This window comes from Bos javanicus, chromosome 13 (assembly GCF_032452875.1).
Source record: "Bos javanicus breed banteng chromosome 13, ARS-OSU_banteng_1.0, whole genome shotgun sequence".
Taxonomy (NCBI): Eukaryota; Metazoa; Chordata; class Mammalia; order Artiodactyla; family Bovidae; genus Bos; species Bos javanicus.
The window spans coordinates 66,757,764-67,045,539 of record NC_083880.1 but is presented as its reverse complement, the minus strand read 5'-3'; the positions used below and the strand labels follow the sequence as shown (position 1 = coordinate 67,045,539).

At 47.1% G+C, this 287,776-nt stretch overlaps 4 protein-coding genes, 1 long non-coding RNA gene and 1 other non-coding gene across 9 annotated transcripts; 2 read left to right on the top strand and 4 right to left on the bottom strand.

Moving 5' to 3' along the window:
• Positions 1-28,106: 28,106 nt before the first annotated feature.
• LOC133259969 (U6 spliceosomal RNA) lies at positions 28,107-28,213 on the bottom strand. The gene has a single exon (XR_009740633.1). It is a non-coding gene; the product is annotated as a U6 spliceosomal RNA (small nuclear RNA).
• A 14,307-nt stretch (positions 28,214-42,520) lies between these two features.
• TGM2 (transglutaminase 2) lies at positions 42,521-77,049 on the top strand. The gene is made up of 13 exons (XM_061437557.1): positions 42,521-42,650; positions 46,686-46,865; positions 51,997-52,239; positions 57,186-57,304; positions 58,845-58,973; positions 59,958-60,135; positions 62,599-62,734; positions 63,384-63,487; positions 65,154-65,396; positions 67,195-67,467; positions 73,178-73,338; positions 74,340-74,476; positions 75,144-77,049. The coding sequence occupies exons 1-13, from the start codon at positions 42,641-42,643 to the stop codon at positions 75,292-75,294; spliced, it is 2,064 nt and encodes a 687-aa protein (XP_061293541.1). The 5' UTR covers positions 42,521-42,640; the 3' UTR covers positions 75,295-77,049.
• A 15,688-nt stretch (positions 77,050-92,737) lies between these two features.
• Positions 92,738-169,946, bottom strand: RPRD1B (regulation of nuclear pre-mRNA domain containing 1B). 2 transcript variants are annotated; one of them, XM_061437556.1, is made up of 7 exons: positions 169,370-169,946; positions 164,161-164,290; positions 156,148-156,281; positions 147,737-147,849; positions 146,040-146,166; positions 139,434-139,609; positions 92,738-93,012 (listed from the first exon to the last, which is right to left on the bottom strand). In XM_061437556.1, exons 1-7 carry the CDS (start codon positions 169,518-169,520, stop codon positions 92,887-92,889), a joined length of 957 nt encoding a protein of 318 aa, XP_061293540.1. In that variant the 5' UTR covers positions 169,521-169,946; the 3' UTR covers positions 92,738-92,886. The 2 variants fall into 2 exon arrangements, with proteins under 2 accessions (XP_061293540.1, XP_061293539.1); XM_061437555.1 differs by lacking the exon at positions 92,738-93,012 and adding an exon at positions 112,152-114,804 and having other exon boundaries at positions 169,370-169,945.
• Positions 169,947-169,971: 25 nt separating this feature from the next.
• TTI1 (TELO2 interacting protein 1) lies at positions 169,972-211,589 on the top strand. 2 transcript variants are annotated; one of them, XM_061437553.1, is made up of 9 exons: positions 169,972-170,061; positions 179,354-179,579; positions 181,059-183,401; positions 188,590-188,799; positions 191,677-191,825; positions 195,230-195,370; positions 197,846-198,050; positions 198,342-198,429; positions 210,849-211,589. In XM_061437553.1, the coding sequence occupies exons 3-9, from the start codon at positions 181,100-181,102 to the stop codon at positions 211,030-211,032; spliced, it is 3,279 nt and encodes a 1,092-aa protein (XP_061293537.1). In that variant the 5' UTR covers positions 169,972-170,061; positions 179,354-179,579; positions 181,059-181,099; the 3' UTR covers positions 211,033-211,589. The 2 variants fall into 2 exon arrangements, with proteins under 2 accessions (XP_061293537.1, XP_061293538.1); XM_061437554.1 differs by lacking the exon at positions 179,354-179,579 and having other exon boundaries at positions 169,973-170,061.
• Positions 211,590-212,523: 934 nt separating this feature from the next.
• Positions 212,524-217,309, bottom strand: LOC133259707 (uncharacterized). Of its 2 annotated transcripts, none has more exons than XR_009740489.1 (5): positions 216,930-217,309; positions 215,273-215,484; positions 213,887-213,949; positions 213,428-213,462; positions 212,524-212,772 (listed from the first exon to the last, which is right to left on the bottom strand). It is a non-coding gene; the product is annotated as an uncharacterized LOC133259707 (long non-coding RNA). The 2 variants fall into 2 exon arrangements; XR_009740490.1 differs by lacking the exon at positions 216,930-217,309 and adding an exon at positions 216,398-216,923.
• A 24,115-nt stretch (positions 217,310-241,424) lies between these two features.
• On the bottom strand, positions 241,425-280,455 carry VSTM2L (V-set and transmembrane domain containing 2 like). Its single transcript, XM_061437552.1, has 4 exons — positions 280,084-280,455; positions 254,423-254,592; positions 252,466-252,516; positions 241,425-242,812 (listed from the first exon to the last, which is right to left on the bottom strand). The coding sequence occupies exons 1-4, from the start codon at positions 280,202-280,204 to the stop codon at positions 242,540-242,542; spliced, it is 615 nt and encodes a 204-aa protein (XP_061293536.1). The 5' UTR covers positions 280,205-280,455; the 3' UTR covers positions 241,425-242,539.
• Between the last annotated feature and the right edge of the window lie 7,321 nt (positions 280,456-287,776).

Below are 287,776 nucleotides of genomic sequence, written 5' to 3'. Positions count from 1 at the left end.
GCAAAGTTTTTTGGGTTTTTTTGAGGTCATAAAAATGTTCTGAAATTAACTATGATAATGGTTGCAGGTATCTGTGAATATACTAAAAACTATTGATTTGTATACTTTAAATGGGTGAATTGCATAGTATGTGAACTATATCTCAATAAAGTTTTTTTTTCCTTAAACAATCAAACAAACAAAAAAGCAGACAGAAGCCAAAGGAGGGATGCAGAGAAACAAACAATGATCATAGGAAATCTGGATGTAGCACTGACAATTTCTGCTTACAATCTATTTCTTGTCTCAAGGCCTGGAATGTTCTTCCCCTATCTTTTCAATTTACTAAGCCTTCTTTATCCTTCAGATATCAGCAACAGGGTCAGACTTTCCTGACTACCCTTAAGGAGTCAAAATCCCCCTTTGTGCAGACCATGTAGGTCTTCTTCATATCACTAATCTCAATTGCTATTTTATTAATGCACATATCCCCCACTAAACTCCTGTGAGTTTCACAAGAACAGGAACTGAACCGGCCTGCTCAATGTACCCTAGGCACAGGGAAGGAAATCAACAAAATTTGTTAGATGAATGAATACCAACTCTGATTGATTAGTAGGGACTGTCTAGAGCACCTGGTTCTCTCAGTTAGAAGGACTTCTATGATTGATTAATGATGTCTGCCATGGATGAGTATGTGACCGAGATACTAGTGTTTGGTGCTCCTGCTTAGTCATCTGACTCTTTGTGTCCTCATGAACTGTAGCCCGCCAGGCTCCTCCGTCCATGGAATTTTCCAGACGAGAATACTGATGTGGATTGCCATTTCCTACTCCAAGAGCTCTTTTGGCCCCAGGGATTGAACCCGCGTCTCCTGTGTCTGCTGCCTTAGTAGGTAGATTCTTTACCACTGATGCGCCCCCAAATTGCCATCCCTGAGCTACAAAGGGCCATCCCTCAGGGTCTCCCATCAGAGGGCGCTCTAGAAACAGTCTCATCTGCCTCAGCTCCCAGGAGGAGAGTGCCGTTGTCATCCCAGCTGGCCTTGATAATCAATCACACAACCATGTGATGCCATTAGGATTTGTCACTGAATCACATCCAGGTGCGCCGGGCAGGAGCAAGCGGCCTCATTTGCATCTCATCTGCATGGAAATTTGCATACGCCTCCACAGCTCTGTCTCCTTGCAATTTTCAAGTTAAAATGTCATTATCACTGCTGTGAAGCCTGTTAGTTCTTGATTTCATTTTCCCTGCTCCTCTACCCAGACTCCCTCCTAAGCCTTAGACATTCAAGCCTGGGCTGGGAGAAGAAAATAGGTTTGAGCTTTGGCTCTGTTGCTGATTAACTTGTGATTTCCCTCCCCAGGCCATGTCTGTGCCACTCCTATGGGAGCTGCCTATGGGAGCTGCCCTTTAAACAGTCCCACGAGGGCTACAAATTTAGCCACTAGGACTGTCCCTGTGAAGCCTCAAATTCCCCACCTCTAAAAGCCTTTGACCTTGCTGTGCCCTCCTCCTGGAAAAGCCTTCTCCCTTGTCTTCAGGGTGAATGTCCAGGATCCCACCCTTTCAGTTCAGTTCAGTTCAATGCAGTCGCTCAGTCGTGTCCGACTCTTTGCGACCCCATGAATCGCAGCACACCAGGCCTCCCTGTCCATCACCAACTCTCGGAGTTCACTCAGACTCACGTCCATCAAGTCAGTGATGCCATCCAGCCATCTCATCCTCTGTCATCCCCTTCTCCTCCTGCCCCCAATCCTTCCCAGCATCAGAGTCTTTTCCAATGAGTCAACTCTTCGCATGAGGTGGCCAAAGTACTGGAGTTTCAGCTTTAGCATCATTCCTTCCAAAGAAATCCCAGGGCCGATCTCCTTCAGAATGGACTGGTTGGATCTCCTTGCAGTCCAAGGGACTCTCAAGAGTCTTCGCCAACACCACAATGCAAAAGCATCAATTCTTCGGCCCTCAGCCTTCTTCACAGTCCAACTCTCACATCTATACATGACCACAGGAAAAACCATAGCCTTGACTACATGGACCTTTGTTGGCAAAGTGATGTCTCTGCTTTTGAATATGCTATCTAGGTTGGACATAACTTTCCTTCCAAGGAGTAAGCGTCTTTTAATTTCATGGCTGCAGTCACCATCTGCAGTGATTTTGGAGCCCCCAAAAATAAAGTCTGACACTGTTTTCACTGTTTCCCCATCCATTTCCCATGAAGTGATGGGACCAGATGCCATGATCTTCGTTTTCTGAATGTTGAGCTTTAAGCCAACTTTTTCACTCCCCACTTTCACTTTCATCAAGAGGCTTTTTAGTTTCTCTTCACTTTCTGCCATAAGGGTGGTGTCATCTGCATATCTGAGGTTATTGATATTTCTCCTGGCAATCTTGATTCCAGCTTGTGTTTCTTCCAGTCCAGCATTTCTCATGATGTACTCTGCATATAAGTTAAATAAGCAGGGTGACAATATACAGCCTTGACGAACTCCTTTTCCTATTTGGAACCAGTCTGTTGTTTCATGTCCAGTTCTAACTGTTGCTTCCTGACCTGCATACAGATTTCTCAAGAGGCAGATCAGGTGGTCTGGTATTCCCATCTCTTTCAGAATTTTCCACAGTTTCTTGTGATCCACACAGTCAAAGGCTTTGGCATAGTCAATAAAGCAGAAATAGATGTTTTTCTGGAACTCTCTTGCTTTTTCGATGATCCAGCAGATGTTGGCAATTTGATCTCTGGTTCCTCTGCCTTTTCTTAAACCAGCTTGAACATCAGGAAGTTCACGGTTCATATATTGCTTGGAGAATTTTGAGCATTACTTTACTAGCATGTGAGATGAGTGCAATTGTGCGGTAGTTTGAATATTCTTTGGCATTGCCTTTCTTTGGGATCGGAATGAAAACTGACCTTTCCCACCCTTTAGTTCTCAGTTTATACTGTGCTGCAGCCCTCAGTCATAAACTGATTGGCTGAAAAGATAGACATGTGACCCAAACTCACCCATAAGATTCCCTTCCCAGGATTTGGATTTGGGACTCAGAGATGCTGGGCAGTTTCTGAACTGAGTATATGTAAACGAGTTCAGAGGGCACTTGTGTCCAGCTGTATCCACAGAAAGCAGAGAAGTAGTTCTGGGGAAGGAGGGGGAGACCAAAGCTGATGGGCCCAGAGCCAGCCTCAAGAGACCCAGAGTCAGCAAAGAACAAGGCTCCCAATCCAGTCCCCACACTCAAGCGCCACCCCTGAGGCCGGGCTGCCCTGCTCGCTACTGGTTCCACCCTGTGTCTCTTTTCATGCTTCAGCAAGCTCTAGGGACTTGTATTTCTTGCGACCGAGAGGAAACAATAAGGAGATGAAATGGAAGCTTGAGGACCCCGAAAGGAACTTTCCAGGGGAAAAAATTTGATACTTGACATCTCAAAAAGAGCACGGAAGCTGTTGCGAAGATAGAAAGCAGAACTTAAAATTAACTTTCTTTTTTGATGTTTATACTGAGAAAAGGGGGCATCATAAGTTCTTTAGAAACAGGAGCTATGACTTTCTCTTTCTTTAAAAAAAAACTGTATTGAGGTATAGTTGACTTACAATATTATATGTTTCAGGTATACAACATAGCAGTTCACAATTTTTTAAGATTATGCTCCATTTACGGTTATTTTAAAATATTGGCTATATTCCCTGTGCTGTACAGTGTATCCTTGTAGCTTATTTATTTTATACACTACAGTTTGTACCTCTTAATCTCCTACCCTTATCTTGCCTCTCCCCACTTTCCTCTCCTCACTGGTAACTGCTCGTTCTCTGTATCAGAGTCCATTTCTTTTTTTGTTATATTTGGTTGTATTTTTTAGATTCCACTTATCAGTAATGTCATACAGTATTTATCTTCTGTCTGACTTAATTCACTTAGCATAATACCCTCCAAGTCAATCCATGATGTTGCAAATGGCAAGATTTCATTTTTAATGGCTGAGTAGTAGTCCATAATATATACATATTTGTATGCATGTATATATATAGACGACATTTTCTTTCTCCATTCATGTGTTAATGGATACTTACATTGCTTTCCTAGCTTTCCAATTGTAAATAATGCTACTGTGCACACTGGGGTGAATGTATGTTTTTAAATTAATCTTTTTTTTTTTTTTTTAAGAAATAGGAGCTATGACCTTAATCTTCCAAAAAGCTTGGATCATCACCCTGCCCAGAGTGCCCTTCCTCTTCCAGGAAGCCCACCCACATGACCCCAACCAAATCAGAAAGGCTCTCCTAAAAAAAAAAAAAAAGAAAAAGAAAGGCTCTCCTACATCTCTGAACCTCTCAGTCCTCAGTTTACCCTTCATGCTGAGCACTCATTCCCTTAATCTGACCTTCATTCCCTTGGGACTGTGTATAACCAGAGGGCTCCATCTGAGGCCTGAAGGTCTGCCCCTCTCAGTACCTGACACTGTTTGTTACTACTAATAAAAACTAATACAAAATGACAATGGCCTTTTATTTACTGAACATCTATTCTGTGCCAGATTTGTTACAGGTGATTTGCCTGAGTTATTATTGCATCATCACAACAGGTACATCAATTTTATAAAAGATAAAATTAAGGAAATCAACCCTAAATATTCATTGGAAGGACTGATGCTGAAGCTGAAGCTCCAATACTTTGGCCATCTCATGCGAAGAACTGACTCATTGGAAAAGACCCTGATGCTGGGAAAGATTAAGGGCAGGAGGAGAAGGGGGCAACAGAGGACAAAATGGTTGAATGGCATCACTGACTCAATGAACATGAGTTTGAGCAAACTCAGGGAGATAGTGATGAACAGAGAAGCCTGGTGTGCTGCAGTTCATGAGGTCTCAAGAGTCGGACATGACTTAGCGACTGAAGAACAAATGGTCAGAGAGGTTAGGTAATACATAATAGCTCACACAGCCCCTAACTGGTAAAATCAGGATGTGAACCCAGGAAGTCTCACTTCAGAATATGGGCTCTGAACCTCTCCACGTAGATTTGAATTTCCCTAGGGATGCCTGGAGAAGGCAATAGCACTCCACTCCAGTATTCTTGCCTGGAAAATCCCATGGACGGAGGAGCCTGGTGGGCTGCAGTCCATGGGGTTGCTAAGAGTCGGACATGACTGATCGACTTCGCTTTTCATTTTCATGCATTGGAGAAGGAAATGGCAACCCACTCCAGTGTTCTTGCCTGGAGAATCCCAGGGACGGGGGAGCCTGATGGGCTGCCGTCTATGGGGTCGCAGAGTTGGACATGACTGAAACAACTTAGCAGCAGCAGCAGGGATGCCCCATGACTTGAAGAGTTCTCAAAAATGTACCTGCTCCAGAAGCCTTCTGCACTAGCTTGTGGCTGATGCCTCCGTGTCTGACATTTATGCTTCTAATACTTTGAGTTAAGTAATGATCCAACCATAGTGTAGCCAAACATTTGCCTGGGACAGTCTCAATTCGTTCCTACTGTCCCCACATAATTATTAATAGCTCTCCGAAGTGTTCCCCTTTGGCCAATAAATTACATGGTCACCCTACCCATCTGGTGTATTTCAGTGAAGAACAATGCCTCCCTAAGAACAGGGGGTGGGGATGGGCAGGTCTGGTGCCCCCCCTCGCTGTTGGAGAACAAGGCTGGGGCAGGGAGGTGGAGGCCAGGGGAGCCTCAAGGCCACTGGGATGTGGGGATGAGTCATGGGACTGTCCGCCCAGCTGAAGTCTGGGCTTGTCCCCATTCCTCTATCATTCCCACGCATCCCATTCACCCTGGGGAAGGAGCCGTGGGTAGGATGTCAGCTAGGGTCCAGCTGCAATTTCTGCTCTCCACCCTCAACTCCCCCCCAGAAAAGGGGTGACCTGGTTTCTCCTGTGGAACTCAGTTTGCCCATCTCTTCTAATGGGAGCACTTACCCTGGTTCTAATGGCCAGGAAGCTGGAATAGGATAACTGGGGATGAGATGCCTGTAAGGAACACCTGCTTTCACACACACCCCCACCCTGTGAACTCCTGTGGACATAGCCACATCTGGCTGGGACTCTTGGGATTTCCAGCTGCCAATGACCTGAGACAGGAAGCTTCAGTGAGCCTGAGCAAGGGCTGGGACTATCCCAGCATCCCCAGTGCTCTCAGGGAGGGTCACTTCCCTCCCCCTAAATGTGCACTTGAGAATTTAGTGTTTCATCTCACTCAATCATTTATTTCCTATAAGTTATTTCCTCCTCTGGAAAGAGAGGATACCAGTAAGAGTCCATAGCCTTCAGGGCTGTCATAGGGTTGAAGGAGATGTATGTAATTCTCAGCCTTGGAGGGCCATGTGTGGGAGGTAGCATCATTATTAATGACCTATTTACAAGGGATTCTGAACCCCAAGAAGCCTCTGCTGGGCTACCTCCGTGGAAGGAGATGGGGCCTCAGATTTAAGTCCCAGCTCGGCCTTTGGTGAGACGCCAGGAAAGTCACTCCCTTCTGTAAGCCCTGGATTCTCCTCCAGTTGCTAGGGAAAGTATTAGATGGTGGAGGAGGTGGAAGTCTGGAATCATCTGGATCAGGGAGCCAGCGCTAATCTACCTGAATGCCGGCCTGCCTCTCATGTCTCCCCGCTGAATCTCAGCAGCCCTGATCTCAGTGATTCTTTCTCTGAAATCTGCTCATGACCCTGTGCCCCTGGGGTACTCTTGACCTCTTACAGGGGGCCTATTTCTACCATCTGCTCTCCGAGAGGCCCTATTTTCTGGGTCCAGGCCAGGATATCCCAGCTCCAGCCTTCAACCCTCAACACAAAACCACGTTCTGTGGCTCAAGGAAGGATTTTGCAGCTGGTTTCGTCTCAACGTTTCCCTATCTGCTTGGCCAACCATCCTGCAAAGCTGGGATCACCGGGGCTGTTGTGTGGGTGGGGGTTTTCTTCTTGTTTCCTTCATTGTTTGTAGGAAAAAGGCTTAGCCACTCTGCTAATATGTTTCCACTGCAGGAAGGGCCCCAAGATTAGCTCTGCAAGGAGGTCCAAGACTGAGCATGAGCCGGATTCGACCAGAAAGGTCATGATTGGGTCTGAGGGAGGGATCCGAGCAGTGTGGGCTCCAGTGACAGTGCCGACGCCGCCTTGACCCAGGGGATCCCAGGCCCCGGCCCCACTCTGGGGCCCTTACAACACGTGTGTGGGGCAGACTGCATTTCCCAAAGGCGGCTGTGACAGCCCCTACCATCTCACTTGCTTTTCTTACCACGTGACCCTGACTCTTCTATTGAGCACAGATCAGAAAAAATGCAAATCTAGGGACTTCCCTGGTGGTCTAGTAGTTAAGAACCGGCCTTCCGATGCAGGGGAAGCAGGTTTGATCCCTGGTTGGGGAACTAAGATCCCACCTGTCGAGACGCAACTCAGACAACGGACCACAACTAGAGAAGTCAGCGAGTGCCACAGTTACTGAGCCTTTGTGGTCTAAAGCCTGTGCTCTGCAACAAAAACCCAGGGCAGCCATTGTTAATGGATGCAGTGGGTCTATCGCTTAGGGTGCTTAGCCAATGGAAAGTACACACCAAGTACTTTCATTAAAGCAAAAGCACTTGTGACAAGTAAGGGGACAGGAGTTAGCTCTCAAAGTACGATCTCCCAAACAGCAAGATTAAGGAACGTTTAAGCTAAGGCTGCAAGCGTATTCATGGAAAGGCAAGTGTGACCTTCCACATAGAGGTGGAGTTTGAGACCCACTTGCACGGTATGACAACATGGTGGTAATCCCCACCCTTGGGCTGGAGATTTTAGCGTTAGAATGATGCAAAGCTTACTCTAGGTTGTCAAAATCCAGGCAGTTAGTTGAATGAAGTCACCAGGGTCAGCAAAAGTCAGTATCATCATTCTTTAGGCTCCGGTTAGTCTGGTGGATGAGTGCTCAAGGGGGGTTGGAGCCTGCAACACCACTCAAAAATGTGCTTCAGGCTGATCTCTACCTTTGAAACAGAACCAGGAGTCTTTGTGATTGATTTTTTAAAATAATTTTATTTATTTATTTTGGGCTGTGCTGAGTCTTTATTGCTGCCTGGGCTTTTCTCTAGTTGCAATGTGCAGGCTTCTCCTTGCGGTGGCTTCTCTTGTTGCAGAGGGTGGGCTCATGGGCTCAGTAGTTGTGGCTTCTGGGCCTTAGAGCACAGGCTCAATAGTTGTGGCCAACAGGCTTAGCTACTCTGAGGCATGTGGGATCTTCCTGGATCAGGGATAGAACCCGTGTCTCCTGCACTGGCAGGCAGATTCTTTACCACTGAGCCCTATGATTGATTTTTTATCTTTGCTGAAGTTATTTCTTTCGCCTGATCACAGTTGTTTGTTCCTGCATTCTTTTTTTTTTTTTTTTGCAGAAGATCTGGTTCGATCTCTGGGTTAGGAAGATCCCCTGGAGAAGGAAATGGCAACGCACTCCAATGTTCTTGCTTGGGAAATCCCATGGACAGAGGAGCCTGGTGGGCTACAGTCCTTGGGGTCACATAGAGTCAGACATGACTGAGCAACTAACACTAACTACTGAAATCTATTCTTTGTTTCCACCTGAAGACCTATAGGAGGCTATCGTTTACCTTTCTCTAAATCATCAGTAAAGAGAACACAGAGGGGTTCTGAAATTCACATTCTGGTTCTTGAGTTTATTCAGGGCATATTACACTTTCTCTCTCTCTCTCTCTTTTCTTTTTTTTTTTTTTGGTAAGATTTTTTTTTAAAGTGGACCATTTTTAAAGTTTTTATTGGATTTGTTACAATATTGTTTCTGTTTTATGTTTTGTTTCCGTTTTTTTTGGCCATGAGGTATGTGGGATCTTATCTCCCTGACCAGGGATCAAACTGGCACCCCCTGCATTGGAAGGCAAAGTTTTAACAATTGGATTGCCAAGGAAGTTCCTACACTTTCTCTTATTGCCTGCTATTCTGCTTCTGCAAAATATGACATAGTCTGGTTTAACCACATCCTTTCCTTATCACTGTACTTCCCTGGTGGCTCAGACGCTAAAGCGTCTGCCTACAATGCGGGAGACCTGGGTTCAGTCCCTGGGTTGGGAAGAGCTCCTGGAGAAGGAAATGGCAACCCACTCCAGTATTCTTGCCTGGAAAATCCCATGGACAGAGAAGCCTGGTAGACAACAGTCCATGGGGTCGCAAAGAGTTGGACACGACTGAGCGACTTCACTTTCACTTTTCCTTATCACTGTCTTGCTAACATCTGGGAATGCAGCCACCAGGCTACAAGGCAGCCCCAAACTATCCAGCTAGAAAGGGACCACCAGGAGGGGCCCTATGTAGGGGTTTTGGTGACCGCCCCCACTGAGCTCCTAGCTGACAGTTGGCATCAGTCTCCAGACCTGTGAGTGAGGTTGCTTCCATGTGATTTCAGCCTCCAGCCACTGAATCACCCTCCAAGCACTTCCAGTTGACAACATGGGTCAGGACAAACTGTCCCTAATTGTGCCATGTCCAAATTCTTGGACCACAGAACCAGCAAGTATCATAAAACGCTTGTCTTCGGCCACAAAGTTTTGGGTGGTTTGTGATGCTGAGATAGTACAGGAATACTGGCCCTGCTAGAGGTTGCCCCACCCAACATCCTGAGCCCTCCCCCATGGTGTGGGTCTCATCCCCTTGCTGAACCTCACCCAGAACCTTTTCCAGAATATCCCATCCTTATTCAGATGGAGAGATGGGTTCAGGGGGATCAGGGACTTGCCTAGGGTACCACAGACCTCAGTGGCTAGCTGCCCTGCTGCAGGGGAGCTCTGATTAAACCACATCTCTTAAAGCAACTGCAAAGGACAGCTGTGGGTTTGGCCCACTGTCTGTTTTTTTGTAAATAAAGCTTTGTTATCATATAGCCATGCCCATTTATTTACATATCTCCTTTGGCCGCTTTAACCCGGCAAGGGCACAATCAAGTATGGCCCACAAAGCCTGAAACAATTAGCAACTGATCCTTTACTGAAAGTTCAGTTCAGTTCAGTTCAGTCGCTCAGTCATGTCTGACTCTTTGCGACCCCATGAATCACAGCACGCCAGGTCTCCCTGTCCATCACCAACTCCCGGAGTTTACTCAAACTCATGTTCATCGAGTCGATGATGCCATCCAGCCATCTCATCCTCTGTCGTCCCCTTCTCCTCCTGCCCTCAATCCCTCCCAGCTGAAAGTTAGCCTTCCTTAAAGCCCTGAGAAAGCTGCTGCCCCTCCCAGAAGCTCAAACCTCCCCAAGGTATGAAATGGAAAACTTTCAACTGAAAGTTTAACCCCAAGAGACCTAGGTGCTAATCTCCTCCTCCTCTCCAGACCTTACTTTTTTCTTTAACAAAAGAGAGCAATTATCTGTTCCTGCTTCTGATAGTGCAGGAAGGATGCAGGAAGTAAGGAAGGTAAAGACCCTCAGTCTATGAGCCTGTAGCCTACAAGCCTGTGAGCTCAGTCTTGTGAGCACCTCCCTTCCACCCAGACAAGTTTCTGGATGAAGGGGAGGAGCACGAATGGAGCTGGAGCCCCCAGAGAAATTAGTTCTTCTGGCCCCAGTGGCTTCACCTCATTTGTGATGTTAATTGCATAGATTTGCATAATGTGCTCACTGAGTTGTTATTTTACTTGCACATTTAAATCATTTAATCATCTGTCTTCCTCCCCACCCCCGTAATCTTGAAATGTCAAGATGAGGAGGGGGAGGTGAAAGAAAGACAGAGGAATGTGAGTCTCTAGGTTTCTTTCCCTGACTGTGTCTCTGTCTCTCTTTCTTTCTCTCTGTCACATAAACATACATACACTCTCACCCTGACAAAGCGCACTCCCAAACGCAACTCTGATGTTTAACACTCTCCATCTCCATCACTGGACTCCCATCACACTACTTCTTGCTCTCCCTGATTCATCCCTGCCTTCGGACCTTGGCACGTGCCTTCTCCTCTGTGTGGTACCCTTTCTCCAGATATCCACAGTTCCCACTTTTGCTTTATTCAGTTCTTGCCTCCTCAGGGAATTCTTCCTTGACCTTCTTGTCTTATTTAGTAGCTTCTATCCTTTTTGCATTTTTCTGCAAAGCACTTGTTATCACTCGACATTGTGGTACATTCTTTTGTCAACTCATTTACAGAATGTGAAGTTCACAAAGGCAAGGGTTTTGTTTTTATTTTCCTGCTTGGTTTTTGTCTACTGCTGTCTCTCTAAATGCCCAGAACAGTGCCTGGCACATAGTAGGTATGCAGTAAATATTTGTGAAATTCATGAATACACAGTGAAGGTTTAAAAGCCCTAAAAGGATAAGATGTAATGACTATACAGTCACAAGCTGTCCAAGGCACTGTCAACTCTGAGTCCAGGACCCAGGTTTGCTATCCCTGAGGTCAGGGTTTCTCCAGAAATGGAGCTGTTTCTGAAAGAGCCCTTGAAGCAATGACCCCAGGTCAGCATCCCCTGGGGACTGACATTTCCTGGGCAAGCAAGCATAGCTGTCTAGGGCCTGAGTCCAGGGAGTCTGAACTGGCAGCCTTTGGGGGAAATGGGCAGTTGTTTCACAACCCTAAGCGTCATATGTGGCAGAATTCAGCAGTCAGACTGATAAGCACAGAGGTCACAGAGGGCACAAGGAGGAAGGCGTGGGTCGCAGAGTGAGAGGTCATTGAGAGTCCTGAGAAAGCTGCTGTTCTCACTGCTCAGTGAGTGTTTTGAGCCTGGGATCAGAGCTGGAAATTCAAGCCTCCTCTGCACCATTGTGCAGATGAGGAAACTGAGGCTCAGCCCAGGGAACTGGCTTGTTCAAGTGTCCTGAACAAGACCCATCTCCCAAGAGGAAAGGCTCTGATCCCACTGCCTGTATTGTGCCCCTTCCTCCTTCAGATCCTCCTTAGGCATCCCTTCCTCCAGGAAGCCCTCCTTGATACCCTTGGTTTAGGTCAAGTTCCTCTGTTCTCAGAGAGTAACACTGTCTCCCTTCCAGGTCCACATCTCTTCAGTGACAATCTGGCATTTTCGTCCCCAGCCAGGCTCTAACCTCGAACAGGGCAGGGACCATGCAGGGCTGTTCCAGTCATCCCTGTTGCCAGAGCCTAACACACAGTGGTTGTGTCACAGGGATTCGATGACTGTTGGTTGATTGAACGCACACAGCACGTGCAGAGGTGTGGACAGAGCAGGAGCATTTTGTAGGTGACAAGGAGCCCACAGGGACTGGCCCAGAGGCTGGGATGGTAGCTCAGAAACTCTCAGGATATGCTCTGCCCACATCCTCAGATCCCTTTTCTGCTTCCTGCACACCAGCTTCTGGTCCACACTCATTTCCACAGCCATTACCTGGGTCTCTGTCCTGGGCTGCCTCAGGCTGCCAGAAGCCCCATTTCTTGTGTCTGGGAGGGAGTTGGAAGAGCCTGGAAGAAACTGACCAGCTTTCAACTTCCAATCTCTGCTGAGTGTCCTTGGTCCTGACCCTGGCATACTCACAGCATCCTCTTTCCCTTGTCTGGGTCAGAGCATGTGTCAGGGTACTCAGAGACAAAAGCATCAGGGATCTGCATGGTTTCCCCAAGCCTTACTTTAGGATGACTGGCTTTCTGGCTGTTATTTAAAGAAGCTGCACTCTCCCGCTCCTCCAGGCCTTTGAACCTGCTGTTTTCCTATGCCTGCCCAGCAAACTCCTACACATCCTTCAAAGCCCAGCTCCAATATCACCTCCTGCTGGAAGCCTTCCCTGACCATGCTCTTCCCCCAGGTAAGGTTTGGTGATTTCTCTGGGCACTGACTCAGAGTCTCCTGTTCCTGACCCAACATAGAGCTGGCCACATACGTGCCTTTTGGTAACTGCCTCTTTTCTAGTCTGCCTCCAGGAGAACTGGAACTGGTTTGCTCATCACTGAATCCCAAATGCCCAGCATAGGGTTTGGAATACAGTAGGTGGTCGAACAACTGTTTGGTAAATGAATGAATGAAGACATCAAGCCACTCCTGGATTTATCATGTAAGTATGTAGCTCAAGGGTCAGGATCGGCAGTGGATCCAACTGCTCATTGTGGGGTTTTCTGGTTTGGGGTTTCATTTCATGTTGGTTTGTTCTTTTCTAAGGAAGTGGTTTCAGTCCCAAGGGGCCCTGTCTTAACTCTCTCATGACCGGGAAATTGTGGGCCTTGGCATCATGGGAGCATTTGGCAGGTCCTGAGGGAGCTACTGATGCCCTTCCCTTTGGGGATTTCACATACACATTGCCCACCCCCACCCCCGCCCCCTGCCCCACCCAGGTTCTTCCTGCCTCCTTGGGGAGGCCCTGGGCTGTGTAGAGAGCTGGGCTCAAGAGTCCGACACATGTCTACTTTGCTGGCTCACTGACCTTGGGTAAGTCACATCCACACTCACTGCCTCAGTCTCCCCAGTGGATAAATGGGCATCTTAGAAGTCTGCATGGGCCTTCGGAGTCTCCTCTCCCTGTCCCATGGCCCTGGGGAAAACGAAGGGCCAAGACATGTCTAGGGAGACAACAGGAGTCTGTTTTCAGAAGAGGAAACCAGAGCTCAAGGCAGGGCTGGGAGCCTCAAACTCTTGGGGCTGAACGTCCTGCCAAGCACAGCCTCAGCCTCGGGGAGGGCGGCCTTGCCACCAGGCCCCCAGCAGGGCTGGGCAAGCTGAGCTGGCAGAGAGGGAGGAGGCTTGTTTTTCAGTGCCTGGACTTCCCTGGGGGAGGCTCCTCCTTAGCCTCAGGGCTCAGCCCAGTCCCTGGCACAGCCAAGCCTCAGCTGGGGCGGGAGTTACCAGGGGGTGACCCTGGCCTGGCCAGGCTCAACTTTGGCATTTCCTGCTTTTCAGCCTCGACGTATCTTCCCTGGAGGCCACCCTCAGGAGCCTGGTTCTCTTAGGCCAGAGACTAGTAGCTGTGAGGGCCAAGGGGTCTGCCTGTAGCAGTGACCGTAGGGCTTGACCAGGGTGAGATCTCTGGAAAAGTATAGCATGTTGGTGAAGAGCCTGATGGCTGCTTTTGCAAATCCTAGCTCTGCCTTCTAACTTTGCTGGGCCTCAGTTTACCCATCTTTAAAATGGGACTAAGAATAATGTCCATGTCTTGGAGTTGCTAAGAAGCTTGGATAAGTGATAGTATATTCACTTGGCACACAGCCAAGGCTCTATAATAAGTTTGTACTTAGGTTCAGAGACCTGTGGGAGACCCAAAGTCCAGACCCTTTCTTGAAAGTCTAGTTCATGGGGGCTTGAGCAATGCCAAAGAGATGAGCAGCAGGACAGACAGGGAGAGTGTCCCAGGAGGGAGAGAAGAGAACAGAGGGAGACTCCCGGGCAAGGCAGAACATGGAGAAGGTGGAGGACTGGGGGGATGGAGCGCTTTACTGTAGGTTAAGAGACCCTGAGGGTGTGTGCATGTTGTAGGGGTAGGTGGGGGTGAGGGCGATGACTTGGACTGGGGTCAGGAGCGCCGGGGAGCCAGTTCTACCCTGTGTTGCTTGGTGACATAGGAAAGCCATTGCCCAGTTGTAAGTTCTGGATTTCTTGGAGGCTGGGAGCTAGAACCATCTGGTGTTGAGAATTCCTTCCAGTGCAACTGATGGGTTGAGGCTAAATCTCAGAAACCCAACTCAAAAGCCCATTGGACTCTGAGTCAGTGGCAGGAAGACACAGTTCTAAGCCTCACCCTGATTATCTTCCTTCCCACGCAGAAAGGACCTTCTGCTCACTTTACGGATGAGGAAACAGACTCAGCAGCTCACTAACTTCTCAGCTTTTAGCAGCAGGAATGGGTTCCAGAGCTCTTTCGCATCCACAGCCCACTTAAATAAAGTGTCTGTCTGTTACCCTGGGACTTTCCCACAGCGGTAAAGAATCCGCCTGCCAATACAGGAGATGCAGATTTGATCCCTGGGTCAGGAAGAACCCCTGGTGGAGGAAATGGTAACCCACTCCCGTATTCTTGTCTGGGAAATTCCATGAACAGAGGAACCTGGTGGGCTACAGTCCATGGGTCACAAAAGAGTCAGACATGACTTAAGGACTAGACAACTACAGCAGCAGCAACTGTTACCATATAACGTGACGACAACTGAGTGGATGTTCACACACCAGAGAGGGTAGGGTTGGGATGTGTTAAGTGTTAGTCACTCAGTTGTGTCCAACTCTTTTGTGAAGCCATAGACTGTGGCCCGCCAGGCTCCTCTGTCCGTGGGATTTCCCAGGCAAGAATACTGGAGTGGGTTGCCGTTTCCTTCTCCGGGAGATCTTTCCAACTCAGGGATCAAATCCAGGTTTCCCACATTGCAGGCAGATTCTTTACCATCTGAACCACCAAGGAAGCCCATGATGTTAGATACAGGCCACCCTCGAGTATTTAGAACTCAGGCTGGACATTTCAGAAAGAAAGCAGATACCATCGAGCGGGGCTGGACCTGAGGCACAAAGAGAGACAGGTGGGAGATGAGGCCCGTGTATTTAGGAGCCAAGTAAAGAAAGAAAACAATCAGGGGAGGAGGGATGGATATTCCAGATACAGATACTGATTTTTTTTTTTTTTTGACAGCATAGTGTCCCACGTGGGATCTTAGTTCCCCGACCAAGGATTGAACAGTGGAAGCACATAACCCTAACCACTGGACCACCAGGGAAGTCCCAGATGCCAATTTTCTATGAAGATATCATCACCAATTCAAGTGCATGCCGTCGGAGTCAAGTGCTTCTCTGGGAGAGACAGCAGGGGTTATTTATTCAATGACGATCAACTTGATGTTTCCACTTGAGGCAACTCAAACTTCTCAGGTCCCAAACCAAACTTTTGCTCTAGGCTACCAGTCCAGCTCCTCCCACAGCCATCCCATTGTAGACAGTAACAACTGCCTCCTTCCTTAGTCAAAATCCTTGTGATAATTTTCTTTTTAGCTGCCCCACATGGCATGCGAGATCCTAGATCCCCGACCAGGGATTGAACCCATGTCCTCTGCAGTGGAAATGCAGAGTCTTAACCATGGGACTGCCAGGGAAGTCCCACCTGGAATCCTCTCTGATGCTTGTCTCTCAATCTGTTAGCAAATCTTATTGGCACTACTTCAAGATACATCCAAATAAGGACTTCTCCGGTTCTTCAGTGGTTAGTACTCTGTGCTTCCATTGCAGGGAAACAGGTTCAATCCCTGGTTGGGGGAACTATGACCCTGCAAGCTGCATGGCACAGCCAAAAATAAAAAGAGATATATCCACAGGTATCACCACCTGCCCAACTGCCAACGTCATCGCTCACCTGGATGACTGAGGCAGTCCTCTCATGCAGCCGCTCCTCCCACACACAGAATCCAGAACACCCTGTTAAAACCTAAGTCAAATCACTTGTCTGCTCAAATACCTTTCATTGTCTCTCATCTCATCCAGAGTAAAAGACAATGTCTTTGGAATGTTCTAGAAGGTCCTCCTTGCTGGCTCTTGACAATAGCCCTGGGAGGTGAGCAAGGGAGGAGAAATAGCTTTCCCTTTACAAAAAGGGAAACAGAGGGCTGAAGGATGGCGATGCTGCTTGGGCCACCCGTCGCAGGGCTGTGTCCGCCAGTCTGTCCTGGATGCCTGAGAAGGCAGCTGCTGGTGTCTAATCTCGTGAGCACTCATCCCACACACTCCATGGAGTGCTGGCCCCCTGCCCATCCTCCAGAGACAAGCCAGATGCCAAAATAGACTTGTGGACACTTTGCCCTTGGCTGGGAGAGGCTCCTGGATTCCACCCCTTTTTAGGCCAGCTCGGAGCAGTGCATGGTCCACCCTCGGCTTCTGAGTAGCCATCAGAGGAATGTAAATCTCCTGGAGCCTGGAGTGGGTCAGTTCTGGGGAAACCAGCTGTACCCCAGCTGGGACTATCAGTTGCCGAACGACCTTGGGCAAGTCAGTTTTCTGTTCTCACTTGTGCTCCTTCTGCTCTTATGAAGTTCCAGCATTTAAGCATTCTACTTAAGAACAAGCTGATGCAATGTGGGCTGCATCCTATGAGACCAACAAATAACCAGCAGCCAGAAAATATCAGATGTCAGCTCCCCGCTGGCCTGAGCAAAAGTCTAAAATGGACTGTCATAGGGTTCTGTCCCAGCTCCATCCTGTTCGACTGTCTATCCATCATTTTAAGGTGGAAAGATAGCCCTTTCCAGGGTATCTGGGAAGGGGGAGGGGCAACAGGACGCTGGGTATCAGAACCAGGGAGTCCAAAGACTTTGATCAACAGGAACAATGGGCTGACTATACGAAGATGAAATACAATAAGAGTGAATATCAACTCCTGTACTTGAACCCAAATGCCAACAAATGCGTTTGGGATGAAGACAAAATTGTGATGAAGTCGATTTAAGTCAGTAGTTCTCTAGCGGGGCATTTAACATACTCACAGGGTCATTTTGGGCTGTCACACACAACTGGGGGCCCTAGTGACATTTAGGGACAAGGACCAGGGATTCTGGGCATCTCACTATGCATGAAACAGGCTCAGCCTGTTGGAAATTGCCCTGCATCCTTCACAAATTTCAAACGCCCATCTGGTGAAAACTCAAGACAAATATAGATAGATCAAGCTTTAGTGCATTACAATACTGAAAGCTTTTCATGAGCTGTCACACGAAAAACTCAATGACTTAGGAGAAGGTTGTTATTGACAGGAAAGCATAAATGGAATAAAGACATTAATTTAATTATTGAATAATTTTCTCTTTCTGCAGTCTGTCTGGTCAATGTATTAGACCATCACTGATTACATATTGAGAGGAAAAGGTTCCAAGGCATGGATGATGTTATTGCAAAAAAAAGTGAAACCAACTGTAAATATTTAATAGAAGAGATATGTAACTCATAATCCATTATGTACACATAATCCTTTTTTTTTTACAAGTTTAGAGCCAAATATTAATAAATTAGAGATGGATGAAATCTGAATTTATTTAAGGATGGTTGCTTTGAATTTATGTTGTGAAAATTTAACATTAAGATGATTTACTCGGAGGTTACCTATCATTTTTCAGTCTTACTCAGAAATTGTCTTCATGGAAGCACCACGAGGTTTCTTGACAGCATTGATTGGAAAACTTCCTTTTGTGATCCACCTGCTAATCCCTAATGAGGGATGCTGTAGCAAAGGACTTTTTTCTTTTAAAGTCCTGAAGGCAGAATGCACCTGTCTGTTGAGGAATGGGATTCTAAAGAAGGTGTGTTTTCTGTGTGGCCACACCATTCCCCTGTCCTGTGCCAGCAGTCAGTTCAGTTCAGTCGCTCAGTCGTGTCTGACTCTTCGTGACCCATGGACTGCAGCACGCCAGGCCTCCCTGTCCATCACCAACTCCCGGAATTTACTCAAACTCATGTCCATTGAGTCGGTGATACCATCCAACCATCTCATCTTCTGTCGTCCCCTTCTCCTCCCGCCCTCAATCTTTCCCAGCATCAGGGTCTTTTCAAATGAGTCAGTTCTTCACATCAGGTGGCCATAAAACGGAAATTATTTATCACTACACTCGGCTTCCCTGTGGCTCAGACGGTAAAGAATCTGCCTGTGGAAAAAAAAAAAAAAAGAATCTGCCTGTAACATAGGAGACTCAGGTTCGATCCCTGGGTTGGAAAGATCCCCTGGAGAAGGGAATGGCAACACACTTCAGTATTCTTGCCTAGAGAATTCCATGGACAGAGGATCCTGGCAGGCTATAGTCCGAGGTGTCGCAGAGTCGGACACGACTGAGTGACTAACACTTTCACACTCAAATGCTCACCTTCCTTTCCTCTACCTGTCTTGGCATGTTCTCCTTACTCCAGTGAAGGTTATGTCTCTTTCTCTTATCTTACACAAATGAGGTGGGTCTGTTGTGTCTTGCTCTAACAACTGTTTTGATTTTAATTTTCACCTGCGCCTCCTGCCCTGTCATTTTCCTGCACTGCTTATGTATCATGGCGTCTGATCTGTAATGTCCTTGGAATCCAAACTTATTCATTACGAGTAGATATGGGTTATTATGTCTTTTGGGGTGGTTGTTCCCAAGAACATATGGAGTTACACATAATTTTATTGTAAATGACTTCCCTTTTATACCTCCTTTATATTACAGACTAGGCATTCTATTGACATATACATGTTTCTGTAGATTATCCTTCATGAATTTCATTTTGGAAAACAAAATGCAAGGAAGCATAAGATATTTGCTATGAAAAAGGGGCTTTGGCAATTACAGTTTTGTGTTTATAGCCGACTAGAATTGTTACAAGTTTTCACTGATAAACATGTGTAAGAATGTTGCTAATGGCACATTCCTGATAATCCCAAACTAGAAACAATGGAATATCTATCAGAGCTGGATGGATACATAAACTGAGGTGAGCCACACAATGGAATCCTCCCGAGCAAAAACAACAAGCTCTTTACAAGAATAGGCAACAATGCAGATGAATCTTAACTAAAAACTGGATGAGAGAAGCCAGAGACAACAGGGATTGTCCTGAGCAAAGGCTATTTCTATAAAGTCCTCAAATCAGCCCTATCTGATGCTATTAGAAGTCGGTATACCATACATATTAGTATGGATTAATCTATGCTATTAAAAGTCAGGATAATGGTTACCTCTGGGGAGTCAGTGATTGGATGGAAGCACAGGGAGGATGATGGTTGTGTCCTGTGTTATCATCTGTCGTGTTCAGTTTGTGAAAATTCATCAAGCCTTTATGTCCACTTTCTGTGTATATGCTTGTATTAAGAATTTTCCAGAGAAAGAGAACCAACAGGATATATAAATACATGTATCAGTTCAGTTCAGTTCAGTCGCTCAGTCGTGTCTGACTCTTTGCGACTCCATGAATCGCAGCACACCAGGCCTCCCTGTCCGTCACCAACTCCTGGAGTTCACTCAGACTCACGTCCATCGAGTCAGTGATGCCATCCAGCCATCTCATCCTCTGTCGTCTCCTTCTCCTCCTTCCCCCAATCCCTCCCAGCATCAGAGGCTTTTCCAATGAGTCATGAGGTGGCCAAAGTACTGGAGTTTCAGCTTTAGCATCGTTCCTTCCAAAGAAATTCAGGGCTGATCCCCTTCAGAATGGACTGGTTGGATCTCCTTGCAATCCAAGGGACTCTCAAGAGTCTTCTCCAACACCACAGTTCAAAAGCATCAATTCTTTGGCGCTCAGCCTTCTTCACAGTCCAACTCTCACATCCATACATGACCACTGGAAAAACCATAGGCTTGACTAGCCGGACCTTTGTTGGCAAAGTGATGTCTCTGCTTTTGAATATGCTATCTAGGTTGGTTGTAACTTTCCTTCCAAGGAGTAAGCATCTTTTAATTTCATGGCTGCAGTCACCATCTGCAGTGATTTTGGAGCCCCCAAAAATAAAGTCTGACACTGTTTTCACTGTTTCCCCATCCATTTCCCATGACGTGATGGAACCGGATGCCATGATCTTCATTTTCTGAATGTTGAGCTTTAAGCCAACTTTTTCACTCCCCACTTTCACTTTCATCAAGAGGCTTTTTAGTTCCTCTTCACTTTCTGCCATAAGGGTGGTGTCATCTGCATATCTGAGGTTATTGATATTTCTCCTGGCAATCTTGATTCCAGCTTGTGTTTCTTCCAGTCCAGCGTTTCTCATGATGTACTCTGCATATAAGTTAAATAAGCAGGGTGACAATATACAGCCTTGACGTACTCCTTTTCCTATTTGGAACCAGTCTGTTGTTCCATGTCCAGTTCTGACTGTTGCTTCCTGACCTGTATACAGATTTCTCAAGAACAGGTCAGGTGGTCTGGTATTCCCATCTCTTTCAGAATTTTCCACGGTTTCTTGTGATCCACACAGTCAAAGGCTTTGGCATAGTCAATAAAGCAGAAATAGATGTATTTCTGGAACTCTCTTGCTTTTTCCATGATCCAGTGGATGTTGGCCATTTGATCTCTGGTTCCTCTACCTTTTCTAAAACCAATATATATATATATACACACATATATATATGTATGTATGTTTGTATGCATATAATTTGGGGTAGTATTTTAAGGAATTGATTCATATAGTTGTGGAGGCTGGCAAGTCCTTTGTCTGCAGGGGAGGCTGGCAGACTGCAGACCCAGAGAAGAACCGATGTTGCAATTCATGTCCAAAGGCCATCTGCTGGTAGAATTATAATTCTCTCTTTCTTGGGGAAGGTCAGTTGTTTTCTATTAAAGGCTTCAACTGATTAAACAAAACTGACGGGGAAGCCTGGTGGGCTGCCATCTATGGGGTCGCACAGAGTCGGACACAACTGAAGTGAATTAGCAGCAGTAGCAGCAGCACCCACGTTATGGAGAATAATCTGCTTTGTCCAAGGTCTATTGATTTAACTGTTAATCTCATCTAAAAAATATCCTCACAGAAACATCTAGAATGTTTGGTTAAATACTTAGATACTGTGGGTCAGCCAGGTTGACACACAACAATGTTTTATGTCAATAAAAAGCTATTAAGGGAGGAGTGTCTCTGGACTGACAGGGTTGAGAGCCACCAATTTAGCTGAAGTTCATAAGGAAATCCACAGTAAGTTACAGTCACCGGAGAACCAGTTCTACATTAAACTGCATGCATGGGAGTATTGTACCTAGATCAAGGGAGTTGATTCATTCAGTTTCTCTCTTTCTCGCTCTCTCTGCTGATTAGTCATCACTTGGAGAGTTTTGGTCATTCCTAGAGGCTACACTTTCATAGTGACCCAGGTTGTCACTGGAATGTTGTAGCCAAGAGAGTAGCTGAAGGAAAATGATTGGCATGTAAAAGGGACATGATTCATGCAACAAAATGAGTCTTAAAAAATGGGTGAGTCCTTATCTTGATAAAGGGCATCTATGAAAAACTCACAGCCAACCTCCTACTTACTGGCAGAAGACTAGATGTTTTCCCTCTAAGACCAGGAACAAGAAAATCATATCTCTCCTTCCTATTTCTACTCAACATTGTACTGGAGATGCCAACCAGAGCAATCAGTTAAGAAAATAAAATAAAAGACATCAGATTGGAAAGAAGTAAACTATATCTATTTGTAGAAGACCTAATTTTATATAGAGAAAATCCTAAAGGAACTAACTAGAAAATTATTAGAACTAATGAGGCTAGCAAGGTTGCAGTATACAAGATCATTACAAAAAGACCTATTATATTTTTATACCCTAGCAATGAACATATGAAATGAAATTAGGAAAACAATTACAAGAGTATCAAAAGAATTAAATATTTAGGAGTACATTTAACAGAAGATGTACAAGACTTGTATACTGAAAACTACAAAACATTGTTGAAAGAAGTGAAAGAAGATCTAAATAAATGGAGAGATATCCCATGTTTATGGACCAGAACACTTAATATTGTTAAAACAGCAATACCCTCCAAATTGATCCATAGATTCAGTGCAATCTCTATCAAAATTCCAGCTGGCCTTTTTTTATTTAGCAGAGGATGATAAGATGATCCTGAATTTCATATGAAATTGCAAGGTACACCAAATACTGAAAACAGTCTTGAGAAAGAAGAACTAAGTTGGAGGATTCACACTTGCCAATTTCAAAACTAACTACAAATCTACAGTAATCAAGACAATGTTTTCTGGCATTAAGAACATAGAGATAGATCAAGAGAAGAGAACTGAACGTCCAGAAATAAGCTCTTACATTTATGGTCAATTGATTTTCAACAAGGATGCCAAGACTATTCAGTGGGGGAAAGAAATCCTTCAAAAAATGATGCTGGACAACTGGATATCCACATGTAGACCATACATAAAAATTAACTCAATGGATCATATATCTAAACATAAGAGTTAAAACTATAAAGCTGTTAGGAGAAAATACTGGCATAAACGTTCATGACCTTGAGTTAGGCAAAGCCTTTTTAGATATAACACCAAAATCACAAATGGCAAAAAAAAAAAAAAGGATAAATAAGGCCTCATCACAATTAAAAATTTTGTGCTGCAGGGACTTCCCTGGTGGCGCAGTAGATAAGAATCTGCCTGCCAACGCAGAGAACAAGAGTATGATCCCAGTCTGGGAATATTCCACATGCCTCGGAGTGACTAAGCCTGTGCACCACAAGTACTGCATGCCCTAGAGCCTGTGCTCTGCAACGAGAGAGGCCACTATGAGGAGAAGCCTGAGCACCACAATGAAGAGGAGCCCAGCTCGCCACAACTAGAGAAAGCCCATACAAAGCAAGACACAGTACAGCCCAAAACATAAGAATAAGTAAACAAAACCAAACTTTTGTGCTGCAGTTTCATCAAAAAGACAACCCAATAATGGGAGAACATATTAGCAAATCATATGTAGTATAAGGGATTCGTATCTAGAATATATAAATAACCTTAACAACTATATAAATAATGAAAAGTTTTTAAATGGGCTAAGGATCTGAATGGGTTTCCCAGGTGGTGCTAGTGGTAAAGAACCCACCTGCCAACACAGGAGGATCTGAATAGACATTTCTCCAAAGAAGATATACAGGTGACCAATAAGCACATAAGAAGACATTTGGCATCATTAGTCACTGCTGCTGCTGCTGCTGCTAAGTCGCTTCAGTCATGTCTGACTCTGTGCTAGGGAAATGTAAATCAAAACCATGATAGCCACTAGAGTGTTTATAATAAACAAAGAGACAACATTAAGTGCTGGGGAGAATGTGGAGAAAATAGAAATTCAGACGTTGCTAATGGGGATATAAAATAGTGCTACAACTTTGGCAGTCTCTCAAAAAACTATACAAGAGCTACTGTGTAATTCAGCAATTGCACTTCTAAGTCTATACCCAAGAAAAATTAAAACATGTGCTCAGTCACTCAGTCGTGTCCGATTCTTGTGACCCTTTGGACTGTAGCCCATCAGGCTTCTCTGTCCATGGGGTTCTCCAGGCAAGAATACTGGAGTGGGTTTCCATTTCCTCTTCCAGGAAATTAAAACATACATCCACACAAAAACATGCACACAAATGTTCACAGCTGCATTCTTCACAATAACTTAAAACTAGAAACAACCCCACTGTCCATCAACTGATAAATGGCATCTCCACTAATGGAATATGACCGGGCAATAAAAAGCAACAGAATTTTGATGCTATATATGCTACAACATGGACAAACATTGAGATTATAATGCTAAGTCAAAGAGCCCAGTGAAAAAGATCACATATTGTATGATCCTATTTGTAGGACATGTCCAAAATGGGCAAATCCATAGAGACAAAAAGTAGATAAGTGGTTGCCTGGGATGAGAAGGAGGGTAAAGAATAACTGCTAATGGGTATGGAGCTTCTTTTGGGGGGGAATGTTCTACTATTAGATTGTGATGATGGATGCACTACTCTGAATATATTAAAAGCCATGAAACTGTGCACCTTAAATGAATGAGTTTTATTGTATATTAATTATATCTCAGTGAAACTATTTAAACCAAAAATGGGTCCTTGATTCCATGATTAGAAATTTATGCTAAGGCAATCACTGCCAACAGACTGAAAAGAGTAGTTTGCATGATTCAGAGTTCAGTTGCAAGAAACAGAAACCACATTTTCTATTTCTAGTGAAGACTTAATAAGGGAAGTTGGGTTCTTTCAAAATTATTGAAAGACCTAGAGAGTGGGATGTGCTTCCAGGAGTGACTCTCATAAGTCACCACTGTACTGCTGACCTGTGGGAGCTGCTGCCTCTACCACTTCCTGGAAGTGTTGTCGTAACTGTTGTCTTCAGAAATTTGTCGCTGTGGGGAATTTCCTGGCCGTCTAGTGGTTAAGACTCTGTACTTCCACTGCATGGGGCACAGGTTCAATCCCTGGTCGGGGAACTAAGATCCCACAAGCCATGTGGCATGGCCAAAACTTTTTTAATGGAAAAAAAACTGTCACTTCAGTTTTAATTTAGGAATCAGATGTGCTTGATGCCCCCTCACCACCTCTTGACACCATGAGCTGGTGGCAACACTAAGACCACAGCTGTAGAAAATCTTAACGCCTTCACCACCAGCAGTAAACAGCCAAAGCAGGAAGATAACCTAGATATTGTTCTGCCTTTAGAATCTCACACAGTTCAGTTCAGTCGCTCAGTCATGTCTGACTCTTTGCAACCCCATGGATTGTAGCACACCAGGCCACCCTGTCCATTGCCAACTCCCGGAGTTTACTCAGACTCATGTCCATTGAGTCGGTGATGCCATCCAGCCATCACATCCTCTGTCATCCCCTTCTCCTCCCGCCTTCAATCTTTCCCAGCATCAGGGTCTTTTCCAGTGAGTCAGCTCTTTGCATCAGGTGGCCAAAGTATTGGAGTTTCAGCTTCAACATCAGTCCTTCCAATGAATATTCAGGACTGATTTCCTTTAGGATGGACTGGTTAGATCTCCTTGCAGTCCAAGGTACTCTCAAGAGTATTCTCCAACACCACAGTTCAAAAGCATTAATTCTTCGGTGCTCAGCTTTCTTTATAGTCCAACTCTCACATCCATATATGACAACTGAAAAAACCATAGCTTTAACTAGATGGACCTTTGTTGGCAAAGTAATTAATGTCTCTGCTTTTTAATATGCTGTCTGATTGGTCATAACTTTTCTTCCAAGGAGCAAGCATATTTTAATTTCATGGCTGCAGTCACCATCTACAGTGATTTTGGAGCCTCACACATGTGCATCCAATGGATATGAACAAATAGGTCTCCAAACTTTAGCTGCAAGGGAGTCTAGGAAGGAACATCAAAAGAAGTTGAAATGAATGTCTAAATGAATTATAATAAATGTCTGCAGTGATGACCACTGTTTGCAATAGTGAAAACATGGAGAAAAAACTAAATGTGCAACAATAGGGGTTTGATATAGTGGGCTTCATCTATTTTATGAAATTCTGTTGTAGAAATACCTCTTGTGACCTGAAACATGTCAGACATACAGTGAAAAAAGGCAGGTGTCAGAGTAGTACTTATCAGCACCTGTCACGACTTTAGGAACCACATATGTTTTGTCCTCCTGTGTATCCCACTGGCTGGCACATGTTGGCACAAAGTAGGTACTCAATAAACATTTGTTGGACCATGAAAAGTAATTCCATTTTTAGAAGTTAAATCCAAAATAAGAAGTTAAATGCACACTTATATACATTTATATACATGTAGGTAAAGAATCTGCCTAAAATACAGGAGACTCAGTTTCTATATCTGGTTCAGGAAGATCCCCTATGAGGAGGGAAAGGCAACCCATTGCAGTATTCTTGCCTGAGAAATTCCATGGACAGAAGAGCCTGGTGGGCTACAGTTCATGCAGTCACAAAGAGTCAGACACGACTGAGTGACTGAGCACACACATATATACACATATACTTAAATATGGTATAATCAGCCTGAAAGAAATACAGCAAAATGTTAATAATTCTCTCCAGAGATAATATTTGAAATGACTTTTACTTTCCTCTTTTGGCTTTTCTGTATTTTATAAATTTTGGAGAGTAAACATGCATTAATATCAATTAAGGGGAAAAAAATCACAGATGTTCTGCTAAAGCCACAGAAAAGAAATATGCCTGCCTCATTTCTCTGTCTCCCACAGGGTCTGACACAGAGGTGGACCCAAATCTACATGTGGTGACCAAGTGACTGTACCTCTATTTTCTGCCTGAGTGGTTTCTGGATCTTTCTCAAGCAGCTGGAAGGTAGAATTGAGCTTTTAGGATAATCCTGACTCTAACATAGTATGCTTCTTCCAGCTAAAACTGGCAGAGTTCCAAAGCCATGTGCCCATCTCCCCAAGAGCCAGTCCTGAGTTTTGCAGAGGCTGCGTCAGAGTGAGGTCATGTTCAAGGGTCTTTAAGGAACTCAATCAATGACTCAGTCCTGCCCCTCCCATGCACCCGGCAGGTCCTGGAGCCATTAATGCTTTGGCTTGCCAAGTCAGCAAGCAGACCTGACATCCCTGCTACCAGCTGGGCTTAGCCAGGTAAGGTCTCGGGAACTAGAAGAGGGGTCTCTGTACTTCTCCAGGGCTGTCCCTCGATATTATGGAAGTTCGTCAGTGGATGGTTTTCACCACTTTCACTTACACAGCTGTTGAGGTCTTAGTTCACATTAAGAGGAGCACAAGAAAGTGAATGTACTAGTGCCTCTGAACTGTATGGTTAAGTATGGTTAGAATAGTATGTTTTATGTTATGTAACTTACATCACAATAAAGACAAAATTAGGGCTTCCCTGGTGGTCCGGTGGTTAGGAATCCTTCTTAACAATTGCAATGCAGGGGACACCGATTTGATCCCTGGTCCAGGAAGATCCCACATGCCGTGAAGCAATTAAGCCCATGCCCCACAACTACTAAGCCTATGTTCTAGAGCCTGTGCTCTGCAACAGGAGAGAACACCACAATGAGAAGCTCTCACACCACAACTGAAGAGTAGCCCCTGCTCGCCACAACTGGAGAAAGCCCTTGCGCAGCAACAAAGACCCAGTGCAGCCAAAAACACATAAATAAATAATTTTTTCATTAAAAAAAAAAAAAAGAAGAAGTATAGGGACCTGAATGAGAAAAGTGAGAATCCAGTTAGCTCTGTGTATCCCAGAGTCACATTTGGACTAATCACGTAAATTATTTTAAAAAGTTGTTTTTCCAAACTTTCCCTAGTTTTTCCAACTAACAGCAACCTTCTGCCTCACACTTTTTGCCATGGTCAGGAAACCTGGTCATGACTGGCCTCCTTCCTCCTTAGGAAGTGAGGGCTGGAGGAGGTCCCAGAATGTTTGATAGTCAGCACCAGCCATCACTTCATTTATTTTTTTAGATTAATTTTTGTTGGAGTATAGTTGATTTACAATGTTATGTTAGTTTCTGCTGTATAGCAAAGGCTCCTCCGTTCATGGGATTTTCTAGGCAAGAGTACTGGAGTGGGGTGCCATTGCCTTCTCCAATCAGCTATAGAAATACATAAATCCTCTCTTTTTAAGATTCTTTTCCCATATAGGTCATTAGAGAGTACTGAGTAGGTTCCCTGTGCCATACAGTAGGTTCCTATTAGTTATCTATTTTATATATAATCATGTATGTATGCCAATCCCAGTCTCCCAGTTTATTACCGGCCCCCCCCCCCCACCATTCTCCATTGGTAACCATAAATTTGTTTTCTACATCTAAAAATATGGAACGCTTCACAAATTTGTGCTGCATCCTTGCTCAGGAGCCATGATAATCTCCTCTATATCATTTTAATTTTAATATATGTGCTGCTGAAGCGAGCACCATCTCTTCATTTATCATACCCATTAACCAGATGGAAAAACTGAAGCTCCCAAGGGGAAGGGACATGGTTAGGGTCACACATCTGAGAAGGAACTTGTAAGAAGGGGGCTCCCATATGCACCATTGTCTTTGGAGACTATGAAGGGCAGGACCAAAGAAGAGAAATGGCGAGAGAGATGTCACAGAAGGATGGGACCTCATCCTATTGTGAACAGCTTACCTCACAGGCCATGCAAGCACACCCAATGTCCCAGTCTCAGAATCAGCTCACCTACAGAGACAAGGTGTGAGAAAATGCTTCTCCTGGCCAACTGTGGGCAACACATTTTGACCTCAATTTGTTAATCTTTAAAATAAGGTCCAGAGATCATGACAATCACTTAGTTTAAGCTCTAAAATTCCATGGTTAATGATTAGATCATTATCTTTCCCCAACTCAGCCCTAATCACACCACTCCACTGTTTAAAAGATTTCCCATGACTCCCTATGGGCTAAGCTGAGCTTGGAATTGAAGGCTGGCTGTGGTCTGGGGCCCACCATGCTTTCCAGCCTTAACATTCCCTCCAAACATCCCTAAACTCCACTCACACTATTTGACATTCCATTCCCATGAATTCTCCACAGTCTTTCTCACCCCTATGACTTTGCCCCTATATGCACCGATAGGTTCCTTTTGCAGCAAATGCTCTTCTTCATGGTATCTGCCGACAACCTTCTACTCATACTGCAAAACCCAGATTGTGTTACCTCTTTCATGAAGCCTGCCCTGACCTACCACATGGGGAGAGTCTCTCTCCCAGCTGGGTTCCCTCAGGCCCCAAGCTTTCCTCCACCGCAATCCTGAACACAGTATATGGAAAGTAATATTTACATAGTGAGTGTCTTGTAGCCTATTTCTCCCACTCACTTGAGAATTCTTTAATGGCAGGAACTGTGTCTTATTCATGATTCACCACATAGTAGGTACTCAATAAATATTCAATAAATAAATTATCCAATAGGTAATCTCTTTAAAAAAAAAAAACACCACAGCTTTATCTTGAATGCTTTATGGGTCTCAAAACAACATGAACCCTCTCTTGACCTCAGGATCCCTAATTATATAATGACAAGGCTAAACTGGTTTGTTTCTCAGGACATGACCTCTCTCTCCCCACAAGCTGTGAAGAATCAGCGTCCCCAGTGACGCTGTCCATCTCTTAAGAACTAAGGAGGAAATTGAGACAGAAGAGAGTTAAGTAATCTCCAAGTTTTTGCAGCAACCAATGTGTAGGAGCCAAATCTTTACCCCTTCCTTCATTGAGTTTCCTACAAGCCCACCATTCAGATGTAGCAAAGCCTTCTCAGGCACCCACATTGTGCCCAGGTCTCCACACCAGGGAAGAGCATGTCAGGCAGAGGGAATAGCCAGTGCAAAAACTCTTAGCTGGGAGCATGCCTGGTGAGCTAAAGGGGTGGTGGGGAGGCCAGCATGGTGAGAGCCGAGTGAGCAGGAAGGGAACAGGGTGGGGGATGGAAAGCACAGGTCCACAAACAGAGTGAGCACTGAGCGAATGATGGCCACACATATGCTGACGTATCAGTAGCAGCCATCATCAGCACATGCGGCCCTGGAAGTAAGATGGGAAGGACAAGCACAAAGAATAGAAGACAAAGGCACGGAGGTGCAAACAGGGCCCCACCACCTCCTCCCTAGCCTGGGCTTCCATCCTCTCCCACCCGGACTCTGACACCAGCCTCTTCTTTGAGCTCCCCACATGAGAACTGGCCCTTTGACAGGGGAAAGGTATTTTGCAAAAAGCATGGGTTTTAGAGCTGGGCAGACCTGGTCCTGGGCAAATGCATCAGTTTCGCCCTCCCCAGTAAAAGGCGGAGGGGAGCTGTGTGGCTCTGAAAGGCTTTAATAAAAGGTGGCTTTAATGGGAGGTGGCTGAGCTGGTGTTTGCTGCTCCCTGTGAACCTGGGAGGGAGGGCTGATGAAGGTCAAAGTCCTGCTGACCTCTGCCTCCTCAGGGCACCACAACAGATTCTCTGCCCAAACTCCAGCAATGCAGTCCCAGTGGGTCTGAGCTGCTGGTCTAGAACGATGCACCTTTTCTAGGCCTGCTGGATGGCAGCTGAGAAGGGGCGCCACGTGGAGGTGGTCCACTGTGTTCAGCTGGAGGGATGCGTCAGAAGATGGAGCTGGGATCCACAGGGAAGGGGCAGACCAAGTGTGAAGCTACCCACCAGCCCCAGGGTCCACCCCAGCTCTGGAATGTCCACCCAGTGACCGTGGGTGCTCAGTGAACCTTGTTGCCCTCTCACAACCTCACTCTTCTCATCTGGCAATTGGGGGATGGAGCCATTCATCATGCAGACAGAGAATTATGGAAGAGAAGGACAACTTAGGGTCTTTGTAGGGCCAGATGGGGCTGCAAACAAACCAATGAAGAGCAAGTACATGCAGAAGGCTCCTCCCTACAGGGCCAGCACACAGTGGATGCACAAGATGCTAGCATCCCCCTCTCACCCACACCCCAGAGCTGACCTATGGGAACAGATGGCACTTGAAGCCCCTAAAAATAACGAGTCATTAAAACAGCCAAGGCTTGTGTGGCTTCCACTGTGCCCTATGCTGTCCCATGCAATAGCGCATTTATTCTCAAGTCTGGGAGACTGGAACTCTCACTCTCTCATTATTTGGGTGAGAAAATTGAGGTGAAGTTACATGTAACATGAAGTTACATGCATGACCTGTGTGCGGGCCTGTGCTTTCCATCCACCACTTTCGTTCCCTTCCTGCTCACTCCGCTCCCACTACGCTGGCCTCCCTGCCACCCCTTTAGCTCACCAGGCATGCTCCCAGCTAACAGCATGTGGCTGTTGTACCTGGAAGGCCTCCATCTCTCTGCCTCTGGGTTTCCGGAGAGGCCTGGGTACCACCCAGGGAGGATGAGGATCTGAGAAGAAGGCGGGTTGAGGCATCAGCCTCTTCCCTCTTCTTACCTCTCCATCCCCCAGCAAGGCCAAAAGCCCAACTGCCACTTGGGAAAGGACAGGGTTAATCTAATTTGAGCCTCCAGACCGTGTTCAAGGTGATTCATTTTATTCTTAAAAAAAAAAAAAAAAAAACCGTCAACCTGTCAGGTCTTGTTTAGAAACCTGAACATTCTGAAAATATTGACAAAGAGAGGGGGCTGCACCCAGGAGAAGATTCTCAGCGAGAGGGGTGATGTTAATCCAATGTGACAGGGGTATTTTTTTTCTCAGGCCAGGAAAGCAGAGAGTGCAAATTGCTCTGCTGGGGGTCAGCCAGGCAGGGTGCAAGCTCAGGAAGCCATCTGTGGGGGGTGATGTGTGTGTGTGGGGTGTGCTGGGCTCCCCTCCCCCACCAGCTCCATTTCCCAGGAATGGTTTATCAGACAGCTCTATCTTATTAATAGTCATAGCGTGTTGAAACCAGTGAATCTGGAGCATCAGAAATTCATTGTTGGTCCAATCTTGTCATTTCTCCAGTGGACAAACTGAGGTCGGAGTAAAGGGGTGAAGCATTTATTCTACCGACTGTCAGCCAATCAATATGAGTTAGAACCCTCATTATGAAGCTGTTCTCCCACCAAGGTGACCAGGGATTTAGAAAGGCAGCTATGACTCCCTTTAGGACTTTGATTTGGATTCAAATCCTTGCTCTGTGGTTCAACGCAGGTTATTTAGGCTCTCTGAGCCTCGATTTCCCCAGTAAAATGAGGACAATAATCCCTAAATCCCTTAGAGTCGTTTGGAGAATTTAATAAGATAAATGTCCGTTTCAGTCTTTGGTTATATGAATAGACACAGACTCAGGGGAGCTTAACAGTTTACAAAAAAAAAAAAATCAATTGGAAGGACATGGGGATGGCTTACAGGTATTTACACAAAAGAAGTGAAAATATATGTCCACACAAAGAACTGTAGCTCTGTATTTATAGCAGCTCTATCCATAATCACCCAGAGCAACTCAAATGTCCTTCAACTGGTTAACGCAGAAATAAACTGTGATGTGTTCATTCAATGGAATACTTACTACTCAGCAACACAAAGGGAGGAACTGCGGGCACTTGCAACAATTGGATGAATCTCAAATGCACTGTGTTAAATGAGAGAAACCAGACTCAAAAGGGTATCTATTGTCTGATTTCACTTACATGACATCCAGAAAAGACAAAAAATAGGAACAGTAATCAGTTAGCGGCTGCCAGGCACAGAGGAAGTGGGGAGAGAATTGCCAGGAAAAGGGCAGGAGGGAAATTTGGAGGCTGTTGGAGACGCTCTAAGTCACAATTGTGATGTAGTAACAGGACAGTACATGATTGTCAGCTCATTGAACTGTGTACGCAAAAAGGCGAAATGGAATGCGCGTATAAATTGCAACTCAATAAATCTGACTTTTAAAAGTCAAACAAAAGCTAAAAAGCCAAGCTTCAGAAAATACAAAACATGAAGTAGTTTTAGGAACGAACCAGCGAATTTTACCATCATTTAGAACTTGTATCAGAGTTGGAAGATGCCAAGTCCCAGAAGAGCTTCTGATTGGCTGAGTTTGGGTCCCAGGCCTGCACTTAACTAGAGTTGGGCCGGGCCATTTGATTGACAGCCCCATCAAGCCCACAGAAAAGGGCAGTTTTCCCAGAAGCAAACAAGCTGTATCTACCAAGAGGGCTCCAACTGCAGAGGCCTATAGCCTAGGGGTTTATTATCCTAGACACTGAGCTCTGTCTTTGTAGGAACGTGGCCAAAGCTTCCATCTTCTGTGACGATGGGACGTGGTGCTGGCAGACTACCCTCAGATATGAAAGTTGGGTTTCAGACTGACTGGGTCAAGCTGAGGGCTGCTTCAGACCTACAAGCACTGGGTTCAGACAACCACTTGAGTGGCTCATCAAGCAGGCGGGAGAAACAAGTGGTTTGTTAAAGCCACACAAGTGTTCAATAAAGCCGGACAAGCTCAGCCTCTGCCCTAGAGAGTCATTTATTTCCATGAAAGAAAGTGTGTTTGACCAAATCGGGTGTGTCAGGCAGACACAACCAATGACTCAGTCTAAATAGGGGAGAAGCAGGGTAATGCTACAGAATGCAGTGGTTCATCTCCCAGGCCTCTGCAGCCGCAAATGGCCATGGTGGCTTAGCCAGGCTCCCACACCAAGGCTGAACTCCCCTGGCATGAAGTTCCAGCCATATGGATTCCAAGTATGCACTCTGGAGCACTTGCTCTGCCCCTTCTGAGCTAGGTGGCCTTGGGCAAGTCACTTTACCTCTCTGACCCTCCTTTTAACACAGGAAAGGATTTTTCAAGCACTTTCTTAGATTTCACTGGGATTATGTGCTCCAGAAACATTTAAAGACATAAACAGGATTGGGAAGTAAACAGAAACTCAGTGTACCCTTTTCAAAATTCCAAATTTCAGATGTGGGAACGTTTGCGTATTTCGTCTTTACTCATGTGCTGTGGTCATGGGTTTGGTTTTGTAAGATTGTGCCAATATTGACAAAAGTTGTTGTTGTTTTTTTTTAATGGACTGATTGTGGATTATTTTTTTGGCAAATTTCTTTTCTTTTTTCCCCCTCAGTCTGTATTTCTTTCTACCTATTAGAATTTCTTTTGGAGTATTTCCATTTTTATAAAAACTCAATTCTAAATGTAAACAGGTTATTCTTTTCCTCTTGAAAAGTTAAGCTTTAATTACCAAAGTGATACATAAAAATACTTCTCCACTTAAAAATTTTATCACCTTCCAGGGGATACTGAAATCACCTTTAATCACCACTTGCTGTTTAGTCACTAAGTCGTATTTGATTCTTTTGCGAATCAATTAGATTCACCAGGCTCTTCTTTCTGCACATGGGATTTTCCAGGCGAGAATACCAGAGCGGATTGCCATTTCCTTATCCAGGAGATCTTCCTGACTCAGGGATCAAACCCTCATCTCCTGCACTGCAGGCAGATTCTTTGCCACTGAGCCACCTGGGAAGCCTTTAATCACCACTACCGCCCCCTAATTATGGTCCTAATACTTCTCCCATCACCGTCAGCAATTTGGAGAGAAATTTTCCAAACCTTCTTCTGTGTACTTCTGTTTACATATTTTACATATGTTTACTTATTATTTTCATAGGAAATGAATAGTCTTGTGGAATCACATCCTAGTTAATGTCCTGCAATTTGCTTTCTTTGCTCAACGATGTGACTTGGAATTACTTTCATGTCCATACACAGAGGACTACCTCTTCTGGTTTTTAATTGTTGTGTAATATTCCTCAGTTCAGTTCAGTCACTCAGTCATGTCCGACTCTTTGAGACCCCATGAATTGCAGCATGCCAGGCCTCCCTGTCCATCACCACCTCCCAGAGTTCACTGAGACTCACGTCCATCGAGTCAGTGATGCCATCCAGCCATCTCATCCTCTGTCGTCCCCTTCTCCTCCTGCCCCCAATCCCTCCCAGCATCAGGGTCTTTTCCAGTGAGTCAACTCTTCACACGAGGTGGCCAAAGTACTGGAGTTTCACCTTTAGCATCATTCCTTCCAAAGAAATCCCAGGGCTGATCTCCTTTAGAATGGACTGGTTGGATCTCCTTGCAGTCCAAGGGACTCTCAAGAGTCTTCTCCAACACCATAGTTCAAAAGCATCAATTCTTTGGTGCTCAGCTTTCTTCACAGTCCAACTCTCACATCCATACATGACCACTGGAAAAACCATAGCCTTGACTAGACGGACCTTCCTAAGCATGGCTTGTTTATCCATCCCCTTTTGCTGGGCACGGGTTGTGGCCAGTTTCACCATAACGAATAATGCTATGAAGACCCTCCCTGTACAGGCCCTTTGGGCACAAGTGCAAGTATTTCTGTTAGGTTTAATTCGAAAATGGGACAATATTTGCAAAGGCTTCCAGAGTTTTATTCTTACTTTATGTTTTTTTTAAATCCACTGCCATTTTATTTATTTATTTGGCTGCACTGGATCATAATTGCAGCATGTGAGATCTAGTTCCCCAACCAGGGATCAAACCCGGGGCCCCCCCGCATTGGGAATGTGGAGTCTTAGCCACTAGACCACCAGGGAAGTCACTCTACTGCCATATTAAAAAGCCATGTTGTTGGGACATAATTTACTCCCCAGAAAATTCTTCCATTTATAATGTTCAATTCAATGGTTTCTAGTATAGTCACATATTTGTGCAACAATCACCACAATCTAATTCTAGAACATTTCCTTCACTCCCCCCCCAAAGAAACCCTGTACCCATTATTATCCACTCTTCCATTCCCCACTCCTCCCTTCAGTCCCTGACAACTACGCTCCCACTTTCCCTTTCTATGGACTTGTCTGTCCTGTCCATCTCCTATAAATGGAATCATACTCTATGTAGACATCTGTGATTGACTTCTTTTCCCTGAGTGTGATGGTTTGGAAGTTCACCCATGTTGTAGACACATCACTACTTCATTTTCTTAATTGTCAAATAATCAGTCATCCATTTCTGAGTGTTTATTCTCTACCAGACATGGTATTAGTCCTCACAGAAAGCCTGAGAAGAAGTAAGCATGATTATTATCATACCCATTTTTACAGATGAGGAAACTAGGGCTTGGAAGTGCTATGACTTAGCCAAGATCACAGAGGAAAGTATTGGTTTGCCCAAAAATTTCTTTGAGTTTTCCTATAACATCTTATAGAAAACCTGAACGATTTTTTTTTTTTTTTTTGCCAACCCAATAACTGGCAGAGCTGGCTGTGAACCCAGGTCTGTGGAGCTCCCACATACATCTGTGTCCTTCTAGCTGAACGTCAGTGCTGTGAAAAGAAGCAGGGAGGGAGTGAAAAGTGTCTCAAGGGCTCCACGGGCAGATCATAAAGTCCCTTTTACTCATAGGCTGCCTGCCTCTGGGTCACTGTCATGACCAATGTTGACGGACCCATGAGGCTGGACTATTAACCCAGTTCCAAATGCCCCCAGACCCTACCAACATCAGAGCTCTCTCGTCTACTTGTGCAGCTTTTCTGACGTCTCCCTCTCTCTCAGCACTTCCCACCTCTAGTGTTTCTTCTCCCCAGTCCTAATGTCTCGGTGTCTAACCTTTAGGGGCTGTTGCACATAAGGGTGTTACATCTTTGTTAGGACTGTATGTCAACTAAGTGATCACTGGTTGTGAGTAAGGGTCTGAGGTGGATTTTCCCACGAGTAAAGCAAGTCTTGCTGCCTGAAATGAACAGGGCTCGACTCTCCAAAAATCCTAAAACCCTCCATTCCCTGGGGTGTCTGGAGAGTTAAGAACTGCAACCACACAATGGTGACAATAATAGGATCGGCTTACTCTCCTTGGGAGGGGCTGTCACTACTTTGGGCCTTCTCCTCGGAGTCCAGCGGGCTGTGGCGGGGGAGGGGAGGGGTTGTCCCATTTTATAGGAGATTAAGACTTGAGGTCGCACAGCCAATAAAGGAGGGAGAGAGGGCTGGAGCCTGGCACTCTTGGACCCTGTGTCAGCCCCTGCCACACCAACTCACCCTGATTCCATCACGCAAGTCTCAAGTTTCACCCCATTCTCGGTTTCAACTGACGTCCAATTGCCAAGTTAAATAAAAGCAACTTTCTGCCTTTCCAAAATTGAAAGGAGAGGTACAGGCCAAGACTTATTGTTCTATAGGGTTTGGAGGCCCTACCTTGACTCTGCCCTAACTTGCTGTGTGATCTTCAGAAAGTTATCTGCACTCTCTGAGGCTCAGCAGTGGGTCTGTCTGCTCCTAGGATCGTAGGAGATATGATTGGAGAGTAAGTTGGGCCCAGACCTCTTGTCTCTGGTGGAGGCAACAAGAACTGAAAGATGCCCCAGAATCATGTCCTTGCCCCAGGCAACCAGCACCACAGGTCCTGCCAACCAAGGCTCTAAGCTAACCGTCAGAGCCTGCCCCAGCGCCCCCCTGCTTCCCCTTCTCTCTGTCTCTCTCTGAGGCAGGTCACTTGTTCATTCAACAAACATCTATTGAGCAGCCACCAGGAGTCTGGTGGGCGGTGGGAGACAGACACACACACATGAATCCTTATACAAGGCATATACTAGCTGTGCCCTGTGGGTGCTGGGCATGAAGGAAGGAAAGCCTGCTCGGGAGCATGGAAAGCCTGGTGAAGCTGACAGGTGAAGAGGGATGGCATCTCAGATGGCACAACTTGCGTCCAGGCCTGGAGGTAGATAACTTCAGGATGCATTTGGAGGGGTTCTGGTGGGGCTGGAGGGTGCAAATGTGGGAGACGAAACTGGAGGCTAAGAAGGGCCAGACCTACAGGGCCTCGACTTTTCAGCAGGAGTGGGGCAAGCTCAGATCACTTCTCAGAAGGCTCCCCTTGGCTCCACACCTCCTCCGATCCTCCCATCAGCCCTCTGAGGTCTTGGTGGTAATTCCTGCTTTCACAGAAACTGCAGTTTCAGAGAAATGAACTAAAGGGTCCATGGTCTCCAGAGCTTAAGAGGCAGAGTTGGGGCCAAGGCCCTATGCTGGGGGCCAGGGACTGTGGGGAGTGGGGGACACATTGTAAGGGTGGAGCTGAGGACCATGGCCAGGTCAGCTTTTCCATCTGCAAAATGGACACATTGGGAGGGCCCTCCCCAGTCGGGTGTCCTGCTCTCTGCTCCCCATGGCCTGGGACACCCAGGTTCTGCCTTAGAGAGGCCACCCACCCACTCCCTCTCAAAGGGCTGAAAAGGTCATGCCTGCCCCCTTGACATTTTCCCCAAGGCCCCTGTCCTGATGTCCCTACCTCAGCCCCTCCCAGCTCAGGGGAGTCTGGCCCTGCCTGCTCTGGGCTTTAAGCTAGACGCTGCTCATCCGTCATTAGTCACCAGCTGGTAGAAAAGCTGAGACCATGTCCTATGGTGGTCCCACCCACTACTCCCCAGCCCTCCCTTCACTCCCAACTCAGCCAGCCAAGAGGATCTCTGGTCTAGGGGTCCCTGGTCCTTAGGGAAGAGCTGAATTCAGTCAGGGCTTGGAAGCCTGACAGGCAATTTCCCCAACCTCTCTGAACCTTAATTTCTTCCCTTCTTTCCTTCTTCCTTTTACTCTGATTCATCCTCACACCACCCATCCCCACTGCCACCCCTATGCCATAGACATTTATTGAACATCTACAATACACCAGACACCATGGGTCACATCACAGACCACAGCCCTTAGAGGTCTCACTTGCCAAGAGCTTTAAGACTAAACATGACCCAGGCCCCTGAGGCCCCACTCCTAGGTGGGTGGGAATGGAGGGTGGAGGGGTGGGATAGGACTGACCTCTGAACCCTGGAAAAGCCAGTAGAGGCTTTTGAACCAAGCCCAGGTTTCACGTCCCCACTTACTGACTGTGATCTCAAGCAAGTCACTTCATCTTTCTGAGCCCCCGTTTTCTCATTTAATAAAGGACAAAAATCATATTGTGAGTTTTAAATGAGACATCTGGCTGGTAATGGATTATTTTGAAGTTCTAAAAATTCACCTTTGTCTCCACCTCGAGACCTGGAAATCCTTACGGAATGAAGGACTGATCCCTCGAAAGGGGGAGTTCAGGCCTCAGTCAGTGACCCTGGGACCCGGGAGTTCTTCTAAGTAACCCTCACCAAATAGTCTACGTTGTTTGCAACCTGCTTCACCTACACACGTCAGAATCTCCTTTTGTGGGGAAAGGGGGATCCTCTCTATTTTCTTTTTGGCTGCACTGGGTCCTCGTTGCGCACGGGCTTTCTCTAGTTAAGGGGAGCAGAGGCTATGGCTTCTCTCGTTGCAGAGCATGGACTCTGTGTGTGGGCTCAGTAGTTGCAGTGCCCAGGCTTAGTTGTTCCTCAACATGTGGGATCGTCCCAGATCAGGGAAGATAAAACCCCTGTCCCCTGCACTGGCAGGCAGATTCTTAACCACTGGACCAAGCAGGGAAGTCCTGGAGTCCTGACTCTTGATGACATCATCATAAAAATGTTTTAGGTGATATTGAGCACTTACTATGTGCCCCCCGTTGCACAGATGCTATCTTTAATTCCCAAGAATGGTGACTCTTATTATACCCATTTCAGAGATGAGGAAATTGAGGCTTAGAGATAATTTCTAGTAATTTACCCAGGATCATACAGTCAAGATGACCTCAACTGTGCCCTGCCCTGCACTTCCCCTGCAAGGGATGATGAAAGACCCCTTCCTGCTCTGTCTGGGACCTTGAGCCCATAACTATGCCCCCTGGGCCTCAGTTTCCCCCTCAGTAAAATGCTTTTGAATTTTTGACTTGCCCAATGAGATAAGACAAGGCAACATTTCCCAGGCCTCCTGAACAGATGCGAAAATGGGGTCCCAGAGTGAGGCAAAGGCCCCCTGGTCAATAAGCCTGGAATTCAGGTTTTTGGGCCCAGCCTGGGTTCTAGTCTTTATTTACCACTTCTTGGAAGTCAGTTCTGGGATTGCTCAAGGCCCTGCATCACGTAGGTGGTCACAGTTCTACAGAATCGGGCAGAGGAAGGAAGAGGAGGTGCCTGTCTGGGTCAGGAACAGATATGGGCCTGTGCCAAGCCCCAAGCCAGGCCCCAGGAACAACCTGATGGGCATTCTAATAAGATTCCAGTCCATTCCTTCCCTCCAGGGAGCTCCTAGGTAGGGACAATAAAGAAAGATGAGTACCACGTGGAGAAGAACATGTCATTTTCAAATGGAAAAGAATGAACAAAGGCAAAATTCATCCATTTCTTTGGGGCAAGGCTGGCTGTTATAGAAACATTTAACCTACAGCCTTCCTTCTGCAGAGCCTGACTGTCCCCAGGCCTCCTGTCTCTCTTTGGGGTCCCTGTCCCTCAGGGCCAGGTTTCTGGGACACATGGCATTTTTGCTCCAAAACTCAGACATTCCATTTATCTAGTGCTCACCAGGTACTAGTTGCCCAACCTTAGTCATTTTGGTTGAATCTTATGCCAGGCCTGAGAGGGAGGAATTCTCGCCCCCATTTTGCAAAGGAGGAAACCTAAAATACCTGGAGACCTAAAATGCCTGCCCGTGGCTCCATAGTGGGATCTCAGACCCTGGCTTCTTGACTGATAGTCACTTGCCCCTTTTCCTCCTCGGAGCTCTCGTCAGCTGCAGGGGACACTTTCTACAACAACCTATCAGTTCAGTTCAGTTCAGTTGCTCAGTCGTGTCCGACTCTGCGACCCCATGAATCGCAGCACGCCAGGCCTCCCTGTCCATCACCAACTCCCGGAGTTCACTCAGACTCACGTCCATCGAGTCAGTGATGCCATCCAGCCATCTCATCCTCTGTCATCCCCTTCTCCTCCTGCCCCCAATCCCTCCCAGCATCAGAATCTTTTCCAATGAGAACTCTTCGCATGAGGTGGCCAAAGTACTGGAGTTTCAGCTTTAGCATCATTCCTTCCAAAGAAATCCCAGGGCTGATCTCCTTCAGAATGGACTGGTTGGATCTCCTTGTAGTCCAAGGGACTCTCAAGAGTCTTCTCCAACACCACAGTTCAAAAGCATCAATTCTTCAGCGCTCAGCCTTCTTCACAGTCCAACTCTCACATCCATACATGACCACAGGAAAAACCATAGCCTTGACTAGCCGGACCTTGGTTGGCAAAGTAATGTCTCTGCTTTTGAATATGCTATCTAGGTTGGACATAACTTTCCTTCCAAGGAGTAAACGTCTTTTAATTTCATGGCTGCAGTCACCATCTGCAGTGATTTTGGAGCCCCAAAAAATAAAGTCTGACACTGTTTCCCCATCCATTTCCCATGAAGTGATGGAACCGGATGCCATGATCTTCGTTTTCTGAATGTTGAGCTTTAAGCCAACTTCTTTCACTCTCCACTTTCACTTTCATCAAGAGGCTTTTTAGTTCCTCTTCACTTTCTGCCATAAGGGTGGTGTCATCTGCATATCTGAGGTTATTGATATTTCTGCCGAAAATCTTGATTCCAGCTTGTGTTTCTTCCAGTCCAGCATTTCTGGGGCAATTACAAGGTTCACCTGTGGGACTATTTTATGGGTCAGCAGGGCCCCAAATCGTTGTGTTTTGTTCACTAAGATCCCAGGCAGGGTCCATTTGACTCAGGGACAAACATCTACTGAAACAACACAGGTTTATTCCCTGCACTGTGTCACACAGGAACGGAAACTGGGGCCAATTTTGTAAGCCCCAATCCATCAATAGATATGGAACTTTCAGGAAGTTCCATTCAGGAAGAAGGGTTGGGGGAGGCTCACAGGCCCCTGTCTCCCCAGAGACCCTTCCTGCTCAGGACTCATGGTGGATAAGAAGCACAGAAGGCTGGAGGATCAGAGGGAGAAGACTGGGTGATGCCTCCTGCCCCCAGATGCTAGGGGTGAGAAGGCAGAGGTTGAGTCCCTGGGAGACTGGCTTTGTCTCCTTGTGGCACAGGGTGGGTCTGCAAGGAGCATCATCAGTGGAAGTGAGAGGGGGAGGGGTAAGTGGATGATGGATGGATCGATGGACAGATGAGTGGATAGATGAGTGATTAGATTAGATGGTTGGGACAGAGGAACAGCTAGAGGGATGTCTGGGTTTTGCTACAGAGACAGTGTGGTATGTCTGTCTTTGCGGGTGTGTCTGCATGTCTGTACATGAGGCCGTGTCCCGCTCCCAGGATCTGCACCTTTGTGTGTCTCTAGGTGCCCCAATCTGATTTTGTGTCCACCTCTGACAGTGTGTTGTCTGTGTGTGTCTGGGAGCTGAGTGCCTCCGGACACCTGCTTATTTCTGTGTGGTTCTCAGTGGGTACCTGTCCAAGTGTGTCCGGCTGTGTCTACGTACAGGCATGTCACTGATTTTACGTCCATGTCACCAGCTGTGTGTGTCCAGGTTCATCTGCTGTATCTGTCTGTCTGTCTGTGTGTCCACATCCTTAGGTCTCCATGAGTCTGTATCTGAGGATGTGTGTGTCTTCTTCATCCCGGGTCTGACCTAACTGTGGGTCCATGTCTGTGTATCCAGGTATGCCTGTGTGTCTTGATGCAACAGTGTGTCTGTATGTGTGTGTGTGTTTCTGTATCCAGGTGTCTCTGTCACCCAAGATCTGACTTTGTGTATCCAAGTCTGTCTGAGTGTCCTGGCTTGTGTTGCCTGTGGCTGTTGTCCCAGCCCTGCGCTCGTGTCTGCTTCCCCAGAGGGCGCCCTTGCCCAGCCCTCTCCCTTCCTCCCTGGGCTCCTGCCTCCCAAGGCGCCCCTGCCGGCTGGTGGAAAGCACGTGGGCCCAGACCGGGCAAAGCCGGCCTCGCCGGGCCCCGCCTTCCCGCGCGGCCCCGCCCCCAGCCCGCCCCTAAGCGGGCTATAAGTTCACTTCGCGCTCAGCCCCTGCATTGCCCGCCGCCAGTGGTCTGCACTTGAAGTGTCCTGCCACCAGTCCGAGGAGCACAGCCACCACCTGACCATGGCCGAGGGTGAGTATCAGAGTCAGGGGTGCCGCCACCGCGCAGGGTCCCCGGGGTCCAGGGGCCAGCCATCTCTCCCTAGTCTCGGTGGTCCCACCGGTGCAGTGGGGGTCAGGACCCGGCTGGACTCAATCCCTAAGCCCCCGATTTGGAGCACAAACAGGAGGGCTGGGCTGGATGAGAGGTGCCCGGCCCCCAGTTCTGGCTCTGCTTGGGACCTCAGTTTCCCCATCCCCAGGGCATATCCATTAACCCCTGCCTCCCTGGATCAGATGAGGCAGTGGACCACGAAGGCGTGTTCTAAACCGTAAGGTACCTTGTTCACCGACCTCTGTCACTTGTCCTCAGTCAGTCAGTGGGGCCTGGCTCCCTGCTTCGTGCTGGGCACGAAGCTGTGCAGAGAATGCGGTCCCTGGCCTCAGGGACTGAGTTTTGGTTAGTCCCTCATGGTGTGTAGGCCAATCCTGGCTGTCTCCTTGGTCTCAGCGGATGGAGGGGAGCTCCTAGCATCCAGTGGAGGAGAGGCCTGAGAACAGGCTTGCTCTCGCAGGCTGCCTCAAAGTGCTGCATCCCCTGTCCTTGGCCACTGGTTGAGTCTCGGTTTCCCATCCTGTAAAACATGGACAGTAACTCCAGCCACTGGTACATCTGTGAGGAGAGGAACGGAGAAGGAGCTCAATTCACTTCCTACCTGTCCCCCTCCACCCACACACACACACTTGGGCAGGGCTACCATTTCAGAGGCAAGATTTCTATGATGGGGGGCGAGCCTGCACTAATGCAGCTGTGCTCAGCACCCTGGCTGACTCTTGGGTCAAGTCCATTTGGAGGTGGCCTTGGCACCACCGCAGCCCCCAGAAAGGAGGGGGGCAGAGGGGACATTGGAGGGGCACATGGGGCAGATGGAGCGGGAATGAGTGGGAGGAACCATGGACGTGCCCGACCGGCTGTGCGTTCTCCGGCCACCTTTGTCCCTCTCTGGGACCCAGCTCCCCAGCACATGTGACCGAAAGCCAGCTAGGTGGCCGCTTGTGTCCAATGCAGTTTCTCATCCCTGTTCCCAAGAGTGGGGCTCAGTAGGGCCGGGGGACCTGGAGTGGCCAGTTATGATGAGCCCCCTGCCCCATTGCCAGAGTGGCCACTTCCTACAGGGGTCCCAGTGGCCTGGAAGACCTCAGGTCCTTTCTTGGTACAGAAATCCTAGATCCTGGTGTTTCTGCACCTCTAGAGCTGGGCATAATTTCTGGGAATCCTTCACACAATTAGCATGAGACAGCAGCCCATTTGCCCCACACCAGGGTCTGACGATCTCTCTAAGGTCTCCCATGGGGACAACAAATTTCAGAGGCGAGATGCCTATGATGGGGGATGTGCGTGGACTAATGCTGCTGGACGCAACACCCGAAGCCTCTTTGCCGCGTCAGCTCTCTGGAATTGCAGTTTTCCTTCTTCACCCCAGGAAGCCAGCAGGAAGTTCTTCCTTGTGGCTAGTGGAGGTCTCTCCTGCTGTGATCCCAGGGGCCTCACCTTCCTCCCAGGTCTCCTCCCAGGTGTGAAACAACGCAGGATGTGGGTGGGGGATGGACAGCAGATCCTGAGCTGTGAGTGAGGTGGTTACCAGGCTGGGCTCCAGACTCTACAGCCTTGGATTCTGGATTCAAATCCCCAGGCTTGGTCTTGCGCTTGCCATGAGACCTGGGGCCGCATAATGTCCCTACAAAGTGAAGATAGTGATAGTAGCTGTGTCTGATGCAAAGAACCCACTCATTGGAAAAGACCCTGATGCTGGGAAAGATTGAAGGCGGGAGGAGAAGGGGACGACAGAGGATGAGATGGTTGGATGGCATCACTGATGCGATGGACATGAGTTTGAGTAAACTCTGGGAGTTGGTGATGGACAGGGAAGCCTAGCATGCTGCAGTCCATGGAGTCACAAAGAGTGGGACACGACTGAGCAACTGAACTGAACTGGGCAGTTGTGGTTTAAGTGAAGATAACCCACGTCAAAGTCCTTGGCAGTCACTGGGCAATTTGCGCCTTGTTTAGAGGATGTTCAGTGGCGGGAGGAAGGAGAACTGCGTGGATGACCCCATGGGAGGACCCACTTGCTAGGTGACTTCGCCAGTCCCTGCCTCGGGGCCTCACTGGGAGAACTTACTCTCAAGGGCCCCATAGCTCTGGGAGTCCTGCCTTGCCCATTCTTCCGACCCTACTGTCCCCCTAATCTTGACCTTGATTATGTCAGATTGAGCTTGCCAAGGTTATGAGACTTCTGCTTTCCTTAGCCCCTCACTGTCCCTACTTTGGCCTTCAGCTCCTTCAGAAATTATAAACAGAACTTTCACATATCAAACTTTTGCTCTGGGCTAAGCCCTTGAATCTTCAGAAAAGGAGGCACAGAGAGGGAGAGACACCTGCTAAGGATCACACAGCAGTACATCCAAACTGAAACCTAGGTCCTGAAGACTCTCAAACTCCTGTCATTAAAAAAGAAATTTTATTGTAGAGAATATTGTGCACATATAAAAGTAGAGAGAATAGTGTAATAAATGCCTGCGTTCTCATCACCCAGTCTCAGCCACCACCAACTTACAGCTACTGCTGCTTCCTGCCCCTTCATCACTGCCTTCTCCATTATTTGAAAGCAAATCCCATACATCGGGCTTCCCTTGTAACTCAGCTGATAAAGAATCCACCTGCACTGTGGGAGACCTGGGTTCAATCCCTGGGTTGGGAAGATCCCCTGCAGAAGGGAGAGGCTATGCACTCCAGTATTCTGTCCTGGAGAATTCCATGGACTACAGTCCATGGGGTCGCGAAGAGTCGGACATGACTGAGCGACTTTCACTTTCACTTCACTTCCCATACATCACATCTGTAAATATTTCAATATTTCTCTCCAATGAATAAGGACTCCTTGTTAGACATGAATAAAAAATTCCTTAATATCACCATTTTCTATCAGTGTTCAAATTGCCAATTGTATGTGATAAATAGTTTTTAAAATCAAAATCCAAGTAAGGCTCATACAGCACAGTGGGTTATAATGTGCCTTAGGTTTCTTTTAGTCTACCCCCTTCAACTTTTTTTTCTTGTCTTTTTTCTTGATTTCTTTCTGTTTTGCAATTTATTGGTTAAAGGAACCAAATACTTTGCTTGTAGTTTCCCAGAGTATGAATTTTGTTGATTGAGTGCAGGTCCTGGGACTTCCCAGGTGGTTCAGTGGATAAACAATCCACCTGCAATGTAGGAGATGTAGGTTCGATCCCTGGGGCAGTAAGATCCCCTGGAGGAGGGCATGGCAACCCACTCTAGTATTCTTACCTGGCAAGTTGCATGGACGGAGGAGCCTGGCAGGCTATAGTCCATAAAATTGCAAAGAGTTGGACATGACTGAAGCAACTGAGCACCCATGCGTGTCCTGGTCCTAAATTTAATGACTTCCTCAGTCCTCTGTATTTCCTGGAAATTGAAAATTAAACCTAAAAGGCAAAGCCCGTGTAACTAACCAATACCAAATATCACCCCACTTTTTACCAAAAGAACCCTCCAGTCACAATAGACTAGCCCATGTCTAGAAGGTGCTTTATTATGTGCAAGGCACTGGGCTTAATGGCTCACAGCCAACCTGGATCCTACTGTCTCTCACTGTGGACTCAGGTGGGGAAAGTGAGGCCCAGAAGAGCTGAGTCGCCGGAGGGCCACCGCTAGGAGGTGGCAGAGCCTTCCCCACCTGCCCCAGTGTCCACAACCTGTGATTAAGGGTTGGAGAGGATTTCCCTGGTGGTTCAGTTAGAACGCTGAGCTTCCACTGCAGCAGGCCTGGGTTCAATCCCAGGTCAGGGAACTAAGATCCCGCAAGCAGTGTGGCATGGCCAAAAAAAAAAAAAAAAAAGAACTGGGGACATTTAGACCTGGTTAACTTCTGCACGACAGGGCAGTTGAGGGTTGGGAGGGCCCTGAACACCACATGTCCAGGGAGCCTGGGGCACACAGCTGGCTGTGAGATGGAACCTTGGCTCAAGCCCCTCACTGTCTTCACAGAGCTGGTCCTGGAGAGATGTGACCTGGAGCTGGAGGCCAATGGCCGTGACCACCACACAGCTGACCTGTGCAGGGAAAGGCTGGTAGTGCGGCGGGGCCAGCCCTTCTGGCTGACTCTGCACTTTGAGGGCCGGAACTATGAGGCCAGCGTGGACAGCCTCACCTTCTGTGCTGTGACTGGTGAGTACTACCCTCCACCCCTTCCCGTTCTGATTTCATTGTCCCCTGCAGACCATGGGAAAGGTGACGCCATTCCTCCTCCTGGGAAGAAATTCCTGAGAAATTCTCAGGAATTCCCCTGAGAAATTCCCAGCAGTCACTGCCCCGTTTTACAGATGAGAGAACTGAGGTCCAGAGAGTGGAGGGATGTCATCCCACACCACTCAGCTTTATAGACAAGTCTGTGATTCTGGGTGCCTGGCTTCCTGACGACCTGTTATCACCAGGGTTGGGTATGCGGGGGTCGGGGGCGGCGTTTGCTAGCACACAGGTCCATCGAGATCCTGCCTGCCTTTTCCCACATCCAGACAATTTTCTAATTATCAACAGCTTCTTCTCCAAACCCACACAACCTAACCAGGCCTCTGGGATCAGACCCAAAGGGAGTCTGGGTGGTGGAGAGAACCCAGCTTTCTCTAGCTTTCTGAGCGGGCAGTTTTGTGTTTCCGTAGTTCTTTCTCTAAGCATCAGGAGGCTGCCTCAGACTCACAGACTTGGATTCTGGTGTGGACCAGACTGCCTGCCCACTGTGTGACTTGGGCAAATTACTTAGCCTCTCTGAGCTAAAGCACTCCTAAGGTAAAAAGCCTAACATGAGGGAGTGCCCTGCAGATGTTCACAGCAGTTGCTGATCTTGCTCCAGGGACTCTAGTGATGGGTGAAGGGACATTGAGGCCCCAGCAGCCCATCCCCAGATACCCAATGCCCAGTCATCTTTGTTTGCCATACCCAGAAAGTGACCTTAAACGCCACTGGGTTTGGCTTCTGGTGGGAACCACTCCCTTGAGGTCAGCGAGGGGCCACCTGGCTGGGACTCTGGCCCAGGGGTGGGAAAGGCCAGCTCTAGCTCTTTCTGAGGTCTCTGAGGCCAGAGAGCAAGCAGGCTGAGGCTTGTATTACCTGGGCGGCCGTTTGATAAAGCTTATCACAGTGCCTGCAGACCCACTACGGATATCCCCTCCATCCCTTTCCTCCCTCCCCTTTCCCTTCTGGCAGGGACACACCTACTAACCAGGGCATCCCCCCCGCACACACCCACACCCAGCAGCCTTGGGGTTCATGCTATAGACCTGAGGGCCCTCTGGCAAGTTTTCGATTTTTCCAGTCTCAGTTTCCCCTTCTGTAAAGTGGAAGCCTGAATCTATGGAACTTAAGGGCTGGGGGTGGTGCCCTGAGAAGAGTCAGGCTTGGGCTGGAGAGAATCACATCTGTGGTGTAAGTATACTTATCCAGAATCCTTCTGTTCTGAATGCATAACTAGCCCCCATTTTACAGATGGGAACACTGAGGCTCAGAAAGGTCCATTTACTTGCTCAGATCGCACAGCAGGATTCAAACCCTGACCCCAGAGTTGAGGCTTTTTGTTGCTGTGATCTAAGAGCAGAGACATCTACTTGCTCACCACAAGGGCCTGCTGGCCTTGGTTTTATTCTTCTGTGAAATAGATGGTTGTTGAATTGCTGGTATGGGAATTTCCCACCTTTTTTCCCCTTCTTTCACTCTCAAGGTATCTTATTTCTTCTTCCTTCTTTTCCATTTGTCTAGGCAGCCTGGTGCTAGATAATGAGGCCCCTAGTTCAGGGTTGGGACCGCAACGGGAGGCAGGCAGGCAGCCTTCTTACCCCAGCAACTAATCTCTGTTCTCTGGTCTCTGCCAACCTATCTCAAGCCATCACCAACCTGCCCTGCTAACTTCCGCAGCCCCCAGGGCAGCCATAGAAGGCAATGTATTTCTGGGTGCTCTTGACTTCCCTGTCTGAGCTACCAGGACCCTCCCGTGGGCTGAAGAAGCTGAGGGACAATGCCAGGAAGCCAGGCTTCCCACCTCAAGGCCTAGCTTGAGTCAGCCTCTGGCCAAGCCTGGCCCAGGCACCCTGCTTTGGTGTTAGAACATTCTAGCCTGTGATCCGCTTCTCCTACCTCTTCAGGGAAACTGAGGCCCAGAGAGGGGAGAGAGCTGGTGAAGGTCACCCAGTGAATGGAGTGTGTGGCCTGATGCCACCATGCCCAGATGCTGAGCGTCTCACCCTGACACTTCAAGGCCGGACAGGCCTGTTGTGGGGTACAGACCACAGCAGACAAGCACCATCCTTGTTATGGACTAAAGCTCTACTTCCCCCACAAGGGAGGCCAGGGTTTGAGGGTGGAGGGGTAACAGTGAGGTCAGCCTGGAACAGTGAAAAGAACCCTTATGAGGCTAATAGCAGGCTTGACTCTGGAAGCCTCCCCTCATCCACCCCACCCAGCCCCTCACTGCTGTGGTTAGGATAGAGGCCAGGACCCCTCAGGTCTCCAGGGTCATTTATGCCCAGTGTGATCTCTGTGGAGCCTCTGGCTCCACAGAGAGTACCGCATGGAACCGCAGCCAAGGAATTTTCTAAGCCAGTTTACCTGAACAGTGGTGGGGTTGGGGGACAGCCCATCCTCATCCCATCCCCCAAGACCCCTCAGAAGAAAGGGGTGTGTGTGTGTGTGTGTGTGTGTGTGTGTGTACAAGGCTGCCACAGGACAGAGAGCAAGTGTTTCTTGGCTGGTCCCCAAGGGCGGTGTGTCAGTGGTGACAGTGACTATGGGACCCAGCCCAGCCTGTTACTGTGGAAACCAGAACATTGATCATCCCAACAGAGTCTCTTCTGAGAATGAAAAGATTATGAATAAAAGAATTATGCTGGGACCACTGGCATGAAAGGGTTTCCCTGGTAACTCAGTGATAAATAGTCTGCCTGCAATGCAGGAGATGTGGGTTCAATCCCTGGGTCAGGCAGATCCCCTGGAGAAGCAAATGGCACCCACTCCAGTATTCTTGCCTGGGAAAACCCATGGACAGAGGAGCCTGGCAGGCTATAGTCCATGGGGTTACAAAAGACTTACCACCTAAACAACAGGCATAAAATGGGACTATCCTGGGAAAACTAGAATGTATGGTCACCCAAACCTTATCACTCTCAGCCCTGGTTTCCATATCTGTGAAGTGATGCAATTGAGCTAGGCAATTACTACATTCCACTGCAGTCTCAAAATCTGTTATTTGGTATGAGAACTCTGATTTGTAATGGTCTTGTTGGATGACATTGAGGATAGCTCATGTTTACTGCAAAATTAGTATATGCTGGGCACCCCACTCCAGTACTCTTGCCTGGAAAATCCCATGGATGGAGCCTGGTAGGCTGTAGTCCGTGGGGTCGCTAAGAGTCGGACACGACTGAGCGACTTCACTTTCACTTTTCACTTTCATGCATTGGAGAAGGAAATGGCAACCCACTCCAGTGTTCTTGCCTGGAGAATCCCAGGGATGGGGGAGCCTGGTGGGCTTCTGTCTATGGGGTTGCACAGAGTCGGACACGACTGAAGCGACTTAGCAGCAGCAGCAGCAGCAGTCACTGCTTTAAATGCTTTCTATGAACTCTCACCAATTCCTCTAAACGGCATTTAGAAGGTGGTAGTGACAGTAGTAAATAATTAACTATTACTTATGAGTGCTTACTGCGTGCCAGGCACCTTGTAATGTGCTTTACAAGCCTCAGCTTCTTTAAGTCTCACGATGACCTTATGAGGAGGTGCTGCAATTGACCCCATTTTACAGATGAGGAAACTGGGGCACAAAGAAACGAAATAGCTTGTCCAAGGTCACAGAATCAGACCTGGAATCAAACCTTTCCAGGAATATAGTCTAAGCCTGTTTTTGTCTTTGATGAGAAAATTGCAGATCAGAGAGGTCTCATGACTTAGCCGAGGTCACACAGCACTCCAGGTCTCATTGGGGGAAACCAGACTCAGGCTGGCTCTTGGGCCCCAGTGCTGCCCAATTCCTCCCCTAAATGCTAACTCTGGAAGACAGGGAGTGTTTAAAGGACAGCTGGCTCCTGGCACTCAAGGCCCCAGAGGCCGACATCATGCCTGTTAGTTCATAGTTATATTTGGGCCCGGGTGTGGGCGGGGCTGGCAGGTAGCCCCTTACTGGGCAGGCCCCGTACTGTCAGCGGTGGACGGCAGAGTGGCAGGGAGGGAGATGGAAGAGTAAACAGAAACCCTCCCGGGCAGCTGCCCAACCAGGCAGAGAAAGTTCTGTTTCTTCTCTCCACCACCCAAGTCCAGAAGGGGGGACCGGCCCCGCTCGCCCTCCCTATGACTCAGACCTCCCTGCAAAATCTGGGCCCTGCCCTCCCCCCGAAAAAGAGCCAGTTGGAGGCAGGCCCTCAGCACACTGAGACCTGAGACACTATCCTCCCAACTGGGGAAACCTCCCCTTTGGGAATGAGAGACAACGTGGAGACCTGGGCCCAAATGCTGACTTTGCCACAGACCCCTGGAACATTCTTGGAAGAGCCCTTCTCTCTGAGCCTCGGTTTTTCCACCTGTACAAGGGGTCTCGGGGGAAGCAGGAAGTGCCAAGGGCGCTTGGTAAAGTGTCAGAGGCTGTAGGGAGGTGAGGGATGGTTCTGGCTCTTCAGAGTTGCCTGTGGAGATACAGAGGCCAAGAGGTGGAGGGGGCTTTGGGGAGACAGACACCTGGATCTACAATGGCCAGCACCCTCTGCTAGCCAGGAGCAAGCAGGCTCTCAGACAGGCCCCACTGGCCACTTCAGAGGACTGAGGTCCCATTTTACTCAGAGTCTGGGCTTCTTTTTCTGAAAGAGAAAGCAGGATGCCAGCAGGTAAAGGATTTAAGTGGGAATGGAGGACCGTTGGGGAGTACCTTGCCTCATTCCTGGCCATTTTACAGATGGGCAAACTGAGCCCAGAGAGGAGGCTATTCTTGCTCAAAGTCACACCAGTCCAGAACAGTGTCACTGTGACCCTGTCCCAGGCCACGCCGTCCCCTCTCCCAGGAGACTGAGGACGTGCTGTGTGCCTGCCACTTTTTGTGCATTCCCACAAAACCAGCCTGTGCATTTTGGAGCCCAGTCCCCAGATGAAGAAGCCAAGGCTCAGAGAGATGAAACCACTCCTCCAAGTTCCTTCTGGGAACTTGGGAACTTCTCACACCCAGGCCCAGGACACCCCCCAGGCGTGCACTCTGCCCCTGCCAGGCTTGGTGCTCACCCTCCCTCACCACCCCCAGCTCATGGCCCACTGCTTTCTTCCTCTGCAGGCCCAGACCCCAGTGAGGAGGCCGGGACCAAGGCCCTCTTCAGGCTGTCCGATGCTACGGAGGAGGGGGCCTGGGCAGCGGTGGCAGCGGACCAGCGAGACAGCACCCTCTCGCTGCACCTCAGCACCCCGGCCAATGCCCCCGTTGGCCATTACCGCCTCAGCTTGGAGGCCTCCACTGGCTACCAGGGCTCCAGTTTCATGCTGGGTCAGTTCACCCTGCTCTTCAACAGCTGGTGTCCAGGTGAGCTGCACTCTATCCACGGGCAGGATGGGGAGATGGGCAGGGCTGGACCCACCCATGGGAACCACGTGGTGGCAGGGGGGTGGTGGGCGGAAGATGGGGCAGCAGAGACATCCAGGTGGACTGAGTGAGTTTCTAGCCTCCCAAGATTTTGTGATGTCAGAACTCTCATTATTCCCATTTATAGAGGTGGGGACAGGCTCACAGAAGCAAAATGACTTGCCTCAGTCTACACAGCTACCAGGGCTTCCCTGGTAGCTCAGAGGGTAAAGAATCCACCTGCAATGTGGGAGACTCTGGTTTGATTCCTGGGTTGAGGCTACCCACTCCAGTATTCTTGGGCTTCTCTGGTGGCTCAGATAGTAAAGAATCCACCTGCAATGCAGGAGACCTGGGTTCGACCCATAGGTTGGGAAGATCCCCTGGAGGAGGACATGGCAACCCACTCCAGTATTCTTGCCTGGAAAATTCCATGGACAGAGGAGGGTGATGGGCTAAGAGTCATGGTGTTGCAAAGAGTCAGACACAACTGAGCGACTGAACACAGCTACAAAGGGATCCCACCTTGCCTGGAGGTGGCCTGGGTTCAGAGCCCCATTCAGGAAAGGACTGTCCAGTGGAGGCCCAGGGCCATGGCCTCATACCTGGTTCTATTTTGTGAGGCTCTGTTTTAAATCTCACCAAATTGGCTTGGGGAAGGGAAGCAGGGAGATGGAGGGATGGGGTACCCAGAAGAGGTGGGCAGGAGCAGTTTGGCCACCTAAGTGCTCCTTATACACTCTTTTATTTTTTTTAATAAATTATCACTATCACCATTTTTTTTAAAACTTCTCTTTTGATTTCTATTTTTAAAATATATCTTTATTTATTTATTTTTGGCTGTGCTGGGTCCTTGTTGCTGTGAGGCTAGTTTCTCTAGTTGCAGTGAGCAGGGGCCACCCTTTGTTGGGGTGCCTTCTCATTGCAGTGGCTTGAAGCACAGGTTCTAGGCGTGCGGGCTTCAGTAGTTGCTTCACTGCAGCACGGGGGCCCCATAGTCGCAGCCCTCAGAGTCTGTAGAGTGCAGGCTCGGGAGTTGCGGTGCACAGGCTTAGTCGTCTCATGGCAGGTGGGATTTTCCCGGACCTTTACCACGGAGCCGCCAGGGAGGCCCCTTTATACACTTTTTTAATGGTTGCTCTCAACAACCCCCAGGGGCAGAGATTAGCATCCTTGTTTTACAGACAGGAAACTGAGGCTTAGAGATAAGTGGCTTTTGGCAGCTCCTTCAAGAAGTAAGTTGGCGGATGCCGGACAAAACCAGAGAATCAGGGAAAGGGCTGAGTCTGTCTTGAGCAGGAAAGAGGAGGGGATCACAAAGAGTCCATGGGGTCGCAAAGAGTCAGACACGACTGAGCAACTAACCCTACTACTGCTGCTTATACCTAGCCAGGCAGAGAGAGGGGCCATGTGGGCAGGCCCAGCTTGGTGATGGACTTGCCTCCTCGAAGCCCGGCCCCAGAACAGAAATTCTGGCCTCCTACTGGGCCAGACCGGACCTCCAGACCACCAGCCTCCTACTGAGCCACCGCTTTATTTATTTATTTTTCTTCTCCATTTGGGGGCATTTTCTTTGAACAGAAAGATTTTTTATTTTCTCTTTTATATACTTTGGCTGTTCTTTCTTTTTTTCATTTCATTTTGGCTGTGCTGGGTCTTCCTCGTTGCACGGGTCTTCTCTAGTTGCGGAGAGTGGGGGCTACTTTCTATTCATAGTTTGCAGTGCGTGGGCTTTTCACTGAGGTGGCTTCTCTTATTGTGGAGCACGGGCTCTAGGCTCACTGGCTTCAATAGTTGTGGCTCCTGGGCTCTAGAGCACCGGCTCAGTAGTTGTGGCACACGGGCTCAGTTGCTCCCCGGCATGTGGGGTTGTCCCGGATCAGGGAGCAAACCCCTGTCTCCTGCATTGGCAGGTTGATTCTTTACCACTGAGCCACCAGGGAAGCCCTGGCTTTTATTTTTAATTATAACAGTAAGATATGAGAACTCCCTCTTTATAAAAGCTTCAAGCACTACAGAGAGATAGCCTCCCATCCTTCACTCCCCTCCTTAGGAAACACCATTATTAGCTGTCTCGGGAGGGGTTATCTCCTTAGATTCAGTGTTTGTGTCTGGAGACATCGCTGTATTTTTTTTTCTTCCAGTTTTATTGAGATATAATTGACCTACACCACTGTATAAGCTTCAGGTGTACAGCATAATGATTTGACTTACATGCATCATGAAATGATTATCACAATAAGTTTAGTGAACATCCATCATCTCATATACATACAAAATTAAAGCAAAAAATATTTTCCTTGTGGTAAGAACTCAGGATTTATTCTCTTAAGAATGTTCATATGTAACATACAGCAGTGTTAATTATATTGATCATGTTGTAGAAGACATCATTGCATTATGGATTTCCCTGTCTTAAACATTAAAGAATCCCCATTGTATACATCAGCCTGCAATTTGGGATTTTTTTTTTCTCCCTCTACCGTCTTGAGGCTCTTTCTGCATCAGTTTGCACACGTCTGCTCATCGCTTGTTGTTGTTTTGTTTTTGTTTTGTTTATTTATTTGGCTGCACCAGTCTTAGTGGTAGCCTGCAGGATCTTCAGTCTTTGTCGTGGCATGCAGAATCTTAAGTTGTGGCACGCAAACTCTTAGTTGCAGCATGTAGGATCTTATTCCCCGAACAGGGATCGAACCTGGGTCCCTTGCATTGGAAGTGCAGAGTCTTAGCCACTGCACCCCCAGGAAAGTCACTGTTCATCCTTTTTAAGAGCTGCAAGTGTCCCGGGCCTTGCCATCTGGCTCCCATCCACAGACATGAGTTGGTTTCCTATGGCTTATCACAGGGAGGAGTTTCCTTGCTCACATGCCCTGTGGCCACACAGAATGGTTTCTCAGGACAGAAGTGGCCTTGCTGGTCACAGTGTCTGCTCATTTTGATTTTAATCAGTGTGAACTTACAGGTAGTTGGCAACCCTGCCCCTGGGGCAGACACTTGGCAGTGCCCCTCCCCAACCCCATCACCGTGGGGTTTCAGAGTTCAAGGAACGGGCAGTGAGGTTCTAGGGGATGACCCCTCCCTGTGGCCTTGCCTCTTCCCTGCCCAGAGGGATGGGGTGGCAGCCAGCCAAGCACCACAATGACTAAAGGGACCAACATCCCAGAGAGGGGGTGGGCTGGAAATGTGGAGATAGGAAGTTGGGCTGAGTTGGGGTGTGGAGCGCTAAGGGAGGAAACTGCTCTCCCTCTTGGGGGAGAGGGCAACATCTGCCCATGACCTGGGGGCCTCTGGTCCCTGAGTTCCAGCATAGTCAGGATCCCAAGTGAGCATCCCCAAGACCTCCATCTTTACCAGCCAGAGACCTGAGTGGGGACATCGTAGTCCCAGCCTCCTGGGCTGAGGTGGGGACAGTTCAACATGTGCTGACCCTCCCACTGGATGGGGAAATAGCACGGCCTTTTCTTTCTCTCAGATTCTTTCTCCCACGCCACCAGCTGATTTGCAGCCACATAGCTCGTTTATCTGAAGACCGGTGTTCATTGCGCAATCGCCCAAGCCTCCTGGCAGGATGCATAAGGTGCTCAGCCACTTTCACATTTGTTTTCCTCCAGGCGGTGCAGGCGGGGGCTGCCTGCCTGTTGCTGTAGAGGGGCCCAGGGGTCTGAGGGGCCAGGCAGCTGCTTCCCCAGGCACTGGACACGTTTCCCCAGGCTGATTTCAGTAGGCACGCTGCCTGGGCCCACCATACTCTTAGGGACCCGCGAAAATGTGTTAATTTCTTTTAAAATCAGAAGACCAAGAAAAAAAAGAGGTTCAGGCCAGAGAATATGTTTTAACACATAATATTAATTTATTTGGGCTTCCCTGCTGGCTCAGAAGACAAAGAATCCTCCTGCCAATGCAGGAGACCTGGGTTCAATCCCTGGGTTGGGAAGATCCAACGTTATACAAATGCAGTCAAAAAATATATTACAAAAAGATTTTCTTTAATGGAGGAAGGAGCCCATAAAGGCAAAAATGCCTAGGACTGATCAAAGCCATATGATGGCTCTGGATTTCCCCTTCCCAGCCTTAATTTCTTCACTTTTGTGAGTGGGAATTGGAAAAGTTGGACTAACCTTTGCCCTCCAGCTGGTCCCACCGCCTCAGGCCCTCTTCTGTCGTCTAGAGCCACAGGGAACTAAGTATCGTCCATTTTCCAGCAGCTGCACCGCTCATCTCTCTAGTCCTCTGCTTAGAATGTCATCAAGGCAACCTTCAGATGCCACCTGACCCCCAAGCTGGACAGATCTTCTCCCTCTGAGTTGCGGCAACCTTGCGTTGACTTTCTCGGAATCATGCTCCTTCCTCACACCGCCTCGGGGCTTCAGCTTGCAAAGCACCTTCCTGTTCTGTGATCACATTTGACCCTCAGGAAACACAGTCAGGTGGCAGGAGAAGTGACCTGCCCAGAGTCATACAGCAAAAATCCCCTACTCAGAGCTAGGGGATTCCTGACTGCTGGCCCCTGTCAGTGCTCCTCTGTCTCTTGTGCTGGTGTGATTTTCCCATCCGTAAAATATTCTCGAGCCTCAGTTTTGCCATCTGTAAAATGGGGCTTCCAAGGATATCTTCCACGTGAAGCTTTGGTGGAGGTTAAACAAGTTAACTTATGTCATTACATTTATCACAGGTCCTGTCAGGTGGCAAGTGTTGGATAAAAGACAGCCATTGTTATCACCAACTGATAATACTTTATCTTACTGGTGTGAGATTATTACTTAATGATTAGTTTTTCTGACTAAAAGAGAGAATGGCCTCAGGGAAGCTGCCCTGGCCCTGAAGGGTTGGCACCCCAGCTGCCATGTCTGTGGGGAACCTGGGCCTTGCCAGATGCCGAGTTGAGGCCTTTTCCTTTTTACCCACAGCGGATGCTGTGTACCTGGACTCAGATGAGGAGCGGCAAGAATACGTCCTTACCCAGCAAGGCTTCATCTACCAGGGCTCAGCCAAGTTCATCAAGAACATACCTTGGAATTTTGGGCAGGTAGGGCCACACTCTGCCCCTCCTAACCATCTCTGGCTTGCTGTGAGCTGGGCCCTGGGTCTGAGACAAAATCAGAAAGTGTAAGCAAGGTCTCAGAGTCACCCACCCCATGCTGTCAAGGATTCAAGGGCTCTGAAATGGCTGGAGGCTCAGAGAGGGCCCAGGCCAGGCCTGAGGTCACACAGCAAAGGACGGCCCTGTGCACTGTGGGAGCGGCAGCTCTGGATTCAAGGTGGGAGAAAGTCAGAGAGCCTGTAGGAGCCGTGGGGCTGGCGAGCACTCCAGGAGGGAGGGAGCCATTCACAGCCATAGCAAAATAGTGGGCAGCCCTTGGAGAACACTGACTGTGCTAGGCATGTACTGAGAGGGGCTTTAAACCATTGTCTAAATTAGTGGTCCTCAAACTTGAATTATATGTCTAAATTGCCAGAAAATTTTGCGTTAAAATACACTTTTAACATATTGGTGTCCTCGGGAATAGCATGAGCAGAAAGCACAGAGGTGAGAAACTTTACTTTGTGCCTAAGAAGTGTCTTGCAGCCTGGTGAGCGCTTGCATGAGACGGGGCCCCAGGAGATGACCTGGGAGAAGCCCACAGTATCCAAGCTGTGAACAGCCCTGAATGTCAGGACAATGGCAATAGGGAGTCAAAGAATGAATGGGTCAAGCCAGGGGAGCTGCTCTAAGTCATGGAGGGAGGCCTGTGATGAGGCCTGATTTGGGACAAGGCCACAGACACAGAGAGCCGGGAACAGACGGGCGAGCCTTTGAATGTGACCGAAGTGGTCTGAGGGGTGGTGACAGGGAGAGATTTTGATAAAGACAGCACCTAAGCTGCAAGGATGAGAAGGTGTGAGTCACAGAGCGAGGGGCAGAGAGAACATTCCAAGCAAAGGAAACAGCATGTACAAAAGCCCTGGGGCAGAGTGAGTGTGGTTGAGAGGTGAGGTTAAGATGGGGTGGGACACCGATCATGAAGGGCCTTGCAGGCCACAGGGAGAAGTCTCCATCTTACTCTGGGTGCAGTGGAGATAAGAGCGATGAGATTAGATTTACATCTTTACAATTTATACTTTGGTTCCAATCAGCGCAGTGTGTAGGGGTGGGGGAGGAGGGACACTTATCAGCTCTGCGGGGTGAGTCAGGCTTTAGGGAAGTGAAGGTTTGGCTGTCGGGTAAGGGAGGGCAGCGGCTGGGCCTGAGGTGACTGAGGGCAGTCAAGCTCCAGGGACTCTGGGCTTACCTTCCACTCCAAGTTCCCAGGACCCCTGCCCGACCCCCTCCCCCCCGCCAAGTCTGGATGCAGGCACACCCCATCCCCTTTCTCATACACTCAGTCATCGTCCCATCGCACCCCGCCCCCCTTTCCTGGGCCAGGAAAGCTGGCACCACAGCAATGTGACTGACCCAACCCGAACCTCCAGGTGTGATGTGTGAGACAATGCACGGGGCTTCCCACAGCCGCTGGACTTAAAGGCAGGCTTCCTGGAGGAGGTGACGTCTCAGCTCCCTCATCCTCCTGTTCTTTCCTCTGACACAGTTTGAAGAAGGGATCCTAGACATCTGCCTGATGCTCCTGGACGTCAACCCCAAGTTCCTGAGGAATGCCGGCCGAGACTGCTCCCGCCGCAGTAGTCCGGTCTATGTGGGCCGGGTGGTGAGCGGCATGGTGAGTGAGCGCAGGCCCGCCTCAGGTGATAATGGAGACCAGGCCCTGGGCTGTCATGGTCGGGGAGACCTGGGAGATGGGTGAGTCTCAGCTAGGAGACCTTGTATTTAGACAGACAAGATGTACACAAATGAGGGTAAGGCCGTGTGGTCCCAGAAAGCAATTCATTCATTCACTCACCCAGAAAGTATTTATCAAGTGCTACCCATGTCCCAGGCACCAGGGAAAAGCGGGTGGAAGACATGAATGGTCTCTCACTTCCTAGAGCTTCCATTCTAGGGAGTGTGAGAGAAGACGGGAGTTAACCACAGGATCATGTGAGCGCCCAGTCATGTTGCAATGCGCTCTCAAAGGGGCCAGACGTGTGATAGTGTCTGACCACAGGGTGCAACCCCAGTGGAGGACTGGGGGACTTCCCTAAGTGATGATTCTTGAGCTGATGTAACTGAGAGGAGAAGAGCGTCCCATGCAGAGGGGACCGCTTGTGCACAGGTTCCCCGAGGAGGGATGACTGGCAGATTTGAGGAGCAGAAAGGAGGCCAGGGTGAGCGGAGCGGAGAGCAAAGGGGCAGGGGGCCGGGGGCCTGGGGAGGGTTGCAGGTGGGCTGCAGAGGGGGCAGGGCCAGACCCTGCTTGGCTCAGGGCCAGGGCAGCAGGATGCTGAGAGTCTGGGGGCAATGACACCGTCTGGGCAGGGCCAGAACAGGCCTCTGTAAAGCTCAGATCATGCCGCCTGCCAGCCCCCACACACATTCATATCTCCAGCATCATCCTTATGGCCCTGACCCCTCTCCACCTCCTCTCCCACCCCCACTCCTATCTCCAACCTCCCCATCAGTCATACCTCGGGATCTTTGCACCTGCTGCTCCTTCAGCCTGGAAGGCCCCGCCCCTGCCTTTCACCACGTGCTGAGTTCATGCCCACTCTATCACAGCCGTCACTAACCACAGACTTGGCCCCTCTGACGCTTTCATGGGTCTCAGGTCAACTGCAACGATGACCAGGGCGTGCTGCTGGGGCGCTGGGACAACAACTACGCGGACGGCATCAGCCCCATGTCCTGGATCGGCAGTGTGGACATCCTGCGGCGCTGGAAGAGAGATGGCTGCCAGCGCGTCAAGTACGGCCAGTGCTGGGTGTTCGCGGCTGTGGCCTGCACCGGTAAGCAGCAGGCGGACGTGGCAGGGCCTGGAACCGCCCTCGGCTTCCAGGAACTAAGGCTGAGTCAGGGTCCCTGTGGCCTTCTCCCAGGCCTGATGTATAACAGATCCTGGGAAAACTCGGTCAAGTAACGGGACATCTGACCCCAGTGGTTGTGGGGTTTCTTCTCTTTTTTAATATTTATATTTATTTGGCTGCACCAGGCCTTAGTTGCAACATGCAGGACCTTTAGTTATGACAGTTGAACTCTTTAGTTGCAGCATGTGGGGTCTAATTCCCTGACCACAGATCAAAGCCCAGCCCCCTGCATCAGGAGCTCAGAGTCATAGCCAGAAGTCCCAGCTGTGGGGTTTCTGCAGGCAGTTGAATAGTGGATCAGCCCAGGGACTGGAGTTGGACTGCCTGGTTTGAATCCCAGCTCTGCCTCTAATCCCTGGGCAAGAGAATCGGTGTCTCCAGGCCTCAGTTTCCTCACCTGTAAAACAGAGACAGTGGTAACTGACCTAAGTCACAGGTAGTTCTTAGGACCCAGGGGAGGTCACTTAGCACAGTCAGTCAGGTTAGGTTGGGTTTCAGGGTTTCCAGGGACATCTGGGATTCCCCAGCTGGATCCTGGGACATCTTCTCTGTGTCTGTTAGTTGGCCAACAGTGGTTGGACGGATATTTGCAGTGACGGGCACGGTGACACACTTCTGTTCTGCCAGACTGCTCACACCCATCCCTCTCTGAATCATTACAGCATCCCGACAAGCTGCTATTATTAGCTCCTCTTAGAGGAGGAAGTGGAGGCTGAGAGAGGAGGAGTGGCTTGGCCAAGGTCACAAAGCTGGTGATCTGCACAGCCAGGCGTGGAACCAGGTGGGCCCGCTTCAGGCACAGCCTCCTGGTCTTAGACTGTGAGGATGAGGCCCCCGAGGGACCCCATCCCCTGGGACAGGAGTGGAGTCTTGCTCCTGGATCAGTGGGGACAAGCCTCCTCCAGCCTGAAGTCTGTACTCTGAAGCTTTTCTTGATGGGGCAAGGCCTGGAATTGGAACACCAGCTCTCCCCACGGGCAGCAGAGAGTCTGGCCCCTACCCAGACCACAAGGCACAAGAACCAGGCAAGAGGTGGAAGGTCACAGCTGCTCCTTCCTCCCTCCTCCTAGGGCTCTCACATCTCCTGACCTGAATCCGGGGCCTTCGGGGAAGTTTATGCCCTGATTGATGGCAGGCACTGGGCAAAGTTCACATTCCTGCCTCTCCCCCATCGCAGAGACTCAACCTCATCAAAACTAAAAGTAAAACAAAAGTCCTACAGCTTGTATTTAGTAGGCCTTTCTGCTTCACTTCTTTTTTTAGATGTTACTTTCTTTATCTTACCCTGAGAATATGTTACTTTTACATTTTACATAAAAAGTATATTAAAAAACGAAAGGGAAAAAGCACCCATAATCTCCTCTGTCGGGAACACCCAGCACCACTATTCGAGCAGGATTCTGTGGCCTATAGATGCCAGTTGACCTCCTGCCTCCTTGTCACCTATCACTGCAACACCAGCCCCTTTCCCAGTCACTCCGGCCTCTCTGAAAACCGTGCCTCCACACAGTGCAGGGCCTTCTGGTCCACAGTGGAGCCCCAGAGCGCTGGAACTCTGAGCCAGAGAGGACGAAACAAGGCCCAGAGAGGTGGAGGGACTGGCCCCAGGCCACACAGCTGGAGCAGCTGGGGCTGGAACAAAGGGTCCTGACCTCTGTTGCCTCATCTGTCTACCCCACTGTTCACTCCTCGCCCTGAATCTGTCATTCCTTTTCTCCTTCCGTTCCTCCTTCTCTTTCTACTTCACTCCTTCATCCCATTTGACCGGTTAGTCTGTGCCGGGTCTTGCAGGGCTCTGGGACTGTAACATAAGACAGATCGCTCACTGCCCTCAGAGGACTAATTAAAGAATCCCTCACATACCCATATATTGAGAGTGATGATGCATCCCTAGTCTTACTGTGAATGCAGATGATAGGGTAATCTAAATCCGGTGGGGTGGCCTTCCCGGCTGAGGGATGGGCATACGCCAGTATCCTGGGGCAGGTGGGAGTGAGGTGTGCTGGAGGCCAGTGTAGCTGGAGCAAAGTGTGCAGAAATTGATCAAGGGCCAGATCCCGCAGGGCAAGGCCCACAGTGGAGGTTTGGCCTTGACCTTGAGGGCCTTGAAGAGCCATTGAGGGTTTAGTAGCAGACTGTTAATGTCAGATTTGCACTTAGAGTCTGCTTTTGTTAGCTGTGAGGTGAAGGGGAGAGTGGGGAACATGGGGCAATCAGCAAGGTGGGCACCATTGTCTGGGCAAGGGGATGGCACAACTTCACCACTTGGACAATGAATATAGTGCTCCCTGGGGTACAGATGGGTATGTAGAGGCCCAGGCAGAGCAGATGTCTCTAGGGCCCCAGCCCACCCCCTAAACTCTCTCCACCATGTCTTCCACCCAGTGCTGCGGTGCCTTGGCATCCCTACCCGAGTCGTGACCAACTATAACTCAGCCCATGACCAGAACAGCAACCTGCTCATCGAGTACTTCCGCAATGAGTTCGGGGAGATCCAGAGTGACAAGAGCGAGATGATCTGGTGAGGGGTTGCCCAGTAGGGAGGGTCACCTGAAGAGGAGACGGGGCGATGTCTCAGACGAGATCACCTCTGAATTGGGTTTAAAAGTTGAGCAGTATTTGGACAAAAGGAAACAAGACTTGGAGAGGCTCCCAGGGAGGCAGGAACAGCAGGAGCCAAGGCCGAGAGGAAGGAAAATCAACACAGGACACGTGAAAGGAGAACGCCTTGTCCAGAGTCTGCACTGCAGGCTGAGGGTCTGGGCTTGATTCCAAAGGTTTCAGACTGGAGAGGAGTGGTCTGATGACTGTGAGGATAGATCAGAAGGAAGGGGGTGGGGTGTGGTCCTGGTGGGTGGTGATGGGGCCTGAATCCAGGCAGAGCCTGTGGGCTGGAAAAGAAGGGGCAATCAAGAAATTAGGAGGTCAAGTCAGCTGGACTTGCAGAGCCACTGAGAGGGGAAGGGAGGTGGGCAGAGGGGTTGAGGGATTGAGGATGACTCTCAGTGTAGGAAGGAATACCTGGCTGGGACCCCTGGAGGAAGAGCAAAGTGTTGGGAGAGTGTGATGCGCTCAGCTTAGGACAAGGCAAGTGTGAACAGCACGTTGGAGGTGACCACGAACGTCTGCATGTGAGTCTGGCTCCATATTCTGCTTTGTTTCCCCAACAGGAACTTCCACTGCTGGGTGGAGTCGTGGATGACCAGGCCAGACCTGCAGCCAGGGTACGAGGGGTGGCAGGCCCTCGACCCCACGCCCCAGGAGAAGAGCGAAGGTGGGTTGGGCAGAAGTGGCCCCATCACTGAGATGAAGAAGCAGAAATGGGAGGGGACCCACCCACCCGAGGGACTCCCCAGAGAAGGGCAGAGCAGGGATGCTAACCCAGGTCTGGCTGACTCCAAAGGAACTTTGAGTGTTGGTGTTTTATGAAACACCTCTTTTATAATTTGAAAAGCGATTCATGCACATTGTGGAAAACAGAAAATATGGAGAAGCACTAAGGAAAAAAAAATCAAATAGCATCTTTGTCCTCTTCCCCCCAAAGAAATTTCATTAACATTTACACACAGTTTCCAATAATTCAAATGACTCCTTCCTCAGAATAATATTTTAAATGCACACAATATAACACCTATATTGAATATAGTACCTTCATAAAGATGAAGCTTCTTTCTGCTACTAATGTTAAATCGGGAGTGGAAAAAGGGTTGAATTCCATTGAAATGTGGTTATCAAAAATTTTTTAAATATTTTTGTGATATAGTAATATAAGTGTTACATAACATGATCTAGTGATACAGGCAGTAATTTCCCTAATTTCTTGATAGAGATGAACATAATCTCTATTTTCAGTTATCTGTGACAACTATAAAGATATATGAAAATATCTGTGGTTCTTATGAGTGACAGGTCACAAGTGTACCTAAGACTGTGGTTTGTGGTCTGCTTGCACAATCGAAAAAAAGTGTTAACAAAATATAATGAAAATAGTGAGGTGATTTTTTTTTTTCCTGTCCAATTTCACGAACTCCTGAATTCTATTTGCTGCGCCTCGGGGGGATCCATGGGCCCCAGGTTAAAAACTGGCTGCACATGACCTTTTCTCCTGGCCCCCTGGCTTCTCCATATAGCATTAGCAGTTCTGTATCAGATCATTTTCCGTGATTTGAATTTTAATTGAATGTTATTATGTTCCATCAGATAGATGCATTGTAATATAGCTACTGAGCCTCTAATCCTCAACATTGCAATTGTGACTGGTTTGAGGCAGTTGTAAACCACACCTAGATAAGCATCAAGCTGTCTTGTTCATGAGCTCTCTTGTTCATTCAATCCACACACACTCCCTGAGTCTGTGTCGGGCACTGACTGCTACTCTCATTCTGGCAGGAAACCAGACAGACACACGCCCTTGTAAAGTATTGCCTACACTTGGCTCCCTCATTTCCTAAAGTGCCTTGGGATACATTTCTCTTTATCAAACACATAGCGGATAAGAGTTTGTGAGTCTTCATTTGCAGGTACAAATGTCATCACATGAAGCCAGGACTCAGAGAGGTTAAATGAATTCTCCAATGTCACACAGCTAATAAGAGGCTGTGCTGAGATTTGAATTCCAGAAGCTGAGTTCCAGAGTCCCCTGGACTTCTCTTTTTTGACTGCATTGTGAGATTTGCCAGATCTCAGTTCCCAACCAGGGATTGAACCCAGGTCCGAGCAGTGAAAGCGCAGAGTTCTGACTACTAGACCATGGGGAACTTCCTCTCTGGGGGTTCTGAGTTCTTGCCTGATGCTGCTGTCTTAGAAATGGAGTTCCTGGGTCAAAGCACTGTATCATCTTGCGGGTTTTACCCACATGTGCTTTGATGGTGGAAGGTTTGGGAGGTGCCATCCTCCCATCAGCCCAAGTCCGTCTCTGTCTCCTCCTCCCCTCACCCCAGGGACTTACTGCTGTGGCCCGGTTCCCGTTCGTGCCATCAAGGAGGGTGACCTGAGCACCAAATACGACGCCCCTTTCGTCTTTGCCGAAGTCAACGCTGACGTGGTGGACTGGATCCGGCAGGACGATGGGTCTCTGCACAAATCCATCAACCACTCCCTGGTGGTGGGGCTGAAGATCAGCACAAAGTGTGTGGGCAGAGATGATCGGGAGGACATCACCCACAGCTACAAGTACCCGGAGGGTAGGTGCTGGGGCTCATCACTGCCCTGCAGATAAGCAGCGGGTTTTACCAGCCTGGTGGGCGTGCGTGCCTGTGTGTGTGTGTGCGTGTGTGTATTTTATCTGGCAGCCTGCACGTGACCTGATCTGTAGCTTACTGTCTATTTCAAGAAATTCCTTAGAAACAAGTGCAAATTTGACACACACACTGTGGAGGGGGGAGGCGATGGTAAAGGATTACTCATTTAGGGAAAGAATTTTATATTCCACAAAAGGATCCCATTTGGTTTTTAAGCCTCACTTTCTTGGTTGGTTTGACTCTTAGTAAAACCGAAAGGGATGGCTGTTAAACAGGAGAGGCATGCATCGTAACAAAAAATTAGGATGTCCATGTTTATTAATAGTGCGTGCGTCCATGTTGAGTCGCTTCAGTCGTGTCTGACTCTTTGTGACCCTATGGACTGTAGCCCTCCAGGCTCCTCTCTGTCCATGGGATTCTCCAGACAAGAATACTGGAGTGGGTTGTCATGCCCTCCTCTAGGGGATCTTCCCAACTCAGGGATTGAGCCCATGTCTCTTACATTTCCTGCATTGGCAGACAGGTTCTTTACCACTGGTGTCACCTGGGAAGCCCCTTATTAACAGTACTCATTAGTCATGGGAGCTACAATAGACGGGCAGTTCCATGCCTTTTTACTGCAGTGTATGTGCTGAAGAGGCTTGGAAGGCCAGAGGGGCCATGGAAGAGAAGCCCCATGGAAGACAAACTGTAGTGTTTATCGTTGCAGTATTTCATATAGAGCCGGGGAAGTGGGTATGAAGGTAGATTGGAAAGGTTCAAAGAGAAATGGACCAAAAGAAGCTTAAAGATAATAAGATGGGCTCAGTCAGACAGAAAGATGAAGCTTCTTTTTGCTACTGATGTTAAATCAGGAGTGGGGAAAGAAAGTGGTTTATTTTGCACATCCAGTGGCCGATTCAGTAGACAGATATTTTTGAAGCATCTACTGTGTTCCAAGCACAGTAGGTTCCACAGAAGTGACCAAGAAACCACAGCCCTCATCTGACCCCCACTGACCTTTGAAGGGCTGCCTGGGGATTGGCTGTGAAGTGGCCATGCTCCTGCAGGAAGGGATAAAACAGAAGGAAAAGATGATTTCCCTGGCCTCTGAAATGTCTAGAGCTGTTGATTTAATAGAAGAAATGGATATACACCCAACAACACTTGGGAAAAAATAAAAGGCACATAGGGGAGAAATAAATGGTATAAAGGAGGGGGCAGTTCTACTGGAGAACTCAACAGTTGGAGAAGTGATGGAAAGGATTTCAGGTAAAAGCAGTCCCTGTGCAAATGCTTGGAGGTGAGAAAGTTTGAATTGTATTAGTGCCTGCTAGGCACTAAGCAATGTTGTAGGCATTGGGTATGACTTAAGATTAAGTGAAACACAGTCTTAGTCCCTAAGAGACTTGCGAGTGTAAGCATATGAACAGAAAAAAAAAAACACCCTAGTGGGCCAAAAAAAAATGGCAGCTATGAAACTCCAAAAGGTATTGTGAGTCATTCATCCTGGGGAAGTAGTCAGAGAAGGCATCCTGGAGGAGGGGTCATTTGGGGATGGGTCTTGAGGGATGTATAGGAGTTTGCTTGTGGGAAGTAAATAAAATACTTTCCTCCTCCTGGCACAGTAATGTAAAGAAGGGGCTCCTTCTGGGTGTTCTGAGTCACCAAGACTTTGAGAAGCCAGCTTGCTCTGCCCCCAGCCGCCTCCTCATTGATCCCCTGTCCAGCTGTGATGAAGCTCTCTACCCTATCCCCACAGGGTCCCCAGAGGAAAGAGAAGCTTTCACAAGAGCCAACCATCTGAACAAACTGGTTAACAAAGAGGAGACAGGGGTGGCCATGCGGATCCGTGTGGGCGAGGGCATGAACAGAGGCTGCGACTTCGACGTCTTTGCCCACATCACCAACAGCACCCCCGAGGAGCACACTGGCCGCCTCCTGCTCTGTGCCCGCACTGTCAGCTACAATGGGATCCTGGGACCTGAGTGCGGCACCAAGGATCTGCTCAGCCTTTCCCTGGAGCCCTACTCTGGTAAGGTTCTGTGTTCCTGGAGCAGCTGTTGACCACACTGACTGGACTGTGCCCCGAGCACTGAGCATGTACAATCTGCCTCACTGCAGGTCTGGCCCTGTCCTTGGCACTTTATAAATAGCAACCCAGTTCCTTCTTATAACAAAAGTAGGAGGTGGATTCTTGTATGGCTCCTGTTTTCCAGTTGAGAAGACTGACAACAGAGAGGTTAAGTAGCTTTCCTAAGGGCACACAGTTAGGAAGTGACAGGACAGAAACTTGAACCTGTACTCGCAGCAACTGTTCTATTTTGTTTCAGCTCATCTTCATGTGACCCCTGACTGCTTTCCCAGACTCTCTACTTACTGCCCCTTCCAGCAAATTCCTTCCATCTGCCTCTAGCAACTCACACTGCAGCTGTCTCTCCCCAGAGCCCTTTAGAGAACCGCTCCTGTTCTTCTGGAGGTTCTCAGGGAGAAGAGATTCAAGACTAGTGCTGCCCAGAGAACTGTCGGAGATATGAGAACGTTCTATATCTGCGCTGTCCACTAGCTCCATGTGACCACTAGCTCCATGTGGCTATTGAACGCTTGCAGTGTGACTCACGCAATTGCGGGACTAAAGTTTTCATTCCATTTAAACAGCCATATGTGGCCGGAAGCTGCCATGTTGGACAGTGTTGTTCCCACAGGGATGGGAAGAGCCTTGATCTTCTCTTCTTAGGTTTTTATCTTTTTAATTGGGGGTATAGTTGCTTTACTTTGTTGTGTTAGTTTCTGTGTACAGCAGAGTGAATCGCTGTATGTTTACATATATCTCCTCCCTCTGGGACCTCCCTCTCACCCCCTGCTCCCTATCCCACCCCTCTAGGTCATCACAGAGCTTCGAACTGAGCTATACAGTAGCTTCCCATTAGCTGTCTAGTTTACACATGGTAGTGTATATATATCAATCCTAAATTTCCAATTCACACCCCTCCCAACTGTGCCTACCCATCCATTCTCTATGTCCGAGTCTCTATCCCTGCTCTGCAAATAGGCTCATCTGTGCCATTTTTCTAGACTCCACATTTATGCGTGAACATATGCTCCAGGGCCTGGCCAGACCTCCCTGGGAGCAGATCCTCTTCCATGTTTGGGGCTGAAATGATGTCAGCGACTCACCCAGCCCTCACCCCTGGGCTGAGCCTCTGTCGCTCTTTCTTCCTGGTCGGTCGCCTGCACAGTCATCGTCCCCTTGATCCGTTTCACTGTCCGCTTTGTCACCATGCCTGGTTATCTCCCTAAAAATAAGCCGGAGGCCCTGAGTGGGGTTGTGGCTGATGAAGTCACTTAGTGACGCAGCGTGGAGCCTGGTCTCTCCCTCAGCCCCCGCAGTGGCCCTTTTCTGGCTTCTGTGTTGGGAGCCTACGGGCATGAGGAGGATAGGGGAGTCTTGGAGTTGGGAGAGGACCTGGGAACAGCGTGGTTTGAGCAGAACATCAGTCAGCTCTAGGGCCTTTATCTCAGGCAGGCACTCCTGGAGCTACACGCCAGGACAGAGCAGACTCTGTCAGCGTCCAGGAGCAGCGGGGAAGCCTTGGGGACAGAGCCAGTTGGTACCAGGCTAGGGCCCCAACACTTTCACTGCCAAAAGGCATGTGCAAAGGCCAGACTTGGCCTTGAATCTGGCTCTGCCACCTTCTATTATTATTCTTAATTATTGGTCACACCATGCAGCACGTGGGATTTTAGTTCCCAGACCAGGGATCGAACTGCTGCCCACCTGCATTGGGAGCGTAAGGTCCTAACTACTGCACAGCCGGGGAAAAACCTCTCCCACCTTCTAGATGTACAGCCTCGGGCCTCACACCACACTCAGCTGTCAGTTTGGGGCATTGACACGCCCCTCGTGGGTGGCTCTGAGGACTGAAGGAGATGTGTGTTCTGGAAAGATCTGGAAGATGTAAAATGGCGCCCGGCCATGGTGGGGCCCTTCATGCCCCACTGAGCAAGCGCAGACAGGTGTGGGGAGGACAAGAAGCACCTTTGCTGAACAGCTGCTGTGCCGGACAGTGCTCTCCAGGCTGGGCTCAGAGCTTCCTGAGTCACGGCCAACATTGCTGGTGTCTGGAGGACCGGGCTCTCAACTCTGCCTCTGGGCCCCAAGTCAGGGGCAGGACGCTGGCCCTCCAGGTGTGTGGGGTGTTTGGGACACACCCAGGTCCTACTTTCTGCACTTCCGCCTGCAGGCTGTGAGCTCCTGGGTATTTCTCTTCTCTATTCCAGGCCTCAGCTTCCCTATTTTTAGAAAGGTGGTTCATCTTTTCTTTATTTTTTTTTTTAAGTCAAATGTTGATTCAGGGAGGAAACCCACTCCATAAACAGAGTGGGGGCCACCTCCAAACGCAAGAGAGACCTGGTTCATCTTTAGAGAGCGCCAGCCCCGTTGTGCGAATGCACGTGTCAACTCTTCCTCACATTCAGAACCTCTTCAAAGGGCGGAAGTGTCTTTCCTGGAATATGTTTCATAAGGTGAACCCCAACCTGAACCAAGATGCCGGAGTGACTTCCTCCCGGGCCGCTGTTGAGTCACCCTTTGCCTCCCAGATACATCTGGGCTCCTCACAGCATTGTTCTGCTTCAGCCACGCCTGCCAGTGTCTCTTCCTGGGAAAGTGTTCACAGCAGAAGGGTCCCACCTGCTCTGTAGACCCCCGAGGGGCACAGCCTGTTGGGAGAAAGCGGAGGAGGGCAGCAGTCCGGGGCACTGCCCTCAAGCTGGAAGCTGGGGCTAGGCCAGGGTGCGCTATTGAGGCCTCCCAGGCCAAGGTCACCCTGATTCTCCCACCCTCCGAGACCCTGAACTTTTCCTGAGTTGCTGGTTATGCTTTGATGATAAGATCCAGGGGATTTCTACATGCTGGTGGGCAGGAAGCCAGGCCTAGGACAGCTGAACTGAAACCAGCGGCCCTTACCCTGGCCTCCTGGCTCTGCGGCTCTCCCGCTTCCTGCCCGTGCCCCCTCTCTCTGGGGCCCTCACCCCTCCAGGTGGGGCAGCACAATCTCTGTGATGGTCAAAGGGGTATCTAAGTAATGAGTGACAGTAACCGCACACGTTTCTTTTTTTCGGCCAGCGCTGGCCTGAAGCCAGGCCAAGGCCCCTAGCCCGTGGATGGCAATTCTCAAAGGTCCTGTCCCACCCTGACCTCAGCCTCCGGAAAAGTTAACAGCAGGGGCCACCCCCTCCAGGCTCCTGGAGAGCCGTGTTTTCCTTCTTCTCCGTGGAACTGGTCAGAGTTTCCACTCCGCTCCACCAATTCCTGACCCAGGAATTTTTCACTCCTTTTTGTCCTTTTTGGCAGAAGCTGTGTTTTTTTTCCCTTCTATGTCATCGGAGCCGAGGTTGGGGCAGGTCCACCCGGGGAATGAGTGACGAGAGGGCTGGGCGCTCATTTTCCAGAGAGCAGGATAGGGGGCACCGAGTGTGCATGGCCAGGACCTACACCTTGACCCATGCAGAGAGAAGGTGGCCGTCTGCTCAGGCCTTCACAGTCCTGTAGATGACCTCCCAGCGGGTGCTCACTGGCCTGGGCACCCCTGACCCTTGCTAATCTCCCTCATTAACAGTAAACTCAGGTCCTGAACTCAGAGCACTCAGCAGACAAGAATATGACCCTGAATGAATAAACTTGACATTGTTTGCTGGTGTTTGTTTTTACCAGCTTCCTCCTACTTGTGGTAAATAGACAGGTTTGCTGCAAATAATGGTAACAAGATTCCCTAACCAGAAAAGGTTGAAAAGTATGAAGCAAGCAGACTGAAAGAAAAATAATGAGCAAATAATGAGGATTTACTCAGACGTGTGAAACATCACATGAATGACTAGAGTTTGGGAAACTCGAGTCTCTTGGGGGGAGGAAGGGAGCAGATGACAGAAAAAGAGGAAGCAGCATCGCCCATCATGGTTGACTGGGCTCCACGGAGTCCCAGCACCATCCTTCCAACATTCCTGTTTGATGGGGGAGGCTCTGCCTGCAATGCAGGAGACTTGGGTTCCATCCCTGGATTGGGAAGATCCCCTGGAGAAGGGAATGGCAACCCACTCCAGTATTCTTGCCTGGAGAATCCCATGGACAGAGGAGCCTGGCGGGAGAGTTGACACGACTGAGCAGCTCACACACACACCCACACACACACACACACAAGGGACAGAAAGGATTTCTCCCAAGGTTCTCTGTGACCATGTGAACAAGCAGAGCCTGCCGTAAGCCTATGGATTCTCTCTTTTTTTAAAAAAAATAGCAGTATAGTTAATTTACAGTGTTGTGTTAGTTTCTGCTGTACAGCAAAGGGAGTCAGTTATACACATATATACACTGTTTTCTAGGCTCCCTTCCCAGACAGGTCATCTCAGAGTATTGAATAGAGTTCCCTGTGCTATTCAGTAGGTTCTTATTAGTTATCTAGTCTAAATATAGTATGTATATCTCAATCCCAGTCTTCCAATTTATCCTGCCTCCTCCCCTCTCCTCCACTGGTAACCAGGAGTTTGTTTTCTACATCTGTGACTCAATCTCTATTTTGTAAATAGGTTCCTTTGTATCATTTCTTTAGATTCCACATATGAGCGATACCATTTGATATGTGTCTGTCTGTCTTCACTTAGTATGATAACCTCCAGGTCCATCCATGTCGCAGCAAATGACACTAATGCTAATGCTAACGCTAAGTCGCTTCAGTCGTGTCCGACTCTGTGTGACCCCATAGACGGCAGCCCACCAGGCTCCGCCATCCCTGGGATTCTCCAGGCGAGAATACTGGAGTGGGTTGCCATTTCCTTCTCCAATGCATGAAAGAGAAAAGTGAAAGTGAAGTTGCTCAGTCATGTCCGACTCTTAGCGACCCCATGGACTGCAGCCTACCAGGCTCCTCTGTCCATGGATTTTCCAGGCAAGAGTACTGGAGTGGGGTGCCATTGCCTTCTCTGGCAAATGACACTATTTCATCCTTTTTTATAGCTGAGTAATATTCCACTGTATATGTGTACTGAATTTTCTCTGTGGTCTGTGGATAATCCGTCCAGTTCCTGTGCCCTTTTCCACTGCTCCTGCCAGCCTCTCATAAGCTGACCCTGGTGCCCTAGGGCTTCCGTGTTCTTGTCTGAGAAACAGGGCTAAGATCCACACTTTGCTTCTCTGCAGTGGGGAGATTGGCCCTGCCAGCTTCGTTCTTACCCCCATCGCTGTGTGACTTTTGCTCTGAACTGATCTCTGGTCTTAGCTCTGCCCTGTGGGATCCAGATGCTCCTGGGAACAGAGAGGAAACGAGCAGAAACAGAGGGGGGAGGTCATCTCCCCAGGCTCACACAGTCAGTCAGTGGTCCAAACAGGACCAACTCTCCCCTTCTGAACACTTATGGGCAGAAGTGTTTCTTCATCTGTAAAATGGGTACAATTCCACCAACCTCGTGAGGGGAAATGGACATCCTGAGAGGTAGGGTGACTCACCCAGCATCCCCAGGTAGCAAAGGGCAGAGGCAGGATTAAAACCCAGGCCATTCCTCCCACTTCCTTTCTGGGAGTGCTAGAGCCAGGGCAGGTGGGAGAAAGTGCTGGGACCTGCCCAGTCATTCACCAGCTGTGTGACCTCAAGCTCATCCCTTGCCCTCTCTGTGCCTTGTGGAGGTGCCATAGGAGAGGTGGGGGCCATGATTCAGATGGCATGAGTGTTCTCCCTTCTCCCCTTCTGCAGAGAAGAGCATTCCCCTTCGAATCCTCTACGAAAAGTACTGTGATTGCCTGACCGAATCGAACCTTATCAAGGTGCGGGGCCTCCTTATTGAGCCAGCTGCCAATAGCTACCTGCTGGCCGAGAGGGACATCTACCTGGAGAACCCAGAAATCAAGATCCGGGTAAGGGCTGGGTCCCCAGGTCCAGATCCCACACCTGCATGTGCCTCCCTCCCTGCAGACTCAAGATCTCTGATGCCCCAGGATTCCTCAAATCTAGCTTCATCAAAGAAAAGCATCGTGAAACAGAATTTGGGACTCATAGCCTCCAGGGATGAATCCGCACATCCCAGAGTAGTAGGATCATGACATTTAGGGATCTCAGAATTGTGGGCCCTTAAAAGCTGAACTCCCAAGGCAAGATTCTGAGGTCCTGGGGCCCTGGTGGGGCAGGAAGGGGTGGAGTTGTTAAGGGCTCAGACTCTGGAGTCTATTTGTTTATCTGTAAAATGGGTGTTATAAGGATTAGCTGTGAGTCTACAGGAAACACATAGACTGTATCCAGCATGTCATGAGGGTGCAATAAAAGCTGATTAATACTGACCATCAGCGTCATCATGGTCATCACAGTGATTCACTTGGAGCAGTCTCAGCCCCAGGTCCTCAAGTGCTGCCGTTACAAATAAATGGTAAAGAGCAGGGGGTGGCGGGGTGGGGAGTGAGTGCTGTGTGCTGGACAGTCTGCTAGGATCTTGCATATGTTAGCTCAGTGAATCCTCGTGAGAACCCTGCAGTCAGGCATTTCTCTCCTATGAAGAAACCAAAGCTCAGAGAAGGTGGTGGTATCTTTGCCAAGGTCACACAGCAAGGAAGGGACAGAGATCAGCCTGCTTCCAAAGCCTCTGATTTTTCCACCCCAGACCTTAGAATGAAGGAGGCACTTTACACATCCCGTGGGTCACGTGGAGCCTCTCTGCACCTCCATGAAGGAGGAGGCCTGGGCAGGAGTCATCATCCGTGTTTTCTGGGCGAGGCGAGGAATGACAGCGGCGGAGCTGCGCAGACATGGGGCCAAATTGCAGTGGAGATGGAAATGGCTCATTTGGGACCCTGCCTGCCCTGGAGCGGCTCTGGGCCCCTCTCTCTCTCTGCTGCCCGTGACATCCGCCCCGTGTCTCCTCCAGATCCTGGGAGAGCCCAAGCAGAACCGCAAGCTGGTGGCTGAGATATCTCTGCAGAACCCGCTCACTGTGGTGCTGTCGGGCTGCACCTTCACTGTGGAGGGAGCAGGCCTGATTGAGGAGCAGAAGACTGTGGACGTGTAAGTGCCCGTCCCTCCCACCAGGGCCGGGAGCAGAGAGTGGACGCTCGTGGAGGGGACAGGTGCCCTTGGACACTGAGCCCTGGGCTCTAGCCCCCTCCTCTCATCACCCACACACTCACCCACACAGGTCTATATCCAAACACCCACACATCAGCTGCATCCTGCGCACACGGTTCACACAACTGAACAGGTACACATTCAGTCACTAAACCCCCGCCTCAAGACACACAAGTCCTCCCATGCACACAGGTGCACACGCGTGCCTGTGCCATGTACCCTCACAGATAATTGTCTATATACACATATGCTTATGAGCATTTACACTTGTTTTTTCACTTTTTGTTGTAATATCATTTGCATACAGTATACAATACAAATCACATATGTACAGCTCAGTGCATTTTCATGCATGTGGTCACATGAGCATCCACATCTTACGCCCTGGCACACCATTCACTCTCATACACATACACACACACACAGGAGGGCGATGGCCCAGGCCCTTGAGAGTTATGAGCAGGGCCCATTTTATCCTGTCGTTATTCAGCTGTACATCCGTGGAGGCACTGGGCTGAGATCTCAGTAGTCACGTGTCATCCCCATCCTTCATCATGGGGACCAGGCCAGAGCCCCTCTCCTTACCCTCTTTCTCTCTCTCTCCCAGCCCAGACCCCGTGGAAGCAGGGGAGGAAGTCAAGGTGAGGGTGGACCTGCTGCCTCTGTACGTGGGCCGCCACAAGCTGGTGGTGAACTTCGAGAGCGACAGGCTGAAGGCCGTGAAGGGCTTCAGGAACGTCATCGTTGGCCCCTCCTAAGGGGTCCCCGTGCCAGCCCCACCTCAGCCACCGAGGGCCCCCACATTGACCCCAATCTTTATCCCAAGCTAATGAACAAAACTTGCCCCTCCTTGGGCCCTGGACCTCAGGGCAGGGGTGGGCTGCCTGCGGGGGCCCTTTGGAATCGAATGTACTTCCCGCCCACCTTGTCCCCCTGAGCCTGTCTCCCCACACCCCTCACCTATGAGGGAGGCTCTGTGTCTGCACTGTGGGAGCTCTCCTCTTGGCTGACTGAGCCTGGAGGGTAGGCCATCTCCCCCTCCCTTCCCAGCCCAGAGGCCCCTTAAAAAGCGACTGACCACCCACCAAACTGATTGATCGACATCAGAGCCCCTTTCCAGGAAGCAGGCAAAAAAAGTGTGCCCAGTGACCAGATCAAGGAATTCAGCTCCCTAGAGTACCCTGAACCCTTTCCCCAGGTTGAGCCCAGACCCTGGGGGCCCTCGGCAGAGCCTGAGCAGGTGCAGATGGGGAGGGTCCCAGGAACAGACCACACCCCAAATCCCCTCACATCCCAGCAGCCCTGACCCAATACTTCCCCCACCCTCTCACAATGGCGAGGCGCCTAGTAAGTACCTGGCACTTCCTGGGCATACTGCTGCTCACACGCCCATCAGCCCATTCAGTCCCCATGGGAAACTGCAAAGCGGGAGCTGAGGAGACTGGGCTCGGAGAAGGGAGGCAGCTGGCCCTGCTCCCGTGGGATCCTGGATATTTGCAAGGCTGGCTAATGCAGAGGCACAAGAAAGGAGCCCGGCTCTTGTGACTCTGAGTCCAGTGCCCCATCCACCACTCCAGCCCTGACCTGGCTGCGTCCGAGAGGCCATTTGGAACCTGATCAAAAAGGATCCAATTAGGACGAGGAGATGGGAAGGGCTTAGAGTCCTAGGTTCAAGGCCCAGGTCTGGCCAGCTACTGCCTTCCCCTCCTCTGGGCCTCAGTTTCCTCTTTAGTCACAGGGAGTGATTGAACCAGCTCATCTCCAAGGCCCTCCCAGCTCTGCACTTCCGGTGCCTTGTATGACCCAGCCTCGCCAATGACAGCAGGTCCTCCTCCAGGGCTTCACAGAGCCTTGGGACACAGACCCAGGATGCTTCAAAGTGTGAGACCATGACCGTGACCACCTTCCTGTCCCCAGTCGTGTCTGGGTCCCCCCACCTGTGCCCAGGCATCTGCCTTCGGAGCCCATTTATAGGGGGGAAGAGACCCCCCGAGAAACCCCTGTCCTAACCATGAGCCCGCCCACCGCAGTGCCTAGACGTCACAATAGCCTTAGTTGCCTATGCTGATCACCCAGCAACAAGGCTGGCATCTTAGCCATCTCCTCTTTGAAGAGCCAGAGTCCTGGAACACAGCCCCTGCCCCCTGACTAAGCTTGGGGACCCCACAAATTGCCATCTCTGACTTTATTCCTCACTCTCTCCATGTGACCAGGCTTCCCTCAGCCTGGAGGAGGGAAGTGGGAGAGAATTCTGTGAGTGGGGTCAGAGCCTCCAGGGAGCCCCCAAGCCCCAGAGAGGGACTTGGGGAAAGTCACGCTTGATACACTTAGAACTTTCTGCTTTGCACAAGGAGAAGCACAAGATGAGCCAGTATATATTCGTTCTATATAAATTTTGCTCTGTTTCCCTATGGTTTTATAAACGCTTTTGGGTTCCAAGCAAGCAGTAGATGTGCTTTTGAGCTACAAACAGCGAGCACTGAAATAAAAGTTTATTTTTCACATTCAAACAAGGTCTGGTCATGCTTTTGAGGAGAGTGAGTGGGTGAGCTCATTTAGCATCTGGACAAGCCACTTCATGCTAAGAGCCTTTCCCTAGCTTCAGTGCTTCCCTCAGATCTAAATTTAACCAGTATTCAAGGCTCTACAACTGTTTAGCTCCGTCTCCAATCCCATCTCCAAACAGCCATGTTCAGATCAGAATGAAGTGCCTGTTTCTCTTCTAACATCCCACGCACTTTCAACCTCTTACCTTGGAAAGCCGCTGTGTTTTCCTTACTCAGCTTATGAACTCCTTTTCATTTCATAATGCTTCACATTAAAGTCACCTCTTCTGTGAAGCCTACCCAGATTTCTTCTCAGAACCCTGGAACGTGGACCAACTCAAACATTTATCACAGTGACTTTTAGCTCCATGTTGATACACCTGCCCCTCACTTCCGGTCTGAAGTCCTCAAGGGTGGGGACCAAGTGTCTCTTAAACAGACCCTAATAAATGCTGAATTGGTCAATTGATGTGTTTCAACTCAGTTCCCCTAAGACCTGTGTTGTTCAGTAGAAAAATAATGTGAACCACAAATGCAAGTCATATATGTAATTTAAATTTTTCTAGTGGCCCTATTAAAAAAAGAAACAGGTAAAATACATCTTAGTAATGTATTTTGTTGAACCTAATATGTCTGAAACATACTATGTTTAATAAGCATGTATAATAAACATTGTTATTGCAACACATAATCAACATAAAAATTATGAGTGAGATATCTTACATTCTTCTTTTCATACAAAGCCTTTGGAATGTGGTATGTATTTTACACTGACAGCCCATTTCAATTAGGACTAGCTGCATTTCAAGTGCTCCGTGGCCTCAGGTGGCTACTGACTACCACACTGTTACCGAGCAAGGGCTCATGTGCCTGCCACACAGAAAGCCAAACGCTGACAGCGGGTATTTGCAGCAAAGTAAGGTTTTATTTGCAAGGTGCCAACTGCCAACAGTGTGTTTTGAGCTTCCCTGATGGCTCCATTGGTAAAGAATCTGCCTGCCGTACAGGAGACCTAGGTTCAATCCCTGGGTTGAGAAGATCCCCTGCAGAAGGGATAGGCTACCCACTCCAGTATTCTTGGGCTTCTCTGGTGGCTCAGACGGTAAAGAATCCACCTGCAATGCAGGAGACCTGGGTTCGATCCCTGGGTCAGGAAGATCTCCTGGAGGAGGGCATGGCAACCCACTCCAGTATTCCTTGCCTGGAGAATCCCATGGACAGAGGAGACTGGCAGGCTACAGTCCATGGGGTTGCAAAGAGTCAGACATGACTGAGCAACTGACGCTTTCACTTTCTTTTCAAGCAAGGAGAACAGGCAGCTCATGCTCCAAAGACCTGAACTCCCCTTTGGCTCTTAGGGAAGGGTTTTAAAAACAGTGTAAGGGGAGAGGGTCATAGGATGCATGATCAGCTGGTGGACCTTCTGATTGGTTGGTGGCGGGGCGATGGGGGCGGGGGACGGGTAACAGGTGATGTTTCAGGAATCTCAACCTTCTGGTTCCAGCTAGTCTAGGGTACGTGCTTGTGGTCAGCACAGAGCCTCCATTCTCCACCTGGGCGGGGGTCTTAGTCTCTACAGAGCAACTCAAAGATATGCACCAGATTGTTATCTATATCCCTTCAGGAGGAACTAGGAAGCCTGTAATTTTATAGTCGTCATTGTTAACTGCTTGCACCTGCTCCTTGGAACTTAAGGAAGGTCTAGAAGACTAAAGCCTCCCTCCACACCTTTTTTTTTTCTTTCCACTAACAAGAAACAGGGGACACAGAGGGATTTTTGTACCTGGGAAATCCCCACAAGGTCCTGCTTGGTATGGTCCCCCTTTTCCTTGACACTTCTCAATCTTTAGGGGAACGGGGGTGGGACAAGAAAGGGAATAAAGTTTTGAACAGAGACATTAATCATAAACTCACCTGGGGAACTCAGTTTCAGGGGACTCAGTTTCAATTGGATGGCGCTGGGTCTAGACTATTTCCCGAAGTGCAGGGACCTGGTCGTTCATCTCATTCCACAGCGATGAAGCACTCATCAATGTTCGTTGATTGAACAGAGGCTGGGAGACAGTCTCTTCCTTCAGGGAACTCGTGTTGAAACACCTGACATGCAAGTAAAAAACTCAAAGTGCGTTATCACATTTTTCAGGCTGCTGAATCTTTCTGTTCCTAAAGAATTACACCTGGGGCGTCCCTGGTGACTTAGTGGTAAGGAATCCACCTGCCAATGCAGGAGACACAGGTTTGATCCCGGCTTTGGGAAGATCCCACATGCTGTGAGATCCAAGCAACTAAGCCTGTGCCCCAGAACTTACTAAGCCTGTGCTCTAGAGCCCAGGAACTGCAACTTCTGAAGCACGCGATCCCTAGAGCCTGTGCTCCACAACAAGAGGAGCCACCGCCATGAAAAGCCTGAGCCCGCAACTAGAGAGTAGCCTCCGCTCTCCACAACTAGAGAAAAGCCTGTGCAGCAATGAAGACACAGCACAGCCAATAAATAAATAAATAAATAAATAAATAATTTAAAACATTGCACCTGGATCTAGCCTACATGACCTGAGCATTTTATCAATTAATGCCCAGCAAGAAAACAGAACCATTATTTCAGGTGGGGAAGGAGTTTATAAGGGAAATGGACTCCCAAGGCATCTGAGGTGCTGGAAGAGCAGAGAAGAAGGAGTGGTATCCAGAAATCAGGAGTCAGCTACTGTCCAGGAAGCTCAGCAGCCCAAGAGCTGTTCCCCACCACCCAGCTGCTGGAGGCGCTGTCACTACAGCCCTGGAACCAACAGAGCTGCTGAATCTACAAATGCTGCTGAAGTCATTGCTGGCAGCAGCCAGAGGCAGGCTGGCATCTCTCATCCTCCTGCCTTCTCCCCACTGGCAGATCCTCACCAGAAACTGGCTGGCAAGGGTCTCTGGTAGTTATCGTTTTTAGGCTTCCAGCCCCTGAAAAACAGAGATGGCTACGCAAGGGTGGGGGCGGGGGAGGGAGTTGAGTAACTGATACCTATTGCCGCTCTCTCTTTAAGAACACCCATCCCTTCATCTCCACCTAAGTAACTCTTACTCAGCTTTCAAAACCCTAATCCAAAGAGACCTCCTCTGGGAAGCCTTCCTGGACTGCAGCCAACTGCTTCAGCTCTGATTCCACTTAGCATATGGTAGACAGCCCTTTACAATTATCTACTCAGTCTAGCTTAGGATGTTCACCCATGCTCTAGAGCACTCCAAGAGCAGAGTCAGGGCACACGTCCCAGGAGGGGGCCCCCAAGTGGACTTGGTAGTGCCAACTCTAGCTCCCAGGCCTGACTGCCTCCCCTTCTAAAAAAAGACAAGGCCTCCCTGGCCAGGCCTGCCAGTGCCCTGGCAGATTCGGACCTCCCAATAGGCTTGCCCCAACCCAAGAGCTCACTAACTGGGAACCCAGGAAGGAGGAAGGCTTTGTGGGTCACATAGGCCCATTTTATAGACAGGAAAAATGAGCCTGAAATCCTGTTCCCCAAGCCAGAGCTGAGGGTTGTCTGGGGCCCTATAGGACAATGCTAGTCACTGACCTATTGGAGCTCAAGACTGCTGGGCCCCTGCCCAAGCTCAGCTTATAAGCCAAGTTGTCAAGGGCCTGGATTCTGGAGCCAAACAGACCTGGGCTCAAATCCTGGCACTGCCACGGGTTCACAATGTGGCTTCAGGCAGGTTCTCAACCTGTCTGTGCCTCTGCCTCCTCATCTGTCAAATGGGGGTGATTTGGGGTCTGCTTTAATGATTGGTGCACACGTTCAGTAGAGCACTGCACACAAAACATTTAGCTGGCTCCTGGCACATTCTAACCTAACAGCTAACTTTCCTCTGGGTCAGGAAACTTTTCGCCCAGTGAGCTATTCACGCCTCAAATATTCTTACCCAGAGTTCCCCCATTTTATAGATTTGATAGTCACACAGTTGGTGAGGCACAAAGTGGGGATTTGAACCCAAGAAGTCTGCCCTGCACCCCCACCCCAGTGCCTGGTCTAGCCCAGAGAAGGCCCAGTTTTTACTGGGACCCTCCTTTTCCACCATGTGCCAGAGTATGTTAGCAGAGACCTCCACCACAGCCCTCGTGGAGTGGGGTGTCTGATTGGGTCCATCTTTCCGCTTCCAAAAGTCCCTCTCCTTTCCAGCTGCTCTTGTTTACTTGGGAAGTCTGCCAGCTCACCCCCCAGCCTCACGGCAAGCCCAGAATAACAGAACTTTGACAGAATCCAAGAGGAGAGGTGTAAGTGGGAGGGCCAAGAGGGGCCTCCTAGAAGCACAAGCATGGGGCCAGGACCAGGTCAGAACATACACTTTCCCAGCCTCCCTACCTCCCTCCCCAACAGACCTGAGCACGTCCACAGAGACACGTATCTGCAAATCTATGAAGCCCTATGGTTTGTGAAGCCCATAAAAAGGAGAAGGGATGACAAAAATGATGGAGTGTACAGTCTTGAGAGGGGCTTCCCAGGTGGCACTAGTGGTAAAGAACCCGCCTCCCATTGCAGGACACATAAGAGACAAGACGCAGATTCAATCCCTGGGTCGGGAAGATCCCCTGGAGGAGGGCATGGCAACCCACTCCAGTATTCTTGCCTGGAGAATCCAATGGAAAGAGGAGCCTGGCGGGCTACAGTCCACAGGGTCGCAAAGAGATGAACACGACTGAAGGGACTTGGCATGCACACACACACAGCCTCGAGAATGCAGGATCTGCAATGACCTGAAGTTGAGCAACAGACGCAAATATGAAAGACCATTTTCCACATAATTCCACTTGGATGAAGGTCTTGAACTCATCCATGGTGTTTAGAAATCAGGGTCCTGTTTTCCCTGGCAGGGGAGAGATTTGGCAGAAGCACAAGGTGGGTTTGGGAGCATGGAGATGGCTTTGACCGTCTTCATCCGCGTGCTGGGTAAACAAGTACATTCAGCCTGTGAAAATGTGTCTAGTTTAAAATATATCATATTAATATTTTCTTGAAGTTTCTAAAATTAAGTCCAAAGTGGGGTGGAGACTTGATCCATAGACTCTGGCCACTGGGAGTAGCAAGTTTCCCCACATAAGCACCCCTCAAGGTCTAAGAAAGCCAGTGTTGAAAGGCTGGACTCATAGACATAGTTGCCATATGATCCATTATTTCCACTCCTAGGTATAAACCCGAGAGAACTGAGAATACACAACCACACAAAAAGTTGTCTGTAAATGTTTACAGCAGCGTTCTTCATAATAGCCAAAAAGTGGAAACAAACCAAATGTCCAACAACCGATGAATGGTTAAATAAAATGTGGCATGTCCATACAGTGGAATATTATTTGGCAAGAAAAAAGGAATGGAGTACTGATACATGTTCCACCATAGGTGGACCTTGAAAACGTTACATTCAGTGAAAAGAAGCCAGTCACAAAAGACCACATATTGCATAAGTTCATTTATAGGAAATGTCCAGAAGAGGCGACTGTATGCAGACAAAGTAGATTAGTGTCTGGGGCTGGGAAGCTGGAAGGCTGACTGGGAGGGGGTGACAGCTAAAAATCATGGAGGTTTTTTTTTTTCCTAGGGTAATGAAAATGTTCTCAAATTGATTGTGTGATAGGTGCACAATTTTGTACTAAAAGTTACTGAGTTACATACTTTACAAGGGTGAGTTGCAAGAAAGCAATGCAAGTTGCATTGCTGCTGCTGCTGCTAAACCACTTCAGTCGTGTCTGACTCTGTGCGACCCCGTGGATGGCAGCCCACCAGGCTCTTCTGTCCCTGGGATTCTTCATTAGGTCTCAATAAAGCTGTTTATGAATAATTAATAATGAACAGGGGGGAAAAAAGGCTGAGCCCCAGAATCTGACTTGATTTGGATTCAGGAGGTCTGTCTAGGTGTGCTGGTGACCTTGGGTAAAGCTCATCCCTTCTCTGGGCCTTAGTTAGCCCAGCTGTCATGAGAGAGAGATGAGGGGAGCAGCAGAGAAGCACTGAGACACCACTGATGTGGCCATGATGTTTATGACCACGTCGGTTCCTTGCCCAGCCTGTGGAATCCGAGGGTCACCTGGGGGCAAATAACTCGTAATGATTCATTGAGATCTTTGTACTCCTTTTAAAATGGCAGAAGAGGAACTTCCCCAGAGGTCCAGTGATTAAGACTCTGAGCTTCTATTGCATGAGGCACAGGTTTGATCCCTGGTGAGGGAACTAAGATCCTGCATGTCCCACAGCACAGTCAAAAAATAGAAGGAAAAATGGCAGAAAGGACATTTTTTCCAAACCTTGTTCTTGGCCACTGCTCAAGGATACCAGAGGTACAGTAGATACCCTGGTTTCTCTTCAAGCGATTCATCACTTCCCAGCTCCGTGTCTGTACTGTGCCTAGTTGACTAGTCGTGTCTGACTCTTTGCGACCCCATGGACTGTGAGTAGCAGGTGATATAGTCTCCTTGATGCTTTAGGAAGCTCCCTCCAGCCACCCCAGGGAGAGAGTGGGGAGGCTTGGGGGAGGGCAGAGAAGTCTTCCTGGGCAGCCACTCAAGGGCAAGACAGGCTTGGAAGGTGGAGGGAGGGGTAGGTGGGAAGGATTGTTCAGGTTAGGACAGGGGCAGCCAGGGTGGGGGTCTGAAGAGGAGAGGAAGGCTGGTCTCCGACCATTCTGCAGTGAACTTCCCTGGCCCCTGCCTGGCCAGGCTCGAGCTCCAGCCCTGCCCAAGCCTGGCACGCCAGCTCCACCTGGAAGCCAGCTCTCTTGTCAGCCAGTTCCTCCTTCACTCCTTCCCAGGCCCAGCCAGTTCTGCTCATGGAAACTCTGAGGGGCCCACAGCCAGCTCTTGGCAGCCACCCAGATGCTCACAGAGCTGAAAATTTGTCTCTCCTCAGTCATGACTGTTTGGTTTTTTTTTTTTTTTGTCTTCCCTGTTTTATTGACCAAAACTCTTGTGACACCTTTCTTGGGAAGGGGAGAAAACACTTTTCTTGGGAACAGTCTTTCATTTTCATTTCATGAGTAACTTAAAAATAGAAAGAAAGAAAAAGTATGAGGAGGGCTTTCTTGGGAAGGGAAGAGAACACTCGGGAATAGTGTTTCATTTTCATTTCATGAGTAACTAAAAAAAGACAAAGCATTTCATGAGTAACTAAAAAAAAAAAAAAGAAAAAAGATGGAGTGAAAGATCCTAGTTGGTTTAAAATTGCCTCATTTTAAACTGATTGATAAACCACAGGTCTCTGGCTTAGACACACAGAGAAATGAGATTCAGGAAGCTTCGCCTTAACAGCAGAGGCAGACTTGGAGCTGGATGATGCGCCTCGTCTCCTTGAGAAACCGCGTGGCCCTGGCGAAACGGGCGGCACTAACCCATACAGGCTTCCCGGGGGCCTCAGTGGCACAGAATCCACCTGCCAATGCGGGAGACGCAAGAGACTTGGGTTCGATCCCTGGGTTGGGAGGATCCCTTAGGGTAGGAAATGGCAACCCATAGGAAAGTACTTTTGTTCCCTATCTTCACTGACAATTCAAATTATTTTCTTTTGCTTTGTGTTTTAGCCATTCTGGAGGCTGGAAGGAGCTTCCTAAAGCATTAAGGAGATCATCAAGGAATATTCTTGGCTGAGAATTCCACGGACAGAGGGGCCTGGCGGGCTGCAGTCCATGGGGTTGCAGAGTCAGGGATGACTGAGCGACTGGGTATACACATAGCACTACCCATTTTACAGATGAGGAAAGTGAGGTCTGATGAGGTGAAGTAACCTGGGGCCAAGATCATTCATTCCATCAGGGGCAGAGACTGATTTTTAACAACAGTTAACAGCTGCTGTGTATTAGCACTAAGGGGTGCCAGATACTGTGTATGCATTCACCCATTCAGTCCCCACAATGACCCAGAGGAGGAAGCTGCACTTATTATCACCCCCTTAAAAAAAAAACTGTTGAAGCCTTGTGTACATGTGCAGAAAAGTCCACAAATCATAAACTGAACCCACCCATGAAACCAGCACCTAGGTTAAAAAAATGGAACAATTCATACGCCAAAAGCGTAAATGGTAAAAGAGAAGATCGGTAAATTGGACTTCACAAACATTTAAAACTTCTGTGTTTCAAAGGATACCATCCAGAAGTGAAAAGACAACACACAAGATGGGGAATATATTTGAAATCATCTATCTGATAAGAGACTAGCATCCAGAATATGTAAATAACTCTTACAACTCAATAATGAAAAGGAAAATAATCTAATTTTAAAAGAGACAAAAGACTTGGAAAGACATTTCTCCAAAATAGATATACAGATGCTAATAAGCAAATGAAGGGATGTTCAACATCATTAGACATTAAGAAATGAAAATTAAAACCACAAAGACTCACCACTTCATAGTAACCAGATGGCTATGCTCAATAAACATAATAACAAGTATGGGTAGGATGTGGAGAAGCTGGAACCCTCCTACATTGCTGCTGGAAACATAAAATGGTGCAGCTGTTTTGAAAGAACAGTTTGACAGTTCCTCAAAAGGTTGAACATAGAGTTACCATTTGATTCATTAATTTTACTCCTACTGGAGTTAGGAAAAAAAATAAAAAAACATAAGTCCACACATAAAGTTGAACATGAAAACTCATAGCAGCATTATTCATAGTAGCTTAAGAGTATAAACAACTGCCCGCCCACAACAAGTAGGAGAAAACCTAAATGTCCACCAACTCATGAATGGGTAAATAAAATGTGGTACATCCATACAATGGAATATTATCCAGCAATAAAAAGGAATAAAGTACTGATACATACCAGAGCGTGAATGAAATAGGAGAACATATCCTAAATGAAAAGACCACACATACTATGATTCTATTTATTCATGATGTGTCCAGAATAGACAAATAGAAAATAGATTAGTAGTTGCCTAGGGTCAGGGAATGGCACCCCACTCCAGCACTCTTGCCTGGAAAATCTCATGGATGGAGGAGCCTGATGGGCTGCAGTCCATGGGGTCGCTAAGAGTCGGACATGACTGAGCAACTTCACTTTCACTGTCATGCGTTGGTGAAGGAAATGGCAACCCACTCCAGTGTTCTTGCCTGGAGAATCCCAGGGTCGGGGGAGCCTGGTGGGCTGCCATCTATGGGGTCACACAGAGTCGGACACGACTGAAGTGACTTAGCAGCAGCAGCAGCAGCAGGGTCAGGGATGGGAGGGTGGAGGTAGGGTCGAGAGTAGGGTCAAGAGCATAGGGAATGACGGCAAATGAGTGTTTTCTCTGGGGGATGATGGACATTGTTCTAAAGTTATATTATGATGGTTGCCCAGCTCTTCAATACACGTAAAACCATTGAATTGTACACTATAGATAGATAAACCTTATGGTATGTAAACTATATCTCAATAAAGCTGTTTAAAAATAAAAGCATATTCCATTCCTTTTTTCATACTTTTCCCATACCCAGATTGTCCCTACCTTCTGCTAGTTCTCTGAATGCCCCCAAAACAACCGATTCTAAAGCCCAACTCGAATGCTATTGCAAAGATCTCCTTGATATATTTCCATTAGAAATAATTTCTCTCTCCTCCGAATGCCCACGTTAATTCACATCGTTCACTCAGGGATGATTTATAAGGCATATATCATGTGTCTGGCACTTATTACATTTCACAGGATTATTTAAGACCTGATTTCATCTCTTTTACTCTGCTGTGAAATTTTGGAGGGAGGAGATTACATCTTGTTCCCTTTTGTGTACTCAGAACCCAGCTATGTGACAGGCACCCAAAAGACATTCAAGGAAGGTATGTAAAATTCATTCTACATTTCCTTTTTCTTTCTTTAAATAAATATTTTACTTATTGGGCTTCCTTGGTGGCTCATTGGTAAAGAATTTGCCTGCCAACGCAGGAGACAAAGGTTGGACCCCTGATCTGGGAGGATCCCAGATGCTCTGGAGCAACTAAGTTCGCCTGTCACAGCTAGTGAACCTGTCCTCTAGAGCCTGAGGGCCACAACTACTGAGTCCACATGTCTAGAGCCTGTGCTCTACAAGAGAAGCCACTGAAATGAGAAGTTGGTGCACCTCAAGTAGTGAGCTGCCCCTGTTCCCTGCAACTAGAGAAAAGCCAGTGCAGCAACGAAGACTCCGCACAGCCAAAAATAAATAAATAATATAGTATAGTATTTTAAGTACATTTTAAAAAATATATTATTTATTTATTTATGTTAATAATATTTTATGTATTTATTTTTGGCTGTGCTGGGTCTTCATTGCTATGTGTGGGCTTTCTCTAGTTGTGGTGAGCGTGGGCCAGCCTTGCTTGCAGTGCTCGGGCTTCTCCGTTGTGTAGCTTCTGTTGTTGCAGAGCACAGGCTCTAGAGCATGGGCTCAGTAGTTGCGGCACACAGGCCTAGTTGCCCCACAGCATATGAGATCTTCCTGGACTAGGGATCAAACCCATGTCCCCTGCATTGGCAGGTGGATTCCTAGCCACTGGACCACTAGGGAAGCCCTACATTCCCTTTTCCTCAAATCAGCCTTCTCCCAGGATACAGCGTCTCAACATCAGGTTGAGGCATCATTGTCTCCTCCACAGGAACAGCCTAGCACTTAGTGTATTTTTTTGTTGAGTAAACAGAAAACGACTAAATGATGAAGATGGCTTTAGTTTCCATTGTGACTGTCCAGTGAAAGGTTTTGAAAAGAAATGAGACTTGTCTCCAGGTGTGGAGGATGGAGAGGGATAGATGAGGATTTGCAATCCAGATGGGGAACAGAAGAAGGAAGCAGTGTGATCCTGCAAATATCTGCATGGTACAGGAAACCGTGGAAGGTGCCCCAAATCCCACGGATGCTTCTAGGGAAAGTGTGGAGGTAGCATGTGCATGCTTGCTCAGTTGATCAATTGTGTCTGACTCTTTGAGACCTGCATAGACTGTAGCCCACTGGCTCTTAAATCCCTTAGCCCAGAAGTTACACATATCACTTGCATTCACATCTTTTGCTAGAACTGGTCACATGTTCTCTCCCATCTCTAAGGGTCCTGGGAAGTGTAGTTTGCCTATGTTTCCAGAAAAGAGGAAAACCAGGTAGGAAAGAGCATTTATACTCCCTACTCAGAGAATTTAAACAAAACAATGAACAAACTTGACCTAATAGACACATGTAATTCTGCATCCAATGCCTTATTTTCAAACACAAAAGACAATTTACAAAATTTGACTATAACTTGGGCTACAAACCCAGTGTCACTAAATTTCAAAGAACTAAAATAGAGCTTATTATTTAACTAGTTATTTCTTATAATTAAGGTATAAATCCATAAGAAAGCATTAGAAATTTCCATATTCTAAGAAATTAAAATACACTCCTAGGGACTTTGCTGGTGATCCAATGGTTAAGATTCCAAGGTTCCAATGCAGGGGGCATGGGGTTGATCCCTGGTCAGGGAACTAAGATCCCACATGCTGTGTGGTGCAGCCAATAAGTTCATGGGGGGAATTTTTTTTTTAAATACACTTCTAAATAATGCATGAGTTGAAGAAGAACTGACAAAGAAAGCTAGAAAATATTTTGAATTAATTGATAATAAAGAAAATTCATATTAAAATTTGTAAGTGTAGGTAAATTGTACATATAAGGGAAATTTATAGTCTTAGACACATATGTCAGAAAAGACAAGAAGCTGAAAATTGATAAAAATAAACATCCACCCCAAGAAGTTATAAAAAGAATGTTAAGACAAATCCAATAAAAGTAGGAAGAATTAAATAATAAAGGCAAGAACAGAAAATAAAGTAAGAAAGCAAAGATTAAACCAGAGCTAAAAGATGGTTCTTTGGAAATACAGCAAAATTGAAAAACCCCTGAATGAAGTTAGTCTAGAGAAAAACAGAACTGGCACCAAAAAAACAATATTAGGAATAAAAAGTGGAACATCACTAAGATGTTGCCAACATTAAAGGAAAAAATAGGGTACTTGGAACAACTCTGATCAATACATTTGAAAATTTAAATGAAACAGACAACTTAGAAAAGTACCTTATACCAACTTCGGCACCAGACAAAATAGAAACCCTAAAGAATCCTCTAACAATTAAGAGCCCTGAGAATCTCTTTCGTTAAGAAAACTTCAAGTCATCACTGGCATATTCTATCCAACATTCAAGGAAGAAACAATTTTAGTTTTCTGGAGACTAGAAAAAGAGTAATATAATCCCTAATTCATTTTAGCAGATTAACATAACCCACAGACCAAAACAGCACAAAGATAAAGCAAGAAAAGAAAGTTACAGGCCAATTTTATTTATAAACATAAATGAAAATATCCTTAATAAAGTGTTAGCCACAAAAATCACTATATAAAAGGATACTACAAAAGTAGGCTAATCCCAGAAACACAAAGTTGATTTAACAATAGAAAATCTATTCATACAAGTCAGCACATAAACTGATTAAAGGACAAAAACTACATCCAGAAAACCATTTGATAAAAAATTAATATTTATTCATTATTTTAAAGCTAAGAACATTATGAACAGAAGGAAATTTCCATACTTTGATAAAGATGATGTCTGTGGCTACCATAATTAATGGTAAAATATTGCAAGCTTTTCCTCTTGAGATCAGGAAGTCAAGGATGCCTACTGCATCCGTTTTATTCAACATTTTATTGGCAGTCTTATCCAGTGCAGTGAGACGCGAAAAAGAACTGAAAGATGTAAGATTTAGAAAAGAAATAAAAATCCTCTTTCAAAGGTGCTACAGTTAATATGTATACAGGAAGGCAAAATGTTCTACGACTATGTTGTCTAAATTAACGAGAAAATGTAGCATTTTTATTGGACTCAAAATAACCATATTGCAAATATGTTTCCATACAACCACCCACTGAATTATTGAAGGAAGCTACCACAGGGAAGAATTGCACTTGGAGGACAAGATCTTCTGAACATTCAGAGATAAACCTGTGGGAACGGTTTACTCCGTGTGTGAGTGAGCTTCCTGTCAGTGGAAGGGTTCAAGCAGGGACAGGATGAGCTGCGTCCAAGGGGGCTGAAGGCTGGTTCTTCCCAGGCTGGACCTCAGCTCTTCTCACACTTGGCCCCAGGAGGCAGCCTCTCTTCTTTCTTTTGGCTCTTGTCAAAATTAACTTAATGCTTCTGGCAACGAAGGTAAAACGAGCCAGGATTTACGGCTCCAGAATGCAATTGCTAATCTTATCCACTCCCCTTGCCTAGGCTCCCCTTTCAGAGAAAACCCATCATGGTATTTCTCTTGCCTTGCCTCCTGCCTTCCATCCCCACCCCACCAGACTTATCTACCAAGTCTAAGTTCTCTGGCAAACAAAACAGCTCCCCCTAGGGGGATGAGTGTTGGCCTGGGGGTTTTCCACAAGGGAAAACTGGAGGTTTACCCTGTTCAAAACCTTCAAAAGCTCCCTGATGCCTAGAGTCAGGGCTTTCTCCCCAACACCGCAGACCCCTTGAGAAAGGCAAATCCTTCCTTGCACAAAGCACTCTACTGAGATTTACTCTGTGTCCAGCACTGCGCTTAGGCTTGACTTCACTGACTCCCCTGTGAGACCCCATGAGGTAGGATCTATTATTAACTCCAGGTCACTAAGTGAGAGCTTGGGACTGGGTCAGTCTCACTTTAGGCCACACAGTCTGAAATACCATGTTAATCTGTTGTTTTTTTTTTTTGGTTTTGGTTTTGCCCCCACATTATTGTCTTCCTTCCTTTTTTTTTTTCTTTCTTGGAGTATAATTGCTTTACAATGTTGTGTTGGTTTCTGCTGTTCAACAAAGTGAATCAGCCATAAATATACATATATTCCCTCCCTCTTGAGCCTCCCTCCCAGCCCCCATTCCACCTCTCTAGGTCATCACAGCGCACCAAGCTGAGCTCCCTGGGCTACACAGCAGCTTCCCACAAGCTATCTATTTTCTCACTGAGAGTTTATATAAGTCAATGCTACTCTCCCAGTTTGTTCCACCCTCCCTCCCTATGTCCACATGTCTGTTCAGCATCTCTATTCCTGCCCTGCAAATAGGTTCATCTGTACCATTTTTCTAGATCCTGTATATATGTGTTAATATGCGATATTTGTTTTTCTTGGTTTGGTTTTCGTAACTGTTGTCCAAGTGAAGCTTGACATAATCCTTTAAAGGCACAGTCATGCCTGGACTGCTAGATTTTTCCACCTCATTCCCCGAAGCAGCTCCCTCAACGGGCACTCAGCCACCAAATCCACCGTCCTCACAGGAGGGTTCCAGGAGACAGAGACATATGGCTGCAGACTTTGGAGTCAGACCTGTGCTCTCTAGTTACCTGAGCTTCAGCCTTGGTTTTCTCACCTGAAAAATGGGGCTAAGGCCTTCCTGCTTTTGTAGGGTTATAGTGAGGATTAACCATGATCGCTAATGTAAGGGCTCATCACCCAGGAGGTGCTGCATACATATCGCCTGTTGTTATTGGCAGTCTCTGGGGTTTGGGGTAGCTCCTCAGCACCTCCTTCTGGCCTCCCTGGTGGCTCAGATGGTAAAGAATCTGCCAGCAATGTGGGAGATCTGGGTTCAATCTCTGAGTTGGGACGATCCCCTGGAGAAGGGAATGGCGACCCACTCCAGTATTCTTGCCTGGAGAATTTCATGGACAGAGGGGCCTGGGGGGCTACAGTCCACAGGGTTGCAAAGAGTCGGACACGACTGAACAGCTTTCACTTTCACCTGCTGTTCTTTCAACACCATAAATCAAGGGCCATGATCTCTAGAAAATGCTGTGACCAGGAGCTGAGGCAGCCCTGACCCCTGCCGGGGACATGGCCACAGAGCCTCACTGGCTTTCTTTGCAGCTGTAGCATCTGGGCTGATGTAGGGAAGCATGGCTGTGAATAAATCTGTCAGTTTCCTGGATGCTCCCCATCTTCCCCACCCCTATCGGGGACGCTTGCCTCATAGGAGGGCTGAAGCCTAGCTGGCAGCAGAACCACATGTTGGCTGAGCCGCTAGATAACTCTGTTAACTCTGTAAGGAACTGTCCCTCAGGCTGGAGGCGTTAACCTTGCTGCCTGGGCCCTGGGGTTAACCCTTTCACTTCCCAGCCCCAGGGAAGCTAAGAGCAGAGCACATGTGAGGGAGGACTATATTGATTATCCCTTGCTGCTGAACAAATTACCCCCATATTTAGCAGTTGGAAATAACTATTAACGTTCAGCTTCTGTGGCTCAGGAATCTGAATGTGGTGTCACTGGGTGGTTCCAGGTCAAGAGATTTCATGAGGCAGGAAGCAAGATGGCAGACACGTCGAGGCTTGACTCTGGGAGGATTGGATTCCACCCTCACTCGTGTAGCTGTTGGCCAGCTTCCGAAGAGCTATAACCAAGTTCACTCACACGTGCCTGTCCACGGAACTGCTTGTGTCAAGGCAGCTGGGCTCCCCCCATGCCCTCCCGGCTCCACCTCTGAGTAAGAGGTGAAGAGGGAGAACGACAAGCACCCAAGGTGGAAGGCACAGACCTTTAATAACCCACCCTCTTCACCCACCACTTGTGATGCTGTTGCAGGAAGGGGGATCCCTTCCTGGGCCGAGAGTGGGCTCTTGTCTAACGCTCGGAAATGAATTGTCTGAGGAGACACACATGTTGACAGAGCAAGAGACTTTATTGGGAAGGGTTGCCTGGGTGGGGGCAGGAGGGTAAGGAGACCCAGGAGGACTGCTCTGCCATGTGGCTTGCAGTCCTGGGTTTTATGGTGTTGGACTTACTTTCTGGGTTGTCTCTGGCCAACCACTCTGACTCAGGGTCCTTCTTGGTGGTGCATGCATTGCTCAGCCAAGATGAACTCCAGTGAGGATTCTGGGAGGTGGTGGGACACGTGATGTCTCCTTTGGACCTTTCCTGAACTCTTCCGGTTGGTGGTGGCTTCTTAGTTCTGGGTTCCTTTCCAGTACCCCCTGCAGTAAAATGTAAAATAACTCAGGCAAATAGTTGCTATGGTGCCGGGCTAGGGTGGGCAGTTTCAGTCAGTGTGTTTCCCCTGCCAGTGTTTCCTGTTTCTTAGCTGTAAGTCAGTAAGCCCAGCCCACACTCAGGAGGGGAATTATATGAGGGTGGGAAAGCCAGGAAGCCGGGGGTCACTGGGGACCATCTCACAAGGCGCCCACTCCAGAGGGGCCGCAGCTGGGACACACAGGTAGACCTAAGGCTGACTCACCTTCAGATGAACCTGTGCAGAGCTGGGAGTTGGCCTCGACTCCTCATTCCATCTATCACCAAATCCTGTTAATTCAAAATCCTAAATCGTTTCCGAGTGTGACCACTCTGGACTGTCGTGGCTCCAGTCAGGCCCCCATCATGTCTCACCAGGATGTCATCACTCCATCACCATCTCCTCACTGGTCCCCCTGTATCTACTCTGCTCCTCTCTGCCCCCACCATCCCTTCCACCATCACCTGTCCCTTCCTAATAGTATTCAGAGGAGTCAAAATGCTGACTTGATGCTGTCCTCCTTTGCTGAGAATTCTTCAGAGGCTCTCCGTGATCCTCAGCATGAGACTTCTCCACAGACAACAAGATTCTGCAGGGTCTGACTCGCCCGGAACCTCGACAGCCTCACCTCACAGCACTGCTGGCTCCTCTCGGTGCCTCGAACAGGCCCTGTGCCCTCTTGACCCAGGTTTCCCACATGCTGTTCCTCTTCTGGGAACACTTTTTTTTTGTACCCTTCACCTAGTCAGACCCTCATTACCCTGGGGATATGGGCACAAGAGTTACTTCTTTGAAGAAGCTGACCCTGTCCAACCCTGACTGAGTTCAAGTCCTCTGTTGAAAACTCATCCTCTAGTCGTAGCGTGTTGCCAGGCCCACTGTGCCTTTATCTGATTGGTCGCTGTCTGTCCTTCCCTGAGACTCTTAAGTGCCATGATGGCAGGGACTGAATCTGGTTTTGCTAGCTGGAACCATTGTGCCTGTCACCAGTGGGTGCTTAAGAAACATATATTTAAGGGACTTTCCTGGTGGTTCAGTGGTTAAGAATCTGCACTTCCTTTGTAGGGGGGCACGGGTTCGATCCCTGGTTGGGGAACTAAGATCCCGCATGCCACTCGGTGCAGCCAAAACATTAAAAAAAAAAAAAAAAGAAAGAAAGAAAAAAAGAAACATAGAGAATTAAAAAAAAATTAAAGTCCTTGGGAAGATAAAACTACAATTTTAAAACAGAATTCATTAGAATCATAGAATTTGGGGGCTCAAAATGGGCTCAGAAACTAGCCAGAGGAAATTAAGGTCCAGAGATGAGGAAGGGCTTTCTAGGCTGCAGAATGAGTGGAGACCAAGACAAAAAGACAGGGCCCTGGATGACCCCCTCGTCTCCCACTTTCCGTCTGCCATGAGCCCCACTAACCTCCTATCACCACCTAAACTTCACCAATGGCCCCTGACAAACACTAACAGATCACCTACGTCAGTCCTCAGACCTCGGCACAAAAACTCCAGAAGCTGCTGACAAAGCCTCCCTTCAGGTAAATTCTTTTCTTAGCTCTGCAACTACCAGTTCCAAAGATGCACAGCCAGTCTGAAAACAGCCATTTCACCCCACATCAAGAACAAGCCCTGCCTTTAAAAATTCTCCATTTGGGGCATTCTCCATTCCTCGCAAGTGGAACTTTCGACCTTTTGGTTTGGCCAGGACCTAAGAGGTTCTTGGCCAGTTTCAAAAGGGAAACTGAGGCCAGAGAAGAGCAGAGACTTTTGCAAGGTCACTCAGGGAATCAGTGACAGGGCGGGGACCGGAACCCAGGCCTCTCCAGTCTCTGGCCAGCAGCCCCTGCGTCTCTACAGTAGGGTGCAAGAAGTTGGACTGGATTAACTTGAAGCTTCTTACAGGCTCTGATCTGAGGCTAATAGATTCTTCTTTGAACAGAGATTCTTCCTCAGACTGTGCTCAGCTGTGCAAATTTCTATCTCAGGTCTTTAGCCAAGAGTAACTTTCTAAGTTCTGAAATGAAAATATGGCATTCCAAAACAAATCAGCTTTCCCAGAACCAGCCAACCAACATTCCAAAAAAAAAAAAAAAGAAAAAATTCCAAGCTGGTATTCAAATTAGTTGCCAACATTTAAAAACGAAAATATTTTTACATGCAAATCCAAGTTCCCACATTCTTATAGAAAAATCAGCCAATCTGGTATAATCCTGATCTTCCCCTCCAGTGTGTGACACTTGGCTAAACTAGCCAGCAGCCGTCACACTCTCGCCTGTCCACAGCTGGCCACATTGCCTGCTTCCTCTTGCCCTCCCAGGTCCTGAAGGCATTTGAATTTGGAGCCCCTGTTCCTTCGGGGTTTACAAATTCCCTCTGTAACTATTCCCCAGGTAACGGGTCACGTAGGCACTGTTTGATGCCAATAGAGACAAGTGGTGTCCTTCCAGTCCGTTCTGTGGCTGGCCAAGCAGATGGTGGTGGGGAGGGAGAGCTTGATTTAAACATGGCTTATCTGAATCCATGTATAACAGGTCATGCTGTAAGGTACTTCCAAATTCTAATGAACTTTAATTACCTCAGAACCAGGACAGTCCATGCTTGTTTTGGTTGAGACAGATAAGAAATGACTCTAGGAAATGACTTCATAGACTTATAGGCCATCAAAATGAAATCCACATGCCATCGCATTCTGGCCAAACTGGGGACCAGGTCGGGATGGTCTTTTTGGTTTTGAAGGAAATCCATGCTGATATCAAAAGAGGGTTTGGAGGTCTGTCTTCGGGTTCTTGAGCAACGACAGTGCTCAGATAAATTGCCTTTCTATGACCCTGCCAGGAGCTGTCATCGCTGCCTGCCCCATGTTTCATAATCCATGGGTGTGGGGGGAGTAGAGGGTGGGGGTGAGGGAGAGTGCTTAGAGTAACGTTAGGCCACTGAGCACTTCATCAGGAGGTGGCCCAGAGAATCTGGGCAGATACTCTTACAGAGCTCTTGGCAAGCTTCAAACTTTGGAACTTTAAAAGCAATGGCTTTGTTCTTACCACACTTATCAGTAGTCAAATCTCAAAGCCAGCAGAAACATTAGAGTCCAGGACTATATCTCAAAGCCAATAGAAATATTAGAGTCCAGGACTATTCAATATGGGAGGGCCCTTGTATGTTTCAACTTGTCTAACTCTCCACCTTAATTGAGTAGCTTCCAACAGCACCCCAGACAAGAAGACTCAGCCAACCTTGGTGGGACATCTTTCTGATAATGGGTCAGAAGCTCTCCCTATTGAAACCTCCAGCTTCTGTCCCCAGTTTTATCCTCAAAGTTAGGACCATGCTTATGCCCTTCTTCATCTATGTATATTGAGCATCACTATATTTACTCTCTCATCACCAGGCTACACTGTTCCAGGTCATCCTTCCTGGGAGACCTTGATGGAAAGACCTAGCTTCTCCCCTACACTTGGCCCATGCCTCTCTCCAGCATCTTTTCACAACAGCTATGACTTTAAGAGGACACAGCTCTTGCTCTATGATTTCTAGAGAAGAACGGCTGAGTCCAGCTGTACCACATTTCAGGTTGACATGCCCAGAATTTGCACAAAGTGTTCCATATTGGTTAACAGCTTTTATTTACTTAACAAATACTCTTGTAGTTCAGCTTACTTTAGTAATATTCATTAAATCCCCATAATCCTAGGTGGTGCTAGTGGTAAAGAACCCGCCTGCCAATGCAGAAGACCTAAGAGATGTGTGTTCAATCCCTGGGTGGAGAAGATCCCATGGAGAAGGAAATGGCAACTCACTCCAGTATTCTTGTCTGGACAATCCCACGGACAGAGGAGACTGGTGGGCTATAGACCATTGGGTTGCAAAGAGTCGGGCATGACTGAGTGACTTACAGCAGAGCAAATCATCATCCCCAGTGTACAGATGATGGAGCTGAGACACAGAAAAGTAAAGTCACTTGGCCAAGGTGTCAATTAAGTTGGGAGATTGGGATTCAAACTCAGATCCTTGGAGTTTGGAGCTGAAGCTCCTAACTTCCCCGTGCTGCTTCTCCATGACGTTTGTTCATGTTAAGCTTGAGAAGAAAGATCTCCAGGGAGGTCTGGAAATCTACATCATCCTGATAAGGTCAGCCTCACCCTAAGATGTGAAGCGACTTATCTAAAGTCACTCCATTCTGCAGTGATGGAGTTGGGACCTCAACTGGTTTCAAGTCCAGGGCTCAAACTGTGGAAAATTCTTCAAGAGATGGGAATACCAGACCACCTGACCTGCCTCCTGAGAAATCTGTATGCAGGTCAAGAAGCAACAGTTAGAACTGGACATGGAACAACAGACTGGTTCCAAATTGGGAAAGGAGTATGTCAAGGCTGTATATTGTCACCCTGCTTATTTAACTTATATGCAGAGTATATCATGCCAAATTCTGGGCTGGATGAAGCCCAAGCTGGAATCAAGATTGCCGGGAGAAGCATCAATAACCTCAGTGTATATATACAGATGACACCACTCTTATGGCAGAAAATGAAGAACTAAAGAACCTCTTGAAAGTGAAAAAGGAGAGTGAAAAAGTTGGTTTAAAACTCAACATTCAAAAAATGAAGATCATGGCATCTGGTCCCATCACTCCATGGCAAATAGATGGAGAAATGGTGGAAACAGTGGCAGCCTTTATTTCCTTGGGCTCCAAAATCACTGCAGATGGTGACTGCAGCCATGAAATCAAAAGACACTTGCTCCTTGGAAGAAAAGTTATGACCGACCTAGACAGCATATTAAAAAGCAGAGACATTACCAACAAAGGTCTGTCTAGTCAAAGCTATGGTTTTTTCAATAGTCATGTACAGATGTGAGAGTTGGACTAGAAAGTTGAGCACCAAAGAATTGATACTTTTGAACTGTGGTGTTGGAGAAGACTCTTGAGAGTCCCTTGGACTGCAAGGAGATCCAAGCAGTCCATCCTAAAGGAAATCAGTCCTGAATATTCATTGGAAGGACTGATGATGAAGCTGAAATTCCAGTACTTTGGCCACCTGATGTGAAGAACTGACTCACTGGAAAAGACCCTGATGCTGGGAATGATTGAAGGCGGGAGGAGAAGGGGATGATAGAGGATGAGATGATGTGATGGCATCACCAACTCGATGGATGTGAGTTTGAGTAAGCTCTGGGAGTTGGTGATGGATAGGGAAGCCTGGCATGGTGCAGTCCATGGGGTCGCAGAGTCGGACACGGCTGAGCAACTGAACTGAACTGAACTGAACTGAGAGCATGCTGTGTGCACTTATCAGATTCAATCTTACCTAGGGAAGTGAAATGCGTTCTAAACTGGCTTTGAGCCCACATGCATATATAACACAACAGTTAACCCAGTGGGTTCCTGAGCCAGGGAGAGGAGAACTACCCAGCTTAGGCTTCTGATAGTTTGAAAGTGCCCATGTTAGAACATACATGGAGACCTCATTCATTCATAGTCCATTAATTCAGAAGGCATCATGGTCTCTGTTGGGTTGAAATGCATATTACATTAATCCAAAGATGGGCAAACTTTGGTAAAGGGTCAGAGAGTAAGTATGTTGAGAAAGTCAGTCATCCGTTGCCTAGTGATTGTTTTGTTGTTGTTGTTAAGGTGTACCAATCCTTTTAAAAAATAGTTAATTTTTGGCTGCACTGGGTCTTTGGTACTTTGCACAGGCTTTCTCTAGTTTCAGCAAACAGGGGCTACTCTGTTGCAGTGCATGGGGTTCTCATTACAGTGGTTTCTCGTGGATACAGGCTCTAGGGTTCATGGGCTTTGGTCACATACAGGCTTTGATAATTGTGGCACACTGGTTTAGCTGATCTGCGGCATGTGGAATCTTCCTGGATTGGGGATTGAACCCATGTCTCCTGCACTGGCAGGCAGATTCTTATCCACTGTGCCACCAGGAAGTCTCAGGCTGGTGATTCTTGCACAGTTGCACAAAAGTGTTCTGGGACATTTCCTTACAGGAAGGTAAGGAGCTCTCATAGCCAGTGTTGGGCAAAGCACTTGTTTGCAAATATCTTTTCCCTGCGAACAGGCTTGATGTGTATGTCTTTGTGCTGCTTGAGTGGCACCTGGCCAACCCCACCACTTCTATCTGTTCCTGGGGAGAGGGAACAGGGTCCTCCCCCTGCAGCATGAGAGGGGAGCAGGCAGACCATCTTTCTGTGTCAGCTGCAGGATGGGACCTGCTGACCATGGGAACCAGTGCTCACTCTTAAAGCAGACTTTGCTCTCTTCTCTCTGTGAGTCAAGCATCATTCCATCTAATCTAATGCCTATGTGAGTCATGTCTTACTTGGTGACTCCAACACCTGAAACCATACACTTTAAATTTCTTATTATTGTGAATTCCCTGGCAGTCCAGTGGTTAGGGCTGTCACTGTGAGGGCCTAGGTTCTATGCCTGATGGTGCTGTGCTGTGCCTAGTCACACAGTTGTGTCTGACTCTTTGTGACCCCATGGACTGTAGCCCGCCAGGCTTCTCTGTCCATGGGGATTCTCTGGGCAAGAATATGGGGGTGAGTTGCCATGCCCTCCTCCAGGGGATCTTCCCAACCAAGGGATCGAATCCAGGTCTCCCGCATTGCAGGCAGATTCTTTACTGACTGAGCCACATCCCTGGTTGGGGAACTAAAATCCCACAAGCCATGATGTGTGGTCAGTAAAAAAATAAGCAAATTTCTTAGTACCTGACTTTTAACTGAGGTATTCAGACGTTTAATGTGATTACTGACATGCTCAGATTTTAACATATCATCTTGCTATTTGTTTTCTACATGTCTCCTCTATTCTTTGCTCTATTTTTTTCCCTTTAACTGCCTCCTTTTGGAATAATTGAATAATTTTAATGATTTCATTGCATCTCCTTTGCTTATTAGCTACATACAGTTCTTCAGTATTTTCATGGCTGTTTTAAACTTTCTAGTGTATATCTTTATCTTATCACTTTTTACCCTCAAGTGCCATTATGTCACAAATACTATGATCCTTTTAATCTCATCTCTCCTCCTTCTGACTTCATGCTATTGTTGTCATATTTTTTGTCATATATATATATATTGTTGTCATATATTTTGCTTTCTCGTACATCATAAAACTAAGGAGATTATTATTTTTGTTTAAACAGTCAATTATCTTTTAAGGACATTTAAATTATAAGAAAAATTATATACTCCCCCATGGAGTTATTTTCAGTGCTCTCCGTTCCTTTGTGTAGATCCAGATTTGTATCTTGGTATCGTTTTTCTTCAGTCTGAAAACCCTCCTTTAACAGTTCTTATTGTTCAGGTCTACTGGTGATGAATTATTTCAGCTTTTGTTGCTTTGAAAACATTTTCCTTTCATCTTCATCTTTCTCTCTTTTTAAAAACAAAGTAAAACTGACTTACACTATTAAATTAGTTTCAGGGGTACAATATCATGGTTCAGTATTTTTATAATTACAAAGTGGTCATCATGAAAAGTCTAGTTACCATTAGTCGCCATCAAAGTTTTTCCAAAATTATTGACTATATTCCCTGTGCTACACATTACATGACTTATATTTAGTTTGTAACTGAAGTTTGTACCTCTTAATCTCCCTCACCTGTTTCATACACCACTCCTAGCAAACATCAGTTTGAGCTCTGTATCTCTGAGTCTGTTTCTGCTTTGTGATGTTTGTTTTGTTTTTTAGGTTGCACATATAAGTAAAGTCATATGATATTTGTCTTCTTCTGGCTTATTTCACTTGGTATAATACCCTCTAGGTCCACCCATGGTGTCACACATGGCAAGATTTTTTTTTATATAGCTTAGTAATATTTCATTATGTGTATATACCTCATTTTTATCCATTCATCTGTTGATGGGCACTTAAGTTGCTTCCATATCTTGGCTGTTGGCAATAATGCTGCAGTGAAGCTGCTGCTGCTGCTGCTAAGTCGCTTCAGTCGTGTCCGACGCTGTGTGACCCCAACATAGGGGCACATAAATCTTTTCGAATTAGTGCTTTTGTTTTCTTCAGAAAAATACCCAGAAGTGGAACTGCTGGATCATACAACACTTCTATGTTTACTTTTTTTGAGGATTCTCCATACCGCTTTCCACAGTGGCTGTACTCATTTGCATTCCTACCAACACTGCATGAGTGTTCCCCTTCTCCAGTTCCTCACCAACCCTTGTTATTTCTTGTATTTTTGGCAATAGCCACTCTGACAGGTATGATACCATATCTCATTATTGCTTGATTTGCATTTTCCTGATGATTAGTGGTATTGAGCATATTTTCATGTATCTGCTGGTCATTTGTGTGCCTTCTTTGGAAAAAAAGGTATATTCAGGTATATAAGCCCATTAAAAAAAAAAAAAAAGGGTTGTTCGTTCTATAAAACTCTTAGAGGAAAATATAGGCAGAACACTCGATGACATAAATCAAAGCAAGATCCTCTATGATCCACCTCTTAGAGTAATGGAAATAAAAACAAAAGTAAACAAGTGGAACCTAATCAAACTTAAAAGCTTTTGCACAGCAACGGAAACTATAAGCAAGGTGAAAAGCCCTCAGAATGGGAAAAAATAATAGCAAATGAAACAACTGACAAAGGATTAATTTCCAAAATACACAAGCAGCTCATACAGCTCAATACCAGAAAAACAAACCCAATCAAAAAGTGGGGAAAAGACCTAAACAGACCTTTCTCCGAAACAGACGGCTAACAAACACATGAAAAGATGCTCAACATAGCTCATTATTAGAGAAATACAAATCAAAACTACAATGAGATATCACCTCCACTGGTCAGAATGGCCTCCATCAAAAAGTCTACAAACAATAAATTCTGGAGAGGGTGTGGAGAAAAGGGACCACTCTTGCACTGTTGGTGGGAATGTAAATTGATACAGCCACTATGGAAGACGGTATGGAGATTCCTTTAAAAACTAGGAATAAAACCACCATATTATCCAGCAATCCCACTCCTAGGCATATACGCTGAGGAAACCAAAATTGAAAGAGACACATGTATCCCATTGTTCATTGCAGCACTATTTATAATAGCTGGAACATGGAAGCAACCTAGATGTCCATCGACAGATGAATGGAGAAAGAAGTTTGGTACATATACACAATGAAATATTACTCAGCCATAAAAAGGAATGCAGTCCATTCTAATGAGCTGGATGAACCTAGAGCCTATTATACACAGTGAACTAAGTCAGAAAGAGAAAGATATATATCATATTCTAATGCATAGATACAGGAGAAGGCAATGGCTCCCCACTCCAGTACTCTTGCCTGGAAAATCCCATGGACGGAGGAGCCTGGTAGGCTGCAGTCCATGGGGTCGCTAAGAGTCGGGCACGACTGAGCGACTTCACTTTCACTTTTCACTTTCATGCATTGGAGAAGGAAATGGCAACCCACTCCAGTATTCTTGCCTGGAGAATCCCAGGGACAGAGGAGCCTAGTGGGCTGCCGTCTATGGGGTCGCACAGAGTTGGACACGACTGAAGCGACTTAGCAGCAGCAGCAGCAATGCATAGATACGGAATCTAGAAAAATGGTACTGAGGAATTTATTTGCAGAACAGCAATGGAGAAACAGACATAGAGAATAGACTTATGGACATGGGGAGAGGGGAGGAGAGAGTGAGATATATGGAAAGAGTAACATAGAAACTTACATTACCATGCGTAGACTAGATAGCCAATGGGAATTTGCTATATGTCTCAGGAAACTCAAACAGGGGCTCTGTCTCAACCTAGAGGGGTGGGTGGGGAGGGAAATGGGAGCGGGGTTCAAAAGGGAGGGGATATATGTATACCTATGGCTGATTCATGTTGGTATTTGGCAGGAAACAACAAAATTCTGTAAAGCAATTATCCTTCAATTAAAAATAAATAAAATTAAAAATTATATATATATAAAGAAAAAAAAAGGCTTGTTTGTCTTTTTGATGTGAGTTTATTTTGATGCGAGTATTAACCCCCTTTGGCTATATGGTTCACACATATATTCTCCAACTCAGGCTTTTTTTTTTCTTTTAAACTTTTTATTTTATATTGGAATATAGCCAATTAACAACATTGTGATAGATTCAGGTGGACAGGCAAGGGACTCAGTCATACATATACATATATCCATGCTCCTCCAAACTCCCCTCCCATCTAGGCTGCCACATAACACTGAGCAGAGTTCCCTGTGCTGTACAGCAAGACCTTGCTGGTTATCCATTTTAAATACAGCACTGTGTTCAGTCAATTCCTAACTCCCTAACTACCCCTTCCCCCCAACCTATCCCCTGCCACCACAACCATAAGTACATTCTCTAAGTCTGTGAGTTTGTTTTGTAAATAAGTTCATTTGTACCATTCCTTATTAGATTCCACATGTAAGGGACGTCATACATGCTGTTTCTCACTTATTTCACTCAGTATGACAGTCTCTAGGTCCATTCATGTTGCTGCAAATGGCATTATTCCATTCTTTTTAATGGCTGAGTAATATTCCGTTGTGTGTATGTACCACATCTTCTTTATCCATTCCTGTTGTTGGACATTTAGGTTGCTTCTAGGTCTTGGCTATTGTAAACAGTGCTGCAGTGAACACTGGGGTGCATGTATCCTTTTAGACCATGTTTTCCTCTAGATATATGCCCAGGAGTCTCCCACTCAAGTTTTTAAAAAATGTCCTCTTTGATTTTTTCAACAATCCATCATTTGCTTGCTTATTTATTTAGGCTGCACCACACGGCATGCGGAACTTCCCCAACCAGGGATCAAACTAAAACCCTACAGTGGGTGACCTACCTGAGGGTGCGGGTCCTGGTTACACTGCATCCTCACCCCTCCTGCCGTCTTGTTGTAGTTCTCTACGTCTTTAGTTGTGGAGAACCTATTCTGCTAGCCTTCAAGTTGTTCTCATAAAGAGTTGCTCTCTAAATAGTTGTAATTTTGGTATGTCTGTGGGGGGAGCTGAGTTCAGGGTCCTCCTACTCCACCACCTTGGCCACACTATCCATTTTTGAGGGATGTTTTTGCTAAACACAGAATTACAGACTTTCCCTCCGTAATGGGGGGACTTTTCAACACATTAAAGATGTCATGGCATTCCTTTCTGGTTTGCATAGCTTATGACGAGAAGTCTGCTGCTATTCTGATATTTGTTCCTCGGTGTATGTTTCTTTTGATTCATTCTCAGTGGTTTATGAATTTGACAATGATGTGTCTTAGGATGTAAGTTTTTTTTTTTTCCATATGTATTCTTGTTGAGGACTACTGAGTTTCTTGGGTCTATGCCTTTATCGTTTTCATCATATTTGGAGAACGGTCATTATTTTTTCAAGTATGTTTTCCTTTTCTCTCTCTCATCTCCTTCTGGTATGTATTTTTGATACTTGGTATTGTTTCACAGCCTCTTCTGTTCATTCCTTTAAAAGTATTTTGTCTTTGTGCTTCATTTTGAATATCTATTTCTGGGCCTTCAATTTCACTGGTATTTTCTTCTGTGTGATCACTTGTGTCTGACTCTTTGTGACCCCCATGGACTGTAGCCCACCAGGCTCCACTATCCATGGATTTTTGAGGCAAGAATGCTGAAACAGGTTGTCATTTCCTACTCCAGGGTATCTTTCCAACCCAGGGATCAAACCTGCATCTCCTGCGTTCCCTGCATTGGCAGGTGGATTCTTTACCACTAAGCCACCTGGGAAGCCCCCATTCTTCTGGGAGGGTCTAATTTCTTCTGCTGTCAATCCTATTCAGTTTATTTTAATTTCAGATATTTCACATATCATCTCCAAAATTTGACTTGGATTTTTAAAAAAGTATATGCCCTATGCCTTTCCTCATTACGTTCATGCTTTCCTTTACATATCCTTATGTGTTTATAATATTATCTGTTAAGGTCTTTGTCAGCTAATCCTATCATCTGTGTCATTCTGGATCTGTGGAATTATTTTTCTCCTGACTCTGATCATGTTTCTAATGCTTTGCCTGGTGAATTTGTTTTGCACCAAACATAATAAATTTTAACATTGTTGAGTGTTGGGTTTTGTTGTATTTCTTTAAACATGCTGGACTTTGTTCTGACAAGCAGTTAAGTTGCTTGCAGATCAGTCTGAGGATTAATACTGAGCTTGTTTTATGGCAGGCCAAAAGCAACCTTTACCCTAGGATTACTTGAGCCCCACTTCAAAGGCATGACCTTTGCAGGACTCTATCTATCACTGTGTGTTAGAATGTCCCTTCTCTGGCTGGCAGAGACTTCAACTATTCCCAGAACTATGGGAACCCTGGGAATTACTTGGCATGCAACTTTCTCTTTTTTCTTTCCCTGGTCGCATGGAGTTTAATTCCATGTCCTGATCAGAACTCACCTAGGGGTCCAGGAAACCCTGTGGGATTTTCTGAGCTCTATCTCTGTGCAGCTACCTTCTCTGTTATGTTGTTCAGTTGTTCAGTCACTCAGCTGTGTCTGACTCTTTGTGACCCCATGGACTACAGCATGCCAGGCTTTCCTGTCCTTCACCATCTCCCGGAGCTTGCTCAAATTCATGTCCATCGAGTCGGTGATGCCATCCAATCATCTCATCCTCTGTCGTCCCCTTCTTCTCCTGCCTTCAATCTTTCCCAGCATCAGGGCCTTCTTCAATGAGTCGACTCTGCATCAAGTGGCCCAAGTATTGGAGCCTCAGCTTTAGCATCAGTCCTTCCAATGAATATTCAGGGTTGATTTCTTTTAGGATGGACTGGTTTGATCTCCTTGCAGTCCAAGGGACTCTCAAGAGTCTTCTCCAACACCACAGTTCGAAAGCATCATTTCTTCAGCACTCAGCCTTCTTTATAGTCCAACTCACACATCCATATTTGATTACTGGAAAAACCATAGCTTTGACTATACAGACCTTTGTCAGCAAAGTGATGTTTCTGCTTTTTAATATGCTGTCTAGGTTTGTCATAGCTTTTCTTCCAAGGAGCAAGGGTCTTTTAATTTCATGGCAACAGTCACCGTCTATAGTGATTTTGGAGCCCAAGAAAATATCTGTTGCATGTCCATGTAAATTTTATCTGCCTCGGCCTTCCTGTACCCCTACCTCTGTCTCTTCAATTCAGTGATACAGTGGGTGTCAGTTTCCCCATCTCTGTGCTGAAGGTTGGAGGCATCCTAAATGAGTAAGATTGGTAATCACCCCTTCCTGTGCATTTCCCGTCTCTCAGGGAGTCACAGCCTGTGCTTCTTGATGTCCAATGTCTAAAAACATTTGTTTTATGTATTTCATCTGCTTTTCTGGTTGTTTATAGTGAAAGGCAAATCCCACGCACTTAATCCTTCATGGGTGGAACAGAAAATCTCTATCCTAGTTGTTTTCACCATTGGTTTATACTTTAAAATATCATTTATTTAATAGATGATGGCTTCATTAAAAGTTGTTAGAGACAGTTTAAGAAAATTGTGTTGGGAGTTAGTTCATGAATATTTTTGAGTTTTACAATTCTATCAGGAAGTCTGGCTCTGTGAAGATTTTGTGAAAAGTTGAACTAGGCAAAGATCTTCAAGGTTAACTTGAATTGATCAAGACACAACGCATTACTTAACCTTTAAATCTGTTTTCTTAAAGCATTCAAGATCTTGACAAGGATGCCAAAACCATTCAAGGGGAAAAAAATAATCTCTTTGGCAGATGGTCCTGGGTGAGATAAATGGATATCCACATGCAAGAGTGAAGTTGAACTCTCACCTCACACCATACACAAAAATTAACTAAAAATGCAGCAGTGACTTAAATATAAGAGCTGAAAGTATAAAATTCTAGAAGAAATCATCTGTCTCAATATCCTGATGATTTTCTCTGGAAAACCCTAATATAGCAGTTCTCATCCACTACTCATGGATATGTACATGGTGCCACCACTGTGGAAAAGCATTTGGTGGTTCTTCAATTAGTTAACAGAGAAGGCAATGGCACCCCACTCCAGTACTCTTGCCTGGAGAATCCCATGGATGGAGGAGCCTGGTAGGCTGCAGTCCATGGGGTCGCTAAGAGTCGGACACGACTGAGCGACTTCACTTTCACTTTTCACTTTCATGCATTGGAGAAGGAAATGGCAACCCACTCCAGTGTTCTTGCCTGGAGAATCCCAGGGACAGGGGAGCCTGGTGGGCTGCTGTCTATGGGGTCACACAGAGTCGGACATGACTGACGTGACTTAGCAGCAGCAGCAGCAATTAGTTAAACAGAGTTGTCATATGGCCCAGGATTTCCACTCCAAAGTATATTGCCAGAAGAATTGAAAATAGGTGTTCAAACAAAAATTTGTACAAGAATATTCATGGCAACACTACTGACAATAGCCAAAAGGTAAAAAACAACTCAAATGTTTGTTGACTGATAAATATTGATGAATATGTGGCATATCTATACAATATTATTCAACCATAAAAAAATAAAATTCTGATAAATGCTATAACATGAACGTTGAAAACACTATGCTGAATGGACAAAACCAGACACAAAGATCACACAATGTATAATTCTATTTACATTATAAGTATCCAGGATAGGCAATGTCATAAAGACAAAAAAGCAAACTAGTGGTTGCCAGGGGCTTGGCACAGGGGCTTCCCTTGTGGCTTAGCTGGTAAAGAATCTGCTTGCAATGTGGGAGACCTGGGTTCAATCCCTGGGTTGGGAAGATCCCCTGGAGAAGGGAAAGGCTACCCACTCCAGTATTCTGGCCTGGAGAATTCCATGGACTGTATAGTCCATGGAGTCGCAGAGAGTCAGACACAACTGAGAGACTTTCACTCACAGGGGCTTGGAATTAGGAGTGACTGCTTAATGACTATGGAGTTTCCTTTTGAGGGGTGAAGATATTCTAAAACTAAGCTGTGATGGTTGCACAATATCATGAATGTATTAAATACCAATGAATCATACACTTTTAAAATGGCTAAAATGGTTAATTTATATCATGTGCATTTTACTACAATTAAAAAATATGTTCAAGTACACAGAGAAGGATGATTCTTGAAATTACTAAGAAACAAATTAAAGATACGGAAGTGAACTTTTTAAGTTAAAAAAAAAAAAAACAGTGAATGAAGAATTAGAGGGCATAAAATAAATCATGTGTGTAACCGTAAGAAAATGGCAACCCACTCCAGTGTTCTTGCCTGGAGAATCCCATGGACAGAGGAGCCTGGCGTGGGCCACATGTAGTCCATGGGTCACAAAGAGTCAGACATGACTTAGTGACTAAACAACAACCACTGTTACAATAAACAGGCAGGCTTATAGAGAATTACAATCACAAAGCAACTTTATTTTTGTCTCCTACTCTCCCTTAAAATCCAACTTGAGACTAGTGTATCCCTTAATTCTAGAAGAAAACTCGGGCCTCTGCAACTTCTCTTCAGTCATGTCCAACTCTTTGTGACCCCATGGACTGCAGCGATGACAGACCTCCCCATCTTCCACTATCTCCTGGAGTTTGCTCCACTTCCTTAGTGCATCTTAGTATCATCCTGTAGTCACATTTGGGGCTTCTCAGGTGGCACAGTGGTAAGAACCTGCCTGCCAATGCAAGAGACACAAGAGATGCCGGTTCGATTTCTGGGTCGGGAAGATCCCCTGGAGAAGGAAATGGCAACCCACTCCAGTATTCTTGCCTGGAAAATTCCATGGACAGAGGAGCCTGGCAGGCTACAGTTCATGGGGTTGTAAAGAGTCAGACATGACTGAGCATGCACACACACAGAGTCACACTTAAGGTGTGTAACAGTCTCAGTTCAGAAATTTAAATGTCCAATTCGGTTATAATCAAAATGGCTTATCACTTGAAGTTGAGGCTTCTCTAGGCCAGCTGCAGACTGGAAGCCAGCATTAGGGAACTGAGGTCTTGCTTGTGTACTAAGGTTTCTGACCCTTCCAGGGATAGGGCCGTGGGAGTGAGGAAATGAAGGCAAAGCAGGAACAATATCCTGAGTTGAGGTGTTGTGGTAACTGGACCCTGACCTGGCAAGAGTTTTAACTGTGTCTTTCTCCCGTGGACTCCTCCTGCACCCCTCAGGGCAGCTTCTCCCTCCCAGTCCTGCCATCTTCATGCCCAGAGATCCCTCAGGAGTGATGCCCACCCTGTGGCTCTGCTTTCTGCTCCTTTGTCCGCACTGTGAGCCGAAGTTCACCTCCTGGAGGAAACCCTTGCCTCTTGTTCAGGCTCTGAGATGACTACGTGTCGGTTTCCTTACACGCACACAGCCTACATCCGGTCCTAGGGAGGTATGCACACACCCCCTCTCCCGCTCTGCCCCATCCAGGCTCCAGGAGTAGAGGCCATACTCACCTCTGTCATCTGCTCCGTCATCAAAGCATGCAGCCAGACACAGGTAGCTCATCCTTTAGATTTTTCCAGGCTGGGGTCTGTGTAGTCCACTGGATTGTCACCCTACAGGGGATGCTCATTAAGTTTCCAACCAGGCCCCCTTTCCTTGGCCTTGAGGTGAGGGGCAGCTGACACCCACTACTCTCCCTGAGGAGACTCAAAACACACGAATGGCTCTTTCAAAGTCACACCAAGAACTCTCCTCCTTCTCCTCTAACTCTTCTTTTACACCTTCAGTGTGGGTTAGGGAGTTAAAGAGGGCTTCAGGTTTTTGACTATCTCCATTATAAATTCAGAGTATGTAGTGTCTTCCAAAAGACATGTATTTTAACACTTTGTTACACGCACATTTAAATAAGTACAACCATTATTGAATACAGTTAACAGCCACTGTTGAGCCCCTAATTTGTCCCAGACATGGTATTAGGCCCTATTTTACATCTCATTTAAAGTCGGAAGGACTGATGCTGAAGCTGAAGCTCCAATATTTTGGCCACCTGATGCAAAAAGCCAACTCATTAGAAAAGACTCTGGTGCTGGGAAAGACTGAGGCAAAAGAAAAGCGGGGGGGGGGGGCGGCAGAGGAGGAGAGTGCAATGGACATGAGCTCTAGGAGACAGTGAAGGACAGGGAAGCCTGGTGTGCTGCAACTCACGGGGTGTCAAAAGATCTAGACATGCCTTAGCAACTGAACAACATTTAAAGATATTAACAGTTTAAATTCACTGAAAGTTATTAATAGTTATAATTACCTTGATTTATCAATTTCATGAGTTCCCACAGATAACTGGCATTAAAAAATCTACAGAGTGAGGTGGTATTAATAAGATTCTCAGTAGGAAGAAATATTTTGAAACCCTAGTTGCAGAACTGTAGATCTGGAAATGATGGCAAAGGTTATTCAACCTCACTCATTGCCCTTAAGCAGCAGCTGAGGTCCCGAGAGGCTGAGGGACGTGCCCAAGGTCATCAGAGTGACAGGAGATTGGAAGATGGGGGCTGCCATTTGCTGCAGCTCTTGTTTGTGAAAAGCATTAGATACATTCTGATGCATACTGCTAATTTTAATATTTATCAAACCAGTGGTAGAAATGACTTCTTAATGCAAAATAACTATTTCAGAGTCTTAAAAAATTGAACAATCTGGGCTTTCAACACGAGATAAAGCTGTGAGAATCCTAATCTACGGTACAGGAGAATAATGGATTCTTAATTGAATCTGTGCCTCAGAGTGGAAGAATGGTTTTTAAATGGAAAATCTCAGGTGGTGATGAGAAATGAGTTTAGCTAGATGAATGATCTCAAGAGAAAGTAAGATAGCAAAGCCAGGATGGAGAGCGGCTTTTTCTTAAAGATTTCAAATAAACCAAATACAGGCAGTTTGTACCCAGATAGTGAACTACCGTGCTTACTCTCATCTTCCTAGTCTTGGCACTGTCTCATGTTCTGACCTTTATTGGCTACAGTACCCCAGGGTTTCACAGATATTTCTTAAGAAATAAGTGTATATGGTATAATGATGATATTATTACTCTATCAAGTACTGTTGGCAACCCAGGACATGCCATTCAGCATTCTCAGACTTCAGTCCTGCGTTCATTTGCTTCAGACACAACAAATCATATGCTTCAGGGCTGGCAGGGTGTCTAGAAATAATTTCAACCAATACAATTCAAACATGGGAAAACTGAGGCCCAGAGAGGAAAGTAACTTGCCAGGAAGGTCACACAGTTAATGGCTCCCATCACAAAAGTAACGCAGTTTGACAGATTCATGAACTCTTGGGTAGTTCCACCCTCAGCTCTGAGGACCTTGGAGTCACATTTTGTAGCCTGAAGTGCTAATTAAACCTGAGGAATTATGGACTTACTATTTATAGGTAGGAGTGAAGACATTAACTAGGCCATGAAACCTGGGGACACAGAAGGAGATTGTCTCCTGAGATCCACATATTACATCAAGCCTTTATATTTTAAGGAAGAACTTGGCTAATGCCATAGTCTCAACTTTCCAACTCTGATCTTCAGCTCGAGTTGCTACATATGTAGCCCTGAAGGACCATGACTGCAGCAGTTTTTTGCATCATGAGATAAACAGATAACTGTACTTCTGATAAAGGCTATTCTCACCAATAACAAAGGTTAAAACCATCCTTCTAAACGTATCAATTGCTTCAAAGGACTGTATTTCAAACCATTTTTCAATATTTTGAATTTTAACTGGTAATAGTCAATATGGTCTCATGAATGTAAAAGTGAAAAGGAAGCCACAAAAAAATACTTTTTTATCTCCCATGTTTCTTTTTACTGTTCAGAGTGGCTTTCACTGTACCGCCAGCATCAAATCTCTCTTAGGAGGCCTGGTGGTGTGAACAAAAGCACTGAAATCAAAGAACTTCCAAGTTTTAATCTGCCAGAGACTGTGTGGTACTAGGGAAAGAGTCATGTGACCTCTCCATCCCATTTCTGTACAATGAGGATAAAACTCTGGAGGTACCTCTCCTGGATACTGTGTGGACTGGCTAACTGACCCCCTGGAAAGAACCAAAAATTCTATGTAACAGCTGAGTATTTATGGGCCACTAACTGTCACAAAAACTCCTAAGAGACAGGATTCTGTACAGATAGTACAATCTCTATTGGTAATTACTAATTACCCACTGATTACAAAGAAAGTTTTGAGGGTTCCCTAAGAGGGAAGGGAAAAGAAACACTGTACAATGTTGTTCAACAACACCATCTTTATTCAAAAATATATATCTATGAGACATTTCAGAATATACTGCTACCGCCAATGGCAGCCTATACTTCTAAATAAAGTCCTAAATTAATATACAAATTTAAGCTTTAAAAATATTCTTTAAGAAAAAAAACAAAAACAAAAAACAAAGGAAGATTGAAGACTTTCTGAGGAACATGACCTAAAGGAAAGGTCTTGGAGGCCGATGGATGTCCTAAGTGTAGGAAAACACAAAACAAACCCCCCACCCCACCCCACCTGGTCACCTCATACACACAAGGAGAAAGGGTCATTTAAATTAAACAAACGAAGTAAAAAGTACACTTGGGGAGGATGTGGGACAATTGAGAGTTAAAAACCAAAAGCATTTCATTGGGAAAAAAAAAAAAAAACAGGACTAACCTCCTTATAGGAAGTCTACTAGTAACAGGTGTTAAGAGGCCAACACATTCATTTACATAATTGCTACAGTTTCATTTCTTGCTCTTGCTGTAATAATTACGCACCAATCTCTAGTCAAAGACTCAATCAGATAAAACACAGCAGTGGGCAAAATCCATTATGTTATATAACATTTTCATCTAGCTGATGAGACCAAATGCCTTCTCCACCTTTCTGGTTGGTTTGTGGCTGCTAAGACGCGCCTCCTTTGAAAGCACAGAGTGCGCCCACGGCGATCTGTTTGGAAGCGGCTCGCCTGCAAGACCACAGCAGCACACCACACGGGGAGGGCTTATATGCAGATACAGCAAAGGCTGGAATTCATTCTGCAATTGTGCTAAAGTCATTTACTGCCCTTTGGCCTCTGGGAGAAACACTTTACAGACAGACCCATTAATTTAATAATGACAGGACGACAGGCAGTGTCGATATGTAACCAACACACAGTCCGTATTCAATCTGAAAAATAGCTTAAATGCTACGAGGTTCTACAGAGTTAAACTGCATACCTGCTGTGACTTTTCCTTGTTTTCACTTCATGGCAGGCAGGAGAGCTTCCTGAAGGGAAGCCTGTTACACTTCTAAAAACAGACATCATCATGCTCTAACATGTTGAACATGTAGAATCACATGTAATTGGCTTTTTTGGTAATCCTGAAAAGAGCAACTCAAAATGATGGAAATTCTGAAGCCCCCTCCAAGGAATTCCTTTTATAGCTTTTGGATTTCAGCCTCAGGGCTCTAATTCCTATTACACTATTAGGGCGAATTGTTTTCTGCCCTTTCCAATGTCAAAAATCAGCCCGCCAAATGAGAATGATTTACAGACAGCAGGCCTAGCCTTTACTAAAAGTAAGATAAAAATCCTAACTACATCATACAGTCATAACGTCAGCTGGCATGATAATGGAATTAAGACCCCCCCAGTTAATATCCCTTACTCTCCCCCTTCCCGAGATGGGTTAGTCAGCGGCACCTAACACAAAGCATTCCTCCTCCCCGGGGCACAAGGACACATATAGTGGCGTGAACTGAAGGACAGACAAGCATGCAGCGTGTCAGGTCTGCAGGGGAGAGTTTCAAGTTTAGTCACCATGCTGTGGACAAGCACCCACGCAATGAATTAACTGGTAGTGTGTGCCCTATTCCCCCAAAGAAGGGGTCAAAGCAACAGCAGAACCCGGACTCCCAGAAAGCCTTCAGTTTCAGGGGCCCACTGTGCCATTTCTAATAACTGCCTTCAAGCTTTCACAATGTGGGGCAAGGATAATGTTTCTAGAAACGTGCTCCTGACCAGAGGTTGGGACCCTTGATCAGAGCAGCCTGGGAAGGTTGATAGGAACCTTGAGGAAATACCTTATTTTTGATTCATGCTTGTGATCCCCATGAGTCTGTCTGTCTCGGAACTGTGGCTTGATGTCCCAGATCAGCTTTGAATCTTTACTGCTAGATTCTCTAGTATGCTCACAGAACACATGCACCTAACCTCTGACAACACATTGCCAGAAGTCACAACAAGGGAGAATCTGAGATTTGGCAAACTCTTTATGGCGAAGACGCTCAATACAGTTGTGCCTCCAACCTCTGGGGTGGATGGCAGCCAGGAAAGCCAACGATTCCAGACCTGAGTCCCTTGGCGGAAGCCTGCCCTGAACTTGAACAAGCCCAGCTCGAAAAGGAGCAACTGCTTTCATGACACAATGTCGTCATGAGGGACAAGATTCTTCTACACATGATTTTCATAACTTCTTAGGCGTACAGAGAGGGCTAAAAAGGGAAAACCAACAGGGGCATGGAAACATGAAGTGAGCTTGTATTCTTTCCGAGTATACACTGAAACTGGATTCCATTTGCCACTGTTCTCAATTGTGCTCGACAGAGGAGAGGCGGGAGAGGGAGGAGAATCAGAGTCTGTGGTTCTTTCTTGAGGATGGGGGCCGACTGAACGAGGGACAGAACCAGGGGCTTCCAGGTTATTTCCAACCATGACGCGCCCTCTTCTTTCTGCTGGTACAGATGGGAATCTGGGGCATGACACCTGCCCTAGTCAGTTGAAAACAGGTCACCAGCAGAGGGCAGGGGGGCCAAGCCCCCTGTGACGTTGGGCAGCAACGAGAGGTCTGGCAAGCTCTGAATGTGGGACTTGAGTTCCTTGCGGACCTGGGTTACCCGAGCAAGCTTCTGTTTATATTCCTGAGGAGACAAAGAGTTACGTTAAGGACAAAGAGAAAACAAGCTTCTGTTTATGGTCCCGAGGAGATGATGCAGTTACGTTAAGGAGCTGATACAGATACTCTCAGCCTCCTGGCCTGTGCTCCTGACCAGAGAGCCCCTCACACATTCAGCTAAGCTACCAGGCTCAGGTTTTCAAATGCTCAAAAGCAAGACTGTACACAAAAAATGAAAGCTCTAGAGTTCGATACTGGAAATAGTGAATTAAATGGTATTTAACTGAGTGCTTGAGATCTGGAAGTAAAAAGTGATGTTATGTATTTGTAGTGTCTTTGGTGCTTATCTATTTCAAAATGCTCTGTAAGATAATGCTTGAGCTTTACAATTATTTTGAAGGCTCCACCTAGACATGACTAGGAAAACCACTCTAGAGCTAACTATTTTCTGTGTTAAACTTAGATTAACTCAGAGTTAGCATCTTCATAGACAAGGACTTCAGAAGCTCAAAATTCCCACCGCCACCGCCTGGTTCAGGACTTCCTTGTTCCACACGTAGGCACTGTAGCAAGGCCCTGCTGAGGCCTTCTGGCAGTCACCCCTAAACATGCCCCTGGACTTATCTTTCAGAAGCCCAGCTTTCATCAAGTCCCTCCTCTGATAAAGGGAAGCCTGGGGCCACACTATCTCCATGACTGATCTGAGTGCAAGGTCTTCTAAAATTAGCTCCTGCCCACATGCTGCACAGGCCAGAGCCTGCACTGGCCGTTTGTTCAGGATCCCCCTAAGCCTGAGGGGCTCTTTCTTCTCCTGGTCTCGGCAAGGTCCTGACTTTGCTCCTTCACCAACTGCTGAGTCCTGCCTCTCTAGGAAAATCTTTCCTCCTCATCCAATACACTGGTCCCCCTCTCCGCTGGCCTTCCTGAGCACTGCGCCCCTCATGGACTGCTCTGAGGTGCTCTCTCCACATGTCAGAGTTCTACGTTCCTCTAAAATACGACTCCCTTGATGACAGGAACTGAATACACTATTTTCTTTCCTCAGCTCCCAGCTATAAGGTCTTGGGTAACAACTCTAGGCCAGAGGACATGCGTGGTTTCTGGCTCCTTTGGGGCTCGACTTTTTCTTTTTTCACCCTCTTCGGTGTTTCCGCAAAGACAAGGTGGCTCCTGAGACGGGGCCCTTGCTGACTAAAGCCTCTCCTCCAGGAACATAACAGAGCACTGGGCTGAGACACAACGCCCTGGGCTTAGTCCTGGCTCCGACTCCCAAGTTCCAGTGTGACTGTGGAGGTGTTCCCTCCTTTCCTCCATCCTTCTTTATCTGAAAATGAGGGAAGTGGAGCACCCATAAGGTTTTTCTTCATGTTCTAGATTCCTTCATGCCAGACATCTTCCATATACTTAGAGAGGCAAAAGGTTTGAAGAAGAGTGATAAGATAGGAGATAGGTTAAAAAAAGAACACTTAGCTGAAGCTGTAAAGACAAATTCCAAGCAAGGAGTGGGAGAGGGAAATGGGGAAATGAGCAGGGAGGCTCTGCCCCTACGTGACTGCTGGCAGTCAGCCTTCCCCCTGAAGTGACAGCTGCTCACACAGCCCTCAAACAGAGACAAGGGGCAAGTAAAGAAAGGCAGCTCTTCTGATAGCCCCTTCCTTTCCTCTGAGACTTAACACAACTAAAATAATGACTTCTATAAATTATTCCTAGTAACTCCCCCAACAAACCAGTAAGCATCAGAAGGCAAGGACCAAACCCAACTGCCTCCCCAGCATCCACCATGCCCAGCAGTGCCCTGCAAACAGTAAGTATCTACACAGCTGCCCAATGAATTAACAATATATAAAAGATAGGATTAGGTACCAGTAATTACCTTTCATTCTTGAAACAAAAAACTGATTTCCAATCTGAGGACCTATTAATAAAATGTCAAAGTTCTCTGCTCTTCCTTCTACAAACAGTTTTCTCCTCTGGTTTTACAGACATCACAAGAAGCTAACAGAGGACACCTATTCTCTGTTACTGGACATGGATTCATTTATTGAACTTCTCCTGAATTCTAGGTACAAAAAGGGTAATAGTTACCCTTGCTCCCTGTGACCATCCTCTGACCAAAGCTGACACATGAAAGCCACTTCAACTCACAGCCATCCAGAGTAGACAGAGAGCACTTCAGTTGAAGGAGGAATTCCTCAAGGACAGTTTGAAAATCACCGACTCCCTGGAGAGGTGACCTAGGATCAGAATCCAAGGGTTCCTATTCTCGGGTGATCCTCAGACTAATTTAGCAAGTCCACCTGAGATCAAAAGGTGATTGATTGGATTAACACTCCCACACCATCTTAAATTCAAACAATCCTCATCTTAAAAAAAAAATCTCATTTGTTCCTCTTTAGGAGTACAAGAGGTAGGAGGGTATCTCATCATGTTTCAGTTTAGTTCAGTTCAGTGGCTCAGTCGTGTCCAATTCTTTGCAACCCCATGAATCGCAGCACGCCAGGCCTCCCTGTCCATCACCAACTCCCGGAGTTCACCCAAACTCATGTGCATTGAGTCGGTGATGCCATCCAGCCATCTCATCCTCTGTCGTCCCCTTCTCCTCCTGCCCACAATCCCTCCCAGCATCAGGGTCTTTTCCAATGAGTCAACTCTTAGCATGCATGAGGTGGCCAAAGTATTGGAGTTTCAGCCTCAGCATCAGTCCTTCCAATGAACACCCAGGACTGGTCTCCTTTAGAATGGACTGGTTGGATCTCCTTGCAGTCCAAGGAACTCTCAAGAGTCTTCTCCAACACAGTTCAAAAGCATCAATTCTTCTGCACTCAGCTTTCTTCACAGTCCAACTCTCATATCCATATATGACTACTGGAAAAACCACAGCCTTAACTAGATGGGACTTTTCTTGGCAAAGTAATGTCTCTGCTTTTGAATATGCTATCTAGGTTGGTCAAACTTTCCTTCCAAGGAGTAAGCGTCTTTTAATTTCACAGCTGCAATCACCATCTGCAGTGATTCTGGAGCCCAAAAAAATAAAGTCTGACACTGTTTCCACTGTTTCCCCATCTATTTCCCATGAAGTGATGGGACCAGATGCCATGATCTTCGTTTTCTGCATGTTGAGCTTTAAGCCAACTTTTTCACTCTCCACTTTCACTTTCATCAAGAGGCTTTTTAGTTCCTCTTCACTTTCTGCTATAAGGGTGGTGTCATCTGCATATCTGAGGTAATTGATATGTCTCCCAGCAATCTTGATTCCAACTTGGGCTCTTTCCAGCCCAGCGTTTCTCATGATGTATTCTGCATATAAGTTAAATAAGCAGGGTGACAATATACAGCCTTGACGTACTCCTTGTCCTATTTGGAACCAGTCTATTGTTCCATGTCCAGTTCTAACTGTTGCTTCCTGACCTGCATATAGGTTTCTCAAGAGGCAGGTCAGGTGGCCTGGTATTCCCATCTCTTTCAGAATTTCCTACAGTTTATTGTGATCCACACAGTCAATGGCTTTGGCATAGTCAATAAATAAAGCAGAAATAGATGTTTTTCTGGAACTCTCTTGCTTTTTCCATGACCCAGAGGATGTTGGCAATTTGATCTCTGGTTTCTCTGCCTTTTCTAAAACCAGCTTGAACATCTGGAAGTTCACGGTTCATGTATTGCTGAAGCCTGGCTTGGAGAATTTTGAGCATTACTTTACTAGCGTGTGAGATGAGTGCAATTGTGTGGTAGTTTGAGCATTCTTTGGCATTGCCTTTCTTTGAGATTGGAATGAAAACTGACCTTTTTCAGTCCTGTGGCCACTGCTGAGTTTTCCAAATTTGCTGGCATATTGAGTGCAGGATTTTCACAGCATCATCTTTCAGGATTTGAAATAGCTCAACTGGAATTCCATCACCTCCACTAGCTTTGTTCATAGTGATGCTTTCTAAGGCCCACTTGACTTCACATTCCAGGATGTCTGGCTCTAGGTGAGTGATCACACCATCATGATTATCTGGGTCGTGAATATCTCATCATGTTTAGATTGCCATTATATTCTATATATCATTAGAGAAAATTCATTTTAATGAAAGGAAGTATGTTCCACATTAAAGTCCTCTTTTCATAGCACTCTGAAAGTGGATGGATCAGGCCCACACCTCCTCGTGACCCAGGGAGGTCTTCTTGTTTTCTACCCACAGACATTTCTATTTTAAGGGCAGGTTCATGAGTCTAGGAGGAGGGCATCACTAGACAAAGGATGAAAGCAGGAGCCGATGAACAGGATTAAAAAAAAGAGTTGCAAGATACAACATTAATATATAAAAGTCAATTACTTTCCTATATATTGGCAATGAACTAGTGGAATTGAAATTAAAACCCAATACCATTTACATTAGTCTTTAAACAATGAAATACTTAAGTATAAAGCTAACAAAATATCTATGACATCTACAGGAGGAAAACTACAAAATTCTGATGATCGAACATAGAAGAGGTAAATAAATAGAGAGATATTCCACATTCGTGGATAGGAAGATGCAATTCTCTTACAATGTCAGTTCTTCTCAACTTGATCTGCAGATCCAAGGCAATCTCAATCAAAACCACAGCAAGTTATTTTGAAGATATAAACAAACTAATTCTAAAGTTTATATGGTGAGGCAAAAGATTCTGAAGAGTCAACACACTATTAAAAGAACAAAGCTAGACACTACTTAACTCTAAGACTTAACTTTAAGCTGTTGTAATCAAGAACGCAATACTGGCAAAAGAACAGACAAAAAGATGAGTGCAACAGAACAGAGGGCCCAGAATATATCAACAGTCAACCGATCTTTGACAAAGGAGCAAAGGCAATACAATGGAGAGCAGATAGTATTTTACACACAACATCAACAACATGATCCATGAAAGAAATGACAAACTGGATTTCATTAAAATGAAAAATTTCGACTCTAGAAAAGACTGCCAAGAGAATGAAAAGATAAGCCAGAGTGTGGGAGAAAATGTCTGTGAAAGACATCATATGTCATCAGGGAAATGCAAATTAAAACAATACTGAGGGCTTCCCTGGTGGTCCAGTAGTTAAGAGTCCACCTTGCAATGCAGGGGATACAAGTTTGATCCCTGTTCCAGGAAGATCCCACATGCCTCAGGGCAACTGAGACCATCTGCCACAACTACTGAGCCCGTGCTCTGGAGCCTGTGCTACTGAAGCTCACACACCCTGGAGTCTGTGCTCTGCAGCCACTGCAATGAGAAGCCCCCATACCACAATGAAGAGTAGCTCCCACTCACTACAACTAGAGAAAGCCTGCACACAGCAACAAAGACCCAGCACAGCAAAAAATAAAATAAACATTAAAAACAACAACAGCATTGAAATACCACCGCATACCTGCTAGAATAGTCAGAGTGCAGAAAAGACATCACCACATGTTGGTGAGGATGCAGAGCAAGAGGAAGGCTCAAATACACCACTGGTGGGAATGCAACATGGTACAGCCACTCTGGAAGACAATTTGGTAGCTTCTTACAAAACCAAACATACTCTTACCATACGACTATGCTTGCTGGTATTTATCCAAAGGAGCTGAATATCTGTGTCCACACAAATACCATCACACCACCGTTTACAGCAGCCTTATTCATAATTACCCAAAGCTGGAATCAACCAAGACACCAAGTAGAGGAGTGGATAAACTCTGGTACATCCAAACACAGTATTATTCAGCACTAAAAAGAAATGAGTACGTCAAGGCTGTATATTGTGACCCTGCTTATTTAACTTCAATTAAATAAGCAGAGTACATCATGCAAAATGCTGGGCTAGATGAAGCACAAGCTGGAATCAAGATTGCTGGGAGAAATATCAATAACCTCAGATATTGATGACACCACACTTATGGCAGAAAGCAAAGAGGAACTAAAGAGCCTCTTGATGAAAGTGAAAGAGGAGGTGAAAAAGCTGGCTTAAAATTCAACATTCAAAAAACTATGATCATAGCATCCAGTCCCATTGCTTTATGGCAAATAGATGGGGAAACAATGGAAACAGTGACAGACTTTGTTTTCCTGGGCTCCAAAATCACTGCAGATGGTGACTGCAGCCATGAAATTAAAAGACGCTTGCTCCTTGGAAGAAAAGCTATTACAAACCTAGATAGCATATTAAAAACAGAGACATTACTTTGCCAACAAACGCCCATCTAGTCAAAGCTATGGTTTTTCTAGTTGTCATGTATGGATGTGAGAGTTGGACTATAAAGAAAGCTGAACACAAAAGAATTTATGCTTTTGAACTGTGGTGCTGGAGAAGACTCTTGAGAGTCCCTTAGACTGTAAAGATATCAAATGAGTCAACGCTAAAGGAAATCAACCCTGAATATTCATTGGAAGGACTGATGCTGAAGCTTCAATACTATCGGCCACCTGATGTGAAGAGCTGACTCACTGGAAAAGACCCTGATGCTGGCAAAGACTGAAGGCAGGAGGAGAAGAGGATGACAGAGGATGAGATGGTCGGATGATATCACCAACTCAATGGACGTGAGTTGGCAAGCTCTGGGAGATGGTGAAGGACAGGAAAGCCTTGCGAGCCGCAGTCCGTTGGGGTTGCAAAGAGTCTGGACATGACTAAGTGACTGAACAACAAAAATAAATGAGCTATCAAGCCATGAAAAGACAGGGAGAAACTTTAAATGCATATTATTTCTGAAAGAAGCCAATCTGGAAAGGTTAACTACTGTATGACTCCAATTATATGACATTCTGAAAAAGGCAAAATCATGGATACAAAGGTTGGAGGGAGGAGGTAGGGATGAATAGGTGAAGCAGATGATTTTCAGGGTAGTGGAAACACAATAGTGATGAATTACACATTGTCCAAACCCACAGAATGTCCAACAGCGATGTGAACTCAGGTAACTATTAATTTGGTGTCAGCATAGGTTCATCAGGGCTTCCTTGGTGGCTCAGATGGTAAGGAATCCACTTGCAATGCAGGAGACCTGGGTTCAATCCCTGGGTTGGGAAGATCCCCTGGAAAAGAGAACAGCTACCCACTCCAGTATTCTAGCCTGGAGAATTCTGTGGACAGAGGAGCCTGGCGGGCTACAGTCCATGGGGTTGCAAAGAGACTGAACAACTTTTACTGCTCACTATGTGGGTTCATCAGGAGCAAAAATGTACCCCATCTGGAGGACGTAGATAGTGGGGGAGACAAGACAGGTCTGGGGATAAGGGAGTATATAGGAAATCTCTGTACCTTCCTCTTAATTTTGCTGTGAACCTAAAACTGTTCTGAAAAATGGTGAATCGGCCAACTGGTTAAAATGTATCAGCAAGAGCCACTAGGTACATACTCTGAATATCTAAATACAGGTAAAGACTGCCTTTAATACTGTTAAAACATCCCTGGACAGGGGGAGAATAAGATCCCACAACCCATATGGCACAGCCGAAAAAACAAACAAATAAACAAACAAAACTGTTAAAATATGTAGCTGCTTAACTGGGACAGCTGAATGACCCCACTTAATGCCTTGAGGAAAGACAAACAATTCACCCCAAGCTCTAATTAGGTCAAACTGAGGCTATAGTAATTTTATAGTCCCCTAAATAAAGGAAGTGGCAGCCCACTCCAGTACTCTTGCCTGGAGAATCCCATGGGTGGAGGAGCCTGGGGGCTACAGTCCACGGGGTCGCAGAGAGTCGGACACGACTGAGCAACTCCACTTTCCAAACAGATTTAGTAGTAACTGACTCTGTGATATCCTAACCGTTTTTTTTTTTTTTTAATTAGAGTCAGCCTTTTCCCAAGTGTATGCATGTACAGCTTGTGTCAGAGTCTGTGCGACCCCATGGACTGTAGCCCACCAGGCTCCTCTGTTCATGGGATTATCCATGCAAGAATACTGGAGTGGGTTACCGTTTCCTCCTCCAGGGGATCTTCCCAACTGAGGGACTGAACCTGCATTGGCAGGCAGATCCTTTAATACTGAGCCACCTGGGAAGCCCTTAATGCTGCCACTGACCAACAGAAAATTAAGCATGAATCCAAATAAAACTACTTCCCCAGACACAAATCCAGCATTTACCTGTCTCTACGTCTTCCCTCACTAGGGGCAGGGCACACCCTTGATAGCTGCCTTCCTGTTATTCTCTTAGGTTCTAAACAGGCAAAGGAGACAGACCTCAGGAGAATCCAAGCATCTTTTTCCTCAAGGTACACTGTGTTTTCTGACAACTAAGACCCACAAGCTCGGCAAGGTTCCACACTGAGCCCTCAGGAACTCCTGTTCTCAGCAGAAATCAGGAATTCTTCTCAAGACACCATGAAACCAACTTCCAGGTGATGAGACCCATTCAAATTCTTTTGACTCACTGAAGTGTGCTGCATCCCACAATCTCTTCAGCACACAGACAAATGATGCGACAAGGTGGTCACATGCTGTTTGCTTAAAATACCTTAGACCTGTGTATAACAGAGGACTCAGCCTTTAATCTAAGGCTCCCACTACCCTTCCTGGTCCAGGAACTCTAGAGATGGAGCCCTGCACCATTTACACCAGCAGATGCCACCCCTGCCCTGCTCCTGTTTCTCAGTCTTCTCTCCCCACCAGCTGATTCACCTCACCCACACTTCACACGGCTCTTTTTCACACCTGTATCTTCAGACACTTGCCTTTTCCTCCACTACCAGGCAAGCAAGAAGACAAGACAAACCCAGGAAGCGCTGTTGCTTTGCCTTCCCTGCTCATGCATAATTTACACTGGGGTGGTGGCAGAGGCGAAGCGCTGAGCTGAATCCGCCGTTCGCTACAGGCACTCACTGCAGCAAAACACGCCCCCACCGACCCCCACCATGGGGAGCCATGAAACAGGCAGGTGTTCTACCAGACTTGCGGCTACTGCTGCCCTGGTGCAGGATCCTGGAGGGGAGGTAGTGCAGGGGGAAGCAGGCACACATGATGAACTGCCTGGGTTTCTGTAATCGCCAAGAAATGCTGAAAACAGAGAAGGTAAAGGACGGAGGTGTGGCTCTAAGACTGAGCCTAGGATTTATGTTCCTGGCAAAACTCTGGAATTTTGCCTCAAAGATTCTTTGAACCAGAAGTAGAAAATGTGTCCAACATCCCCCTGCTTCCTATGGATCCAGCTGACACTGTGGGAACACAGCCCAGCACAGCACATGGAGACAACTGGCCGAGGGAAGCAAGGCTGACACATTCTTTGCCTTTTTTGGTTAGAGGGGTAAGCCAGAGCTGACATGCTGCAGATGAGCTGGGGGATAAGACGGTTAGAAATGACAGGGGCCAATGTCGCAACGACCTTTCGAGGGGAATTTCACTTTCAAAACAAACAAAAATTGTAAGCATTTCCTCTAGCAACTCATGTAAGAAATACAGATCAAAATGTAAACTGTCAAACCTACTTTTTTCTCCTTGCTAAGAAGTATTTACACAACAAAAATTGTGTTAGAAATAACACCAAAGGCAGGGGCTTGATTTGATAAGATTTCCAGTAACAAGATGTCTGTTTTCCTCTATCTTGCCCTGTTGTGCTATAGGACACATGGTATATAAAAATCACCCACTGCCCAGCTACTTCCAATTAAGAATTATAAAGGGTTATTATGCATGAAGAAGTTTATGAAGGGCCCTGTTTGAAACGTGACCTGCCACACTGAATTAAAGTCAAAGAACGGCTTCATCACAGGAACGCCAAGAGAGCCAGGCAGAAAGGGAAAGCTGAGTCTTGCCCCAAGGTTACTTAACATGCCCCCTCAGCCCTCTTGTCTTTCCAGGAGGCTTAACTCTATAGTTGCTGATGCTATAGACTTAGAAATCTACACTTAGAAATCACAGCTTCAACTTAAACTACAACTAATTAACTCATCCTTCATTTTTTATGGGAAAATACAATATCTAAATCTTTGGGCTGAAAATAAGAATGCTGCTTTTAATTTTTCTTCAAGGATCTACATGGGAACATTAAAAACCCATCACTAACTCACACCTCTCTCCCAGCCAGCTCCATTGCTCCATGTGACTTAGTGGCAGCTGCGACATTTCAGAATGATCCCTTCTGAGGTGTCACAGCAGGGCTGGAGCTGCTGAGTTAAGATGCTGGGGAAGATACAAGGGAAAGAGAAAGCTGTGGCTCTGATTCTAGTCTTCAGTGGCTTTCAGCTCTGTTACCAAAACCAATAATAAAGGGACTACTACTGCTGGGGCTCCGAGTGGGCTACCTCAAAATGGCTATACCATGGCATATTAATTATTTGAAGTCGCATGAAAAGCACTGATATAAGAAATTAAAAAACAAGAAAAATTCTGATCCTCTTCTGTCTCCCTGAAAAGCAGGAAATAAATCTCTCAAGTGAAAGGTTCGCTTTCTGCATCTGGAGGTGGAAAGACAGACACCCTTATTGTCAGAGACAGGAATTCAGAGCTGAGAAGCCTGTATAAACAAACTCTGTTACTTCTCTGATTCACTACCCCACACTCAAATTCTGTTTAGATTCTTTTCTAATTAAGCACCCAAAGCCTAAGTTTCTTTGTGCTGTCATTCCTCACAAATTTACTATGTAAAACATATAAAAGCTGCCTGCTTTGGTTACTTCTTAGGTCTCATTTTTAGAAGACCTCTGTGTATATGAAAAAAAAGACAAAACATTTCTTTTTTTCCTCTTAATCTGCCTTCTGTCCTTTTTGTTTTTCGTTTTAGTAGTACAATCACAAGAACTCAAGAGGAGCAGAGGGGGAAATTCCCCCTCTTCAAAAGTACCCATAGTGTTTCCCAGGAGGGAAAGTGACAAAATGACTATAATTCAAAGTATTCGCAGAGCAATACATTACTTTACCAACAAAGGTCTGTCTAGTCAAAGCTATGGTTTTTCATAGTTATGTATGGATGTGAGAGTTGGACCATAAAGCTGAGCACTGAAGAATTGATGCTTTTGGAGTGTGGTGTTGGAGAAGATTCTTTAGAGTCCCTTGGACAGCAAGGAGATCAAACCAGTCAATCCTAAAAGAATTCAGTTCTGAATATTCATTGGAAGGACTGATGCTGAAGCTGAAGCTCCAATATTTTGGCTACCTGATGTGAAGAACTGACTCATTGGAAAAAACCCTGATGCTGGGAAAGATTGAAGGTAGGAGAAGAAGGGGATGACAGAGGATGAGATGGTTGGATGGCATCACCGACTCGATGGACATGAGCTGGAGCAAGCTACAGGAGTTTGTGATGGACAGGGAAGCCTGGCGTGCTGCAGTCCATGGGGTCGCAAAGAGTCAGACACAACTGAGGGAATGAACTGACTGGCGGAATCAAATGGGAACTGGCTTCTTAAGCTGGAAATCATACCACGAAGTGTTTTTGGAGTATTTCTTTCTCCCCAGAAGACCCTCTACACAAAAAGTTTAAGGGAGCTTCTACTATCACAACAAAAACCCCCTTCTGAGAGGGATTTGCAAAAGCAAGGGAAGAAGAATGAAAAGTTACTATGTATCATGTCCAACTCTTTTGCAACTACAGCCTGCCAGGCTCCCTCTGTCGGCTTCATTCTCCAGGCAAGAATACTGGAGTGGGTTGCCATTCCCTCTTCCAGGGAATCTTCCCAACCCAGGGATCAAACCTGGGTTTCCTGCATTGCAGGCAGATTCTTTACCATCTGAGCCATCAGGGAAGCCCAACACACAGAATTAAACTAATAAAAATGAAACTAACAAAAATAAAATCCATTTTGCGTGCATGTGTGCGAAGTCATTTCAGTTGTGTCTGACTCTTTGTGACCCTTGGGACTGGAATCCACCAGGCTCCTCTGTCCATGGGATTCTCCAGGCAAGAATACTGGAGTGGGTTGCCATGCTCTCCTCTACGGGATCTTCCCAACCCAGGGACTGAACCCACATGTCTTGTCTTCTGTATTGGCAGATGGGTTCTTTACCACAAGTGCCACCTGGGAAGGCCAAACTCCATTCTGGGACTGGGCAAATTTTCAAATCTTAATGTAATCATAAAGCTAAAACTTACAATTGAACAGATGCCTGTGAAAGTGCTTTAAAAAGAGACTAATTTTAAAATGCACCTGGGTCCCTCAAAAATGCTTATACCAGTTATACAATGGGTCCCTCATACAAAACCAGGTAAAACCAAACCACTAATGCACAGGAAGTATATTTATAATTAATTCATTTTTTAAAAAGTTAACCTTCAAAAAACATAAGCTTTATGCAAATAAAGCCCCCACAAACTGATTTCCTTAACAACCATTTTAATAAAAAACCAAGTTATTGATGTTGTGCAAACATGAAAGGTGCAAGCAGACCTTTCAGCTGTTTCTCTTGTCGAGCCCAATACTGGTGGAGTCAAATATTCCTGCAGGGCAGCAGTGAGAAGCAAAGGGTAGAAAGGAAAAGGGCATTTTTCACACTAAATAACTTTAAGCAATGTTTGTTATAATTTAAAGTGCTGAAAGGTCTGCCTGGAGCAAGGTGGCCTGTAGGTTACTGCTCTGCATTTGATACAGCTCTCTCTACAAGCAATAAAAAGTTTTCACTTCCTTCCGTTAGCCAAAAAAAAAAAAAAGAAAAGGAAGTAAAATGCATTTCCTAACTCTCCCAAAAGACTGAGGGTACGTCACCCTCCCATGGGAGGGAGGTCTCCATAGTAGAACAGAAAAAACCTGGAGTCAGAAACTCCAGATTCAGGGATTTTCCTGGTGGCCCAGTGGCTAAGACTCCACTTGGTGCTCCCAATGGAGGGGACCTAGGTTCAATTCCTGGTCGGGGATCTAGATCCTACATGCCGTAGCTAAGACCCAGCTCAGTCAAATAAATAAATAAGAAAGAGTTGGACACAAAGAGTTGGACACGACTGAGTGACTGAGCATTCACACACTCAGGTGAGAGATGGTGTCAGTTTGGACTACACCGGTAAGTGGAGACAGAGATGAAGAGAAGGAGGACAAATTCAAGAAAAACTGAGGAGATAAAAATCACAAGGGCTTAGCAACTACTCCAATGTGGAAGAGTGGTGATGGGAGGCTGTCTTGCAGAGCTGCAGAAGTGGAGCTGAAGAAGCGACTGGGACATGAGGCGAATGAAGTGACTCACGTGGGAGGTGGGAAAAACACAAAGAGAAACACTGGATGAGGCCCAGTGTCTGGCTCTGATGAATGGCAGTTGGAAGGGAGAAGATGGTGAATGTGATCATATTAAGCATGAGGTGTTTGTGGAAATTAGATACATGGGTCTTAAGTACAAGGAAGGATCTAGGTATAGACCTAGATTGAAGCCATCAGCACAGAGGTGGTAGCTGAAGCCACTTCAGAGAATGAGAATGAGAAAAAAGCTAAAGGAATATCCATTTATTGGGCAAGAATAGAGAAAAGCATATTAAAGGACAAAAGGCCTAGAACCAGCAGAAGGTGGGATCCAGAAACCAAGAGAAGGAAAACACACGAAAAGTAATAAACAGTATTAAATGCTATAGTTTCTAGCCTCTAGCCCTTGCTGGTCTGGTGGCTAGGATTCCTGGGTTTGGTATAGATGACTGTTAGTCACTAAGTCGTGTCCAACTCTTTGTGACCACATGGACTACAGCCTGCCAGGCTTCTCTGTCCATGGCATTCTCCAGGCAAGAATACTGGAGTGGGCTGCCATTCCATTCTTTCTCCAGGAGATCTTTCTGACCTAGGAACTGAACCTGGGTCTTCTGCATTGTAGGCACATTCTTTACCAACTGAGCCACCAGGGAAGCCCCATTAAATGCTATGCTACTGCTGCTGCTAAGTCACCTCAGTTGTGTCCGACTGTGTGACTCCATAGACGGAAGCCTACCAGGCTCCCCTGTCCCTGGGATTCTCAAGGCAAAAACACTGGAGTGGGTTGCCACTTCCTTCTCCAATGCATGAAAGTGAAAAGTGAAAGTGAAGTCGCTCAGTCATGTCCGACTCTTAGTGACCCCATGGACTGCAGCCTACCAGGCTCCTCCTTTCATGGGATTTTCCAGGCAAGAGTACTGGAGTGGGTTGCCATTGCCTTCTCCGATTAAATGCTATAGAGAGGGCCAAAAAGAGAAAAGAAAAAGAGAGCCAGAGACTGAGAAATATCTTTAGGCTTCTGAGATTAGACTACTGGTGTGTGTGGGTGCTCAGTCATGTCCAGCTCTTTACGACTGACTGCATGGACTGTAGCCCTCCAGGCTTCTTTGTCCATGGGCTTCTCCAGACAAGGATACTTGAGTAGGTTGTCATTTCCTCCTCCAGGGGATCTACCTGACTCAGGGGTCAAACCTGAGTCTCCTGAGGTTCCTGCACTGGAAGACTGATTATTTACCGCCGAGCCATATGGGAAGCCCTAGGCTACTGTGGGGGATTTTAAAGACAGTAATGGAGATGTACCTGCCAAGCTGCAGTGGGGTTAAGCAGAGGCAAAATGGGGAGCCACGATGCAGTGATGTGGTAAAAAAGGGAGAGTAGTAGTGATGCGGGGTGTGCTCGTGTGAGCGTGATGTAAAAACCATATTAGAGAGGCAAGGCATGATACATATGCTGAGACGGAGCCCTTCAGCCAGCCTACTGGAGACTTTTTACACAGAAAGGAAAATAACTTGGTCCTAAAGGTCCTGTGCGCTAAGGAAAGGCAAACATTAACTACTGAGGTTGGATAAGCGCTGGAACCTCTTTGTTACGGGTGAAGGTAAAATTATTATTTTATAAATGAAAAACCATGCCAAAGATAGGAGGCTGCCAAAACCACTGACTGGCCTCAGTAGAGAAAGGCACAAAGAGCCTGGAACGGGCACTGCGGATCCTCATCACTAAATCTTGACTGGGGTTAAATGGTATATTTCTGGGAATAACTCCTTGTGAGTCTTATGTCCCACAGAGCAGAAACAGTGGTGGGCAAAATAAAAGCACCAAACAGAGCCTACCAGACGCCATGAAGGAAAAGTGGGATCAGTCTATTTTAATCATTATCAAAACCTCAAGAATGCTTAGAAAGCCACCAGCAAATTTTTGCTGAGTTGAAGTTCACAAAGTTACTCTGCTTAAAATTCTCAAAGAACCTCATGACTGGAGTAAGAGAGATGTCCATACTTTTTCCTAAAGATGTTGAAAGAATCTGAATAAGGAGGAGAACAAATAAGGAGGCTTGCAGAGTCATAGAGAAAGTTGACTGGTACCATCACTTCTTCACGTGAAGCATGCCATACCTTTGGGAGCTCAGGGACTTTGTAAAGGTTTCATGTTGACTCCTTATTATAAGCAAGCAAATTTTTGCTCTAAACATGGAAAAAGACTCATTCTGACCTTACTTTAAGCCCTTCATTTTATAAGGGAAAACAAAGTCAGAGATACAACTTGCAAAAGCAGAGCATGCCATAATCTAGTTTCACTTTCTTCAAAAACCACAACTTACGGTAGGAGCAGATGGCCCACCTGAACAGGAGTAGGAACATTCATAAAAACCAAAATAGAGCTTTGCTCAACGTAACACACACCCCTTGGGTCAAATAGACACTTAGACACAAGAGCTCAAATTTCTGTAATCTGAACTCTGCTCTCAAAGCTATGCTCACTCAAGTCAATGTTATAATAAGTAGTTGCCATCTTCACACAGCTGTTTCAAATGTAAACAGTTAATTTAAAACCCAGAAGAGAGCCCCATTTGTCTAATTTGTCTGCTTCAATGTTCACTCCTTCATAAAACAAAGATTAATCCTTAACTTGTGGGTATATATCCACATTACACACATACGTATGTATCTTCTACCTATCTGTCTGTCTATAAAGCTCAGTGAAGTTCTAGTCTACTTAAGATGCTTTGAAAAAGATCAAGAACCCATAAGTCAGAAATGCCTACTGAAGGCAAAGACCTTGAAATACATATGACCTGGAGTATACTTAAAGACAAGCAGACATCTGCACACATACAGAATCCATTTTTTTAAATTTCTAGGAATTAAAAAATCCAGATACTAAAAGTTAGCCCAAAGTTTAAAAAAAAAAAAACTTCAATAAAAGTAATTGAATATCAAACCATATTCAAGAAACCATTTAAAATGTTTACAAAGTTTTTTGCTAATAAGGGAAAATAACCACGTAAAGTTTTTAAAGGCATATATGATCATTTTAATTTTAAAACAGGAGGAAAAAATAAAAGAAATATATCAAAATTAAAAGTAGATATCTCTGAATAGTGAGATTATGATTTTTTTTTCTTTATATTCATTTTTTATAAGTTTCCTGTGAGTGCTTCTTTTGTAATTCAAAAAAGAAAAAGAACTGAATATTAGTTGAGTAAGAATGAATGTTTGGGGACTTCTCTGATGGTGGGGCGGCTAAGACTCCAAGCTCCCAATGCAGAGGGCCTGCTTCAATCCCTGGTCAGGGAACTAGATCCCACATGCTGCAACTAAGACCTGGTGCAGTTAGGCAGCTAGCCAAGTAAGTGAGTTAAGTTAGTTTAAAAAAAAAAAAAAGAATGAATGAATATTTTGGCAGACAAAGCAGTGATGCAGGGCTTGAACACTGTTTTTATTCAATGTATATATGCACTTCATAATAAATCTGAAGAATTAGTGCTACACACACTTGCTAAAACTCAGTGGAGCTGTTCTGGGAAGGAGGAACCATCAAAAGTTGATAAATAGGAAAACAATGCTGTGGCTAAAGGTATGGATTTACAGCTGGGAGAGCTTTGAATTCACGTCACTGTTTTCAAAGTAAAGTCTCAAGTGTCAGGGAACCATGCCCTTAGGTCACCAAGTAAGTGAAGTACATTATATGGGGCCTTTTCTCCCCTAGAGTAATGAGAGATTAATATAGAAAGACACACACACACACACCCGTAAGCGCACACACGGATAGATAAGAGGTCCAGCTACAAATCTGGCCTGAGCTCAAAGGGTCAGCAGTACCTAAAAAGAATGGAAGGAATCCAAGGATTAAACACACCTTCCAAACTCCAAATCACTTACAGAACCACGCAACTCAAAAAGTCCCCACCTACTGGAGGGAAACTTTAAAAAAAAAAAGAAGAAAAAAAAGGGGATGCACATCAAAGCAGGGGTGAAAAAGCAGTGAGCGAGCCAAGGCCTGCTGTGTGGGGAAGGACACAAGTACAACCCCATCCCACCAGCCCACCGCTGATCAAGTGACCAGTGTGAGCAGACTGGCCTGCTTCCGCCCATGGTGCTGACAGCGCTGCTAGTCTAGGGAGGGGAGAACACGCTAAGGAAGGGAGTAGTACAGAGGACCCACAGGCAGGGCCTCTCAGTTCCCAGGGAACACGGTAGATGATCACTGGGGTCAGGATTCTGCAGACTGGGGTTCTATCCTCACTGACTTCCTTCTGTGACCCTGAACTGCTCAAAGGAACGCTGAGCTCTGTCTTCTCATCTAAAAGAGGGATTATATCACCTGCTCCCATCTGCCCTGACTGTAATGGACAATGAGATACTGGCTTCCCTCACCATGGAGAAAGGGGAGGATTTGTCCAAAGCTGACCAAAAATGGAGCTCTCTATCTCTACCTACTGCCCATCCCATTACTGGAATGAACATCTTTCACCATCTGCACCCTGCAGGGGGGTGGGGGATGCCGCCAGAAATAACAGATGCCGTTAGTGCCCCCTGAGCTATAGCCCAAGAATCTCTCAAGTTTGTTGGAACCAAATTACAAACAGATATAAGAAGTCACAAGTCAGTGCTGGATTCTGGGCCATTTCCCCCTTCCCAGCTGTGCTGTGCTATCTTAAGTGAAAGTGAAAGTGTGAAAGTGTTAGTCACTCAGTTGTGTCCAACTCTTTGTGACCCCATCGACTATACAGCCTGCCAGGCTCCTCTGTTCATGAAATTCTTCAGGCAATTATACTGGAGTGGGTAGCCATTCCCTTCTCCAGGGGATCTTCCTGACCCAGGGATTGAACCCACGTCTCCTGCACTGCAGGCGGATTCTTTACCATCTGAGCCACCAGAGTCTCAAAGGAAAAGTCGCATGTACTCTTGAGTATTCATTACAGTGGAGGGCGACCTACCAAGTTTGGGAGACACAGCAACAGGCCCAAGTTCAGTGACCAATTTCTCCCTTCTTCTCAGAGCAAGAGAATGCAGAGTTATGGCAGGAGGGTACTTAGGAGCTTGGTGGCAAAGTACGCTCTCTCAAACTCAGAAAGGTTTTCTCAGGGGCCATTCCAGAATGCTTTCCTGCAACCATTTTAATGCCCCTATATAAGACATCATGTCTCTAAAATAAGATTCTTGGGACTGCTGAAATGATCAACTCTGGCTACTCTTCTGTGTAGAGCGTCTTTCTGCTGTGACCTGACCTAATGAAATAAATAAATAAAATTTTAAAACCACAATAAATAAACCAAAACAAACTTGGTAAAATGACAAGATGTCTGCTTTAAATTGTATTTCTGGTCTGCGCTAACTCTGGGTCTGAAGAGAAGACTATATGATTCAGAAGCTGGACTATACACCTCCTGAGGTCCTATCCAGCTCCATAATCCTGTTAAAGACCTTACCTAGACATCCAGGCCTCTCCTCTGCAGAATAAAGCTGGCAGTCTTGCCTGTGCCCTGGTGACTTTGTTAAACACACATGCATACACACGCAGGCCTTCCAGAGGTGGGTGAACACTGCCCACTGGAAGGAGAGGCGCACACTGCCGTCTACTGCGGCTCTGGACACTGAGGGCACCTAAACAAGGCCTCCGTAAAACCAAATGCGCTGGGAAACGATGCTCTAGCATGTCTGAAAATTCTGCAGCAGAAATTAAAGAATTATCTAACTAAATGGGAAGACATTTCACGTTCAGGGACTGGAAGGCTTAAGACTTAAGATGGCAATAGTGCCCAAAGCAATCTTCAGATTCAACACAACGCCTATGAAAATTCCAACAAACTTTATTGGAATGGAAAAGCTGATCCTCAAACTCCCACAGAACTGAAAGAGGCCCTGAACAGCCAAATGACACTAAGACAGAACGAAGTTTGAGGATTCACATTTTCTGATCTTAAAACTTACTATGAAGCTACAGAGATCAAAGTAGTTGTGTGTGATACTGGCATAGGACAGACACACAGATCAGTGGAACAGAACAGAGTCAAGAAATATACCCATACATCTATGGCCAATCGATTTTTAACAAAAGTACTAAGTATTCAGTGGGGAACAACAAACAGTGCCAGGGCAACGAGGCATCTATATGCAAATAAAGGAGGTGCGCTCACACTCCCCTGGCCCACCTCACATCACAAGCAAAAATGAGCTCAACAACCTCAATGTAAAAGCTAGAACTAAAAAACTCCTAGAAGAAAACACAGAATAACTCTTCCTATGACCTGGATTTTGCAATGGATTCTTAAATGTGACACCGAAACGTAAGCAACACAAGAAAAAACGATTTAGATCTTATCAAAACTTACTGCTTCAAACAGCATACTGAAGAAAGTGAAAAAACAGCTTACAGAATGGAACAAAATATTTGCAAAGCATTTAACTGGTAGAAGTCTGATATCCACAACATACCAAGAACTCTTACAATTCAAGAACAAACAACTCAGTTCAAATTTGGGCACAGGACTTGAACAAACACGCTCTTAAAAAAGATACACAAATGGCTAACAAGCACACGCTAAGATGCTCATCCTCGTTAGTCACCAGGGAAATGCAAATCAAAACCACGCGATACGACTTCACGTCCGCCAGGATGGCTAGAACTTAAAAAGGACAGACAACGCCAAGTGTTGACAAGGATGTGAGAAAAGCAGCCTCATACACTGCTAGTGGGAATGGGAAACGGCACAGCTGCTATGGAAACCAGTTCTGGCGTCTCCTCAAAAAGTTAAAGATAGACTTCACCTTACGATTCAGTAATTCTATTCCCAGGTATACATATACCCAAGAGAAATAAAACATATGCCCACACAAAAACTTGTTCACAACTGTTTATGGCAACACTGTTCATAATGGCCAAAAGGTGGAAACAGCCCAACCGTGCATCAGCAAAGGGACGGGTAGACATTTTTGCATATCTATAAAATGGACGATTCAGCCATAAGAAGAAATGAAGTACTAATACATGCTACAACCTGGATAAATCCCAAAACATGCTAAGTGAAAGAAGCCAGACCCAATTATATGAAATATCCAGCGCTGGCAAATCCATGGGCACAGAAAGCTGATTGGTGGTTATGAGGGGCTGGGAGGAGGGGCCCACAGGGAGGGACTGGTTAATGGGGCACAGGGTTTTCTTTTGCTCTGACAGAAAGCGAGCTATTTTAGAATTTGATACAGGTGGTGGTTTCTCAATACTATGAATGTACTATGTGTCGCTGAAATGCATATACTTTAAAAGGGTTATTATTTTCATGTTTCACCTCGTATTTTTAAAACATCTGCAGACAGGAACACAGTTCTCCAGAGCTCGTCCCTGTGCGGCATTCAGTCTGTGTGTGTACCACTGGCAGGGACATCACACACAGACCTGTCTCCTTTCAGTTTAGAGCACTGCTAGAACGTCAACAAACATCATGATGTTTAAAAAAAAGGACCGATGTGTCAAAATTATGAGCACCTTCCCCATTCTGATTTTTTTCTTCAATGCATGTACAAGTAAGATTTCCCTCCCTCTCTCTCTTTCCCCTTTGCATATGCCCAGATGGAATATACCATATCAGGCTTTCTCCAAAGTGACAAGACTGGAACTCTGTCCACCCTACTCTACAGCTTGTGAGCTTCTAGCAATCACTTGGGGTTAATGGTCACCTCTGTCCCCCAGAAACAAATTCTCCCTTTGCTCTAAGAACTGAAGTTTTAGAGGCTTTTCTGGCTCCTTTTCCTTTATTGAATTCACTTTCTTCTACCTCCTCCACATTCCTGATCCTCCCTTTCAGGCTGCTATTTGTGCTTCCTGCTGCATGTCCTCTTTCCCCTTTCTATGTTTTCTCATGTTCACGACAAAAGCATGACAAATATTAAGCAGCTTTCCTTCTAACTTGCCTGGAGTTTAAGGCCAATGTCTATTATAACATCCAAACGCAATAGCATGGGGAAAAAAGAAAGGAAAAAAAGGTAAACAAAGAAAAAATGAATCATGGTTCTATTTAAAGGAAAAAAAAATACAAAGGAGGAAACCCACAGTTTCCATCAAATACTCACCTTTCTTTACTAATACAGTCTTTACAACTAAGAATTAGTTTTTAAATGCAACCTAAAAAACCCTCTTCATTGAGTAAGGTTGTATCAGGTGATGAATTTCACTCCCAGAACAAATATTTACTGAAAAAAATTACGTTTCTGATACTGGAAGAGCTACCAAAGAACACCTAGTGAACTCTGGAAGACCTGCTGAAGGCATTTTTGTTGAGTTGCTAGGTTGCATCTGACTCTTTGCAATCCCATGAACTGCAGCCTGCCAGGCTCCTCTGTCCAAGGGATTTCCCAGGCAAGAATACTGGAGTAGGTGGTCATTTCCTTCTCCAGGGGATCTTTCCCACCCAGGGATCGAACCCATGTCTCCTGCATTGGCAAGTGGATTCTTTACCACTGAGCCACCAGAGAAGCCCACTGAAAGCACAGCATTGTTCAAAAACTGTCTGTGCATTTTATAATTCACTTCTATTTTAAATAAATGTCTGATCGATACAGTAAACAAATAACATTATCAACTTTCCTCAGTTGATTTTAGCTTAGACATAGTGAGTTAAGGTATTCCCCTTATTGAGAACATTTCTCACATTCTACTTTAACTTCATTCTTGCTTCTACTAGAGTGGAAGCTCACTGAGGGAGAGCACATATCCTGCTCATCTCCACTTATCTCCTGCCTGGCATGGGTTCTGCTAACTTCATGGCTGAATGAGCAGCTGCTAAGAGTTTTGTTGTTGTTGAAAGAGTATGACGCCTAATTCCCACGGGAGGGCTCTGGGAGCCCGCTTCCCGTACCTTCTGTCTTTGTCTTCCTTTACTCATCTGTCTGCACCAGTGTGGTTGTTCTCCATTTACAAATGTATTTCCCTTCTTCAGTTGCTACTTCCTCTTATGAAAAGTCTGTATTGCCTGCCAGGAAGTTTAGACTTAACCTTAAACCACAATCATAACTGCAACCACAATCGTAATTGCCAGCTGCCTCCTTGATCTATATTACGTACAATCCCTTGGTTTGGTTTTACGTTCAACCATCCTGTTTATGCAAAAACATTATTTCCTTGAGGGCAGAAACACAATTTCTCTGGGAGCCATAACTCTTGTCTTCTACGTCTCAGGGTCTGAATCATCCTAGGCTCTGAATCATTATACTTCCTATCCCAAAGTTCAGGAGACACTGAGAATCTAAGATAAAATTCTCAAGTGAAATAATAAAGAGGTATACTCATTATATAAGGAAGATATAAACCTGTAGAAAAAAATGTTATGTGTTATCAAATTAGAACTCTGGGAAGAAAAGAGACTCTCAAGCAAGTAACTACATTTCCAGAGTTCTAAGAATTCTATGTTCATACACTGATGGCAATGAAAAGATTAAAAAATAAAAGTAGATTTCATTACTCTTCTGACGTGGCAGTTTTAAAACAAGGACTGGTAATATTAAAAAAAAAAAAAAGAATGTTAAAAAAATACATATACTTTATGTACTGTCCCTATCAATAAGACACTTTTGGAAGATTTAGAAGAAATCATAGTAATAATGTGTCTTTCAAGTGGCACATACTTATTAAGTTTTATCATCCCCATAAAGATATAATGGAATTAAGATCAGTCTATTATGGGATATGAGAAAAAAATCTCAAGATTCTAGGGAGCAGACTGTTCATATTTTTAGCAAACGTGGATAAAGAATGAAATCATCTCTCAACATCTTATATCTAACAGTTTGCTTTTTTAAAATGTAGCAAATTTAGCTCCATTTTTACAATGAATAATTTTCACTCATGTGTCTGACAGACACAGTTTGGGATAAGAACTGGGAGTTCAGAATCTATACTTTCGGGTGATGGGACATACCTGTTCTGATTCTTAAAGCGATGGAATTCCAATGCCCAAGTGAGTAAAAAAAATTGGGGCTGGAAAGCAACGGATCCAAATCTCTGATCCATTTCTGCCTTAATAACCTCCTGTGGCATTTAGCAAACCATTGGTTCTACAGAAACCAGGAAGATTCCCCCAGAAGAAATATAGGGAGGAAAGTGCAACCATGAGAAAAGGAGACGAACAAAGGGTTAATTCACTCTACCAACCCAATCTCCTTCTCAAAGACTCTGTCCTCTATGGTAGCCTGCCACGTTCCACCCAACAGCAGCTGCTCATGATAATCAATGTCTGACAGATCAGAGAAAGCCCTTAATGTGTCGCCAAGGGGCAGTTCAACAGATGGTATGGTGACTTACAACCAGAATCATTAATTACACTCTCTTATTAGTCCCGGGGCACAGGGCTGAAAATGCTTCCTCAGTGAAAGATGAGCATTTCAGATAAATGACCGTCTGGTACTGCCTATGAAACTCCCTTTAGGACTTCTGATCAGTGTTGATTTCTAAATCTAAGCCATACTATTTTTATATCTCTTTCCCATCTTCCACTTTCAAGCTGGCTAGGAATATGAAGTCCCCCCTACCACTACCCATCACAGCTCCCGTAACCATTGCAGTAACGACATGGGAAGAAGCGCATCTTTCATTTCCCTGCACAAGTCAAATGACTGTGTTGAAAGGCAGACATAATCATGGCAGCCTCAGGGCTAGCTCACTTTTCCGTCCCTCTGGGCCAGAGAAAGTGTCTCTTGAGTGCAGGGTTGGCAGATAGGGACAATCCCCTCCCTCCCTGACCTACTCTTGTTTCCTATAAGAAGTGACTGATTCTTCAACTCAAAACTGTCTTCCCTTCCCAAGCCACTGGTTGCAACTCTTCTCTATATATCTTTGAAAAAAAGAAGGGCAGACATTCCTTAAAAGGAAGCTTAGCTGCAGGATGCAAGCAAAAGTTCCCAGATATCCACACTGCTGGTTCAGGTATCAAAGGACTGAGATAAACCACCAGGTATTTAATTAAGCCAGACAAATGCATGGAGAGAAACTAGTTCTGGAGCCGCTCTCCAAGGGCATTCAGACAACGTCAACTCAGGGTAAAAATAAGCTCCTTCTCAACAGTTTGAGAACTGGGCTCCACAAACATTATTAGGTTTATGTGGAATTTTAGAAGAGACTGCAGACAGAGCTTGGAGGCACACTACTTACTGGCCTTAGAAAGGATATAAGTTGGAAATAAATCTCAATATAATCCAAAAGAAAGTTTTAACCATTTCCCAAATGCAATCATTCCTTGGCTGTGCTGAATGCCTATTCTTCTCAAACCTCAATCTACAATTGTTTTTCTTGAAATATGAGCTCAAACTAAAGCAATGAGACCCTAAATGCTGTGATTTAAGACTTCATTGCTTGCTTTCTGCATTCCACTTTGTTCTTTCCTGGACATATAAAAAACATGACTTCAATTTTCAACTTGGTTTAAATCATTACAGTATCTGATGGATGTTCTCATCTCATGAATGTTTTAAAGAAAAAAATGTGCTAATTAAGGCATAATAAAACCCTCCTAACGTGGGCTCCAGGAAGGTAAACTTGGGGAGTTTGGGTCTGCCTTGCTGTGTACTCACTTCCAGTTTTTTCTCCTTTTCTGACAAAACGTCTTTCTGGTTCTGGGTGTACTCCACCAACATCCGAGCCAGCTGGCGTCGGTCTTCCAGCTCCGCCGCCAGGCGCCCGTTATATTCGGCTAGTAACAGACATGCTTCATCTACTGTTTTTGAAAGACGTTCAGCTGCCTCTTTGTCTAAATACAAGTGAGACCAAAAAAGAGAGAGACAATAAATAATGACACAGGCATAATTGCAAAGACTTCTGGGGGAGGTTAGCAGTTTCTCCCCTAACACCCAAGTCCAAGAATAGGCTGGAACCTGTGGACAATGGACTGGCTGGCAAAAAAATCAAAGGCACTTACTCCTGTCAACAAGATGGGACTTTCTGAACTACCTGAAGTGAGGCAATTGTACAAAGAGGTGAATCCGACAAAGGACTTCAAAATGCCTATTCCTATAAAAGCTCTACAAATAAACAGATTTACAGTCATATATGAAATAATATTTCCCCATCTCTGAAAATTTCAAAACTGCTTTCTTCATATTACGTCATTAACTACTCTTTGCATATCCATCTGAAATACAAAAGTAAGCACCCATTTCTTGAGTGTGAAAACTAAGACAATAAAAGCTACACAGCAGATTCAATATCGTGGGCTTCGCTGAGGAGCTGTGGACTCAAAACCATAGCTCTAAAATGGACCTATAGGGACTTCCCTGGTGGTCCAGTGGTTAAGGCTTCACCTTTCAATGTAGGAGGTGTGGGTTCGATCCCTGGTTGGAGAGCCAAGATTCCACATGCCTCATAGCCAAAAAACCAAAACATAAAACAGAAGCAACATTATAACAAATTCAGTAGACAAAACAAAAAAAGCTCGATTAAAAATAAATAAATAAAATGGACCTTTAAGATTATATTTCTTAATCTGTGTAAGCATTAAATCTCTTGTTCAGCAAAATATACAGTCTGGTAAGACAGAAGTTTTTAAATGCTTTTGAATGTGACCCATGCTAAGAAATACACTTTATATAAATATATATTAAAAAAGAAACCAAAGTTTCATTAGACAATACTTCCTTCAGTGTGTGCAGAGCATTCTATCTGCCATCTCATTTAAAAAAAAGAAAAGGTTGGTTATTATCTACCAGACTGACTTCAGGCCCAATTAATGGGTTGCAACTCATTGTTTGGGGAAGAAACTGCAGAAGAATCAAAGCATAAGAAAGGGTATCCTTGGGAAAAAGTGGTGAACCACACTCAACCTCAGGAAATAAAAAAAGACAAAGGATGATTTGTATTAAAAAAAAATTGATGTAATTAATTACATGTGGGGATGGCGAGATTAACACTGAAGTATGCATGTTGTTGTTGCTGTTGTTCAGCTGCTAAGTCGTGTCCAACCAACTCTTTGCAACCCCATGGACCGCAGCACGCTAGGATTCCCTGTCCTTCACTATCTCCCTGATTTTGCTCAAACTCATGTCCATTGAGTCGGTGATGCCATCCAACCATCTCATTCTCTGTCGCCCCCTTCTCCTCCTGCCTTCAATCTTTCCCAGCATCAGGGTCTTTTTCAATAAGTCAGCTCTTCACATCAGGTGGCCAATAGTACTGAAGCTTCAGCCTCAGTCCTTCCAATGAATATTTGGGGTTGACTGGTTTGATCTCCTTGCTGTAAAAGGGACTCTAAAGAGTCTTCTCCAATACCACAATTCAAAAGCACCAATTCTTTGGCACTTAGCCTTCTTTATGGCCCAACATTAGTACATGACAACTAGAAAAACCATAGCTTTGACTATACAGACTTGGCAAAGTGATGTCTCTGCTTTTTAATATGCTGTCTAGGTTTGTCATAGCTAAAAAGGCTTTAATGCTTTGAAACAAAGCACTAGAGACGCCAGTAGCTCCATAGGATAAACTGAAAGTGAGTGTCAGTGATACAGATTCGTTGCTTCCTCTGAATGCAGGTGGTCAAGGTGAGAGAGTTCAGCACAATCATAGGTAACCCAGATTTAAGAATTCCCCACAGAGTTTCTCTGGCAAACAGTGTCTGACTATTAGACGCTGCCTCAATATGAATACTGGAAGGTGAACTGTTGAGGGATTCCAAATTAGGCCTGATGCCAAAGATCAGGTACTTCTAGGCTCCTCGGGGACAGGGAAACAACAGGATGTTCTTGGTGGAGGAGGAGTGAGCCAAGAGAAAACAAAGGAGAGAGACGATTTCAGTCACCGAGGGTAAAGAGGACAGTGAAACTTATTCTTCGAGACTGGTGGCACGGTCTAGGAAGAAGCTGCTGGGTCGTTAGGTTGGTTACCTTCATCACTGCTGAATTATTTTTGTAATGGTTAATTTCATTAAAATGTTTCAGGGCCTGTGGCAGAAAATGACAAGTAAAACACTACTTTTTGAGATTAAAAAAAAAAAAATCAATTCTCACACTCCATGAAGTTGTACAAGGGAAATAATTCATTCACACAAATAATTACAACCCAGAAAAAGAACCTGTGATAGTTTTATGAGCCAAAGAAAAAAATGCAGTTGAAATGTAGCAGTGAGATGCTCACTTTGGGGAACTTACCCGTAGCTACCCTCAAATGCTCTGCCCTCCCAAGTCCACAGACAAGCGCTGTGTGCCTCTCTCAGCCACTCTGTCACTTAGCACGGGCACCCCATCTGCTGCCTCCAAGACTCAAGTGTCTGGGACTGTCACCTGCGTGTCCCCAGCCGTCTCTCCCTCTGGAAGCATTCCCACTAGCATGCACACACGCTGCTCTGCCTTCTGACCACATGTCCCTCCCCAGCTACCGTGCACGTGCCTGCTCCCCTTACAGCAGAACTACTCGACAGAGCTGTCTCTCCTCCTGGTCCCCACCCTCTTTCCTACCAGGTCACTAAACTCACTCCAATCAGACTTTTATACCCCAACCTTTCCAAGCAGCCTGACATATATGTGGACTCCTATTGTGTGTCCAACGCTGTTTTAGGCTCTGAGCCAAAAGGTAACAAAAAGACCAAAACTTTCTGCCTTCAAGTTTACATTCAAAGGGAGGAAAAGAAATAAATAATACACTATATTTTACTTATTTATCAGCTGAAGATAAGAACCCTAGAGAACAAAAAGGCAAAGCATTTGGAAGGAGGTGGCGCGAGAACAAGTCATGTGACCATCTGGGGAAGATCATTCCAGGCAGAAGAAACAGTCAAGTACAAGGGCCCTTGGAGAGTGCTCGGCAAGGAACCCACATGACTAGAGTGTTCTGAGCAGAGTGGGGCATGATCCAACTTCTATTTTAGTGGATCACTCTGGTTACTATGTTGAAGACAGACTGATGGCTGGAGGACAAGAGGCAGCAGGGAGAGCAGACAGGAAGCTACTGGGATAATTCAAGTGAAGATGGTGGACACTCCCACCAGGTGGTAGCAGCGGAGGTGGTAACAGGTGTCAGGTTCAAGCTGTAGTTCAGATCAACAGGAATGATGAGAGGGTCCATCTATTAAGATAGGGAAGACCATGAGACAAATTTGGGGGGAAGAGGAGGAGTCTGGTTTGGGACAGGTGAAGTCTGAAATGTCTTTCAGGATATCCAACTCAGTAACACTCAGAGCAGGAGGCTGGATGTATGGGTCTCAAGTTCAGGAAAGAGGTCAACCCTAGAGATGTAAATGATCATCAGCACAAAAATTGTTATTTAAAGTCATCAAACAGGATGAAAGGAACTGTCAGTGAAACTAACTAGGGAAGAGAGCTAATTACTCAAAATTAAGAGGAGAAGAAGGGAAGTATCAACAAAGGAGCCTGAAAGACAAGAGACTAGAGAGGAAAGCTAGAACATGTGGCATCCCAGCCTCCTCCTGCTGCCAGAAACACAGCATCAGAAACAACACAGACGTAGCATCCTGACATTTATCGTAGTATCATGGCCCTTTCCTTCTATCTTCAAAATGCATCTCTCCAACTGCTGCTTCCCCAGTCATGTCTCTTACTCCTGCTCTCCTTGCTCTTCTAAGGACCCAGACCACTTGACTAACCCAGGAGAATAACCTCCCCACCACAAGATCCTTCACTCAACCACATCCACAAAGTCCCTTTTTCTATGTGAGACAATATATTTGCAGGCTCTAAGGATCAGAACATGGACATTTGGGGAGGACCATTATTTTGCCTACCACACCAAGTGAGAAAGTATTTTTAGGAAGAAGAAATGATCAACTGGGCCAAATTAAGAATGGGCAAAAATGTATAAGGCCTTGCTAAGACTAGTAAGGGGGCACTCTCTATCCCCCTTCTGATGCCTATGTCAGAAACTTCCTCTGTCTGTTTTTATACTTTAATAAAACTCTGCACCCCCCCGCCCCAGACACACACACACACAAAAGAATGGGCACAAAAAGTTCACCACTGAATTTAGCAACATGGAAGTCATGAGCCAACACTGATAAGAGCAGTCAGTGAAGTCAAACCAAAGGGTGGGTGGCCGGGGGTGGAGGAGCGGGGGGCGGCGGTAGAGAATAGGGACAGATGAGTATACGCCATCTATTTAGAATGTTTAGCTACACAACAGAGAAAGGAGACAATAGCTGGAGGAAGGTACTAGGCCAAGAAAAAAAAATTTTTCCCACATGGGAAAAAAATACGTATTTTATGCTATGGAGAATGGCCCAGTAGCGGGGTGGGGATGGACTGGAGATTCAGGAGAAAAGGGGAGAATTGTCAGAGCAGTGCCCTTGGGTGGGTAAGAAGAAATAGGCTTACTAGGCTAACGGGCTGCTTTAGAAAACAGCATGTTCATCCACAGAAATAGGAAGAGAAGTTAGCCAATGTTAATCATTTGTTTTGCCAGCCACATACAATTGTGAGTGGCGGCCGCCAGGAGCTGGGGCGTGGGTGGGGACAGTGAATTGTTACTTTAATGATAGAGAGCTTCAGTTCTGCAAGATGGAACGAGTTCTGGAAACTGCACGTGAATGTACTCAGCACTTCTGAATGGCACACCTCTGAACGACACACTTCAGAATGGTTAAGATGGCAAGTTTTGTTAGGTGTATTTCACCATAATTAAAAATCAAAATAAATACTTTTTAAAAGCCATGTAAGTCCTTTAAGTCAGTGAAAACAGACAAATGCAACTACACATGCTGCTGATTTTATGTTAACTTGTTTTCAGTTTTGCAGACTGTGATTCAAAAAGTTGAGTTTTTCCAGGAGATTATAGGGTGAAGGGAAAAAAGAGCAAAAGGCACTGAGGGTGTGTGCGAAGGGTGATTATAAAGACCCGAAGCCGAGTAACAGAGAACATGAGGCCAGGAGGGGGCTAAAGGCTGGGAAAAGGGGGAAAGATCAATAGCCTGTGCGCTCAACAGGTTGTTCGATCCAGTGGGTTTGATTGCTGGGGTTGGGGGAGTAGAGAGTGAGCCAAGAGGCCTGGCTGTGCTCTCCAGTAACCCACTCCTGCCTGAGGGGCTTTCCGCCCCCTCTGTCTGGGCAGCACTGTCTTCCTTCACTTCTCCTCATAGCTTGCTTCCTAAATGGAGGAGGCGGGGAGTTCACGCTCACTCCTTCCTCTCGACTGACCAAGCATAGAGGGGGAAGAATGTCAACTGCCCCTCCCTGTTTAACTGGGGGTTATCATCAAAAGTACTCCTTGGAAGGAAAGTTAGGACCAACCTACATAGCATATTCAAAAGCAGAGACATTACTTTGCCAACAAAGGTCCATCTAGTCAAGGCTATGGTTTTTCCTGTGGTCATGTATGGATGTGAGAGTTGGACTGTGAAGAAAGCTGAGAGCCGAAGAATTGATGCTTTTGAACTGTGGCGTTGGAGAAGACTCTTGAGAGTCCCTTGGACTGCAAGGACATCCAACCAGTCCATTCTGAAGGAGATCGGCCCTGGGATTTCTTTGGAAGGAATGATGCTAAAGCTGAAGCTCCAGTACTTTGGCCACCTCATGTGAAGAGTTGACTCATTGGAAAAGACTCTGATGCTGGGAGGGATTGGGGGCAGGAGGAGAAGGGGACGACAGAGGATGAGATGGCTGGATGGCATCACTGACTCAATGGACGTGAGTCTGGGTGAACTCCGGGAGTTGGTGATGGACAGGGAGGCCTGGTGTGCTGCGATTCATGGGGTCGCAAAGAGTCGGACACGACTGAGCGACCGATCTGATCTGATCATCACAAGGGCAAGGTGATTAAGATTAACAATACAAACCACTGAAGAACCTCAAGGGGGCGTGGCAGGGTACAATATAAAAATCATGACACTGAGTCATACATGTTTGTTTTTGTTAAGAGGGTCATGAGTTTAATGCTTCCCCCTCCTTTGCCCTCCTGCACACACAGTTTGTACCCTGATTTCAAAAGACCTTACTTGAACTGAGTACCACAGGCTGTGGCACGCTAGCATTTCTGCAATAATTCCTAGAGTCACTATTCAAGCTCAGACTATCCCAGCAGCTCCTTTGTTCAGTCTGTGAGTTATGTTTGCAAATCTCAAGACAACAGAGAACCTAGGCCCAGGTAGAAGGTCTGTATTTGCAGACGTTGGCATGTCCTGGGGTCTGATGCACTGGAGATACGTTCCCCTTCCCTCATCCTTCACCCGACCTCTAACTTCTCACCTGTTATTTTTTCCAAAAGAGAAACGTCTTGCACTTCCTGGGGTAAAGAAGCAATTTTCTGTCGGACAGTAGCATCCCCCGATGCAGCATTTTCTAGGTCCTGCAAAGCTTTGATCAGCTCCTCAGTCTGTACAAGGAAAACAAAGATAATACCATCCATGAAGATATGTGGGGATGTGGGGTTTAGAGAAACTTAGCTGGAGTTCAACAAGGTGAAGGCGAATTCTAAAATTGATCATCCCTGACATTTAAAAAAGAACCACTGTCCCTACCCCAGTGTATACTGAATCAGTGATACAAATTCTAAGAGAATGCACATAGTATTTCTAAGTGTGAGGCAGAACACAAATGAAATTCTACATAACTGTGGAAAAGAATTTTTTTTTAAGGGTATGTTTTTGGAAACTTAAGAAAATGGAGTCTGGTTCACACTGCTTAGTTTCATACTCTCTAGTACAGAACGGCCTCCAGTTTAGAGTAAAGGAACATGTATCAAATGCTCCAGCAACCTGATTAAATGAAAGGACACTACCTACTTCAATTCTTTCCTGGATTTGCTCTACAAAATGAATGTCACAAAGATGACGTTTTTGATTTCGGCAGCCACTACCAAAACTAAATGTGTCAAGCTCGTTAATTATAAACAAAGAGGGAAGAAAACAAAAACAAACAAAAAAACAAACCAAGAACGCATATTCTGTATATACCAAAAAGGGGTCTTTTAATTATCAGGGAAACATACAACATTGACAGGTTAGCTAGTTCACAACGACCCCCAGAGAACCCTGGAGACGGCAGTCAGGTTAGCTAGTTCACAACGACCCCCAGAGTGCCCTGGAGACGGCAGTCAGGGTGTCCTGAAAGTTGGTCATTTGGGCTGTTCTCTTGCAAGTTTTAAATGCAAAGATACATGGCCTAACACTGTTTTCATTTAACTCCCAGGCTAATTTGACATCTTAACATAACACAGATCAGACATGCTTTCTATTTACACAGGCCTTAAGCACACCCATGTGTAATAAAATAAAGCTGCATTAGGCAGAATGAGAGCAGTGCAACTCAGTGAAATGTGTATGGGCTTTGAAGTCAGCCAGGCCCAGATTCAGTTCAGACACCAAGTAAGTTACTTAATTTGTCTCCTTGAGACTCACTTTCTTTGACTGTAAATGAATACATAAATAAACAAACAGCTAAAACGAACCAACCATACAGAGTTCATGAACTAACTTACATAAGGGGGTCAAACAATGCAAATATATGGCTAAAAACTCAGTCAATGCTAGCATCTGGTCTAATATTTAAATAGGCTATAGTGTAGCAAATTTGCTGTTGTTACACACACTATCCTCAGATACTAACACCTTGTTTACTTATAAGACAAGCCATAGTAGAGGACTTCTGAATGTCTTTGTAATATCTACTGCTTTACAAAAACTACTTTTAAAGAATATTTTAAATTTCTAGGAGTGAAAAAACGCCAAATCCAATTACTCTGTAAAACACAAATCCATCCCGGAGTTGAGGCACGCAAAGACAAAATCAAGCCTGCTTCACGACGTGGATCCTGCACCCAGTGCCAAGAGCTGCCCTCTGGTGATTCCACACTACTGATCACTAGCTCCACCTTGTGGCCAGAATCTTCAACTAGGGGTCACTTCAAGCCATTCGGCCCAGTGCTCTGGGGGGTCCGGACGTACCAGGAGGGGCCCTGCGGAAGGATCCTGGGGAGAGTAGCTGCCCGGATAGTCGTCATCCTCCTCCTCCTGTATTTGCTGAAAAGTTCGCTTCAGAGATTTCTTCTCCTCTGTTGCTAGAGGAAAGAAAAGAGGGCACACGTGGGTCACTGCAGCCTGAAGAGGTAGGTCAAATGCTAAGCACAACGGGTCACAAGTAAAACAGGGTAGAAGGGTGCACCTTTCCAGAGATGGCTTAACGTTAACCCTAACTGCCACTTATTTTCCAGTGGTGGTCATTCCGTACATTATTGAGAAGAGTCAAAACGGCCTCAGTTGGTCGTCTCAGACTGGCTCACTGGAAAACCACCACCGGAAAAAAGCATCTAAAAGTGAAACTTACCAAACTAACATATTTCACTAAAAAACTTCATTATCTTTAAAAGAAAAGAAGAAGTTAACAGGGAAAGTAAAAAGGTAACAAACCTCATGAGAAAATATAATGAAGCAAGCCAACGTGTGCCAAGGCCTGAACAGACTATACCGTGTGTACAGTGAGAGACTTTACACTTTCCGGGATCATTTCAGAAAAAAGTAGTAGACAGACCCATCGATAAGACTGTGTCAAAAGCTCTAAAAACAAATACCCTTTAAATCGTCCCTTTAAGAACAAAACAAACCTAGTTTTACACTAAAATTTAAAATAACCATTGCTGAGCATGATGATACTACTAAGAGAAATGACCTAAGTCAACATTTAAAATTAACCACTTTTGAGGCTAATGGGTTACATTTTTTAATTATCTGTATCATGTGCTCTTAAATTTTTATGATGGATGTATTAATTCCAAAATCATTCCTTTTGCATCAAATTGGACAATACAAAATAAACGCCAAACAACTGAGGGACATAAACGAGAAATTCAAGTTTGGAAAGTAAAGAAACTACTGGACGCCTAACATGTGCCAGGCATCCCAAGAGCCTCTTTACATTTGACCCTTTCAACAATTCTAAGGCGTGGTGTGTCTCCATTTTATAGGTGAGAAAATGAAGACCCAGAGAGGCTGAATAACTCATGTAATGGTATGATTTCAACATCTGTGTGCTTTCCACCAAATTCAACTAAAACTTACTTAGTGCCACACAACTATCCTCTCCTCTTGTCAAGGGAGGGGCACCATGCACCTGCCTCAGATTTCTGTGAGTTATAAACAGGACAGGATACTTCCTGCTTAATTCAACATTCTCTTCTGGACCCCAGGATGTAGCTTCTGTTCTCTACCTTACATATTAACCGAGCAAACTGTGTTTGACGTGAAAGCCAAGTCAATATTGTGGGTTTCATTTTTTTTTCTTAATGTTCTGTTTGCTCTGCTAAAGAAGAGAAACAGCAGCATCTGTATGACGGGCAGTCCTGTCTTCGTGCTATTCTATTATGCACAGATTTATTACCACGGTTTGGTTAAATGATACCATTCCCCCAACACACTTTAAATTTCAGTTGTCATGGTGTATTTATTCGGAGTAACTGCATCAACCACAAACCTCGCTGCTAACTTCGGTCCACAAATCACTTTGTAAATAACTAAAGGGCATCATGATTAGTGACCGCATCACTTCTTTCAAGGTAAGTAACTGGTCACTGTTATTCAGTTCACACATAGGCAACGAAGTGTTTAGTCGTGTTGTTAGTCTCCCAGTGTCAAAATCCACATGACATTTTATAAAAATAAATAATCAAAACAGGGAACTGACTGACAAAGATGAAAGAGAAACAAAGAAACTAAAACTAAAATTAATGCTGGAAATGAAATTCACACGAAACATAAACATAAATGGGGCTGTACAAGAGACTGGGGCTGTAGGGATGCAGACCCTTGTCATGTTCTCCAGGAGACTCTGGATTCATAGCCAGAGGGAACTTAGTGAAGGCCAACTTATCAACATAAATGAAGAAAGTGGTTGTGATGAAAAGAATATCCTAGAGGAAGTAATGTTGACAAAATTCACTTTAGAGGAACGCTTAAGAGATACTTCACAACACTGACAGCACAAAGGAAAAAATGTTAGAAACTGATCCAAAGTTAGAAAGGAGCATGACAAAGATGGAAAAGATGCAACAAGCTTTGTTCAAATCACTCTTGATAAGTCTGTTACAGAGAAATAAACATTGCAACTCATGTTTCTAATTTATGTTAAAACATGCTAAATAAATCTTTGTTTTACTTTTTTGTTTTCTTATACAATTGAGATCAACAGTGAGTTTTTGATAAAAAAATTTTAAAAGTCACAGAACAATTGTAATTTTCCACACTGATTATTAAGATCACTTTGATGATATTCAGCTTGACCAGTCATTTTTACAGTCCTGCACTATGCAAAGCAAGGATGGCTGTATTTTTCAAACAGAAAACCTGTAAGGCTATAATTTGCATATGAAATGTCTTTGCACACACTGGCTGCCTAAGTAGTGTGTAGCGTGTGGTATGATCCTGTCGACATTCAGTCACTACAGCGTCAAAGTGGCTATGTTTGATTAGTGGTCACAAGAATGTAAGCACTGGAGCAAAAATGAATTTATAGTATTATTCTGTTCACTTCCAAACACCTAGAAGAGAATGCTCAAAAAATAACTGTTAAAGACACTAAAGAAGGTAGAAAAAATTATAAAACTTCAATTTTCCAACTCTCATACAGAAATTATTACATATAAAAACCACATATCACTGAACATCTCAGGACACTCGGAACCACTGAATTCAGATAGTGGAAGCCCTTACACATAACCATGTCTTTGCTTTCCCCACTGCTCCCCACCTCATTTTTCATGAGAATGTCAAGGCCCATCAGCTGAGGTTTCTCTAAAGCCAGAGACCTTGTTTAGTAAGTCTGGGTCCTACAGCAAAAGCTTTCTGTCTCCTAAGCGGGAGTTCTTGCTGTCACTCACTCACAGCAATGCAAAACTAAAATCAAACTGATGACAATTTTAGGGCTGTTTCCATCCTTCAACATCCTGATGGAAGAGGGTGTAATAGGAAGTAACCATCATCATCCTGTTTCCGGTTCTCTCCTGTCTCCACTTAGAGGACCTATTGGAAATAAATCATTTATCATTTCCCCCACAAGGCTCCACCTTTCCTGAGCTGTCTAGTTCCACTGGCTCCATCTTCCAAGTACCATGCCTTGGAGAATAGCAGACTCTCTCCCCGAGTCCCAGCTTGTAACAGATTCCACACCTGTGAGGAATTCTTCCATATGTCCACTTTCTGCTTCTTCCCAAAGCCTCTTATCAGCCACCTGTCCTTTCTCATGCCTCATCCAGACCGCTGTCCCAACTGCCTCCTGCCTCTTCCAACCACTTCTTCTCCAACATAGACTATACTCCCTTCTCTTACTAAAGCTGAGCTCTGGCCCCATCAGGCCTCTATTCAAAACCCTGGAAAGGCCACCGAGGCTCAGTTTGCTTGGTAATGAATGGAAATGGCAGCATCTCTCTTAGCACTCGCTTTCAAGCATCACCGTCTCCCTCTAACCCCATGGGCCTCTCTTTGAAAGCAGTTGGCCCTGCTACTTTGCATGGCCGTTGGCAGGCACAGGCCTTCTGTGCTGATAGAAACCTTCAGCACCTTATTCCTTTACAGCCCTACGATGCTCACTAAAGTGTCAACACACCTGAGCCTGAAACCTCCTGAGGGCAGAGGAAGCACAGTGCTTGGAAAGCCCCAGGGCTGTGCCACAATGACCATCCCCACTGTCCTTTACACCAACCAGACTCTCCTCTGCTCATGTGCAGGGTTAGCAGTGAGGATGCCCAGAATCCTCAATTGAGTCACACAACCATTAAAACGACCCAGGCATCTGCCAGGCCCGTTCCTGAGTGGATTTCAGACCAGGGACCTTCCGCTATCCATCCGGCTCTGACCACAGCAGTTCCACTCATCCCCTTTTCACGCCCTCACTCACGCTGTTCACAGGCAGGGCAAACACCTTGGGGGCAAAGTTCCTTCTGTCCTCATCTTGCACACCTTCTGTTCCGTCCTCCAACTCATTCCCGTGTCTCCAGGGGGCCTTGCACTCCGCTAACCGTCAAATGCTCTGGTGACCGAAGGGTTTACAGTATGCATAGACCTGACTATGATAGAATTTCCGACAATAAAACTAATTCTAAGGCAAAAAGTTAGCCCGAATGGTCCCCAATCACATTAGAAAATGCAGTCATCTACCCAAAAAGCTGGACCTTCTAAAGATCTACTAAAAATTTCTAAGATTAAAAAAAAAAAAGAAAAAAGAAAAAAACCCCCACAGATTTTATATTACTTTTATAATGAAAAAAGAATCAGGAAATACTATTTCTAATAGCTCCCTCATTCTTTGTTCCCTCCCTGCAAAAGAGACTCTTCTTTTAAAAAACACATTAACTTCTACTTGTGGGGAGAAAAAGATGTGCAGCAAACCAAGGGCTGACACTCGAGGCACAGTTCTGGAAACACCCGACCCTTCTCATCTCACTGGACTGTACCGCCAGGTCCAGCCCTGAACCCAGGAAGCTAAGCCTAGAGTGTGCGCTCTGAACCACCATGCTTTCCAACCTCACGCAAAGTCTCAGGGACTGAAAATACTAACAAGATTCTTCCTACTTTTGCTATTGGCTTGTATTTAGAAACTCAGAACATTAGATATTAGAACTGGGAGGGGGTGCCAAAAAGAAGCCATGTGATCACATTAATAACTTCATATCTACATGATCTCAAGAAATCTTCACACAGGCCTATGAGGTATTACTATCAATAGCCATACTGTACAGTGAGGAAGCTGGGGCTCAGAGAGGTCAAATGCCATGCCCAAGGTCACACAACTTGCAAGCGACAGAGCTAGGATTCATACTCTGGAAGTTTGCTTTCTAACCCTTGCCCCGAATAGCTAAACTAACTATACTAAAGGTCCAGGGAAGCTGAGTGACCTACTCATGAATTCATAACCTAATTCAAGTCAACTGAATCCATGTGCTTGCAAGGAAAAGTTAAGGTGTGAAGAAAATAATGCTTTTAAGTTATACAGACCTGAGTTTATATAGACTTACTTATCAATTGTATCTACTTGGACAAAAGTACTCTATCCTTTCGAGTCTTAATACTGTCATCTGAGATACACTACTAAATACATATAGTCCTTACGTACCTAAAATAAATTAACAGGAAAAGAAGCCAGCAGAGAGACTGGAGTTGAATAAATGCTACTTCCTTTGTACTTCGCTTTCCCTTCCAAAGTCTACAACTGTAGGATGCTGTGTGATTTATGCGGGACTCAAGTAAATGATGATGTTCCACCCAGACAAGCAACGACTTGAGTATTCCCAAGAACAGAGCGACAACTTTAGAATCCCTGGGTCCTGTACCTGAGAGACAGGTGAGCGAGTCAATTCCTAGGCAGGTTGATAAGAATTCCGGGGGTCCCCGAGGAGAGAGGGGTCTGGGGTTCTCAAGGAGGAAAGGACAAACATTTTTTTTCTCTACATTCATTAATCTTAGTCATATACAACGTTTTTTTCTTTAAGTCTGTAACTGATGATTACACAACTCAGTTTAAACTCTGCTAAGGATTATATAACCAACAATGTATCCTGCTTGAGGGCAGTTCTCCTTCCTGAAAACCTTCTGGCTAATCCTGTTATCTTAAAATGTAAATTGTGGGAGTGGGTCTGGTAAAATTTTCACAAACTTGAGACATTTTTTTGATTTATTGTAATAATTAAAAAGTATGTAACTCCCTTGCTAACACTAGCAAGGGGGGTATTCTCCATCCCCCTTCTGATGTCTGTGTCAGAAGCTTTCTCTGTTCCTTGTCTTACGTTAATGAAACTCTGCTACACAAAAGCTCTTGAGTGATCAAGCCTGGTCCCTGGTCCTGTAGCTAAATCTTCTTCGGAGATCAAGAATCCGACACTGTTCACCATAAGCTATCACAGGTATATAAACTCAAAAAAAGTCCAATTCTAAAAATTCCTAAACTCATACATTCTAAAAGATTAGAACTGCCAAAGTTCCACGAGAAAATTTTTATTCCAAGGGTAAACTTTTATAAAGCTGTCTGCAGACAAAGAATTACTCATGAATTAACACTGCAATATAAATGGACTATTTAAATCTGGAAATAAGCTTCTGGAAAAATTCATCAACATTCTGAAAGGACTGTGTAAAATATTCTGGTAATTGAAGTTTGAAGAAGACAGTGAGAAGACAGTGAGTTAGCTGAGACGAATACACACGCTGGAACCTTTTGATAAGTGTTTTCATCTTTACAAACTAGAAAAAGAGAAATTATCTTTGGATCAGCATCATCCTCCACAGTAAAGGAATATTGTCTCTATTGTTAATGTCTAGACACGACAAAAAAAAAAGAATCAGAAACCTAATGGAGCTATTTTCAAATCTACTGCTACCACAAATCCCCCAATTAGTCTGACTGCTCCCTGAGTGCAGAACTATTTCTCACTCCTCTCTGCTCTTTCCTATACTGTCTAGCAGATCTGTTTACTCATAGCATATGTCTGGCAAATGTTTGCTGAATTGAAATTCAACACTTGGCTTCAAACATCATCTTTCAGAGCTCTCCTACTTGCCCAAAGGTGTTTTTAAGAAATCAGCACTGTTTACCAATGAACTTGAAGTCAGAGGAGGGAAAAGAATGCTGGATAATTCACCGACGCTGTTCAAAACACCTCCAAAGGACACAACACGAACACAGCCAGAATCCAAAATAGGAAGTATCTTGCTCTTCAGAGCGACCCCAAAATTGTCTTCTGTCAACTCCAAGTAAAACAACAATGATCTGCAATCTGAAAGCACTTATGCCATTCTTATCAAGCCTCTAACCTATAATTTCACAGGAAAGTTATCCTACCTTAAAACACATATAAACTCAGGTCTGGAAGGGATCATGAAAGGTATACAATAAAGAGTTGTTGAATGAATATCATCACGTATGCTGCTGCTGCTAGGTCGCTTCAGTCGTGTCCGACTCTGTGCGACCCCGTAGACGGCAGCCCACCAGGCTCCCCCATCCCTGGGATTCTCCAGGCAAGAACAGTGGAGCGGGTTGCTATTTCCTTCTCCAATGCATGAAAGTGAAAAGTGAAAGTGCTAATCATGGTTAAATTCTATTACAGACGCATGTATAAAATACTAGAGGAACAAGGAGGGAATTGGCTACATGTACCCAGTCAAGCTGGCAAAGATGTCAGAATCAGAGTAGCATTCTTGAAGAGTAGGTTCACCACGTACAAGGGGGCAGAGAGACATTTTAGGCAGAGGTAACAGCAGATGCAACGGAGAAGGCAATGGCACCCCACTCCAGGACTCTTGCCTGGAAAATCCCATGGACAGAGGAGCCTGGTGGGCTGCAGTCCGTGGGGTCAAGAAGAGTTGGATATGACTGAGCAACTTCACTTTCACTTTTCACTTTCATGCATTAGAGAAGGAAATGGCAACCCACTCCAGTGTTCTTGCCTGGAGAATCCCAGGGACGGGGGAGCCTGGTGGGCTGCCATCCATTGGGTTGCACAGAGTTGGACACGACTGAAGCAACTTAGCAGCAGGAGCAGCAGCAACAGCAGATGCAAAGGAAGGGGAACCACAGAGCATTCAGAAGGGAAGTTGTTAGGAATGGCCAAATATGGTACATATGAGGAAATGGGAGAAGAATCTGGAAAAGGAGACTAGTTCACATTATAAAGAGAACACCATGTCAGGACTCGGACTTGATCCTCCAGGCAATGGGTATATATGCAGTCACATGAGAGCTGTGCCAACCAGAATTCAATCACAACTAACCAGAAGCCAAAGAACCAAATAATGTTTGGTCTTATTTCTCTTCAAAGGAAAAAACAAAATAGCTTTTAAGGACTTGGCAAAATTCACATACATGCATGTACACATTACCTGAGGATATTCTTGGTTCAGTAAAGACCAAAACCAATTTTTGATGACAGCTGACACCTGTCAAAGGTACATCACCAAACCACATGAATATTTAATGAAACCAAGTTCCAAAAGGGCTAAAGGACTTATTCAAGAGCCTATAGTAGTTAACGGCAAAGCTCGGACAAAATCTTACTCAGGGTACTTCCTAGTTCCCTAGAACTCTCAACAAGTTTGTCGTTCGTTCCCCTTGTGCAAGGAAAGTCTCAGAAAGGTAGGAGCGACCCAAGGAGAGTACAGAGCAAAAGGCAGGGAACGAGATGATGAACAGCATGAATATGAGAACCAGGCTTACACGCTGTAAGCACTATGTAAATTCTCACCATCATTTATGAGCATTTCTCTCTGAAGAATCATACAATCGCTGGTGGTTCACAGCAACCCCCACTGCAGCTTTTCATATTTGATTCGAAAGTAGGCAAAGACCAAGAGCTGTAAGCATGTGGTGATGTCTCTACCTTTGGGGGGAGGGCTCTTGGAGTCCTCCATAGACAGCTTCAGCTGCTGGATGAACTCGCCGCCATACACACTTCTTTCTTGCCAGATGTTCAGCAATCTTTCTAAAGGTTTTTTACAGCCTTCATCTGCCTCTCTGCCCAGAAAAGATGAAAAGATATATATAAGCTTAAGATTTTTTATTTTAATTAGGACAGATTTACTTAAAAAAAATAAAAAACAGAAAACACCAACAACTGACTACATGATTTACATATTTAAAAACAGAAGGAAGAGTAAGGTACATACTGTAATTAATGGATACTCAAAACTTCACCAGAAACTATATTCTTCCTGTGGTGTGTAGGGAAGAGAGAGGGATTATGTTACAAAAGTAATCTGTGTCTTTTATCCTCTTTGAAAGGCAAATAGGGCAAAAGCCAAAGGCTCATTTTCACTGACAGAAAATTATCAAAAACCAATCATATCAATTGTGACAGCCTGCTTTTTAGAATGCATTAACTTAAATCTAGTGCCAGACATACTGCTGGAAAATTAAAGCAGGCCAAAACTTTTTAGGATGAGAAAAAAATGATTAAAATCAAATGTTTAAAATGGGGAATACATTTGTAACAACGCATCAATGCTAACACACCAACACCTCTAACATGCACAAATACAACTGTACACATATATATGTCAAGACTAATCTCAACTTTATACTCACTACTTCATAATTATTTTCATTCCTTGCTAGGTCTACATTCCAGGTTCACACAAAGGTGTGGAGCAGATAATCTTAGAACACAGGGAGCATAATACAGTTCTTTGTAATTTATATCTGAATGAAAGAAGCTAGATAGTTTTATTCTTGACATATTACTCTTCTTAAAACAGACCATTTTTCAGGGCAATGACCATAGCTCACAAGCAGTGTTAGACAGTTGTTTACCATAAAGTGTCAGGCAGCAAGTGGAAGCGTCGGGGAAAGACTTTTCGAAAGGAAAACAAATCCCCTCACCATCCGCTGTAATACTATGAATTGTTCTGTTCCGTGAAGCACTGAGGGGCTTTACACAAGAAAAAATACCCCGACATTTTAGCATCTAAGTCAATAAATAGCTTTAACAAGAACCTCAAAAAGTAGTGAGTGAAAGTCACTCAGTCCTGTCCGACTCTGCGACCCCATGGACGGTAGCCCCCCAGGCTCCTCTGTCTAGGGGGATTTTCTAGGGGGTTGGACAATCTGGAGTGGGTCGCCATGCCCTCCTCCAGGGGATCTTCCCAACTCAGGGAAGTTGGGAAGTCCTGCATTGCAGGCAGATTCTTTACCAACTGAGCCACCAGGGAAGCCCTCCATACCAAGTTCAACTTAGGTGGGAACTTCACCCACCACCAGCCCTGACAACACTTTTAAAACTTAAAAGGTGAGCTGAGGTTTTGGCGTCATCTGGTCAGATTGTATTACTTACGAATTATTAGTGGCAAATTTTGCTAAATTGGGGGGGTCAAAGTACTAACTAAATCAGGACACATGCAAAATTAATTATTCTTTTGTTCAGCCTTTTTTAAAGTCAGAGGTCAGGATGAGGAAAAGGGGGGAAAACTTTCCACTGATAGCTTATAAAACTTAAAGATATGACCTTGATATTTATAACACAAACATCTCTACTCCATCTTCAAAATACACCTAGAAACAAACCCCTTCTCTTTCTCTGCTATCAGCCTGGTCCAAGTCGCCATCATTTCTGGTCTAATGGCTGCAGCAGGCTCATTACTAGTCCCCCTACTTCCACCCTGTCCTCCATCTAGTCCCAAGTTTTCAAACTCCAATTCCTACCTGTCTTGTGGAGGCAGTTCACACGTCACTTTCTTTCTCCAAACTTTCAACAGTTCTTCCTATTCTCCCTCAGAATAAAAGTGAAGGGCCTAATAGAGCCTACAAAGCCCTTCTCGGCCCAGCCAGTCATCTCCCCGACTCACCTCCTGTCCTCACTCTCCCTTCCCTCCCTAGCAGCTCCTTGGCCCTCCTGCCTCAGCGCCTGGCCCAGCCCATCATCTCCCCGACTCACCTCCTGTCCTCACTCTCCCTTCCCTCCCCAGCAGCTCCCTGGCCCTCCTGCCTCAGCGCCTTTGCACTTCGCCTGGAACCACATTACCCGACACAGCTCAGGCCCGACAAGGCCCCTCTGCTCTCCTTCAGGTGTGTCTGTTCACACAGCACCTTTCCAGTGAATCCTTTGCTAATCTTCCTATTTAAAAGTACACTCCTTACTCCTGCTTAATTTTTCTCCACAACGTTTAATATTTGGATGTGCTGTATGTATAGTTTCCCTGTTTATACTCTTTCCATTTGAATGTAGTTTTCACAAGGGCAGGGATGTGTCTTCCCCCAACTGCTATATGCCCAAGAATAAACACAATAAATGCTGAACTGCAATGTTTTTAATAAAATTTTAGATAAGTTTCAGTAGGCCAGGCAATTAGTTAGCTTTCAAAGACTATTTTACCACATGGAGGTCATTCATGTCAGATGTCATTTCAATTAAATATTCATCTGCTCATTCATTGGGGTTTGTGAAATACCGTGCTTGGAATACACTGAACAAGGTCTAAGTCCTCACCTCTAGGACTTGATCTAGCAGCACCCCACCTCTCCACATCTTCACATTCTAGAACACTCAACCGTGTTCTCTACTCAGCATTTTGCTGCCACTGGTGAATGTGGCTGTGTTCATGCTATCTCCGCTCCCTGGAATGGAACCCCCAAAACAGAACATGGTGAAGAGCAAGAAGCTGTAATTCAGGTAGCTGAAGTGTATAGGGAGTATGTAGAAACAGCAGAAGAAACTGGAGGGATAGAGACAGAGTGGCCTGAGATTATAGAGGACCTTATTTTGTTGTTAAGTCGTTATGGCCTTTATCCTGGAGGCAACAAAGTCCCTAATGTGATCAAATGTAGGCTTTAGAAAAATAAAGTCATTTTAACTATTGTAACAACAAAATCACAACTAACCAGAGTTTAACTGGTTGGTATTTTAACATGAAATCTGTTCTCTTGGGCTTCCCTGGAGGTCCAGTGGTTAAGAGTCTGCCTCACAATGGAGGGAATGTGGTTCAGTCCCTGGTAGAGGAACTAAGATCCCACATGCCAAGGGGCAACTAAGCCCACGTGCTGCAAAGACTGTGCGCCACAAGGAAAGCTCCTGCTGACGCAATGAAGACAGCGCACAGCCAAATAAGTAAACAGCGCACAGCCAAATAAGTATTTTTTAAATTAAACAAATAAATAAAATCCATCGTCTGCAAATTTTCCTAAAAGAGAAAGCAATCATGTCAACAAATTCCTGAAAGGACTGAGGGACACCACCCAAACACCACGCGCCATTCCTGAGGCAGGTGGCCTGGTGCTCCATTAAGGCCGGCAGTGCAGCTGCAGTCTCACTACCGGACAGTGGATACTGATGCTCACATCTGTCATCACCAAAAGATTTTCAAAAGGCTTTCGCCACTAAAGTGAAGTGAAGTTGCTCAGTCGTGTCTGACTCTTTGTGACCTCATGGACCATAGCCTACTAGGCTCCTCAGTCCACGGGATTTTCCAGGCAAGAATACTGGAGTGGGCTGCCATTTCCTTCTCCAGGGGATCTTCCCAACCCCAGGATCGAACCCAGGTCTCCTGCATTGAAGGCAGACGCTTTACCGTCTGAGCCACTAGCCCAAAAGGGCACTCTAGTTTAACGAGTGAACTAATTAACCGTGATAGGCTGATTCCTTGAGCACTATAGTAAAACAAAGTTTTGCCACCTAAGGTCCAAAGACAGAGACACAACAGTCAACAAATCTTTTTACAGATGGGGTTTTGCTATAAGTAGCTCCAATGAAGCTGAAGTCACTTTAGTACCTGAACTGGATACAACCAAAGCAATAAAATCATTTTATGATAGGAGGAGCTATCTTTTCAAGTTGTACTAAGTCCATTCTAATTAGAGATATTTAAGTGAAAAAACACCAAAAAACCCCTTGCCACCTATCAATGAATAAACTGAGAGATAAGTACATATATAAGTTATTTTGTGGAACACAACTTAGTATGTATCTTAATTCTAATTATTATAAATTCAACCACTGAAAATCTAATCTAAAAAGTGAAAAGTATGTGTTATACCCATGTTGGACTGCTGATTGAAGTGTCAGCTGGATACCCGAGGGCCCGCCAAGCCAGGTTACAGGTCTTCCTCTGCAGTGCTAAGGGCACTGCCTTCCTTGGCACACCCACCATAGCTTGTATGTTTCTCTCTAATCCCATGCACAGTAGGCCAATGGCAGGCCTACTCAGGATAGAAATGCTAAGTACCCTCAGCACTTCCAAAAGCACCTCAGGTTAACAGCAGAGCAGAAACAGTTCTTTGCAATTGTGTAGAAAATAGGAAAAAAGTTAGGAAAGCCTGGCGTCCATGCAGCCCATGGGGTCGCAAAGAGTCTGACATGCCTGAGCAACTGAACTGAGAAAAGAGTTAACACAGCAGGGCTGAGACTGCTGCCCTGACAAAGGCCTGCTCACAGGGCTGGCCCCTGACTGGCATCTGGGAACTTGGATTTCAGACATGGCCCCATCACGTCCTAATGGAAGAGGGTGGTTTTCTGTGCTTAAACTGTTTGTACAAACAGTATGGTTTTATGCTGAACACCTGCTTTTCTTCTGCGAGTCTAGAATTTTGGCCAAGAATACCTGTGACCAACCCCAACAAAACCCCTAGGTACTAAATCTCTAATGGGCCCCCAGGTAGTTGACACTTGGCGTGTGCCATCACAACTCAAAGTGGGAAGAACTGAGTGTGTCGCGTGGGACCCACCACGAGTGGACCCCGGGAGCTTATGCCTGGCCTCCTCTGGACTGCAGCCCTTGCCTCTTTTCCCTCTGCTCATTTTGCTTTATATCCTTTCACTGTAATAACTCACAGCCATGAACACAACTACACGCTAAGTCCGGTGAGTCCTCCTAGAAAGTCACCAACCTGGAAGTGGTCTTGGGGACCCATGATTGTTATAACAGGAAATAAATATGTATAGGGGGATAATTCCAAATTCATGTCTCCAGAAATTAATTTCCTACTGAGCCTCCAACTATTTCATCCATCTGCCTATCTGGCATCATACCTTGGAATATCTATCAGCCATCTCGAACTTAATATAGCCAAAACAAAATTCCTGATTTCCTCTACCAATTCTTTACCCCAATCTCCATCACAGTAAGCAGGGCCATCAGTCATCCATATACTCATGTCAAGAACCTAGAAATATGCGCTCTTTGACTTCTCTTTTCCCTCACTACCAGCTTCCACTTAATTCCCACAAATCTTCTCGATTTTACATGGGAGTGGGCCACACAAATCTATCCATACACATTTAATAAAGCTGTAATTTTCTCAGCGCTTCTGAGTCCTAGCCAATGTCATCTCTACCCCATGCAAGTGCAAGACCCGCCATGCCCATGTCCCTGCCCTTTATAATTCATTCTCCACCCCAAAGTGGAGGGATGCTAGAACAAAAGTAATTGGAATACATCATTCCCCTGCTTAAAATCCCTCACTGACATCCCATCAGGACAAAATCCTAACACTCTGCCAAGGCTCACAGGGCATATGTGACTGTCACCTGGCCTCTCTGGTTACTTAAACTGCTATTCAAATTATATCTACTCCCAGGAGCTTGGGTTCCAACCTGTAGCTTAGATGGTAAAGAATCTGCCTACAATGCAGGACAGCCCGGTTCGATCCCTGGGTGGGGAAGATCCCCTGGAGAAGAGAATGGCAACCTACTCCAGCATTCTTGCCTGGAGAAGTCCATGGACAGAGAAGCCTAGGGGGCTGCAGTCCAAGGGATCAAGGAGAGTCAGACACAAACGATCGACTAACACTTATTTACTTACAAGCTTGGCAAGCTTTCCCAGACTTGAGAGGTTTGTTCCCCTCCCCCCAACCTAGGTGGCAGGGGGTTTGAAGGAGGAAGTAAGAAATTATCATAAAGAGATTCCTAATCAATTTTAGTCAATATTAATGGGTCTATCTTTGTTCATTAATTGGACACACAAAAAACAATACAGACAGCATTTCTCATTGTTGATAAGGTGCCTCGGGATCAAAGTGGAGTGGCTGGACTTTCTATCCTAATAATGGGAGTGGGAGTAGGGAGGGAACTTAGAAACATGGGCATCTTGGGAATAATATCCAAACAGAAGCTTAAAAGAACTAGAAGAATGCAAAGAGGAAAGGTAACAGGCCTATTTTATGTTTTTTAGGATCAGGTCTATTTTCCCCACGATGCCATGGAATTTGCCAAGACATGTTTACAATGTCTCCTGGATAGGTTTTAAGATGAAACCAAGTAGAAAAGGAATTTTTAATCTTGGTATTGCTCATCCCTCTTCTCCCACCCCTTTCTACTTATCCTTTTCTGATTTGGGGGCAGCTAATGATTACTGTTCAATGTTTAAGGAAAATGTGTGTTATCCCCACAGGAATTATTTTAGTCAATTTCCTATACTCTAAATTAGTTAATTTATTCAGTGACTATTTACTGTATCCCTACTCTGTGCCAAAGCTGTGCAACAATATTGCTCAGCTCTTGGGATACCACTGATATCAAGACTAAACGGTGTTACCTAAGCTATGTAAGCCAGTAGCTCTACGCCAGACACTGCACCAAGTGCCTGGAACACAGCAAAGAACAAAAATGAAACAGTTCTTCTCTTCACAGAGTTTATAATTTAGTGCACTCCCATGAATGAGCAAAGACTGTTTTACTTTAACCTCACAACAACTCTAAGGAGATAGGTGGTAACATCCCCTTTTAACCAATTAATGAAACTCGGGTTCAAAAAGCTAAGTAACACATCCAAGGCCACTCAGACAGTGTTGGAGGTAGAGCTGCAGCCCACATCTAAGAAACTGTTAACTAAATCTCCTCAAACAAAGAAATTGCCTCTCTCCAATTTCAGATGGCTACTCTAGTAGTCTGTTCTAAGTTTATTCACTGTTACGAGGATTCCATGTTTTCAAGTTCCTAACACATTCTGCTTTTTCAGTAGCCATGTTCACAAAAAAAGTCACTTGACAAACAAATATTTTGTTTCCATCTCTATAAAGCTAGATGTCATCTCTTCAAAATGTTCTGAATTTCTCATTTCATTCTTTCAAACTTTGCAAATCTTTCACGGAATGCCAGACATATTTCCACACTTAAGGTCTTTCACTTACACTCTAGACCCTAGAACAGTTTCTGTTTAACCCACTAGTCTCCTCACTGCCAGTCTCCTTTGGCAAAGATGTTTACTTTCATATGTTTACTTAGTAACATTCTAGTGAAAAGTAACTTTTCTTTGCTTCTTCTGGGCAACTAGGTGTCAAAAGCAGTTTGCTTTTAAATGAATAAAAATGATTTGTAAAATTTTTAATGAAATGTATAATTTCCATGATCTCAGCTATAGGTATGCCCTACGCTCCCGTCCTCTGTCACAAAACACAACAGGGGCAGAGTCTCAGTATGACAGAGCCAGAGAAACTTTTAACACTAATAGCTCCTATCTTTGCAGTTACAATAACGACTACTATTTTTAGTGAGTTAGACATCCAGACACCCAGAAGGAAGTAAATAAAAACAAAGGCACAAGCAACTAATTTCTTGCTAAACAGCGTGGTTTTGTTACCGGAAGGTTCCCTTGTATAATTTAGCTTTGGTTTTTGACCATAAGCTAATGAGGTAACTCAGCCAAACCAAGGAAAATACCATATTCTAGAAATAAATTCAATAGTGAGTACCTCTAAGAGACAAGATGTGCTTCAAGTCCTAGACTGAATCCCTTCAATACAACAAAATATTTACATGTCTGAGAGCGTTCTCAAGGGCCCAGGCAAAATGTAAAACCACACTCTCTATAAAGCACATCTCTTTTAAGTATGAAGTTGGTGAGGTACAAAGGCTATCACAAAAAAAGAACAAAAGGGAAAAAGTAATGCATTTAAAAATAAAACATACCTGGCAACATGAGAAAAAGCATCCACAAGGACAGATTCAAACTCCCTCGTGAATTCGGGTCCTTTCCTTTTACTGTTTTGAATGACATCGTTGGCTAAGTATAGAAAAGTAAGCTTTCTGTTTGATTTGGCTGGAAAAAAAGAAAAGATAGCTTACACCAAGGAAATTCTCAATCCACAATTCTTTTGCATTATGCTACTCCTAAAGAATACTAAGACAAACATTATCCACTTGAGGTCTAGACAGCTATGTTTGAAAACAAACAAAAAAAACCACAATTTAAGGAACTCCTGGAGGTGTGTCTAGTAAAATAGGACTGAGAATACAAATTTTGAAAAAAACAGGAAACAAAAAAAGCCATCTTAATTTCTGTGTTATTTTAATCAGTGCAATTAATTGGCAATAAAAATGAAAATAATCCAAAGAAGATTCCTAAAAGATAAGCAGTCAATATTCTCCAGAAGACATGTTAAAAGCAAGATTTTCATTTATTCTGTTGCAAAGATGAACATTTCTAAGTGAAGTCGCTCAGTCGTGCCCGACTCTTTGCGACCCCATGGATAGTAGCCTGCACCAAGCTCCTCCATCCATGGGATTTTCTAGGCAAGAGTACTGGAGTGGGTTGCCATTTCCTTCTCCAGGGAATCTTCCCAACCCAGGGATCGAACCCAGGTCTCTCACATTGTAGACAGACGCTTTACCATCGGAGCCACCAGGGAACATTTCTAACTCACTGTTAACTATCAAATACCACAGAATGAAAGACTGAGTTAGGTTTCAATTTTAAAATAGATTCTTGTAATTTATGCTCCTGGACCAAGAATTTGAATTTCTTTTTCAACAGTTCAATAACCATAATCAGTCAATGATACCATCTCTACAATTCAGAGGAATCTCTAGATGTACCTATCTGTGGATATTCATCTTAAATAAAAATACATGTTAATGCTACATAATCAGTGAAAATCTACACACGTCTGAAACCTGGATATGCAAAACCATGGCTCCCACAAAAATTCTTCTCTCTTATACCTACTAAATGCAGCATTCTCTATTACTGTACATGGCATCATATATTAAACCATAAAAACCTCATGCAATCTATCTGAGTTACAGTTGCTTAGTGGAACATACTGAATTTCCCAGCTTCTCTGCACATAACTTTTCAACCATGGAGTTACATCAATATCATTTTTGGTCCCAGCTTTCCTTTGTAAGAAATAAATTGTAACACAATCAGTTCAAAACAAAGTTTTCTTCAACATCAAAGTGCCTGAAAAACTCAAGCAAACCCTATGTCAAACTTTACACACTGAATTACTAGTCCTTATTCCTTGCTCTGAGAAACCATTTCTGTTTCTTTTGAAATGCACACAGCATGCATAAATTCTGACACAGCAGGCATAAGATCTGACATTTTAAAATGTAGTACAGAAGAATAACTCAGGTAAAAACAAGATTTTTAAGGCATGTTATAGTTTAAACTGATGACTTAAAATGCTCATAAAATTATACATGGATACACTGAACTGTATTAACCTTCTGGTAATAACCTAGTTTAGACAGCCAGCTGATGTGAATATTGAACACCTTGAGCTATCTTTAACTGTTCTAATGATTATTCAAAAGCAGAATGTAAGCGTCAATAGTTTCAATATGCCACTGTTGCTACAAAGGTATGATTACAGCAAAAAGCGCTTTCTTCAAAAGGCACTTTTTTAAAAAAGTAAACCTTTTTCTAGGATATTGCAGCAAATTAAACTATCACGTAAACAACACCATGAAAGCTGAAGATTCAGAAGTAAAACAGAACTTCTACAAAGCAAATCGAACTAAGTGAAGGTTTACAAATATGATATACTTTATGTTAAAAAAAAAAAAAAAGCCCAGAATCCATATTGCAAAATGTCTATTAGGCCATTCAAGACCTGATATATTGTGCATTATTACAAATATGATAGCTAAGAAGACACAGAGCCAAGGTTTTCACCATCTATGATGTAATTAATTCTCATCACCCTCAAACTAAGCAATGGGAATTTGTTTAGGATAAAACTTCATCCCTCCACATTCAATGTCCTGAATAGTCAACATTAGCACCATGTGTGCAAAGGCAATATAACAAAGTCTTAGACGGAATTCCCTGGTGGTCCAGTGGTTAGGATTCTGAGCGCTCACTGCCTAGGGCCTGGTTCTAGCCCTGGTCAGGGAACTAAGATCCCACAAGCCACAGCCGAAACAAACAAAAACAACAAAAAACCCCCCACAAAACCCTAGAATACTTGAAAATACAGTCATAATACACAGAACACACACACACACACACACACCCCCACCCACCCATCTACTCCAGCCCTGGGTGATAACTCACTTGTTCAGGTGTCTTTCCAATATGTCAGTACAGATTCTTTCACTCCCTACAGAGGCTCATTCCAAATTGGTTGAAACAGTTATTGAGCAAGGTTTAAGTAACTGGCTGTCCAAAAATTTTCACTTGTTTGGCTAGTTCAGACATCTAGGGAAACTAACTTTTTTAAAAAAGGTTTATTTACCTGCATTCAGGCTAAGGTACAAAACACTACTGAAAAATGTTCATCTAAGAGCATTTTCCCTGGAGAAGGAAATGGCCAACGACTCCAGTATTCCTGCCTGGGAAATCCCATGGACAGAGGAGCCTGGCCGGCTACAGTTCATGCGGTTGCAAAAGAGCTGAACACGACTTTGCAACTAAATAACAACAACACAGAGTATCTTACACCAAATTGTTTCAAAAATTAAGGGAGTCCTTCTACCTAGAACAGAGTCCAAAGGGATAAATTAAGACTTATTCCTAGGAAATGGAAAGAAAATAACAGTAGGCATAGAAATAGTATTCTATTTCCAAGCAGGAAAAGGAAAAAGTTTAAAGTCTCATAAATATTTGGAGGCATAAAGACAATCTGTGAGTGTCTTAAAGAAATGACTACAGACAGAAATGTCCACTTTTAAAGACTCAGGGTGGGCTAGAACCTAAAGGGCTAGTCAATCGAACGATGGGGCACAAAATCCTTTTCCACTTTAGTGTGGAGGCATTTTCAATTCATGAAGGAAGCTTGGGTATTAGAAAACTGTATCCTGAGGTTTGGAAGACCAGCCTCTACTCCTATATTGTCCAATATGGTAGCCACTAGCCACATGCAGCTATGAATATTTGCTTTGTACGTAACAAAACTCAGGAACTGAATTTTCCATTCTATTTATTTGAAACTTCCTTAGTCACACATTGTGAGTGCTCATGGCAAGAGGCTACCTTATTGGACAGCAAATGTAAAACATTTCTTTCATCACAGAAAGCTCATGTCCCAACTGGATAACCTTTAACAAAGCATTTAATCTCTTTGTATCTTTATCTTTTCATCTATAAAACAGGGATAATAATGCTGACCTACTTACAACATAAGGTTCCATTATACAAGATTAGGGTTTAAGGAGCTTCATAAACAAAAGAACTCTAAATTGTTACTCTCAATAACTCAAATAAGGTGAGGTGGGGAATCAAGATGGCATCACAAAAGAAGTGACATTTGAGATGGATTTTGACATGCCTCTGAGATCCTACTAGAAAGGATCCTATAGAGGCAATTCAGATTTTCTCCCCACATCTCAGATGATCTGAGTGGCACAGTGGGGTCCATGAATGAGGTTCTGGGAGCCCCAGGCTCTATTCTCCAACTACCTAGAAGGATGAGGGGGCTGCCCCCCCACATCTCGGTACAACACGTGATATCTGGAGGGGGTTGGGGGGAGGGCCTCTGCCAGAGGACTAGAATTGGGTCTCCCCAAAGAATCCTGGATTTTGGTGTCTGCCAATCTGATGTTATCCGAGGCTCATGGGTTCTCTCATCTGCATAACAGGGTGACATCCTGAGCTCACAGAGAGCAGAGGACACATGTAAAGTTACCTCCTATGCTATAAAAGGTCTACCACACACAGGCTGTCCAAAACAGCGCTAAGCTTCATTTCCTCAGCTTTTTGCTCTGAAACTCACCAGGGCATAAGACAGCTATGTAGGTGCCCATCTTTCCTCACCTGAAAGCAACTGTGGCAAAGACCGTGTCGCACATGGAGTCACCAGTATCCCCCCTCATGGTATCCATCCAATGCCTACACTGTGCCTGACACCATGCTAGACGTCCATGTGGATTAGGCTGATTACTCTTCACCATACACCCTTTGAGCCTCCTTTTTTCTCACCTGCCAAGTTCCTACTTCATAGAACTCTGGGAATTTTAAAAAATGACATGTGTGTAAAGAGATGGGTACTGCACTTGGCACAGAACAAACGAACCGTAAGTATCACTTATCATCATCTTCATTTTACAGATCAGGAAACTGAGAAACAGAGAAGTTAAGCTGCCGGGGCTCAGTAAATGACAAAGTCGGGCTTAGATTTGAGGCAGTTGGCCTCTGGGGCCAACAGGCTTTCAAGCACCCAACCCAGTGCCTGGTACATGACAGGTTGAGCTCAATCAATGGCAGCCAGATCCTGAGCAGGATCTAGAACCAAGGAGACCTGCATGAGAAGAGGAGCCTGAGAGGCTAGGTGTAGGTGGAGTGGCCTCTTAACTTCTCTGTAATGGCAGTGACTATATCCACTCCCCAGGACAGTGCTGAGCATTGAGTACAAGGATGTACGAAAGGTCCTAGCACACTAACTGGCACAGAATAAAGCCTCTGTAAGGGCCAACTGTCCTCATTTTCGTTTGACAGATGAGAAAACAGAGGCTTAGAAGAAACTTGCCCGATATCACTCAGCTAGTAAAAGTGGCTGAGCCAGGGCTCGATCTGGGCAATCTTACTTCAAATCCCTAGCCAGCTCCTGGCACACAACAGGCCAGGGCTTGTACCCTCCACCTGGCGCTCAACGGGGCCGAGAGAATAATAGTCACTAGTGTCAGAAAAAGCCGGAGGGGGAAAACGACTGGATGAACTGAGAATCCTGAGCCCCGGTCGGTGGAACTTAAGACAAGCACCTTAAACCTTCCGAGGCCTCGGTTTCCTTCTCCGAGAAATGAGGATAACACTGTTTCCAACCTCAGCAAGCGCAATCGATCACAGGCCCGGGCCTGGAAAGCCAAGGCTCAGCAAAGCAGCTACAGGAGCCGCGGGAGTGGGTGCGGACGAGGGCTACCCGGGGTAGGACCGGAGGGGGACGGAGGGGATGTTTACCTTTGCGGAGCTCGCGATGCCACACCGACACGATGGGGCCCGCGTGCTTGCGGTGGTGGATGAGCCACAGGGAGAGGGTCTGCACGCTCTGCTGAGAGTTGCTCAGCTCCGAGAGCTTCTTCTCCAGCGCCGACTCGGAGAAGGAGGACATGGTGGCGGCGGTGAGGGCCGGCAGGGAGCGGCCTAGGCCGCCCAGTGCGGCGGGAAGAGTGACGGCACGAGGCCGGGGCCTCACTCCACCCGCCTGCGGGACTCTTTACGGACTGACAGACGGCCGGGGGGCCCGGCGGGGGAGGGGATGGGTCTCCGCAGTAACAGCCACCCGCACCGCCGCCACAAGATGGCCACCGACCTCTCACCCCGCCGCGAGCGCAGGGTCAAAGGGCAAGCGCAGAAGTGTTGGGACACCGTGGGGCGAGAGTCAGAGTGTAGAAAACACCCTAGTGTTGAACGCCTCTTTGAAACTCGCTCTTGAGTAGTCCGAGAGCGGCAGACCGGGAAAAAAAGCGCAATTCGACGGCCTCCGGAAGGCGCTTTGACCGCTCGCGCCCGCACGCCGGCGCAGTGAGTCTCATCGGAACCCTTTCTCCCGCTCCCGCAGAACCTTTCTGGCGCTGGGCGGTGCGCGAATTACGCGTCACTTCCGGCGCGGCGGAGGAGGCGGGAGACTGAGGGAAAGCCTGGAAGAAGAGGTAAGGGAAGACTGGCGCGAGCAGGAGGGAGCCTAACAACCTCGAGCCCTTAGAGGGGAATCCCAGGGAGACGATGAGGCTGAGAGATCATAACCTGGGAATGGAACGGGGCCTTTCTCCCTCACCTGGCAGGCCGCAGCCACACTCTTCCTCCTGCTTTCTGACCTACCACCACAAAAAGCTTTTTTTTGGTTCTGCCAAGCCACGCACGTGCACTTTTTCTGCCTCCACACCTTGGAGTTTGCTCTTCTTTCTCCAGAGGTGACGCCCCCCTCCCCACGTGGTGGGTTCCTACTCCACCTCCAGAACCACCCGTAGTGGCTAGTTCCGATGTTGAGTTTGTGACAGCACCGCTGTAAAACACACCTTTGTGCTGTTAGTTGTTGTGCGTGCCTGCGTGCGTGCTCACTAGTGTTTGACTCTTTGCAACCCCTTGGACTGCCGTGCCAGGCTCCTCTATCCATGGGATTTTCCAAGCAAGAATACTGGAGTGGGTTTGCCGTTTCCTACTCCAGGGTATCTTCCTGCTCTTCGGGGAATTAAAGGCTGCCCTCTTGAGGGGGTGGGGTGAGGGGTCCATTTGACTGTTGCTCAAATTTAAGTACCATATGTTAACTTTGTGGGTGGATAAGGAAGTCAGTGGGTTCGTTGACCTCCTTTAAGAAACACTATTTGACACTCTGTTTTCAGAAACAGAAATACTCTGTACCCTTTTCCTATTTCAAAAAAGTTATAAATTTCAGTTATCAAATCAGCAGAGCAGTTTGTTCTTTTAACTGATAATGGGGTTGGTGGTAGGGAGTTAGGTTATTGTAGACATAACAGAATTTTAAAATGTCCCGATCACAGTGGAACCGACCAGTTGAAGCAGATTCCACTTCGGAGACCCTGTTCTATTATAGTTGATGCCTGTTTTTGCTCTTACTGCCCTGTTTTTTGCTTAGCTGCTTTTACTTTTCCAGAGTGGAATGGTGATAATCATAGCCAACATAATGAGCTGCTGCTGTGAGTTAGACACGTTGTTTTCACACAGTGACTCATTTAATCGTCGCAACAAAGCTATGAGATGGTATTATGTATTCCCATTTGGCAAATGAAGAAACTGAGGCTGAGAAAGTTTAGGTGACCTACCTAAGATCACATATCTAAGATTACAGGGAAGGGACTCTGCCTATATTTTTTACCCTAACACCTTATTTGTAGCTGATTGAGTGAATTAATATCAAAAAGCTGAAAAGCCTAAAATCACAGTCAATATCCAGTCATAATTATAACCTAGGGCCTTTGAGTCCAGTTGCTCAGTCGTGTCCGTCTCTTTTCGACCCCATAGACTATATAGTCCACGGAATTCTCCAGGCCAGAATACTGGAGTGGGTAGCCGTTCCCTTCTCCATGAGATCTTCCCAACCCAGGGATCGAACCCAGGTCTCCCGCATTGCAGGAGGATTCTTTATCAGCTGAGCCACCAGGAAAGCCCAAGAATTCTGGGGTGGGTAGCCTGTCCCTTCTTCGGCAGATAGTCCCAACCCAGGAATCAAACCAGGGTCTCCTGCATTGCAGGCGGATTCTTTACCAGCTGAGCTTCCAGGGAAGCCCCAAATCTAGGCCATCTTTCTGTATTAAGTAACAGTGTCATATAGTGAGCACTTTTACACCAAGTTCCTATGTATTAAGCATCTTACATACATTCTTTTATTTAATCGTTAACAACAGTCCTATGGGGAATGGGTATCACTATTTGATATATGAGAAAACATTAAACATGGATGAGTAATCTGTTCAGTGTCACTTGGACACAAGAAACAACGGAACTGGGAATCAAATTGAGGTTATCTTGTCACAGATTTTTCACTCTCAAGCCAGGGGCTCATTTATTCTTTCAGCCAGTAATTTTTGAGAGCCTTTGTCTGAAGCACTATTCAGAATAGTGCAAACAGACTGAATCTTTGTCCTCAGAAGCCTATCTTCTGCACAGGAAGATAAACATAGTCGTGTGTAAAATGAGCCCAAAAGTTGTAAGTGCCTTGAATAAAAATAAAGGAGGGTAAGAGGGTTGGGGTGGAGGGGGGGTTCCCTGGTAACTCAGTGGTAAAGAATCTGCCTGCCAAGGCAAGAGACTTGGATTGGATCCTTCGGTCCGGAAGATGCCCTGGAGAAGCAAATGGCAACCCACTCCTGTATTCTTGCGTGGGAAATCCTACGGACAGAGGAGCCTGGTGGGCTACAGTCCATGGGGTCGTAAAAGAGTGGGACACGACTTCGCGACTAAACAACAGCAACAGAAGTATAGCACCTTATCCTATACAGAGTGTCCCATTTGTCTTCCGCACCTGTACACTATGGCACAGAGGTCTTATATCGCCCATGCCTGTGACAAAGCAGAAAGAGTCGGGGAGGAAGGGGAGAGGTTGCCAGGGAAATGAGTTCACTCAAACACTGATTGCAGTTCTGTTCTAGCACCTCCCCAGGGACTGCTTTCCACAACCCAGTAGGGCTCCACTGAAGTTGGAAAAGATTAGAGTCGAGAACTGGTTTATTCAGTCATTCTCTGCCACAGTTGAACTCTGGGTTGTCTTCTCTGCTCACCCAGAGAATCAGCTTGTTCTGAGTGCCTCATCCCAGTATCACTTTCTGGGCCAGAATGCCCCTTGCTATAAGTTATATAAATATCAGACTTTGCAGTACCACTGTAAATAATCAGGGTTGCATTTTATAGGAGTAGAATCTAGGACACCTAAGCTTCTAAATCTCTAAACAGTTTCTTCTGTAATTGACATATTGTCACACAGGTGTGATTTCATGGCCAACCCATAAAGGTGTTATATATGAGTACCTTTTATAGTCATGCCAAAGTAGCCATTTGTTACACTCTCTTCCTTACAGAAAGCTGGTTTATGTATTTCTGAACCCATAACCCATTCTTTGAAGATCTCCAATTGTGGTAAATCTTCATCTGTACAGGATCCCATTGGGAGAATTTACTGCTATTTATCCATTATACTATAGATGTGCAGTAGTTTTTAATGTGGAGGCAATTCTGGATAGTGTATTCCAGAACACACCTATTGTATGCATTTCTGTCGGGTATATTTATCAAAGAATGTAATTACTAGATCATAGTGTGTATGTATGTTTATCTTTAGAATAATAGATACTGCCTGAGTATTTTCCAAAGTAGTAGTACCACTTATACTCTTACCAGCACTGAATGAGAGTTCTAGTTGCTTCATATCCTTGCCAACACCTAGTATTTGCTTTTTTCTCCCCCTTTTTACAGTTTAGCCCTTCTAGTTGTTGTGTAATGGTGTTTTGTTGTGGTTTTATATTGCATTTTCCGTACTAATGATGTTGCTGCTGCTGTAACTCTGTGCAACCCCATAGACGGCAGCCCACCAGATTCCCCCATCCCTGGGATTCTCCAGGCAAGAACACGGGAGTGGGTTGCCATTTCCTTCTCCAATGCATGAAAGTGAAAAGTGAAAGTGAAGTCGCTCAGTCGTGTCCGACTCTTCACGACCCCATGGACTGCAGCCCACCAGGCTCCTCCGTCCATGGGATTTTCCAGGCAAGAGTACTGGAGTGGGGTGCCATTGCCTTCTCCAACTAATGATGTTAATATCTGTTAATATCTTTTCATATGTTTATTGGCCATGTGGATATACTCTATTGTGGTATGCTTGTTCAAGTCCTTTTCCATGTTTCTGCTGGATTGTCTTTTCCTTAATGATTTATAGAAAATCTTTATTATAAATATGGATGTGTTATCAGACATATCAGATATCTTTCCTCACTTTATGGGTTGTCTTCACCCTCTTAATGGTATCTTTTGATGAACAAAAGTTCCTAATTTTAACATCATCCAATTTATCAATTTTTTTCTATGGTTAGCTCTTTACTGTGTCCTGTTTAAGAAATCTTTGGCTACTCCAACATTACAAAGATTTCCTTTTTCTTTAGAAAGATTGATTATTTGACATTTCACATTTAAATCTAGTGTGAGATGTAATCAAGACCTCTTCTTTGCCAGTTTATTTCAGTGTCACCTTTGTCACGTATGTGAGCCTACATGGGGAGTCTCTGTTGAGGCGGTTAAGTCTCTTTGTGTGGGGGTTATTTCTGGACTGTATTTTGCTCCATTAATTTGTCTTTCTTTTTGCCAATAACACACTGCCTTTAATTATCATATCTTTACAGTAAATCTTGAAATCAGGTAGTGTAATTTACCAGTTTAATTCCTCTTCTTCAAGATTATCTTAGCTATTATAGGTGGTTTGTATTCCCATATCAATTTTAGAATAATTTTGTAACTTTCTACAAAAACGCTACTGTGTTTTGGTTGGGATTGTGTTGACTCTGTACCAGTGGTTCTCAGCCAGAGTGATTTTTACCCTCCACAGCACATTTGGCACTAGCTGGAGACATTTTGGTTGGTACTCTTAGGGGAGTGCTCCTGGCATGTTGGGGATGGGGCCAGAGATGCTGCTCAACATCTGACAATGCACAGACCAGTCCTCTACCAATAAATTATCCAGCTCAAAAATGTCAATAGAGCCACTGTAGAGAAATTCAGAATTAACGTAATCAGTGTTTCTTTGGGCTTCTGTCTACCATCTTATTAAGTATTTGTCTTCTGTTTGACTCACTGGTTTTGCTTCCTTTTTTTCTCATTTTTCACCTTCTTTTGGATTAATAAAAAATATTTATTATCCCTTTTCATGCTATTCATGGGGTTCTCAAGGCAAGAATGCTGAAGCGGTTTGTCGTTCCCTTCTCCAGTGGACCACATTCTGTCAGAACTCTCCACCATAACCCATCTGTCTTGGATGGCCCTGCATGGCATGATTCATAGTTTCATTGAGTTATACAAAGCTGTGATCCCTGTGATCATTTTGGTTAGTTTTTTGTGATTGTGATTTTCATTCTGTCTGCCCTCTGATGGATAAGGATAAGAGGCTTGTGCAAGCTTCTGATGGGAGGGACTAGCTGTAAGGGAAGCTAGGTCTTGCTCTGGTGGGCAGTGCCTTGCTCAGTAAACCTTTAATCCAATTTTCTGCTAATGGGTGAGGTTGTGTTCCCTCCCTGTAGAACCAGACATGGAACAAGGCTCCATGGATCAAGGCTGTGGTCTTTCCAGTGGTCATGTATGATTGTGAGAGTTGGACCATAAAGAAGGCTGAGCCCCTATAATTGATGCTTTCAAACTGTGGTGCTAGAGAAGACTCTTGAGAGTCCCTTGGACATCAAGGAGATCAAACCAGTCAATCCTAAAGGAAATCAGCTTTGAATATTCATCAGAAGGACTGATGCTGAAGCTCCAATACTTTGGCCAGCTGATGCGAAGAGCTGACTCATTGGAAAAGACTCATGCTAGGAAAGATTGAGGGCAGGAGGAGAAGGGGCGACAGAGGATGAGATGGTTGGATGGCATCATCGACTCAATGGACGTGAGTTTGAGCAAACTCCAAGAGATGGTGAGGGACAGGGAAGCCTGGCATGCTGCAGTCCATGGGGTCGCAAAGAGTTGGATGCAACTGAGTGACTGAACAACAATGAATTTATTATCCCATTTTTACTGCTCTCTGAACTTGTTAGAAACATATTCTTTTATAGTTCTTTTGGAATTTACCCTACAGATTTCAACATGCATTCTTGACATGTTAGCTAATACAGATTTTTTTTTAACTACTTGCTGGTACTACTAGTGTCTTAATATCCTTATTTCCTTTTACACCATCCATGCACCTTTTGTGCATTATTGTCTTGCATTTTACCTTTAATTTTGAAAGATATTTTTGTAGAGTGTAAAATTCAAGGTTAGCGGTTACTTTCTTTCATCGCTTTAGAGATGTCATTCTGTTGTTTTGTGGATTTCATCATTTCTTTAGAGAAGATATCTATCACTTCTACCACTGTATTAAGATTTTTCTCTTTATTTCTGGCTTTTTGGCTGTATGACGTGTCTCTGTGTTTCTCTTTGTATTATCAGCTTAGAGTTTCTAAGCTTCTTGAATCTGTGGGTTAATCTCTTTCATTTTGTTAGCCATTTCTCAGCCATTTGTCCCCCAGCAGCAGCCTCCTCTCAGAAGTCATGTATTTTGAGATTCCTGAAGACTATGGTTTTGCTTATAGGACCCCAGTCCTATATGACCACATTAAAAGCATCATCGTTGCTTTTTCATCAGTGACAGCCCTCGGCCTAGGCCTCATCATAAGCTTGAGCCACGTCCAGAATCAGCAAATAGATCAAAGGAAAACAAACAAACCAGCTGTTGGTTGTTGACTCACTGTGACTTTCATCCTTCGCTGGAGTATTAGTCCATCTGGTCTTTGTTGCTTCTACGACTATTTGATGCTTTCAGTTCAGATCAGATCAGTCGCTCAGTCATGTCCGACTCTTTGAGACCCCATGAATCGCAGCACACCAGGCCTCCCTGTCCATTACCAACTTCTGGGGTTCACCCAGACTCACGTCCATTGAGTCAGTGATGCCATCCAGCCATCTCATCCTCTGTCGTCCCCTTCTCCTCCTGCCCCCAATCCCTCCCAGCATCAGAGTCTTTTCCAATGAGTCAACTCTTGGCATGAGGTGGGCAAAGTACTGGAGCTTCAGCTTTAGCATCATTCCTTCCAAAGAAATCCCAGGGCTGATCTCCTTCAGAATGGACTGGTTGGATCTCCTTGCAGTCCAAGGGACTCTCAAGAGTCTTCTCCAACACCACAGTTCCAAAGCATCAATTCTTCGGCACTCAGCCTTCTTCACAGTCCAACTCTGTGCTTCACAGTCCAACTTTGATTTAAGAAGTGGTTTTTAAAATTTCTCTGGGCTTCTCTAGTTGTCACCAGGTGTATTGGCCTGCTATCCTCTACTGGAGCTACTTGAAAGGAGAATCTGTACAGATGTTTTTGAGTGCTTTGTCATATGCCAGATGCTCTTGCAGCTTCTAGGTGTATGGTTGCCTAGTCTAAAGTAGGTAAAACAGGCACAAACAAAATAATTCAGCATGCTGAATACTGTAGTAGCAGTGTATACAGTGCAAGGAGAAAGGTGACTATGACAGCACCACCTGCTTAGGGAATTGCAAGTTTTGTCATTTCACATGGTGCAGTTTCCACTTCAAGGGGCGAAGCAGCAAGAAATGAAGTTGATGAGCATGGGCCTGATGGTGCAGAGCCCCGTACGCCATGGTACAAAGGCGTTTGTACTTTAAGCAGGCTACAAAGAACAGGTGATGAATTTTAACCGTGGAAAAGAGTGATCCAGGTTTTTGTTTTAAAAAATTACTTACATGTCAATGTGAAATGTGGGTTCAAGAAGGACATACACACAAGGCAAGGGTTGCCAAAGAAAAAACATTATGATCAGTCCAATGTTAAATAGATGATTATAAGCATCAGTAGATTTGAAAGATATTGAAGGCGTAGAACTGATGAAGCTTAAGGGAAGAGTGGAATTAAGAGAAAGGTGAGGGCTTCCTCGGTGGCTCTGTGGTAAAGAATCCACCTGCCAACGCAGGAGACACAGGTTCAGTCCCTGGTCCAGAAGAATCCCACGTGCCACAGAGCAACCAAGCCTGCGCACCACAACTACTGAGCCTGTGCTCTGGAGCCTGGGAGCTGCAACTACTGAGCTCTCCCACCCCAACTACTGAAACCTGTGAGCTGCGACTACCGAAGCCTGTGCTCTACCACAAGAGAAGCCACTGCAGGGAGAGCCCAGCCACCACAATGAGGCGTGGCCCCTGCTCGCCACAACTCTAGAAAAGCTTGGGCAGCAACAAAGACCCAGCACAGCCAAAAATAATTTTTTTTTTAAAGGGAGGTGAAAGAATGCAGAGTCTAAGGTGTCTAGCCCAGGTGAGGACCATAAATCACGAAGGGAATACAGCAGAAAGAGCAGATGAGTCCAGTTTGGGACAGGCTGTGGTGTCTTCACTAGCTCTGTTACAGTTTTCGTCATGTAATCTGAGAACGTAGTTCCTGGGACCCCCAGGTTATCTTCCTGAAACTCCTGAGATGAATAAGAGAGATGCAGGACCCCAGGCCATCGCCTTCCACCCAGCTTTAACCAGACACTGATTTTATCAGTTTTACATGCTGGGCTTCCATTTAAACTGTTCTATTTGAAGGAAGTTTTCCATGCTAAAAGATAAGAAAGTTACTAAGCAGTGTTTCCTTCTTCATTCATCTTCCCATTTTAAGTCTGTTTTGAGTCGCTTGCTTGAATGGAGTCCTTTGGTAGGACATGCAGTGCTACCCTCTCTGAATCCTTGTCTGTGGCTCTTTGACCCTGATGGGTGCATCTCTTTACTGTAAGTAGGGTTTGGGGGCCACAATCCTTAATTTGCAGTCAGTAGATGCTATTCCACTGTCTTCTATTGCAAATGAGAAGTCCAAAGCTGGTCTTTTTCTAAGTTATTTGTTGTTTCTTCCTGAAGGCATATATGATTTTCCCCCCTTTTATCTTTTAGTGTACAGGAATTTTACCAGAATGTGACTAGATGTGTATCCTTCAGTCTTTTCAATCTCCAGGTAAATCCTTTTGCAGCTCAGGGAAGTGTTTCAGTTGTTTATTTGTTTTAGCTCCTCCATCTGTTCTTTTTTCTCCTTCTAGAATTCCCATCCTCCAAGCCTCACATTTTCTGTCTCTTTGTATTTCTGCTCAGTTTTAAGATAGCTCTACTTGATCTTGCCAACCACTAATAGGATCACAGCGATTAACTGTCTTAAAAAATTTTTTTTTAATCAGTTGAGTTTTTTTGGTATGGAAAGACATGTTTTTAAAATTCTAAGAGATATCTTTTTGTCTTGTAATTGAATTTCCTTATTACTGTTTTTTGGATTTTTATCTATCTCCTTTTGTTGTTGTTTGGGTCATGCTAAGTGGAGTTGGTGATGGACAGGGAGGCCTGGCGTGCTGCGATTCATGGGGTCGCAAAGAGTCGAACACGACTGAGCGACTGAACCGAACTGAAGTGAAGTCCTGTCTGACTCTTTGCAACCTCATGGACTGTAGCCCACCAGGCTCCTCTGTCCATGGGATTTCCCAGCCAAGAATACTGGAGTCCGTTGCCATTTTTCTTCTTCAGTGGGTCTTCCCAACCCAGGGATTGAGCCTGTGTTTTCTCCATTAGCAAGCAGATTGCTTACTGCTGAGCTACCAGGGAAACCTTGTATCTCCTTCAGTTGTTCTGTTACTCTAAGGTTCACCACCTCAGGGGTGCTCTGTCTGCCTTTCCTACTCCTGACCTCTGTGTCCCATTAAATGGTAACTGCTTTCTTTCTGTTGTTACAGTTACTAGTACCTCTGGATCATCGGTGTGTGAGCTGGTGCTGATGGAGCGTCGGTAGTCCTTGACTTAGCTTTCTGGCATCCATACCTGGCATTTTGCTAGCCTGGATTAGAGAGGATTTGAGCTTCTTCCCTTCCCTGGCTTATTGGAGGTCGCAGAGACCAGGAACCTCACAGACCAGCAGTGCCCTTCCTCTCGTGGAACTCTGGGGACCAAACTCTGTACAGGGTATGAGAACCTAATTGTTGCCCCAGAGCCCCTTCCTGACCCCAGGGGAGAAATCCAGGACTAGCTCTCTCTCTGGGCTGAGCAGGTTTTGCCCACACCTACCAGGCACCACTTGCCTGCCAGCTGTAACGGGACAGGGAGAAGCAACAGACACTTTTATAAAAAAAAAGAAAATTATTTGTTTGGCTGCCTTGGGTCTTAAGTATGGCATGCAGGATTTTTCTTTGCATCATGTGGAATCTAATTCCCTGACTGGGGATCGATCCCGGGTCCCCTGCATTAGGAGCGTGGAGTCCTAATGCAGCGTGGACCACCAGGGAAGTGCCAGCAGACACTTTCTTGTCATTATCTGTTCAAAAGCCCCCAGCAAATAAAGAGAGTGAGAGAGAGAGAGAGACACCACCAGGCTAGGTGATCTCTAAGCCTCCATCCATTGCCTGCCTTTTACAGCCACATGTATTTATGGTCTCCAGCTTCAGCTCAATCCTCAGTACCCTGGGACCAGACTTTTATGTCTTCCCAGCATGCTTTGCTTTCCCCAGAGGGAATATTGGAGACTTTTATTTCTCTCCTCAAGCCCTCTGTTTCCCCTCCTTCTTGTTCACTGTCAGCCCATGACTTTGCATTTCCCCTCGTAGAGAAAAAGAGCTTCTCTTGTGTAAAGTTGCTGAGCTCCTTCGATTACCTATAAACCTGTCTCCTTTCCCTGCCTGCCTGCCGTCCACCTCTCCATCCTGCCCCAGCCTCTCTTCTCCCGTGGTCTCTGTGATCGTGTGCGCTCCTGGTTTTCCCATCTCTCTGGCCGCTCCCTTTCATTTTGTGTTGCTCTCAGCCCCACCCAGTTCTGAGTCTTCTGTATTACTAGCTGCCAGGAGTCTTTTTCAGTGAGTAAAGTTGATCCAATCACCCTCTGCTTAGAACCTGTCTATGATAAGAACAGGTGTAACTAGTCCACACTGGTAAAAGTCAGAGTAACGGTTACCTCTGGGTGAGGAACCCATGGGTAGGGGAAGTGGGAATTGATTGCAAAAGGGAATGAGGGAGCCTTTCAGTGTGCTGGAAATAATTCTGTATTTTATTTTGGGTAGTGTTTCATGGGCCTCTGCATATATTGAAATCCACTGAGGTTTCTATTCACTCCTCCCTTGAGTCTTGCCTCAGCGTTTTCCTCCTGTGAAACCCAGGCTGTCTGTCTGAGTGTTAAGACACGTAGGTCTTCCAGGCTCATGTAGGACAGTAAGCACAGGTCTCTCCTAATTCTTCATAGACCGTGTTGTCACTGTATATCTGCTTCCCTCACTGGACTGAGGGCTCCCGAAGACCAGGAACCGGCTCTTTTCCGTCCGTTGCTCCCCCAGCACCTCGTGCAGTGACTGGCACGTAGGCCCCTGCTGAACGTCTGTTGAGTGATGAATGCGAGTTCACTTTGTATTTGCTCTGAGCTTGGCCTTCTGTACTGAAAAGTCTCCTTCCCTCCAGCCTGCAGGATGTTTCCTCAGTGAGAGGAAGGCTGTTGCACAATGGCGGTATTTGATACCCCGGAGGAGGCCTTTGGTGTCTTGCGTCCGGTCTGCGTTCAGCTCACCAAGACACAGACGGTGGAGAACGTGGAGCGTCTGCAGGCCCAGTTACAAGCCGTAAGTGACTCTGCCCTTCAGGAACTTCAGCAGTACATTCTCTTCCCTTTGCGATTTACTCTGAAGACCCCAGGCCCCAAAAGAGAGCGCTTGATCCAGAGCGTGGTGGAGTGCATCACCTTCGTCCTCTCTTCCACATGCGTCAAGGAACAAGAGCTCCTCCAGGAGCTCTTCTCGGAGCTCTCTGCCTGCCTGTATTCGCCCAGCTCCCGGAAACCCGCGGCTGTGTCGGAGGAGCTGAAACTGGCTGTGATCCGGGGCCTCGGCACGTTGATGCACTCAGCTTATGGGGACATCCTTCTGACTTTTTATGAGCCCTCCATTCTGCCTCGCTTAGGATTTGCCGTATCTCTGCTGTTGGGCCTCGCAGAACAGGAGAAATCCAAGGAAATTAAAATGGCTGCCTTAACATGTCTGCAGGTTCTGCTCTTTCAGTGTGACTGTCCGGACCATCCCCGCACCTTGGATGCGCTCCAGCAGAAGCAGCTGGGGGATTTGTTTGCTTCCTTTTTACCTGGACTCTCCACTACCCTGACCAGAGTCATCACAGGAGACTTCAAACAGGGGCACAGCATCGTCGTGTCTTCCCTCAAGGTCTTTTACAAGACAGTGAGTTTCATTATGGCCGATGACCAGCTCGGAAGGGTCTCAGAGGTCCAGGCAAAGTCTGCCGTGGAGCGCAGGGTAGCAGAACTGATGGTTCACAGGGAAGCCAGCTGGGTAAAAAATACTGGTGACAAGTTGACCATCCTTATTAAGAAGATAACAGAGTGCATTTCAGTCCACCCACACTGGAAGGTCAGGCTGGAGCTGATAGACTTTGTCGAGGCCCTTCTCTTAAAGTGCAGTCGGTCACTGATCGAGTCAGCTGGCCCCCTTCTGAAGGCCCTGGTGAGTCTGACAAACGATGAGAGTCCTGACGTCCAAGCCCAGTGCGATAAAGCCCTGAGGCGTTTCGCAGACGAGAAGGTGGTAGTGGGCAGCAGAGCCTTCGCTGACATCCTGTCAGAAAACCTGCACTCCCTGGCCACGTCCCTTCCCCGCCTGATGAGCTCCCAAGACGACCAGGGCCGATTCTCCACTCTCTCCCTGTTACTCGGATACCTGAAACTCTTGGGCCCCAAAGTGGACTTCGTCCTCAACTCTGTGGCCCACCTCCAGCGCCTTTCCAAAGCGCTTATCCAAGTTCTGGAGTTAGACGTGGCCGACGTCAAAATTGTTGAAGAGCGGCGCTGGAACTCTGAACATCTGAGCGCTTCTTCAGAGGCTCCAGCCGCAAGGCCCTGGGCTCAAATGCAGAGGAGATATTTCCGCTTCTTCACCGACGAGAGGGTTTTTCTGCTCTTGAGGCAGGTTTGTCAGCTGCTTGGCTTCTATGGGAACCTCTACTTGCTTGTGGATCACTTTATGGAACTGTACCACGAGTCCATGGTGTACCGGAAGCAGGCCGCCATGATCCTGAATGAGCTAGTCGTGGGAGCTGCTGGGCTGGGGGTGGAGAATCTCCATGAAAAACACACTCCAGCTGACCCGCAGGAGCTGAGGGAGATTGTGACCTCCATACTGGAAGTGTACACGAGCCAAGAAAACTGGTATTTGGTCACTTGTGTGGAAGCTGAAGAAGCGGGAGAGGAGCCGACGATGAGGTGGACGGGCCTTCAGGCCCTCGCTTCTGGTCCACACACCTGCCCACCTACCTCTTTCCCTGAATTCTCAAAGCCAAGTCCCACGGTCTGCTCCATGAACAGCAACATCTGGCAGATATGCATCCAGTTGGAAGGGATAGGCCACTTCGCACACGCACTAGGGAAGGACTTCCGTTTGCTCTTGATGTCAGCCCTATATCCAGTACTGGAGAAGGCTGGGGACCAAACCCTGCTCATCAGTCAGGCGGCCATCGGCACCATGACAGACATCTGCCAGGCTTGTGGCTACGACTCCTTGCAGCACCTGATCAATGAGAATTCCGACTATTTGGTGAACGGGATCTCTTTAAACTTGCGTCATCTCTCTCTGCACCCCCACACCCCAAAGGTCCTGGAAGTCATGCTGCAGAACTCGGACTCGAGCCTGCTTCCTTTGGTGGCAGACGTGGTTCAAGATGTCTTGGCCACCCTGGACCAATTTTATGATAAGAAAGCTGCAACTTTTGTCAGTGTCCTGCACGCCCTGATGGCAGCGTTAGGTAAATTGAGAGCCCTTTTTAATGCTGATGGGAGGGAAGGACTAGTATCCTTGTTTGTTGCATCTTGTTTTTGTTTGTTTGTTTATTTGTGGTTATACTATGGAGGACATTGTTTCATTATTTGTATAGTTGTTTATCTGGTCCCACATGTTATGCTAGGGTTCCATTGCTTATGTTCTTATGCTTATAACAGTCTCTTCCATCCCAACAGGCTCAATGCCCCTGCTCCATCCCAGGGACATAAAACCCTGCACACTTTAAATATAAACGTTATTTTTATTTTACAGAGAAGGAGAACTAAAGCTCAGTGAGCTCCTACTTAGCCGAGGTCACACAATTAATAAGGAGGAAAGTCAGGATTTATGACTTTTTTCTCTTCAATATACCAGACTTTTTCTGACAGTATTTAGAGTTAGCAGTATCTTTGCTAATGGAGAACAGAACTAGCACGAATTATTCAGTCCACAGATAATCCAGAACAGTACTGTCCAACAGAACTTTCTGTGATGGTGGAAATGTTCTATATCTGTTCTGTCCAGTACACTAACCACATGCAGCAAGTGCACCTGAGGGACTGAAGTATTTTTATTTAAATAGCCACACATAGCCAGCGACGGCCACGTCAGAGCAGGCCTAGAAACTTTAACCTTTTAATTGTATGAGTTGGTTTGAATTTCTCTCCTTCCCTTTGACCTCGTTGGGTGTCTCTTGGAGGTATTAGCCACCATTGGCAATGGCAAAGTTTTGGACTCTTAAGAAAAAGAGCCCTCCACTGGATAGTCCATCTTTGCATGAAAAAATAAAAAACTAAAAAACGAGCTATATACATGAGCTCCTTTTATCCAGAGAACATACATCCAGTATTTATTTCAGTACCGCTAGTAGCTGCCAAAGTAGGTGGAAAGGTCACTGACCTCATTCTATCAGCTGACAAAGCCAAGACCACTTAAGAAAAGTTTGTCAAGGAAGATGACTGAACAGGGACAGTCTTCTGCCCTGTAGCTGATCCCGCTTCCAGTGTTCATTCATGAACATGCAATGTAAATGTTCTGTGATTCATTCATTAAATAAAGAGTGCCTGTTAGATGTCAGACACTGTGCTAAATCAGGGTACAGCAGTGAACAAGACGGATAAACTCAAGGAGCTTTCCTGCTCCTGTGAGAGGGTAACAGGAACAGTAGCAGAGTGGTCAGGAAGGGCTTCTCAGAAGAAGGGACATTATAGCTATGACCCAAAGTTTGAGAAGGGCTCATCATGGAGCTTTCATGTCCTTTTCAGGGTTTTAAAGAATATTCAGGCCAAGCAAATAGCAGATGCAAAGGCCTGGAGGGAAGAAAGGGCTTGGGGTCTTTGGAGAATGGGAGAGGGGTCACTGTGGAGAGAGTGACACCAGATGAAATTGAAAGGGTGGGTAAATGTGAATCCCACAGGCCTTGTAGACCAAAGGAAGGAGTAGGGGTTATATTTTGCAACCACGAAGAAGCCTGTGTCCTGGGCTAGTCACTGGGATAGCAGCCATGACCAAGGAGAACCTGGTGGTCCCTGCCCTTGTGGAAGTGCAGCTAACACTTGCTGACTGTTTATAGATTTTAGATTATGAATGGCTTCCATGGCCCAAATATTCCAGGGCCTAGACTCCTGCCTGTAGTGCTTTGGAGAACTCTGCTGCTGCTGCTGCTGCTGCTGCTGCGTCGCTTCAGTCGTGTCCGACTCTGTGCAACCCCATAGACGGCAGCCCACTAGGCTCCCCCGTCCCTGGGATTCTGCAGGCAAGAATACTGGAGTGGGTTGCCATTTCCTTCTCCAATGCATGAAAGTGAAAAGTGAAAGTGAAGTCGCTCAGTCGTGTCCGACTCTTTTCGACCCCATGGACCGCACGCAGCCCACCAGGCTCCTCCATCCATGGGATTTTCCAGGCAAGAGTACTGGAGTGGGGTACCATTGGAGAACTCTACTATGTCTTAATTTGAGTTTTAAAAAATATATTAAGAAAAAGCCTATTAAAAATATCCTCGGGGACTTCCCTGAGAGTCCAGCAGTTAAGACTCCATGCATCCAGTGCAGGGGTTTCGGGTTTGATCCCTGGTTGAAGAACTAAGATCTCACATGCTGTGCAGCATACACACACTCATGGTAGTTGTGCCTGCTCAGTTGTGTCGAACTCTTTGTGACCCTTTGGACTGTAGCCCACCATGCTCCTCTGTCCATGGGATTACTCAGGCAAGAATATTGGAATGGGTCACCATTTTCTCCTCTAGGCGATCTTTTGGACCCAGGGATCGAACCCTCTTCTTCCTGTATTTCCTGCACTGCTGATGGATTCTTTATCCGCTTTAGCCATCGAGAAAGGCCAAAGTGTGTTAGTCACTCAGTCACGTCTGAATCTTTGCAACCTCATGGACTGTAACCTGCCAGGCTCCTCTGTCTATGGAATTACTTATATATATATATATTCTCTCAGGAGATATCTCATTTTGGGCCTTGAAAATGGAATTGCCTTGGATTGCCAGTGTCTTTGATCATTTCTAAAGGAGGGATCCTGTATAGCACCCTTTCCTTAAATTGTAGAAAGGATAATGAGGATGGCAAAAGCTTGACTTGATAACATCCTAGGAAAAGCTGCCAAAGTGGGGATAGCTATTCCAGAAGTTTCAAAATAACCCAGACAACACTTGCATTTTGGATGGTAAGCAGTTCTGTGGGGAACGCACATGTGGGGATCAGCCCCGCATGAAGCAAAGTAGCACTGTCTGCTGGCTTTCTTTCTTCTAATTGATGGTCACATTCTCTTAAGACAGGAGTGGAAGTGTGGTCTCAGGGAACTTCTGAAAGGTTTTAAAAGAACCCGGTATGCCTTTTAGGAAACCGAGTTACTATAAGCACAGCGTTTCACACTCATTGACTAAAAAGCCATAAGGTTCCATAGTGAAGGCAAGAACTGTCAGTTAAATTACTGCTTAGCACCAGCTACTGGTTGGCTGATTATTTGTAACAGCAGCAACAACAAAAAATTGAGTCTCTTTGAAAAATGAGAAGCATCCATGCCACACACCTTGGCCCCCGAAGAACGTGCCACATGCACACACGGAGCTGCTGTATTGTTTTGATGGCCGCATAGTGTTCTGTTGCACGGCTGCACCATGGTTTAAGCAGTCCTTTCTTGGTGGACATTTTGTTTGTTCTAATCTTTTTGCTCCCCCCAAAAAATGCTGCAGTGGGTATCTTTGTAGGTCATTTTGAACATGTCTAAGTGTATCTATAGGGTAAATTCCTAAGACAATTGCTGGCTTAGAGAGTGTTACATTTGAGTCTTTGACAGAGAGATACAGTTTCAAATTGCTCTGTAAAGAGGTTACACCAATTTAAACTTCCATCAGCAGTATAAGAGAGCAGCAATTTTGCCACCCCCCACCCACCCTGTATATTACCTTAGCTTTTTGATCTTTGCTAATCCAGTAGGAGAAAAATTGCACCTTATTATAGTTTAATTTGCATTAAGAGTGAGGTTGAGCTTCTTTTCATATGTTTAAAAGCCATTTGTGAGCAAAGACTTTTTAATGTCTGGCAGTAGCCTTAAATCTAGAAAATAATCTTCGCAGCGTGTCTGCTTTCAGCAGTGTAAATGCTGGGTACTGGCTTTAACCCATTGGGACTGCAGTCCCTCAGAGTACAATAAGGACAGGTTTATGTCTGGGCAGTGAAGCACTGGCATAATCGATCCCTTCATGTAGGAACCTTCAAATACTGAACCAGGGGTTCTCATGTCCAGCATTTGCTCTCTGCCACTCCCAGTTGCCTGGCCCAGGCATAGCCCATCTGCTACTGCTGTGACTCTTTGCAGATACTCCTTGATAGAAAGGAGATTGTTGCTGCTGTTGTCTTAGTTGCTAAGTTGTGTCTGACTCTTTGTGACCCCATGGACTGCAACCTGCTAGGCTCCTCTGTCCATGGAATGTCCCAGGCAAGAATACTGGAGTGGGTTGCCATTTCCTTCTCCAGGGAATCTTCCTGACCCAGGGATTGAACCCACGTCTCCTCCTTTGGCAGGTGGATTCTTTACCGCTGAGCCACCAGGGAAGCAGAAAGGAGATTAGCAGGTGCCAAAGGTTATCAGAGACTTTCCCCTGCTGTCTGCAAAAGGAGGACAAAAATTCAGGCTACAGGGCTTTCTTATTGTTTTGTTCTTTAAGTATTAACTGCCATTTTGAACTGAAGCCCTGGGGGACCCCAATATATAAAAAGAGTTAAAACTAGAGCAGTGCTGGCCACAGAAAGTGTAGAAACCCTGTTCCCACCCTTTAACCTGCTGTCTGTGGGTGCCCTTCCTCTTGTGACCCTGAGACGTTTCTGCAGAGCCCTAGGGCTCCTCAAGGCACAGTTTGAAAACCAGATTCGGTACTGTTTGAAGCTTATTCCGTGGTGACACATCAGAAGTATTAGAGGATCACTGAAGAAGGAAAAGCTTTGGAGAGAAAATGCCAGCCTTCTGAAGCATTTTGTATCAAATACCTGTGTGAGCCTTGTTAGTTCTCAAGGCTCTGCTGAACCTCTCTTGTGCTGATGAGCAATGTAGTCTGCACTCAGAATTTTGTCTCTTGTAGCTGTCCTTCAGTCTAGTGTATTTATTCATTCAGCGTGTGTTTTGAGCATCCACTCCATGCTGGGCAGACTGACTTTGCAGGGGTAATCACTGGAGCACAATGTCTAATGGGAGATTCAGGCACTAAACAAGACATACAAAGTAAATACAGTAACTGCAGATGCTGATGAGTTGAAATGAAAGAACATTAGACGTGAAAAGAACATATCTAATATAGCATACAAGAGACTGAAGTTGGGATGGGGTACGGGAGTCAAGGGATGGCTTTACTGGGTGAGGTGTATTTGTATTAAGATACTAAAAGTGAGTTGGAATTAACCAGATGTGACATAGGGGTGAAAGTATTCCAGACAATGAGAACAGCATGTGCGGAAGTTCACAGGCGGGAGGACATCTGACAGACTGGAGGAACCAGAAGACGGTCAGTGAACAGGCAGCCAGGAGTGGTTAGAAGAGAAGATTGGAGAGAGGTAGAGACTGGATCCTGTGGTGGCCACACGGGCCATAGCAAAGAGCTTATTCTAGTTAGAAGGTACTAATGCCTATCGTCAATGACCAAGGTGATCGTTATAACACTTTATTTACAGTTCAGTGGTTCCCAGATGCGGGTCATCTCGGGCAACTCCAGGAGCAAAGCGTAGGGGAAGAGGGAAGTCCTTTGAGCCAGAGACCAGCAAGTCTTGAGAAAGGCCTTGAGAACCCCACCACAGCCGAAGACATCGAGCAGTTCGTGCTGAACTACCTCAAGGAAAAGGATGTGGCAGCTGGGAATGTCTCAGATCTTGATAATGAAGACGGTAACTATCATTTATTTTGGCTTCAACTGTTTTGTTTGTTTGTTTGTTTTCTTTTTGAAGTAGATTATTGTAAAAAAATGAAACATCGTTATAGACAGTTTGGAAATAAGAAGTGTCATTCATAAGCCCACCATGCTGACGTAGGCATCCTCACTTTGTGTGCTGTCTTTTTTCCATCCTTTTCTGTTGCAGGCCTGTTTTTATTTGATTGCAGCCACAGTTGAAATGTATGATACCCCTTTTGCATTTAGTTATATAAGAAGGAGCTCTTCATGTTGCTATGGAGTTTTCATAATTAATGTTTTAATAGCTGCTCCTAAGCATCCATTCCCCTGTGGGAAGTTTAGGTTGCTTCTAGCTTTTCACTCTGATAAACAGTGCTTCAGTGTATGATTCTGTGCATGTGACCTTTTCCTTCCTTTTGCATATTTCTTTATAAATCCCAGAAGTGGGATTTCTAGGTCAAGGATATGAACATTATTTTACGCCTGCCAAATTGCCTTCCAGAAAGGTTGTGTCAATTTACGCCTTCCCCTTAGCAGTACAGGATTACTACTGGTTTCACCACAGCCTTGCCAACAACGACTATCACCAGTTTTACTCCTCGCTGAATCAAACTGGTTCTGATTATTTCACTTTGCATGTCTTGGATCACTAGAAAGGTCAAACATCTTTCTGCATGCATCTTTCCTAACAGTTTTTTTTTTTCCTTACGCCCATTATCTTTTCATACGCTTTGTCCATTTATTTTATTTATTGGTAGGAGGAGATTCCAGTGTTTTTCTTACCAACTGATATGATAAAGAAGGGAGTTTAGGCTAGTTGAAGCTTTGGCCTGTTGTTTTATTCACAAGCTCAATCTGGAGCTTCAGGTCACGGAAGGATTAATAAATTATTAGAATCTCCTCTGCAAACATAAAATGCCAAGTCATAATGAGCTTGGTGGTCTCAGAACTATCCTAAATCGAACTGAGTCCCAAATTAGTTTGTTAGGTTGGAGTTGAGCAGATTTCTCTCTCTTTTTTTTTGGCAGTCTCTACTCTGAGGCTCTGGTGAACTGAAGCCAATACTTTTTCAGGATAACAGGAAATAGTAGTTCAATGCAGCAAACTACAACAAATTCCTTCTAAATAGCAGGGGAGCATCACAACCAAGAAACAATTTATGCAGAGCTGAGTTGTTTTTCTCTCCAGAAACAGAATTTTCTAATCAGAAGTCCATCCAGCTTTTTCTTCTCCATTTTGTTTCTGGAGCCAACCCAATCCTTGTAAACTGCACCCCTTAACCAAGCCTAGAAACCATGAAGGAGAGGCATCTTGATCCCTGGTAATCCAGATTGCCCATTCCTGTTTGAAATTCTAGCATCGTCCCTGAATCCATTCTTTCATGATTAGGAGCTTCTGGTTCTAGTTGATGTTTGCCGGGAGCGGAATGAATGAATCAAATTTTTCTTCCAATAGCAAGAATCTGCAGCTCTCAAATAGCATTCCACAGTAGGTGAATTTCAAACAACCAGTCCTCCTCTAGAAGCAGAGCACAGCCTTGTTGTTCTTATCGTTATCATTCATCAAGTACACACCACACACTTGGCATTATAAGGAATGTTTAGATTGATAGTGGTTTGACATGGGTTTTTTTGTTTTAGCCATAAACGCACCTTGGGTATCTGAAGCCTCTTTCACCAGGAAATCCAAGCATCCTATAAACACATTTTCCTTTATCTTTTCAGCATTGTTAGAGACAGATGTGGACTCTTAAGATTGTTTTTCCAGCAGAGGAAACTGAAATGGAAGAAAGTTAGGGGAGCAATGCTCAGCTCCGTGTAAATGAGCACAGCTGATATTGAGGATTGGGGAGGAGGCTAGAGGCTATAAGCAGAGGGAGGAAGAATTTCAGGGAAGGCGTTTTGGCCTGGGTTTCACGCTACTCAAGTGTTTTTTGTTTTAATTTACAAACTTACACTTATCTCATGCAATGTAGCACTCCAGGCGGTGAAAGCAAATAACTGGTGACATTCATCTCATTTAATTCTCTCAACAAGCCAATGCTTTATCCCCATTTTTGTCAGGTGAGGTAACATGGGGTGAGAGGAGCTGCTCGTAGGATGAGGAGGCAAGACTAGTCCTCTGACCAAACCCCATCACTGTATGTTGCATCAAGCTGCCCTGGTGTTATCCCTCATACCAGGAGGTACAAGGCTTGATCTTGGCCCTCCAAAGAGCTTCCAGGCTGGTAGAGAAGACAGACACGTACCCCCTTAGTCAAAAGGAGAGGAAAGAGAATAAAGGGCCAGAGGCCCACCAGGGAACTGCCCAGCCTCAGGGCTCCCAATTAGAACCTTGCCCTCTTATGTTTTTATTTTAAATATTTATGAATGGCAACTTAGAAAAGGCTAATGGTGTAGGGAAAAAATAAAAATCCTTATCTCATGACCTCATCTCTGTTAATATTTTGTACTTCCTCCTGTCTTTATATAAAACTTTATATAATAGTACTCACACTGTATATGCAATTTTGTATCCTGCTTTTCTCTTTTTAACACAATGTTATTTCATAAGCATTTTCCCTTGTCCTTAAAGCCCTTGATAAACACAAATTTTCAGGCCTTCATAACATGCGGTTCATTTTATGGATCATACCATGGTTTATATAACCATCCCCCTACAGTGGACATGGAGGGTTTCCCTAGCTGTTAGAGGTAGTATTTTGGTGAATATCTTGACTCAGAGCTTGACCCACCTTTTTTACATGGTTTTCTTGGGATCAGTTCCTCGACATTTTCCCTCTAAAATCTTACTCCAGATCTGAGATTGGGAGGTTAAGTTGAGGTGCGGCATCTCTCAGGAAACACTGCCCCCAGGTATCCTTTTTTTCCAGAGGAGCAGTCAGACCCTCCCGAAGTGGAGGGGGATGACACCGGTCCCCACGTGGAGCCACCACTGCCAGTGCAGATCCAAATAGCCACGGACGTGATGGAGCGCTGCGTCCACTTGATGTCAGATAAAAGCCTGAAAATGCGCTTGAAGGTCAGTGTGCAGCCCTACCCCTGCGTTCACAGAGCAGCAGGATGAGGTTTGGTCTGCGGGCAGTGACTGCAGGGTGAGCAGGAGCCACCCTTATCTCCGGTGCATGTGTGGTGGCCGAGAGAAGGCCCCAGGAGGAATTTATCTGTGGGATGCCATCTTATTCTTTCTGTATCGACCCAGATGCCAAAAGGGAGCTGAGTCCCCTTGATGGAATTAAAAAGCACAAAGTTTCAGAGAGTCATCGCATCTCCAAGGGCGGCGGGGAGGGAAGTCATAAGCTTTGGGAAGGATATCATTTTCTGTGCTGACTTAATGTGGGACACAGGTTTTAATACTTTAAAGTGGTCGTTCTTCCAAGCCTGACTGTAGCCCTTATCTCTGTTTCCGCTTCCATTCTCATCCTAGGCCGAGCATCAACACTTTTCTTAATCTTACATCCTCACTTGCTGGCAGTTTCTGAAGCAGCAGTTTCCTCCCCATCAGCAAGGACTTAAACTATACAGTAGTGATTCTGATAATAGGCTGGGGGCATGGGGGCAGGATGAGCATGGGAGACACAGTTTTCAGATCACCTGGGGGCAGATCTGACACCCAAAGGAAAGTACAGCCTGACCCGCTCCTGCCCACCCCCAAGCAGGAGTGAGGAACACAGCCGCCTCCATGAATTACTGATAGTGACTAGGGCACTTCGCCCTGACCAGGGGCAGTGGGCTGGAAAACCCTGGTCCACAGATTACTTCAAACTTCAGCATCTGGGTTTTGTGGACTTGTTTAGTCTTCCCAGAGATACTTCTTAGTATTTTCTGTTCCATTCAGGAGTCATTTTTCAGGTGCCTTTTGTTAGTGGTGTCTGGTTGATACATTAACAAAGTGTCTTCCCTCTTCTGGACACTTTGTAGCAGCCATGTATGAAAGTGAAAGTCACTCAGTCATATCAGACTCTTTGTGATCCCATGGGCTATACAGTCCATGGAATTCTCCAGGGCAGAATACTGGACTGGGTAGCTTTTCCCATCTCCAGGGGATCTTCCCAGCCCAGGAATTGAACCTAGGTCTCCCACATTGCAGGCGGATTCTCTACCAGCTGAGACACAAGGGAAGCCCAGTTGCCATGTAAACACTGTAGCTATGGAGAACGTCAGCACTGGAGTCAGATCGGCATACCCGAGTTCAAATCCTGGCTCTGCCCCTCACTAGCCACATCACCTTTTTGAGCATGTTCTGCTTCATCTGTAAAGTAGACATGATGATGACCTGCCTCACTGAGTTGTTGGCTATAAGTAAAAAACAGCATCAGGTGTGGCATTTATACTCATTCACTTATTCGCTCAGTACTTACTGAGGACTGCTACAGATCAGACAGAGGGTGTGTAGAAGGAAGTGAAGCAGACATGATCTCTGTCTTCATGGAAATTTCTGTCTCTCAAGGGGAAAGAGGTGATGCACAGATACACACATGTACATGGAGGAAATGCTGTGAAGGTAGTAAGAGGTTCTATGATAGAAAATTCACCCCTGTAGTAAACGTGTTTGGAAACCTACTCTCCCACGGCCTGTTGAATAAGAGGGAGCTTACGTTCTGATTTAGACCAGGTTGTTGGGTGATGTTTAAGCTTAAAGGCTGAGAAGGAACCAGCCCTGCAGGGGCAAAAGGGAGAGGAAGAACATTCCAGGCAAAAGGGGGAAAACATGCATCTTTGAGTCAATGAAGTATGGTGTAACTTGCCCAGTTAGTGACAGAACACAAATCCAAAGCCAGTCAGCAATCCCAAAGCCATTTCCCCCTGAGTACTACCCTTCTCTCCTGAGGTTTCTCTTCTTCCCCTAACTATTCAGCCCTCAAGGGCAGGGCCTATTTTGTTCTCTGTTTCTATTCCAGTCTTCCTATGACCAGCACACACTAGGCATCCAATCTGCGTTTCCTGCAGACCTCACTCTGTCTTCCTAACTCACATACGCACCCTCACCTCTGTGCTGGGGGAAAGCCTGCCCTGGTCATCATGGTGACCGCTGCCTGTGACCCTGAGCAGGCCGTCTATCTTCAGTGAACTTTGAGACGTGAGAGATCAGGAGACATATTTTCAGGAAAGGTAAAAAAACCAATTGACATCTAGGCTATCCCAGACCTCTCTTCTGAGGTCTACCGGTGTCCCAGCTGCCTACTTGACCTCTCTGCTTAGAGGTCACAGAACCCGATCTCCCTCCCCTCTCCCAGTTTCCTCCCCCTCCCCTGTTCCTGTCTCGTAAAGCTGCACCTGCATCTGTTCAGTTGCTAAGCCTGAATCCAAGCAGCTCGTTTTAATACTTTTCTTCACCTCCCCAAAGAGCAAGTCCTTCAGCAATTTAAGCCATTTCATCTCCAAAACAGATCTCAAACGCTTCACATCCCTGCCTCTGTCTCCAGCGTGTGGCTGCGTGACTCCACCCCCACGCCACCCAAGTGGACATATGTCTTGGCTTCCTCCAGGGCCTCCTCACTTCTTCTCACTCCCCCTTCAAGTCCCCTCTCCACTCAGCAGCCAGAGTGACCTTTTTAAAACATGAATTGTATCATGTCACGTTCCTGAACATTCCCCTGGCTCCCCACCACATTTAGTACCAGATAAAAAAAGTCTTAACGTGATGCCTTCATGGTTCAGCCCCATCTTACCCTCCTCTGTCATGCTCCATGCTGCCCTGCTCTAGTTTCTTTTTAATTTTATTTATTCATTTATTTGGGTGTACAGGGTCTTAGTTGCTGCACACGACATCTTTGTTGTATCATGTGAGATCTAGTTTCCTGACCAGGCATCAAACCCAAGCAACCCTGCATTGGGAGTGCCAAGCCTTAGCCACTGGACCACCAGGGAAGTCCCACCCCTTCCACTCTTTATGTGACTAGCTCCTGCTCATCCTTTATGCCTCCTTGTGGAAGTTACTACCTTGTTTCTGCCTTGCTCATCTCCTTACAGCAACCTTGCAAGGAAGATACTGACATCCCCACTTTTGACAGAGGAGGAAGCCAGCCCAGCAGCCCTCCCGGCAGCTTGTATGGTGTAGATCCCTCCCTTTAGTGTCTTTGCATTTCTCCCTTGATTTTGTCCTTCGTAGCACTCGTCACAATTGGCAATCATTCATCCGTTTATTTGTTTTAGCTAAGGTCTGAGACCTTGGGTCTTTCCGCAGTTGACCATAAGCCCCTCACGAAGGCAAGGAAATACGTGTATTATGAACACACATATTTTGTCCCTGTGTGCTACCACCCAGTATACCTCACCAGTGGTTGACATGTAGTCAGGAACTCATGAATACTTATTTGACTTAATGAGTGTCTAAGTTTTATTCTTTTCAAGTGGCGACTTGATTGCAGATATTTGGTTTCAAGCCTTTATGGTCTGCTGCAATCACGTCCTCTTCCCTTTCAGGTCCTGAACGTGCTGGATCTGTGCGTGGTTGTTCTGCAGTCCCACAAGAACCAGCTGCTTCCCTTGGCTCATCGGGCATGGCCCTCGCTCGTACACCGACTCACCAACGATGACCCCCTGGCGGTGCTCAGAGCCTTCAAGGTACCTCACCAGAGCCCCACTGCCATCAGTCATAGGGATGGGGAGATGTAAGCTGAAAGCTCAGCAGTGTTTTGGGGGGATTGGTTCTCTTTTTATCTGATGTGACCTACTATACCTTGAAGAAAGTACAGAAAAATAAGAAAAGCACAGAGAAAAAGAAATGAAAGTCAGTTTCCTTTTGAATTTGAAGCAGAATGAGTGAGCTAGTAGATGAAAGGGCCACCAGTATCCACTGAGCACCTCCTGTGCCCCAGGCAGCATGCTTGGCAGTTCTCCATGTGTGAGCTCATCTTACAACACCCTTGCAAGGAAGATACTAACATCCCCATCTTTGACAGAGCAGGAAACAAGCCCAGAGATATTAAGGAACTTTCTCAAGATCACACAGCTAGGGACTTCCCTGGTGGTCCAGTGGTTAAGAATCCGCCTGCCAGTACAGGAGACACAGGTTCAATTCCTGGTCCCGGAAGATCCCACATACCTCAGGGCAGCTAAGCCCTTGTGCCCCAACTACTAAACCCACAGTCTGGGCCCAGGCTGCACAACAGGAGAAGCCACCACAGTGAGAAGCCCACACTCCGCAACGAGAGGGTAGGCCCCCACTCAGCACAGCTAGAGAAAGCCCTCACACAGCAGTAAAGACCCAGATAGTCAGTGATAGAACCTGAGTCTGTGAGTCACCGCAACTAGAGGGTAGCCCCCCGCTCAGCACAGCTAGAGAAAGTGCTCACACAGCAGTAAAGACCCAGTCAGTGATAGGACCTGAGTCTGTGAGTCACCGCAACTAGAGGGTAGCCCCCCGCTCAGCACAACTAGAGAAAGCCCTCACACAGCAGTAAAGACCCAGATAGTCAGTGATAGGACCTGAGTCTGTGAGCTCATGCCCACCTCTGTGCATGGCACAAAGAGTCAAGGTGAAGAGGCCGAGGGTCTGCAGTCTAGCAGTGGGCATCCTCTGTCCAGCTGAGCAGCTCTGGACAAAGCTTGCGGCCACCCAGCCCACCTTTCTCATAGTTGTTGTCAAGGATAAAATGGGACTATTTGATGAAATGCTTCAAAAAGGTAAAAGCCCTCTGTGTATGCATGGTATTATTCTCCCTGAGTTAGTTTGGCTTATGTTAGCACACATATTTTGGCTTATTTATTTATATCCTTCCTTGTTCTAAAAAGCACTTAAGGCAGCTTACAGAGATACATTTACCATGGCAAGCTAACATAAATTAGAAGTGAGTGAGCAAGATAAGGCAAAGAAAAAAAGATGTGTAGGGATATAAAATGAAGCCAGGGATGCAGCTGATATACTTGGCAGAAGTATATTGTGTTTCTGTAAGATTCTTTAACATATACTGGACCAAAATGCAAGCTTACATTGATAACATACAAAATTGTTAATGTATTTTCAAAAGCAAAATGTGCAAGGTGACACACAGATGTGTTGGTGGTGGGGCGGGGTGGGGAGAGAGAGAGAGAGGGAAGAAGAGAAGTTAGGGGAAGGGAGGAGGAAGGAGGTCTTGCTCAAATTGTACTCAGCTGTGCTGTTTCCTTTAAGAAAATTAATAGGTTATCTGAAATGACAGCAAGTGTGGAAAAAAATATAAAGGTGTATGCACTGTAACTGAGGCTGCTTTCCCACTGCCAGACCCATTGGTGACCCTTGAGCTCCGTCAGGCCTTGTGCAGCCCAGCTGAGGGCGCTGAAATAAGTGCCTCGTTCTCTACAAAGTCAGCAAATGCTCTCTGTGCTGGATATGCCTTGCTTACCAATTTTTAAAGAAATTCTTATTATCCTGTACACTCAGTCCTGTGCAGTGGGGCAAAACGTTTCAATATGTTCTGCTAGAGAAAGTTTAAAACGAGACATGCAAAGAGACTGCCTGTTGTGAAAGTTGGAATGAGGATGATGTACATAAGAGATTGTGCCACGGAACAGAAGGAACTCTGACTCAGCTCTGCCCACCAGGGTCCCTGCCCAGACCCAGCCAAGGACCTCGGCCAGTCACTGCCCTCTCGACACCTGCACATGGCAGCAGCTGAGCTGGGCCTGGGCTCCTGGGCCTGTTTGTGTGTGTTCAGCCAACTCTTTCAGAGTTAAAAAGCACAAGTCTTTCCTTCAAGGGCTGTTAGGAAGATTCGAGAGATGATCTATGTGAACTGCTTTAAGCTCTTGGTTTTTTTTTTTAACAAAAAAGGAAGGAAAATCCAGGTATTAACCATATTATTCATCCAACCCAAGATTCCTTTGAATTATTCTCCACGTAATCTGTATTTATGGATAGAAGCAGCCATGCCTCGGGAACAGAGACCTCCGAATTCATAACTGTCAGAATCACAAACCGTGGGCAAGGAATTAACAGCAATAATTCTATTTTTTTTTTCCAAGCAGAGACTGAGATGAAATTGAATTACCAAACATTCTCTTAAACGCTCTTGCTGCCTTAGCGATGTTCAGTCACCGGATTAGGGACTGTTTCCGCAGGTTTTGCGTACCCTGGGAGGCAAGTGTGGCGATTTTCTAAGGAGCCGGTTCTGCAAAGATGTCTTGCCAAAGCTGGCTGGCTCTTTAGTCAGCCAGGCTCCCGTCAGTGCCAGAGCTGGACCAGTTTACTCCCACACGCTGGCCTTCAAGTTGCAGCTGGCCGTCTTACAGGGCCTGGGCCCCCTCTGTGAGAGACTGGACCTCGGTAGGTACCAGCCCGTTTCGCCTGGACCCACACCCCATCCTCTCTGTCTCACCCGCTCTGTTGCCCTCTTTACTTGGCCCTGCTCCCCTCATCTCCCTTCCTGTGCACATCCTTCCATCTCACTTTGGCCTCATTTATCCGTTTACCTTGCTGTGTTTTTTGACTTGGGGATGGAGTATAGAGCCCATGCATCTTGCCGAGCTGTTCCAGTTTCATGCAACAGCAGTGGGTTACTGCTCATCCCTGATGAAGTCTGAGGGCCAACGCTTGTTTTGTTTTTCCTCTCTGCAGGTGAGGGTGACCTGAATAAAGTGGCGGATGCCTGCTTGATTTACCTCAGTGCCAAACAGCCCGTGAAATTACAAGAGGCGGCCAGGAGGTACGTCTGCTTGATCACCCGCATCTCTTTTACGTTTGTCCTAAATTATGGATGATTTGCTAATGGTGAGCAGAGTGGAGGCATCTCTGCTCCTTTCTCTTCTCTCTCTCCTCGCCAGGTTAAGATGGGTTCTTTAACTGTGCCAACATCCAGAGATGGCATTTTGACTAGACGCCTTTCTCTTTGAAAGTAACCTTTTCCTCTGCTGCAGCATCAGCAACAGTTCCAAAGGGGCCAGAAGCATAAAGACAGTGTCCTGGAGGGGAGCAGGCAGAGGGTGATTGGCTTCTAGCTCTCCTCCCTGGTGACCCTGGCACCTCTCTCTCAGCTCCCCCACTCGCAAAGCAAAAGCATTGGGTTATTGATCTACCAAACCTTGGCTCCACAGAATGTCTTAATGGTCTTCAGGTGCCACAGACCCTCACAAATCGTATGCAGCATTGTGTGTGTGTGTGTGCAAGCAGACACGTACATGTCTTTCTCTAGATGGAGTCTACATCATTCATCTGATATATAATAGGAATCTGTGAACCAAGAATTATTCAAAACCCCTAGACTAATGATTTAAAGGGCCTTTTCAACTCTGAAATTATGTGATTCTCATTTCTGAAAGATTTGCTTATTGAAGAATAGCTCTACTGCCTTCAACAGAAGAACCTATGTCTGGTTCCAAGAGTCCTAAGGAATATTCAGCAAAAGCTAAAACTGAGCACAGCAGCCTTCCCCCGACTTGAGACCCACAGTGCACCCTGACCCTCCTCTCCCGAGCCCTCCTTCTAGCCGGCAGCAGCCTGCGCCCTGGAACTGCCATCTTTGGATGTCTGCAGCGGAGGTGAAAGCTGGCCGGTCTGCCTGGCACTGCCTTCTGCCCTGGGCCTTACAGTTCCACCTCCCCAGGCAAAGAAACAGCCCCTCCCACTCCATCAGTTTCTGGAAATGTGCCCCTAATCTTCCTTGGTGGGCTCAGTGTCGCCTCACTCCCTGAAGGGCTGGAAGGCTGCTCTCTGTCTGTGAGTGAGGAAAGCCCACTTGCTCCCTTATAAACCTTGCACTCTCTGGGAGTGATGGAAATATCTCTTCGAATTGATTTATTATCCTTTCCAGTTTTCTGCTCTTGATTTCCCCAGTTCCCTTTTTTCTTTCTGTCCCTTTCCTGTCACATCCTCTAGGCCCAGAATCAGTCATGGTTTCTCGAGCGCAGGGGCGCATCTCAACCAGCTTCTTGTCCCCAGACATTCTCGTTCCTTAAAGATGAAAATCGTCCTCCCCCAGGCAGAGTCCCTGAAGCTAATTGTGCTCTGATTTAAAGTACAACTCACGAACATGATGGATCCATCTGGAAGCAGATTCTTCTGGGTGTCTGCTACAATCGAGAGTCTGAAAGGTCTGGTTTTTCTCATCTCCCATCTCATTCTACTTTTCCTCCACCCTCCCCATAGCTGTCCTTCCAATTCAGACCCATCAAACAGGCTAATATTCACAATTCATTATCTTTTCATTTCTAATTTTTTTTTTTTTTTTTTGCCACTGAAAGCAATCAAACCCAAACTGGACCTTGCTGACTCTTGAGTTGGAATTCCAGGTGCCTCAGGAGGAGGCGGGTGGGGAAGGAGGAGGTTGCTGCCAGCCTGATCGAGGTGCCTGTTGTTTGCTCCACCGCATTCCACTCAGGGTTGAGTCAGATGACCTCCTTCTGCCGGGCGGGCCAGGCGGGGAGGAAGTACAAGGTTGATTGCTTCACGAACGCATCATCTGCAAACTTACTTTGAAGTCAGGGGAAAAAAATACCTGTGTTGTCCTTGATCCGGAGCTGATTTGGCATCTTGATTCAGAAATTAATAAGCTCTCTAAATGGGAGAAGAAGCGTGAGACAATAGGCAACCTGGTCCCTTTGTGAGTCTGATTGCAGAGCAAAGCAGGGAGAAGGGTGGGCCAGTGAGTATGAAAGCAGTCAGACCTCCAGGGACTAACGAACGAGGTCCCCTGAGTGAGACACAGGCCCCAGCTCAGCAAATGGCCGCACATCCATCCTGTTGTTTGTCCTTAATTCTCCTCTTTCCTTCACACGCCGCATCCGTTCCAGAAGTGAAGCCTGTCTATCTAACTTGCGATATCTCTCTTAACACTGTCTGCTTCTCCTTACCTCCAAGCTGCCAGGCCAGGCACCCTCATCTCTTTACGATCCCCTGCAGAAGCCTCACCCCAGCCCCCTGCTTCCACTCCTGCCCCTCAGTGTTCCGCCCCAACAACTGTCAGTGACACCCCTACCCACTTGGGGGAGAAGTAAAGGTGGTGTGTTCTTTGCCAGCGCCCATAAGGGAGTTCTGTAACCAGAGGGTTACAAAAACTCCAGTCTCAGCTCCGTATTCAAGAGAACTAGTACAGAGTAGAGCCGTTCAGAGACGCCCCAGCTCCCTCCAGGGCAGTGACTTCCTGGCACCGGGCAGGTGACTGGCTGGGCTGTGGTAGGGCTGGTGAGGATACCTGGGAGGGCAGGTGGCTGCTCTGAGCCCACCCCCACCCCAACGCAGAAAGGAGATGGAGGAGCAGCTGTGTCTGTAGGTCTGGCAGGTGGGGGTTCGGTGAGACCTCGGCAGGGTGGCCTGCCTCATGTGGGGATGGAGGCAGACTCAGCAGCTCGAGGCGAGTTCCCCTTTGCATGTATTCACGGTTGGATTTTTCCTTCCTCCTGTTTGCTCCTCCTGGCTCCAAAGAATGACCAAGCCTGTGTTTGCTTTTTTAATTTGTCATATTAAATATAGCCTTTGTGGCAGGCCTTTACATCCTGGCTGTAAACTCTAGAAATGGAAATTGATCAGGGGGTGGTTGATATAACCAAGGCCATAAATGCTAAGAACGGAGATGCCATTCCAGTTTAATGCTTTTATCTAGCGAATGTGCCTTGTAAGGAGGAACATAAATCTTGCAGCTTGGTTGGGGGGAGGGGGGCGGGATGGGGGGCATGGGGGTGGGTGGTAGGAGTAGGGGTATAATCTTGCTGTTTGTTACCACCAGGTGTCACTGTTAACTGGCTGTGCAAGAGAAAATACCAACTCTCCCAGAGTTCACCTAGTTAAGTGATTTCAGTGGGTAACAAATGAGAAAACCATGTTTGGGGTGTGGGAGGAGGGGTCAGCATGTCAGGAGCTATAAATAAGGCCCAGTCCCTGAGAATAAGCACTGGAGTACAGAGTAACACGTTCTCTCAGCCACGCCCCCGTCTCAGCCTTGGAGAACTTAACTGACATCAATTCCCCAGTGGCCCCAGTGGCCTTTGAGGCACCTCCCGGCATGCAGTGGGCCTCCACGGTTCTGTGCCTTTCTGGCCACGGAGCTTTTCCTTCTCCTACATGAAAGGAATCTGAGATGAGCACGCATTCCCCCAAATTCCTGTGTTTTTCCTTCCAATCAGTACATGCTCTCAACCTGGTTCAGTTCAGCTCCATTAAAACCACACTCCTCAGGCCTCTCTCCGAGCAGCCTCTGAGGTTCCCTGTCTTTTGCATACATCATCCAGTCAGTCTCCCACCCTCAGGCTAAACAGAACTAGAACTGGGCAATATCTGTTTTTTCAAACTTGGAAGCCCATGCCCAGCAAGGGAGGGACAATGCTTTCAGGCCACCCAGTTTCCACCCCCACAGTCCTAACTCCACCTGTCACCCTGAGGTGCCAGGTGGGGGTGCAAGGTGCCAGCAGTTAGTGACCAGCTGGTACACCTCCTGGTTGGGCAGGTGTGGGATGCTGTGGTTCTTGATGCGTGTGGTGGGAAAGGGAGAGAGCCTCCCCCATCTACCTCTCCTGGACATTGTGTAGACAGGCCCGGGGCTGCAGTCCTGGACGCAGGCAAACCCAGGTTCACATCTTCCTAGCTCTGCGACCTTGAGCAGGTGGCTTCGTTTCCTTGCCCCTCATCTCCTTTCCCTGTAAACCGGATTTGGTGATAACAGCTTCCTCCCGACATGTCACGCCAATGCTTAGCATTAGTGTGTAAGACTCCACTCGGCAATCATTCATGCTGCTGATTGACTGAGTAGCTACTCCGTGCCTGGCACTGTTCCAGGCATGAAAACTAGAGGGGAGCAGGAGAGAGAAGGCCTGTGCCCTCATGGTGCTCCCATTCTGGAGTTAACATTTGTTTGTATGTGCACACCTGTGTGGAAAACGTTAATCGCTCAATCATGTCTGACTCTTCTGTGACCCCATAGACTGTAGCCTACCAGGCTCCTCTGTCAATGGAATTCTCCAGGCAAGAATACTGGAGTGGGTAGCCATTGCCTTCTCCAGGGGATCTTCCTGACCCAGGGATCAAACCAAGGTCTCCTGTATTATAGGCAGACTCTTTACCATCTGAGACACCAGGGAATCATCCATGTGGGGAGATATATAATTTGCCAAATATATGATATGTTTTGCATTTGTTACACATACATGTATACCCTTGGGCATGGTATTTTTGTTGGAAGCCTGCTTCATCTTGACTGAAATCTGAAACGGGGTATTCACCTCAGAAGGATCTTTTTCTTAAATCTTATGTACTTATCTTGACTGCACCTCGAAGCACGCGGGATCTTGGTTCCTGAACTGGGGACAGAACCTGTGCCCACCGCAGGGGAAGTGCAGAGTCTTAACCACTGGGCCTCAGGGAAGTCCCTGAAAGGTCTTTTTCATGTCAGTTGTTAAACCTTTCCCTTACCACTTTTGCTTGAGCAGCCAGGACCAAGTTTGAATGCTCATTTACTGACTGACTTCCCTGCATTCTTTCTAGCAGTAGGATCTCACCCATCAAAGATGCAGCCACTGCCTCAAACCCTGGACGAACTCAGACTGGCAGAGGCTTGTTCATTTCATCCCCGTCAGAGCCCCAGCTCCTCTTTACCCACATGTGGGCTTATTATATTTGAATGGATCAGCAGCCACAGAGGTGATCCGTTAGTTCAGCTGAGCTTGAAATTAGCAGCTCACCCCCTTAAATGGTGTGGGCAATGTGTTTGAGCTTGGGCTGCCGAGCTGTTTCCCCCTCAGACTACACCCAGCATGGAAATGAGGGCACTCCTAATATTTTCCCTTTTGATATTTGATTAATGGTGGACAAATCCAGACCCAGTAGTTAGCTTTCCTATTATCCATCTTTTGGCAGGCACTGCTGCTTTTCAAGTCTCATTGTTCTAAAAATGCACTCAGATCTGAGGCTGTTCACTGTGTGGATATAGGCATGATTTCCTGGTGTCAGAGATAAGAGACATCTGCCATGCAAATTACAAACGAAGTGGGTTGCTGGGTTTCAGATCAGAAGGCAGGGACCTCTGTGCCACCAATTAAATCAAATGCTACCAATCCTTCCCCTGCTTTCTCGGTGTTGTCACATGACTGATAATCTGCCAGGGTCATCCATTCTACCACCCAGTGGTAAAGCCCAGTGTGGGGCCTGCATGCACACTTATATGTGCCGTACTGGGTCGGGAACCATGATGCTCATGATGGGAGATCGAGCCTGGTAGCTGGACAGCCTGCACCAAGTAGATTTCAGATATCAGAAGCCTTGGCCGACTACAGAGTGGTCATTTCATCCCTTTGCAGGGTCTGAGGTCTGTCTTGAACACCTAAGAAGCAGGAATGAATGTTGACAATCTCAGTGCTTAGTGAAGTAGCCAGGGACATGGCCTCAATTGTCTTATTATATATGTATTTATTCAAAAGATGCTTTAGAGTCTCTTATTCGCCAGATACTGTGCTGAGAGTTCAAAGGTAAAGACCACGGTAGAGTTGGCCTCACATGACTGCTTAGCAGTGGTATCACCTTGGGCAAATTAATTTCCTTCTGGAAGTCTCAGTTTCCTCATCTACAAGACTAGAATAAGCATATCTTTTTTTTTCTGCATGATAAAATTATTACAAAGATTTAGCAAAGTCATGTATATTAGTCTATAGCACAAAATGTCAGCCCAAAGTAAAAAGTCAATCATTATCATTATTTAAACTTCTTCCTTATTCCAAAAAAGACCTTGAGTATCTTACAAACTGAAGTGTATGCAACAAGGTAAATAAGAACTGAAGACATTTTTTAAAGGAAAAATAAGAAGAGGGGAAACAAAGTGAAGCCAGGGCTGAGGTTCATTTGTAAAACACAGACTTGGAGCTCTTCACCTGTGCTAGAGATGAGCCTGCAGCAGGCTCTGGGCTTCCTAACACAGGAGGCAGAGAGGGAGACATGCCTGCTGTGCGACTTCCAGTCATCACTGAAGTCAGAACAGAAAGCTTTTAGAAGGCAGCCCTCTGGAATCCCCTTGGTACTAAACCCTGAGAAAATGCACCCCCTGGGTCATCTTAAAAGAACACTAGGTACCTTTGTGACTGATGACTCCTAACATCCTTGCAGTAAATACAGAAGTATTTCCTAGAGCTGTTTCTTACAGCTCCATCAGTGGAGGCTGCTGGCTTGGTGCCCAAGCGTGGGTTCAGGAAAAGAGTTTGAGGGTGGCAGGAAAGGGGGTGCAAAACAGGTAGGCTACCAGGAAGATGTCTTTTTCTGCAAGGGTGTGAATCTTCCAGGGAGGGCCAGGAAACTTGGCATGCAGCCGGAAAGTACAGACGGGCAGGGCCACTTTGAGATCCATGCCCAGCAGCGTTGCCATCATGGGATCAGGGCTGTCAGTGGGGCCTGGAGCCGGAAGAGCTGGCCAGATGGGAAGGACTGCTTTTAAATCCGGCCCCAGTGGGATTTAAACCCTTCTCGGCTCTGGCTTATTTTTGAATTGTCGGTAACAGATTGGGCCTCTCAGTGCCATATCTTTTTAAATATGCACAAAGCCATGGAGTCATTCCACTGCAACTATGATACTCTGTCTTGTGATACTTTAGGGACTGCATTAGCATCGTAAGCTTTCACTAGTGTTTATGGTTTTAATTCCTATCCCGGTTGCATTTAAAAATGTTTTTAATACCGGGCTCTGCATGAGTGTGCGGGTTGGCGATCGATAGATGAATGGCTGTGAACAGGTAAATATAGTTAAGTCGAACGAGTATGTATAGCTGCAAAGGCAATTGGTGGTATTTATTTGGAGAGTAAATCGTTGCTCCAAGTCATAATCCTCCATTTCCAACATTTAGAAACAAAAAAACGGCCTCTGTGCAGGGGAAGATAGCTAAATTGAATAGCAAGAAAGGACAGGCTTGAAATACTGGTTAACCAATGAAGCGAGACCCATTAGAGTAAATTACCGAGTATGGAAGCATCGCCCCACTGCTTTGCTGACTCCAACACGTGGATACCCTTAGCATCCGTTTATTTAAAAGGAAACGCACAGCCTCATTTGTAGCGTCAGCATGTACTGAGTCAGCAGGTACAGATCATGGGAGAGGAGGTGGCCGGAGAAAAGAAGAATGTGGCGGCTGTTCTGCCAGAAAGGGAACCACAGGGAAGCCAAAATCACTTTGCAGTGCTTGCTTTCCAACAAGTGAGTTTATCCTCCAGTTGCCTTTAGTTGCACCCACATTGAGACAGCCTGTGTCGTGTCCCTAAGGAGACGCCCTGAGTAACTTCTTTCAGTGCTCCAAATAAATAAATAAATAAACCTCTCAGAGCCACAAGTTCTTTACCACTGGCATTTATGCAGACAGCTCATGAGAGCATTTTATAAATCCAGAAGGAGACAAGGAGCAGCAGATCCCTCAAGCAAGTAATTGACAGAGAAAGAATAGCCTGTCACCCAGGAGAACTGGGAGCACTGAATTTCAGTTACGGTTTATTTAGCTTTGCCGAGCCTCGATTGGCCGGCGGTTTTCTAGAATTCCCCTTGAAGCCAGCGCGGTCTAGCACGAGATGGTGAGGACACACTCCATAATATTCGCGTCTTCAGCAGAAGGGTGTCTTTTTGGTTCTGCCCCACTTGGGATGGACAGGCCCAGGACTCAGCCCCCAGATTTGAGAACTTCTGGGGCATGTTGGAGCTGGAAGGGGCTTAGAAGCAATCTCACTGATGTCCAGGAAAGACTTGTGAGTCCCCACCTCAGGAGTCCTTCCCCGGCTCCGGCCCAGCCGTGACCTGAGCCTGGCCCTCTTCATGTCACACTGTGGGTGTCTGTGGTCCGTCTGTCCTCCCCCACCAGACAGGGAGCCCTGAGGCCAGAGCCTTCGTCCACCCATCTTTGTGTCCCACACACACCTGACACAGCTCCCTGCGCTGGACCAGGTGCCAGTAAACATTTGGTGAACCACACAGGGATGGGACCAGACCCAGCCAATCAGATTCCAGCAGCACGTTTCCCAGCCCCCCAGGCGCCCTCACCCCTGGCTTTGTCACTCAGAGCACCTGATATTGATCGTAAAGGAATGAGTCGCTTCTGTTGGTTTGGTGTCTGGAGTTTATTAGGTACTTACTGATACCCGTCAACTGTAGATAGGGCTGAAGTGCAGGGAAATGGCTGCCTGCATGAAGTGAAATTCAATAAAACCGCATTTTAAGTGAAAAATCAGTATAAACACCAGGCTTCTTTGCCATGGAAACAGAGGTTGCTTAGAAACTGCCTAACGGCGAGTTCTAAATTTTTTAAAGTCAAGTTATCATTTAAGCTACACGGCCCTACAGGTTATTGAGAGATAATCACTTGCCTCAGGACACTTGGAGGCAGGAAGCCCAGCTGAGTGCCTCCCAGAACTCTGGGGACCAGATAATCTCTTGATAACTGTGCTCCCTGGAGCCACCGATTTGGGCCTGGGGGAAAGAGAAAGAAATTTTTGTGCAGGAGTTAAATGGTGTACATATATATATATTTTTAAAGTATTTTTCTTTGGGCTTGAAAAAAGATGGAGTTGGCCATTTGGCGTGTTCACCAGCCATCCCGGCCATGTCTCAAGATGTATTGGGAACATTTTCCAGGCAGTTACTCCAATCAATTCAAAGCTGAGGTCTCCTCTTTGTATTTCATCTTTCGATTATGCAAAAGGATGCTTTCAGGGTCTTTGGCTTTCTGCCTTTCCCTGTCTGGGTGCCCGTCTCCCCAAAAAGGCCAGGAACCTGGCCTGGGACAGGGTGATCCTAGAGGTTGGAGCAAAGCTGGGCCTCTGAGTAGTCAGACAACACCACCTGGGTCTCAGGCTCAGCTCCCAGGGCCTCAGAGTGAGCAAGGGTTTGGGTTCAGAATTTGTCAGTGTTTAGAGTTCAGCAGGTCGCATGTCTTTTGCCAAGCAAAGAGCACAGCTCTGCCTACCAGGCACCTGGCACAGTTGAACGGCACAGTAATTGCTCGCGACCTCAGGCACATGGAGGGCAAAGAACAGTGCATTCATTTCTTCCTGAAAATAATGGGCAAAATTACAACCCCAGTGGCTGAGAATTGGGACCCCTACCAAGTCAATATGAAGGAAATTATGACTGAAGCAAAAGACAAATGTTCTGCCCTTTTCAGAGCATCTGAGAATTTTCCATGGTGTGGCAGTCCTGCTGGGGTTGGTAGTGATAATTATTCCTGAGACACACACACTCTTTCTGGAAGGAACAGTTGTTTTCATCATACACTTCAAAGTGTTTTCCTGCACCTCATCTCCTTAGAGCCTCCGAACAAACCTGTGAGGAGGGTGGGGCCAGTGTGATTATTTTCCTTTGGAGAAAAAGGAAAACAGGTTCACAGAGGCAAAATAATTTGCTTCCAGACGCAGAGAGAAGAAACCAGCATTGCCAACCTGCCATTCTGGGGATTCTGTCACTTTAGGAGCTCAAGAATGAGACCCAAAACAATTCTTCCAAGAGTTTGGCCCTGGCTTCTAGAAGAAGATGAACTTTGCACGTGATTTTTCCTTTGCTTCCCCGTTAGTGTCTTATTTAGGGTTCTCGAAGGGCAGAGAGAGTGGTTTCCTTCCTTTTCCTTTCCTGCCAACGAATATAACACCCGAATTTAGCAAGTTAAAAAGGGATGCCGAAAATGAACTTCAGCTTTGCAGAACAGAGCGGTGACTGAACTGGGCTGCAGCACCACTTGGCTGGGTGTCGCCCAGATCAAAATACTCCTTGAAGTTGAGAGTGTGCACCCATGCTATCGCTTGAAGAATTGTTCCAGTTCTTGAAGGAGGAGAAAAAAAAAAATCAAATGAAATCATTTGCATTCTAACAGCCTTTGGCACCAGGGAAAACTGTCAACTGTGTCACGTGTAAATAGAAATCTGCTTCCCAGTTTTGGTGCATTTTTTCATCACTTCCCTCGCCACTCTAATTATCAAAGATATTTTTGTTTTTAAACAAAAATTGTCTCCTACGCAGGCCCCATCTCCTTTCTGCGGTGAAGTGGAAACAATGCATTAGAATATTCTAATCACTTCTCCAGGAGCCACCGCTGAGGTTATAAACTCAAGATTATCCTGAGTAAAGAAAACTTCAGGCACTAGACAGGTCAGAAAATCAAAGTGCCCCCTCCACCTGCCTCCCTGGCCACCTGAGCCCACATCTGTTATACCCAAGGAAGGAAGCACAACTGGCTCCACTGAAGTAAAACCTGAATCCCGTCCCCCAAGGGCACAGGCTTTTCAGATTAACAAAATTAAAAGCCAGAATTTAGCGCCAGTTAGCAACCGTTTTGGACATGACCAAGCAGGCACGCCACAACTGTTTAAGTTCCTATCCGACACCCAGTAGTAGGGGAGAGGCTCCTCAGAATGGTCATCAAGAATCAAACATGATCCATCAGATAGATTCTGTCCACTGTTAGCTGGTAGACAGGGATCCCATGAGGGCAGCCCTGTGTAGGGCCGGATCTGTGTTTTCCCAATTAAACCCCAGCAGAGCCCTGGGTGAAGTGTTATCTCCCGTTTTCAGAAATGAGGAACCTGAGATGAAGATAAGTCACGCAGCTAGTGACGTCTGTGGTAACGTGACTACCGTTAGTGACATCCGTGGATCCTTCCTTAGTGGTGAGCCATTCACCTCTTCTTTAGGTCATTTTACAGAATATCACTATTTCAGCTCTAATATTTTGGTCACCTGATGCAAACAGCCAACTGATTGTAAAAAACCCCAGTGCTGAAAAAGATTGAGGGCAAAAGGAGAACAGGGCATCAGAGGATGAGACGGCTGGATGACATCACCAATGCAATGAACAGGAACTTGGACAAACTATGGGAGATGGTGAGGGACAGGGAGCCCTGGCATGCTGCAGTCCATGGGGTTGCAAAGAGTCAGACATGAGTTAACGATTGAACAACAACTATTTCAGCGAGGGATGCCATCTGAAGTCGTTAGTGGGCAGCGTGATAAATCCCTTCCTTATTAAACATGAAACCTGTTCAATCAAATGTTGGTTGAGTGCTTACCGTGTGGACACCAAACACCCAAGATACATCAGTGAACCAAACAGGCATCCCTGGCCTCAGGGGCTTGTGCTATAAGGAAGGGAGATGGTCAGTCAATAGGCCGTTGACAAATGCTGGAAAGAGTGTCCTGAGAAGGAAAAGTCGGAGCAAGCACCTAGGCAAGGTGGTCGGGAAGGCCGCCCTCTCTGTGCAGGTGGGCCAGGTGTGAGATGGGCACGATGGCTGCAAGAGAGCCACCCAGCTAGGGGAGGGCCTCACCCTTCCTGAGACTGAAAAGCCAGACTCTGCATCGCTGAGTCAGCCGAGCGTAAGAAGTTTACACCTGGGTTGCCCAGTGCCATGGCCCCGGGCATTGTTTAGAAATGAAATGTGAGCAGATAAGAGGCAAGGGTTGTGACCCCACAATTCAGACCAAGATAAAGAACCTCACCTGTGGTGGGTGTCTGGCGCTGGGTAGCCTGGGCCCTTCTGCTGTGTTTGTGTTGTATGTTCGTGACCAGTACTTGGTGTCTGCTAAAGGTCTCAGGGCAGGGCTTAGCCGATCCTGCCACGGGAGAACAACTGGATCAGATCTCTTTGTGGGTGAATCCAGACCACCGAAATTCCATGGCTCTCAGAGGCCTCGACTACTGAGTTCATCAGCTTGCCGGAGGGAAGAGATAAGGACCTGAGGCCCACGAGTTGAGGGTTGCCCAGGTCCCCAAGCAGGACAGGGAGTCCCTGCCCCCGACTGGTCCCGTGAGCAGAGAGGACCGTGTAATGGAGGTGGGCCCTATCCATTTCCTTCCTTCTAAAAACTGCTTTGTAGCCAAGAATTTAACCACTTTCTTAGCCAAGAGCTTGTTTGATGTCAATATGGTTCCGCTCAGACTAATTACTTTCCTTCTTTTTCTGTCAACGGAAATGAAACTCTTTACCTCTCTTTCTGTTAGAAGGAGACCATCTATGGGACCATCATAATGGTTTTCAGAACTAAAGCGGGTTTTGTTCTGCTGTTTGAAGTGATGTGGTTATCAGTTGTTTTCACAAATAGCCCAGTATAGAGCCTCTGGGGGTGCGGGGAGCCCAGCAGCCACCCCCCACCCCATGCCCCCACACTCCTTTTCCATCTCTCCACAGCGTTTTCCTCCACCTGATGAAGGTCGACCCAGACTCTACCTGGTTCCTCCTGAACGAACTTTACTGCCCGGAGGAGTTCACGCCTCCCCACCCCAGCCTCCACCCTGTGCAGCTGCGGGGGGCCACCAGGCAGCAGAACCCCTACTCAGCCAACGTGCTCCTCCTGCTCCCGGAGCTGCAGTGACACCCCTCCCCTTCCCGGGTGGGCAGGTGGATGCCAGAGGAGGTCCCTTCCCTCCCCTGCCGAGGAGGACGAGGTCGTGGGGCCGACCCCACCCTGGTGAGGGCGGCGGTGGTGGCAGCGGAGAAGACTGCCAAGGTGGATTAGACAGCCGATCGATTTATAAATTGATCGATCACACAACTGCTCAGAAATTGGATTGAAGGAAAGCAGCCGACTGTTATTTATATTTCATACCTGGTGTTTTCAAATGACATTGTCTGGCAGCTCTAAGGGCTTAACTCCTTAGCTTACCACCTCTGCGGCCCCAGCTGCCTCACAGGCCACCCCACACACACACCCATACCTGGGAGCTTGGGGACATGTGGGGCAGAGGCCTGTGCATTGTGTGTGTCCTGTGAGCGCTCAGGGGCCACGTGGAAGCGACACCCATCCACGAGTTTTCCGGTCACTGGCCGGCAGCACCAACTCACACACCTCCCTCTCCTCAAATAAGGAGATGGAACCTCCCCTGTTCTTTGGAAGGAAATGAAATAAAGGCACTTCTTGAATGAAAAGTATGATCAAGACCTCACTTTGAAGTTTGTTATTTAAATTGGGTGACTTTTTAAAAATGAGTTTATGTTTGTAAAGGGATAACAGACTCATGGTATAAAATCCAAGTGGTACAAAACACTGAGAAGTCATTCTCCCCATCCTCATTCACCAGACATCTAGTTTCCCTCTCTAGAGGCAAACTCTCCTGACAGTTGTTTGGATGCCTTTTAAGTATTTTTCAACTGTCTACCATGGATAATGGTCTACTGACGGCCACGTGGCCATGACGCAGTTGCACCAGTCAGGACTTGGCCAGCCCTGCTTCATCTCTCCCCTTCCCAGTTACCTCCACGCCCCCATTCAGCCCCTGCATTATTTTGAAGCAAATCCCAGATGTCATATCCAAACTGTTTTTTGTGTTTTTTTTTTAATGGACAACCAGAATACATTGGGCTTCCCTGGTGGCTCAGATGATAAAGAATCTGTCTGCAATGCAGGAGACCCTGGTTCGATCCCTGAGTTGGGAAGATGCCCTGGAGAAGGGAATGGCTACCCACTCCAGTATTCTTGCCTGGAGAATTCCATGGACAGAGGAGCCTGAGGGGCAGCAGTCCATGGGGTTCTAAAGACTTGGACACGACTGAGCGACTAACCCACAGAATAGCATTAAAAAATGTTTAACAATGGTCCTTTAATATTATATTCAGTCAGTGTTCAGATTTTCCCAGTGTGTTTGAATCAGGATGCAAATAAGGTGTATACATTGCCATTGTCGATATGTTCCTTAATAAATCTCTTAATTTATAGATTCTCCACCTCTCTTTTCTTTTCCTGGGAAGTTTTTTGTTAAGGAAACAGTCATTTATTCTACAGCACTTCCCACAGTCTGAATTTATTGATTACATCCCCTGGGGGGTCATTGCACAGGCTCCTCTTGTCACCTGTGTTTCCTATAAATGAGGCAAAACAAGAGATCAGGGTTTTTTTGTTTTTATTTTTTGGCAGCACTCCTCTGTGGGTGGTATCACTCACTTCCATCAGGAGGTATATGATGTCTGATCTCTTCTTGTGATGTTGGCAGCCACTGGTGGGTCGCGCCTGGACCTAGTCATTCATTACAGACCGCAGAGCAGTGCTCTTCCCGCCCCACCATGCCAGCTGACTTGTAGCTAGAGCCTTGCATCCCTTCATCAACCATGCGGTAACCTTGAGAGAGTTTGTGTGGAAAAGGCAGGATAAACACTTGATTTTCATAGCTGGGAGACTTAAAACCCACAGATTATGTAAATTCAGGTATACAGCCGCACACACACACACACACACAGGTGCTGAAGGACACATGTGCAGGAATGATGAATGCTTTCTCAGCAGATGCATGGTGAGGCACTAGCTAGATAACTCCTCCAGTGACACAGATAATCCCCAAGCTCTAAAAATAAAAAACAACCGGAAGACAGCTGGCATGGGGACCTCGTGGAGCAAGGGTCCCCAGCCCATTCCAGAGAGGTCCCACTCCTTGCCTTGCAGAGCCTCCGTGCAAGGGCAGCGGATGCCCAGCTGGCTTCTGGTCTGGCTCTGTCAGTGAGTCATCAGCTCCCACCCCCCACCCCCCAGCCCCCGCCAACAACTTTGGGCCTCAGTTATCCCACCTGGAAAGTGGATGGAATGGGCCGGAGGGAGAACTCTTAAACTTGGACGATTCTAGACTCCGCTAGGAATCACCCCCTGAAAACATTCCTCCTCCCGTCACTCCCTGGAGGGTACAGCATCCTCTGAGCCTGCAGTCACGGCAGGCTCCACCTCCCGCTGGGTCCGCTCAGCTGACCTCAAAAAATTCTGTGTCCAATTTCAGATACCTCACCTGTGACCCCCACAGGGACTCCAAGTTAAGAAGCCCTGAAAAGAGAGAGATAATCACTTAACTCTCTTCCAGTTTGAAAATTCTGGAGTGATTTCCTTTGGGCAAAGGGAGGAAATGCCCTCTAATTGAGGGGATTGTCCAAGGATTCACAGAGCATTGTTCCCGATTCCGCTGGGGACAGAGTGATAGACTAATTCAATCTCTAGGTCCTGACAAATGAGAAAAAACAGGTCAGAGAGGTGGCGTGACTTGTCGAGCATGACCTGGCTCCCAGAGAGATTAAAGCAGCCTGCCTTCCTTCACCAGGTGCCAGGGTATGGCAGGCCAAGATGGTGTGCCAAGGAGTCGGGGTACATGCACACCCACCCTGTACCATGATATTAGAAAGCTCGTGCTCTGGGGAAGCCCTCCAGGGGATAACCTGCACGAGAGAATTTCCGTGATGTTCTGAAAACCCACCGCTTCCTCGAAGAGTTAAGATATCCTGAGTCTCTTTCAGATTCCTGCAGGCAGATTGTTGAACTTGATTAAAAAAAAAAAAAAAAAACTAATTAGAGTGCCTCTCCAGTTATTATTATATTCAGGCAACTTTAATTTTGAACCTGTCCTGCTGACTCAATCTAGTCCTTGTTAACGTCCGCTTCGCAAAGCGATCGTTTCCCCCTGTTAAAATTTCTGGTGCAGCGATGGTTTCTCCTCTCATTCAGGGTGTACCCTGAGTACCCTGAGTGACTGTGTGGCTGGAGTCAGGGGTAGGGGAGGAATGAATAGGCAGATGCTGAAAGGCCCTGCAGTTGGGGTTGAGATGTTTGAGCTCTGATCTGCAGGAAATGGAGGATTCAGGGATGTGTAAAGCTGGACCCAGGGGATCCTGAGAAGAGTTAGATGTGACCCTCGGTTGGGGCGGGGTTGGGGGGCACCATACTCTGGAAAGAACATGGATGTGGAGTTCATCAGAGCTGGGGTTGATTTCTGACTCTGCCTCTTCATAATGGCATGACCTCATTGGGTCACTTTACTTCATATTCAAATCTCTAAACTGGAGCTGCTGGGACTGCCCTGGTGGTCCAGTGGTTAAGAGTCCACCTTCCAATGCAGGGGGAGTGGGTTCCATCCCTGATCAGGGAACTAAGATCCCACATGCCAAGGGGCAACTAAGCCCCCGCACCACAGCTAAAGAAGCCTGCTTACTTCAATGAATATCCCACGTGCTGCAATGAAAACCTGATGCAATCAAATAAATAAATATTTTAAATAAGTAAAATGGAGCTGCTGCCACTGCCTCTTTTGGCGGCTGCTTCAGGAGGAGTAAATGCTATAGTGTCTCTGGTGAGTAAGTGCCTGGCTCCCAGGACAACACACTGTCCTTCCCCCATCTCCCAACCCCACTGCTCGTGGCTTTGTTAGGGATGCAACACCTACTCCTCCAAGACATTTACAGCTGAGCAAGTAGATGGTTATGTCTCTGAATGAACTATCCAGGAACTACAGGGCACCGCAGCAGAGGAGGAGATAAGATCCTAAAAGATAAGCAGACAGGCAGAGAGGATAAAGGGCATTCCAGACAAGGTAATAACATGCCCAAAGGCATTGGGCATACCTGCCAATATCTGTACTAATCATAACTCCTTCCCTTGCAGCTGGCAGGGGACCCAACTCAAACTGGCTTCAGCTACAAAGAAATGTCTGGGCTCGCATGATCAATGGGCCTAGCTGGCTTCAGCTCCACAGCCAGCCTCTGCCTTTTGATTCCACTTCCCCCAGTGTGGCCTTCCTTCTCAGGCAGCCTTCTCTGTTAAGTGCCTGAGGTGGCCACCGCTAGCTCCAGACATAGGTTCAACAAACCTGGGAGAGTGTGCCCGTCCTTCCGACAGCTCCAGTTCTCAGCTCAGCCCGTCTGTCGCCACGCTCCAAACCAAGCACTGTGCATCCAAGCAGGTATCCACAAACTTTTCTGTAAAGGGCCAGCTGGCAAATATTTTAGGCTTTGCAGACAGGTTCTCTAGGACAGGGGTTCCCAACCTCTGGGATCTAATCCCTGATGATCTGAGGTGGAGCTGATGGAATAATAATAGAAATAAAGTACACAATAAATGCAATTCGTTTGAATCATCCCCAAACCACTCCCTCCTCTTTGGTCTATGGGAAAATTGTCTTCCATGGCTGGGGACCACAGCTCTATGGCATCTTCTTCCTTGATATTTTTTACAACCTTTTCACATGTAAGCACTATTCTTAGCTCAGGAGCCCCTCAAAATAGGACAGGGGCCCTTTTTTTTTTTTTTTTTGCCTGGGGACCTTAGTTTGCCCTGATCTACATTTTCACAGGCAGGCCTGGAGGCAGGTGTCAGGTCAGCTCACCAAACTATATGGAGAGGGAACTGGACTGGTTTCCCCTAAAAGAAAGTGCTGCATTTCCGTTACCAGGAAAAGAGATGCGGGGTGGAAAGGGGCCAAGTCGACAGGCTGTGTCTGTGATAGGTGACAAGGGTGGCTTGGCTGTCTAGGGAAGGGGTGTGTGAGGAGGTTGTGGGGGCCGAGGCCACATGTACGAAGGGCCTTGACTTGTCAACCTGGGGATCCTAGCCTTAAGAGGTCAAGAGGGGAGGCCTTGGAGGGTTTTTGAATGGGTGAGTAATGTGCTGAAAGCAGCGTTTTAGGAATATTCATCTCGTGGCAGCGTGCAGGAGAAATTGGAAAGGAGAGAGCCTGGCAATGAAATTGTGTTTCTGAAAGTCCCAGGATGAGAAAATGTACCTCTTCCATCAACCCCAAACTGTTTGACACGCCGTGGTTCATGAGCAACTCGAGGCACATAAATATGTGCTTTAAAGTTTAAGAGTAAGAAGTGAGATGAATGGAACCTCTGATGAGGCTCCCTCCTTGTTCAGAAGCCCAGGGAGTGATTTTCCAAAAGCAGCTCCGGCTGCGATGAGCAAGGCAGGGCTCCTCTCCCTTTGTGTGACTCACCCCAGCCTCTGTGTCGGCCTTGATTGGAAGCAGAGTTGCCCGTGTTGCCTTGCCTCCAGAGTAAGGAAGAGAGGCCAAATTTCAGAAAATAACTCTGAGTGATGGCTGCCTCTGTGGAAGCACCGATTGCTTTATAAATGGCCTTCCCCTCCCCACCCCCCACCCCCTTCCCCACAGAAGTTTGGAGGCGGCAGTGGCTTTCCAAATTATGCTTGAAAAGCAGCCTGATTTCCCTGAGGAATCCTCTCCGAGATGAGGAGCTGTTCTCCCTTTTTTTCCGACACTTTCACCCAGAGTACAAAGCCTGTCTGCCAAGGGCTCAGAGGGAGCGGTGCCCACCTCCCTTCAGAGCCATCAGCACCAGCCGTTTATGAAAATCTCTCTGGGCTGCCCGCCTGTGCAGCAGGAAAGGGTTAAAAAGCGCTGGTGACCAGCTGCCTCCAGCACCCCCTTCTGTTTTCCCTCCTTGGGAAATTCTCCATTCTTTTCGCACAACAGCTCCCGGGTCTCAACCTGCTCTCTCAGTCAGGACCTTCACGTCCTCAGCTTCCTCCCACGCAGGTGGCTCAGAAGTAAGGAAGCACCTTCCGGAATCTCTGAGGCCGTTTCCAAGGGAAAAGATGGCGGGGGCGGGGGAGGTGGAGCAGGAAGGAGTAACGGAGATGAGTCAGAAGTTTCTTCAAGAAATAAAACACGGGAATTCCCTGGTGGTCCGGTGTCTAAAATCTGCCTTCCGTTGCAGAGGGGCGTGGGTTCAATCCCTGGTCAGGGGACTAAGATCCCACGTGCCGGATGGCACAGCCAACAAAAAATATACAAGAACTAAAACCTGTTACGTTCCCCAGGGCAGAGGTATGCCGTGGACACAGACCTTGGTACACCCCATTTCCCCTCCGCCCCACTTTCACATCCTTTCTTACCTCACAGACCCCACCTCGTGCTCTCACACGTCCCACTGGGACACTGCCCAGCCCCCGAGAAGAGGCCAGAGAGGCCAGAAATGGGAATCTAACCATGCCACAGTTTACAGGTGACCTTGGGTGGACCCTCCTCCTCCCCAGGGCCTCAGTTCCCTGTCTGCTAGATGAAGGATTTGAACCAGTCTCTAAAATTGCTCCACTTCCTAAATGGTGACGGACTTGATAATAACGTGTTGCAAGTATGTGGGGAAAACAGGCATGTACGTTGGCACGAGCTTGGGGTTTCCCTGAGAGTCCAGTTAGTAAGACTCCTTGCTTCCAGTGCAGAGGACATGGGTTTGATCCCCGGTTGGGGAACTAAGATCCCACATGCTGATCTTGCGTGCTGTGCAGCGTGGCCAATATCTGTATGTATATATCAGATCAGATCAGATCAGTCACTCAGTCGTGTCTGACTCTTTGCGACCCAATGAATCGCAGCACGCCAGGCTTCCCTGTCCATCACCAACTCCCGGAGTTCACTCAGACCCACGTTGGTATATATATATATATATACACACACACACACACACATACACACACACTCCTCTCTCCATGGAATTCTCCAGGCAAGAACACTGGAATGCGTAACCAGTCCCTTCTCTAGGGGAACATATATATATATAATAGGTATATTGGAGTAAGCTCTCTGGAGGTCAACTTGACCATATCTCATAAGTTTCGGTGTACACGCCTTGTGACCAGCAATTCTGCCTCTAAGAATTTAATACTGATGCATGTGCACAAAGGGTACCTGCTCAGGTGAGTCACTGCAAGGTTGCTCCTGCTTTGCAGAAACCCACAATACTGAATGCCCAGCATGCACCAGGCATTATGCTTAATGCTTTACATTAATACCTCAAGAGACTGGGAGCGAAAGATAGGAAACAACCTAATCACAGGACTTCAAATCCACCCAGAGGAGGCTGAAAGACCCCCTCACCCTACCCCCCAAAAAGCCCCACCAGAAGTTCTAGTGAGCTATACTGAACAGTGGTACATCAAATGCCATGAAATGTTAACTATTTCCTAAAAGTAAATACGGAATTAAAAAGAAAGCAGAAGGAGGGGTTGGGGAGGGAGGGAGGGAGGGATTGGTTAAATGAACTATGGTCCATCCGTATAGCAAAATGAATGAAACAACAATGGATATGAGACTTTTAAATCTACATACTCTTTGACTCAGCAGTCCTGCTTTTAGGGATTTCCTTGTCCATATGCAAAGATGAGGGCTTCCCTGGTAGCTCAGCTGGTAAAGAATCTGCCTGCAATGCAGGAGACCCCAGTTCAATTCCTGAGTTGGGAAAATCCCCTGGAGAAGGAATTGGCCACCCACTTCAGTATTCATGGGCTTCCCTGGTGGCTCATATGGTAAAGAATCCATCTGCAATGGGGGAAACCAGGGTTTAATCCCTGAGTTGGGAAGATCCCCTGGAGGAGGACATGGCAACCCACTCCAGTATTCTTGCCTGGAGAATCCCCATGGACAGAGGAACCTGGCGGGCTACAGTCCATGGGGTCACAAAGAGTCAGACATGACTGAGCAACTAAGCACAGCACAGCATGCAAAGATGGTGAACACAGTGTTCATTGAAGCAACGTTTGCATTAATAAAAGTTTGGAAATTACCTCAAGGTCCATGCAGAGGGTCTTGGCTAAATAAGTGTCATACTGTTGTGCCAAATAGACTTGAAAAAGAGCTAGTTCTCTGTGTACATCACCAAGATTTATTATTAAAGAGAAAGGCAAGCAGGGCAATGCTAGTATTTATGGGGGACAGAGATACTTTATGTGAGGAATTCCTCTTAAAGAATACCCAAGTGGCAGCCTTCTAGGAAGAATAGCAGGATCAGTGATGAGAAATCTTTTCACATTGCACCCTTCATATCTTCACATTTTAAAGCCATATACATAATCATATGTGTAACTTCTTCACTCACTCAAAAAATTATTATTAAAATATAAGGCATTTGTGAGTCTGTTATTCTACTCACATTTTGGTGATAGGAGTATAACATCATCTGGGCTTCCTCTCATGTGCTTTGCATTTCTCCAGGACAACCAGGCTTGGGAAGAGGAGGTATTGCTTCAGCCAAATAAGGAAAGGGATTTTGGCAAAGATCCCTTCACAGGATGCATTGTGTACTGTACAGGCAACCACCGCACAGCTCCTGTATGCATGGAGAAAGACCATCCCCCCCATCAGTGCCCCAGCTCATCTGAGCCCCTCATAGCCCTAAAAGAAGAAGGTGGAGGCTCAGAGGCTTTCCTGGCTGCCTTAGTGCTCTTGGGCATTGCACATTGCCCTCTGCCCTAGCCTCTACTGTGGCTCTGTCAGGCTGGCAGCCTTGTCCCTACGGAGAGATGGCGTTCCTGGCTGCATCTTCAGCACCTTGGACAGGGCTGTGGCATGTACCTTCCTCTCACTGTTAGGATGACAGCCACCTAGGCATGGGCCCAAAGGCACCAAATAGAGGGCAACCATAGAATTCAAACCGGAGGCAGCCAACATCCCATGATGAATTACATGATCAGTTACACCAGGTTACTCCACAGAATCCAGAATCTGCAGGTTGAAAACTTCAATTCCGTCCAACAAGCATTTTTCAAGGCTTTTTGTGTGCCAAACCCCAAGACAAAAAGGCATACATTCTGTCTCCTAAGAGCCAAGCCCAGAGGAGAGCTAAACAAGACAGTCATCATGAGGAGGCAGTGATAAATTCTGGATTGGAAGAAGGTTGGGAGCAGCGGTTAAGAGCATGGCCTCTGGACATACAGCCTGGGTTTGACTTCTGACCCTGCTGCCTTGGCAAGTCTCTTCATTGCTCCAAGATTTAACAGAATGGGCATAAAAATCATACCTCTGTGAGAGCATGGTGAGGATTAGAGCCTGGTGGGAATAAAATGCTCAACTCAGGGCCTGGCCCCTGGGCAGTGCTCTGTAGGAGCTTGTTGTTGGGCGATGATGATACCTTAGAGGTATAAGCGCCAGCTCAGAACATGAACTGAAAGGAAACTGGGAGGTTTCATGGAAGAGAGGCCATCCAAGCTGGCTTTGCAGTATTTGCTCCTCAGACACAAAGGGAGGGGCCCCTCTGGGAAGAGGGAAGGAGGTGGGGACAGTAAACAATAAGGCTGGGGATGTTCCTGGTGGTTCAGTTCAGTTCAGTCACCCAGTCATGTCCAATTCTTTGCGACCCCATGGACTGCAGCACGCCAGGCTTCCCTGTCTACCACCAACTCCCGGAGCTTGCTCAAACTCAGGTCCACTGAGTCGGTGATGCCATCCAACCATCTCATCCTCCATCACCCCCTTCTCCTCCTGCTTTCAATCTTTCCCAGCATCATGGTCTTTTCTAATGAGTCAGTTCTTCGCATGAGGCGGCCAAAGCACTGGAGTTTCAGCTTCAGCATCAGTCCTTCCAATGAATACCCAGGACTAATTTTCTTTAATTGACTATTTTGATCTCCTTGGTCTCCAAGGGACTCTCAAGAGTCTTCTCCATGGTTCAAAAGCATCAATGGTTCAAAAGCATCAATTCTTTGGGGCTCAACCTTCTTTATGGTCCAACTCTTACATCCATACATGACTGCTGGGAAAACCATAGCTACCTGGTGGTACAGTGAGGATAGGAATCTGCCTGCCAATGTAGGAGACATGGGTTCAATCCCTGGTCCAGGAAGATTCCACATGCTGCAGAGTAACTAAGCCTGCATGCTACAACTGCTGAGCTCACACTCTAGAGCCCACGGCCTCAAATACTGAACCCACGTGTCACAGTTAGTGAAACCCACTCACGCTAGAACCCACGCTTTGCAACAAGAGCAGCCACTGCCATGAGAAGCCCACACACCCCAAAAAGAGTAGCCTCCTCTTGCCACAATAGAGAAAAACCTGTGCAGCAATGAAGACCCAGTGCAGCCAGAAATATAAATAAATAATAAATAAACATTACAAGCACAAAATGAGTTGATGTTATTTTTTTAAAAAGCATTGTGCTGAGGGATGAGAGGGGGGTTCAAGAGGAAGGGGATATATGTATACTTATGGCCAATTAATGTTGATGTATGGCAAAAAAAATCACAATATTGTAGTTATCCTCTAATTAAAATTTTATTCTGTAAAGCAATTATCCTTCAATTAAAAATAAGTAAATTTTTTTAAAAGAAAAAAAATTTTTTAAGCATTGTGGTACAATCCTTAAGAAATAAGTCTGAACAAAAGGATGAAACTTCAGGAAGGGAGACTGGTCTATTCCACACCCAAAGGCAGACACAACTCTGCTTCCAGAGGGTGCTCAGTGTGTGCCTGAGGAATAGATCGGTAGCATTGCCCCGGGGAAGTTGTTCTCTGTAATTTTTCTGCAGGACTGGATGGAGGGCCGAGTTCCCCCTTGCCAGGCTCCCCCCAGTGTTCCCCTCCACTGCCCCTGAGGCCTCTTGTGGGGACAGAACTGTCCTTCATACGGTGAAGTGCATGGGGTCTGAAGGCAGCCTGCCTCTGCCATTTATGCACTTTCCAGCCACGACCATGTGACAAGTCAGTTTCCTCATCTGTAAAATGGGAGTAATAATAGCATCGCCTCTTGTCGAATTTTTGTGAGGACTCACAAAAATTTGATGTAGGAAAAGTGATCCCACATGTGGTATCTTAGTTCCCCGACCAGGGATTGAATTTGTGCACCCTGCATTGGAAGACAGAGAGTTAAGCCCTGAGGCACAAGGCAAGTTCCAGGAGCCTGGTTGTTAACAAGAATGAAAGAGTTCAGGACACTGGGGCTGCCAGGTAACTACATTCTCAAATAGACCCTCTATCGACCATCAAGGAAGATAACACCAGGGTGTGAGCTGATACTCCTGGCTACACAGCTCTCTCTAATCTTCACAGCAGCCCTGAGACTGAATGTTGTGCCCATTGTACAGGAGCAAAAACTGAGCTCAGAGGACCGAAGAAGCAGATTCCCAGGGTCCCACTGCGAAGCAGGGCTCTCCCAGGGCAATTCCAGCTTGTGAGTCCCTGCTTTCCAGACTTTGGGGAAGTCTGCACAAAATAGCGGGGGCAGGGTTGGGGGGAGCCCTAGAATTTACACTCCAGTGTGGGAGGCCAGACTTTTATGAGAAACGTTTTCATTTACTAATGGATTTAATGAGTGTAGAACTTCCTGTTTTAAACAAACAAGTGATTAGCATTGACTACAGAAGTGAAAACGAATCCTAATGAATTGCTAATTAGCCTCCTCCTCTTCCTGGGGTCTTTAACTGGTAAATTCTCTCTGGCTACTGGAAGTTCTAGTCAATGGGACTGGAATTCATTCATTTTTCATTCATTCACCTCATATCTATTTCTTGAGGACCTACTGTGTGTCTCTGTGAACAAGGACAAGCAAGATCCTTCCTTACAGTCTGATTGCAAGACAGTCTATGAGGAAGACATCAACTAACCTCACAAATATATAATGACACACTTACAGGACAGGGATCTGGGCTGGTGTGCAACAAGAGGGCTTGTACTTGTCCTGGGGTGGGGGTGTCCCTCAGAGAAGGCTACCTAGAGGAAGGGATGTTTGAGCCAAGATTGAAAGACTAAGTAAGTCTTGACTACATGAAAGGGGACAGGAAAGAGTAGCAGAGTGCTTCAGACATCTCTAGAACAGCACATGCAAAGGTCGGTGGTGAGAGAGAACAGAGTGAGTCTGAGGAAAAGGAAGAGGCCAGCAGGAGGGGTGTGCAGGAGTGTGTGTGTGTGTGTGTGTGAGAGAGAGAGAGAGAGAGAGCGAGAGAGAGAGATGAGGCTGGGGTGAGGGATGTTGGTTCTCTCCTCTGTAGCATACAGGGCCCAGTGTCTAGCCCACATCCTTGTCTTACCATCTCAGTGTGCGCCCACTAACTTCCTGCTACCCCGTGTTTGCGTCTCTTTGCCTGAAGACTTTGCATAGATAAGGAGGGTCTTCTTAGCAGACCAGACGTCTTGGTATATTAACAGCTTGGGGGCAGCCTTCGGCCAATGACTGACAGAAGTTAATGTATAAAAGCCACAGGTCCCCCAGCCCTAGGGATGACTTTGAGGTCCATGCTCTGCACTGGCTCCCAGAACTCCCTGGTAGGACAGAGCCCCACTCGCTCACAGTGGCTGCTTGCCTGACCACTCACACTTTCCCTTTCTCACTTTCCCACTCCCCTTCTGGTACTTTCTGGAATCACCTCCCCCAGTAAACTACTTACCCTTAAGCCTTTGTCCCAGGGACTTCCCTGGTGGTCCAGTGGTTGAGAGTCTGCCTAGCAATGCAGAGGACTTGGGTTCATGTATGCACTAATATAGGGTATTTGTTTATTTCTTTCTGACTTACTTCACTCTATATAACAGGTTCTAGGTTCATCCACCTCACTACAACCAACTCAGATTCGTTCCTTTCACATGTATTTATTTACATCTGAACTAATAAAATATTAAGTCCCCCAGTTGTACCAACCACATTGCAAGTGCTCTGTGGACACAGTGCATATATTGGAGAAGGTGACGGCACCCTATTCCAGTACTCTTGCCTGGAAAATCCCATGGACGGAGGAGCCTGGGAGGCTGCAGTCCATGAGGTCGCTAAGAGTCGGACACAACTGAGCGACTTCAGTTTCACGTTTCACTTTCATGCATTGGAGAAGGAAATGGCAACCCGCTCCAGTGTTCTTGCCTGGAGAATCCCAGGGACAGGGGAGCCTGGAGGGCTGCCGTCTATGGGGTCGCACAGAGTCGGACACGACTGAAGCAACTTAGCAGCAGTGCATATATACGGAATCTAGAGAAATGGCACACAGGAGCCTATTTGCAGGGCAGGGACAGAGACACAGATGTGGAGAATGGACTCGTGGACACGGTGGGGGCAGGAGACGGGGGAACGAACTGAGAGAGTGGTATTGACATATGTACGCCATGATGTGTGAAATAGACAGCTAGTGGGAAGCTGCTGCATGACACCGGGAGCTCAGCCCTATGCTCTGTGACGACCTAGATGGGTGGGATCGGGTAGGGGGTGGGAGGGAGGCTCAAGAGGGATGGGGATGTACATATACATATAGCTGATTCACATTGTACAGCAGAAATGAATACAGCAATGTAAAGCAATTATCCTCCTATTAAAAATAAATAAATAAAATATTATGAAAAAATATGTGTGGCTAATGGCTATTATATTGGACACACAACTCTGGGATATGCCCTACTGTCTGTAGGCTGCTGTTTCCTGGACATCAAGTCTGATGGATTATGGGAGGGACAGCCAAGTGGACCCAGCTCTCTGCACCTAGCTCTGCCAGTGGGCCCATTAGAGATTCCTCAGGTAGGCCACCAGAAGGCAGCCACTCAGGTCCCAGGGTGGTCAACAGTGTGGGTCTGTCTACAGATGCCATTATTAACTCCCCCTTCTCTGAATGGACCACCCTTCAGCTGCTCCCCACCCCACTCTCATCCCCTGTAGCTGGAGCAGAAAACCTTGAGGGAGAAGCTACCGTGGCTGATCTGGTGGTAGTGGGTGGGAGTTTGGAAGTGCTGAGTGAGACACCTCCTTACCCACCAGCCTGGCTTCCTTTTGTGTAGTGAATTAAAAGGTTCTCTTTGATTTTGAGGAATAATTGTATTTTCCTACTAAGATAGTATATTAAACTCAGAGTGCCTAGAGTTCAGGACAGAGGCAGGCTCAGAGTAGGGCCTTCTAGAAGTCATCAATAATTAACCTCCCCTTCTTCTAAACAAAAGAACCCTGCTATTTATCTAGGCACACAGCTGGTCAGAATAAAGGTCACCCTTTCCCATCTCCTTTGAGCCAGATGTGGCCATGTGACTATGATAGAGAAGCAGAAATGATCTTCAACTTCAAGCAAACATACTTAAAGAGAGGCTGTGTGCCCCTCTCTCCCTTTTCCCCCTTCCTCCTGGCTGAAATGCAGACCCAGTGTTGGGAGGTGGAGTGGCCGTCTTGGGCTATGAAGAGATATCTGGCCAAAGGGACGGTAGGTCCCACAGTAATTAGAAATGCCAACTAGTTCAAAACAAGGGTCTTGTGATATTTAGGGAAGGAGAAAACAGGGCTCCAAAACACTTCTTTTGTTTAAATGAGATACAGTCCAAACTTTGACCCAACCCTTAAAAGCTGTCAGTGCCTGTCAGGGACAGATCTTTGTTCATCGATTCACTTATTGAGTGCATGCCATGGACCTCGAGACCTGTGCGAGGCACAGGGGACACAGCAGGGCACTGAAAGTCTGGGCCCTCACAGAGCCTTCATTACCATTCCTGACATTTTATAGCTCGGGGTAGTGTTTTTACAGTCACCTACAGTGAAGATGGCATTGAGTTCACGCTTTAAAAATAACCTGCTCCTCAATCAGAATGCTCATATATTGCAGATGGGAATGCAAAATGGTGTAGCCACTTTGAAAAACAGTTTGGAAGTTTCCAGACATACACTTACTTTGCTGCCCAGCAATCACATTCAGGTATTTACCCAAAAGAAGTGAAAATGTGTCCACACAAAGATTTGTGTATGAATGTCCATGGCAGATTTATATATAATGGCTCCAGCCAGAAACAACCCAAATGTCCATCAATAGGAGAGTGGATAAGCAAATGGTGATATATCCATACAACAGAATATTACTCAACAATAGAAACAAATGAAGTAGTAGCATACACAACCTGGATAAATCTCAAAATCACTATGCTTTGTGGGACTAGCCAACCACAAAAGAGAATATACTGTCTGATTCAATTTATATGAAATTCTAGGAAAGGGAAAACCAATGTATAGAAAGTAGATGACTGGTTACCTGGGGCTGCAGTTTGGAGAAGGGGATTGATAGCAAAGGGGTACAAAAGAAGTTTTGGGGTTCATGAAATTATTCTTGATTATATACTGTATATGTTTATCATATAATGGTGACTTTATGACTGTATCAAGTTATACACTTTAAATGGATGCTTTTATTCTATTAATACATTAGTCATATATACCTCAATAAAACTGACATAAGAAATATTTTTAAATTTGTATTTATTTGACTTCCTGTCGGCTGTGCTGGGTCTCTGTTGCTGTGCGTGGGCTTTCTCTAGTTGCGACAACCCTCTAGTTGCAGTGTGTGGGCTTCTCATTTCGGTGGCTTCTCTTGTTGTGGAGCACAGACTCTAGACTATGCACGCTTCAGTAATTGTGGCATGTGGGTTCAGTATTTGTGCATGGGCTGAGTTGCCTTGCACAGTGTGGGATCTTCCCAGACCAGGGATAGAACCCTGTCCGCTGTTTTGGCAGGCAGATTCTTAACCACTGGACCGCCAGGGAAGTCCATGACAAAAGAGAATTCAACCATATTATCCATAAATTAGTGAGGAAAGATAACCTGTTTATATACTGCAGCAACAGATAAATTATATTTTTAAATAAATAAAATTACATAACCACATTCACAAAGATAAGGGAATAGACCTGCCAAGCCCTGGATCTGGAAACAGGCAGAAGTGATCAGGAATTCAAGACCAAAAGGATTCTTCAAGAAGTAGAGATAGCATATCAGACTCTTGCTTGAATCCATATCTTAGGTAATGAGGGGAACAGCCGGTCTGGCAATTAGAAACTGAACCATGCCACCTTGACTCATTAACTGTATCTGTGACATCTCAGATAGCACTGAAATCTGGGAATCCTAAGCTCCAGTAGGAAGCACAGTTTGAGACTAGATGGGGATTTAGACAAATGCAGAGAGAGAAAATGAGCATAAAGATTCCTCTTCAAAACAAGCTTGCAAACCAAAATTCTAAAGCACTTGAAGTAAACCAACAACCGACAAACTCAACTCTTAAGAGATGAATTTGCTCATGAAAAGTGCCAGTAATAAAGCAATCTGAAAAATCCATTAAAGGTTTAGGATCCTAACAAAGGTAAGTGTTAGTTGCTCAATCATGTCCAACTCTTTGTGACACCATGGATTGTACCCTGCCAGGCTCCTCTGTTCGTGGAATTCTCCAGGCAAGAATACTGAAGTGGGTTGCCATTTCCTTCTCCAGGAGATCTTCCTGACCCAGGGCCCAAACCCAGGTCTCCTGTATTGCAGGCAGATTCTTTACTGAGCCACTGGGGAAGCCCCCAACAAGTAAAGGAATGAATAACATGTAAAAACATGTTACAAAACAAAGACAAACAATTAACTGCTAATGTGAAAAAGAAACAATTAGAAATCCTAGAAATGAAAAGTATCATTATTGAAGTGAATTCAAATGGGATACATTCTAAATAAAACACAGTTGAAGCCACAATTAGTATATCAAAAGATGCGTGCATGAGTCCTCAGTTGCATCCAACTCGTGCAACCCCATAGACTGTAGCCTGCCAGGCTTCTCTCTCCATGGATTTTTCCAGGCGAGAATACTGGAGAGGGTTGCCATTTCCACCTCCAGGGGATCTTCCCCACCCAGAAATCAAACCCTCATCTCCTGCACTGCAGGCAGATTCTTTACCACTGAGCCACCTGGGAAACCCTAGGTTTGAAAGATATTCCTGAGTAATTCACCCAGAAAGCAGCACAGAGAGATAAAGAAGTGGAAAATAGAAAAGAATATTTAAGACATAGTGAGCACATAGAAAGAGTCCAACATATGTGTAACAGAAATTCTAGAAGGATAGAATGCAAAGGTATAATGGAGATATAACATTTAAGAGATGGTGACTAGAATATTTCAGAATCAAAACAAAAGTCCTCAGATGAAAAACACTTACCATGTGCTAAATAGAATGGCTAAAAATCTCAGGAATTCCCTGATGGTCCAGTGGGTTAGCACTGGATGCTTTCACCGCAGGAGCCTGGATTCAATCCCTAGTCAAAGAACTAAGGTCCTGCAAGCTTCACAGTGTGACTGCCCCCCTCACCCCCAAAGAATCTCAACCAGAACCATCGTAATGGTAGAGTAGAATGTCAAAGATAAAGAGAAAAATCTTAAGATTTAAGAGAATAAAGACAAAGTGCCTACAAAGGAAACCCAGTTGAGCTCACAGCAGATTTCTCATCAACAGCAATAGATGACAGAAACAGAGAAATAATATCCAGATCATGCAGAGGGTAAAATTGGATCAGGCTACCTCAATACACAGCCAGATGAACACTGAAAAAGGAAATCAAATTACAGATCTTTTCGTAGATTGAGAGTTTACCACCTGTACTCTTACCACCTGTACCACCTGAGTATTAAAGCATGTACTTCAGCAGAAGGGAAAGTGAAAGAAGGAAAACATTAAGTGCAGAAATTGGTCAAGTATACTGGTGAATCTAAATAATTTCTGATACTATAATTTCTGTGATGAACAGTGGAACTAACATTCTAACGAGGATGATGCAATGGGGGATAATTCAGCTCATAGTTAGACGGTGTTAGAGGGGTTGTCTTGTCAAGAGGAAAATAAAGATACTGAAAAACTTTATATTAACGCTGTTAGGAAAATATATACTTAAGGATGTTAAAAAATTAAATCAGGGATTTCCTTGGTGATCCAGTGGTTGAAAATTCACCTCCCAATGCAGGGGATGTGGGTTCAATTCCTGCTCAGGGAACTAAGATCCCACATGCTGTGGGGCAACTAAACCCCCAACCACAACTAGAGAAGCCCTCACACCACAACAAAAGATCTGCATGCGTCAAGGAAGATCCCACGTGCTGCAACTAAGACCTGACACAGCCAAAACACAAATATAAATAAATATTTTTAAAAATTTTTGAAATAGTAAAAGAAATGTGATACACAGCTTTCAAATCAGTGAGGAAGATAAAGGATGGAGTGCTAAAGAATGCTATCCATCAAAATTCAAAAAAGAAAAACATTAAAGTAACCCTATGCATTCCCCTCCCCCAAAAGTGTCATGTTAATAGAAAACACACACAAAAATACACTGAAAATAAGATGGTAGAAAATAAGTCTAAATAAGTCAGTAATCACAATAAATGTAAGTGGATTAAACTTATCTATTAAAGACAGAGACCATGAGATTTTTAAAAGAATCAAAATCCAGCATCAGCTTTGTATAAGAGATATACCTAAGACAATGACACAGAAATATCCCAAAAGAAACAGATATCACAGGCAAATAGTAACCAAGAAAACTCATCTAAGAATGCTAATATCAGCAAAATAGAATATAATGCAAAAAAGGACTCCTAGGGATAAACTGTGGAGAAGGCGATGGCACCCCACTCCAGTACTCTTGCCTGGAAAATCCCGTGGACGGAGGAGGCTAGTAGGCTACAGTCCATGGGGTCGCTCAGAGTCGGACAGGACTGAGCGACTTCACTTTCACTTTTCACCTTCATGCATTGGAGAAGGAAATGGCAACCCACTCCAGTATTCTTGCCTAGAGAATCCCAGGGACAGGGGAGCCTGGTGGGCTGCTGTCTATGGGGTCGCACAGAGTTGGACACGACTGAAGTGACTCAGCAGTAGCAGGGATAAACTGAGTCATGATATTTATGATAAAATGAAGAATCCCATCAAGAAAGTGAAAACTCATGAACTTTTCCTAGCATTTCAAGGGAGTCCTTTTGCCACTACACTTACTCAAGGATTCATTGTTCATTAAACTAAATCTGCACACAGGCCTAAGTCCCTTAATGTAAAAAAGGGTGAGGCATGAGGACAAAGGAGATTGAAAAGTAATGTCGCTTACTAAATTATTAAGTATACAGCTCTGGGCTAAATCAACATAACTGCAAGTAGAACAATAAAGGCCCAGCACATCCTAAATCACTTGTGGTACATTTGCATATTAAATTGGAACATTTATGTAGCTGAAGCCTAGAAAAATGGCCTTTATTTAAAAGTGCCCACAGTTAACACTTTCAGAAACCAAACTCATATGGCTCCAAATGCAACTCAGCAAACCTCCTTCTCTTTGTGAGAAGTGAGGGCAGTCAAAGGGTTGAGTTATAGGTGAAGGAGATATTGGAGGCTCAAGAAACCTGGGGCATTTGACAAAAATCACATTTGATGACCATGTAGACAAGAAAGAGAAATGAGCTAGATGAGGCACAATTAGGTAAATTTGTCTTGGGCCCCAAAGGGCAGCTGATTAATTGGTGCTGTTAAGCAGGAGGAGAGTTCTTAATTGTAGAGTTCTATAACCCAGCCTCAAATACTAGGTGCCTCATTTATTTACCAGCTAGGTGATCTCAGGAATTGTTTTTCTTTATTTCTCTGAGCACCAGTTGCCCCAAAAGAAATAGCTGCCCGTTTCAAGGGTTGTCGTGAGAATTAAATAACTCCTTAAAGCATTTGACATACAATAGGCATTTGACAAAGAATAGGGAGAGAGTTTAGGAGCCAGACAGTAAAGAATTTGCCTGCAATGCAGGAGATGCAGGTTCAATCCTTGGGTTGGGAAGATCCTCTGGAGAAGGAAATGGCAATCCACTCCAGTATTCTTGCCTGGAGAATCCCATGGACAGAGGATCCTGGCAGGCTACAGTTCATGGGGTTGCAAAGATTCGGACATAACTGAGCAGCTAATACTCACTTTGACTTTAGGAGTCAGATGAATGATACAAGTTTCAGAGTTCTGGTGACACAGAGTTCAACAGTATGAAAAAGCAGTTTGTAATTTGAGCTGCAATAATAGGAGTGTGCTATTGGTATTGAGGGAGATACCAGCTCTGCTCTGTTAGCACTAACTAGATCCCACTTTGAGTAGCAGTTTCACTTTTGAAAGCCATGTTTTTACAGCAAACTAGATCAGTGGTTTTCAAACTGTGGTCCCCAAGTCCAACAGCATCAGCATCATCTGGGAATTTTTTAGAAAATGCCAATTACTGGAATTCGCTCCAGCCCTACTGAATCTGAAGCTCTGGGGGTGGAACCTAGAAATGTATGTTTTAGTAAGCTAATGTTCCCTGATGGGTCAGATGGTAAAAGAATCTGCCTGCAATGCAGGAGACCCGGGTTCATTTCCTGGGTTGGGAAGATCCCCTGGAGAAGCGAATGGCTACCCACTCCAGTATTCTTGCCTGGAGAATTCCAGGGACAGAGGAGCCTGGTGGGGTATAGGCCATGGGGTAGCAAGGAGTTGGACTCGACTGAGCGACTAACAAACCTTAGCATGATTCCAACACATGCCAAAGTTTGAGAACCAGTGATCTGGATAGACATACCTGTTAGTGGTATATAAAGGTCTCAAAACTACGCACAAGTTCCGTTGAAGGACTTGAAGATGTTCAGCCTCAAGGAAAGAAGATCTGACCAGTCTAAAAATAGGGATCAGATGGAAGATCTGATCTTCCATGTTACCTCAGTGATGGTTAGGACCAAGTGTGGGAAACGCGGCAGAATAAAGAGAGCATGTAGATTAGAGAACGTGCCCTTATCTGCAGATAAAATGCAACTTGCACAACAGCTTGAATGAGAAGTGATTTATTGATCAGTAACAGGAGTCTAGAGGTTCCTATCTGGCTAATCCACTGGATCAAAGACCCAGTCTTCTCCCATCAGTCTTTTGCATCTCAAGTGTATCAGCTGCTCTCCACATGGCTGTCCAGTGGTGGGATATATTCCCAGCTTACATGCTCAGACACTAAGTAGCAGAGGAAGAAAGTATGACTTCCCTGTGTCTCCTCTTAAGAAACCTTTCCGCAGAGGGACTTCCCTCTCCCTCCATCAGGTGGCCGCTTGCATCTCATTGTGAACGTGACATACCAGGTCACGTGACCTTTCCTAAACTAGTCTCCAGCTCTAACTTTGGCATAGGCCAGAGTTAATCCACCTCTTCTGTGCCAAGGACCCCTTTGGTGAAGCCTAGGGACCCCTTTCCTGAATACTGTACTTAACCTCATAGAATAAAAATGACAGGATTACAAAAGAAATCAATTGTATTGAAATACAGTTTTCAAAATTATATTTTTAAAGTGATTTAAGAATTAAATTGCTTCTTGACTAGTGCACTAAATAACAAAATCTAGCAGCAAAATCTAATAACAACCATAATTTTTAAGTAGCGATGAAGGTAAACAATTTTCTGAGGTACCTGTAATAACTGTTTTGTGATACGAAAATATTTGTGATTTCCATTGGTGACAAAGTCACAAGTTACTGCTAATGATACTGCGGTTTGTTGCTTACATTTGTAATAGAAGGAAATGCTAAATTTCAGTTGGAGTTTAATGCAAAGAAAGACATCGTTTTTTTCTTTTTTTCCCAGTGAAAGAGTGTGAATCTCAAGCATTCCATCCACAGACCCTTGACAAGAGAGGTCTGTGGACTCCACATTAAGAGCCTGTAGCTTGGATTAAGTAAGATTTGTATTCTGAGTCATGCTGTTGTTGTTGTTCAATCGCTCAGTCGTGTCCAACTCTTTGCGACCCCATGGACTGCAGCACACCAGGCTTCCCTGTCCTTCACTATCTCCTGGAATTTGCTCAAAACTCATGTCCATTGAGTCGATGAAGCCATCCAACCAACTCATCCTCTGTCGCCCCTTTTCCTCCTGCCCTCATCTTTCCCAACTTCAGGGTTTTTTTTCAGTGAGTTGGCTCTTCGCATCAGGTGGCCAAAGTACTGGAGCTTCAGCTTCAGCATCAGTCCTTCCAGCGAATATTCAGGGTTGATTTCCTTTAGCCTTGATTGGTTTGATCTTGTTGCTGTCCAAAGGATTCTCAAGAGTCTTCTTCAGCACCATAATTTGAAAGCATCAATTCTTCAGTGCTCAGCTTTCTTTATGGTCCAACTCCAACATCCATACATGACTACTGGAAAAACCATAGCATTGAGTATACGGACCTTTGTCGGCAAAATGATGTCTCTACTTTTTACTGAGTCTGGGAATGGCTAAGTCTTTACTGAGACAAGTGGCTTCAAAGGAGTGTGAATATCTGCACTAAATCAGGAAGAGGGACTTCCCTGGTGGTCCAGGGGTTAAGAATGTGCCTTCCAATGCGGGGGACGTGGGTTCAATCCCTGGTTGGGGAACTAAGATCCCACATGCTGTAGAACAACTAAGCCCCACACTGCGACTACTGAGCCCAAGTGGCAACTAGAGAAGCTTCCATGTCTCAGTGAAGATCCGACACAGCCAAATAAATAGATAAACAGTTTAGAAAATGAAAAATAAACTAAATCAGGACTAACAAGCAAAGAAAAGAAGTGAGAGTGGGAAGAGGGTGGGAGAGTAATGTAGAGGAGGAGTGAGTGTGAACCTTTCTCCAGGGTATGCTCCATGTAGAGTCAGCAAGGGCTTCTTCTGGAAGTATAATACTGGAGGAAGAAATGTCAAGGGGACTCAGACATACTAGGATAGCTGTCACCCTTGACATCTTACATTCGCCTCATTTTATTTACTTTTGTTTCTTGGTCAGTTTTCTTTACATGTTTGTATGTATTTCAAGGTACAGCTATTCAGCCCCCTGGAATATATCCCTTTTATCCCAATCCTTAGAAGTGACCACAGCTCTCAGCTCAGTGGATATCTTTTCAGACCACTTGCTATGCACACGTGATATCCCACCCCTTACAAATTTTCATTTATTTATTTCTGGCTACACTGGGTCTTCACTGAGGCCCTCAGGCTTTCTCTAGTTGCAGTGCGCAGGCTTCTTAACTCCGCGCACTTCTTAAGTTAACTTAACTCTTAACGGGCTCTAGGCCCGTGGGCTTCAGTACTTGCAGCGTGTGGGCTCAGTAGCTGTGGCGCATGGGCTTAGTCGCTCTGTGGGATGTGGAATATTTTGGGGGGCAGGCAGAAAAATCCATTCGTTTTTAAGTAGTCTTTATAAAAGCAGACAAAAGAAGTCCTAGACAAAATGAGAGGATATTACCAGGGAGAGCAGTATTTTTTTATCATTATTTTTTAAAGCTTTTTTGATGTGGACCATTTTTAAGCTCTTTGTTGAACTTGTTACAATATTGTTTCTGTTTTATGTTTTGGTTTTTGGGCAGAGAGGCATGTGGGATCTGGGATTTTAGCTCCTCCACGAGGGAGCCAACCCACACCCTCTGCATTGGAAGGTGAAGCCCTAACCACTGGACCATCAGGGAAGTCTTGGTGGGGAGTGTTGAGATACTATAGGAAGATGTTGTCATAAAATGTAAGTTCTGGTCATGTTAATTTATAAATTTTCCTGATCCAACTAAAATAACAATCAAATTCTTTTTAACTAGACAAGTTGATTCTAAAGTTCACATGGAAAAGCAAAGAAGAATCCATGGAAGTTCTAGAAACAAAAATTAAACAAAAAGGGAAGTAGGAAACAGGCTTAGAATATATCAAAATATGTTATAAAGCCATAATAATTGAAACAGTAAAGTATTGACCCATGAATGAGGCCAGGGGGTAGAAAAGAAAGTTGTGAAATGGTCCAGATATATGATAATGATGGCACTTCAAATTAGTGGGGGAAAAATAGTGTTGAGATAAGTGATAGACATCTAGAGGAAAATAAAACGGGAGCCTTACCTCATACTTTGAAGCAATTTGAATTCCTGAAGGGTAAAATTTACATTCATAGACATGAAACAATACAGAAATGACAAAATAATGCTTCATAGACATAAAGATTAATAGACTAATCTTATTAATAGATTGATACAGATTAACAAATATAAGGTACTTAGCAAATTTTTGAAAAATTTACTTGGGAGAAAAGAACAGCAAAAACAAAGCCAAAAGACAAATAAATAAAGACTGACAAAAATATTTGCCAATCATTGCACAAAGAACTCCTGCAAATCAATAGTACGACAACCAAGAAAAAAAAAATAGAAAAATGGGCAAGGATTATGAACTGTTTGTTCACAGAAAGGGAATACAAATGGTTCTTAAGCAAAAAGATGCTCAGTTTCACTCATAAGGAAAATGAAAATTTAAACCACCACGAGATCCTGTTTTAGCCAACAGACTAATCAGGATCAAAATATTTGATAAAAGTGTTGGTGACATGGGGGGAATCAGGAAATAGGGCCTCTCTCTCACGTATACAGCTTGTGGGTGTGTAAGTTGGCCCAGCTTCTGCGGAGATCAATTTTGTAATATTTACCAAAATTAAAAATGCAGAAACTCTTTGAATCAGCAATTCTAACTTCTAAATATTTATCCTACAGATATATTTGCATATGGATGCACAGATTTATACTCTGGGAAATTCACAATAAACATTGTTTATGATAGCACAAGATTGAAAGCAACCTCAATGTTCCATGCTAGGGGACTGACTACATAAATCATGGTTCATCCACATAATGGGCTATTCTACAGCCAATAAAAAACCCATGTGGAACCATCATGAAGGTAGATTGTTAGGTGGAAAAAGCAAGATTCAGACCTGTGTATATCACATTATATCATTCAAGTATTTTAACACACACACATGCACACAAATGTAACTGGAAGGAGAGTAAGAAATTACTAATGGGGAGACTTCCTTGGTGGTTCAGTGGTTTAGAATCTGCCTTCCAAAGCAGGGGACTCGGGTTCAGTCCCTGATCAGAGAACTAAGATCCCACATGCCTAGGGGCAACTGAGCCCATGTGCTGAAACTAGAGAAGCCCGTGAATCGCAACAAAGAGCCCAAGCAATGAAAGATCCCATGTGCCACAACTGAGATCCCACTCAGTTAAATAAACAAATATTTTCTTTAAAAAGAGCTTCCTCATAATGGTAATTGTTTCCAGGAAGAATTGGGAAATGGTGGATAAGTGGAAATAGAATGTAATTCTCTATAAATACTCTTGAACTTTTAACATTCATATCCTGTGCCCTTATTACTTATTCCAAAAGAAGTTTTTTTTTAAGGTGGCTTGGGGGGAGCAATTTGATAGAATATCTGGTGCTAGCAATTTCATGTTTAAGGATTTCCCACACACTCTGAAATACCCTGAGAGTGCCACGCTGTTCACAGAGCCATACTCGGGTGATCATTACCTGTAATAGTAAATCATTAGAAATAACTTAGATGCCCATCAGGAGGAGAGTGGTCAGGGTAACTGTGGTACATCCTCTGTTGAAATACTCTCCAGCGAGCAGCAAAAATGAGATAGGTCTGTATGTGGCATGCGGTTAAGTGAAACAAACACCCACCCTTATAAAAAAAATGTATTATTTTTTTAAGTTATACATGTTTGTTTCTTTAAAGAATCACATAGCGCATTACATCTCCAACTATACTCCTCTGGCCACCTCCATCAGAATCCTGTTGGATGAGGACTTCCCCGGTGGTCCAGTGGTTAAGAATCTGCCTGCCAGCGCAGGGGACTCCAGTTTGATCCTTTGATCCCTGGTCCAGGAAGACCCCACATGGTGCAGGACAGCTAAGCCCCTGCACCACAACCACTGAGCCTGTGCTCTGGAGCCTGTGAACCGCAACTACGGAAGCTTGTGCTCCATAAGAGAAGCCACGACGATGAGAAGCCCCTGTACCACCCCTGGAGAAAGCAGCACCCATCAACGAAGACCCAGCACAGCCAAAAATAAATAACCCCTCCAAAATTTCTGGTGGACGTACTTATTCCTGGACTCCACTCTAGAGTTACTCAGCCCCAATCCTGGATGGTTCACAAGCTCCCGTGACTCAGATGGCCCTGGGTTTAGGTGATGTGTGGGCCCCAAGAGGGCAGGGCACCTCGCCCATCCTCAGGGTCCCTAACAGGGCTCATGAGTTCCTTCCTCCTCCCCCTGGACCAGGCCTCCAGCATCCCTGCCCCACGCTGGTCTTCACTGAACTGCTCGGATGATTCTGCGAGGTCCCTGGCTGTCTGCTTAGCTGATCTCACAGCCAGCACTTACTAGGGGCTCAGAGGGCAGTCAGTCCTGCCCTGTGCTGGGAGGGTCCAATCCCTGACTGAAACTCACTGAACTCTCTCTAATCCTTCTGAAATGGGGCATCCGTGCCTCCCACTCTGAATCCTGGGGTGAAGGAGCAAGAACTGGGGTGGGGTGCAGAGGCCTGATACTTTGCTGTCAGTTTCTCCCATTCCCACCCAGCAGGGAGCGGAAAGGGAAGTTCTGAAGTAGAGTTGACAGGGGAGCCCTGAGAGGGTCTGCCCCTGAGGGCAGCTGGGCAGGCAGGATGCGTGGGGACTGGGCCAGGATTCAGGGCCTCGGAGACCGAGGGAGCTGGGCCAGGGCTAGAGTCGCCCAGGAGCATGAGGGGGCACTAACCATCGAGGTGGGTGCCATGGGTCTGAAGGTCAAGAGGGGCCTGGAGTTCTGAGTTTACAACAAGCACCCGCCCCGGGCTACTCTTCTACTAGGGAGCAACTAAGTTTGGGTTGCGAGGGGAAGTTTCTGAGCATTCAGGACAGGGCCTGGGGACTCCCTATAAGAACTTCTCTCTCCAGACTTCCCTAGTGGCCCAGTGGTTAAGAATCCCCCTGCCAAAGCAGTCCCTGGTGCGGGAAGATTCCACAGGCCACCACAACTACTGAGTCCACGTGCCCTGGAGTTAGTGTTCCACAAGAGCAGCCACTGCAGTGAGCAGCGTATGCACTGCAACTGGAGAGTAGCCCCCACTCGCTGCAACTGGAGACAGCGCGTGAGCAGCAGCAAAGACCCAGCACGGCAGGGGAAAAAACAAAGAACTTCCCTCTCTCAGGGCTGCTGTTTCTCTGCTACCACCCCATCCCCCACCCGAGTACTGTAGGCTGCCACTCTCAGCTCTGCTCTGAGGTCAGCATGATTTGGCTGTGGCTTCTACATAAAAAATCACGGCAATATCAACAGAAGCCAGAATTTTCCAAGTGCCTCCCGAGTGTCTGTTGTGGGCACGTGGGTGCTTTGCTATCGTTAAGAGGATCCCATTTCCCTTACAATTCACCCCTGTAAAGTGAAAAGTAAGAAAGTGAAAGTCACTCAGTTGTGTCCAACTCTTTGCGACCCCATAGACTATACAGTCCAGGGAATTCTCCAGGCCAGAATACTGGAGTGGGTAGCCATTCCCTTCTCTAGGAGATCTTCCCAACCCAGGGATCAAACCCAGGCCTCCCGCATTGCAGGCGGATTTTTTACTAGCTGAGTCACATAGGAAGCCCATACAAATTGTTATGATGATTTACATTGTATATGATTTTCTGTGCTGTGCTGTGCTTAGTCGCTCAGTTGTGTCCAACTCTTTGTGACCCCATGGCCTGTAGCCTGCCAGGCTCCTCTGTCCATGGGGATTCTCCAGGCAAGAATACTGGAGTGGGTTGCCATTCCCTCCTCCATGGGGTCTTCCCAACCCAGAGATCAAACCCAGGTCTCCTGCATTGCAGGCAGATTCTTTACCATCTGAGCCACGAGGGAATGATATTAAAATTTCATTTTTTTTATTTACAGAGGTGTGTGTCCATCACCCCAAATAATTCCATTGCCCCAAAAAAGAATCACATACCCAATCAGTCCCCACCCTCTTTTCACCCAGCCCGGGTGACCACCAGTCTGCTTTCTGTTTCTATAGACTTTTCTATTCTAGATATTACATAGAAATGGAATCCTACAATATGTAGCTCTTTGTGTCTGGCTTCTTTCACTTAGAGTAACGTTTTGATTATCACTTAGAATAATCCATGGTGTAACACATATCAGTACTTGGTTCTTTCTTATTGCCAAATCTCAGTAATATTCCACTGTCTGGATACACCACATTCTATTCATCTATTCATCAGTTGATGGGTATTAAGGTTGTTTCCACTTTGGGGCTATTATTTATGAATGAATAAATAATATGAGTGAGTATTCATGCACAGGTTTTTGTGTGGACATATGTTTTCAGTTCTCTCGGGTACATACCTAGGTGTAGAATCGCTGGGTCATATGGTAACTCTATGTTTAACATTCTGAGAAACTTCCAGACTGTTTTCCCAAGGAGCTGCATCATTTTATCTTCCCACCAGCAGTGTATGAGGGTTCCAGTTTCTCCACAGCTCTGTCAATGTTTGTTATTCTGTCTTTTTTTATTAGGTGTTCTTATTTTTAACTAATTAATTTTTGTGGCTGTGCTGATCTTTTTTGAGGTGTACGGGCTCTTTGTTGCACCGTGTGGGCTTTCTCAAACTGCAGCACACAGGCTTCTCTGGTTGTGGCTCAGGCTTAGTCGCTCTGCACCATGTGGGATCTTAGTTCCCCCATCAGGGATCAAGCTTGCGTGCCTTGCATTGCAAAGCACATTATTAACCACTAGACCACCAGGGAAGTCCTCTGTGTTTTTGATCCTTGCCATCTTAGCATATATCAAGTGGTACTTCATTATGATTTTCATATACATTTCCCTGGAAGTGTTCCCATTTTACAGAAAAGGAAACTGAGACTCAAAGAGGTGAAGAACCTTCCCCGGGGTCCTGAAACAGTCATGGGCAGAGGCAGGATTCTATCCCAGGCACTCTCTCTCCCCTGAGCTGTATTCCCAGAGGAGCAAGAAAACGCCCTCCCAGGAGGAGGGCACTCCCCTAAAGAGTGAGAGGGCTGTAGATGAGACACAGGCTCTTGGGAAGGTAAAAGGAGGTCCCCTGAAGCGTCAGGATTTCCTGTGGAAAAGTCCTTTCCTGGCGCAGTATAGGCGCTCAGGGCCTATGAGAATTGTTACCACGCTAGCACGAGCCTGTACCCCCTAGACCTTCCCAGAGGGACCTGGGCTTTTCAGGCCTGCCTTGCACTTGGGGATTTCTAGAAGGGACCATGTTCATTGACTGCTGGCCTGAAAGGACCATCGGTCACAGACCGTCCAGACCGGGGATCCTGTAACCAGTCCGAGCCCTGCTGGCTTTACAGCCTCGTTGATACACATCCTCATCCAGCCAGCCATCCGCCAGCCTGCTCTTCTCTGAACTTCAGCTTCCTCATCTCAAAACTGAGGATACGTGCCTCCCTTTGGGGCTGCTGTGGCGGTCAGCACAGTGCCTGGGGCACACTTAGTGCTCAGCCAACGTCAGTCATCATTCCAGCAGCTCCCAGACCCTGCCCTTGAGGAAGCTCACTCAGTCTGGCTGGCAGGGGAGCTCGGGGACAGGCAGATGCCCCAAGCTCCGTGTGGGTGATGCCAATGGTTTCTGTAGGGGCACAAAGCGGGTGCCATCTGGGCATGCTGGCTACAAAGGCTTGACTGATACACCCCCAGGCAGATTCTCAGCAGGACCGAAGTGGGCAGGACTCTTGGCTGGGATGAGCAAAGGGGAGTCCAGAGCCCAGGGCATGATGGAAGGAACAGTCAAGCTTGGCAAAACAGATTTCAATAGCTTAGCCTCTCTGAGCCCATTTCCTCAACTGTAATATGGGGGTGTTGATACCTGGGGAGAAAATGAGACCCCTAAAGGGATGCCTAAACCTCCCAACTGAGCAGTCCACGTGCTCACATGCAGGGCCATTAATACAGTGCACCCAGATGGGACCACAGATTCTTGTCAACAGTATTAATGGATGCATAAATTGATAAGTTGTAGGATAGTCGAACGGTAATAAAAATGGACACATTACAGACACATGAAATAATCTAGGTGAATCTCACAAACATAGCAGTGTATGAAAGAACAGATAGGGTATAATTCCATGCGTATAAAGTTCTAAAAATGTAGACAAAACTCAACTATATTATTTAAGATGATATACATACAGGTAGTAACACTGTAAAAAAAAAAAAAAAAAAAGAACACTGAGAATGGGATTACCTTAAAAATTAGGGTGGTGGTTCCCTCTGGGAGAGAAGAGGGGGTAATCTGGAAGACACATGGGCAAGGCAGGGGGTTCTTTTCTGGGGTTGCCTGGTGAGCTGGTAACTCACCCTTACTTCATTTATAAGTTATTTATTCACAAAACAGTATAAACATGTTTTTTGTTCGCTTCTGTATGGGTAATGATCTCAAAATCAGAATCATTCGAGCGCCTGGTAATTGGATTGGCGCTGGACGAGGGCTGGTTTTCTTTCTCCTTGAGTCCCCACTGGAGTTCGTTCTGTGCTTGGGGGGCCGAGAGCAGGCGTGAGAAGGGACTGAGTGAGGTGCGGTGTGGGCTGGCCTCCCCCCCCATCTCCCCCTCCCTGGCCGCACTGTTCCCAGACGTGAATGCCCCAGAAAGACTGCCCAGGGTTTTTTTTTTTTTTAAATCGCTTTATTCAGGTTGGCTGGTAGTCACGGACTGGATCATGTGTACAGGGTAACCCACACCCCCCCAGGCAATGCCTAGGCCTCTCCCACATCCCCCGACTCCATCGCTGAGGGGTGGTCAGAGGTTCCAGCCAGTTCTGAGGGGGTGTGGGGCTCAGTAGAAATATTTACAAATCACCAAGGGGGTGGGTGCCCCCCTGCTCAGGAATTGTGAAAGGATTTGGTATGGGGGGGCCCTTGGCTCCCAACAGCGCCAGGCCCTTGAGGGGGGGTTCGGCATGGGTCCTGGGAGGGGGCTGGGATGGTAGGAGCTGGCAGAGGGGGCTCCTGCAGAGCCTCGAAGACCCTCCAAAGGGTCCCGCTGGTGCAAGACTCTGCCTGGGGCCAAGGGGTCAGAAGGGAAAGGCCCTCCTTCTGACTTGCCATGTGAAGGGGCAGATCCAGGGTCCCCCGACTCCCTGGTGGGTGGGACAAGGGGCTGATTCTTAGTGGGAGGAGGCTGAACATGACTGGAGGCGGTGGGAGCGGTCTCCCTGTCCTCCCAGGGCCCCTGTGAGCCACTTGGCCAAGGGGTCACGGCTCTCCTGGGGGGCTCTGTGCCTCACTCCTTCACCAGAGGCCCTGGTTCTGCTCAGAAGATTCAAGTCCACATTTGGGAGAGGTCACCGTTCCACGCCCCGGGGTCCAAGCAGGGGATGGGAGGAAGGAGGGAGAATAAGGCTGGGAGGCCCCCGGCTTGGGACGGGATGGGAGACAAGCAAGCAAAGCGAAACACTGGACTCTACCGAAGCTGGTGACAGACGGGGGCGGCTCGGTCCCGGCCTGGTGCCCCAGCCCAGCGTTCCGGGGCGGCTGTCCCCTGGGTGCCCCGGGCCACCTTCTCCGAGCCAGGTCGTGGCGGGGGTCTGAAGGGCGAGGGTTGGGCGGGGCTTACATGCTGAGCTGAGGGGTGGTGTGCGCAGGGCTGAGGAGGGGGCCACGGGCCGTCTCGGGGAGGGGGAGGAGCTGGACCCGGGCAGCCCCGTCCCCGGCGGTCCAGCGGCTCCTCGCGCACTCGGTACAGCCAGAGGGGCGCAGGGCAGGCCGGCGGCGAGCTGGGCATCAGTCTAGACGCTGCAGGCCTCCTCGTCCACCGAGCGCTTCCGCAGCTCCTTGCCGGGCTTGGGGGGCGGCGGGGCGGGCGCGGCAGGTGGGGCCTCGGGCAGGTGCAGGACGGAGTTCTCCCCCGGCTGCACCCGCAGGTAGGCCTTGACCTTGTGGTGCCGGGCCTTGCCGTCGCTGAAGTCGATGACACGGCACTCGTAGGTGCCTTCGTCCGTGGGCTTCACGCGCGACAGGCGCAACTTGTGGGAGATGTTGCTGCCCACTACCTTGACCACCTGGGGGCGACACAGAGACAGTAACCTTGGCCGCTGGAATCCAGGGCCCGCTCCGCGGGTGGGGCCCCAGGGACACTCCCATCAAGGCTTGCGGAATTCAACAGCAGAAAAGCAAAGCAACTTAAGTGTCCATCAACAGATCACATGAACAGGTGCTGGTCAGTTCATTCAGTGGAATATTGCATAGCAGTGAAAAAACATAAGCTAGAACTAGCCATATTAGAGCTCAGGGATACATGGGGTGAAAAGATCTCATTGCAAAACTCTTGCCCTATGATGTCATTTCTGCAAAGAAAGGCACGAAAACACTCTACACTGGTTTTGGTGACTTGTGTGCAGGCAAGTTTGAAAACAGACACCAGGGAATACAGTGTGGCCTCAAAGCTATGGTTGTTTCTGAAGCAGAGCCCAGGGAAGGGCTGGGGTAGACTGCAAAGTGAATTCTTAGCCTTATTTGTCAAAATAAAATAAAGGCTGATCACAAATATATCAGGATGCTAATAATAGCTCACTCCAGTGGAGGTGGGGTGCAGGAGGAGCAAGACTGTGATATTTGTCTTCATATTTTGGCTTTTTGCTCATTTACTTATTGGATGGGGTTTTTAAATTTTTACTTAAAATTGAAATATAGTTTATATACAATAAGGCACACACAGCTTAATGAAATTTCACATGTATGCTGGGTGTGACCACCATCCAGAGCAAGGCATGGGACGTTTACAGCCTTCTGGAGTGCAGCCTAGTGGCCCCTCCTTGTCAATTCTCACCCCCTTAGGTTACCTAGTACTCTGATTTTTATCACCCTAGACTAGTTTCCCCTGTTCTTGAACTCATTTGTATGTGTCTTCTTTCACACAACATACTATCAGTGAGATTCCTTCATGTTGCTTGGCTCAATTTGTTCCTTTTTATTGCAGTGTAGTATTTCATCACATGGATATACCGCAATCTGTTTATCCAGCCATCTGTTGATGGACATGTGGGTAGCTTTCAGACTAGAGCTCTTCTTAATAAATCTGCCACAACTATAAAGCTGCTGTGAATTTTTTCAATGAAGAGGGAAAAGGCAGTTGGACAGTCATATGAGATACATCACTGGGGAAGCTAGATGAGGACAGGGGACTCTGTGATCTCTTTGTAACTTTCTCTGAGTCTGCAATTCAAAATAAAAAGCTGAAATAAAAGCGAAGTTTGGCCTATAAATTGGGGGTGTTGTAAAAGGGGGCTTCCATCGTTCTTGTCCCCTTCTTCCTTAGAGCCAAAAGAAGCCCCTCCTACAGCCCCCACTCAATCTAGACAGAACAGGGGAAAACAGTCCCTAATAGCCAGCTGCGACCCCCTGCTCAGTGATGTCATTACCAGCTGGCACTGCAGGCTTGCCAGGGCCAGGATGGAGCTGAGTGAGCTTCAGACTGGTGGCCTCAGTCCGGAGCCCAACTGGTCCTTCTCTCCTGGGGGGGTGGTGATGAGGACAGATACCCAGTCTGCCTGTTCTTGCCACAACCCATATTCTGTAGGAGGACACCCTTGCTGATCACCCTTGTAGTGAGGAGGCCAGGGTGAGAAAGAGGACGGTATCTGAGGTGATGTGTTCACCATGCAGCTGGGCCCTCACACACATGACTTCTAATCATCCTATTAATTGGCTCTGGCTTCTCTGGTTCCTTCCTCCTGGATTCCAGGCTCTTTCTGACCTCACAGCCTTTGCTGGTCTCTCTGCCAGGATGCTGTCTCCCATCACCTCCTTGACTCCCATTCATTCTCACACATCACCTCCTCCAAGAAGCCCTCCATCACATCCTCCTGTCTATTTCTTTCCTAACACTCATCACAACTGGAGAACCAAATATTTGTCTGTTTACTTGATTTTTGTTTTTCTGACTAAACTATAAACTCCACAAGGGCAGGAATGATATCTATCTTTTCCATCTCAGTGACCACTCCAGAGCCTGGTACCCTGTAAATAATAATAATGAAAAAAGAAAATGTATAAGTGTTTAAATGGACTTACTCTAGTCCCTCCTTTCTCCAAATGAAGTGGTACCCAGATATCATGCTTGTTAATTTTGGGTCACATATATATGATCATACCCACTTTACAGATGGTGAAGCTAAGCCTCTGAAAGATGTGGCTTTCCCATGGGCATCAAGTCAGTGAACCCAGGTTACCTTTGCACACTCTAACCCTTTAAAGGTGTGATGGGCCCACAGAGGGTCACCCAGAGGTAGCAGGGCCACAGGGCACGTCCCAGGCTCCGGAAGAGAAGACAGCAGTGGGCAGCTGCTAGGAGCCTGGCTCACCCTCTCTTATTCTGACCTTCCTGGCTGGTCATCATCCCCCACAAAGCAAGAGTACATGGGTTTATGGCACAGCAGGAGGCAGGAGGTGGGACAGAGGCAGAACTGCCCACCTTCCCTGTAGAGCAAGCAGTGAGAGACTCTTCCAGTTGGCCCCCTGGGTGTGGGACACCCCCTCCTCCACGGTACTGGGGCAGGGCCCAGCTGGAGGCCATCAGCCCTGCTGGTTCCATCACCTCTGACCAAGGGCACAGAGAGGTCCTGGGGCCCTGCCACGCTCTCAGGCGAGTTAGGAGATGCCGTTGCAAATGCGCAGCGGGGAGTGAATTACCTCAACATCTGTTTCCCTCACGGATATTAATTATCCTTCATTTGTCAACCCTACAAGGCGCTAATGGAGTAATAATGTGAAGCGCTGGGAGGAGCGCTGGGGAGGGAGCACCATGCATGGCCCATCCCTCTGCCCACACTTTCCCTTCCCTGGACCGGAAGCCCTGGTCACTGGCTCCCTCCTACCCCGTCACCCCTGTGTGTGACCTCCCCGACCCAGGGAGGAGAAGGGAGACAAGGAGAACAGCAAACAGTGCTGGGAGGCTGGATCTGACACTGACCTGTCCCGAGCATCCTGGCCTCAGTTTTCTTGGGCTGGATTCATCCTTTCATTCGACAAGACCATGAGCGAGACCTACTCCGAGCCAGGCGCTGGGGGATACAGCTGCGAGCCAGCCAGACCCCTGCAACTCCCACCTAGGCTCCAGATCTAAGGGAGAACCCAGACCTCACATCCGTAACCAAGCACCCAGGGGAGCCGGCTTACACCAGAACGACGGGAGAGGACACATATCAGTCCTGGGGATCTGCATCTGTAAGCACCACCCAGAGAAAGCAAATAATAAAAACAGTAACAACAGTTAACAGCAGAGCTGGTAGCTAATATTTATGGAGCGCTTGATCCCTGGGAGATGATGTGCTAGAGTCTACACTTTATTTAAATCCCATAATAAATAACCCCAAGATGTAGGCATTACTGGGATACCAAGATATAGGCACATTGGGATACCCATTGTAAGGGTCAGGAAACAGGGCTCAGAGAGGTAAGATGACTTGCCCAAGGCCACCCAGCTGGTGACAAGAACCAGGTCCTAATCATATCCCTGGGGATTCTCCCAGGACCAGTAAACAAGTCTGTCTTTTCACCCGCCCACCCTTGTCTTTCCCTAGGCCTCCAGCCTTCCATGTCTTCGGGCAGCCTGGCCCCTTCCTCAGAAGCATCTCTTACGTGAGAGAGCCATCATCTTACCCAGGCTTCATGGGGATGGTGGAGCAGCCTGTTGGATTTCAACATTCACAGACTGGGCAGAAAAATCCTGCAGCCCAGCCCCCCAGCATGGGGCTGTGAGGCAGAGAGACCCCCACGTGGAGGCCTGGCTGTAAATCATAATCGCCTCCGCCTCGGCCACGGGCATCGACAGGCCTTAGCAGTGCAATTAAGCACCTAATTATGCTGAAAGAGACAAGGTGGCCAGTCCACGCCATGACCAAGCTCAGCCTCCTTCTTGCCTGCCCACGGCCCAGGCCTCGCTGGACACGGCAGGAGCCCACAGACCATCAGGTGGGTGGGCTGGGATCCTTCTCCCGAGCTGTACCAGGAAAAGTGGATGATGGCAAATTAATCCATGGTGCCAGACCTTTCCTCCATGTGTCCTCAGCCTAAGAGTGACGTGGTAACCCTGAGAAGGTGCCGGGTGGGGAGCAGAGGGTCAGGAGGTCCTTTCCCCAGGCCGGGCTCTGAGCTCTGCCACTCCTGAGCTTTCATCAGGAACACCCAGGCAATTCACCAGTGCCCAGCTGGTAAAGAATCTGCCTGCAATGCAGGAGACCTGGGTTCGATCCCTGGGTTGGAAAGATCCCCTGGAGAAGGGAATGACTACTCATTCCAGTATTCTGGCCTGGAGAATTCCATGGACTGTATAGTCCATGGGGTCTCAAAGAGTCAGACACGACGGAGCAACTTTCACTTTCACTTTGGCAAGGCCAGACACCAACTCAGAGTCTCCCCAAATCTGGGCCCCAGAAGGCCTCACCCATTGCAGCCAGACCCTCCCAAGTCATGACCCCCATATCTCCCTTCACACGGGCACAATATGTCTCTGAATCCCACTGATCTTCCTGCTAAACAACACTGGTCCTTCCTTTCTCTCTGGAACCCAGATCCCCACACACTGGCCAGGGCAATATCCCAGCCTCCCCCAGGGTCTCTCCAAAGTGCTTTGCTGCTAAGTCATGTCACTTGTGTCCGACTCTGTGCAACCCCATAGATGGCAGCCCACCAGGCTGCCCCGTCCCTGGGATTCTCCAGGCAAGAACACTGAAGTGGGTTGCCATTTCCTTCTCCAGTGCATGAAAGTGAAAAGTGAAAGTGAAGTAGCTCAGTCATGTCCGACTCAGCGACCCCATGGACTGAAGCCTACCAGGCTCCTCCATCCATGGGATTTTCCAGGCAAGAATACTGGAGTGGGCTGCCATTGCCTTCTTTGGCTCCTTCCAATCCATCCCCCTAAGACAGTCAGACATAGCTTTCCAAAATGGCTCCAACTTAGAACCCTTCCTGTGGTGGCTCCCCATAGTGGCTGCTGGGGGAATCCTCTCCTTTCCCTCACCCACCAACCTCCAGCAGTTCCTCCAGCACACACACACACACACACACACACACACACTCAGAGAAGTTCCCTCTACTCCAAGTCAACCCCCCTACACTCCAGTGCTCACTTCTAAGAACACCTCCTCCAGGAAGCCCTCCAGACCCCTCAGACTAGGTCAGGTCCTCTGTGACTGGCTGCACTCCTTCTTATTTTGATAGTCACAGCTGTAATTTTACTTTTTATCATGTGTGATGGTTGAGTTATCATCCATTTGCCACACCGGCTGGGAGTACCCTGAGAGTGGGGACTGGGTGTGTGTGACCATGGCCTTCACAGAGTAATCTTTGGGGCCTCAGCCAAAGGCCGGCTGCTCTGTGCCTATTTCAAGGGATTCCCAAGATGCATGGAGTGATTTCGACTCCACATGAATCTTGCTTCCCTTTCAGACTGCAGAATTCCATGCCCTTTGTATACTGTGGATCACTGCAGGAATTTTCAAGGAAATATAGAAATGTCTTCTACAGAAAATAAAGTCGTAGTACACCATGACCCACTGCTTGGCCTGTTAATCCTTCATGAAGAATGCAGAGCTCGTGTGCTGCTCTCGTCCCCAGCCCCCACTCCCTGCATCAGAAACCATGCAGTATTCATGCATGTATCACATGTATGGGGTGGGCAGGCAAGGCAGGCAGGGGCTTGATCTGACAAATACTGCTGCCTCCTTTTAACCATTTATGCAGATTTGGGGGCCCGGGGTTGGGAGGTGCTGTTTGCTTTCCACAGTTTTTCAAAAATCCAATTAGGTCCCAACAGTTAAAAATCAGGGGCTTCCCTTTGCATTACAGGGGACACTGGTTCGATCTCTGGTCCGGGAAGATCCTACATGCTGTGGGGGCTGCAGCGTGCTTTCTGAGGCCTCTTTGGCTGCCGCTTGGCTTGTAGGGCTTGGCTGGAGAGGAGGCAGGGCTTAGGCTAGCAGGGCAGGAGCACAAGGCCACATGTATACTGGGACCCAGGCTGCCCATGGCTGTTTTGGACTGAAACAGGTTACATGAATCTACAGCACAAACAACTGCAGTTAGACCAAAGAAGGGACTAACAGTAACAAAGGCAGGTGAGCCTCCTGGGAAAGAGGATGCATGTGGAGAATTTCACCTTATTTTCAAATTCGGCAGTTGGGGGCCATCTCTACTTACAAAATTGTTAGTTAAGGGGAAATTAATTCCAAAACACAGCACTTCAGTGAACTCAAAAGAAAGACTTCCAGAACTTGAAAATGGACACAGGCAGAATTTATCTGAGCCCCAGGAATGAGGTCCTGATGAGGGAATCCTCAGCATATACAAGCTCCCAAGCGAGATAATTTTTAAGGCCAGGGGATCCTTCCCCAGGCCTCAAGTTAAATGAGATAAATCACATTGTAAAGTACTCATCATGGTTCCTGACATATGGCAAGCACTCAATAAATGTTAGCTGCCTTGTTATTATTGTTATCAATGCTATTATTACAGGTGCCTGTAATTTAAACGATCTCCTTATGAGATTCTGAGCTCTTTTCATTCCCTCTCCCGTTTTCTGCAAAGCTGGGCCTCCTTTCCCTGCTCCACACCCCTCCACCCCCAATTCTGGGAATAGGAATCATGTGATTTGAAAATTCATATTAAGTTTCCACTCTAGTAACCACTGTCATTTACACGGCCGAATCCAGAGGACTTTACAGTTACCATAGCGCTGTTCATATATTTGTTAGACAGCAGTGAGCGGGGGAAGAGAGGCCCAGGGAGGGGCAAAGCTGGACGAGGACTCGAGTGGCCCTGGGACATTTGGCGCTGGCCCCACGTGTCCTCCCTGCCCTACCCCTGCACTCAGCGCTGCCGCATCTCAACCTCCCCAGGGCCACCATGGTGAACCCAAGGGGTTACCGCACCCACGATGGAGCCCTGCCTCCACCAAACCCCCGGAGACTCATTTTACTTCCTACTCTGAACCTGGGGCCCCCAAGGTGCTGACGCTGCCCAGCCAGAAGACTGAGCTCTTTGTCTTCCACAGTTTTTCAAAAATCAAATTAGGTCCCAAGAGTTAAAAAATCAGGGACTTCCCTGGTGGTTCAGTGGTTAAGAATCCACCTTGCAATGCAGGGGACTCGGGTTCAGTCCCTGATCCGGGAAGATCCCATATGTCTCAGAGCAAGTAAGTCTGTGTGCCACAACTGCTGAGCAGAGCGCATTCTCTGCACCAAGAGAAGCCACCACAATGAGAAGCAAGTAGGGAGTAGCCCCGCTCACTGCAACTAAAGAAAGCCCGCATGCAGCAACGAAGACCTAGCACAGCCAAAAATAAAATAAATTTTTTTAAAAATTGGGAGATACTTCCTGGAATTTCGGAGTTTTAGGTGACATGGGACTCTGGGGCCAGCACTCCTGCATGGCTCATCTGGCTCCTGCAGGCACAAGGCCTTCGTTCCCAGGCCCCACCTTCCCACATGACCCCTGTACACATACACGCACAGGCACGATGAGTATGGTGTTGGCATGTCCGTGTATCAAAATCTGTGTCTGGCTTTGTGCTGCCATTGGCCTGGGTGTGTGTTTGTGTGTGTGTGGCAGTCACTTGGTAAATATTTATTGGGCGCTGACTACCTGCCAGGCACGGTGCCAGGCTCCAGAAATCAGGCAGGCGCAGTCCCAGCCACACTGTCTTCAGGGAAGACAGGCCTGAAATGTCTTCAGGCAAAAGACAGACAAAAATGTAGCCAGCAAGGAGAAGGAAGGGGTGCCGGCTGAGTCCCAGGGTCCAGGGAGGCTTGATGAGCTGAGTTCTGAAGGAAGAGAAAGGAACTGTTTTCTAGGCCAAGGGACTGGCCTGTGTAAATGTCAGAAGGTAGGAAGGAATGCGAGGCTGGGAGGCAGCCAGGGTTGGGAGGGACAGGGGAACCAGGTCCAACAGATGAGATGGCCCAGAGGGTGAGCAGAGTGAGCTGCACAGAATCTTGAAGGCCATGGAGAAATCTGAGCCTTCTCTCGGGCTGCAGGAACCTAGGGTGTGCTGCTGCTCACAGATGTCCGCTAACTGTGCGTCCATGTACTTAAGAACTATCACAGGAAAGATGCTCTCTGCACATGGAAATGTGTCTGTGTTTGTCTGGGAATCTCCTAACCAGAGCCCCAGCTGATGCAGGAATCACTAGGGATTGGGGTGGGGGTGGGCATTGCACGATCATGCTGAGTACATTTATTTTATTTAACTAATTAGCATCTTTGCATGCCCCTCACGTGGGGCCCGGCAGCCTTGAATTCTAATCCTCTAAGTCAATTAGATTATTTTCTCCTTTGCGTTAGATGCTTCTTAAACCCCAAGCAAAATCATCAGTGAGAGAGTTGCCATGAACAGGGTATATTAATGTACACAGAGGTCTCCACCTGGCCAGGCTTAACTGATGGGTGTTTGGACAAGAAACAAGATGTTACACATGGGCGTGCCATTGGCAGAGGATGAGGGTAAGGGGCCAGGGTCGGTGGGCCAGCAGCCGCCCTGAGCCAGAAATGATTTACATTTTCCCAGCTCAGAAAGGGCCTGAGGGTAGATAGCACAAATGATGCTTTGAAGGCCTTTCTTCTGTCATCTGCCCATCTCCTGTCTGAGGCTCCGTGGGAGCCTCCCTCCCAGCCTCCCGGCCTCTGTTCTGCCACCTCCAGGGCCTGGCATGACACCTCACGCCTCCTGGTGCCCACTCTTTACACTGTGAATTCTGCTGTAGGTGATCCTCTGTGTCTAAGTGGCCTTGGGGCCCTGAGCTCCCCAACAAGTCCTTGATGGGCTTGGGAAGGAGCAGCAGAAAAGAGTGAATCTGGAGGTCACTCCCACCAACATGCATCCATACCCCTGTGGGCACCTGCATCTTCTGGGCATGTGTCCAGTTGACTCCCAGCCTCCTGCCAGGCTGATTGCATGCCCCATGCACAAACCCAACCTGGTCCCATGGCCACACGTGTCACCAGGTCACTCCCCTCTCCTCAGCCTCTTCCAGACTCTGCCCTTCTCTACAAAAACTGGCACTCCCTGAGTCCCCTGGGTGCCCTACCTCATGGGGCTCCAGTGTAGCCTGGAGACAAAAGCTCAATGTGGCTCAGCCAAGTCATGACCTCCAGCAAGGCTTTGACCCCTCTAAGCCTCAGCTGCCCCATCTGTAAAATAGGCAAAAGCTTGCCCTTCCCTCGAGAGATGGAGCAATGATAAAAATGAGTCAACGCATTAGAAGGCCTGGCCAGCCCTGAAACCCTTCGGCTGTAGTTCCTCTGTCCCGCCTCACGTCCGGAGCCAGATGACCCAAGTGACCGTGAGATGCCGCAGCCGTCATTTGTGATGGGCCGAAAAAAGCCGACTCAGTCTCATTAGTTCCTCGTTGGCTTCCCAAATAAAAAATGCTGCTGAGACAGGCACGAAGCATCAGGCATGCAGAGCCTTGGCCCTGACAGGAGAGAATGCATCTTCTCTCCCCCATCATTTGTTTGTGCCTGTCATTCAATGAACTTGAAAAATCTCTGGCTTTTAAAAAACAGCTGGGCCAATTTTTTCCCCTTCTTTTTTTCTTTTTTCCTTCTCCTCCATCTTCTTGCCAAAGCTCCCTGCTGAACTAGACCAATTTTTTTTTTTTTTTAATTACAGCTGTGTCCTCCATTAGAGCCCTTGTAAGAAGTCATTATCAAAACTCACACTTATTTTGGTGGCGTCCTTCCCTGCGTCTTCCTGCTGAGATGCTTTTAGCTGTTGGGAGCGGGAGGGTAGAAAAAGCAGAGACAAGGCGTTAGCATCACGGGATGGGGATATGGGCCACAGCTAAGATTCTCGAGACAGCAGGTGATGCTCCAAGGACCGTGGGTCTGGAGGCGGGGCTGGGGGGGTAGTCCTTCAGCTCTGCGTCCACTCAGGGATGGAGGTGAGTTAGAGCAAAGGAAGATAAAGGAGGTATCTGTAAAACTGACTGCACATGCGCTATGCATTCTGATATGGAGGGTACTTGGAGATACACAGGGAGGGTAGGTGTGAACAGGCAAGAATGTAATTCGGGTTTGGCGTGTCTGTAGGACTGTCTGTCTGCACACTTCATCTCTCTCCATCTGTGGATGCGTCCTGTTTTCAGGTTTGTTTGCACAGATGCTGCCAGAGCCCTGCCCACATACTATCCCCTGCAAACTAACCTCAGAGGCTTCCAACTGCAAAGCCCGCAACTCTGTGCCTGAGAGCTTTCTCTGACCACTCGAGTCCTCTAAGCCAGTGTGCTGGGGAGTGGACACCTCCGGGAGCCAGATGATTTTAATATGTATTTGTGAATATGTTAGAAGCCATTTCATGAAACATGCAAGAATGTGTGAGCATGCCTGTGTGTGCATATAAGAGTGTGTCATGTATGTGTTCATATGTGAACAGGTGAGCAGACACATATGTGTTTGCATAATACCTATATACACACAAGCGTAAGAATGAGAGTGTCTTAGTTTGCTCCCCCAGAAGCAGACCTTGAGACAAAGATTCAAGTGCAAATGATTTATTTGGGAGGTGATGCCAGGAAACACCAGGAGGTGAGTGAGTGAGTGATACCAAGGAGCGAAGGAAGTTAAGGTTGGGTATGTCCTCAAGCCAGTTACCACCGTGGGCAACTGAACTTTCTCCCTCTGAGCACCTGGGGATGCTCTTCAGTTATCCCGACTGAAGGGCGAGGGAGCTGGGGTATTTACCCTCCAACTGCTGTCAGCCGTTGATGGAGCCCTTTCCCAGCCTGCCTTCCATGCCGGCAGGCTCTGTGGTCCAGAGAAAACCCACAGGCAGTGTTGCAGGGACTGGCAGTGGGGCTGGTGGTGGTGATAGCGCTGGCCAGGCAGGTGGGCGGGGACACCAGTAGCATATGCCTCCACGGTGTGTGTGTGTGTGTGTGTGAGTGTGCACGTGTGCCGTGACTGGGCTGCCTCGTGTGTCTGCAGGTATGTGGAAGGGCATGCATGCACGTGTGTGTGTGTGTGTGTGTGTGTGGGACCGAACTGGGCAAAGACTACCCTGTGTTTAGAGGGCTTGCAAGAATCCGCCTGCAACGCGGGGGACCTGGGTTTGATCCCTGGGTTGGAAAGATCCCCTGAAGAAGGGAAGGGGTTCAGATCAGATCAGTCGCTCAGTCATGTCCGACTCTTTGCGACCCCATGAATCGCAGCACGCCAGGCCTTGGCCTGGAGAATTCCATGGACCCCATAGTCCATGGGGTCACAAAGAGTCAGACAGGACTGAGCGACTTTCACTTTCACTACAAAGCAAGTGCCCCCAGGGCTTGGAGAAGGTGAGTCAGGAGATGCGCCTTGCCCAGTAACCTGGAGCCAGCTTCCGTCCCTCTGGCCTCAGTTTCCCCACCTGTACCTGAAGGGCGGGACTCTGCTCCCTGCAGGGCCCTACCAGCTGCGCGCATCCCAGGTACATAGCCTCGCTCCGCTCCCTACTCCGACCCCCCCACCAAGCTTCCATTCCAGGAAGGGAGGGAGACTGCTGGGGGCTGCAGAGGACGAGCACAGCTGGAGCCCGTGCCCCTCAGAGACGATGAGGGACAGAGACATACCCCCTCCCGGGGAGTGGGGGGGGGGCCGGGATCCTCCCAGCGCCACTCGGATAAGGCTCTCCCGGGCGGTACCTGGTTCGAGGCCCACGCCTGCTTGTCCGTCCAGTCCCTGTGGCTCCGCACGTACCACCACTGGATCTCCAGCGAGTAGGAGGGGGAGCCGCTGCCGCGGAAGGAGCAGGCCATCTCCACGTCCTCGCCCGTCCGCGCCGTCATGTCGTGGGGCGTCTCTGTGAACAGGGCTGTGCGGAGACACCGGGGGAAGGGTAGCCAAGGGCTCAGGAAACCTCAGGGCCTGTGGCGGGGGCGGGCGGAGGGGAGGGGCGAGGGTGGGGCGGGGTGGTCTGGCTGCTGGTGGGGCGCTTGGACCAGCTCTGGGAGGCTGGGCAAGAGGGCTGGGCAGTGGCGGCAGGTGGCAAGACTTGGGGATGAAGGAGGAGGTCGGGGGTCCCCGAATGTCCCACAGGGGCCAGCCCTCGACCCCCGAGACCGCGGGCACCAGATTGTCTGGAGAGGGTAGTGACGGATCCGAGGAGGGCTTGGTTGGAAGGTGTGAGCAAGAAGGCCAGGAGGCCAGGAAGGAAGCTGCTGCTTTCATCAATTCTTCCCAATTTCTCTGCCTGCCCCGCCCTGGGGGGGTCTTCTCAATCCCAGGGCACAGCATTCAGCACTGTCTTTGAGAAACCAGACCAGACCTGAGCCTCCGCCTCAATCAAGGAACCTTGCCGGGGTCCCCTCTGCCCAGGTTGGAGGGCAGGCCACTCCCCCCTCCCCTTGGTCTCCATTCTGTCCTGTGAACAGGCCTCACTTTGGTCTCCGCTGTTCCCAGTGCCTGAAGTGTGCTTCCCTTGGTGCCTCTTTGGCCAGGCAGGTCACTCAAAGCTCAGCTGAAACCTGGCCCCCTCAGAAAGACCTTCCCTGACCCACTGGGTCGGTTCCCCTCAACACCCCGGTCATGGTCACACACACCCGCTGGCTGCGGGCACTGCATGTCACAGCTGCAGGACAGCAGGGACCAGAGCTCCCTCACTACACATTTCCTGGCACCTGTGAGATGCCCCAAACAGGTGGTACAGTCTCCATCCTCTCAAGGCCCCCAGGGGACGGTGGGAGACCCAGGTGCCTCCCGTCACCCGCGCCCCCCACCCCAAGCCAGGTCCAGCTCCCCACCAAAGACGGAGCAGCGGTTCCCCAGGCCCAGCACGAGCCCCACCCTTCGGCCACCCCCACCACGCTAGCAGATAAATGGGAAAACCAGTCCCCGCTCGGTGCAGCTCCCACCATATGTTCTGTCTCTTGTCTTTCCAAACAAATACTGTCCTGAGACGTAATTAGAATTCTTTCCTCTTCTCAGGACGGATTATCTCTCCCTGGAAAGATGCCTGGCAGCGGCAGGTCACCCAGGGAATGTTGCCTCCGTCGGTCCCCGCCACCCCAGGTCTGTTTTGCTGCTGCCAGGCGCCCCCACCCAGCAGGTAGACAAGCCCACCTTGCAGCCCCCGTGGTCCCTCCTGGCACTGCTCGCCTCGAAGCTGGAGGAAGACAGAGCCTGACTGGAAGCAGGGGTCCTGCTCTGGGGTCACCTGTTGCCACCCCGCTCCCATGATCCCAAGCACTTTGGGAGGGTCAGGATTGATAAAATCCTGCTGTTTCTGCTGTACACACAGGGTTTCCAAATGGAACTTGACTCCAGCAATGAGCCTGCAGGCTAAGAGAATGTCTGTGACATCCTTGACCTCCAAGGTCATGGGTTCAGGCTGCCCATGTTCTCTGAGGTTTGCGAGGGACTGACTGCCGTTGCGTAACAAAGCCAGTTTAATAAGAACGGAGATGTTGTTTGAGTTACTGAACACGTGTCAAGGGTGGTGTGTCAGCAACTGAGAGCTGGGACTGTCCTTGTTTCCAATGGGCAGGAAACACAATGGGCTCCTGGAGGAAGGTACTTGCCCACCCACCTTTGACCTCCAAGTGCCCCGGCCCCCCAAAAACTGTAGGGTCTCCCTTGCCTCCTTTGTTCTTTCCCTTATGCCCCCATTCGGTCTCTGGAGAGTTCCATGGGTTCTGTCTCCAGAACATCTCCTGAATCAAGCCCCTTCTCCCCGCTTGTACTGCCCCAGGCTGGGCCAGCCATCACAACCTCTCGCCCATGACAGCGGGGGAGCCACTGGCCTCCCTGCCACCACCCACCCTCCTCATTCATTTATTTTCAACACAGCAGCCAGAGGAAATTTGGCAAAACACCAATCAGTCCCTCTCTCTCTCAAATCTCCCATAACACCCTCTCCCTAAGACGAAAAACCAAAGCCTTTACAGTGGCTGACAAGCCAGTCCCCTGTGGAGGAAAAGCTTCTGTTTTTCCCCTTGCTCATTCCATTCCTGACACAGTGGCCTCCCTGCTGTTCTTTGGATGTTTAGCTGAGATCCTACCTCAGGACCTTTGCACTTGCTGTTCCCACTGCTTAGCACTCTCTTCACCCAGATTATCACTGGGCTCCTTCCTTCCCCTGCATCAGGGCTCTGCTGAAATGTCACCTCTTCAGTGAGGCCTGAGGCCTTCCCAGGTGGTGCTAGTGGTAAAGAACCTGCCTGCCAATGCACAAGACGTAAGAGATGAGGGTTCAATCCTTGGGTCAGGAAGATCCCCTGGAGAAGGAAATGGTAACCCACACGAGTATTCTTGCCTGGAGAATCCCATGGACAGTGGAGCCTGGAGGGCTACAGTCCATAGGGTTGCATGGAGTCAGACACGACTGAAGTGACTTAGCATAGCATGCACGTGCAGCGAGGTCTACCCTGACCACTTCACTTAAAGCTGCATCCCTGGGAATTTCCTGGTCCAGTGGTTAGGACTCAGTGCTTCCAGTGCCAGGGCCTGGATTTGATCCTTGTTCAGGGAAATAATATTCCACAAGCTGTGCAGTCAAAACAATTAATTAAAAATTTAAAAAAAAGAAGAGAAATTGCAAAATACAATTTGCATTGAAAAAAAAAAAAAGAAATCTGCATCTCTTGCCCCAACCCAGAGCTTTGAAACCCTCTTCCCTTCCAACATACTTTCAGTGCTGCCCACTAGAACTTCCTGTGATGAGGAAAATGGTCTGTATCTGAGCTAATACAGTGGCCACCAGCCACATGAGTCTGTTGAGCACCTGAGATATGACTAGTGTGAATAAGGAACTGAATTTTAAGTTTTACGTCATTTAAATTAATTTAACCTAAAATGTAAGGATTTCTGTGGTGGTCCAGGAGAATCGGCCTGCCAATACAGAGAACACGGGTTTGATCCTTGGTCAAGGAACTAAGATCTCATGTGCTGAGGGGCACCTAAGACCATGTGCCACAACCACTGAAGCCCACATGCCCTAGAGCCCATGCTCTTGCAAGAAGAGAAGCCACTGCAATGAGAAGCCTGTGCACCACAATCAGATAATAGACCCTGCTTGCTGCAACTAGAGAAAGTCTGTGTGAAGCAACAAAGACCCAGCACAGCCAAAAATAAATATTTTTAAAAAACTTAAATGCAGATGGCCACTTGTAGGGGGTTGTTGTCATCCAGTCACGAAGTCATGTCCGACTCTTTGCAACCCTATGGACTGCAGCACGCCAGGCTTCCCCATCCTTCACCATCTCCTGGAGTCTGCTCAAACTCATGTCCATTAAATTGTAGATAACAGCTACTGTATTGGACAGCACAGCTAATACACTTATTTTATGTATGTTTATGGTCTGTTTTTTCTTCCAGGAGGTAGGGGTGGTGCCTGTCTGGTCTACTGATATATCCCCAGTTTCTAGAACAGTGCTTGGCACATAGTAGGTGCTCGCTAAATGCTGATGCCGACTCGCCAACTCGGGCAGGACTGAAGGGGGCCGCCGAGGACCTGAGCCACCAGGAGGACTGGGAGGTGCTCAGAGTGAGCCACTGGCCCCTGGCCCTGGGGACAGCCGGATTCTGCTTTGATCCACACCCCTACCTGCCCAGCACCTTTGCAGATGGGGGAAGGAGGAGAGTGGTGAGGCTCCCAGTTGGATCTGAGGTAACTGGCAGTGTGACCTTCCTGGCCAAGAGATAGTGGGAGCGACACTGCTGTTGTAACCCCCTCCAGCTGTCCCTGCCTGAGCCATGGGAATCTGAAAGTAACCACCATCTTCCCTCCTGCCCATGGAGAAAGGAGATCCAGAGCTACTGTGTGGAGAGGGGCTTGCTCCCCCCACCAGGAGCCACCCCCCGCCCCTCACCCAGGATCACAGAGCTAGGAAGGGCAGAGCCAGCCCTGGAACCAGGGCTGTATGACTCAGCCATGGCACTTCTCCTCCTAGGGCTGGGTGAGTCCGTCCCACAGGAGGATGGGAGATGGTACGGTGGGTCTCACGGGTGGAAGGAAGGGCAGCGATGGGTTTCCATCAGGGTGAAAGGAGGGGCTGGCCTCCATCTGCCTTCACTCAGCCTCCCCCTGCCCACAGGCCCCCCAACTGACTGAAAACCCTGACCTTGGTCCACCAGCTCTTCTTATTGATGCAGAAATCTGGCCCAGGGCTACTCAGCAGCCAGGGGTGGGAAAGGTCAGGCCCTCTCCAGCCCCACAACAGCCCCTCTCCCCCAACGCGGATCCCAGTAATCATCCTCTAGAGGGCGCTGTCCAACAGACACAGAATGCGAGCCCCGTGCGAAGACAGAGGGAATTTTCAATTACCTGTCGCCATGTTTTTAAAGTAACCAAAAAAAAAAAAAAATTTAAGAGGTGAAATCAATTTTAATCATTTATTTTATTTAACCTGATATCAAAAAATTATTTCAACATGTATAAAATTATTCATGAGAAATTTTACATTCTTTTTTGTGCTAAGTCTTGGAAATCCACATGTATTTTACATGATTACAGCACATCTCAATTTAGGCCAGGCACCTTCCCAGTGGTCAGTTGTCATGTACGGCATCCTGGCAGGTGGGGACTCTGCCAGCCTCAGCTCCCCACTGCTCAGAGGTGGCGGCCCAGGCCCAGTGTAGGGCAGTAACCCTTCCAAAGTCACACAGTGGAGCCTGGGTTTGAACCCAGGCCAGGCTTCCCAGATGATGTTAGTGGTTAAGGAACCCGCCTGCCAATGCAGGAGATGCAAGACATGGGTTCAATCCCTGGGTCAGGAAGATTCCCTGGAGGAGGGCCTGGCAACCCACTCCAGTATTCTTGCCTGGAGAATCCCATGGATAGAGGAGCCTGGTGGGCTACAGTTCATGGAGTTGCATGGAGTCAGACACGACTGAAAAGACAGCACACACACACACACACATGCACTGTCTGACTCCCAAGGCTGTGCTCTTTCCCACATAACTCAAACTCTTTGGGGTGGTAGGACTCTTTCTTAAAAAGGAACAGTCCCCAGTGGCCAACCTTGTTCTGGAAAGTCCTGAGGAAGTGCCGTCCTGTGGGGAGTCTGTTTTATTCTGAGTGTAAAGGCCTAGGCTGGTATCGAGGAGGCGTTTCACCCAGCCTGAGGCAATCAAGGGAGGCTTCCCAGAGAAGGTGCTGCTCCCCACCACCCCCACCAGCCCCAGGTGGGCCAGGCAGTCCTGAGCCAAAGTGGGGAGGGGCCCTGGCTGGGAGGATGGAGGGAGAATCTGCTCTGAGAACTCCTGGGAGCCAGGAGAGTTGGCTGTAGGTGCGGCCACCAGCTCTCCCTCTCCACAGGGGGCTCTGGCCCCTCGCTCTTTCTCGCTGATCCCCTCAGACCCTGCCAGGAGCCACATGGTTGGGTGGGTTGAAGGAGGCCCCCTTAGGATCCCATTGGCTCCATCCTCTGTGATGAAGGGGGCAATGCATTCTCAGGACAAGTGGGGAAGCTGAGGCTCTAGGCGTTTGATGGCATATCTGAGTCCCCATATTCCAGAAGCAGCAACATGAGGGTTTGTTTGGGGCCCACCCCAGAGAACCCCCTTCCTGAAGGGAGAAACCACACACAGGTGAGTGCCAGGACCTGGAGCCGGGGAGAAGGGACTGAGCCTGTTTCTGCCGTCAGACTTGCTGTGTGACCTTGGGAAAATTCTCCCCCTCTCTGAGCCTCGGTTTACTCCTCCATACAGTAGGGTTAGTCCTCACAGTCTGAGACCCCCACCAGCTCAGACAAACCCAAGGGAGCCAGGCCCTGGGCACTGGGAAGGGGAGGGGTCCCTTCCACTTGGGGGAAGAGGAGGTGACCTGGCCCTTCAGCTGCACCCTGAAGGAGGGGTGAATACCAATAAGCAGAGGTGGAGAAGGATAGTGTGAACCCAGAAGGGAGGAGGGGAAACCCACGGAGCTTTGTTTAAAAAATAATAATCACACCTTTTAAGGAGCATCTACTAGCTTGATGCTGACATTGTCTCTAACAGTTTCTAATCCACTCACTTCCATTTGACAGATGAGGAAAGTGAGGCTCAGAAAGGTGACATCATTTGTCCAAGATACATACACAGCTGGATTTTGAACTTAGGGTCTGATCATCAGGCGTGACCAAGACCCTGGGAGTCCATCAGCTCCCATCAGAATTTGATCTGAATTATCAGGTCAAGTTCAGCCACCAGATTCCACACTTCTGTGTCCCATTTGCACACCTCCAGAGACGGGGAGCTCAGCTCCTCCTGCCTCCACTGAAGGTGGGGACTCTAGTTGTCAAGAGGTTCTTGCTCCCTCTGCTAATTCTGTGATGAGGACTCAGCATCAGCACCAGAGACCAGAAGCTGAGCCACCTTAATTTTGATGATGACGATGATGATCTCTGACAAATATGGAGTGCTTGTTAGTATTCCATTATTTGTTAGAGATCATCGTCTCTAACAAGGCCCTCTGCCAAGCTCTTTAGGGAGGTGTGATCATTATCATCCCCATTTTTCAGATGGGGAAACTGAGGCTCAGAAGGGTTAAGTGACTTGACCAAGGCCCCAGAGTCAGTGGTTATGTATGAACCCAGCTCTGGAGGACTCAGGGGTGGCAGCCCATAACTTCTAGACCATGCTCCTATAACCCTCTTCTTGCTCCCCTCACCCCACCACCTCCTTCCCTCTAGCCTCTCAGACCCCTCCCCAACCTCCACATCATCCTTGCTGAGCTTGGGACGTTCAAATCCTCTTTCCTCTTTGACTTCCTCCCACCCCTCCCTGTTCAGGTAACTCCTCCCAGCCAGGGAGCTGGTATAATTATAGATGTCTGAGAAGGATATGATTGTCCTCTCCAGCCCCAGGGCCCTGAGCAGGGCTGGGCTCACTGGGAAGACAATTAAAACCGCTGTCCACAAATTAGGATTCAGCAGGAGAAGGAGAAAGGGGCTTGATTGAATGCAACATCTCCTTCCTTTCTGCTTTTAATTGGGGGAGCGATGTATTAATTAACCCCAGGCCTGGTTATCGGGCATCATCTGCAGGAAATAGTTTGTGGCCACAGCCAGAGTTACTAACTTTGGCTCCTGGAAAAGGCAGGAGATGATTTGGAAGATCTCACCTGCCCTTCAAGAGTGGGACCCTGACCTCCTTCCTAACCTTTCAAGCCCTCGTTCAGTACAAACATCTAGCACTTGGCCTCTGGCATGGATCTGAATCCTGTTTCCTTGAGTCCGTAGCTGTGTTACCTGGACAAGCCCCTTTACCTCTCTGAGCTTCAGTTTCTTTAGCTGAAAAAAGGGAAGAATGAGACGATAAAGAGAGAGTTGCACAAGGCAACATACGCCTCATGCCTGGCACATAGTAGGTGCTCAAGAAAAAGCACTCCCTTCTCTCAGTTTCTAGCTCAAAATCCTACCATCTCCAGGAAGACGTTTAAAGATGCTTCCTTGTAGCTTCATCAGATTATGCAGTGGAGGCAAGATCTGTATTTTACTCACACCTGGACCATGACACCCCTCATCCATCAGTCCTCTACTCTCCTTCCAACATCCATGCCTGCCAAGCCAGGGAGATTCACGCAGGTCCCAAGGAGGCATGTTGACCCAGGCAACCCTAGCCTAGTCCCCACATCCCTCCATCTCTGAGCTCAGGTTCCTCATCCCAGACACTCTGGTCCAGCCCCAGGTCTCCCTCTGCCCAACCCTCTCTGCCTTTCCAGTCTTCAGGTTTCTGGACTAAGACTGCCTCTTCCAGGAAGCCTGCAGGGACTGGTCCCCAGCCCACGCATCAATCTTTGCTGGAGCTTGTATTCCCCCGGGAGACTGGTGGCAGGGGCAGCTCCTCATCAGGGGAACCAAGGCAGAGCTGGAGCTAAAGAGAGACGAAGCGGGCAGAGCAGAGAGAACCAATGCGGCCCCTGGGGTCCTGAGGTCATCTCTGTCCCAGATCCAATCTCCTGCCAGGAAATACTGAGTCGCTGCTTGCTTAAAACCTTATGAATGGATAAGCAGGATGAGGTCCCTCCATACAATGGAATATTATAGTTTTAAAAAAGGAGATTCTGACATCTGCTCCAACATGGAAAAACCCTGAGGACATTAGGCTAAGTGAAATAAGCCAGTCACAAGAAGATAAATACTGTATGATTCCACTTCCATGAGATTTCTAGAGTAGTCAGACTCATAGAGATAGAAAGCAGAATGGTGGCTGTTGGAGCTGGGGGAGGCAGGCTGGGGGCATCACTGTTTAACGGCTATAGAGTTTCACTTTGGGGTGATGAAACATTTACGTAAGTGGATAGTGGTGATGGTCACAGTAATCTGAATATATTTGATGCCACTGAGCTGTACACTTACAAATACTTGAAATGGTAAATTGTACATTATGACTATTTTACAATTGTTTAAAAAAAAGCCCTACCACCTCCTGTGGCTTCCCAGCTCTGCCACAATGGTTTTCACCAACAAAAATTTCCCTGCGCTTGTGTCTAGAAGACTCCCCCTGCCCCCGTATCCATGGGAGCCTCTCACTTCTTTCGTCTTTGCTCCAATGTCACCTCTTGTATCGTCCCTGGCCTCTTCTCCCTCATATTTTTCCTTACTGCTTACTAATATATTATATTCTCACTTAGCGTCTCTCGTGTACTGTCCCTCTTCCACTCAGGGTGTAAGCCCCTCAAAGGCAGGAGATTTGGGTCTGTTTTGTTTACTGCTGCACCCTGCCAGCTAGAATGATGCCAGACACATAGTAGGTGTTCAACGAATACTCTGCTCTCACACAGAACATATGCAGCAGCTCTGGTGAAAGACCAAGAAAGGATCCCATCCTCCCCGCCCTGGAGGATGAGCAGGGCGCTCCCAAAGGTATTCATGCTTGGGATGCCCCATTGAGAAACCGCCAGCTCTCAGGGTCAAAGTCAGACCCCCAGGTTGAGCATCCGAAGCCTCTAGCTCTGGCCCGGCCCAGAACCCAGTTCAGCCCCTCCTGCCCTTGGGCCATGTGTGCATATCTCCCTCAGGGCCCAACCTTGCATGGTTCCTGGAATCCCTGCTCATAAGTGGCCCTCTGCCTGGAGATGCCCCCTGTCCCTGGGCTAGGGCAGAAGCCCTCCTTGATGCTCCCGATGGTCTCCGAGTCCTCCATTTGCTGCCCCACTGGCCTGTGTTACATGGCAGGTATTAATCAGGGTGTCTGTGTCTCCCCCAAACTGGAAGCTCCCCCAGGGCAGGGCTCCGTATTGGCCAGGATAGAGGAGGCGCACAGGTGGTACTGCTGGGCATGTACTGAATGAAGTGAGAAAGGAAGGTTAGACAGAAACTTCAGAGACTTAAGTTAGAAACTTGCAAGAAAAAAACGAGACGTAGACATCATCCATTCATTCATTCATCCCGTCATCCACCCGCCCAACATTTACTGGGCATCTACTATGTGCCAGATTAGTGTTTGGGGGGACAGCACCCACGAGTGCAGATGTATGGACACAGGCAGGGAGGTCCTGAGTTGGGCCCCCCCAGACCCACCCTACCTCCCACTGGCCCTCACGACCACCAATGCCCAAGCCCAGTCTGGCCCACTGGGTCCAGCCAAGGGGCTTCCCAGAAAACTGATAAGCTGGAGGCTCCCCATGATGACGCATCAAGTTGTCATGTGAAATGTGACCAAGAGTGAACAGGCCAATAAAGAAAGGCTGAAGCTCCAAGAAGGGCCCTCAGCTTGCCTGCCCTTGAGGCCCAAGGACCAGCGCCATCAACCTTGTGGGGTGACCTTCTGACTGGAGGCCCACTAGGAACCAGAAAGTTGAGATGCGTTTTCCCAGTAATCCTCACACCGACCTGCTGGGCAGGGGTCACTGTCTCTTTATTACAAGTGGGGAAACTGAGGCTCAGATAACCTGGGGGCCATTGGGGACAGTCCCCTGCCCCGGTGTTGAAGGGAACCCCTTGATGTGGCAGACACTCTAAACAGGACCCTACTTCATCCTCCCAGAGAAAAAGGAAAGAAAGAAAGATAGCACTAAGTCGTGTCTGACTCTTGCGATCCTATGAACTATACAGCCTGCCAGGCTCCTCTGTCCATGGGATTCTCCAGGCGAGAATACTGGAGTGGGTTGCCATTTCTTTCTCCAGGGGAACTTCCCAACCCAGGAATTGAACCCAGGTCTCCCACATTGCAAGCAGATACTTTACCGACTGACCTACTTGATGCTAGTCAGATTTCAATCCCAAGGCTGACTGTGTAATTTCCCAACCCAAATCTGAGTCCTCTCTCACCCGCTGTCCTCTTGCAGCTCTAGAAAGTGAGAGTCACTGGGGGCTATTTGCAGAAAGCCTGCTCAGTGACCAGCTTAGCAGAGTGCTGAGGCCGAAAGGGTGTGTGACATGGGGGTCAGAAAAGACCAGAGCCTCCTGAACTCTCTACTGGGAGGCAGAACAGGGAAAAGGACTGCAGAGGGGCAGGGAAAAGGACTGCAGAGGGAGTGTTGTTTGGGAAGCTCCATCTCACATGAGACTCTCACAGAGCTCTTGAAATCAGGGGATGTAAAATGTCCATAAGAGGAAAATCTAAAGAAGTGGGATGAAAAAGCCTCCAGGGAATAAGAAGCCTGGCAGGGATGGGTGTGGGGTGTCTGCTCTGGGATGGGCCTGGGGTCGGGGGGCACCCAAGGGTTCCCTGTTTCCTCCTGGGCAGCCAGCCCCCCACCTTGGGCAGGTGGCCTGAAGCAAGAGGGGTCGAGGTCACAGAGCCTCTTTCATCTTGGAATGGACAGGTGTCCTCTTCTCAAGAAGTGAAGAGGAGGGTACTTCCCTGGTAGTCCAGTGGCTAAGAGTTCATGCTCCCAATGCAGGGGGCCCGGGTTCAATCCTTGCTCAGGGACTAGACTTCACATGCATCAACGAAAAGATCCTTAGTGCTGCAACTAAGACTTGGCACAACCAAAGGAATTGATAATAATAATTAAAAGAAGTGACAAGGAGTGCATTTTGTACGAAAGTCTGAGGAACTGAATGTGCCTTCTTGGGATGATAGGGGCCTGGGCATGTGGTAGGGACTCAAGTCCTCCTTGCAGAAGAAATGAGAGATCAGCTTTCACGGATGCCAACCCTGGGCCAGTCCCTGTGCTGGGCTTCCCAAGATGCCCAGGCCAGGCCCTGATCCTCAAGGGGCACACATTCTGCAGGAGCTACAGACACACAGACCAGTAACTATTGTTGGGACTGAGCAACTAGGGCTGGGACTGAGCCTGGATTGGCATGTACGGTTGTTCAGGGTGTGCACCATTCACAAAGCCAGAGACCCTAGTGCGCTGCAGAGACATGCGGCACACAAGGTGTGTGCAGAGGCTCTGGACGGAGGTGCAGGTCCTCAGAGAGGAAAGGCTTCTGGGAAGAGAGGACAGGATTGGACTTGAACACTCATGGGATCTGCACAGCCAGGGTGCTCAGGGGCCAGAAAGGGCATAGGAAAGAGAGTTCTGCAAGCCCAGCCTTTTGGGGTCCACTTTACCATTTCTGCAGGTTCCCTGGACCACCTGCACTATTATTTACTTAATATTTATTTTCAAAGCATCTTTCTCTTTTTTACTTAAATAAATTCCACTTAAAAGGAGACTTTTATTACTGCCATAAATGGAAAATCAGCATCACTTGCCATAAAGAGAGGGTAACAGGAAAAATAAACACTATGAAAACCAAACAGCGTTCGTAAATTCTAGCCAGAGAAGGTTGCCTGCTGAAGGCTACGAGCCTCCGTCCCCATTTCCTCTCATTAACAGGGGAGATGGGTGAGAGATGGGTGTTAAATTCAAGCGGCATCAGGAAGAGACTTCCTTCTTGACCAGAAGGGCTTGGGATGCAGGTCCAGCTGACGTTGCCCATCGGTGGGCAGCTACCTTCACCACTGTCACCAGCTCTGGCTGTCTTGGCCACTGGCCCAGTCCCACGATTCATCTTTAGTTGGCACCTCCGAGATCTTGCTCGCTCTGGCCCATAGACCTGAAATCCCACTCACCTATATGGCACAGCATCCTGTCTGATTTGCCAGAAGGTTCCCTGTGTCTTGCATGTGGGGAGGACTGACATAAATTTCAGTAACGAGGAGGCTTGAATGCGTGCTCGTAGAAAGAATGACCAAAGAAATGAATGGAGGGCTCCCTTCTGGCTGTACTGAGGCTTTGGAAGTGACTTTCTGAGGCATCAGTTTCCTTCCCCTCCCTCCGCTGCCCCGACAAATGGGAAAAGAACATTACTTTTGTATTAAAACAAACATGAATATATTATGGCATGGAATACAGAACTCATGCATTTTGGATGAAACAGGAGACATCAAAGAAATGTTGCCCTTGGTGGGGAGCTGTTTACTCTCCGGCACGAGGCGAACCCCTTGTTAAGGACCTCCATCCCATCCAATCGGAGGCTGCCTTCATCTCTGCAGCCTCAGGCTCTTCAGACCATGCTCTGCGCACTGGAGGGCTGATGTGTTGGCAAAAGGGGCAGAGGACCCAGAGGAAAAAGAGGGACTGGGGGGCAGGTGAAGTCCAGGATTTACAGATGTAGATGCCTTTTCATCCATACAACAGAGCCCTTTTCACAAGTCCAAGCCCAGTGCAGGGCATGATCCATAATCCTCACAACAATCTTATGGTTTTTCACAGATAAAAAATCTAACACTTGGGGACAGAGGACTGTGTATCACAGGGCACAGATTCAGTAAATGGTAGGGCGAGGACGTGAACCCAAGTTCCAGGAAACACCAGAGCCTGTGTTATTGTCACACAGCCCCCCTCCCTAGGATGTGGCTCCACTCTTTCTTGCTGTGTGATGCTGTGTAAGTTGCTTCACTTCTCTGGGCTTCGGTTCCCACGTGTGTCATTGGTTAAAGGCTTATTTTTGAGGATTACATGATCTGTGCAGGTGAAGACTCTGTTTCAGTGTTCTGGACACAGTAGGGCCTCAACATCCACTCACTGCTGAGTTTTAGGGACACACTAGCACATTGACCTAAGTGGGGTCCCTGCCCAGCCCCAGCTGATTGCCCACCCAATAACAATTCAAACCACTAACACTTAATGTGCCTCGGTTTCCCCATCTGTAAAATGGGGATAATAATAACAACCACTGCAGAGGCTGATGTATGGATCTTTTAAAATTAATTTTTCTTGTAGTTGCTAATGTGGTTAGTTTCTGCTATACAGCAAAGGGAATCAGCTGTTGTTTACATCTGGCCCTTGTTGTAAGGATTAAATCCATTAGTGTTTTTATAAAGTGAGTGTCTGACTCCAAGTATGTGCTTATAAAAACGTTTCCTTTTTATTTATTTATTTAGTGGTAATTGAAGTGAAGTTCACATAACATAAAATTAACCATTTTAAAGTGTACAAGTCAAGGGCATTGAGTCCAGTCACCAAGTTGTGCGACCACCATGCCTATTTAGTCCCACGACATCTTCATCCTCCCACTAAGCAGTCACTCCCCCTCCTCCCAGGCCCTGGCAACCACCAATCTGCCTTCTGTCTCTACGGATTTGCCTATTCTGGATATTTCACATAAATGGAATAATAGAATATGTGGTTTTTGGGGACATGCTTTTTTTCACTCAGCATAATGTTTTTGAGGTTCGTCCATATTGTAGCATATTATCAGATTTCATTCCTTTTTACAGAGTTGTTTCTTTAATGAAATATCTCACAGAATCCCTAGCACATCCTGGGAAGCAGCCACTGTCACCCTCCTCTTCTTCAGATGAAGAAACTGAGGCACAGAGAGGGTGGGGACTTGCCCAGGCCCCCTGCCAGGCAGCCCCCATGCAGCAGGGCTGGCAGGCTGGGGACGGGGTGCCTCCCAAGGCCACCAGCACATATTGAAGGAGACAGCCGTGGAATTACAAATCTGGGGAGATTTAAGGAGAGTGGAAATGTTCTGGCACTTGCAGGATTGTGGAAGTTGAGCAGGTTTCCCCAGTGGAATTCCCGCCTCCTCTTCCCACACATCTAGGCCACAGGGGATGAAAGGGCTTGAGAGGGAGAAACCAAGTGTGGGGACGTGCAGGGAGCCAGGGATGGGATGAAGGCTGACGGCTGTGCAGGTACCATTTCTTTTCATGCTCACCTGTACATCCTGCAAAGCTGGTGGGGTGAGCCACCCACTGCACTGATAGCTAGTGAGGCTCAGAGAGGTTGGCAGGGGAAGAGCGGCCAGGATTTGAGCTTGAGTGTCTGAGCTCAGAGTCCAGGCGTGTACCCATCCTTAATGCTTGTCACAGATTGCAGGGGGTGCGGATGGAGGAAGCACAGGGAGGCTGCATCAGCCATAGAATGAGAGGTAACCCCAGAGCCCCAGAGAAAAGCTTCCGCAGATCCACCAAGAAGGGGAAAAAAAAGTCTGGAAGCACCCAGAGTGGAGTGAGAGAGGCCAGGACCAGAAAGGACAGAGCAAGAGAGCGGCAGAGATGGGAGCACCTGAAAGCCAGGTGCAGAGATCAATAGGAAGAGAGAAACTGAGGCAGCATGCCCAGGGACGCTTCGGAGCAGAGCTTCTGGGGATGCCCAGAAGGCAAGGGCAGAGAGCAGAGTGGCTATGCTGCCCCCTCCTCCACCCTCTCTCTGACAGGACCCAGTCAAACCCAGCTCCCCTTGGGACCCAGTTCCTGCCTCCAACCCAGTCCCTGCTACTCCTGCCCAACTGTGTCTGAGAAATCCAAGACTGTACCAGTAAACACGTGGGCTCTGGAGTCAAGCTGACCTGGATTTGAAACCCAACTGTACTTCCCAGAGGTCAGCCAAACTCTGAACCCCAGTTTCCTCATCTGTAAAATGGGTATTGTGGGGACTCGAGGGGATCACACATACCTGTAAACGTCTGGCTGCTGCTATTCATGCTGACTCTCTGGGGGGCGGGGGTCTTACTCCAGCCCCGCCTCCCAAAGGCTCCTACCTCCTTTTCCCTCACCTAGAAGACTGGCCTTTAGGGAAGGCTTTTAAGCCCAATGACTATTCTAGAAGCAAATAAGCCCTAGCTGAAAGGGTTCTGCCCTACCCCAGGGCCTTTGCACTTACTGTTCTCTCTGCCTGGAATGGGATTTAATAGAAAGCAGCAGAGCTGGGATGGGGTTGGGGGCACCCAGTGCCTATGTGGAGTTCTGTGACCACTGCTGCAGTGTCTGGGGGACATGAGGAGACCAGCTGATGAGTCTTGGGGCCCCTGCCCCCAGAGCCCCGCCATCAGCCAGCCTGTCCGCCCCTCCCTCTCATCTGCCTGCCCGAGACCATCAGCGCCTTTGTTTTGAGCACTATTTCCACTACTGTTTGCTCTGGCCGCCAGGCCTCCATTAGGGACCCTTTCCTGGGGCCGATGACAGGCGGCAAACAGCTCCCCAGTGAGCCAGCTGTAATTGCTGCCGCCTCTAAGGTCGGAAATTATTTTTTTAAAACCTCACAAAGCAAAACAGACACCCTGCCGCCTGCTCTCTCCCTCCCCGCCCTCAGCTGGGAACCAAGACTGAGGTTTCTGAGAAAGGGGGGTGCAGTTAAGATTCCCCTCAGCCCAAGAGACACCCTTAACATGCCAGGGTGGGGAAAACAAAGTTTGGAGCTCCCATCCCTCGCTTTGAACTCGGTGTGGGGCCCTGGACATCTCTCTAAGCTCCCCCGCCCCCTATTTCCTCCTGGGTGAGAGGAGCGTGTTGATGGGTGTCTGGGGTGCCTGCCGGGGTGACTGTGACAGGGCTCTGACAGGAGGTCACGGGCCTCTCCGTGAAGCAGAGAGAACCGCAAGGCAGGAGGGGAAGGAAGAGAGCCTGCCAAGGGGAGAAGATCACTCGGGAAAACGTTCTGAGGAGGAAGGAGTTCGTGTGTTCAAGAAAGGAAGCTAGCATACTTCTACACACGCGCGCGCACACACACACACACACACACACACACATGTACACACACACCAGACACCCGGCTCCCATCTCCTTTCAAGCCCATATTCCCAACAATCCTTGGCACTTAAAAACCAGCCCCCGCATCCTATGAGCCCAGAAACTCAGCCCTCTCGCCACAAACAGCCTCTCCTCCTCCATTAGCCCCTCCAGCCTCCAAGGCCTATTTAAGGCCCCCACTTCAACCCAGGGCCAGCCACGCCCTGTGCCTTCACCACTCAGAGATCCTCCAGGCTTGCCCGTGCCCTGGGGATCAAAACCAACCCTCCCCAGCCTAGTCTCAGCCACAGCCTGCTTTTCCAGGTACGCCCGCAGGCCCCTCCAAATGAAGCCCCTGCCAGACCCAGACAGAGCCTCCTCTCAGCCCCGACGGTCCTTGGACGCAGGCAGAGAAGGCGCCCACCAACCCTAGGAGGTCTTCCCTGACTGCACCAGGACACAGTAACCATTCTCACTGGGAACCCCCTACCCCGAGACCTCCCTCCTCTGCGGCTCACCTGCCCTGTTTCTGGGGCTCCCACCTCTGGTTGAATGTCCTCCATTATGTCTCCCTAAACTCACCCCCGCGGACACTCACCAAGGACCTGCAGGGGAAAGGGAGTGAAGCTTCTTCCGAGGCCACCTCAGGTCACAACACGGAACAGTCCCCAGCGGTAGGGGAAGGACTCCAGAGCCTGGCTCTGCTTCACGCCAGCCCTGTGTCCTGGGGCCAGCCTGGAACCTCAGTCACAGGAAGGCTGCTTCCCCCAAGGACCACAAGTGGGCTTTGGGGGCCCTCAACAAGCCCCCCTGACACTGGACCAAACCACGAGGTATTTTTCTGAGGAAATAACCCAGTTTTCATCAACCAGTCCAATTCTCAAGAGGATCGTGACCTCCAAAAAAAACTGGGAACCATTAGTCTAGACAAGGTCCAGCGCCCCTGGTAGCTTCCCCATGTGGTCATTCACTCGTTTATTCCTTTAGTTCATTCAACCGGCATTTCCTGGGTGCCTGCTCTGTGTGGGTGTCATTGTGATACACAGAATCCGTGCATGTGTAAGCCTGAGATGTCACCTGAAGAGAGGAGTGTGTGTGTGTGTGTGTGTGTGTGTGTGTGTGTGTGTGTGTACAGAGAGACAGAGGAAAAGGGCAGACCGAGGTGGGAAAGATGAGAAGAGGGAGGAAGGAGATGGAGCAGACACAGGGAAAGGAACAAAGAAAGATGGAGAGTGATCGAAAGACGGAGATAGAGATTGAGAGAGACAAACCCATAGAAAGAGATTCGGAGGAAGAGAAGCAGGTGAGCATGTGGCACTGATGGGCACTGCCAGCCCCCTAATTGATAGCTCTGAACGAGGCCCCCCTCCTGGCTCCAGCTCTAACCTTCCAGATGCTCCCAGAGCCTCCACACCTCACGTCCCAAGGGCACCTGCCTGGAGGGGGCTGGGGAGGCCAGACCTGATGCAAAGGCAGAGGGCACCCGCCTGGCCCCTTAGGCCAGTCCGATAAAGGACCACCCAGGCCCCTTCCTCCCCACTGCCACAGCTCCTCCAGTCACACGTGAGCAAATACCCGAACATTCACTCCAGACTCAGGCTCAGACAAAAACAGCAGCCCCCGTAGAATCCAGGCAGGCATGACCCTACTCCCACCACTCCCCATGATGATGCCAGACTTGGATCCAGGACCCTAGACTCTCAGCCCTGGGCTCTTTCAGACAGACTGGGCCTTCTCAGCCTTTTGGCATCATGGACCTTGAGAGAATCCCATGAATCCAGGGCGCGCTGTGGAACAAAACACCGGCCCACAAGCCCAGCTGGTTTGGCAACCAGCAGAGGACAGATGAGCGGGTTAAGAGCTGCAAGCTGGGCTCAGGCCTGGCTCAGCCATCCAACATCTGCATGTCCTCAGGCAAGTCACATCACCGCCCACCCCCGCAAGCCTCAGTGTCCTCGTCTGTAAAATGGGAGTGCCCTCTGCACAGAACAGGCGAGGACTGGATGAGAGGAGGTGGAGAAGGGGCAGGCACAGAGAAAATCCCCTGTGATTCCTGGCTGGTGTTTTGGTTCAGAGCCCAGAAGGCCACTGAGAGCTAAGCGCCAGGTGCCAGATGGAATGCCAGGCCACCATCGGCTCCATCCTCACCTGTTGATGGGAGGACAAAGGACAGCACTTGGGAGGATACAGATGGAGGTGTTCTAGATGCTTAGAGCTTAGGAGAACTTGGCGCTGTTCAGGTGGGAAAATGAGGCCCAGAGAGGGGCAAGGACCTGCCAAGCCACCCAGAAGCTGGAGGCAGGGGGAGGGTAGATAAAAACCCAGGTTTGACTCCCTGCCCCAATTCTGGCATTATAAGTGGGAGCAGAACTGGTAAAGGAATCTCTACCCCAACCTCTTAACACTGGGAGCAGCGAAGGCCCCCACCCCCACCGTGTCCCCCGTGTGGGACCAGGCCTCCTCAGTCTTGGGAGCCCTGCCCAACTCAGCCCTTGTCCCAGCCCCATCACCAAACTGCTGGGTGACACATCTCATTAACACCCACTGGCTTCTGCCCACTTCACCAGTCTTTGCTCTTTTGGTAAAGAAGGCAGGCTTCTCCTCTGTGATACCCCCAGCTAATAATTGGTCCAGCTTGCATACCTCCTGTGATGGGGAGCTCACTCTTGGTACCTTCACTGCCCCAGGAGGGAGTGCCCTTCTCCAGGCTGAACATCATTCCTGCTCCTTAACTCATCACAATTTACACTTACATAAATTTTACAAATTTAGTTGTCTGAGCAAGAGCCCTATCTGTCTTCTTCACTGGTATGTCCCCAGTGGCTAAAAGAGCCTGCTCCATGGTAGGTTCTCAACTATTGAAGTATTTGTTGAATGAAGGAAGGAAGGAATGAATGATCTTGCAGCCCCTGTTAGGCCAGCAGTTCCCAGTGTGAGGAATAGGAGTATGAGGTGGGAGGGGGTGGCCTGCAGGCCGGCACCCCCAAGTACGGTGACCCGCACACACGAATGCGTCTGTGCACCACCTGGACCATTACATCCATCATGCTTTTCTATAAACGGACTCACTATGTTTTAATATCCCTGTTAGGCTCATTCTAAGCAATCATATCTGTGAAATCGCAGTTTTGATGTGCTGGTTATATTCTTCCAATCCACATTAAGATAAATGCATAACTATTAAAATGTAAGAGGTTTGTCTGTGTTCTGCCTAAAACCATCTCTCAGGTAGGACCCAATCTTGCCGAGAGGGGTCTTCTTGAAGAAGGGGATGGTGGAGCTGAGCCCTCTGCTGGCTTCAAGGAAGGGGAGGGGACACAGCAGTGAACAGGGGGACCTGGAGCAGCAGCAGCCCCTCTGCCCACCCCCCTTCTCCACAGCAGCAGGTATCAGAGCGATCCTGGGGTCACCAGCTGGTAAAGGAGTGGATTTATCCCCCTAGCGAGACCATGGCCCCTTTTTCCATTGGAAGAATCCCACTGGGGGCTGGGAGAAGAGGCTACATCCTGGGACCCCATTACCCTCAGGGCTGAAGCATCTCATATGCACCCCAAGGGGCTGGGCCTAGGGGTCTACCCACTGCAAGAGAGAATCAGCCTTACTCACCCCAGATGCCCATGTCGTGGTCAGTAAAGATAAGGAGGGGGTTCGGGTTTTGTGATTTTTCTACTAATAACATGGATTTCTTATGAAATTAAAATTATGTGAATGTTTAAAATGACACTGATTTGGCATGAACACAAGTTTACATTCAGACCTTAGACGTCTACCTTATCCTCCTTGCCACCCACTCCATCATTCCCTGCCATCTCCCGGGGCTGGGCATTGTGGTGGGTACCAGGACACAAGGGACTCTGACCCGCTCCCACCATGGAGGCCCAGTCATTACAGTGGGGGTGGTGAGAGTGCCCAGATGCCAGTCCCCATGTGCCCAGTTGGGCCCAAACTCCCTTGAGGCTGAGACACCCTTCCCATAACGCCCTCAACAGCTGGTTCAGTCCCTAAAGTCCAAGGTCATGACCGAGCACCAGGAGGTGGGCTTGCCTCACGTCCCCTTTCCCTTCTTTCTGACACCTACCTCTCCCAAGGGCGCCAATGTCACTGTTCACACCACGTATCCACTCTCCTTACCCATCTGATTTTCTCAACCTATGACAGAAGCTAGGAAGTCACCAAGGCAGGTTCTGGTCTGGGGATGGCCAGGTCCCCTGCTGCACAGCTCGGGTGTGGAATGTAGAGGTCATCACCATGGGACCAAGGGCCTCTCCCTCCTCTCTGGGACACAACAGCATTGGGAACATGGGCCCCATCTGGGCTCCAATACTTGCTAGGTGCGTGACCTTGGGCAAGCCCTTTTAACCTCATGGAATCTCAGGTTCCTCATGAATACAGGGGAAGTCCCCTCCCCTTAGGATTCTGATGAGGATCAAATGACACAATGCCATTTAAAACCCTGACATGACAATATACTTTTGCTTCCATATAATTCTCACTCTCTCTTTTTAAAAAATATTTATTTATTTGGCTGTGCCAGGTCCGAGTTGTGGCATGCGAGCCCTTGACTGTGGCATACAAGCTCTTGGTTGCAGCATGTGGGATGTAGTTCCCTGACCAGGGACTGAACTCAGGCCCTCTGCACTGGGAGCTCAGAATCTTAACCACTGGATCACCAGGGAAGTCCTCTCACTCTTTTTGTACCGAGGTGGGTCAGGTGATCCCCAAAGCCAAGCACTAACCTCCCAGGCAATCTGGGTGCATACTCTCTTGCCCAAGGCCTTGGTTTTCCCCTTTGTGAAATGGGTAGAAGATGGTCCCAAAGGCCCTGCTGACTTGGCCTGAGCCTCAGTGATTCTTTTATTCCAAATGCTCATCTCCTGCCCTGATGGTTGGCGAGGACCACTCTCCCTGCACCCCAGACCCTGCCCACTTACTTGTCACCAAGAGACTTCCCCCAACACGCCTGCTGTCACGGTGGCAGCGAGTTGAATTCCCAGTCCTGCTGGCCGCCTGCGGCTCCCCTTGCTTGGGGAAAAGGCTGAGGGAGCCGCTGATAGGCAAAGTGTCAAAAGCAATTGGTGTGAAGGACTTGGGGAAAACTGCTTGCGAGGGCCAATTCCCCACAGGAGGCCAGGAAACCCTCAGCCCAGGGCACAGTGTTTACGGGCGTAATTGATAGAATAATCACCAACACCCGAGACAACGCGAACACATTTTTTAACATCATAACCTTCGGAAGACAGCACTCAATTTTCTCCATCTCCCAACCACCAAACTAGCCAGCTTATTGATGGGGAGATACCAACAGTTCGGGAAGGAACGCCAGAAAGCCTGGGTCATTTTTCAGTGCACGGGCTGATTGCCAAATGGCCCGGCAGCCCCCACCCCCTCCCGCAGCATCCCGCTGCACCCTCCTGGCAACAGAGAAAACCTCAGGACAGGGAATCACTGAATGGACAAAGGCCTGGCCAAGCCAGGATCCTTGTCTGCATTGGGGTGTATTAATAATTGAAGGTGCTGGCCTAGGGGTGTGTGTGTATGTGAGTGTGTGCATGTGTGTGTGTGTGTGTGTGTGTGTGTGTGTGTCTGTGTGTCTGTGTGGCAGGGCGAGGGCGGGAGGATGGATGTTTGCTGCAGTGAAGGGCTTCCTGGGGCTCCTCTGAGGGTCCACATATCCGTTCCAGTTGGGACCTCTTCCTCACTGGCAATCCAGCAGCTCCCCCACACCAGGCAATTTCTCATCAGGTTGGGTGAATACTTAAGGCAGTGACTCCAAGACTCCGGGCCTGGGGAGCTTATTAAAATGCAGATTCCAGGGTCCTCTCAACAATCATTTTGGCCAATGTGTCTGCATTTTAACAAACTCCCTGGGTGCTAGCAACACAGGAGATCCACAAAGATCCTCATTAAAGATCCTGCCTTCTGGGGACTTCTCTGGTGGTCCAATGGTTAGGACTCTGTGCTTCCCCTGTAGGGGACATGGGTTTGATCCCTAGTCAGAGAACGAAGATCCTGTGTGTAGTGTGGCCAAAAAAAATAAAAAGATCCTGCCTTCCAGACCCCTACTGTGAATAAGATCTAGGAAGAGTCCTGGAGAAGAAGTCTAATCCAGTTTCCTGCTTCTAACTTGCACGTGGCCTCAACAAGATCTCATCACCTTTCTGAGCTGCTGGTTCCTCTTGGTGGAACTCACTGTTTTCCCAGTTGTCCGGGGAGCTGGAAAGGAGTCCCTGGGGTAGGGACGAGCAGGGAAAGGAGTTCCATCACACGACTGGCCAAGCCTGCCTCACAGCTGTGCTGGAGGGGGCAGGTTTGGAACTGCCAGACACACTTTTATTGTAGGCTCGCCTTCCCAGCTCTCTGTACAGACAGTGACCTTGAGCAAGTCACTGGCCCTCTCTAACCTTTGTTTCCTCCTATTTTGGATGTCAGCCTTAGTGAGTAAACACTGGTCAGGGGTTTGGAAGCACCTACCACACAGTAGGAAGTTCATAAATGTCAGCTCCCTTTCCTCCCACCTGCGCTGTGCTCAGGGCAATGAGCTAACTCTATCTGATCAGAAAAAATCAAATTAGCTGCCATTCATTGAATACCTACTTAGCATAGATACTGACCATCACCTTCCTTGCCTCCTGTTTCCCGATGTCTCCCTAAGAGACAGGTACCAACCCCTCCCCATCACTCCTCATGTCTTTAAAAACCCCTCTGCGAAGTGGGCTGAGTGGAGGCAGCCGGGAGGTGGGAAGTGAGACCGATGTCCTTGCGGACCCATCTGACCATGGGCTTTCCCTGTGACAAGCCCCGGGGCGAGCAGGTGGAAGGCGTTAGCCTGGTGGCTGGGCTGGGCTGGGCTGGAACTGAGCTGGAGAGCAGCCACCAAGCGGTTGGGGTCAGTGGACTCCTCCCCAGGAGCCCCCTCTTCCAGCCTCCCACCCCCACCCGAGGCACAGAGACACCTCCCTAAGCCAGCCACATTTCCTGAATCAGCTGAGGACACGCAGAGCCCAGGAATAATGGAACGATCGGGCTCCAATCTGCTAAACAGCAATTTCTGGGCTTTTTCAGCACACACAGCTTTTATCAAATTGGTATTCTCCTCCTGAACACAAACGACTTATTAGACATGACCCACTTATCCGCCGCGTCTCACTATCATTAATAACAGTTTCTTTTTGTGATTAAGTGAGTGGCTCTGAGCCCTTCCTGTGGTGTTAGGCGTCTGGCCCGGCAGAGGGGCAGCAGTGGGGGCTCCTTGGCATCAACCACTTGGTGACTTTGAACCTGGTAGTGTTGGGAGCCGGCAGTCTGGACCCTGCAGAGCGGTCCAGCCTCCTCGCTTCTTGAGGGACAGAAAGAGCCCTAGAGGGGTGACTCACTTGCCCAGAACTGCACGATGGGTCAGCAAGAGAAGCAGGGCTCCCCTGGAGCCAGTGCTGTGTCCTTCCCATCCAACCCCTCCTCTGGGCCCTTGGTGGACCTCCCCAGGGTGCAGTGGGGGCAATTACAGCCAGCGGGGCAGAGCTGTGCCCTAAGCACACTTGGCACCAGGGGGCAGGCAGAGACTGCCACACAGGGGTGAACCCTGCTTCCCGATGAGGGGGCCACCTCGGGGCCTCAGGAATGACAGAGTAGCACCCACAGCCTGGGGGTCTGTGTCTGCACCCACAGCTCCAGGGACGGGATTGATGGTAAACCTCACAGCCCCACTCCTTGGGTCTCTCGGGACCGAAAATTCAGGAAAGCCCTTCCTTGGAACATCTTCCTAGTGTGAGTTCCAACCGTGCCAAGGATCTGAGTGGAGCCAGGAGGGGAGCGGGAGGAGGAATCCCTAGTTTCCCTTGAATGGGAGGGAGCCTGACAGGGAGATGAACGTCCTGGAAAAAGCACTGTCTTTGCCCGACAGACTCTGGGGCCAGTCTCGGTGCAACCATTCACTCACTGTGTGACCTTGGGCGAGTCCTTTTACCTCTGAGCCTTGGTTTTCCCATCTGTATACTAAAGATCAAAATAACCCTTCCCCTATTTTAGCACTGCTCCAGCCAGGTTGGTAGAAATTAGATGAGGGATAAGAAAGGTGCGCAAATGGTACAAATAGAGCAGTTACTATTTAACCTGGTCAGGAAGAAGGGTGTAGGGAGTCACAGTTCCTCAAAAGCAGAGACCCTGAGAAGGGCTTACTCTCCCAGGCAATTCCAACTCACACGTCACGCCCCAGTAAAGCCTTCTCTGAGCTTCTACCACCACAGCCCTTACTCTTTTCCATCAGAAGAAATCACCCAGTTCTCTGCCCTTTGTGCAAACCTGTCCCCAGTCCTGGGCATACATTGCCCAGCATGGGTGCTGCAGCCTCCCCTGCAAGCTTGGAAATCCTTGTAGGGAAGAGATGGATGAAGTGTCTCCATTTTCATCTGTGCCCTGGTCCTCATACAGGAAGGAGTCCACCTCACGGAGGCAGGGGGAGCCCCTGCAGCTGCCGGCCTCAGACAATCCAACTCTACCGCCAACTTGGGCTCCTCTGGGGCTGGAAGGAGCTTCTGACACTCTGGCAGCCAGTGCTGGGAATGCTCACTTGCTCCCCAGCTCCCACAGTGGCTGAGTTGAGAGGTCCCACCTTTCAGTCCTCCGGGGTCAAAGATGAGGATGAGAGGGGACCCTACAGAAGGATGGCAGGGGACCCTACAGAAGGATGGCAGGGGGCTTCCTGCCCACCCCTAGAGGCAGACAAAAGCTCCAGGCTTCCCTCTTCCCCTTCCACGCCTCCGACTGGAAGCAGCAATGTCAACTATTCCAGCGTCTTTGAGGGGCTCCCACCAAGCCAAGATGCCACCCACCTGATGGGGTGGCTGCAGTCCAGGCTACCAGTTCTCAAGAAGCGGGCTCGTCTGTCCCCCGGGACCTTTCCCAGTGGGGCAGGTGTGGAGAGGGAAGGGACAAGGACAGCTACAGGGTTAAACCCACAAAGGGGAAAGGCAGATGGGCAGAGAGGGGTGGGTGAGCAAAGTGTGTTCACAAGTGTGTGTATTTTGCCAGTGTGTCTGCAGGAAAGCGGGCAGGCAAGAGTTGTGCTCTGGGGTGCCAGCTGGCAGGGTGTGAGCCCTCCGGCTGCGCCTGCTGTGTGTGTAGTGGGCACAGAAGTGAGGGCGATCGGAGAAGGTGTCTGGAGATATGTGAGGGTAGGAGTTGTGTGAGAAAGCAGCGAGTGTGGCTGTGTGTCCGTGGCTGGTCGTGAAGGTGTATGTATCCACGCGAGTGTAGAGGGTGGGAAAGGAGCCCTCCTCGAGAGTGGCATGGGGGTGGCACCCGGGGTGCACCCTGGTCCGCAGGAGTGGCCAGGGAGCCAGAGCCGGTCCGCAGACCCTGCAGGGGGCGCCCCCCCTCGGACTCCCACCACCGGCGCCGCGGGCTCGAGTCCGGGGACCGCCAAGTCGGAGCCGCGCTGCCCAGGGTGGGGTTTGGTGGGGAAGTCCGCGGGGGCGGCGACCCAACTCACCGTGGCCGGAGATGTGATTGTCCCAGGGCGCGTGGCCGGCGGGCCGCGTGGCGCCGCCGAGTTGCAGGAAAAGTGCCAGGTAGTGGAGGGCGCCCAGCGCCACGGCGAGCGGAGCCCCCATGGTGCGCGCTCGGGCCGGAGGGGGCGCCGCCGCCTCACATCGGGGCTCAGAAGACCGCAGACCTCGCGCCCTCCGGCCCCTGCCCGGTGCGGCCTGGCTGCCCGGCTGCGGCTGCTGCCCCTTCGCTCGCGGAACCCGGTCGGGCCCGGTTCCGGCCCCCGCCCGGCTCCGGCCCAGCCCCGGCTGCGGGAAGCGAGCGCACGCCCAGCCGGCCGCCTCCGACTGCGGGACTCTTCCCTTCCGCGGAAGGCCACTCCGCTCGGCGCCGCTGCCGCCGCACCCCCTCCCTCCCGCTCCCCCCGCCCGCCCAGAGGAGGAGGCGGCGGCGGCGGAGGGATCTGCCGCTTGATTTATCATCAAAGTTTTGCCCAGGCTGGGATTTTTAAAGCGGTACCCGCAACTTCTCCCGGCCCGAGAGCGCAAGTCGGGGCGAGATGGGGTGGAGGAAGCCACCCCAGGGACCCAATTCCTGCCAAGCATAACACTACTGGTTTCACGAACTGAAATGCTCTCCAGTGGGATAAAGAGGAAAACCAATCGACCAGACCCAGCGCGCTCAAAAGGGACTCCTCAACTTTGCTAGCTGGGCGGTGCCGAGGTCAGGGAGGCAGGTTGGGGTGGGTGGGTGGATGGATGGAGGTGAGGGGGAGGTGGGAAGAAAACCTGGGCTGAGGCACTGGAGACCTGGTTAGACCTGCCTGCCGCAGGCTGTGTGATCGTGTCCGAGTGTCTAGCCCAGGCTGAGCTTCAAGGTCTTCATCTGAGAAGTGGGAATAAATAGCTGCCTTCAGGGATCCTGGTGAGGATTACAAAATCGTGTGTGTAAAGCGCTAAGCATAAACGCCGCCCTCGTGGTAGAAGCTCAATAGTTATTACTGATGTTGTCCCCCTCTCTGGGACTCAGTTTTCATGTCCGTGTAGTGGGTGTAAGTAAGGCAGGCCAGTGGCTGGGTCTCCTTCTAGCTTAGAGAGGCTGAGCCTTGTGCAGTGGAGTGGATCGCCCCCTTCTGGACTGCAGAGCTCCCTCCCTTGGACAGAGGGGCCTAGAGGTGGTGGTGAACGAAGTCACTTTCATTTCCAGGAGCAGGAATCCTAGGAGATCCTCCTATTCCTCCTCTGTTTTACTGGGGCTGTTGAGACAGACCTCCAGAACAGACATAAGGCGGACCTGTGGCTTCATTTAAAAGAAGACTAAGCACGTTAAATCAGAGACAGAGCTTCTCCGAGGACCTCAGCGAGTCTGCGGCCAAGTTCCTGCCTCCCGGGCAGGATCTCTCCTACTCTCATCCCTTGTGCTTCATCAGGCATCGTTCCGGGCACAGCCCTACCCGCCGCGGTTTCAGCACCTCGGAGGAGGACAGCATCCACCCCGGCACCCATCTTTTCAACCTCACCCACCGCACCTCTTCGGACTCTTAGATGGGAGGGTTCAGCACCATGGACAGACCTTCTGATTGCCTCCCTCACCCCCGCCAAATGGGAGTCAGAACTAGAGAAGGCCCACATCCCTCTCCAGACCACACACAGGTGGATCCAGCATTGTGGTCATCACCCCAACTTTGAGAATAAGGTTAGAGCCCGAGGAACAGCTTTCCTCCTCGCCCCCGTCTTTAATTTGTTCTTTCATACCCCTTTCCAATAATATGGCGGACAACACACCCGTTGGGGCCTGTGTTCTCCAGCAACAATACAGTTTATTCGAAACCATGGACAGCACCCTGAAGGGGCGCGCTCTTACGAACACCCAACGGACAGCATTCACAGGACCGGTGGCGCGGCGCCGCCTTCAGCACCGCGGACAAACCCCGTCGTCATCTAGCTCCTTCCCGTCCATATTCTCTGGAGTAAGGGCTTTTTTTTTTTTTTTTTTTTTTGGCCTGATTAACTTACTTATCATTTCCCTCCCACGCAGAGGTAGTATTTATTTAGGCTATCCTGGAATGGCCTGGCGTCTTGGACCCTATGAAAGCGTTTCCTTATTCATTAATTCACTTTACCCTCCCTCCCAGTGAAATGGTTTCCATTGCCCCCGTTATAAAGATGGAGAATCTTTTGTTGTTTGGCTGCACTGAGTCTTAGCTGTGGCAGACGGGACCTTTGATCTTCATTGCAGTTGCGGCATGTGGAATCTTTAGTTGCTGGCATGTGGGGTCTAGTTCCCTGACCAGAGATCAAATCCTTGCCCCTCTGCATTTGGAGTGTGAAGTCTTAGCCACTGGACCACCAGGGAAGTCCTGAAGCTGAGAATCTTCAAGATCACATAACGGCTGGTGCTATGACTGAAACCCAGGACTCTTTCAATCCCAGCCTGAAGCCTCTCCAGGAGAATAGAATGCCAGAAATGGGGTGCAAACCCAGGGTTTTTTCCTCTTAAATTTCAATTGGAAGGAAGCAGGCAGAGGCAAGGGCACAGGGAGATAAAGGAGAGAAGAAAGGAGAGAAAACAAGAGACTCTACTTTCAGACTGCAGAGAAACGAGGTCAGAGTGGGACAATGGCCCTGCCCTTACCCACTGACTGACCTGCAGGCAGCCTTTCTTCTCATAGTCTGTGCTTAGTCACGTAGTCGTGTCCAACTCTTCGCAACTCCATGGACAGACTCCTCTGTCTATGGAGATTCTCTGGGATGGGGTTGGATCTTGTAACCCCTGAAGTTCCTTCAAGGACAGATTTCCAGGGATTTAATGAGTTTGAAAAGGCTGTTGCTGTAATGGTTCTGCTCAAAAGCCTCCGATGGTCTTGTCTATTAGAGAAATCTGACATCTCTGGTTTACATTTAAGGTCCCAGCCTACCTTCTGCTCCAGGCACCATCCCCTGTCCACGTTGTCTTCCTACACCCATGCTAGCTTCATCGTAGCCTTACCATTCCCTGTGTTTTCCCTCTACACGCATGCCTTCCCCTCTATCTAGCTGAGTCTTCCACTGGCCAAAGTCCCATCTGAATCCCTCACAGGAAGACATGCCTGCTGGCTTCTCCCAATCTCTGAGCCTCTGTTGGCCCATTACTGTTTACCCAGTGTTATGCTACAAGTTTACTTCTCCAATTTAATCCTCTGAACTACCAAGCCATATAGGGTAGAATAGTGTGATTTTAAGTGTGGAATCTAGTTTTGAATCCTGCCACTCACCCACTAGCTGTGTGACCTTAGATAAGTTACTTAGCTTTTCTGTGCCTGAGCTTCCTTATCTGTAAAATAAAGATAATAAAGCCTCCGTCACAAGGTTATCATAAGGATTAAATGTCTTGCTACATGGAAAGCAGTTAGAACACTGCCTGAAGAAAGTGAAAGTGGAAGTGAAAGTGTGAGTCCCTCAGTCATGTCAGAATCTATTCAACCCCATAGACTGTAGCCCTCCAGGCTCTTCTGTCCATGGGGTTTTCCAAGCAAGAATACTGGAATGGGTTGCCATTCCCTCCTGTAGGGGATCGTCCCGACCCAGGAGTCAAACTTGAGTCTCCTACATTGCAGGCAGATTCTTTACAGTCTGAGCCACCAGGGAAGCCCAGAACACTGCCTGTTAATGTTGTTCAGTTGCTCAGTTGTGTCCAACTCTTTGTCACCCCATGGACTGTAGCCCACCAGGCTTCTCCATCCATGGGACTCTCCAGGCAAGAACAGTGGAGTGGGCTGCCATTTCCTTCTCCAAGAACACTGCCTGGCACAAAGTAAATAGTAACACATAGAAAATACATAGCCATATGCTGCTGCTAAGTCGCTTCAGTCATGTTCAACTCTGTGCGACCCCATAGACGGCAGCCCACCAGGCTCCGCCATCCCTGGGATTCTCCAGGCTAGAACACTGGAGTGGGTTGCCATTTCCTTCTCCAATGCATGAAAGTGAAAAGTGAAAGGGAAGTCGCTCAGTCGTGTCCAACTCTTCGAGACTCCATGGACTGTAGCCCTCCGGGCTCCTCTGTCCATGGGATTTTCCAAGCAAGAGTACTGGAGTGGGTTGCCATTGCCTTCTCCGACATAGCCATATACATGCTGGCTATTATTATTATTTATACATAAGTAAACAGGTGTTCAGAGAGGTTAAATATCTTCTCCAATGTCTCACAAGACAATTGCAGAGTGTGGTATTTTGATTCCAGAGCTGATGCTCCTGGCATAATACCTAAGCACATCTAGTTCAATCCACCCAGCTTAGGAAACTAAGACCCAGAGATGATGAATGAATTCCTCAGAGTCACACAGCCAACCACGGCAGAACTAAACCCAAGACTTCTGTCTGTCAGCTCAGGGCTCTCCCACAATACCATATTGTCCTGTCTGCATTTTCTGCAGCACCTCAACTGTACTTTTCAGTTTATAAATCACATTTACACCCATGCTGTCATATAATTTATGCAACAACCCCTGAGGCCACTATTATTACCTTCCTTCTTATTAAAAACTATTTATCTATTCATTTGGCTGTGTTAGGTCTACATTGCGGCACATGGAATCTTTGTCGCATCATGCAGGATCTTTTTTTTTCAGCGCATGGACTCTCTAGTTGTGGCACTCAGGCTCTGGAGTGCAGGCTCAATAGTTGTGGCGTGTGGGCTTAGTTGCTCCTCACCATGTAGGATCTTAGTTCCCCCACCAGAGATTGAACCCAAATTCCCTGCACCGCAAGATGGATTCTTAACCACTGGACCACCAGGGAAATCCCTACCTTCCTTCTTTTACAGATAAGGAAACTGAAGCTCAGAGAGATGAAGCAACCTGTTCAACATTGCACGGGGAGGCAGGGCAAAGGCTGAATGTGAAAGGACGAATCCTCAGCCCCCTATTCCTCCTCTGTGAAATTTTGCCTCTTTTCTGCTTTGCGATCCAAGTGCAGACTGCAGACACTGTGGAAGCTAAAAGCCTACAGGAGGCCCAAGGTAAACGAAAACCGTTCCAGGAAACAGTCTCTAGGAATTCACTAGGGCGGCAGACTGTTGTCATTCATCTCACTCTGGGGATGCTCCAGGAGACAGTAAGCTTCCCATCCCTGGAGACAATTAAACAAGCATCTCGTGGTCACGTGGACGCCAGGAGGCAAATATCACAGCTATTTCCACCACCCAAATGAGGCTCAGAAGGTGAATATCATGTTAGGTATTTTAGTCAGGAAAGGCAATCTTTTCAAAGTTCGCCCCAAGCAGTGGAACTTGCACTGTCCCCTCCCCCTGGCGCAAGCCCACTGGAGAGTCCCCGGCCTCCCCTTAACTCAAGGAGGCCGCCCTCCCCTTCCTCCTTGAGAGGTGTCATTTGAGCACCACGGCTCTGTCAGTGGTAACAGCCGTAAGATTTGTCCTTTTAATCCAGAATCAATAACAAATTTCATTTAAAAATAAATTAAACCAGGCATTGGAAATCATTCACTGTGTGGGCCAGGGCCCTCTATAGTGCCGTCTAAATGGCTTCCTTCTGCTCATCTATCAATGCCAAGAGGGGGGAAATACCTAAGCTGCCTGATTCATGGAGAAACTACTTGAATGTATCAGCTCCTAACAATGAGCAATTGAGCCCTGAGTTGCACCTTTTAACACACCAATAACATGTGGAGCACGAGTTCATGAGAGCTTATCGGAGACCCCATGGTCGCTGGCTTGGAGGGAACCCATTTATAAGGGGGAACAATGGCTTCAGTATGTAGCCACCTAATTTCCAGAATGCATTACTGAGCTCAGAGGAGCAATGAAATTCTATTAAACTCTTATCTGCCATGGGAGGGTATGAAACCGGAGGGGAAATCCAGACTCGGCAAAGACATGGCCAGAAAGGACTGGGACTGACCCTAGGAGGTGGGTGAGCAAACCCGGAGGGGAAGAGGGGCAGGCGGGGCCCTGGATGGGTAAAAATATGTGCATTAATAGAGCTCTGGTTTCCAGCGATTATGTTTACATCAGCGAATAAAACTTGGCAATAAAACATCGGAGCTGCGTCTCAGACAGCATTTCCTTTTACAGTCTGGTGTATTTCATTCATTATAACAGGAGGCAAGGAGCTTGAGGTGTCCCCATTTCTCCCCCTTTAATTAAATTTTTAAATTACTGCCCAAGATTTGGATAAAGGAAAAGACTTACAGCTTTGCGAATCGCCATCCCATCTGATCGCAGCTCCCATCCTATCACAGTGGTGGCCCTGACTGTACCAGGATCCAATATTATTAAAGTGAAATACTGTGGGCATTTCCTGCCTGGGCTCTGGTTTGTAAAAGGAGATGCAAATTTGGGAGAAAAATTGGCTCAGGCTCAGAAAAGAGGCCTGGGTTCTGAGACTGGTTTTTGCCATCCCCTTGCTGTGTGACCTTGGTCAAGTTACTACCCCTCTCTGAGCTTGACAAGTTCTCTTTTCCCTGACACATCCATCTGGAGGCTTTTAGAAGTGATTAGGGGCTGGGGGTATTCCCCCCCACCCCCAAGTGCACACTGGGATGTCTTAGGGAGCTTAAAAAAAATAATAATATTCAGTGCACACGTGCTAAGTCACTTCAGTCATGTCCAACTCTTTGCGACCCTATGGATTATAGCTTGCCATGCTCCTCTGTCCATGGGATTCTCCAGGCTATACTGGAGTGGGTTGTCATTTCTTCCTCCAGGGGATCTTCCCAACCCAGGGATCAAACCTGTGTCTCTTAAGTCTCCTGCATTGGTAGGTGCATTCTTTACCACTAGCATCACCTAGGAAGCCATAATAATGTTTAGATCACACACCCAAAATTCTGACCCAAGTGGTTTGGGTGAGGCTAGTCCTGGGTATCCGGTTTTTTTGAAATTCCCCAGGTGATCCCAGTGTACAGCTGGGGTTGAGCACCACTGGCCTAGACACAAAATTATGTAATATTCATGGACTTTAGACTCTCTGGGGAGACTGGATGTGCCTGTACTGGCCCAGGCCCCACTCCTGGGGCAACCCTCCTAGTCTGGCTGGGGGAGATTTCTGGGGATCTGCCAGCTCACCAAGCCCCAAGTGTACCTTGTGCAGGGATCCAGTGGGCCACAGAGAGGACCCCAACAGGATGGGAGGACCGGGGCTCCTACTCCTGCAGTCTTTGAATTGGGCCCAATCAGCCTCTTGGGGTGAGGAGGCTACCTGCCCCAGCTCTTATCTGCAGGGTAGTGCGGGGTGCTGTTGTGACCTCCTCCTCCCACGTCTGGGATGCTCCTCTCCTCTGACGACCGATTTCTTTATCTGTTCTCCAACAAGCTGGCCTCTGCAGTCAGGCCATGTCCCATTCACGTGAGCCTCCAGATTCTGAAACTTCTCAAAGACAGCTGGCCATCTTTGAGGCAGACCCAGGTCCTCTTATCAGCATAAATTCTGAGCCTTCATCTTCATTCTGCCTCCCTCAGAACTCGTGGGCCACGTAGGAAGCCCCTAGCTAGGATGAGACCAGGGGCAAGGGGAGATCAACTCGCCTGGCCCCTGTCCTTTCTAGGCTGAGTAAGCCCATGAAGACCCTTGGGACCACTCTGAGGTTTTCCTTCTAGATGGTAGCCTGGGTGGACCATATAGAGTGAAGATATGATCTGACACTCAGAATTTAAAATAGTTCCATTTTTTAACAGAAAAGGGTCATCAAGGATCAGGAGGG

What these genes read in the sequence shown, in the direction of transcription:
- RPRD1B (XM_061437555.1), bottom strand. Translation starts at nt 169,520, where the DNA reads ATGTCCTCCTTCTCCGAGTCGGCGCTGGAGAAGAAGCTCTCGGAGCTG. An exon ending in CAAGAGCCCTCCCCCCAAAG is followed by an intron (nt 147,850 to 156,147) that starts GTAGAGACATCA and finishes TCTTTCCTCTAG; the next exon opens with CAACAGAGGAGAAGAAATCT. An exon ending in AAAAGGAGAAAAAACTGGAA is followed by an intron (nt 114,805 to 139,433) that starts GTGAGTACACAG and finishes TTGTCTCCTCAG; the next exon opens with GAATATAAACAGAAGCTTGC.
- TTI1 (XM_061437553.1), top strand. Translation starts at nt 181,100, where the DNA reads ATGGCGGTATTTGATACCCCGGAGGAGGCCTTTGGTGTCTTGCGTCCG. An exon ending in CGCCCTGATGGCAGCGTTAG is followed by an intron (nt 183,402 to 188,589) that starts GTAAATTGAGAG and finishes CTTTATTTACAG; the next exon opens with TTCAGTGGTTCCCAGATGCG. An exon ending in CTGTGAGAGACTGGACCTCG is followed by an intron (nt 198,051 to 198,341) that starts GTAGGTACCAGC and finishes TCCTCTCTGCAG; the next exon opens with GTGAGGGTGACCTGAATAAA.
- VSTM2L (XM_061437552.1), bottom strand. Translation starts at nt 280,204, where the DNA reads ATGGGGGCTCCGCTCGCCGTGGCGCTGGGCGCCCTCCACTACCTGGCA. An exon ending in CAATCACATCTCCGGCCACG is followed by an intron (nt 254,593 to 280,083) that starts GTGAGTTGGGTC and finishes GTCTCCGCACAG; the next exon opens with CCCTGTTCACAGAGACGCCC. An exon ending in AGGCGTGGGCCTCGAACCAG is followed by an intron (nt 252,517 to 254,422) that starts GTACCGCCCGGG and finishes CGCTCCCAACAG; the next exon opens with CTAAAAGCATCTCAGCAGGA.
- TGM2 (XM_061437557.1), top strand. An exon ending in CAGCTACAAGTACCCGGAGG is followed by an intron (nt 65,397 to 67,194) that starts GTAGGTGCTGGG and finishes CTATCCCCACAG; the next exon opens with GGTCCCCAGAGGAAAGAGAA. An exon ending in ACCCAGAAATCAAGATCCGG is followed by an intron (nt 73,339 to 74,339) that starts GTAAGGGCTGGG and finishes TGTCTCCTCCAG; the next exon opens with ATCCTGGGAGAGCCCAAGCA.